At 37.1% G+C, this 250,601-nt stretch overlaps 1 protein-coding gene across 1 annotated transcript; it reads left to right on the top strand.

Moving 5' to 3' along the window:
* The first annotated feature begins 22,482 nt into the window (after window positions 1–22,482).
* Window positions 22,483–237,529, top strand: LOC140151417 (uncharacterized). Its single transcript, XM_072173749.1, is given in 38 exon segments — window positions 22,483–22,824; window positions 31,357–31,474; window positions 56,507–56,585; window positions 88,875–88,964; window positions 108,142–108,337; window positions 119,736–119,880; window positions 124,012–124,084; window positions 127,203–127,332; window positions 134,883–135,065; window positions 141,816–141,918; window positions 143,075–143,205; window positions 146,678–146,788; window positions 147,211–147,243; window positions 148,634–148,858; window positions 149,547–149,777; window positions 153,810–153,899; window positions 154,609–154,686; window positions 155,022–155,189; window positions 162,347–162,451; window positions 167,920–168,012; window positions 168,483–168,563; window positions 169,390–169,516; window positions 170,462–170,649; window positions 171,336–171,512; window positions 175,995–176,129; window positions 176,132–176,425; window positions 183,764–183,820; window positions 191,704–191,865; window positions 203,219–203,563; window positions 204,851–205,012; window positions 207,480–207,719; window positions 211,848–211,953; window positions 212,375–212,401; window positions 215,380–215,551; window positions 222,634–222,728; window positions 223,983–224,032; window positions 228,668–228,740; window positions 231,775–237,529. Coding segments are annotated over 38 exon segments (5,040 nt in total). The 5' UTR covers window positions 22,483–22,662; the 3' UTR covers window positions 231,780–237,529.
* Window positions 237,530–250,601: the final 13,072 nt, after the last annotated feature.

Below are 250,601 nucleotides of genomic sequence, written 5' to 3'. Positions count from 1 at the left end.
CATAATTTGGCAACTGGTCTCACCAACACTCCAGTAGTAGTTTGTACTTTAGCTTGGCTTAACTAGTCCTTTTTCATCAGGATGCGTTTCAACTATTCTGCCCAGCTGCCATGCGTTTCTGGGTCTGTTGGAGTCAGCTACCAACACAATATCTCCAACCTGTAAGTTCATGTGTGGTTTACTCCATTTTTGTCTCTCTTGAAGTTGAGTCACATACTCTCGAGACCACCTACGCCAGAACATATCTGCCAGGTACTGAATTTGTTTCCAGCGTTTTTGGCATACTGATCAGGTCTGTCACTCACTGTAGGAGGCAAACTTCCAGAGCTCTTCATCAACAAGAGCATGCTAGGAGTCAAAGGTTCCAAATCACCAGCAGAACCTTGCACTGCAGTAATTGGACGGTTGTTTACAATCGCTTCTATCTCACAGAAGAGAGTGCTTAAGCTGTCATCAGTTAACACCTGCTGCTTCACAAGAGCTGACATGATTTTTCTGACTGTTCTGATTTGTCTCTCCCAAACCCCACCAAAATGGGATCCGGCTGGGGGGTTGAATTTCCAGTCAACATTTCTCTGCAGCATCTCAGCAGTAAACTTTGCTTTGTTCCACTTCTTAATTTCTTCTCTGAGCTCTCTTTCTGAACCGACGAAGTTTGTTCCATTATCCGACCGGAGTTCTCGGACTTGACCTCTCCTGGCGCCGAATCTTCTAATCCCGTTGATGCCATTATCTGTGTCAAGTGCATCTGCCTTCTCCAAGTGTATGGCTCGAGTGGTCAAACAGGTGAACAGGACACCATAACGCTTCACAACAGATCTCCTCTCTTCACCAAAACGGGCCAAAATAATCGACACCGACACATGTAAAGGGCGGATTTTCTGCAGTCACTCTGTCCTGAGGCAAGTCTGCCATCTGTTGTTCACACACTCTGGCTCGTTGCTTCCTGCATATCACACACTTGTGTATAACTCTTCTGGCTAATGAGTTGGCACCTATGATCCAATACTTCTCGTAAAGATGAGCTAGCATAAAGTTCCTTCCACCATGACCAGTTATTTCATGAGCGTGCTATTATCAAGTCTGTGATGAAAGACTTCCTAGGCAGTATTATTGGGAACTTAGTCTCCTCTGGCAAGGTTGCTTTAGCTATACGCCCACCTACTCTTAATAGTCTGTCTAGCATATACGGGTTGAGTTTGTAAAGAGGGCTTGATTTCTTCACAATAACCTCATTCACTTTCTGTGTTTGGTCGTGATGTTGTTGTCTGGCAAGCAATTTCCACTCTTCTGGGAACCATTTCTTCTGCTCATAGCCTATTATTGCTTTCTCTGCTTCTCTGATGTCTGTAATAGTGAGAGGGCTAGTAATATCAGTCTTTGTTTGACACTGCCCTTTGACTTCTTCATGTCTCACATTTTTGTCACTGCTGTTATCATTGTTTTTTCTCCTTACTCGTTGAATAAGCAGATTCTTGATTTTAATGATCCAGGAAACTGCACGGCATAACTTGTACCAAGAAGAGAAGTATGTAACCAGCCTTTCCATTGTTTTTATGGATTCGTCAGTCATGACTGAATTTACTTTCACCTTCTTCTTGACTTCTGGATCATCAGATAGATCTGGTGTGACATAATTGGCTGTGGTATTTGGCCAGTCTTCTTCAGATTGGTACAGAAATTCTGGACCTGTGGTCCATGACTTGTTGTCAACTAATGTCTTAGCAGTAACGCCTCTGGAACAGGCATCTGCGGGGTTTGCTTTGGTTTCAATGTGTCTCCATTGAGAAGTTTGTGATCCATCCTTGATTAATGCCACTCTGTTTGCGACGAAGGTTTGGAATCTGGCTGTTGAATTGCAGATATACTTGAGTACAGTTTCACTGTCAGTCCAGTAGTACACACTGTCTATTGGTAATTGCAATTCTCGCTGTAGAACACTATTGATCTTCACCATTGATGTGGCTGCAGTTAACTCCATACGAGGTATGGTTATTTTCTTCAGGGGCGCAACTCTCGCTTTGGCCATCAATAAAGACACATGTACTGTACCTGATGAACTTTCACTTCTAATGTAACTAACAGTCCCATAGCCATTGTCGCTGGCATCTGAGAAATGGTGAAGTTGCATATTACTGCTCTGTCTCAGCTCAGCTGGTCTCAAACACCTTTCTATTGCAAAGTTTGACAAATATGGAACTTCTTGTAGCCATTTATTCCAGCTTGACTCATACTCAGGAGGTACCTTTGTGTCCCAATCTAACTGCAACTTGCAAAGGTTCTGAAGGATCCTCTTGGCAGGCAAAATTGCTGGAGCAAGGAATCCCAAGGGATCATAGATGGCACTCACAGTGGCCAAGATTCCTCTTCTGGTACAAGGTCGTTCCTTGATAACGATCTGGAATCCAAATGTATCATTTTCAGGAGACCACAGAAGTCCTAGAACTCGCTCGGAAGGCAGGTCATCATTATCTAGATCAAGTGACTTTGCCGTCTTTGCTCTCTCTGACTGTGGAATGCACTGCAGCACTTCTTTAGAGTTGCTCAGCCATTTGGTGAGTCTGAAGCCCTTATCTCTGCAAATGTTTGTAAGATCTTCCACCAGTTGTATTGCTTGGTTTGTACTTTCTACTGATGCCAAACAGTCATCTACATAGAAATTTGTCTTAACTGTATTACATGCTTCATCGCTATACGATGTATCTTGAGAAGCCTTTTAAGGGCAAAGTTGGCGCAAGCTGGTGACGATTTGGCGCCGAACACATGTGCGCACATCCTATATTCTTTCAACGGTAAGTTCACATCTCCATCCTGCCACCACAAAAATCTCAACAGGTCCCTGTCACTCTTCAGGACGCTGCGTTTTGATAATACATGGCTTCAATGTCACCAATTACTGCTATAGGGTATTGTCTGAATCTCAATAGTACACCTGTGAGATTATTTGTCAGGTCTGGTCCTTGGAGCAAGCGTGAATTGAGAGATTGTCCCATGAATGTAGCTCCACAATCAAATACTACACGTAGTTTGCCTTTCTGTTGATGCACAACTCCATGGTGAGGTATGTACCACACACGATCTGATATCAATTCATCTTCAGGCACTTCTTCCGCATAGTTCTTCTGAAGCATCTCATTCATACATTGTTTATATTTTTCATGGTACTTAGGATCTTTCTCAAATCTTTTCTTCAGGTGTGCTGCCCTCTGCTCAGCTTGATTAATGTTATTTATGAACTCCTTATCTGGATTTCTTATGGGTAAGCCCATCTCGTAGTGACCATCAACTAGCTTTGTGGTTGAATTCACCTTTGATAAAAACTCTACATCTTCACCACTCAACTGTGGGGTGTCGTTAATAAGTCTTTCAGGAAATTCGTGATTGTACAGCTGTTGAAACTGCTCTTCAATGCTGTTTACTTTGACTCTAAAGATTCTCTTTGTTGTTCTGGATTTGGGTACTCCATGCACACACCAGCCTAGCAGTGTCTTGACAGCATACGGGCCATTATCAACACTATTTATTACTTCCAGAGGCTCCGTGGCTGATGGTACGCTATTGCCAATAAGAAGTCCGACATGGGCATCTGATACATGCTGCATATCTGGTAGTTTTACCTCTTTCAAGTAATCAAAGGTTTCAACATCTTGGTGTGTTACTACATCATCTCGCTAGCAGGTAATTCTGCTTGAGTATACACCCTGGGTAGATCTATTATATTCTTTCGATCAAGATCTGAAATTTCCAGATGTAACATATCACAGTTTACAATACTGGTTTCCGTGAGTGTTTCAATCTCAAGTTGGGTTTTCTTGCCGGAGACACCAAGTTGGTTCTGCAATTTCTGGGTGCAAAAAACTGCATCGCTGCCTTCGTCAATGTAGGCATATGTGTCGACGGATATACCAGTGTCCTTTGAATAGACAGTCACCGGTGTAATAATTGGGCATGATTCTGCACCGGCGCCGCATTTACCACATGCTGTCTTAGTGGCCTTGGCATCTTCATGAGTTGCACCAGGGTTCATTGATTTCACGTGGTGTAGTACAGTTGGGTGCCCTTTCTTGCATTCTTTACACTCCAGTCTGTTTTGCAGTCCTTGCTGAAGTGTTTTCCTTTCTTTAAGCAGCGAAGAAGCACATTTTCTGTTCTCTAATAAATTTCAATCTTTCCTCGATTGAAAGCTTTGCCAATTTGAAGCATGTCTCTAACTTGTGAGACGTACCCTTACAGAACTCACAATTCTTTGTGTCAGTTGATTCATTTGGTTTAGTAAGTGATTTCTGTCCTGTGCTAGTTGCTAAACTTCTTACTGGTTTCTTAAAATTATTATTGCCCTTAGGCTTTCCTTTGGAACCAGCTTCTCCCTGTGGTGCAGACTGAATGCCACCAAACACTGGATTTGTCATCATTTTTGCATGCTTGTCCGTGAAATGCACAAAGTCATGGAATGACACCGCTTGACCTCTTTCTTCTTCTATTTCATACACCTTTGACCTCCATGCACCTCTCAATCTGTATGGCAGTTTCTTTGTCAAGATTTGAAGATTATTTGTATGATTGAGCTCATTGAGGGCTTGGATATTTTTCATAGTGTTCTCAGCTTCTAACAAAAACAAAGCGAACTTGCTCAGTTCATTAGCATCATGTTCTTTAATTTCAGTCCAATTGACTGCTCTCTTTTGAATTGCTTGTGCAATTCTCCTTGGATCTCCGTACTTCTTCCTTAACAAGGTTTTTGCAGTTAGGTATCCCTCTGTAGAGTCGGCATAATGCACACAACTTCGAACCAAAACATTGGCTTCTCCTGAAGTATACTTTGCTAAGTAGGACAATCTGTCCCGACTGTTTTCAGTTTTGTCTTCTACAGAGTATTCAAACTCCTTTATAAAGTTTGTATATTTGAGGGGATCACCATCAAACTTGCTTATTGTCTGTTCAGGAAGAGCGGCTCTGACCTGTTGCTGAATCAACAACTTTGTGAGGTACGCCATTTCTTGTTGAGCTGTATACTGCGGCAACTGTTGCTGCGCTGGCTGCTGCACTGGAGGTTGTGGTGCTTGCCACTGAACTGAAGGTTGCAGTATTTCTTGCTGATTAAATGGTTGCGGCACATGTTGTGGCATTACAAGTTGCGGTGCTTGCCATTGAACTGAAGGTTGCAGTACTTCTTGCTGCATTATTGGTTGCGGCACATGGTTTGGCATTACTGTTGTTTGCTGCACCTGTCGCTGCACTTCAGGTTGCGATGCTTGTTGTCGCTGCAATTCAGGTTGCGACGCTTGTTGTCGCTGCCACACTTGTTGCTGCACTTGAGGTTGCGAAGCTTGATGTCGCTGTCCTATTATTGGCTGCTGCACTTGATGCTGCACTTGAGGTTGCGACGCATGATGTCGCTGGACTACTGGTTGCTGCACTTGTTGCTGCAATTCAGGTTGCGACCTTTGTTGTCGATGTACTATTGGTTGCGGCACTTGTTGCTGCAATTCAGGTTGCGACGCTTGTGGTCGATGTACTATTTGTTGCGGCACTTGTTGCTGCAATTCAGGTTGCGACGCTTGTCGTCGGTGTACTATTGGTTGCGGCACTTGTTGCTGCAATTCAGGTTGCGACGCTTGTTGTCGATGTACTATTGGTTGTGGCACTTGTTGCTGCAATTCAGGTTGCGACGCTTGTTGTCGCTGCACTTGAAGTTGCTGCACTTGTTGCTGCACTTGAGGTTGCGACGCATGATGTCGCTGGACTATTGGCTGCTGCACTTGTTGCTGCACCTGAGGTTGCGACGCTTGTTGTCGGTGGACTATTGGTTGCGGCACTTGTTGCTGCAATTCAGGTTGCGACGCTTGTGGTCGATGTACTATTGGTTGCGGCACTTGTTGCTGCAATTCAGGTTCTGCGACGCTTGTGGTCGATGTACTATTGGTTGCGGCACTTGTTGCTGCAATTCAGGTTGCGACGCTTGTGGTCGATGTACTATTGGTTGCGGCACTTGTTGCTGCAATTCAGGTTCTGACGCTTGTGGTCGATGTACTATTGGTTGCGGCACTTGTTGCTGCAATTCAGGTTGCGATGCTTGTGGTCGATGTACTATTGGTTGCGGCACTTGTTGCTGCAATTCAGGTTGCGACGCTTGTTGTCGATGTACTATTGGTTGCGGCACTTGTTGCTGCAATTCAGGTTGCGACGCTTGTTGCTGCATTCTTTGCTGCATTTGTTGCTGCACCCAAGGTTGCAGCACTTGTCGCTGCAATGGTGATTGCTGCAATTTTGTTGCGGCATAGGTTGCTGCATTGACTGTTTTGCTTGAATTTGCAGTGTCTTGTTTTGCTGCCTCGAAGCTGACAGTTGCTGTGATTCTTGTTGTTGGGGATGTGTATCATAGTCTTTTCGTAATGTGGACGCCAGTGTTCTGTCTCACAGCATAACTAATTGGCGTTGTTGCAGTGGGTTGCAATTCATAATCAAAGTTTGTCCACCATTCGCGATCCTTAGACCCAGCTTTGCCCGACTTGAAAACTGCTTCATATTTTCAGCAGCTCCGATTCAAGATCTCTGGCTTCATTTTCTATTGACATTTCACTCTCTCCACCATCTACGGCTTCATTTGTTTCAAGCCACTGTTCCACCTTTTCCTTGAATTGGCTGTCTTGGAGCTCAAATTTGTCGAGTGGTTTTCATTCTCAAGGATGTCGCACTTGGCCTCGAACATCGCAAGTTCAGTTTGAAACCTCAACATTTCACGTTGAAAACGTATCTCTTCCTCCAATTTGTCTAATTCTCTTCTCGTTTAATTTCTTCAATTTTACATTCAAATTCAGCCTTTTCCACGGCTGCTTGAATCATTCCTTTCTTGCACTACTTGCAATACTGCCTCTATGCCTGGAACCATGGCTCCTCACACTATTGCAGCTCTTTAGGTCCATTTTGAAGGAATTACAATGTTTCTGATGAAAATACAGTCATTCACAACAGTGGATTGGCCTCATGCACCTTTAAAATCTGTTTTGACTATTTGCAGCACGGTGAGGGACATCGCAACTTGCGTGCACCTTTCCGTTGTTGACATAAAGTTGCAGCATGATACAGGAACATGATAATATTAACGTGCATTTGATGTTCTATATTAAAGGGTACCGATGCCGCAGCTGGAGCGATGCTTTCTTTAACCAGTTCAGAGTTTCTTATTTAGCAATCTGGCCTTGTTGCTAAGTTTTTCTACTAATGAAGGGGCTCCGGACCTTTCACCCTTCAGGAAAACTTGATTATTTGACTCACGACAGTTATCTGCTCCAAGATTTTAAGCTTCACAAATCCCGGGGTCACGGTATATCAAAACAACGAATCCAAGCAGACGATACGACACAGAGTTTTGTTTCAAGTATACCATGAATATTATGCATTTATTATAAGGCTAAATAGCAACAACCTTGACATCTTGCATTCTTGTACTTGCAAATGCTCTTGAAATGAACACAATCACACGGGTTTTCCCATTCAAACACGAGTAAAAGTACTGTAGAAAAACTTGTTTCGTGTCCAGATCAGCCATGTTGTCCGGAGTGCGAACTTGAGTTTCGAACGCACACTTGAAGCAAAACACCCAAGAAAAGCGCACAAAAGGGGGGAGCCCGAACCACTGGAGGATCTAAACAAGAATCAAGTCACACATTTAAGATTATATAAAAATGACCAAATGGCACTTACAACGTCATATGCAATCTAGTCTTTTTAATTCGGTCTTCAATTATATTACAAATTTTAGGTACTCTGTACTGAAATGGTAAAGAATACTGTACTGAAATAACATGGAATATTGTCAGTACTGTGGTGCATGAAATAAAATACTGATTGAGTGTTGTAGGCAGCTCCAAGCAGAAGCTTATCACAAGTCATTCAGTTAGGGGAGCACCAAGCCTGAGCAGAAGACTAGCATAGGCCATTCAATTAGTGGAACACCAAGCCTGATTTGAGGAGGCACTGGTCATTTTTTGGCAATTTGCAGTGGGAATTTTTCAAAGTTACACTTTGTTTGGGGAAAATGTATTTTGTATTTCTCCTTCATAAACTCCACTATGTGTTGCAACCGACAAATTTTATATCAATATAGACAGTAATTGTAGCAAACATTGGAAGTTGCATTCTTTAGTAATCTACTTTGCGTACAATAAAAGGCGATCCTGTATAGCTGATTGTATCCCACGTTTGAAAAATATGAAAATAATGAGCAATATGTACATTGTTTTTACATCGGTTTATTCGAGTTGATATCCATACACCCCCTGTGGAAGACATGACTTCAATCTCCCGAATTTCAAATGAGGTTACCTGAATGGGTGACTTCAATTGAAATCTACACCTCCTGTGTAGGAGATTAAGGTTGTGTCTTCCAGGAGTGTATGGATTTCACCTGGAATACCCCATTTTGTTTCACTTAGGGTGCACTATTCATGCATTAATCATACTGTAAACCTTTATCTATATTGTATTATACCAAAATAGTGTGATTTACAAAGAAATGCCCATTGGAAATACTATCAGCAGTTGTTAACATTAAGGTCGAGCATGCATGCATATTCACAGCACAAGGGATGGCATGAAATGTAAAAATATGAAAGTATAGCCATGCCTGTGTAATGCTTTGAAAAGAACATAGGCTTTATGGAAGAGATAATAATGTACCCCTATATCAATCTTACAACATGTGTTGAATAATGTATGTCAGGGGAATAACATTGAAAATATGTGACCATCCATGACAAACCCAGTGTTAAAGTCAAAATTTTGAGTATCTTGGATTGTTAAACGGTTGAAATCTCTATTAAACAAGCTTTGAAATGATATATCACTTGTCATAACTTCTTGGGAAATAGGTGCTTAAAAATCAATGTTACTCTTGAAATTTGCTTTCTGTTTATATCTGTAATGCTTATTGTTCCATATTTCTGAATAAGCACAAGTGACTTTACAGTGGGTTTGTGGTGGATGGTCACATTATGTGGTGTGATCAAGCAAAATCAGTCTACAGTCATATTCAATTTACAGTTTCTTATAAGATAGTAAAAAGCATTTACAAAGCTGCATTTTGCATACAACACCATTGAAATTGAACAACCAGTTCAAAAGATATGATGAGCAATTAAAGAGTTTCCAAAACAAAGAGGAAACAAAAGGAAATATCTCCTTTGTTTGGTTTTATCTCCGAAATCAATATTTCCGACTTTTGCTTGATTATACCACATAAAAGAAAAAGTGTTTGATGCTAGAAAATAATTATCTGTTACAATGGAATTGAAAATATATAGAGAAGTTACTGGAAGTGTTTGATGAAATAACTAGCTATTTTTATATCTCAATATTTGTAATATGCATGACATTTGCATGCAAAATCAAACTAGAATTTATGTAAGGTGTTAGGAATCAATACCTTCAAATTTATAAAAATGGACTTGCCAAATTTTTCTTGAAAATATGAGATAGTCAATACTAATGAAATTGTGTTTTTCCTAGAACAATAATTGTATAAATTTTGTACGTAGATACAGGAATAGTTTATTTGCTCAAATGATGTGAATACAGTATATCCTCTAATAACCCCCCCCCCCCCCCCGCATGAATTTTTTCAAATGGGGAATGTATTATAGAGGCAAGTTTCCAGTGAAAAAAACTGTTAAATCGCTGTGAAAATCGGAAGTATCACTCGCTGCCAGTTCATTTCTGGGTTGAAATCCAAGATGGAGGTGCCCACGGAATACAATATTATCGCGGTAAATACTGTGAAATTACATCTATAAATGCATATTAAGCAAGAATATGATTTTCTTTATGAAATTGACCATAATTTGGCAATTAACTGGATGAAAGTTTAAATTAGAATAGGTTTTGTCAATGCAATTTAGTGATCACAATGTAATGGCCAACACTGAAAAGTACAAGTTTTAAGCTTACTCACTCTGTATGGCATGGAAATTTTCCTAATTTGGTAACTTTTTAGTTGAGAAATCCTGGGGGAATTTAATAGAGGATATAGGGTAGTTTGCATTGCGTTTATTTGTATACAAGCTCTCACTGTATGAATGGGTATTATCCATTTCACAAGTCTACTGTCACCTCCTTATTTCCCTGGGACCTTTGAATGTTACCTGCTGTAGTATGTAAGTAGATTAATAATTTCAAATCGACACAAGGTCCCTTCTGTCCTACCCCTGACAACATGTATGCACAAGATGACATGGTGTCTGAAACTGATTATAGTAATTCTTACAAAGTGAATATGAGACGACTTCATTCAGCACACACAAAAAAGAAAGAAAAAAAACGTTTGATATAAATGCGCTTTTCCTTGCCAATATAAGGTGTTTATATTAAGTTGGCACAATTTCCCATCAAATATTGACAAATTTATACTACAGCAACAAAGTCGTCTGAACTGACAGACTAGTGAATAAAGTTGTAAACCCTTTAGAATCAACTTGATCTCCTGAAGTTGACCAACTCTATTTGGATACTTAAAATAAAGTGTATAATATTGAGACCAGTTTGAATATGGGCTATTCCAGTTGAAATCCATATACCCCCTATGAAAGATATGACCTTAATCTCCCACACAGGGAGTGTGAATTTCAGATAGTGTTACCTGAATGGATAATTCCATTTGAAATCGACACCCCCTGTGTGGAGATTAAGGTCATAAAGAAAGCAACCCTGGATCCTAATGAACTTAAAAATTATAGGCCTGTCTCCAATATTAAATGTTTTTTTTTTTTTTATGGAAAAATGTGTTATGTCACAGATGTTTTCCCATATGTCTACAAATTGTTTGTTGGAGCCTTACCAATCTGCTTACAAGCCTAATCATGGTACAGAAACTGCTCTTCTGAAAGTGAAAAATGATATTCTATGTGCACTGGACAACAAAAAAGCTGTTTATCTTGTATTATTAGATCTAAGTGCAGCTTTTGACACTATTGATTTTGATATTTTGAATGATAGACTTGAAAAATCTCTTGGCATTAATGGAGCCGTGCGATCCTGGATACTCTCCTACCTCAAAGGACGCAATAGCCAAGTTGGTATAGGTGGTGATTTTTCTAAAACTCAAACAATGGAATTTGGCCTACCTCAGGGATCAGTGGTAGGTCCTGGGATGTTTAGCTACTACACATACCCACTTGGAAAAATTATCCAGAAACACAGATTGAACTATCACATATACGCAGATGATACGCAAATATATACAGAATTTAATCCCCGCATACCTGGAGATAGTGTAACTGCTCTTTTCAAATTGGAATCATGTATTGCTGAAATCAAGAATTGGATGAATGTAAATAAGCTTAAACTGAATGAAGATAAAACCGAATTCTTTGTTGCTAGCTCTGCATATAATTTGAAATATATATATGAACCATCTCTTAACGTATGTGGAACAATTATCAAACCATCTGATTCTGTACGCAACCTTGGAGTTCTTTTTGATTCAACCATGTCTATGTCATCTCAAATATCTGCTGTCTCTCGCTCTTTAAATTATCATCTTCGTAATATAGGACGCATTCGCTGTTATATTGATAAAGATACTTGCAACCATGCTCTCCGCTCACTTGTTATTTCTCGAATTGATTATTGTAACTCTTTATTATATGGAACAACTGTAAAAAACACACAAAAACTACAAAAGATACAAAACAGAGCTGCCAGACTTGTTTTCAAGGCAAACCGTATGGAACACACCACTCCTCTGCTGAAAGAACTTCACTGGCTTCCAGTAAATGAGCGTATTACCTACAAACTACTCACATTCGCTTATAAAAGTAGACATGAAACAACACCACTGTATATACAAAATCTCCTAAAATCTCACACATTTTCTGATGGTATGTTCCTACGATCACATGCTGATGGCAGTCTGCTTGAATGTAAAAGAACTCACACAACATATGGGAATAATGCCTTCTGCAATTCTGTGCCAGCTCTCTGGAACAAATTACCTGTAAAACTTCGTACTTCACATAGTCTGGAAACTTTTAAATCTAATCTGAAAACCTATTTGTTTCCAAACTAAGTTTTTTATTTTTAATTAAGTTGTACATTTTACTGTAGCCTAAGATGTAGTGTAAGTCGTACTTTTAAGATCATTGTAAAGCGCTTTGTTCATACTTATGCTAAGGCGCTATATAAATTCCGTTTATTGTATTGTATTGTATTGTCTTCCATATGGGATGTATGGATTTCAACTGGAATAGCTTATCATTGAAGTTATTACAATATAAACTGCAACTTTGTCTGATAGTTTTACGTGCAAGGTTCATTATTAACAGTTTGACAGTTGATAGGCGTTTCAGAATTGTGAAGTTTTGTAGAAATATCAAATTGAGTGTCTATTATTTTATCAACCCTATTTGCTACAGATCAAAATAATAAAATGTATGATGGAAAAAAAGCACCTTGTGGTTGCTATGGTTATGTTTAATCACCATAGCAATGTAACAGATAATAGCGGTTCTTGTCACATATGGATGTAGCATGTACATAACTTATTTTTGTGGTTCTGAATTAAGGTATGGCTGAATTATATATAGTTGTGGTATTATAGTGCAACAGGTATGTCAGTACATTAACTATGTGTAATTATAATCATATGTGCCTTTCTTTGCTTTGTAGAGGTGCCATTAGTACAACTAACATAAACAATTGTGTAACTTTTTTTGTTTTTTTTATAATTTCTTCCAAACTGTTTAAGATTTCTTTGGGCGTAGCAAACAGAGTTTATTTACATTGTTCATTTCAGTTCATTCACCTCTTTACTTTATGCATGTCTTTTGATTAATATGTATTAGGCAGATGAATAAATACAGTATCTCTTTTATTAGCCTAAACAAATCTTGTCTTGCTTGATTATTTGTTTGTGCCATAAATTACAGAATAAACTTATTTTGGAATAAATCTCCCTTCCATTCTAGGAGGATGAAATCACATTTCTAGGTGGTATATTTTGACTCAGACAGGTTCTCCTTGGTCCCTGGGTGGGTAACCGGGTACCCGAAATTGTACAAAAAAAATCTACTTTTTTCCCCGCCCGAGCAGCCTATTACCCGGGCAGGAAATTCCCTGCCCGGGTACCCAAAATTTAAAACCCTTTTTTTTTTAAGTTATTTATTTTTTCGGTTTTGTAGTGTCCCTGGACCTAGACCTAAATGCTAGGATCATTCATGATTGGCCTAAAAAAATTGCATGATGTTTTGTGTTTTTAATATGAAAATTGATAATTTGTATGCATGTCGTACTCTATTAATGATTTCAAAATGGTGGAAATGTGTACTGACACTTTGATATGAAATTGATTCTCCTTGTCAACACAAAAGGGATCATTATGGCCTCTCATCTACACATGCTTCATTATATCACTGAAGGGCCATACATACTCCAAAATATTCAACATAGTCTTCAGTATATAGCAAAAAACACGAATTCAACATAATACTGTGCCAATAAAGTATCCTTACACTTAGAAAAATAATCATAATTTCAAAACTGAACAATATTGGGGTAAATGTGGTTTTTTAATAGATACACTATATACTCCTGCACAGTAGCGTAGCCAGCAGGGGGGCAGAGTGCCCCCCTGACAAAAAATGAAAGAAAAAGTGCCCCTCTGACAAAAAAATTAAAGAAAAAATGCCCCTCTGACAAAAAATGAAAGAGAAAATCAGGAGGGCAAAGGAAAAGAAAAGGGCAAGGAGCCCTTTTCTAGCAAAATTCAGGGCCAAAATAGTGTAAAATACAAAATTTTTCCGCGCTACGCGCGCACATTGTAACAATAAGGCCCTTTTGTTTAGCCGGATAATGGGCGAAAATAGTGTAAAATACCATTTTTTTCGAGCTACGCGCGCACATCATCCCAATAAGGCCCTTTTCGGGAAGCTGCTCGAAGACATACAGTCTCTATGTATTGTATGATGCAACTGCAATTTTTTCGTCTGTGCCCCCAAAATTTTATTTTGCCCCCCCTGACCAAGAAAGCTGGCTACGCCCCTGCTCCTGCACATTATGACACCACATTGAATCCAATGTGACCTCAAGAAGTAAAGTCACAAGCAATTGAATAGACGAAGGTACAGTTTTAAAAGTGACAAACTGGTCTATAGACGAATCCAAGTAGCCAAGTCATGGTCAGGATTTGGTCGGACATCTTTGGGTAGCCGCTAGCACCAACCTGGTGTTTTGAGCGTCCAATTGTGCAAATAAAAGCCGCCTAACACCTAGAGAAGATGTAAGGACGAGGAGGGTTAATAGAATAATAGCTAATAATGTATATAATGGAGATAATTCCGCAGGTAATCCCGTCGCATCTACATAGTCCGTTTGTTCGCAAGTACATCAATATTAATGCATAGATACCGCGTATAGTTAATCCGATTATTATGTCACTTCAACAGCGAATATACCATGCTGTGTGTTTTGTCGAAGGGAACTGTATTGTGTTATTCTTTTGTCTACCTGTGTTTTCGCGGAAGGTGTAAAACGGGTGAGGGAATGCAGTTTAAAATTTCCGCCAAGGCCGAATCATTTCACATTTTGGGTGCATTGGAGCCGACGGCTACCCACCTAAAGGCTGCTAGTCAGGTGTAGGAATGCGTGTATTTAGATTCGTCTATAGACGAATCCAAGTAGCCAAGTCATGGTCAGGATTTGGTCGGACATCTTTGGGTAGCCGCTAGCACCAACCTGGTGCTTTGAGCGTCCAATTGTGCAAATAAAAGCCGCCTAACACCTAGAGAAGATGCAAGGACGAGGAGGGTTAACAGAATAATAGCTAATAATATATATAATGGAAGTAATCCCGTCGCATCTATTCATAGGCCCTACATAGTGCTTTTGTTCGCAAGTACATCAATGCATAGATACCGCGTGTAGTTAATCCGATTATTATGTCACTTCAATATAGAATAGACCATGCTGTGTGTTTTGTCGAAGGGAACTGTATTGTGTTATTCTTTTGTCTGCCTGTGTTTTCGCGGAAGGTGTAAAACGGGTGATGGCGCAAAAAGATTCCAACAAGCGAAACAAAGAGAAAACACAGCTTCTTCAATGAAGCGTTATTTAAAGCAGTTTTTATTTCAGTTTTTGCTTCTCAGTACTTTTCATAACTTTCATTTTATTTGTCAGTTCTTTTGTTTCAGTTTTCTTTTGGTCCTTTTGTTCTTAATTAAAGCTAAACGCATAAATTAGCCATTCACCACTCTCAAACCAGATGTCTAGTCCGTGGAGTTTTGAATAGGCCAGTTTGTTACTTTTAAAACTGGACCTTCGTCTAATCAAATGCTTGTAACTTTGCTTTTTGAAGTCACATTGGATCAATGTGGTGTCATAATGTGCAGGATTAGATAGGGCATCTATTAAAAAAACAAATGTATCCCAATATTGTTCAGTTTGGAAATTGTGATTATTTTTCCAAGTGTAAGGATACTTTATTGGCGCAGTATAATATTATCCTCAGTAAGCCTAGATAGCACCACTACCACGATTCTAAAAAAAAAAAAAAATCTTTCAAGAGATTAAAACGAAATGCATTAAATTTGAGCTATCTTCAGTAGATAGCAAAATCACATGAATCCAAGTAAATAAATATATTGATTGAAAACGTTTGCACAACTGAAGAGAGAGCAAGGTACACCAACTTGATGTGGGGAACAAGTATAAAGCACACAAGGTATACAGATGTATAAAGTTCCATAGCCAAAAATTCCCAATTCCACAGTCCACAGAAGTGTTATTAACCTGCAAACAAAAACAACAGGGACAAACCGGAGTACATGTATAAAAGTGCATTGGAACAAGTGATGAGAATCGCTATGCACATAGGCAAACAAACTGAACCAAATAATGACAAGGACAAATGTAGGAACAGAAGTAGGTAGAGTTCGATGGCCAAAAATGACCATAGCCAAAAAATATAATACACCAAACAAAAAACACCGAAAATAGATAACTGCTCTTCTTCAGGGACAAACAACACAATCTTAAATCAAACAGCAAAAACGACATTAAGAACAAATTCAAGTAAAAACTAGTCGCAAGTTCAATAGCAAACAAGACAAGCTCAGAGCAAAAAAAGCTGTCTTCCGAACGAAAGCACAAGTTCAGTATTGAACTTTCTTTCATTGAGTGAAGACATAGCTACTGAACTTAACTTGCTTTCAATACTTCAAGGGTTATCAATAGTTTGAGACATTGCAATTACATTTTAAACAAAAATTAACGGCGGCGGAACCGAGTATTTTTTTCCCAAATAAGGCATTACTAGCTCCACTCTTGGGTCCCTAAAAGAGAGGAAGAGAGAAGGGGACAGGGAAACGACCGGGTGAAGGGAAGATAAAGGAGGAGAAGAGAAGATTTTGGTTGACATTAAAAAGGCATTCGACAGTGTTGAACATGAATTTCTTTTTGAAGTTTTAAATAGATTTCGTTTAGGGAAAAAATGAATATGTTGGTAATAACGGTTTACTCAGTAACCCAGGCCCCACATCTCGCGGCATTCTCCAAGGTTGTCCAATTTCGTCTTTTATGTTCATTTTTTGTGATTTTAGCTATTGACATTGATTAAAGGGCTTGAAGTTTGTAACACGTAAACGAAAATCAGTTTACTTGTTTTCTTTGCAAAACAATTTGTATCCTTTCAGGTTGTAAGATTAATATAGATTATCCAAATCCGAGGCAATTCATATTGGTAGGCCTATAGGTTAAATAATGTTTTCCATACTTTTAAAGGATGTGGGTATAGGGTCCAACATGAAAGTCAAACACTTTAAAAACATCATTAAATGTTCTCAAAATTTTGACCTTTTTGACCAAAAAGGCATAAAAACATCTATTTAGGCCTATTCGCTCACTACGCTGGCAAATGCGACTTTTTGGGTAAAAAACTACATTTTTGGCCTTTGGCGACGGGCCTGAAAATGCTTAAAAGTGAAGGAATTGTCATCAGGTATTTTTGAAATGAAAAATTTGGTATGATCAGGAAAACAGCAGTATTGACGTAGTTGAAGCGGAGACGAATAGTTTAGTTATTCGTCTCAGGTTGAAGCCCCATTCATATATGTAGCTATATATACTTATTTAAATTAGGCCTACAGATTAATATAAAAAGGCTTACTTTTGTCTTTAATACACGGCTTTCGGCTTAACCACTAGCAGGATAGGCTATGTAAGCATAACACAAAAGTGCCAAAAGCTTGATTGTTGATGATTTTTAATTTTACAATTCTTCGGTTGAGCTAAATCACCACTGAATGTGCCTCTAAATTAAGCCTATAGGCCTATAATTGTACTATCTTCATAAAATTGGCAGAACTGAGTCTCAAAATTGTATTTCTTTGACGAGTTCCATGAAACTATTTTCCACTATTTTATATATTTTTGATTATTTACTATTAAGCACTAAAAAGAGATAAAAATCGGTTAATTCCCAGGATCATATACAAGATGATTTTAGGCCCCGACAGTAGAATACAGGCTATCATGGAGCTGGGGAGCTCTGGTTGAACTGAAGTTGTAGTAAATTATAGGCCTTTCCAATATCAGGAGAAAGTGCAATATTGACATCATGTTTAAGAAAGTCTCCTCATTGTTCCTCTTAAAGGAGTATTTCGTGATCCTATAGCATACTCTTTTTATGACATTTTTCAGTTTTTTTCCACGAAAAAAGCTTATTCCCAAAATTTCAGTTGATTTTGCGCTTGTGAGTTATGCATGATTATGTGTATTACACTGTTCCATAGACAATGTGTTGTAATTTCGTTCTGGTATACCAGAACGAAATTCAAATTTCACGATATCTTTACTGAACGAATTAATCTGCAAGAATTTTTTTGTAGATAAACATTATGTAGCCAGAGGTTTCCAGTGATATAAAAATCTCAACTTTTTTTTGAGAAAAGTGGGGGGATGATGCTGTGGATCACGAAATGCCCTTTTAATTATAATTTCTTAATTATTTTTCTTTTTTGTTTTGTCCTTTTTGTTTAGTTGTTTACATTGAAATTTTGAATAAGACACTAAGGGCGAGTTTCCCGACAGGAGTCTTATTAAGCCGTAGTCTTAAGGTGGCCTTGAGGCTACTAAGCCTAGCCCGCTCTCGAAGCCCGAGTCTTATAACTCTAGCCGGATTTCTTCAACGCAAATTCAACCTAGTCTTAGTGGCCTTGCAGGCTTAACGCTTGATAACCTCGTCCCTTTCAACCAGCGACTTAATTGTATAGGCTGTTGGAGGTAGATGTACATAAACTGTGGTCCTCACGGTTTACCGTACTAACAAGGTTGCCGTCTCATTATCGCAATGTTCCCGGCGCAAAGACTAGCCTGGACCCGCGGTCTTGTGCTTGGGCTTATACCGTACACAACTTGATGCAAGAATATTGTGTCTGTTTTTGTGTCTTTTATGTATTATTTTATTTCCACTTGACTTTTTATGAGTCCAACTTGTATGAATGATACGTCTATGCTTTATACTCATGATTTTTTCTTTGCATCCCAAAAAGCGTAAAACTGTAAGCCTAATGGAAAGGAATCTGTGATTCCCCTAAAAAGGAAAGCAACCAACGTGCTATCTACTGCTGATATCAGTAGTCTTCTCAGATCTCACACGAAGTTATCTGTTGGTACAATATTTATAATTATTTAAGTAGAAGATACCGTAAAACCCCGTCTACAAGCATATATAGTGTTTTTTATAAAAGCTTAATTAATTCGAAGCAAGCGTTAATATACCAATACAATAGATCGGTCGAAAAAATAATACTTGTTTATATATGCTTGGATCCGTAATTTATTTGCTCAAACTCCATAATGGCGACTGGATTAATGTAGCTTTCATCAGAAGCACACTATATATGCGTGTAGACGGGGTTTTACGGTATAGCAATATTATATGCATCTTATCCGTAAATTCAGTTTTAATACTGCATGCATTATTGTTTCGTGTCAAATATTTATTATATCTTTACCAATTTTGTCCTTCTTCTATTGTATTAAATTGATGTCCAACCTGGTATAATATAGGCACTCCAAAATAATTGTAATAGGCCTACTTACGAAAAGTACGAGTATCAAACTATTAAGGCTTGGATAGGGACAGGTGGTATCATATAGGTCTTCATGATGATGATGATGATGATGATGATGATGATGATGATGATGATGATGATGATGATGATGATGATGATGATGATGATGATCATGATGATGATGATGATGATGATGATCATGATGATGATGAAAGAATTTTTTTTAAATTATATTCGTTGTTAAAAACCATTCAAAATGAGTAGGTCTTATGATAGCAACAGCTACTTAAAAAAATTCAACTAACTCAAATGAACACTAAAATAAAATGCTGAAATGTTCAACTAAATCGAACAATTACTTACCCACAGTGGCGTAACTAGACATTTTCATTTGGGGGTGGGGTGGGGGAAAGCGGGGGCAAACATAATAAACTAGATTTCGCGGTTCTCGGGTTGGGCGGTTCTCGTGATAGGCCTATCTCTAATTACCCAACATAATACTTGTCCTAACCTTTCAAACTACTACGATATGCGTCGCTCAATGATTAATCAATTCTGTTAATTATTGGTAAATTATGCTTTACAAATCCACTTGATTACTCACGATTTTAGACGTTTCATCTTCCTACGGAAGACTTCATCAGTAATGTGATGAACCAGCAACACTCCTACTCTCATCTCCAGAGGGTGTAGTTCTTTGTAACAGCTGGTCATATACATGATTTTTTAGACGTTTCATCTTCCTACGGAAGACTTCATCAATCATGTATATGACCAGCTGTTACAAAGAACTACACCCTCTGGAGATGAGAGTAGGAGTGTTGCTGGTTCATCACATTACTGATGAAGTCTTCCGTAGAAGATGAAACGTCTAAAAAACGTGAGTAATCAAGTGGATTTGTAAAGCATAATTTACCAATAATTGTTATCTAACAATCCTGATGAACTTATTCAAGGCAATTCTGTTAATGTTTTGTAGCTGTGACGCTTACTTCGGTAGGCTACCCATAATCTGAAAACCCATCGTTCGCCCGTTTGCGTTCACATACTTTTATATACTTTAGACCAACAATTTAGCAGTCATGAGGCCCCAACGTTTCCATATCCCCAGGATATCTGGAGGACCCCGGAAATAGGCCTATCACGAGAACCGCCCGAACCCGAGAACCGCGAAATCTAGTGGATTTGTAAAGCATAATTTACCAATAATTGTTATCTAACAATCCTGATGAACTTATTCAAGGCAATTCTGTTAATGTTTTGTAGCTGTGACGCTTACTTCGGTAGGCTACCCATAATCTGAAAACCCATCGTTCGCCTCTTTCAAACCCTGTCCTGCTACCACATTGGAGGACCCCAAAATACCCCGAAATACAACCCAAACGGGTTATACCCACAGAATTAGAGGTGTGGTTATACCATAACTGATGATTTTTATGTTAATCCTGTCTTGAAAATGTTTTTCCGATGCGCGCACTGTACTCCGCGCACACTCCCGTTGATACTCCGCGATATCGCACCGCGCGCACGCGATATCGCACCGCGTGAACGCGAAACGCGCGGACTCGCACGCGATAGCGCGCGGACAGAGGACGGACGGACGGACGGACGGACACGCCGTAATTAGTATTAACTAGATTTCGCGGTTCTCGGGTTGGGTGGTTCTCATTATAGGCCTATCTCTAATTACCCAACACCCGTTACCCATATACCCGCCCTGACCTTTTAAACTGAGATGCACCTGTAAATTAGTCACATGCACACTGTAATGCTTTGCGATACCCGCACTGCGCCCGTCGGTACTCCGCGCACACGCCCGTTGATACTCCGCGTACGCGCTCTGCGAGCACGCGATAGCTCCGCGCGCACGCGATAGCGCGCGGACAGACGGACAAACTCTCTATAATTAGTATTAAGACTAGATTTCGCGGTTTTCGGGTTCGGGCGGTTCTCGTGATAGGCCTATTTCCGGGGTCCTCCAGATATCCTGGGAATATGGAAACGTTGGGGCCTCATGACTGCTAAATTGTTGGTCTAAAGTATATAAAAGTATGTGAACGCAAACGGGTTATATAGGCCTTACCATAACTGATGATTTTTATGGTATCATGTCTTGAAAATAGGCCTATAATTGGTCCGATGAGATGCACCTGTTAGTCACCCCAGTCACACTGTAATGCTTTCCGCGTGGATGTGGTACTCTGCGCACACCCGCGATAGCACACCGCGAGCACGCGTAATCGCACCACGCGTACGCGATAACGCACCTCGCGAACGCGATAGCGCGCGGACAGAGAGACGGACGGACACGCCGTAATTAGTATTAAGATAAGATGAGGGGCAGGCATCGTTCATGCTGTTTGGGTTTGTAAGGGTGGAGTGGGTCTGAGGAGTTATGGGATCTGCTTGGAATGTGTCCCCGGAACATTGGCGTAGATTTCTTTTTGACATGGGGGGAGGGGAGGTGGGATTGAAAAAAAAATTATGGTACAAATGCCATATTTAAGGTATTAAAGCTGGTGACATATAGGCCAATGGTACAAAGGTGGGATAAATGCAATTTATTTAACCTTAAAAATTGAGTTTTTAAGGTTAAAATGACCAAATAATGAGGTTAATTTATAACTCTCAGAAGTAGGCCTAATTTACCTTTTTTTTCATGGGGGGGCAAGAGCTCCCCTCCCCCCTAGTTACGCGACTGCTTACTCATGTTAATTGAAAGACCGTCAAAAATATGAAAGATAAACTTTGCGTTACAATTTAAATAATTTGTAAATTGATATAGACCAAAGCTTACGACCTAAGACCTGCTCTGAGGCAGGGCCAAGAAAAGCCGCTGTAAGCCTGGTCTAACATGCTTGCGTAGACTACGGCTACAGAAGACTGATTTCGAGAAATGCAAATTTTACTGAAGCCTGGGGCTAATCCTTCAAGCCTGGCCCACGGGCTAACGAAGCCTCGAGGCTATGGTAGCCGTGCTTCGGGAAATACGTTTTCAGTTAAGCCTGGTCTTACGACCTCTTAAGCCTTGAGGCTAGACAAGCCAATTGCTAAGCCACCCGTCGAGAAATTCGCCCTAAAAGACAAAAGTAAAGCGTAAAATGAAATTAGTCCTATTTATTAGAAAGATACAAAAATGGATCAAATTCTCAGCATATATTTAGGCCTATAGGCCCATGTTTGTACAAGATGTTCAGAATTATTTTTTGACTTAATAATTTTTACAAACAAGAATAGCTAATATGTGCTACAGAAGAAATGCGTTGAACTCTTGACCTGGCTCTTAATGGAACTGAAGTGAATTTGTGATATTTTGGTCAGAATTTTCCTAGGGTGAATTTCAATTACGTGCATTGTCGCCCCCATGCGGACCAATCAATTTAGTGTCACTGAGGGTGCGATGACGTCATTTGCTCGGGCGGACATCTTGTTTCAGTGACTGAGAATGTGAGAGAGACAGTGCATTCCAAGTTGTATAGTCACCATTAAGCCGTGATTTCGTTTTGATTTTCCTCTCAAATTAAAGCCAGAATAGTGCTAATGCTTTGGGTACTTGTGGATTTATATATATAATTTTCCTAGGAGTGGAATTAAGGTCATCATGTTCCGCTGTATTCCGCTGTTTCGAGCCTGCAACAGGCACGTCGAGTACATAGACCGAAGACATGGGAATTTACCGGGTGTACCCGATGATGTTTTTCGATATGCAAGAACTTTGGAGGAATTATTCCTTGATGCTAATCAAATACGTGAACTCCCTAAGGTATGTAAAGTGACAACATAATCAGGAGAATATCCACAGGATTGGTATCTACAATTGGATTCAGTTTGACGTTTATACGAACGTGCAAAGTGATCACAACATTCATGACATTTGTACACAATGAATGAATGAATACAGTGTAACAAGTAGGGGAGTAAACATGAATGGCCTGCCAGTGCAGTGCCATTGTGTTTGCTCGAGGATATTTGCATGCATATGTGTGACACTTAAAAGCAATGTCAGCTACACTAACTTTAAGCTGATAAGTGATATGTATCATGTATGTATGGTTATTGAGCAGAGGATCAAAGATGTGACTTAGAAAGAACGTGCCCTGTCTCTGTTCATGGACTGGTCTTGTCCCCTCTCTTGTGAATCCAGATCGCTTCCTTTACCCATCTTGCGCTGCGATTTTCTTCTCTGTCGATGATTGATGAACTGTCCCAGTCTTGCGCTGCGATTTTCTTCTCTGTCGATGATTGATGAACTGTCCCAGTCTATGATATGGTTTTCTCTTGACACATGATCACTGATCAGTAATTGCAGATTTATTTATTTCCGTAAGAGATTCTGTTCTTTTGGAGCGTGTGTATTTAATCTGGCCTGCTTTCTCTGCTTCCAGTTTATGTTCACTCATGTGGACGCCAAATTGTCTTTTGGTCTCACTGATGTATGTTTGGGGGCAACTTTTGCACGGGATCTCATAAACACAATTGGCAGTTAAGTTCTTTCTTTTTCTTGTTTGTCCTTGGGGTGAACAAGCATCTTTTTGGACACTGACCATGCAGATTTTATACAAAATAAGACCAAAACCAGGTCTCGGTGATGTAGCACTAGAAAAATATCACCATCTAAAGTGAGAAATTTTCTCTTGCATGTCACAAAACCAGTGATCGAATTTAGGAAAAATAAATGGTTGTCCCACGGACAACCAGATTACAATTTCTTGTTGTCCGTCTAAGTTTTTGGTTGTCCGTAGGCCTACAAATGTGACTTTTGGCTAGATTTATGGTTGTCCGGCGGACAACCGAATCAGTATTTTTGGTTGTCCGGCGACTTTTTTAGTTGTCTCGGGCAACCGGACAACCAAAATTTCGAACGCTGCACAAAACCACCATATTTGGGGTCCCAAAAAACCTGACCTTATAAAAATGTTGCTTTAGGCCAAGGAAAGTCGATTTTGAGTTTCCCGTCACCCGCCCTCACTTCATTTTCTGACCCTCACTTGAATTCATTATTGTGATTTTCCAAAAAATACCGATAAAAACTGGTTATATTTGCAGAAAAAATTATGAATATCCCTTTATTTTTGTGGGAAAATCAAAATCAAAACATGCATTTTGCTGTCAACCTTGCAGACTCTTTTTAATACTTTAAAATCTCATTTGGGCTAAACATCCATCTTCAAGTGAGTGAGCGGCAAATAACAATGTATTATTACATGCGTGTTAGTCATATAATGAAAGGCAGAAAAATAATGAATAATGAAAAAGTTACCTCACTTGTTTTCAGAAATTATGTGACGGGAAACTCAAATATGACTGTTAGGGGCCTTATGCCATAAAAGTTCGTTGAATTCCACGAAATGAACATCGGAAAAGAGAGCAGAATTCAACAGCATTGCAACCACATTGCTAGGTGCAAAAGCCATGCTTTAAATAAAAGATGACATTTCGTTGCAAATGAGTTTGAGTTTAGGCCAAATATAGTTATATTTATTGAATTATTGGAATATTTTGACTATAAAACATAATTCAAGGTCAAATTTTTGTCACTTTTTTGCCGACTGAGGACAAGGCGGTAAAGGAAGCACATCCTCGCACTTCAGTTCTGTTGACATTGACCGAATCTGAACAACAGAGGGCAGGCCACAGTATTTTTCTTTTTCGGATTTTCGGGGAGTTTTTAAAGCTTCTTGTGCCATTTTCCGGAGGAAATCTCTTTTTTTGCCGGGCCTACCTACATTCAACTTCAGTTTGACACTGTTTACATAAAATACAAATAAACTAAGATCATAAAAAAGTGCATGCCATAACATTCCATGGACCATCCCATCATAGGCGTAGATCCTGGGGGATGGGGGATTTATCCCCCAATATTTTGCCAGGGGATGATCCATACAATCATCCCCCAATGTTGACGCCTGTATATGGGTTTCCAATCAAATTAACCCCATATTTGGCCATTTCAACCTAAAAGTGCTAAATTTTTCAGCCGTGCGCCAATTTATTCAACTTTTGTACAATATTTCACCAGTTTAGCTTTAATATTGCATTTGTACCATAACCTTATTTTGTCGCCAAAAGGTGCTGACTTCAAGAAATGTTTTCTAACCCCATCCCCCCCAATGGCGAAAAGAAATCTACTCCACTGCATCCCATACTGCAACTTGAGTGCTGGTGTATTGACACTTGAGTGTCTTGGCATGGACTGTTCTCATTGCATTGGGAAAATGACAGGTTACATGTCTGTCAAGTTGTCAACACACATCAGAATTGACCTTTGAGTGATGGATCACGAAAGCCTTTGCAAATGGACCTACATACAAGTATTTTTTGTATTTTGAGAAAAAAGATTTTGCCAAATTCTTCCGGAAAAAATTTAAAAAAACAAACATTTTTTTGAAATAAAAAAGAATTCTGCATTTCTTTTTTTTTCTCTCTCCTTAAAACACAGTCCCTGAAGTACAAATGTACTATAGTAGGTCGCATGTCATAAGTTGGGTATGCAAAAAGGGTGGAGGGATTACACTTTTCTGAAAATTACGATACAAATTTGATTGGCTTTCCGTAACCCCATATCCTACAGCAGTGGTTGATACCTCATTTTAAGCCTAATTTTATACACTTTCAGTCTACTGAAGCATATAATTATATATATTCAGCAAAAAAATCACATCAGTTGAAATGAAAAATGCCAGGGGTGGAGGAGCAGGCGGATGTGGAGCAGGCGGATGTGGAGCAGGCGGATCGGGAGTGTGCAATAGGGCCTATGTGAAAATTCACATGTCAGCATGTCAAAACTACTGGTTACTTTTTCAAATCTAGTGAGGGTATGATGTATTGAAAGCTTTGAATGTTGAATTTGTACACCTAAAACAATTACTAACTATTTAAGGTGGTACTACACCCTGTGATAAATTTTGTGACTAATTTTGCATTTTTCTCAAATAAGTAACTACACACTGGTAACAAAAGTTATATGTATATTATAGGGGCACGGAATCCAATTACTTCACTGAAATTTCAGTGATTCTAGACAAGGGGTTCATTATTATGTTAAGAAATGAGGTACATTCTAGCTGTACCTCTTTTCTTATCATAAATAACGTACCGCTTGTCTTGAGTCACTGACATTCCAGTGTAGTAACTGGATTCCTTACCCTATAATATACATAAACTTTGTTACCAGTGTGATGTGATATTATTTTGAGAAAATGCAAAAATATCACAAATTTATCAAGGGTGAAGTACCACCTTAAAGGGTTATATGTTCCTTTTTTTCATTTTTAATGAAACCCTAGTTGAATTTCAGTATTTTTAGCAATATGCTAATGTACATTTCTCTTCTTGATATTCATTTCCTCAACAATAGAATAACCATCTCGCTAATTACTCGTAAAAAGGTCATTGACCTCCACAATGTAATTAACATACGTACAATTATTTTAAATAGTTCATTTCAAGCATTAATGTATTGAGAACATATCCTCCAAATCTGATGACATTCTTGCATAAAATAAAAATTTTACAGTCATTTTTGTAATTGAGGTCCGATTTGAGAAAAATGCATTTAAAAATTGAGATTTACATAGACGGCTGTGTATTAATTAATTAGTAATTAAGCATTATCTCAAAAATTAAGCATGTGCTAAGGTTAAAAGTGGTGTTAATTGTTAGAGGTTGTCAATATACAACATATCAAAAAATTCATTTTTTGTCATTTTTGACCATGTAATGGAAATTGTACCCAACTTATGACATGCGACCAGTATAGAACAATACATTGTGGAATATTCAAATACGCTTGCTATCAGTGTCCGAAATAAGGAAAATATGGAGGTTATCCCGAGGATAACTAAAGCATAAATTCTGCTTGTCCTCACTACATTTTGGTTGTCCCCAAAATGTGTAATACTTTTGGAGGTAAAATATATTGGTTGTCCAGGGGATAATAGCTCAATATGGTTGTCCCCAGTGATTTTTGGACAAGAGGACAAGAGGATAAGTGCTTATTTCGAACACTGCTTGCTATAGATGAGCAGTATGCGCATGCGGCACGCATCATCACAATTTCCATTGTTTTTTGCCTGGCAGTATGCGAGTGCATCATATTTTCTTCAGGGCTTGTGTTTTTAAAACTCCCGCCACATCACAATAAGGCTGTTGATTGTTGAACACTAGTGGTTGCATGGGGTTCACTCAAGCATATCGATATACCAGTCCCTTGCCTTTGTTGGTAAACATTGAGGTCAACTCATCTATTAATTTTGCAAATTAATTTGCTTCTTTTTTGTTAAGTAATATATTAAGTCTATTTGTTTTGTATACTTGTTATGTCCGACTCCTTATCTAACTCTATTTTCCAACCCTTTGCCTTTGACAGCTCTCTGCACCCGTTTGATAAGTTTCTTGATAGCACCGATGTTACCAGCCCCAAAGATATTCCTTGCCAGTACTACACCAATGAAAATATAAATACTCACGATCCCCCTATCAATACATGTACCCTGTCCTTGTTTCACCATAACGCATGCAGTCTCAACAAACATTCCAACGACATTGTTAACTATTTGGCCTCCTTGGACCATCACTTTAACATATATGGTTTTTCTGAAACCTGGTTTAACTCTGAAGATGAGGCTGCATTGATTGACATTGATAATTACTCAAGGGAGAACTGTGTTCGTCCAAACCGTCGTGGAGGTGGTGTCTCTTTTTTATCAACAATGATATAAATTATTGCCTTAGACCCGACCTTTCCCTTGACTGTGCAGATTATGATTCTCTCTTCATTGAGGTGTCCCAAAATTCTACAAAACCATCATCGGTATCCTTTACAAACCCGAGTACGTTATTCACAGTGATTTTTAGATCAACTGAGCAATACCCTGAACACCATTTCCAATGAAAAAAACCCTGTTACCTGATGGGTGACTTCAACTTAGATTTGCTCGTACATGATACCGATCCCAAAGTTAGTGACTTTCTTAACATACTTTATTCCCATGATTTTATCCCATCAATTGATCGACCAACCCGCATTAAAACCAACATCCATGGACATACCAGCGCGACCTTGATTGACAACATTTTCACCAATGACATTTTATCCCAAATCAACTCAGGTATTATTGTCACCGACCTTTCAGACCATTTCCTATTTTCCTCACCCAACAAAAAACATGTAGGCCTAACGCAGTACCACGCACACCTGTAATAAAGAAAACACGGCATATGAAACCTAACAATATCAAAGGTCTAAACAACGCATTGTCCCTTGTTGATTGGTATCAGTTAACCAACATACTAGATCCAGACGAGGCCTACAACAGATTTAATTCTAAATTATCTACACTTCTGAACATACATTGTCCAATTAAAACTAATATAATATCTAAACGTAACTCACCCAAAAACCTTGGGTAACTAAAGGACTAATTAAATCGCTCCAAACAAAAGATAAGTTATATAAAGCTTACATTCTAAACCCATCAAATGATAATAAACTAAAATATAAAAACTATCGTAACCATCTAAACCTTCTACTTCGTCTTAGTAAAAAATTACACATCACCTCAAAAATTGAAAACAATAAACATAATACTAAAGAAATGTGGAAAACTTTAAATAATTTACTTGGTCGTAATAAAAAACTAAATTCCCTGATTTCTTTAACAATAATGAAGGTCAACGAATAACTGATAATCAAACTATTGCTGAACACTTTAATAATTTTTTTTGCCAATATTGGCATCAACCTTGCTAGTAAGATATCTGATCCACCTACTGACTTTAAACCTCCCCTGTCGACTTATTCAAACCCCAATTCACTTTTTATGCATCCTACATCTCCAGAAGAACTTGTTAAATTAACATCTGATTTAAAAAATAGCAACAGTAGTGGAACTGATGACATAAGTAATAATCTTCTAAAACAAATAATTCCATCCATTTGTGGTGTCCTCTCCCATATCTTCAATTTATCTATTGCCTCAGGAACTGTCCCTACTGCACTAAAACATGCTAATGTAACACCCATTTTTAAAGCAGATAATAAACATGACGTCACCAACTATAGGCCTATATCAATCCTTCCATCTATCTCCAAACTCCTTGAAAAAATTGTCTATGCACGGATCTTTAACTTCATTGAGCATCATAACATTCTAACTCCCCCATCAGTTTGGCTTTAGGCCTAAGAGATCCACATACATGGCTATTAACGAACTTTATTGTAAAATAACGGACAACCTGGACAACAAACTTCACACAATTGGCATATTCCTAGATCTTAGCAAGGCCTTTGACACCATAAACCATGACATTCTTCTTGACAAACTCAATAAATATGGTATCAGAGGTCTTGCTAATGATTGGGTTAAGAGCTACCTATCTGGAAGACAACAACAGGTTTCCTTTAATAATGCCCTCTCTACTCCTGCAGATATCAATTGCGGAGTTCCTCAAGGATCGATTCTAGGACCGTTATTATTTCTTTTATATATTAATGATCTCCCACTTTGTTCTAAAGAACCCCATTTTATTTTGTTTGCCGATGACACGAATATCCTTTTCTCACATCAAAACCCTAAGACACTAGAAATAATAGTTAATAATGAACTTAATCATATTTCAAATTGGTTTAAACTAAATAAATTATCATTAAACATTAAAAAAACTAATTATATTATTTTCAAAAATAAACATAATAACAAACCTGATATTGAAATTGATATTAAAATTAATAATACACCCATCCAAAAAGTTCAGACCACCAAATTCCTTGGAATACTCATTGATCATAATTTGTCATGGACCTCTCACACTAAACATGTTTCTAAAATTATTTCTAAATACAATGGAGTTATTAGAAAGGTCAGACCCTTCTTGCCTCAAGAGTCTCTTCTAACTCTGTACAATTCCCTTGTATTGCCATATTTGTCATATGGTGCAATGATTTGGGCTGATCCCAATAATTCCAATATTGAACCACTCTTTCGATTGCAGAAAAGGGTAATCCGCACATGTACTAATTCTATTTGGCTAGCCCACACAGACCCACTCTTCGCATCCTTAAAAACCCTTAAAATTCATGATATTTATAAAATCCAACTTTCTTCATTTATGTTTCAATTTCACCATGACCTTTTACCTACTGACCTCATTGAAAACAATTTTTTAAAGTTCAAACACTGTCCCACCATTATGACACTAGACACGCCACGACCCATTTATTGAACCGTCCAATACTGTTCTGGCAAGCAATACATCCTGTTCACAAGGTCCGTTGGTTTGGTACAGTCTTACTTCAAACATAAAAATTCCCGTTCTTTAGCCTCATTTAAATATTGTTTTAAAAAAACCCTCATCGGTTGTTATAATAGCCATGCTACTACCCCGTAATGTGTGCTCATAATCATTCAGCTGTCCCTATTCTGTTACGCTCAATTATCCTTATTCTTTCTTCTTTCTGCTTCCCTTCTTTGCTTTCTATAATCTAGTCGGATAACTTGTATTGTATTGTTTTGTTTTGTCCCCTATACCGTCACCAGTTTATACACATGATAAATTATATTTGATTAATTATTGAGGTCCCTGCAGCTCCACGCTATGCGTTTAGCAGGGTCCTCGTCAGTCAATATTATTTTAGCCACATTAATTATTATATTAACTAAGATAAATTATCTGATTTGTAAATTGCCTATATCCACATATAAACATATTATTATATATTGTATATTAACGTCATGAACAGTAATATTATATATTACATAGATTATGTATCCAAGTTATATTAACCATCACAAATTATTATCAATATATCTTTTTGTTAATATTATTGCAATTTACTCTTATTATTAATTGCTATTATATTTATTAAACTATATCTATTGTACTCAATGTTATTATTATATATGCTATGCTATGTATGATATTGATTGATAAAATAAATTTGAACTTTGAACTTTGAACTTTATAGTATTAGTAAAGTACATTGCAAAACATTCATTTTATTGATTTTTTGAACACCAAAAACATTGCAGTTTTGGTGTGCTTGGTGGTGAGAACTTTGAACCCATGACACAGGTCCAATTAATCATCCGTAGGAAAATTCTAAAAACACTAACAGCAACCAGCACTGAGTCTTATGTAATTTCAAACAGTAGGCCTATGTTTTTATAGTGATATTTTGCTTTTTTCAGCAATGAGTGGTCATTGTCTCTGCATGATGCACTGTACATATTATCTAGTATTAATATTTAGAGTGGAATTGGTCAAATTATAAAGTCTTTTTTTCTTTAATTTTCAGCAATTTTTCCGTCTCTCAAACTTGCGCAAACTGGGCCTCAGTGACAATGAACTGGAACGTCTGCCGGCAGAGATCGGCAATTTCATGAATCTCGTGGAGCTAGACATAAGCAGAAATGGTAAGAGAATAGGAAATGTGCAAGAAGTTTGATATTTATTTGGATACCGGTCCCTCCGTATTTTGGGAATGTGGTTTAATTTGGAAGGGAGTATGAGGTTAAAATTTTTTGCTAAGAATCAACAAATCAGATCACTTGTAAACATGTGTGAGATTCAAGCAATTTGTAAATTTAGATTCCCTAAAGTGACACTGACTGTTATGTCTACATGTATATTGCAGGCCAGGCATCATGTTTAAATAGGAATAGGAATCTGTTAAATTTGTTTGTTTGCCGTAACAAATCATGCTAACCAAATTTTTTTCTAATGGATCTTCTAATTTAGATTTTGGGAAGAATTGATGAGATTAAATTGATCTGGAAAACCAGATTTGTATAAAAAGAAAGGCTTTCAACCCAATCAAAGTCATTAATTAAGGGTACTTACCTGCCCAATTTATATTTTTTGCATTTTTCTCAAAAATTATAGCGCATTGGTGACAAGTAAGATATGTATATTATAGGGGCAAGAACTACAACTACTGCATTGGAAATTTTATTTCAGTACAGGCACCAGTTGTGGAGTTACAGTCAAAAATGAGGGAAAATCAATATTTGATCAATAAATCAATAACTACTTGCCTTGAGTTGCTGAATTTTCAGTGCAGTAGTTGTAATCCTTGTCCCTATAATATCTTACTTGTCACTAATGGGCTATAATTTTTGAGAAAAATGCAAAAATAGGCACAAAATTGGCCAGGGGTGTAGTACCCCCTTAATCAATATCAGCATTAATTATCCATTATGCATACCAGCACAGAATGCACTGTTTGTGAACTTTGTCATCATGACATGGGGTGGTAAATTATCAAAGTCCAAATAATTATGTCAGTCAATTAATACTATTACTTGTAGACAGATTGGGGATGTCAATGTACTGTATTGTCCAGTTTTGTTTGCTGTGTCTATTTGACAATCAGATTTTTGTAGATCAGGTTTTGTGGCCGAAGTTTGTTTGTGAAGACTTATCTACATGTACATGTATGTGGTTCATGGCAGTAAGAATTTATTAAGGGGGGTGGTTGTGATGTGTGTGTATGTCACATGTGACCACAGCTATATGTGGGTAAAAATGGTGAATAAAATTGGAGGGATAACCGAATAGGGTGCAACTCTACTAGTCTTATTTACAAGACTGCCCTACCCAACCCTAAACCTTAACCCTAAACTCCGTAAATGAGGACTGGACTCAAGTTTAGCAAGTTGCACCCTATTCGGTAAATTGTACAATGTACCATGAAATAATAATTAGTTAAAACTGAAAAATATGTTATGCCAAAAAGTAAATAGTCTTGTAATTCTATATGTAGTAGACAATCTTGTGCACACACACTGTTCTAGGCATATAGATTTATGGTGTACATTAGAGTCAATTTATTATTATTATAAAAAGAAACAAACAAATATGTAATTTGGGTAGGCCTACATGTAATACTTCCACCTTTTCTAGAGCAGTTTTTGGCTATCTCTTGCAGCCCTACTTATTGGAGACCCAATTTGAAGTACCAGTAGGCCTAAATGTTGTTTATAATTGTGTTTTTGAAAAGTCACACACAAAAAGTTAAAACTGTGAAAAATATGTAAATGCCAAAAAGTAAATAGTCCTGTAATTCTACATGTAGTAGACAATCTTGTGCACACACACTGTTCTAGGCATCATATAGATTTATGGTGTACATTAGAGTCAATTTCCTTACTTAGCCCATCCTCAAGGAAGTCTGTAATTGCAACATGTACAGGTCTACAATACATTGTATACGCCTTTACCAATTGTATGTGCTTCAAATAATTATGTTGCACTTGGTAGTAAATTAGATAATGATGCATTTGAGTTTCACAAATTTATGAGTGCTTACAGGATCAAATGAAAGGGTTGAGTTAAGGAGAATGGAAACAATTAAAAGGGGAGATGTACTCTTATTTCCTTCAGGCATATGAAATTGTAGGCCCTGTATATTTTTATTACCTTCATTAAATTTAAACCAAGGATAATCAACCAGTACTGCAGGATGAGCATGATTAGGGGTTGTCTATCGCTTTAGGGTTAGTCTTAAAAAGTTGCATATTTATATGAGAAAAGTTATGGACACAAGTCGCCACATTGTAAGGGATTTGAACCTGGGTCCTTCGGATCATCGGACAGATGCTCTACCAACTGCATGTTAGCAAATTTGATGAACATTATCAATATCAAGATATCAACCAACCATTTTATAATTTTGACGTGCATACACATGTAGTTACGGTCTCTACTGGACATATAATACATGTAGGGCCCTATACACAGACTGTACTATATTTTATATCGCAGATGCTCGCCATTTTCTCAGGTACGGTACTTCTTCGCGAATCCAGGATTTTGTCACATTCCAGTAAATACAGTAAACACACAAAAATGTGAAGTTTCTGAATTCTGATTTCTGAGCCTTGTATTCTCAGAAGCTTAACTGAAATAGCCTCACTTTGCTGGGTATTTTCGCCTTACCTTCCCTAAATAGAATGTTGGGATATGAAATATGGCCATATTTTGTAGGAAACCCCTGTGGCTACAGGTTGGTGATCTTCTGCGTGGCATGCAAAGGAGTCCGAGACTCCGAGGTTTGAATCCCGGGGGTACCAAGTGACTACTTTGTTCATCTTCTCTCCCTTTTCATTTCTTCTTTCCCTTCCAATAGCAAAAAAAAACCATGTGTTGGGTTAGACTTAATGCCTGTACGAACAAATTTGTGTGTATGTGCGTCATCATAAATTTTCCTGTGATGGTCATCACACAGGTTATAGAACAGAATTAGGTTAAACCCCCTGAAAAGGTGCCTGTTACAGCTAGCTCATCATATGTAAGTGCTGAAAGAAGAACAAGGTTTAGTGTCAGTTTTTATATTTTCTTGGTCTATTTTGAGGGAGAATTAAATGTTGGCAAGATGGTGGTTTCCTGTGTAAGTTAATTTTAGCCTACTTATGGGTTTAATTAAAAATAATAAACTGTGGGGCACACAAGTCCAGAGAGCAAGATGCTTTGATAATATCCTATCAAGTTTGGATCCGTCCTTAAAATATGGTTGCATTGATATTTTGCAGAAATTATCTTACACACACACACACATGCACCGATTGCACCCCCCACACTCCCCCCCACACCCCTCCTTGCACACATACCCCTCTAAGCACTGTGGGTTAACCAGGGACAATTATTGGCCAAATACAAATAGGGCCATCACACTCAGTTGTTTAGTGCATAACCGGGACTTTTTATCCAATTTTTTCACGCTGTTCAAGTTTTTTTTTGTCTAATTGGGGACTTCTACCTCAATCCTCATTCCTCCTAAACTAACAGTGGACACAAAATTTGAAAAGTACATGTAGACAACGTAGGATTTCCCAACTGTCTATAGGCCTACTTGAATAGTGTTCAAATTTGAATGAATTGTGACGTTCATATCATAATGCACTAACTTTTCAAACTATATAGTAATAAGGACAGAGCGGTGATAATGCGGTGTCCACTTTTCAAATTTTGTGCCTACTTTTCGTTGATAATTTCATAAGTATTTTAAATTGTTTTTATTGTTTTTTGCCCCCCCCCCCATTGTTTTAAATTCCAGGCAGGCTTCAAAAAAGAAGCTGGCCTAATGAATTACAATTGTCATCAGTGTCCGAAATAAGGAAAATATGGAGGTTATCCCGAGGATAACTTGAGCATAAATTCTGCTTGTCCTCAATACATTTTGGTTGTCCCCAAAATGTGTCATAATTTTAGAGGTAAAATATAGTGGTTGTCCAGGGGATAAGTACATAGATCAATATGGTTGTCCCCAGTGATTTTTGGACAAGAGGATAAGTTAAGCACCGGATAAAAACGCGATTTTGGAAGCCAAAAAACGCACCACGATATTCCAAAAACGCAAAAAAACGCGATTTCCGAAAAAAAGCATAAAAATTTTTTTTTTTTTTTTTTCAATTTTTAATTTTTTTAGAAGTTGTAGACCTAAATTACTTGTTATTGAAGGTTGGCACCTCCGAAATACTGCTACATAAAAAAAAAAAAAAAAAAATTTAAAATTCTGAGATTTTTTTTTCAAAACTGGATAAATTTGTACATTTTAATTACTTTTGCTTCTATTGAACAGCTAGCAATGCATGTTAATTCAATATGTCCCTGGCTGTTCAATAGAAGCAACAGTAATTAAAATGTACAACTTTATCCAGCTTTGAACAAAAATCTCAGAATTTTTAAATCTTTTTTTTTTTTTTTTTTTTTATAAGTAGCAGTATTTCGGAGGTTCCAACCTTCAATAACAAGTAATTTAGGGTCTATAACTTCTAAAAAAATTTAAAATTTAAAATTAAAAAAAAAAAAAAAAAAAAAATTTGAAAAAACGCAATTTCACCCAAAAAACGCAATTGCGGCTGCAAAAACCGCGATCACGTTTTCCTCCGGTGCTTAGGATAAGTGCTTATTTCGAACACTGATTGTCATGCTCAATATATCAACACCACTATGTAGTTTTCTTGTTCTGTAATCTGTGCACTGAATGCTAAAATTATCCCACTGAATGCAAAAATTATCCAACTGAAATTTTTTTTTAAAATCAAGTTGATTACATATCTAGTATTCAGTCAGGCATGAATAATGCTATGCACAATTGTGCAGGTTTGTGTATATTACATTGTACAATTTGTACATGTACTGACTACTGTACATTTACTGAAAACAGCTCAGCAAGTAGGCCTATACATCAAACATTTTGTGAGATTTATTTACACTGAGTTTCCCATTTAAATTGCAAGCTAACATCATTTGCTGCAAATTTATTATGTCTCACAGAAATTAGTTGTTGCTGAAGATGGAGAGTTTAAAATTACAGTACTGGCTAGCTTAAATATTGAGAACAATACACCAAGACTTGTAAGTCACCCAAACAATATAATATGAAGTATTGTTGTTGTGGACAAAAATAACCATATTTTAAAACTTGTCACTTAAGGGGGTACTACACCCCTGCCCAATTTTGTGCCTATTTTTGCATTTTTCTCAAAAATTATAGCGCATTGGTGACAAATAAGATATGTATATTATAGGGGCAAGGACTGCAACTACTGCACTGGAAATTTTATTTCAATACAGACAACAGTTGTGGAGTTACAGTCAAAAATGAGGGAAAACCAATATTTGATCAATAAGTCAATAACTACTTGCCTTGAGTTGCTGAATTTTCAGTGCAGTAGTTGCAGTCCTTGCCCCTATAATATACATATCTTGTCACTAATGCGCTATAATTTTTGAGAAAAATGCAAAAATAGGCACAAAATTGGCCAGGGGTGTAGTACCCCCTTAAATTTTTATAAAATGTTACAGTTTTTGAAAAATCTAGGTGTTCCAGTTGCAAAATAAAATCAGAATGCTTCAAAAATGACACTTTAACTTTGGTAGTAGAAAAAACAGCTACATGTAAATATATTTTTTAAAGTAACCTTTTAATTTTGGATAAACAGTACATTGAAAATAATGTGTTTTGTGTCCAAGACCTTGTGCCGGAGGTTGTAACTTTTTTTACAAATGGGTACAAATTGGTTAGTCCTTGTTGAATGACAGTTATTCAAGGCTGCCACACAATAATTGTTACCAAGCAGTAAATGCTTGTACATGGACTTGGACATGTTGGAGAAGAGTGACAAAAGATGGAGAACAGTGACAAAAGATTGAGAATATTGATTGCCAGATTTAGTTTCAATTTTGCAGTAACTTTTGAACCTATGTAAATTTTGAATGAAATGAGCATGATGCAGGTATGAAGCTTGATATCTGGCCTCATACTAAAAGACAAAGTACTCTGCATAGAAAAAGGTTCTTCTTTCTAGTACATTTATACATCTTTAGGGTAAGATACCAGTGTTTCAGGTTGAGTAATTCAGTCTCTAGGTACAGTCACAAAACACCAAGTAGTCTAAATTGTGCTCAAACTAGACATTTTACAACACACTGCACAACTGCTTCCTTGTTTGAAACCTGACCCATAAGAATGTTGAACTCTTTGAATAAAGAATGTATGGCATAGGTCTTAACCCAGATACTATTTTTACACAGTTTTCTTGTAAATTGAGTTCATGTCTGCATGATCCTCTTTGTAGGTGAGCCAGCCACAGACACCTCCAAAACAGAAGTCAAAAGTTACACAAATTCAAGATAAAAAATATTGTTTTGATTTACCACATTTCACCATTCAAGTGTTACAGACACTTTTTATGTAGGCCTACATGTATATGTACCAACACCTAAAATACATACACTCTCTCCTCTACTGTGTATGACTGAATGTACTTCGACTTTGAATTGACTTGAGATTATACCCTGCATGCAAACTTTAGGGGAGGGCGTGGCAGGATGGGTAGGGTGATTTTACAATATACATATCATGTATTATAGGGCCTACATGTAGACAATATCCTGCCTGGCCTGGTTCTTCCTTCACCTATTTTTGGCAACATCAAGAAGTCTCATGCAGTTAGAATCCAGAAACCTGGATGTTGTTTTGAGCTGCTAAATTTGGATGGATTGCTGCATCATTTTCCCACAGGAAGATTTTACTGTATACGCCAATATTTTCGTGTACAGATATTTTCCCGGTTTCTTGTATCACTGACAATTTCGCAAGGTGTTAAATTACTGGTTGTTGGCAACTTATTATATAATAAAATACATACCGTATTTCGTCGAATAAACGCCCCCGGGGGCGTTACATTTTCCCAAGGGGCGTTTATTAGAGGTCATTTTTAGCACGACATTTCCCGTTAAAATCATTAGGTAAGCTTAAAAGTCACGCTAAAATGACGAACTATGACCTTTTGACACCGACTTTTGGTTCACTTCCGGGTTCGGATGCAGATTTTCGCCATTTATTGCTGCTATTATTGACCATGTGAGCAACTTGGTAAGCTTACTACACAAGATAGAATGGAAATATCGGAATTTTTTAAACATCTTGGTTGAAAAAAGTGGTGGGGGGCGTTTATTTGAGGGGGGGCGACTATTCGACGAAATACGGTAATTTCTTCATTTCAACATATTGGCGGGTTATTATTTTCGCGGTCACATATTACTCCGCAGAATTCACGAAAATAAAACCACCGCAAAAATTTCAGCGTATACAGTAGTAGGTTGCTCCAGTTCCAGCCCAGTTAAGTCCAGTTCTTACTCCACATCGCAGCGCGATGCGATGCTATAAAAACTGAAATCTGAGCCAGGTTTTTACGAGCTTGGCGGTGACAATTCTCATCGCGCGGTGGAAATTTCGGTCCGTGATGGAGTTCAATTTTGTTCAATTTTATAGCATCGCGCTGCGATATCGCAGCCGTGCACGCTTGTGATTGGCTGCTGGAAAATCAAGGTCGGCAGAATGACCTTAAAAGGAGATTGCAGACCCCACATGCTTTAAAAACATTGCAACATCGCACGATGCTGCGATGTTTTAAAAGCATCGCAATCGCTCTGCGATGTGGAGTAAGAATCGGACTTTATGGTCTAAGAAAAAACTGGGGTTTAATACCTGCTGTTGGTGCATGTAGGTACATGTAGAACAAGTGTACCAACTTGTTTTAAATCTACCTGTTTCCCCTGAGTGAGTTGTGACTGACTGTGACCCTGACCTTAATTATGAGGTTATGGGAAAGTTTAAAAATACATAGAGCCCTGCAAATTCCAAGTAGTGGGAACTTTCTGTTATGCAATTCACACATGCTAGACGATCTTTCATTGATGTGGCCCAGTTTGAATCAAATTTAGAACATGTAAAATTATAAATGTATCCAGATTCAGAATGTATGGCAACTAAATGCTAGGATCGTTCATGGTTGAAAAAAAAAAAAAAAGTGTTTTCATTTACTGTATTGGTCCGAGTAAAGTCCCACCCGTTTTTTATGTGAAAATTTTTCACAATTGGGGGGTGGGATTATACTCGAATTTTAAGTTTATTTTTTTTCTGGTTTTGGAGTGTCCCTGGACCTAGACCTAGATGCTAGGATCATTCATGGTTGACCTAAAAAAATTTAAAAAAAATTCAAGATATTTTGTATTTTAATATGAAAATTGATACTTTGTATTCATGTCATAGTCTATTCATGATTTCAAAATGCATTCAAATTCAATGCAGTTTGAAATCATTTTAATAGAGTATGACATGAATACAAAGTATCAATTTTCATATTAAAAATACAAAATATCTTGAAATTTTTTTTTTTTTTTTTTTTTTAGGTCAACCATGAATGATCCTAGCATCTAGGTCTAGGTCCAGGGACACCCAAAACCGAAAAAAAAAACTTAAAAAAAAAAAAAAAAAAAATTTTTTTTACAAATTCTGAAATTTTTCAAAAATGGGGGTGGGATTATACTCGAGCGTGGGACTATACTCGGACGAATACGGTAATATGCAAAGTGATGATTTGTGTTCATGTCATACTCTATTTCAAAATGCATTGAATTTGTATTCATTTTGAAATCATTATGACATGAACACAAATGACCACTTTGCATAAAACACAAACTTCTTATTTAATTTGGGGTGTTTTTTTTTGGGGGGGGGGGGTAAGGTCAACCATGCATGATCCTATCATTTAGCTCTAGGTCCAGGGTCTCTCAGAACCTGAAAAAGTAAATAACTACCTTATTTAATACATGCAATAAGCAGTAAGCACCAACTTTTACTTAAGTGCTAATGCTATACATAACATGTCGATCCATTTATACCACCTTTGTCACAGTAGGATGATAAGAATATGGCCCCTACGTATTTTGTGATCAAAGAAATGATCCCTTGTCTAGCAAAACCAATTTCCCTTTTTGCTTGAGATATATTCTTGATTTTACAGACTAAAATATACGCTACAAAATCTCATAAAATCATGAAGTTTTCTTGCGGTACAATAATTTTGATGTTCTGAAAAATATAAAATGTGAAAGAAATTTTGCAGTTGTTTCTGCTGTATTGCCAAATCATTTTCCCCGACATTGGACTTGTTTTTCTTGATCATATCACACACCATAATCCCGCCTTCGCACAAAAACCGTTGGGAATTTGTGGCCAATGTAAAATAATTGCTTTTTAAAGTCAGTGTCTATAAAGTAAATTGCGTCCAGGAAGATAATCGACTGCAGACCTTTTCGCTGCATATAGAGCTATAATCGTCCATATTAAAACGATATCAAGGGACGCATAGGTCAGATATTATGTCATTTAACATACTAGTCCCTATAGCTACCTCGTGGAGGCCCTGGTATGTAATTAGCGCAGGACTCCTCCATCCAACACAATTTAGCGCGATGTTCACACTTGATATTTCATTTATTAATGACCCACATCAGCTATCAGTTGGCAAGTATTACAAACAGTTGATTGGATAACTGTTATACTTCACGCATCAACAGATCAGTGATAACGTAAACGAAGATCGGTGATCAGGAAATGGCCAATATGGCGACAATTAAATTGCTTTTTAAATGATGTTACATGTACTACATACACATTTTATTGCACAGTATATCAAATTATCAATTGAAAATCAGGTGGTGTATTATACCATAGACAGTAGTGCATTTACACATGACTGTGTATAATGAAAACATCACGGTATTCACAATCAATTTCATTGCCTAATATTTATTGATCGGATATGGATGCGTGATTGCGTGTACTATGTATGTGACATCATGTAGTCGCAGATGGCATGCTAAATCCCAAGTATTTTAATTTTTAATATTTTTTTGTTGAAACAATAATTCAGGGCTTAAAATTATCCCAACTAAGATTTGTTGAGGTAAATGCTAAACCATAATGGAAGTCATATAAGGTCATTTTCACGGTAAAGGGTGTAACTTTTGATTTTTAGGGTCAAAATTTCAAACCACTTAAATATGTTTCTGTTTACTGAAATCATGCATAGAAGCAACTTAATTTCAAGTAAAATAATGTTTCAAGGCTTAAACCTTTTGATTTCTAATAAAAAATTTGACATTTGCATAACATTTTGGTTAAAATATAAGAAAAAATGTATTTTACATAACCTCAGAAAATTTTGACATGAAAGCTGGAATACATGTTGAAATTCCATTCCAAAGTAAGTCAACAGATATAAGTTAAATTTTATACCATGTTTTGCTATGTTTGTAATTGCAGTTTTGAAAATTTTTAACATCAAGTGTCATTTACAATGGAAATTTCCAAACCTTAAACATATTTTTTAAGTTTTAATTGGGTTCCTAAAATAATTTGAATGTCTAACTTCATGTACAAATACTACTTGATGAAAGGAACCTCCTAGCCAAGTTTCACAGAAATTGGAGTTATTTTTTAGAATTGGCAATTCAAGCGATTTGTGTTTCGGAGGCTTCAGTTAACAACACAGGTGATCATAAAAGTAAAATATTTAGCTAACTACTACAAGTTGACATAAAAAAATAGGTAAAAAATATCACAATTACCAATTTTCATGCTTTGCTTCTAAGTATTGAATTTCAGTTGTGACAAAAATTAAATTATCACAGCAAGTCATTTTTTTGTTTCGTAGGCTTCATGTTAACAATTGTTAAACATTGCAGAAGTAGTTTTTTTGAAAACAACAGTGTTGGGATCATCTAAGCTGTTATTTTCTTGTGTGTATTGAATCAATGATTCTATGCGGCAGATATTGTAGATTTATCACACATTAATTTTTTTCACCCATTTGTTAAGTATGGTGTTTTTTGCATGTGAAGCCTCAAACAGGCTTTTTAAGGTATCAGTATATTTTTCAAACATTAACCATAATGTCAATTTTTTTAAAAATTTATGACATTCTGCACATATCAAGTAATAATTACAATGCAGATATCAGTATGAAACACACCAATTTAGATATGCATAGATGATAATTAAGTTTACTGTTGTTTCGGAGGCTTCATTTGTTTCGGAGGCTTCAATTGTTAACGGAAAGTTTGTATTGGGTCCCATTTTCAAACGGTGATATATATCTCCACGATTTAAAAACATGTGACTTGAGGATCTAGTTTGCTACATTTTAATAAATAGATTGGATGAGGTCTTTTATTTATATTTGCACAAACTTGCTGAACATTTTGTTTCGGAGGCTTCAAAAAAGATAACGGAAAAACGGCTATTTGAAGTCAAGATTTTATAAAAATTTTAAAAGCTTGCAAATCGGCTAATTTTTGTTACCCATTTCAAGTTAAGATAACAACTGTTATGAATCAAGAAGAAGTGAAGAAATAACCAAGAATTATGAACCAAAGCTACACCCACAAAGTTTGTTAACAATTGTTAACGGAAAATGAAGCCTCGAAACGATAAATATCAAGTCCGGTTCTCAAAAATACAGGGCCGTTCACAATTAAATCTAATGTGGCAGTGTTTACTGAACATATGACTGTACTTTCAGGATAAGAAAAATTATCCATGAACTAACTGAAGAAAACACAGGGTTTTACAAAATGTTACTGTTTTTATAGTTTTCAAAATGGCAATATTAAGTACATTTAAGCCTGCTAAAACTGAACGCAGTAACTCCCAAAGCTGATTATGCTACCCAAGGTAGCTGCTAACTAGATGACTTATGTGGCCAAAAATTATGGAATTCTGTGGCTTTATTAGAACACTACGGATTAAAATGTTAAAAATCCAAAGTTACACCCTTTACCGTGAAAATGACCATAATTGAATACCTGAATACAAAACCCACCCAAGTCCATGGAAAGTGAATTTGATAAATTAAAAATCAAATGTGCATCATACATGCTGATGATACATGCAAAATTTCACATGCTCAATTGACACATGTATAGGGTGGATTTGGGCATGATAGGCATATGAATAAGCAACAATTTCCCATGCTTAACTCAATTTGGACTTCGGTGGGTTATGAACTCATGTATTCAATTCCCGTGACTTGGTACAATAGAATTAACACAGTGTACAGCTAATTACATTGTACACTGACTTTATTTTCAGAAAGACACCTGAATGCAGAACCATAAAGCAGGACAAGCTGTTCTCTCTCTGTATGTCAGGTGACACTTGTAGCGCTCCTGTGGTCTACACCACCTTGCTCAATCTGATGCCTTGGTTAGAAACCAGCTTCACATCATTAGTCCAAGATGTTGGTGGCCGTCCCCTTCCTTGTCAGCCCCTTGCAAAATTTGTTTTTCTACACCTCCCTTTTTCTCGACAATATAGCCAAAGTACTTCAGCTTTCTCTCCATTATGCAATTTCTGATGGTTAAACCAATCTTGTGTTGTGTAGAATCCAGGAATTTGTACTCCTGTCTTCCCATGTCACTTGCAGAAGCCTCCTGTAACACCACAATTCAAAAGCATATCTTTTCCTGTCATTCTTGGTCATAGCCCTAGACTCGTAAGTAGCAATGGAAAACACACTTTGCACGTAGTAGGCAAGCTGTTGTTAGGCCTGTAATATTTCCAGTCAATTTTTTTTCACATTTTAGGGGAAAAATTCTGCTTTCAGTTGGTCATACTTTGATTGAATCAATGAAGCCAACCCTCAATCGTATCAAGTGTTTCACAGTCATCAACTGGTCATCAAAATACCATTATGATAGTACTATTTGTCAAAGTCAACCACCATGAGATAACGATTCAGTGGTTAATTTTCCACCACTGTTCAGGGTCTGTCAAGTGTTGACTTGAAATTGTCTCCACCATTAAACTAATGGTACTTGTAGGTAAGAATAATAGTGGGTTTTGTGTTTACCTGTATAGGGGCCTATGTATCGTAGGAATAGTGTGTAGTGACAAAATGCCAATCAATTGCTTGTATTCCTGCATGTTGGTTTCATATCACAGCAGCTGATAGGTGTATCCCATCATGCTCTGCAGTACCATAATAAAACTGTTTGTGCCATAGAAAGTGTACACAAAATCCCTCACTTCAACTTTCAATTACTCGCTTATATCAGGGGAGCTTAGACTTTTGTTTGAGAAAATATGATCTCTAAAGTATTGTGAAACTATCCATAGTTCTCAATATCTAAGCGGCTCTTGTTTATATTTTGTATACATTTGCTATGGAGCATGCAGATATACTGCAGTGCATGATGGGATACTCCCTTTAGCTGCTGTGGTTTCATATAGTAAAGGTGGTTCCAAGTAGAAATGGATTTTTTACAAATCAAAGCAAATAACATGTCCAATTGTCCTTGAAATTCGTACACAATGGGAATGGTAAAATAGGAAGCAGAATCTGTTACTACAAATTTCGCGTCCTACTGATTGTCTAGCGTAAATGATTTCAAATGAGATCAGATGGTAAATGCTTGATGTCATGCATGTACTGCATGAGAAATACACTTTTAAAAAGGAATTTGGAATTTTAGATAGCCTCATGAATGAAGAAGTGTACAGATTCCAGTTGTAACCATGTTCAAATGTACACATTTACGAAAATTTCATGTTGAAGAAACATGGGGTTTTCAAAACGTGAAATTTTAATGCTGTGAAAAAATATCATGCTTTATTACAGTATGTTTGAGCATCTGGGTTTGTCCGGACAGGTGTGTGTCTGTGTCCCTCACTGTCTATCTGCCTGTGTCCGCTGCGCTCATGTAAGGAACATGATATTTGACAAGCATTTGCTAACATGTTCACATACAAGCAAGTGGCATTCAATGATACGATGATGTAGCATCATATCATAATGGACAGGAATTGACAAGCTTCGTGAAATCTGATTCCATCTCACTAGCAGAGTTGTCTTGTTGATCTTGTCAAAAAGGCTTCATGGGTTGTCCAGCTTCATATTTCTGACATTATAGATAGTAGCTTGTGAAGTGGCGGTTTGTATACCTATGTACACCAAATATGCGCGTCCTATGGGGTCATATCGATGTACTTATCTGACACTTCACTCAGTTGCTGTGTGTTATGATATTGGGTAGTGTAGTGTCAACACAAGATTTTACAGTATTTTTGCCCCTTGGGTAAATTCGCACAGAATAGGAAAGAGGATGCCTATATTTAAATGTGCCAGAAAGTATGTTTTTAAATCGGAAACTGAAGCATACAATGCATGACAAATTGTCAATTCTGTGAGGAAAACAATATTTTTCACCTGGACTTCCCACCACCCATGCTGCCATTTCTGATTTCTCTAGTGCTGTCAGTGACATCAGTGTGCGCTGAGTGCCGCCATGAAAAAACATTTAGATGTCGGTTAGATGCCTCGACTCATTGACGTCATATTTATATGATTGTGATGTAACCAAATAATTTAGGCTGAGAGAACCGTAATTCCCACAGCAAATACCACATAGCTCCATGTATAATGATGTTATACTAAATCTGCAATTTTGGATTGTTGGACACCATAATAAATAAATCACTATAGCATTTAAGCATTATCAGTGAACATCCAAAATCAATTGATAGTTGTTGTCTTGTAAATATGAGCAGAGCATTTTAAGGGCCATACATACTCTGAATATTTGAAGTAGAATTTTTGTTCAACAAGTATTCATTATTCAATCTATTTCAATTTTTTTTTAATCTTTTTAAATGAATGTGTATTGACGGAAAATCAATTATTATGTGATGTTGAATGTTTGGTGGAAATACATTATCAATTTTATGTCATCAGACATTCGTTAGAAGTTAAACATTATTAGAAATAGAATGGGATTGGGAATAGATTAAAGAACAAAGTCATGTTGCATCGAATATTTTACATCTACCAAAAAGTGTGCAATGAGGCTTATAGAGAGACCCATGTACTGCTTTAGTAGGCATAGGTGTACTGAATTACAGATTTACATGCATCATGCACCTAAATTACCTTGCTGCTATGTGCAACAATGTGCCGGAGGTATGTGCCCTACTAGTGTACATTTTGTTTGTGGTCATTTTCATGAGTGTTTTATTTTTGCGAATAGAGGTTGGATCAGGAATTGAGCAAATACAAAAGTTTGTTGTATGCTGACATTGGTAAGGCATGAATTCTGCGAAAATGTCAGTACACACAAAGGTCTCTCCTGAAACGCGAAAATATCTGTAGACCTGCATGAAAAATAACCACCTACAATATTTTCCCCTGTATAGGGACATCCAAGTTCAAGTTCTTATTCAATGAATGTACATTGTAGCAGATGTAGGACCTATGGCTATGTTGTGTGGACAAAATAATGCTTACACTATTATGTGAAACAAACTTCATGAATATGAAATATATCAACCCTGTGGACAATTCTAGTGTGCCTCTTCATGACCAGAACTGATCTTGTGAAATTGAGAAATGAATACATGTCTCAGTCAATGTGAATGTCAAAACACAGTTCTATGGCTAGACAGATGTACACTGTACAGGATGGTAGCTACACTTAACATACCTTGCCTGAGGTACATTGTGTCAGTGTTAGTTGACTTGAAGTGGTCACATCAGTTGTCTATTTCTGTGAGATTATTATGACATATTATAGCTGCTATATGTTTATGATAATTGCCGAATAGGGCCTGTAATATTTTGAATGCCAAATCTTTTGTTGGTGCTTACCATTTTTGTTCCTCGTGTATTGCAAGTACATGACAATTATAAAAATGTTACCAACAGAATCGTTTAAAAAACATGTACATTTGTAGCCTATTTGATTTTGGAATAAATATAGGCCCTACAATTTCCTAACTTGAACTCAACACAGAGCAGCAATATTACACTTCTAACTTGCAATCTTGTGGTAGTTAAATTATGGCACCTGACAGGCACTAGGTGCTCCTTTAAAAGAAGTCATGGTCAAGAATGCACAGTGTTGCCAACATTGAAGGGTGCCTCTCAATCTGTGTGATAGAGTTCATGTCAAGTTTATCAGGTGAACATACTGTCATAATAAAGGCATGTCAGCAGATGATCACAATGGTGAACAAGTGATCTCTTCCTTCTTAACCTCAAGGTCGGGTGTAACCAGATACCTAGTTTAGGGCTCGCACCGTTCACCATTTTATTAAGTCACTCCATTCCCATGTCTTCTGGTGAATAAATGCATGTTTGAAAGAAGTTATTGCTTGAAGTGAGTTGCTAAAACTGTTCAGAAATTCTGTGTGCTCATTTTGTATTGTTTTAACAGCACAATTTATGCCCGGTGTGTCAACATTATGTCAGAAAAGTATATACTGCAACTGCCTCTGTGGAGTATATACATCACACATAAGTACTGAAGTAGGGGAATAAAAAAATACATTTTGCTGGTCAGCTATTCCCAAAAGGATCCGATGACTAACTTCACTCTCATCCTCCTAAAAATAACTTTGTATATATACTAGCTTTGTATTAGCGCGACAGAATTAAGGTGCTAAATTTAGTGATTGCCAGAGTTATTTCTGTAAAGCTCAAGTTTGCCTAGACCATGTAATGTCATTACTTATGCAGACTAACCTTACAACCTTCAGATTTCATCAAGATATATGGATAGATGTTGAAACTGTCTTAAGATAATAAAATTCATGTATTGAAGAAGAGGTTACTATCCTCTGGTATTGCATTTATCAGGTTTGCCAATCAGCAAATGGGTTTGGCTCTCACCGTAATATTGAGTGGCAAAATCCGCTTACACTATTACGGCAGTTCCCAGAAAATGTCAAACCGGTAAGCTAAAAGCTAAACTGCTGAACTTTGTGAGAAAGATTGAATATAACGGGTAATCCATATTTCTATGTTTCGTGTTTTTAGGGCTGGAATTTGTGTTTAAGATATTGAGAGAATGGTCAACTAAGGAGAGCTAAAAATCACTCTCGTATATCAGATTTCAGGAGAGCAGTAGAGAGTGATAGCTCTCGCTCTCCTCAAAAGGCAGTCCCTGATGTTTTGTATTTTTGTTTGTGTGTTTTAGTTTTAACAGTAAAATATCGGGATATTGAAGAATTGAAATATCGGTAACGTAAACAAGCTCTTCATTCCAGTATTTTGCTTTAAAGTAACTGGTAATCCAATAATCATGCCAAGTTGACTGAAATGGTTACAAATATATCCAGCAGCAAAGTGGAATACAATTCAGTGCTGTCCAGACAGGACGCAATCTTCCCCCAGACTGGAAAATAATAAAAATAAGTCACCTTTTGTGATTGGTTTTGTGTTCGTTAAAAATTGAAAAGCACTGCGCGCAAGTTACAATATAGTTATGCGTTATTTCTAAATTTAGCTCAATGCATCCAATTTATCACTGGCACAGTGGCACCTGCCGATGTAATAATCGGATAGGTTGTGTGCCAGAGAAGAGATGAAGTTCAATTTCATATGGGTGCCTTGCAGATCAGTCAATTTCAAATGCATGTTTCCTTTGAAGTGCACTTTGACAATTTTTCAAAACTATTTATTAAGGCGGATTTGTTTGCACATCTAAAGGAATTTTGGAAATAAGATGGGTTGTAATGGTTTTCATCACATAAATATATTACAGGGTGTTTAAAATGGGCAGCATGGCAAAAGCTACAGGGGTGAATGCCTACATGGTATGGATCTTCAATGTTAATGAATTTGCTCTCCTCTGGGTCGTTGGTCTAGAATGCTGGCTCCGAAGGGAAATTAATCTTGTAATCTACTATTGCCCCTTCCTCGTCTGTATTATACATGTAGCTTTGTGCGTCTTTGCGTTTACATGAAAGACTGTAAAAATATGTGGTCAAGCAATACGCAGTTCGCGTAGGTGGTGCGTCAAGGTGTTTGTACGCTATGCTATATCAATCCACAATATTATGAGTCCTGCCTAATACAAGCTGATCAGAGTTGAGTGGACTAGACGTCTGGTCCTAAAACATGGATGAGCAACAAAGGGAAAGATAGGGCAAATAATTTGCTAGATGGATGGATAAGGATAAACTCTGCTTATTAGACAGAGCTCTGGGTTAGTGAAAGAAGTGTCCTTTTTGAAGTTAGGGGTACTTTTGCTGTATTGTGCAGATCAATCTCGGTAATATACCTTTCTATTGAAAGAAATTCTTGTGCATTGCAATTCAAGGGCCTGATGTTTGGCAAGTATTTGCACCAATATAAAACACACAGTAAATGTATTCACAACCTATATTTAGTTGTCATAAGTAGATGTTTCCTTTTTAGTTGACACGGTGGGTGTTAATTTCAGTTCGTTGCTGACTGCATCAAACGTCATATAGGGCAAGTATGCTAGCTGGCAAGCAAGTCACAAGATTCCTCTAAAATCAATTAAATACAATGAGTCAAGAAGACCTTGATACTGTAACCTTTAACATTTATCCTGTCAAATAAAATGTCACACTTGTAGGCCTATATTTGGGCACAGTGGCAGCACTGGGGGAGGGGGATTGTAAGGGCAGTTTCTGAGGTTGGGGCAGCAGCACCCTTTGCAGTGAGTGGTCCAGGAGACAGAGCCTCCAAGTGGGAGTCAGTTACATGAAGCTTCTGGGTTTTGATATAAAATGAAATGCATGCACAAACAGGCATGAAATTTCTTTGTTTTGGCTACTTGAAAGCTACCATAAAAATGAACAAAATTAGTTTTTTATCTTTATCAAAATCGCAGTGAGGACAACCAACCCTTTGCTATAGTGAATACACCATTCCGTTGCTACAGATTCATGCTTGGTTTGCACACCTGTCAGCAACCCATTGGGTTTGTGTTGCGATCATTTTGATCATGGTTCAGAATGTATAGTTTGCTTGAATCCGCTGACCTGGAAAAGGCTGTATTGTATCATGCACTACATCGGCAGCAAAATATGTAGTAGGATAATATCAGAGAATACTATTATTATGCACACTGTGTGTAAACAATAAAATTTGGCACTAGAATCTGACATGGAGAAGAACCTTGTGATCTCTGAAGGATAACACAGATAATCTATTGAAAGGATTTCACTTGTGAAGAGGATTTAATTGCATACCTGACATACTTTTACATACAATAATAAAATACATTTTATGATCTGTATTTTTACTATTTTTGGTGCTATTGTTTCTTTTAAATTGTATTATGCAGCTAATGTCCCTATCCTTGGAAAGATAAAAATTGTTGAAAGTATGGTCTTTAATAAATTTCATTTGGGGAAGTAGAAATTATCCAATTGGGAGGGTCAGTCTTTGAAAACAAAGAAATACAAAGGCACATTTTCTTGTTGTGGAGTTTCATTTGACTTCAGGGTGATCAGAGGCAATTTTACGCTTATTAGTGGGGGTCAAACTCACCCAAAAGACCACTGGGACTTGTTCACAACTTTGTAATATAAGGTAAAATTTAGCAATGGGTAACTAGAAGCATCCCAACAGGAGAAAGCATACTTTGTTCTTGAGAATGGGGGAAATCCCTTTCTCAAAACACCAGGATGTGAAAATTGATTTTACTTTTTTGTACCGGGATTTAAATTGATATCCTTCCAATCTTGTAAGGTTGTAAAATTTTATGCTACAATGTACTAACAGAGAACTAGTACAAGTAGACACAGGTTACTCATGAATATCTTCCTTTATTACGATCAGTAATTCAGTATTGTCATATTGAATGTGAGGTCATTTTCAAACGGTTCATTATTATCAACAATGGAAACATCCTATAATAATATGTCAATCAACACAGTATAAGTTGTGCCACAGTATCTTGGCCAGACAGATAATGTAGAAGACCCAGCGGATATGCCCAATGACCACAATACACGGCAAAGGATGAGCTTGATTTCTTGTCTTTACAAGACACTCCAGGAAGCCATACGTCCGTTCAAAGGAATTCTTCTATCCATCCAGCGGCTAAACATTGACATGACTACAGCAGCTAAAGGAAATTCTGGTGGCTTTGTAAAAAATTAGCCCATGTATGGAAAGTTACTTACACAAGATCTGTTAGCGATTAGCATACAATCTCTGTTCCCAATATATTCCTGGATTCAGCAGTAAAATAAGCTGGTTCATCTACATGGTGGATGAAGAGGGATTTGATGTGGTCATTGGGTTTCAATTCAAGACTTTGACCTTATCACAGTGTTTGGTTCTTCCTGTATTGCCTGACTTAAATTTAAAGCTGAAAAGTGAATGTTTATACATGTACATGCGAGGAAATGACCAAAAGTTATTAGCTATGTAAATGTTTATAGTCCCGATTAGCAAGGTGTATTTTTGTTCAGTTGGCACTATATGGTTGGATTTCTATATTAGTTATTACCATATTCATTCCATTAACCTGGCCCCCAGAGTCATTTGGGTGGGCTCTTATAAAGGAGGATGGAACCAGCGTGCTGAAGATTTCTGGCCTAGAGCTTATCCAACTGTGCCACATGAAATTTATGGATTGCTTTGCTGGGGAATCTAAGGCTGGTTTAGATCTAGTGGATCAAAGGATTTTGTAGAACAGTTTACGGTACATGTACAGTATGAGCATCAGTTGATTGCTCTTAGAAAATGACATGTTCACGTAATGCAGGGCAGGTGAATTGCAATGCATTGCAACTTTGAAATCAATAATGACATCATGACTAATATTGGTATCGACCAGCAGCACAAGTACATTTGTAATCTATAATTGATTGAAGGTCAGTACCAAAATAGCAGTTATATGCTTCATCAAGAATTGGCACCATTTTGTCTTGTCTAGAACAGGTTATAAGAAAGAACTAGCCCCGTTTGCAAACCACGACACCCCTTGAAAAGCGAGCGAAGCGAGCCCTGTTCGCAAACCGTGATGCCCCTCGGATAGCGAGCGAAGCATACTATTGTTGGATATCTGAGATGATCATACAGGTATCAGAGTCCCAGCACAGAGCCTGTACTAGCTACAAATGTATTGCTATCAACTATTTTAGGAAGGTTCAGAGAAAGGGGAAAGAGAGATAGAGGCAGGCAAACATAAGATACAAAGAGAGAGGGAGGGAGTTTAATTTTTTTTTTAATGTTTGGATACATTTTTGGCAAATTGCAGGAAAAGACATCCACAGATTTGATGCAGTGTTAAAAATACCCACTTAGTTTAACTGCAATTTGGAGCAGTAGTATGAATTCAAGTTTTGTCCTTTGTCTTGACTGAAATGCAACTCCTAACGTTAGTAGTAATAGATGGTGACATACATAATCAATTTTGCAACAAAAAAAACACACATTTAAAACCCATATATATCATGTGTCTAAAATTGGTCTGCGGAAAAGCAATTTGTGTTTATTTTGTGGTGTAGAATGGTTCTACTAGAAGCTGTGTGATTTTGTTTTTGAAAGAAAATTAAATCTTATGACTATGAGTACACAAAGTTTACAAAAAATCTATTGAGAGTCAGTTTACTGATTCGGACAGTCCACTCCATCCATTCCCGAGTGAATTGGCCCAGGTTTCTGACTCAATTCCCTTGGATAGAATCTGTATGTGAGAGAAAAGCTTTGACAATTCACTAGACAATTTTTCATACAAAATTGAGCAATTGATTGGATTAGTGTGTAATCCGGAAATGTTATTGATTTATTGTGTGTCAGTTTACTAGTAAGGGTCTGACATCTTGATTGTGATGTACCATGACATCTTTAAATATTGTGCATGGCATTGGAGTATTTTGCATGTATCATGCTGTTGGTGTGTTGGAATGCTCTGAAAATGCTAATAGTGATATTTTTTAGGCTATACTCATCAACATTGAAGGAGAGTTCCTTCTAGAAAGCCAATGTTTATATTGATTTTCATGTATGCATATCTTGTCTAAGATACTAAATCATCATCATCATCATCCGTCGGCTACTGGTCACTGCTTGGCACCCGAGAGGTCTGGGGTTTGAATCCAGAGGGAAGCAAACAACTTCTTTGTCTATCTTCTTTATTTAAAACTTTATCCGTTCTTCTCCAAGCACCAAAAGACTTTCAGCATTAGGGTTCAAGCCTAGATGTTAAAGTCCAGGATGATAATTATTCAAAACAATAAAATAGGATGAAGTCAATTAAGAATAATGATTTGAAAACTATTGTTTGGCAATCAAACACTTTGAAATGTGAAGCATAGACATGGTTTCCATATGTTACTGCATCCATGACCTAGCTATTGTTTTTATATTACATTATTATTGTATTACTAATATCTTGTTGTATGATCAGTTTCATCTTAATTTGGGTGTGTCAGTCACTCTTCCTGACATACATATAACCCTGCTGTCAAGGGAAAAGCTGTGTCCTTATTGCAAATTGTGAAGATGACTTGTGTCCATAAAAATAAGATCTGTTGACAGTTTTCATGGGGAAACTGAGTGGATTGAGTTGACCTTTCAACCTTTCTTTTGTTCATTAGTTTGCTCATTTGTTTTTGTTGTTGTTGTTTTTGTTGTTGTTATTGTTTTTGTTGTTGTTAGGGTTTAACCAAATGCTACAAACTTAAACATTGCTGTTGCATGCATGTACATCAAAATTAACATTAATGTGATTACGTATAGGACTTCATTCAGTTCTCAAATTCAAGTACCCAACTCAAGTTGAAAGGTCAATCTACCTAATCCAAGCATAATTGAATTTGAATGTACGAAATATTTCTACAGAGGTAGGAGAATTCACGTAATTTCGAATAAAATAACTGAAGAAAGATGGGCAGAAATATGGATGTAGCTGAAAGGACTTCATGCAATTCTGTACAAAATTACGTAAAATAGTCTGAATCTTTTAAAATACAGAGGGAGATGTAGTAATTGCAACACAAACTGTAGTGTGTAGGGTGAAAAAAGAAATGAAGAGATAATATGATGGAGCAAACAGTATGGTTGCTAGGCTCAGTTTCATTACCTTACTCTCCATGATAGAATACTTGAGATATGGTATTTGTGTGTGAAATACTTGTGATAACCAAAGTTCATGCTAGCTGGCAATTACATCACTACCATGGTATGTTGATCTACAAAACAATAGGGGTCCTACTACTATAATACTAGCCATCCCTTGTGTATAGGTTGTCAGACTGATAACCTTCACCTGAGACAAGGTCAAGCTGAACTTTCACAGAGCAGAGATATAATCTTGACCTAAATTGTATAACAGCAGATGTTGAAAGTTTTGATAACCATGTATTTATGCAGGTTGTATTTTTTCTCAAAACATGTATTTGTGAAGATCTATGAAACAATCAATGGGATGTGTCCAGGAGTGATTTGAAAACTGAATGACCTGACAGTTTCCTGACCATGCTGACACAGACACATTGACAGCCCCTACTGAAATTCTAAATTTGAACTATGAAGGAGGGAAGTCCTGGAATGAAGAACTAGCTTTTTTTGTTTGACACTTTTAATTACAGTACATGTTTCTTTATATTTCAAACTTATTTATCCATAGATTTTAAATACCTAGAGTACAGTTTCACCCAAAATTTGGAGCATTTATTTTTAAAATGAGGTGATCAGGTAGCAATACTTCTGTGTCTGTTTCCCATTTTGGGCACTTGGCAATACAATACAATACAATACTCTTCCCCCCCCCCAAACTCGGTGGACTGCTGCAACTGTAACAGTCCACCCTGTAATGATCAGAGAGAGTTCTTGCAGAAATGAGCTAACTCACTACTGGCAGATAAGCAAATATTTTATCACCTCATCTTCTTGGTGTGTCGTGCATGATATCAGTTATGTAGATCAGTAGAAAATATTTAGTGCACAAATCTCAATGAGGAATAACCATTGTTTCCATTGAATTGATTCAGAACTTGAAAATAAATCTTTGAATACTATTTTCATATTAAAACCCTTATGGGCATATACCTGTTACTTTCTGTGGCAATTTATAACTCTTTGGCTAATCAATATTCTTCCTTACTAAACCTAAGTTACTAAAATGACCTGATTGAAGCTCTGCCTGTTCTAAGAATCCTTAAGTGATTCAGTTTGATCCAAAATCCCTTAAGGATATATCAACATGCATCAGTTTAAAGCATACAGTCCCTATTTAAAGGCAATGCGATGCATGGAGGACTACTGAGTGTATTCGCAGAGATAGAGCAATAGAGAATATGTTGCCAAAAAATGTCAAAAACGTGTGTCAAATACTGAAAAGTATATCCATTGAATTTCTATGGGACATCAGAAACCACTGAAATGGCAGGGCCGATGTTGAAAAGTCACCCAATTGCTTTAAGCAGCGGATTCTATGGGACAGCAAATGGTTACAAGTCACAGGGAAATTTTGTAAAGTCGCCCAAGAGGGGGGGGGCACCAAATTTGTTGGTTAGTAACCGTGATAGAGTTGCATAGTTAGACTGGAGAGAGCAAGCAATTAAAATGCTCATTAGAGAAGATATCAAAGCATAATAAGGATCTATATTTTCAGGAAATTAATTCAACTTAAATTAAAACATGAAATGTAAGTTGTTTGTGATTATAATAGAAAAGAGTAGAGATATTTTGAAGTGGGAGAGAAACAATATTAAAATTTTGAAGTGAGAAATAAGGTCAGGGATTTTCAATGATGTGCAGTAGGTGCAATCATTGATTATATGAGTCGTGCCTGTTCGATTTCAGATACGTTATAAGCCCAAATATTTTTGCGTGCAGTTATTTTTCGCTGTTGTGAGCTTCATTAACTTTTTGGGAGGTGATGATTCTTGGTTGTAGATTTCTTAGTCATTAAGGTGATTACATGTACATGTAAGCTTAAGCTTCATTATCAAGCGCTTTCACAGGGTGTTGAATTTGTCAGCATGTAAAACTGAAATTTGCAAATATAAAACCGCCGCAAAACTGTTGGCTTATGTAGTTGTCATGAGGATTGGAGTTCGTTTTGGCTGATTACATTTTCTTTCATCTCATGTTTTGGGAACAGGGTAACAAAATGTCCTTTTGATGTAATTGGTGCCCCATTCCTAATTACCACCCCTCCCAGCAATAATAATTCCAAAAATATGTACTTTCTAGCATTTCTTGGTTTAGCTCTCTTTATTTGTGTGAACAAACTGACCTGTGACAATACAATGACATTTCCAATGATGTGAAAATTATTGTATTTTATGATACTTAATATTTTTCATTCTTTCATTTCTACAGATATTATGGAAATACCAGACAATATCAGGTTTTGTAAAGCACTAGTTGTAATAGATTTCAGCGGCAATCCATTATCAAGGTAAGGGATGTCTTATATCTCGGAGCACCTCAGGCAGAAAGCCATCCATCTCCTCTTCTTTTCTTTCTTTTTTATCTCCAGCAAGTAACAGAAAAGAACGTTCAAACCTTCGTCTTTATCCTTTGCAACATCATTGGATAGGAACCTATATGACAAAAGCTGTGGAAAATGTATTCCATTTTAGTAACCTGTCTAAAAATAGATCAAACTTGTGCCGTATAGATTTCACAAAAATGCAAAAGCTATTTTACATAGTTGGTACAACAAACCACCGTTGATAACCGATCTTTGGTTGTGCTGATAAACAATAAATATGTACCTATCAAATATGTTGCTGCGCTACTGAACAACATTCTTTCTTGTTATGTAGACTTTTAACCAATTGTGCCAAGTATAACTATTACCGCAATTATACATGTATGAACAAACCTACAATCATAACAAGCCTGCGTCACTCTGCAAGCATGTGATACAAATCTATGAAAATTCACAACCAATATTATTTCATGCATTACTAATTTTTGAACAGCATTGAGTTATAAAATTATTATGCTCTCTTAGCTTTGTTGTTTAATGCAAGCCGTTTTGGAATTTCGGAGATACCGGTAGTCTTTTAGGATACATAATCTGTGATTCTGTGATTTCCCTACAGGAAAACATTATCAGGATAAGACAGGATTCTGTTAACATATTGCTATTGAATGTCACACTTCATAATGCATAATACATGCAATATAATACACATATATATACAAAATTGAGTAAAGGAATTACAGAGAGATATCAGATCTCAGTGAAAACAACAATGCATGCTTCTGGGAGTCTTGAATGTTAAATACTATTTGAATTATCACAAGCTGTACCCAACCACAAGCTTGTTTGATTTCATAATTTTAATGATAAAAAGTTTTTATTTGAAAAATAAAATGGATCATGAAAAGGTGATATACATGCATGCTCATTTCATGGTTAGTGTGGCTGTTATAGCATTGTCCTTTTATGGAATTTGCATTGATTGACTAATTATGAGTAATTATTGCTCTTGGAAGCATACCAGATAATAAAGTCATTGTGAAAAGATATAAATAAACTGTTCTGCAGCCTCAGATTGATTAGACTAAGAATATATGTATGGAAAGATTTAACTGAGAATAACAGGCACACTAGGCATTGAATTGGGACTAACTTTTTAGTCACTAGTTGTAGAATATTTTCACTTTTCAGTATATTTCCTGTCAAAAATAATCACAATACAAAATGACTTTTGAAAAGTGAAAGTCAATCATTTGAAACAAAGCCAATGGATTGGAAGTGTCTGCTTCCTTTCCTTGATAGAATAAAAGTGTATGGCTAGGCCCCTAACAGTCAATTTTGAGTTTCCCGTCACATAATTTCTGAAAACAAGTGAGGTAACTTTTTCATTATTCATTATTCATTATTTGTCTGCCTTTCATTATATGACCAACACGCATGTAAAATGTGTTGTTATTTGCCGCTCACTCACTTGAAGATGGATGTTTAGCCCAAATGAGATTCAAAAGTATATTACAAAGAGTCTGCAAGGTTGACAGCAAAATGTATGTTTTGATTTTGATTTTTCCACAAAAAATAAAGGGATATTCATAATTTTTTTGCAAATATAATCAGTTTTCATTGGTATTTTTTGGAAAATCACAATAATGAATTCAAGTGAGGGTCAGAAAATGAAGTGAGGGCGGGTGACGGGAAACTCAAAATCGACTTTCCTTGGCCTGGCTAGGTTTTATCCAGAAAAAAACCACAGACATTGTTTAATAACCTCATGAATGCTCCTCCAAGCAAGCTTTTTGCAGTGGAAATGCAAGTTATTGTGAAATCAAGTGGCTAAAATAACATGGAATTACAGGAAACAAGTACAAGAACTAACAATTTCCATGTCCTTTCATAAATTATGTTATTTTACAAGATGGTTATTGTGTACTGTACAATGTAGGTGCACAGTATGCCTCTCACAGGTCTTTTTACATGACCTATTTGAGTAAGCTCTTGTCTTATAAATTGAAGAGTTAATGATGACACACAAAATCACTAAGGTATATAAATTGATACACATGCATGCACACATTTATGTAGACACAACTACAGGTAAATTAAGTATTTCTTGGCCAAGCTAGAACATGGATATTGCGTCCATGTAGTGTACTAAGCGTGTACGCAATGTAAGGCGTGTGTATGCTTTCTTCCGTATCACGCTATCTGTGTGTGTATTTATTGCGGAGCCACTAGCGTTCATAATGTTCGAGTTTATCGAAGAATTACCTAATTTATCAGCCTAGAACTTTAATAGTTCCCTTGGATCGTGATGACGGGCTCTCTGCCCACAACCTCAGCATGGACATTTGATTGCTTGTGGATAGTACAGAGGCTCTGTAGTTTTAGAGCTACAATTATGCAAGCAACCAACCATACAAAAGGCATGTAACTGTCAAGATTCAAGTTTATAGTGATTTCTAAATATACCATAAATGGTCACAGAGATAGTGATTACTGCCTAAATTCATGAAAAAAAATCCATATTGAATGGCTCTCCTAAACTTTGTCAGGAGAGTAATGCTTAACTCCCTCCAGGGCTTGAAGCAAAAACACTCATAAAAATAATGTCAGGCAAACTTCAAGAAAGTAGAAAGTTCTGAACTCAAAAGTGATTGAAATACATACCTTTGCCTGTATTTGCCTGTCACATAAACACCAGTTAAAATACCAAGTGTCCACTTTTTAAATGTTTTCTTCTTTACATGTAATTTTAGGGGAAAGCAGACATTCACAGTAGCCCATCAATATTTCACTGCACTATATAGTACATGTACAAGTAGGATCACAGAGAAATGTTAAAGTTGAAATGGTTTTAGTGTTTTTGTCATCGCTTTCAATGCTTGGAGTCATACAAATTGATTAAAGCGGTATGTTCGGTGAAGACGTCACTCAAGTGCACCCAGTCTTGTATACTATGATAGTGATCTTATAAAGGAATTTTGCAGGAATCATTAGAAATTGCACCATTTGTGCTCGGTTGTTTAGACAATGCAAGGGGATTGAAATTGGAGAGGGAGAGAAGGAAGGACACGTAACTATATACATGTAATTTAAAAATCAGAAACTTATCATGAGACATGCAAATGTCATCATTTAGATTAGATGTCATAATTATTTGTGATAAAACTTCCACTTGACTCCTGATAATGTGGAAATTACAATTTTGTGGTTTTTACCTACACCCACTTCTTATTTGAAGCTAGATATGCATATGCAGGGCACAGAAATTGAATTGTAATAGTACAAGATTTTATGCAGAGACAAAGTAATAAGTGGAGGCATTTAATTTAATTCATAATTTCCCCAACCGAGAGCGTCTGGAAATCAAATCTGAGAAGTTAATAGGCTTGAGTAAGTTGAAGCATCAAACCAAAGCAAAGTTATTATAAGGTTCTTAATAAAATAAAAATAATGTGAGTTAGAGAGCAGTGATTTTGGGTGACTACTGCAGGTGGAATAGCAAAAGGAATTGTTTGGACAACCTACATGTATCGATCAGTTTACTTTCTAAATTGGCTAATCGGATACTGATCCCGGTCTGTAATACCAAAAATAACACATCCCTGTACGTACACCTTTAAATTGTGATAAATTAGGGTGCCCTTTATAATTCAGTATTTGTGACTGGAATATTTTATGCAACTTGAATAAAATATTTTAGTTGAAATCCATAAACCCTCTATGGAAAACACAACCTAATCCTCAACACAGGGAGTGTGAATTTCAAATGAGTTCACCTGAATGGAAGACTCCATTTGAAATTTATACCCCCTGTGTGGAATATTAAGGTTATGTCTTCCATAGGGGGTGTGTGGATTTCAACTGGAACAGCCCAGTAAGTGAAACCAGTAAAAACCAACAATGAAACCACCACATTTGTATTGAATTAATCAACTTTTTTTGGTAAAATATGTGTTTGTTACCTAATTGCTATAATGTATTGATTCACTAGATCTGTAAATGAAGGGATTTTCCAGATCTTGATTCAGAACCGATCTGACTAAAATCGGCTAATTCAGATGGGTACTGATCTGATCTGTGCATCCCTATTCCTCCCATCCAGGATCTGTGCTCCCATGGCTGTGTATTATGAGCTGATGGTCTTACGTTTGATGGCATGGGAAAGGTCTACCATAAAAGTTACACCAATATATATGTTAGGATTAAAAATGCTGTGTATGAATGCACTACATGCAGTGTCTGTGAGAGTGGGTCTTCCTGTCTGTGGTGAACTGCTGTTTTCTATCAAATTTTGACACTTCTTGCAGATTTTTTTACTCATTTTGGTTTTAAAACATTGCGTTCTCTCTTGCAAGAATTACGTTTTAATTTTAAGGAAAGAAATGGTTCTGTAAATGTTCCAGCCAATGTTGTTACCACAGCCCTGGGGTACAGAATTCATCAGTAGAATTGAACAGAATGATGCCCAACAAACCTGTACTTCTGGACTAGCAATATCAGTAAGGAGGCCTGGATAATGGGGTCATAGTACTTTAGATGTATTTTGTAGGTTATCTTATTGGTATACAAATAAAGTGTTGTTACAAATTTTAACAAAATGAATAATAATATCACTGGGAGTGCACTAGATAAATGGATTAATTGATGTTGACCTTAAACTCAATTATAGAACCCATATTTGATGTAGGCTACTTACAATGACTTCGCCAATCTATTCATTGGTATGCATATTGTGTATTGTTGTAATTGAACTAATATTATCAGTAAACATTTTATTTTGTCGTACCTTTAAGGTGCAGTGCCTTAAAACTGATCGGCAGGCAGATACAGATGATTCAAAAATAGCATGCTCCCAGGGGAATTAAATACAAACATTACAGCAAATTAATATCAAACTTGAAAACCTGTCAAGTCTGCCATGATATTAGCATTTTGTATATATCCCACTCAAGACGTGTGGCTTCAACAGCCTGCACGCCAGCTACCTACGTACCTGTGCAATATAAATATTGATAGCTAAGGATAGCAGCGGAGAAGTGAGTACAACCTTACTTAGGGATTGAGTGATGACACAAAAACAAGCCTAAAGCGTACTCACAAGACAATTTGTATATCTTCCTGTAGCCAGAGCAAAGTACAGCAGGTTTTTTATTTAGTATGTTATTATATTATTAAGGACGTGACCTGCTAACTCCTCTATCTCCCAGCCAGCTTGGGTACACAGGTATGGATGACTGGTATATTTTGTTGCTTCAAGTCAAACTATTTCCTGACACAGATTTCTCAAGTGGACTTGATAAAGATTCATCAATTATGGATTTTGTTTAAAGAGTTACTTTTATCTGTATGCTGTATGCATAATGTTTCCTTAATGGAAATGGCATGATCGAGATTTAATAAAAGAGAGAAAATTCAAGTGTTTGTATTATCAGGAAGAAAATTTGTTGTGTCCAACATCATTATATTGGATGTTACATCTTTCAGTTCACTGCTGCATACAGAGACAGTGTCTATGGGGACATAGATATTAGAGTCTATGGGGTGTACTTAGATGTTGGGTCAGGTCAATAAAGGGGCTATTCCCATACAAATGCTTACAGCTCTGTAACATGAGAGAAAATCATAAAGATTCTTGCTGAATAGAATATTTTGATTCTCCTCCACTTAGACCAGTATATCCCACAACATTTTTGCAAGAATAGGATTCTTGCAAATCAATTCTCAGATTCTCTCTAAGTTCAAATAAGAAACAAAGAGGTTTAAATGAAGTCAAATTTAAATGAAGTCAATTTGGCTTGACACATTTCAGGTGTTTCCTTTCTGGCCAGATTAGATAACCTTTGACTTTTTGTACACTTTCTTTTGCACTTTCTTTTATCTCTGGTGAAAGTGAACACCATTAAAGAATTCGAAACATGTTATCAGTAGTTGCAATTACAATTCACAATCTGTGAAAATAAATACTGAAATGAAATGGTTCATCACTGCATGACCTGGTCAGGATGTATTGTAGAAGCAGATGAGTACAGTCAAAACAAAATGTATCAGTGCCCATCCAAATTTCATGTAGAAGGAGCAAGGATGAAATTCATGTGCTGGGAAATATTATTAATTTTTATTAGGTAATTTAAAAATAAGCATAAAATTTTATGCTGCAAATTTTTTTTCTTTATTTTATGACATACTTTTCATTGTGCAAGATTATTACTTGAAGCCCATCCTCTTAGCCCCTTTCTAAAAAGTCATAGTAGTACGAGATGTATGCCAGAATTATGCAGCCTTTACATTAGACAATCAAGGTGATTGTAATGATTTTACTGCTCTATGGTCAATCTTACTCTCGTGTAGGAGAAGATCAATTCAATCTGTCACCAAAAATTGGATATGTTTTAAATGCAATCAGTGGTTTAATTAAAAGACTGGTCATTTTGGTGAATTAATTCTGTCGCACAAATGTATTCAGCTTGCCCACTTCAGTGCGCCTAGTTTAAAGCAAAGAAAAGGCATTTATTCAATTTAATAAAGTGCTTTTACACTTATTACACTGTTATTAGGATATGAATAAGCGGGGAATGTTGAGGGCTTGAAAAAAGTATACCCATGTATAATGCAACAAAACTTTAACCAATTCAGGTGTCATGATCGTGGCAGTTGTAGGGTTTTGAATAGATGTGCAGCGGAAGACGATCATGTCAGACAAGGCATTGCTTGTTACCATGGTAACACATGGGTTCTCAGCTGGTTTTTTAAAGGAAATTCCTCCTAGCTTGGCCAGTGAAGAGTGAGCAAAATTTAGTGAGCAAAATTAATAGAGATTCATCAGGTTCTTTATATTTAAACATAGCGACCTTGATCTTGACTATCCATGTTTAAGGTTTCCTAGGTGAAAGGTGAATGTACATTGTATGTGCAGGCTGCCAAATAATGCTATTAATTGAATATGGTGGTATCATAAAACTATCATTGCTGTCCATAAATTTTGCTATATTCTGCAATACATTTACAGTAACTTACAACATGCTACAGTTTTTTGTGTGCATGTTCGATTGGATGATTGCACATTGGCTTTGCTTCGGTTTGTATTGTAGTATTTTGTGGGGTTAATATGCAAAAATGAATACCAGGTAGTGACAATTTCAAAGCTAGTTACTTCAATTAGGACAGTAGATCTTTGTCTACAGGCTACATGCAAGCCATAATCAACCTAATATGAAATGAGGTCCCTATTTGTTTTCATAGTTCTTCAAATACACATCTAGTGTAATTGTTACTTGTAGTTATATCCGATTGCAAACACAGGGAGTTGAACATTGGAGCATGTGGACATGACACTGAGGTTGGTAAATGTCAAAGCTATTTCAGGGTATGCCCCCATCAGATAAGAATAGAAAGAAACAGCTAAGTAGACTGCCTGCCTACTTGGTACAACCGCTATCTAGATGAAGATAAAGCCTCAATTACAAGTACTGGCTAGCTGAAATGAAGTAGTCAGCTACTTTGTTGCTTTTTTGCTGGCCAAGGGTTTGTTGTGATTGAAGGTAATAATAAGACCTTTTAGTAGTTGGACCTAGCACTCAGCCACCATTGCCAAAATAGACATATTTCATTTTAAAGACAAGGTTAATGCTAGCCGCAGTCTGTGGCCCTCACAGACTTAGCGAGCGCGTAGCGCGAGGAACCGCGCGAGGCGTTCACTCGCGCGCGTACGCAACCTCTCTGGATAGTATACTAAATAGCAACAGAGCCCGAAAGTAGTGCTAGGTTAATGCAAGATCAAACAAATTCATCAGGATCGGTAGAGTAAACTTGGTATGCTGTATCTGAGCCATAAAATACACTTGTGTACATTTCAGCAAAGACTGTTGCCTTTGTCAGCACTTGATGAGGAGTGACTGCAGCTGCTGACAACGATGCTAGAGATGTTTAGATTTGCCACTTGGTTTTTCTTATGGAGATTTTCCTATGTCATGCCAAATCACATTGCCCATATCCCTACTACAAGCATATCACTGACACCAGTCCTGCATTTCTTCACACAAGTTTAATTTGGACCATTTTAATTTTTCCTGAACCTAAATTTGATAATTCACAAAACTTGGATGTGCATTCAAAATTCTATAATGCCCAGATTCATCATCAATGAAAAAGAAGGATTTTGCTGCAAAATTAGTATTTTAAATATTTACTTACATGTACATGTACCTATAATATTTTACAATCAGCTCATTCAGCTGAGATGAATTATACATGTAGTGATGTACCTATAAAATTTAACAATCAGCGGGGTTGTCATACGATTCCTGACAGTATAAATAATCTTATTTGCTCTGTTGATATTAATTCTTGGCCTTTTCACAACAGAAATATGAAAGCAAAGTTCATTGTTGGCACAAGTAGATTTGTTTAAAGATAACTAAAATATTATGTGACATAAAGTTTGATTTATGTAGTAAAGTCTAGGTCACTTACTTGTATCTATTCTGGGATGATGGTAATTGAATCTATCTTCTCTTCTATCAATATCATTGCCCAGGATGATTACGCTAATGAACATACTACTCCTAAAGGACATGGGAAGGATAATTAATTAATAATTCCCAAAATGTTCATCGGGTCATCTGAAGACAATATGACGGAACTAGTGATTATGTTTGATATTAAATTAGCATTTTGTGGCACAATAAGTAAATAATGTAGTGGTTGGCTGTATGCATTGTTTAAGTTTGAAACAGAAACTCGTGCTGTCTAAGTAAAAAGTATTTTAATGATATTGATAGAAGAGAAGATAGATTTAAACGTCAGAAATTAAAGTCAACTTTGAAGGTAGTCCCTGACTCAGGATCTCCAAGCCAACTTGTATACTCAGTGGCATATTGAATATGCTGCTGATTTATATATAAGCAGTACAACAAGTCAACAAGAAAACACTGCAGTGAAACTGATATCTAATAGTTGTCAGGGACAAACAATAACAGGTTTTCTTAAGATGGCCAGCCATTGGAAGTTTCTTCACCCGTAGCCGTTGAGTCATCCATCCGTTCATGGTTGGCTAGCAATGCGAGGATGCCCTCCCAAAATACCCACAAGCAGGACGAATGTACGAAAGCAGAATTTGCAATAGCAAGGGCTGTCTAGGTTTACGAAGTCTCAGATTGAAAAGAAAAGAGAAGGGTAGGGTTACTGTCCAAGTCGATTCACATTAGATTTGGTTGTATTAGAGTGTGGGTATGTCCTTAATGATTCATTTCCCAAATAGTGGTTACTGGCAAAGGTATCAATCAACATAATGGTTGAGATGTGCCAAGCACATGACTTGGACTTGTAATAAACATTAATTATTTATTTATTTGCGGAAAGCAAAGAGTATTTTAATCATACAGGCTTCCTTTAACAGATCGTAAAGTTGAATTTCCTGATACTATAAATCTATAAATGAGGTAGGCTATCTTTACTTGCATCGATAAGTTACTTAAAATAACTGATTCAATGTACATGCAATAACTGTGGAATCATCGGTTTAAAGATATATTATATCAACAGGAAATCGTTATTGCTATTAATCACATTTACAATTACCAAAGTTACAAGTGTCAGAAATTTCATAAGTCTCATTCATTATGCCATATCCAGAATCTTGATTTGTTCAGATATCAGGTGATTTTCTTGTAATCAAATGTACTTGTGTAAAATTTGGAATCTGGCTTAGATTGTAATCATCCACATAATAATATAGCAGCAATAGTTGCTAGAATACATTGAACATGCATATTTAGCTACTGCTACTAGGAGGTACCTCCTCTTGAGGTAACCAGTCAGAATTGAACATTTCGAAAATTTCCCAAATTCATTCTTAACACAAAGAAACCAAAAATAGCTATGAAAGTAGCATATTTAAACGAATGAAGATGACAACGATATTTTGATGTACATACAAGTGTCATCCTCTGTTGATTAGATAGTGTAGCAGGCCATTTCACCAGATAAAAATCACCTCTGTAAAATATTATATAATATACAAAGATCCGATGGAGGGCAATGACTTCTTAATCATGAATCCCATTAGCGGTACATGCTTTTGATTACCTAGGTCAGAATATAGACGTCACTGCTATAAGATCTCCTTAGCCGGCTTAGAAATTCTCCCTTGTCAAAAAATATGCAATTGCACCAATATGTGATACAACAAATTGACAATGTCATAAACAAAGTATCAGTAGAGCAGGGCTTTATATACAGGATAGCAAGACATGACACTAAAAAATGTGGAATCCAGAAAGCTCATCCCGGCTTTGGATGGGAATTTTTGGAATTAGAGAGAAATTTTTTCAGCAACTTCACTATCTTGGAGAGAAATAAACAATTTTCCAGCTCTGCGTGTCACCTTTGTATCACATAAAATGATACCTGTCCATGTTGTGGAATTTGACTGCACTATAATTTTGCTGCAAACCTTTGACGAACGTGTAGTATGTGTGCTTTACGCATTGTACATGTTGTAAGTTGCGCTTTGTCAACATCGCGAAAATACGCTCTTAATCTTATCAAAGTTACAGCAATTTACTAATACTACTAGCTACAGTCTGTGGCCCTTGTGAACTTGGCGAGCATGGAGTGCGAAGCTAGTTCAAAATGCTGGACCGAGCACAATCTCTCTGGATAAACCAACAGAGCCCGAAAGTAGTAGTATACATGTATGCACTATCATGACCCATTTGCTAATTACTGGAAAGTCATCATAACATGGCTTATAGTTTTGCTGTAGGAAGATTACTTTGTGTCAAATTGCATTAAGCGACTTTGGTCTGTTGGTTCATCTCAAGTATGGCTCTCATTATTGATAATGACTTGACATTTTCATACTACTAGGGTTGCACAGTTGTACTTTTAATAAGTGAGAATTAAGAATGCTTTGGGTGTTAGCTACTACATACATGTATGCAATGATTTGCACTCTTTTAATTCATTTAGTCATTCATAATCATACATAAATTAATGTAGCATGTAGACATGGACTAAAGAGATACGGACAAATTCCAAACAGTCAAAGTCTCATCAGCTTCACCCGATGATGAGGGCAGATCGTTCCATGAAATGCGACGGGCAAAACTGCCATGCACGTACCGCATTTTTGTACTGTCTTTTGCATAAACGGAAAGACACACAACACTCTACCGCTTATGGCGCGACGACACGCAACGCTTGATTGTTTGACACAGCACGATCTAACAATCGGCCCTCATCGCGAGAATTCACAGCATACAATGCACCGAGACTTTGACTGTTGGAAAATAGTGCATGTAGATCATACAGTCTAAACCTCCCTTAAATGGATCTTTCTGTTATTTGACTATGTTCTCTTCATAGGAAAACATGTTTTTGAATGATTTGATGCCTTTCATGCTTAGAAGCATTTAAATGACCACTTCATGATCTACAGCAGGCTTCCTCAAATAGATTTGTTGAAGCGCCACATGAAATAAAAGACAAATGCAAAGCGCCACTCAATGCTTTAGCACCGCCGGGGGGAGTCAGAGGGGGTGTCCCCCCTGTGAAGCTATCGATTTTTTTTAAATTTGAGGTGCAAATGACGCCATTTGGTGCAACATTTTGTACCATTTTAGCCGCCGGTCGAGACATTTAATTTTTTTAAATATTTTAAAATAATTTAAATGATTTTTTCACAAATCTAAACGGCGCTGCGCGCCACTCGGGAAGCCACGGCGCGCCACAAGTGGCGCGCGCGCGCCGCTGTTTGCGGAGCCCTGATCTACAGCCTTATTCCCCTACTTAAAACTTCAATGCAGAATTATTCCTAATTCACATAACATCCACACTTTTCACTTATTCAGTCAGTGCTTAGTCCTATCATGACAGTAAAAGAAGAGTTGACTGTATCCCTTTAATTTTCTTGTGTGTGTGATGGCCTCTCTCTATGACCTACACTGAAATGAACAGTGTATGCTATATTTTCAGAAAAAAACACACAAAAAAACTATAATATTTTTGAAAAACAAAAAATATCTAGCAAGTATAAGTCCAACTGTCCATTGAGAGTGAACTTTTCATTCTGAACTTCTCTTATTTTACAGGTAATTTCATTATTTGAAATTGCATGAACTAATATAATTGACTCTCCAGAGTGTGTGGTATTCATGTATTCAACAGTAATTTATCAACCCATCTTAAATTGTGTATAATTGTCTTGCCATGGCAACAGGGAAATGTCATTGCTCTTAGAATCAAAGAGCTATCTTGTGTTTCAATGCATGGAGCAAAAGTATTGTCTTTGCAAAAATTGTATAGATTTTTTCTCAGGTCAGTTTCTGAGCCCAAATGAATCCTCAAAAAAATTGCCTGTTGGATGGTAGTCACTGGACTTTCTGCGATCAATGAACTTGTGCAATAGTCACTCAAAAGAAGCAGTCAGAGGATTCACACCTATATTTCAGATGGAAATTTTATTTTCAAAAGACCATACATGTATCAGTGACATACAAATACATAAAATAAGTATGTAGCCCCCTCTTAAAAACTAGTGCACTACATTATGTAAATAAATGTAATATAGTGCTTGGATCTATGAGACATACCTCAAGGCGAAGGAAAGTTGATTTTGAGTTTCCCGTCACCCGCCCTCACTTCATTTTCTGACCCTCACTTAATTTCATTATTGTGATTTTCCAAAAAATACCGATGAAAACTGGTTATATTTGCAAAACAAATTATGAATATCCCTTTATTTTTTGTGGAAAAATCAGAATCAAAACATACATTTTGCTGTCAACCTTGCAGACTGTAATATACTTTTGAATCTCATTTGGGCTAAACATCCATCTTCAAGTGAGTGAGCGGCACATAACAACACAGACTCAGTACACCGGTCGATCTTACCGCTTCCGATGTTGATTAAGATACTTCTTGCATCGATCCCCGAGATGCGGAAAAACCAATAGTCATTTTGTCCCACATAAATGAATAAATAACAAAAACCCCCCGATCCCCCGGTGGACTCACCCAAAAGGTGACGTCACACCATATGATCGTCCCTTATCCTCCTTGGTCTCCGACTGACACAGACGTGCCTATCGATTGTTCATAGCACTGTGTATCATTTTCTCGACCAAAGGCGAGATATACGGTTGTAGTTTCACACCTTAGGTAAAACCAAACCGGTATTGTTCGCTGAGGATAGTTTTGACGGCATTTTCTGGCGAAAAAGTGACAAAAAGCGATCCAAAACTTAGCTACATATCGTGCCTCCGTTTGTATACGGGACACACGAGCAATTCAAAATGGCCGCTCGTTGACGCCATTCATTTTGTTTCCCACGTAAAACAACCATTGCAGCCTGTAAGTTACAATAGATGTTTGTTCATACACATTGTATTTCATGTACGGTAGGTTATTGTTGCTATGTTAGGGTGATTACTCTATCGTTATGTCTTCATTACCGTCCGATAAGACGAGTTAATCAGATATTCATACGGTGGGGATTGGTAGGGACCCGTCTGACATTTTAGTAATAAAGTTAGCCAGTCCTTACTTTACCACTAACGTTAGCGACCAGCCTCCGTGCTCAGGTTTGCTTACTGGGCTTGAGTCGCGTGTTGGGGGGGGGGGGGGGTGCCCCCCTCCCTTTTCTCCTCGCTTCGCCTCGGCCCTGTCGGGCTTGCCCTTCCCTGGTGACGGAGCGGACCCACACCGCTCTGTTTCACCCACAGGAGTGCTCACGATCTTCTAGATGTCTTTCTTTTGCTTAGGACTCTCCGAGTTCCAGCTTGACGATTGGGATAGGCTCCATCATCGCCATAAGACGAAGAAGAAATCTACCAAGGGCACTGGTAAGGTCGACACGGTGGATTCTGCTGTGACAGCCCCTATGGGTCATGGCAGGTCTGCTTAAGGGGCTCCGGTCCCCGGACAAGCAAGCGGTTCCTTCGGGACTGCTAAGCGCGTCCAAAGGCTCAGCAGCCAGCGAAAGCACTGACTATACGTCCGGAGCAAAGTAGCAGGCAGCAGAGCGGTAACCACCAGCGAAAACCCTAGCGGGTTTTGCAGCAGGAGGATACCAGTCGATCGGTAGATTCTGCTGTGACAGCCCCTATGGGTCATGGCAGGTCTGCTTAAGGGGCTCGGTCCCCGGACAAGCAGGCGGTTCCTTCGGGACTGCTAAGCGCGTCCAAAGGCTCAGCAGCCAGCGAAAGCACTGACTATACGTCCGGAGCAAAGTAGCAGGCAGCAGAGCGGTAACCACCAGCGAAAACCCTAGCGGGTTTTGTAGCAGGAGGATACCAGTCCTGTAGCCAAAAATCCTCACGGGTTTTAGCAGGAGGACACCCGTCTGTTGCAGGCATATCTACGGGCTCAAACAGCCACAGTAGTAGCCAGCGACGGGCAGCATGCAAGGGTACCCGGGCTTGCCTGGGTTGAACCCTAACATGCATGGGTTCAGCAGAGAGCGATACCGCATGCTAACGCTGTGGGTGTAGTCTTAGCAGAACCAACTGGGGTTGTCACACGGCAGCGTTCCATGGCGGGACCGCCGAGTGATACCCTGGGCCCTAGAATAGCTGCTGGCTGTCCACAGGGACTGGCTGGCGATTATTCAGGGGTTGGGCTCGCAGTCTCTCACGGGACAGCGACCCAGGTGCATTCCGTGGCAGCTACAAAGACGAGCTACGGCTTGACTTCAGTGGTAGCCGCTATGCACCCGCCCATAGCTGCCGTGAGTGGTCCGCCACACACAGCGACCTTTGGGCGTAAGCTCTAGAGGGTACAGTAAGTAGCTTGAACAGCCTAGCTGATCAACAACCCACTTATGTCCTCGAGAGCCAGCGGAGCGTGGGTGATCCATTATCGTCAATGGGTCAATTACCCTCTCTTGATCGATCACTGTCAAATCAACAGGGCATAGCTCCATTGATTGACGCTGCCTATTCAGGTGGCGAGGTGATTGATCGGGGGTATGCACGCTCAGCTACCCGTGGTACTAGGCAAGCTCCCTCTAGCCAAGGGACAGCCGGTATAGCGGGGGTACCCATACACACGGCTGATCCCCTTGCGGGGAACGCAGTGAGGCATGGGTACAGTGGTACACAGCCGGGAGCCCTCACGGGCACCTACGCTGGAACCACGCATACAGCGGTACACAGCCGGGAACCCTCACGGGTACCCATGCTAGTACCGCGCCGGTACCACGCCAGCACACAGCTTGATCCCCCAAACAGGGAACGCAGTGTGGCGAGGGTACAGCGGTCCACAGTTGGGAACCCTCAAGGGTACCCACGCTGATACCGCACCGGTACCAAGCAGCACCGCTTTAGTCGCCACAGTCTCTGTGGCAACAAGGGGAGGCGGTGCTGGTACTGCAGTACCATGGGGTTACCCTGGTGGCGGATCCTTTCAGGGTCAGCTGCCGGCTGGGCATGCCCCGTGGTCCCCGCCGCAGCGGTGTTTCTTCCACGGCCTAGCACCGCGGCAAGTGTCGCCTAGCGATGGCCACGCAGTACCAACATCAGCTGTTGACCAGGCCAGCCGGCATGGGGCTAACCCAGATCTTGATCAGGGTAGGCCCGTGCTGCTAGCGCTAGGGCGACGGCTGCGAGAGCATCTTGCGACCCAGTGGTGCCATGGCGGATACCTCAGGGTCTTGCGGGAGTACTCCCTCTTCTGCTGGCAGGTAGTCGGCGAGCCACACAGTGGTTATGCCTTCTTACCCGCTTTCAGATGCCCGTCCTCAGTTACCGTCATCATCGGAGCATGATACGGATACTGTGGGCGAGGGAAAGGAGTCGGAAGCTGAGTCCGGTAGTGACATCACTACAATCTCCTTCCCCGCTGCCCCGCCGAGGGGAGCAACAGCACTGATCTTCCTCCGGACACCCCCTAAGGGGAGTCCATGGAGGAGGACCAGGGATCCTTTCAGTAGGATGCTCAGCTGCTGCTTCCTCACAGGCGACGCCTGCCCTCTCTCTCCCCGGCAAACCTCACGGGTAGATATCGTAGGGCTGTCGAGCTCAGTAGAGCTATGACGCCGCGTGCTTGCACGCTTCCTCTGCGTGTAACGCGGGAAGACCACGGGACCTACCTGAGGGGATCCGAGAGGGACCTAGATGTCGTCAAGCGTATCACGCTCAGACAACATCTGAGCTCTTCCGCGAGGTGAGCCTATTAGCGGTGCTAACAGCTAGCCTCAACGAGAGCTCCATGGGCCTAGCCCATAGGGTGTCCACTCAGCGCGGGGGTGGGGCCTGCCACTCCAATCGCTCAACGCGATGGAAAGGCAGGGTCCTTTTTCTCTTTGGATGCTTCTGCGCTACGGTGCAGGACCGTGCAAAGAAGCTACCATCGGGAGCACTCTGAAGAAGTCGGAAACTGCCCTTACCATGGGTAGGAGCTCCGACTTCAGCAGGCCGTGCACCACCAACAGTACCCGAGCCCACTACCTCTGTAGCACCCATTTCTGGGAGGCGCAAGGGTAGCACAGGAACAGCTGGCAAGCCCCGAAGAAGAGCAAGCGCTCTTCCAAGGGAAGCTAGGCAGAGTATTTCTGGGGGGCTCAGCGGTTTCTCCACAGGGGGATCTCCCAGTGGACGACCGCTTATGGCTTTCACCCAGAGGTGGGAAACCATCTCTTTGAGTGCCTGGGTATGGTCAGTGGTGAGTGGGGGTTACAGACTGGCAACCCAGTCTCCCCACATTCGTCTGCACATTTCAGAGGTCCACAGTAGTGCCGTCAGACGGCCCCCAGCGTCGGGCACTACTGACAGGGATCACACAGCTTCTCACGAAGCGGGCGATTGTCCCGGTACCCCCCGTTCTACGGGTGATCTTGGAGCCATTGGCTCCAAGGAAGACCGGCGACGGGAGCCCCATCCGGAACCGCAGGCTGTTGAACACGTTCTTCAGGCCCAAGAGGTTCAGAATGGGGACTCTCGCCGCGGTGCTAGCCTGCCCCATCAGGGGCATGGGAACAGCATCGCTAGATCTCTCGGACGCCTTTCTGCATATGCCAATCGCCTCTCAAGATCGGAGGCATCTGCGCTTCTAGGTACAGGATCAAAATTACCAGTTTTGATACCGCCATCCGCCTGTCCATCTCTCCCAGGGTGTTTAACACTCTTGGTCAGAGCGGTGGCAGCGTACCGGAAGCACAGGGGTGGCAACATCAGTTGCTACCTGGACGTGTGGCTCATATACGGACGCACTCCACTGAAGACTACGGGTCTCATGGGGTTGATAGTCCGTAGGGTGCGGGACCCTGGATTTTGTGATCAGCTCAAAAAAAGTCCAGCGTGGTCCCGACGCAGACACCACTATTTGTAGGGGCCCAGATCACCCTCACGGAGGGGTTCGCGGTGCTCTCACCCGAGCGGGGGACGAACATGGTGCGGTGTGCCTGACTCTTGGCCGAGTCTCGGGCAAAACCCGCTGTGGCATGGATGAAGGTGGTAGGCCTAATGGCCAGTATGGTAGACCTCGTACTGTACTGCCGATTCTACGTTAGGCTTACCCAACTACACCTTCTAGCCTGCTTGCAGGCCCAGTCGTCACCAATATCCCTCGCGGTTCCGTTGTCGGAGATCGCGCGAGAGAACTCTGGTGGTGGACCCATCAGCCCAATTTGACCCAGGGTGTCAGATTTCCTGCACCCCGGTATGTCACGTGTAGTGACGACCATAGCGCCAAAACGGGGCTGGGGGTCCACATCCACGGAGACTCCGCTCGGGCCTATGGGGGCCATAGAGACAGAGTTTCACATCAACCTCCCTCGCTCACGAGGAGGTGATCGTGGAATCACATACCGTTGTCCTGACGGATAACACAACCGTGGTAGCCTACCCCAACAGACAAGGGGACTCCGGGCCACCACGATTGAGCCTGCATGCACGACACCTGATAGGGTGGTGCAAGTTCAGGCAGATTACGATGAGAGCGATACACATCGCGGGCGTCACCAGCATCCTCGCGCACAATCTGTCACGAGGAAGGGTGTCGGGACCAGCAGAATGGTCCCTTGCTCCGCAGGTCGCTCAGACGATCTTCAAGGGGATGTACCACCCCTCGAAAGATCTGTTCGCATCTCATCGCAATCATCCACTGCCGGTGTACTGCTCAAGGGTCGCGGACCCCCAAGCATTCACCGTGGACGCTCTGTCCATAGACGGGGAGGGATGACAGCTTATGCAGTCCCTCCGATCTCACTACTCATGAGGGTGGTGACCAAGATCGGGTGGGAAGACTGCATTGTCATTCTGCTAGCGGCAAGGCCGCTGGCACTCCCCGAGGTCCCAGATCTACTCCGGATGCCCGGAGCGGAGGTACCAGTCTATCACTAGAGCACCTGTAGTTAGCTGCATGGCCCTTACCAGGAACGCGAGCGGAGGGATACTTTTCATCAGAAGCTGTTTTTCTCATCGCCGGGCTAGACGGAAGTCTACCCTCCGTGCGTATAGCCAGAGTCTGGCTCCATACTACGCTTGGTGCAATGAGACAAATAGCTCTCCCGCTAGAGCCTCTGTGCTGCTAGTTCCGGAGTTTCTGACAGAAAAGTTCCAAGCAAGACTTCAGCGGGCCACTGGGGCCAGCTATAAGTCAGCTGTCCTCTCCATTCACCGAGGTTTCGAGACGGGTCGACTATCATAACCGATGGTTACCTTATTAGTCTACGCCGACGGTATGTTCAACGCAGTGTCTACTAAAAAGGAAAGTGATCCTCCTAAGGGATCCCAACACAGTCTTAGATTACTTTAAGGGTCACCCTTTTGACCTTCCGTCAAAAGCGACGCTTAAATACGTAACTCTCAAGATGGCTTTCCGGTTTGGCGTTGGCTGCGGGACGGCGGTGCTGAGTGCACACGGTCTCGAGGTTAGCTTCCGTGTTCACAAACACTGGAGCGACACTGTTTCGGCGCTCTGTTCTCGTGACTAAGAACGGGCGCGGTGCATACCGACATTCGTCCCTCTCCAATCCCCAGGGTTGGGCAAGGTTCGGCTGAAGCCAAAGATAGGCTGGGGTGTCCGATAAGGCGCTGCAGCACTATTTCTTCCGAACACAAGCCTTGCGAGGGACTCACGACCGCATTCATCACCCTTACAGAGCCTTTCGGTCCAGCCGCTGTCGCAATGGCTGGTCCAGGTGTTGGTGGGGTCCGGGGGCTCGCGAAGGTTTCGCGTCCCACGACCCACTCGACATGAGCTCTCTCATCATCGTGGGTATACCGTTCGGTTATCCCTTGAGGAGATCTAGCAGGCGGTGTCCCGGAAGCCACCTTCGCCTTCTTCTCTACGATACTTCCGCTTCGTTAGTAATCAGAGACGGGCGGAGGTTTACCGGGACATTGTTCGGGCGATCATAATACGGTGGTGTACGGGTACCAGGTTTTCAGACTATACAGAATACTCAGCATGGTAAGAACCAGTGTCGCTATTCTTAACCACCAAACTTATTAAGTAAGGAGGTTTATGTCTGTGATCGCGTGGTCTTTTTTGTTTTCCCGACCGTTGGGGAAAATATTTCTGACCTCGCGAAAACCATCGTTACCGCTCCCGATCCCTGATCAGATGCTGACCAATCTTGTACCTCCATCCGTCGGTTACTTGCTAGATCGATCTTTCAGATGTTGATGCAAGAAGTATCTTAATCAACATCGAAGCGGTAAGATCGACCGGTGTACTGAGTCTAGTCCCAAACAAAATGTTTGGTAGACTCATAACCGGTGCGATCTTACCTTTCCGATGTTGATTATCCCGACCCCGCCACCCCTACAAGTTTGGTCCGGTAGGGGATCCCAAGTCGGATAAGGGACGATCATATGGTGTGACGTCACCTTTTGGGTGAGTCCACCGGGGGATCGGGGGGTTTTTGTTATTTATTCATTTATGTGGGACAAAATGACTATTGGTTTTTCCGCATCTCGGGATCGATGCAAGAAGTATCTTAATCAACATCGGAAAGGTAAGATCGCACCGGTTATGAGTCTACCAAACATTTTTGTTTGGGACTATTTTACATGCGTGTTGGTCATATAATGAAAGGCAGACAAATAATGAATAATGAAAAAGTTACCTCACTTGTTTTCAGAAATTATGTGACGGGAAACTCAAAATTGACTGTTAGTGGCCTAACATAGGTTTTTAAACTTTAAATCTTTAAAAAAAAGGACAGTGATTTCCTAGCTCAATTGTGATCATGGGCACTGAAACTAAGGAGGTACTGAAAACATCTCTGAAAAGTGTGTTTTACAATTCCATAACAGGTACCATAAGATATGATACACCATGACTCACAAGTTTGCATAAGAAAGCTCCCCCACTTAGCTGTATGAAGTTGATAAGGCTCAGAATAAGTTGGCATCTCTTTCCTACTTATCTTAAGAACTGGTTTATTTAACTTTTCAAAAATTATACAATTTTATACTGCATAAATTGACATAAAATAGATTTACTGATGCAGTCCAGGACTGTGATGACTTGTCTGAGAATAACCAACATGTGAATAATGAATATTATTATCAATTTATATAAGTTGTACTATTCTATCCAATCTTCTAAAAATACCTGTGACATTATAATCAAGAGGATGAGATTCACACAATCATCTGTATAATGTTAATAATGTGGAAAATCAGTGTATCTATCTATCTATTTAGATGTTCACACTTATTCTCAGAGGTGACAGATTGGGTGAATGGAACTTGTGATGATTGAGTTTTGGATTTTACAACAATGTGGTTCTTTGTTGGATGGATGTTCTTCTCTTAAAGGTGCTATGAGGACGAGCCCTGTAGACATTGGTGGTGACGACCGGTGTGGATTTTACACCTAAGTGGGTGCGAGGGGTAGACATAAGGAGCAATAAGCAGCAGGCCTTCAGGCACATTAGGAAGGTTTTGGGCTGGCCCAAAAGCAAATCCACTGGCCCAGATTCTACTTCATTGTGTCTCTAATTGTAACATGTCATAAATTCATAATTATGCCAAAATCCCAACTGGCCCACTGGGCCATCCAGATGGAAAATCTCCTGGCCCGATGAGAAAACTACTGGCCCGGGCCAATGGCTAAATTGACCCCTGGTGGGTACCTTTTCAACTTGGGCAGAAATTCTATATTTTAGGGGGTCACAACATGTACAGACTTATGTAATCATGTACCAATCATCACAGCCAGGACCTCTATGCTTTTATGAAATTAGGAAAGCTGGGTAATTCTCCCCTGGTATCTACTTGAATTCACCAGACTCAGTACACCGGTCGATCTTACCGTTTCCGATGTTGATTAAGATACTTCTTGCATCGATCCCGAGATGCGGAAAAAACCAATAGTCATTTTGTCCCACATAAATGAATAAATAACAAAAACCCCGATCCCCGAGTGGACTCACCCATTCGGTGACGTCACCTACGATAATCATCCCTTATCCTCCTTGGTTTCTAGATGAGATAGACGTGTGGATTTTTCTTTACCAACGCTAAGTATCATTACTGAACCAAAGGATCGAGATATACAGTTTGTTTGTTACACCTGAGGTAAAAACCAACCAGTATAGTGCGCTAGGGAGATAGTTTTGACGACATTTTTCGCTAGAAAAGTGACAAAAACGATCCAAAAACTTAGCTTGTATGAGTGTTTCCGTTCAGATATCGGAACACACGTTTCAAAATAACCGCCCTTAGGGCGCCATTTTATTTTTTGTTCTCACGTAAAACAACTATAGCAGACTAGTAAGTTACAATAGATGTTTGTACAGTACTGTGTATACATGTATGGTGAGTGATTATCGCTATGTTTATGGTGTGCTCTATCGTTATATCTTTCAGTACTGCGTCTGATGACGAGTTACTGCTAAGAGTTCGATGGGTTTCGAAGGACCAGCCTGACAAATCTATACCAAAAGGTTTTCAGTTTTTCATCCCTTTGTACATATATTTTTATATCATACCACTACATCAGCGTCAGCCACTGTGCGTGTGGGTCTGTTTATTGGGCTTGAGCTTGTGTTCGGGGGGGTAGTGCTGTACGCTCCCCGATTACTACAATGTCCAGGCCTTGTCAATCATGCCCTTCCCTTGTGGCAGAGTGGGACCCGCATCCACTCTGCTACACCCACAGGGATTGCTCTAAATCAAATAAGTGTGCTTCCTTTTGCATAGGCTTATCGGACATCCACTTCGAGGATTTAGAAAGTAGCGCTTCGTTTGGGTCTTCGACACAGACAGAAAACGAAGACTAAGAAACAGAAGCCTACAGGTAAGATTGATATGGTAGGTACTAGCGCGGCGGCAAGGGCCACGCTAAGGTAACCTCTGGGGCTCCGGTCCCGGCAAGCAGGCGGACCCTCCGGGACTGCTAGCGAGCCCGAAGGCCTAGCAGCCAGCGAAAGCACTGACTTAACGTCTAAGCTAGTAGCAGGCAGCAGGGCGGTACTTGCCCTAACAGGCGAGTACCAGTCTACCAGTGAGATCTCTAGCGAGTTTCTTGCAGGTGGACACCCGTCTATTGCTGGCGAACGGCGGGTCTAGCACCCGCGAAGTAGCCGGCGACGGACAGTATGCCAAGGGTACCCCGGGATTGCCTGGGTTGAATCTTTAGCATACAGCGTGCGAACGGACCTCCGGGCTTGCCTCGGCCGGTCTGTAGCACGCAGCGTGCCAGTGGAACCCGGGCTTGCCTGGGTTGATCCACGCACGCAGCACGCTCTTTCGTTCCCGCAAGGGTCGAATGAAAACGTGCATGGGTTTAGCAGAGACGATACCGGGGCTAACGCTTGGGTGTAGTCTTAGCAGAACCAACTGGGGTTGTCACACGGCAGCGTTCCATGGCGGGACCGCCGGTGATGCCCTGGGCCTTGGAATGGCTGCCGGCTGTCCTCCGGGACTGGCTAGCGGCTATACCGGGGTTGGGCTCGCAGTCTCTCACGGGACAGCGACCCAAGTGCAAACGTGGCAGCTACCGAGGCGAGCTACGGCTCGACTTCAGTGGTAGCCACTATGCACGCGCCCATAGCTGCCGTGAGTGGTCCGCCACACACAGCGACCTTGGGCGAGGCTCAAGAGGTTAGGGTAGGTAGTTTGAACAGCCTGGCTGATCAACAACCCACTTATGTCCTCGAGAGCCAGCAGAGCGTGGGTGATCCATTACAGTCAAGGGGTCAATTACCTCTTATGATCGATCACTATCTATTCAGCGGAGCATGGCTCCATTGATTGATACTGCCTATTCAGGTAGCGAGGTGACTGATCGAGGGTATACACGCTCAGCTACCCGTGATACTAGGCAAGCTCCTTTTAGCCAAGGGACAGCCAGTATGCGGGTACCCATACACTGCGGCTTGATCCTCTAGCGGGGAACGCTGTGAGGCATGGGTACAGTGGTACGCGGCCGGAGCCCTACCGGGCACCTACGCTACAACCACGCAGGTACCGCAGTACTGCGTCCTGGTTACCACAGTCTCTGTGGCAACAGGGGGAGGCGGTACTGGTACTGCCGTTCCATGGGGTTTCCCTGGTGGCGGATCCTTTCAGGGTCAGCTACCGACAGGGTATGCCCCGTGGTATCCGCCGCAGGGTGGTTTCTTCCACGGTCTAGCACCGTGGCAAGTGCCGCCCTAGCGATGGGCAAGCAGTACCACCAGCTGTTACCCAGGCTGGGCGGCGAGTGGCTAACCCTGATACAGCTCAGGGTAGGCCGCGCGCTGCTATGGCTAGGCGACAGTAGCGAGCGTCGCGGATCCCGGGTGCTATGGCTAGCATCTCGGGGTCTGGCGGGAGTACTCCCTCTTCTGCTGGTGTTCAGTTGGCTAGCCACACGGTGGCGACACCTCCCTGTCCACCTTCAGATGCCCGTCGTCAGATCTCTTCCTCATCAGAGAGTGAGTCAGAGTCTGAAGGCGAGGGAAAGGAGTCGGAAGATGAAACCAGTAGCGACTCACAGTCTGATGAGGCTGTGCAGGTAGCTTCAGGTATCCTTCCCCCGCTGCCCCGTGAGGAACTCGCTAGCAATGGTCTGCCTGCGGACACCGCTGAGGTGATGAGCCATGTGGCCCAAGGTTTGGGCCTGGCTTTCTCTCAGGAGGAGTCCGTTCAGGAGGACCAGGGCATCCTTTCAGTAGGATGCCCAGCTAGCGCGTCCACACAAGGGTCGCCCGCACTTGCATTCCCGGCGGACCTCAAGGGTAGGCTTCGTAGGGCTGTCGGGCTCGCTGGAGCTTCGGCGCCGCGTGCTTGCACGCTTCCACTGCGTGTTTCGCAGGAGGACTACGAAACCTACCTCAGGGTCCCTGACATGGATCCAGACGTTGCCAAGCGCCTGCCGCTGGCGGCCAAGGCGCACGGGTCGTTCTCCCCCCAGTGGGAGGAGGAGCTAAAGCTCATCGATAAGCGAGCACGCTCGCTTATCAGAGTCTCTAGCGTCGCTACCACGCTTGCCGAGCACCTCGGTAGGAAGGTAGCGAACGACCACGGGGCAACGTCGGAACTCTTCCGCTGAGGTTAATCTGTTAGCGGTGCTAACAGCTAACCTCAACGAGAGTTCTATGGGCCTAGCCCATAGGATGTCATCTCGCCGCCGGGAGAATGCCTGCCTGTCCCTCCAGTCAACTTACGGCTCCGACTTTGCTGAAGCAATGAAGAAGTCAGACTCGGTGGGACAGGGGCTACTCTTTGGACAGGCCTTTTGCGCTACGGTAGAGGACCGGGCAAAGAAGGCCACCAATGAGAGCACTCTGAAGAAGTCAGAGGCTGCCCTGACCAAGGGGAAGGGCAGTAAGGCGAAGAAGAAGCACAAGAAGAAGAAGTCTTCTAAGCGTTCTTCAGCGCCAGCTCCGGCTTCAGCAGGACGCGCACCACAGACTACACCCGAGCCCGAGGCTACTCCAGCACCTCCCAAGAAATCTGGGAAGCGCAAGAGTAGTGCTGGATCGTATGGCAAGCCCCCTAAGAAGAGCCGTTCTTCTAAGGGTGGCAAACCAGATCGGTCCTGAGGGCACGGCGGTCGACAGTCCATGCCGGCAGGTTTGGACTTCCCACAGGATTCCCCTGTGGGCGGCCGCTGTGCATTACGCCCAGAGATGGCATGCCATCTCACCGGGCGCCTGGGTATTGTCAGTGGTCAGTGGGGGTTACAGGCTGGAATTTACCAGCCACCCCTCGTGCGCCTGCACGATTCAGAGGTCCACGGTAGTGCCGCCAGACGGCCCCCAGCGTCGGGCACTACTATCAGAGGTCACTCAGCTTCTCACGAAGCAAGCGATTGTCCCGGTCTACCCCCTTTCACCAAGGGGTTTTGGAGCACGCTTTTTCTGGCTCCAAAGAAGACCGGCGATTGAGGTTCATTCTGAACCTCAAGCCGTTGAACGAGTTCATCAGGCCCTAGAGGTTCAGAATGGAGACTCGCCGGTGCTAGCCTGCCCCATCAAGGGTATGTGGGCGGCATCGCTAGATCTCTCGGACGCATATCTGCATGTTCCGATCGCACCTCAAGATCAGAGGTTTCTACGCTTCAAGGTACAGGGTCAAACTTACCAGTTTCGATGCCTGCCATTCGGCTTGTCCACCTCCCCAGAGTGTTTACACTCCTGGTCAGGGCGGTGGCAGCGCACCTGAAGCGCAGGGGAGTCAACATGTGTTGCTACCTGGACGATTGGTTCATTTACGGACGCACCCGCTGGAGACACAGTGTCTCGTGGAGTTAGTAGTCCGTGCGGTGCGGGACCTGGGATTTCTGATCAACGTCAAGAAATCCAATTTGGTCCCGACGCAGACACCACTATTCTTAGGGGCCCAGATCAACCTCAAGGAGGGGATACCCGAGAGGGTGACGAACATGGCGAGGTGTGCCCGACTCTTGGCCGAGTCAGAGGGGGCACCCGCTGTGGCATGGATGAAGGTTTTGGGCCTTATGGCCAGTATGGTAGACCTCGTACCGTACTGCCGTTTTCACATGAGGCCTATACAACTACACCTTCTAGCCTTTTACAGGCCCAGTCGTCACCCAATATCCCTCGCGGTTCCGATGTCGGAGATCGCGCGAGAGGAACTCTGGTGGTGGACCCATCAGCCCAATTTGACTCAAGGTGTCAGGTTTCCTGCACCAGCGGTGCGTCACATAGTGACGACCGACGCGTCAAAGCTGGGCTGGGGGCCACATCCACGAGGACTCAGTCTCGGGCCTATGGTCGGCCACGGAGACGGAGTTCCATATCAACCTTCTCGAACTTTGGGCAGTGGAGAGAACTCTCCAGCATTTCGAGAAGGTGATCGTGGGATCTCATATCGTTGTCCAAACAGACAACACAACCGTGGTGGCCTACCTCAACAGCCAAGGGGCACCAGGTCACCACGGTTATGCCTGCACGCACTACGCCTGATAGGGTGGTGCAAGGCCAGGCAGATTACGTTGAGAGCGATGCACATAGCGGAGTCACCAACATCCTCGCGGACGATCTGTCACGAGGAAAGGTGTCGGGACCTACAGAATGGTCCCTTGCTCCGCAGGTCGCCCAGACGATCTTCGAGGTGATGTACCACCCTCGATAGATTTGTTCGCATCTCATCGAAATCATCAGCTGCCGGTGTATTGCTCAAGGGTCGCAGACCCACAGGCATTCGCCGTGGGCGCTCTGTCCGTAGACTGGGGAGGAATGACTGCTTACGCTTTCCCCCCGATCTCACTGCTCGCAAGGGTAGTGACCAAGATCGGGAGGGAGGATTGCAACGTCATTCTGATAGCACCGTTCTGGCCGAACCACCTGTGGTTTCGACCGATGGTGGATCTACTAGCGGCACAGCCGCGAGTACTCCCCGAGTTACCAAATCTACTCCGGATGCCCGGAGGAGAGGTACCAAGTCTACCACTAGAGCACCTGCAGTTAGCTGCATGGCCCTTATCAGGAACGTCGCGGCGGAGGGAGGCTTTTCATCAGAAGCTGCTTCTCTTCATCGCCGGGGTAGACGCGAGTCTACCCTCCGTACGCATAGTCAGCGTTTGGCTCCCTACTACGCATGGTGCGATGAGAGAATACATCTCCCACTAGAGCCCCTGTGCCTCTAGTGGCAGATTTTCTGACAGAAAAGTTCAGGTCAGGACTTCAGCAGGCAACGATAGCCAACTACAAGTCAGCCATTCTCTCGATTCATCGGGGATTTGAAGACGGGTCGACTATCAATTCAGATGGGTCCCTAAGTCTTCTTCTCGACGGTATGTTCAACGAGCGCCCGAAAGGAAGGTGGTCCTCCATGGGACCTCAACACAGTCTTGGAGTATATTAAGGGTCCCCTTTTGAGCCCCTGTCAAAAGCGACCCTTAAATACGTCACTCTTAAGGCGGCCTTTCTTCTGGCGTTGGCTTCGGGACGGCGCTGCTCAGAGTTACACGCAGTCTCGAAGTCAGCCTCCGTATTTACTAACAACGGAGAAAAGCAGTTTCTACGACAGGAAAAAAAAAAAAAAAATGAGCGAAGTACATTCCGACACTCGCCCCTCTTCCTACCCAGTATTGGGCAGGGTTCGTCAATAGCCGAAGACAGGTTGTGGTGCCCGGTGAGGGCGCTACAGCACTACCTTGGCCGAACACAAACCTTAAGAGGGGCTCATGACCGCTTATTTATCACCCACGCAGAACGGCACGGTCCAGCCGCTAAACAGACTCTGGCACGGTGGCTGGTCCAGGTGTTGGTGGACTCGGGCGGCAAAAAGACGCCGCCCCAAGGCCCACTCAACCAGATCTATCTCATCTTCGTGGGCCTACCATAGGGGGTCCCCATTGAAGAGATTTGTCAGGCTGTGTCCTGGAAGAGCCCGTCGTCCTTTTCCACGGTTTACTACAAGAACGTAAGCCAACGACCAGGCGATAAGTTCACCAGGGCTGTTCTGGGGAGATAACATGGTGGTTGGGTATCAGGTGTTTTATGGACAATCAGAATTCCAACATGGTAAGAACCAGTGTTTCTATTCTTAACCACTGCACTTTCAGTTCAGGGTTTTTGTCTGTTCACGTAGTCTTTCTGTTTCCGGCCGTGAGGGGGGGAAATAGTTTGACCTCGCGATTACCATGCTACCCACTCTCCCGATCCTTATCAGATGCTGGCCAATCTTGTACCTCCATCCGTCGGTTACTTGCTAGATCGATCTTTCAGATGTTGATGCAAGAAGTATCTTAATCAACATCGAAACGGTAAGATCGACGGTGTACTGAGTCTAGTCCCAAACAAAATGTTTGGTAGACTCATAACGGTCTTGATCTTACCTTTCCGATGTTGATTATCTCGGACCCCGGCCGCCCCCCTACAAGTTTGGCCGAGTAGGGGCTGCCCAAGTCGGATAAGGGATGATTATCGTGTGTGGCGTCACCGAATGGGTGAGTCCACTCGGGGATCGGGGGTTTTGTTATTTATTCATTTATGTGGGACAAAATGACTATTGGTTTTTCCGCATCTCGGATCGATGCAAGAAGTATCTTAATCAACATCGGAAGGTAAGATCGCACCGGTTATGAGTCTACCAAACATTTTTGTTTGGGACTATTTTCTATTTTCTACAGAAGGAAAGGTTGTCAGTGAACACATGTTTTGACAAGTTTGGCACGAAAAAAGTCAACAGATTTGTACAATTCCTGACTGATAATACACATGTGCAGACACATAAATTTGTGTCATTAAATCTAGTGAATATTGTATCACTATCAGCAACAGTTTTCCACGATTTCCCCTCCCCTATCAAATTGATGACTCAAATTGACGAGGGGTCACAGTCCGGGTGAACTGCAATTTTAAAGTAACCCTGGGCAAATTTGTAGATTATCCTCTGAATTATTTGAAATTGCCAACTCATGACAGGAGGCACATAAGGTGAGGGGGTCAAGGGCCCTGGGTAAGGGACAAGTGTCTCTCATCATGCTCTGAATGATCTGCAAGTAGATGTGCTATTTTATTGGCTCAGATTTCAATATTTGTGTGCAAATGGATTCCTTTTTCAAGAACGAGATGTTTTCTTGTCATTCCATGTTCGTATCTGTTGGGAAAGAATATTTATTTCTGATTGTTTCTAAACCATTCACAAGAAGTCACATGAACACTTAAAATGCAAAACTTTCTCAGTGACCCCCCCCCCCCCTAGAATGATAAGACAGGCATAAATTAGCAACAAAAATTGACCAAATCTGACAAGCAGCACATTTTATCTGATCAATCATGTGGTGCTGTTGTTTACAACGTCTTCAATAGTCTACTTGATAGCCCCTTATTAAAATTCATACTTCAATATCGACTCACTTTACAATGATTTACAGAACAAGAACCGCTCATCCCACCCCCACCCCACCCTTTTTCCCCCTCTGGGCAGAGCAGTCACAGATCCTGGTTTTATGGAAGGGCATAGCTTGGGTGGATTGTTTATCAAAAAGGGACAGTAAAGCAGTCTACATCTTCAAAAGTGAGCAAGAAAGAATCATTGATCAATCAAACATGCAAAAGGTTGACAAAATGAAGTGACAGTGCTCACAAAATCAAATTATGCAGAGATAATATCTGGTCTCACAACATAGTCCATATATGCTTGCAATATTGATCATCTCGGTTGGCTTCAGAAACACCTGCACTTTGTGTCCCATTTTGTTTTGCAAATTCATTTTTAAATAGTTTCAACTGTCTAAACGGTTTTGTGCTCTGTGATAATGTTAAAAGAGCATGTAGTACTGCCTGTCTCAAGTAGATATCTCCTCAGATGCGAGGCCATGGTCATCATTCAATCAATCTATTCTCTCACTCTCTCTCATCATTTCATTACATGTTATGGGTAGGTGAGGAAGTGAAGCAGGACTGAGTTCTGAATTTAAAGAGGTTATTTTTGTGTACAGAATTTTGTGCGATTTGCCGATTTTCAATAAAAAGGGGACCTCTCTGCATGTTGGTATTTTGACGAAATGCATACCGTAACAATGATATGATAATGACAAAAGTTCATATTCGTGTGTTGAATATAAAACTCTCAAAAATTGTTACTTTAAAAATTGATCTTGCGTATTGATATAATTTTTATATTGCAAAGACCTGTAATAAGAATTTCTCACATTTTGGGCTTCTTTTTTTTGTAAAAGCCAAACTTTTCACGATTGCATTCTTTTCACACATTTCGCGGTGTGACAAAGGTCCACAAATTCAATATCCCACAAATGTGCCTGATAATGAAGCATTATAACTAGCAAACTTGGTAAGAAATCTAAAACCAGGAAATCATTAACGTGCAAAAAATGTTAGTGAAGCTCGCAACCAGGGTTGTAGCTACGCTGGGCGTTGGCGGGCGGGCCTGCCCGGCATTCTTAATTTCCACCCGGCACTCAAGTTTATTTTGAGCCCAAATACCCGCACTCCAGTCTCAAATGTTTCAAAATCAATGAACAATCAGTATAAAAACAATTTTTTTACCATTTCATATAAATTTTACCCGGCACTAAAATTTGCCTAGCTATAACCCTGCTCGCAACCACAAAAATATATATCATGTAGGATTCAAATTATTGGCTTATACAGTGCATGAAATTTGTTTTGTTTGATAAAGTAGTGTTGAATAAATTCGCATGGAGAAATATGTCTGAATTTAGAAATTTGTTAAAAGTGAACCGAATATACATGTAGGATAGTATGATTGAGCATCTAATCTGGGTTTTTTTTGCGGAGTTTGTTGAAAACTGTGAAGGTATGCAAACCCTGCTCTAGAATCTCAGTGCAAATTGAAATTGATTTCACCCTACCATTTTATGCAGATGGAAAGCAGTTACTCCTTTTCTTGTAGCCGGTGACTGATAGCAACGTTGAGAAGAATGTTTAATGGCATTATTGACTCCCAAAATTAGCTCACATATTATATGCTCTAAAGGTGATCTAACAGGCGCCTAAATCGATCTGTGCTAAATTCAGCGTATTTTTTTTTCATTCCGGGAATCGTGAATCAATATTCGTTGGAAACAGCTTGCCCGATATTTAATAATGTCAGCCAGACTGCCCTTGAGGTCATCGTATTTTAATGAAATTGTCAGCACTGTTGCAATATTTGTTGGCCTAAATTTAAATTGCACGTATACACTTGATTATCTATATATTTCGCTTCATTGAATAATTTTGTACAGCATCAATTTTACAAGTGTCAAATTGGTGTTTGCTTTCTACCATGAAATTTAAATTTGTGCCTTGATTTCTGTATCACAAATAAAATTGTAATCAGCAAAGAGGACATGTGGGTGAATTGTCATGCTCATTTCCATGGCAACAACATCCTTTTTGTTAGAATGTTCTTAGCAAGGTGTTACTTCATCATCTCTGCGAGGCTGTTGAAATTGTACATCACTGTCAGCTCTTGTGTCATGGATTATTATATTCCCTTACTGTTCATGAATACATTTAGTAAGTTGAACCGTAAAACAATGTGAATGCTAATGACGTGAGAGGTAGCTACATATTTCATGTTACTTTATATAGCCTGATTTAAGTCGGAATTCAAAGAAATGTTTTCATGTTGTACCTGTTTTTAGTTTAGATCAACAATGTATATTGATTGACTGCGGCAACTGGATTTAAATTTCATAGACCAGCACATAATTCTAGGAATACAACAAGAGATACCCAAAAATAGAATCTCAAAATAATGATAACCTCATACACCCACTCTACTGTATTGTTGCTAATAAATGCCCTTGTCCTAATAAATGCCCCTGCCCTAATAAATGCCTCTCTCCCATAATTGTTTCAATGACAAAGTGACAGAAATGCTGAAATTGTCTTGCCATATCATTTTACTGACTGTCACAATCACTAAACCTATAACTTTAACTTTCATACAGTTTATTACAGCGAAATTATTGGAATTTTACCATTATTGCATAAAATACACTTACATACATGTGATTTTATGGTATTTACCAATAATATACTATTTTGTGTCACTGCCATCTTAGATTTGAACCCGGAAGCAAACTGAAAGTGAGTTGTACCTTGTGATTTTCGCACCAATGTTTATAGTTCTTTTCATTTAAAATTTGCTTGTAATATTATGCCCCCTTCAAGTTCATGCCCCTGGGGTGTTTATTAGGAACATTACAGTATTAATAATTACAAAGTGATGAGAATGAGTTGACATGTATGTATTATTTTGTAAGATTGTGAAAATCATGTTTTATACCTTTTCTTGTTTTATGATGTCGATTCAGTATTTTCTGATTATCACGCTAATCCAAAGTTTGTTTATCTGTTTTTTTAATCCTCTGCAGGTTACCGTCAGGCTTCACACAACTTCACAACATGAGGCATTTAACATTAAATGACGTTTCGCTAGAGAGTTTGCCGTCAGACATTGGAAGGTAACTGTACTCCCCCAATTTGCGTCAATTCTCGTACCTGTTAACGACAGTGAGAAAATTCACACCTTCACTATAAACTGACATTACATTAGGCTAAAGGAAACCTGTTTATCGTGTGTGTGTGTGGGTATAAAGCGGCTTTTGAGAAGTGTGTGTTCGATTGTGTATGAACGGGAAATTGAAGATTAATGGATTAGTTAGTTAAATTCCAGAGTTAGCACGGAAGACTTACTCCTCCCATGTGTAGTATTTGTGACCATTGACCACTATAAGTAGGATTTATAGAACCTGACATTTTGAGAAGCCTTCCACTCGGGGAAAAATCAACTCATCAAATATTTTGTGAAGTAGGTCACCTATATCGCCATAATGCAAATTTAGAAATGGTGTGTTTTTATCCATAATTTGTATCACAGTGTTTGCTTAGTGGACATGAATTGAGGCTTCCGGGTTAAGGCTGCACAATTTGAAATAAACACTGATTAATGTCAGTTTGAGGAAACATGGAAAGTAGAAGTCGTCATATAGAGTCAATCACAATGTTCGTGATGATCTTGTGTCAGTTCAAAACTATTTTAATATAGGCTTACAAAACCTACATGAAATTCTGGGTCTTTTTGAAGCATGCTTTACTAAGAAAATATCACTGGCAGTAGGCTCCTACAAAATCAATGTATATGTGACACATCACATGTAAAGGCACAAAAGTATAAAATTACATACAAATATATAATGTGGGATAATTAACAAGCAATGTTTGCTATATATTTGTAATATGAAATCAATATCGGACATCCAACATCAATGTTTTAAGGCAAAAGAGCAAGCCTTTGAACTTAGTTAAAGGCCCATTCAGTGATAAAATCATCAAAATTCAGATTTTGGTACCTTTGTCATTGTCATAGATATGCTAACATAACCTGCGAGTGGTTCAGCCGAAAGCTGTGCATTTAAGACAAAATAAGACATTTTACCCGAATCTTTACCCGATACTGACGGTATCTAAATTAGCTACATGTATTTGAATGGGACTTCAACTTCGTCAGTACTACTGTTTTCTTTGGTTTTTTTTCCAAATTTGTCATTTCAAAAATACCAAATGACAATTTGAATGACTTGTCCTTTACTTTTAAGCAATTTATAAACAATTTTAATTTGTTTACACTTGCGATGGGATCACTGAATGTAGACTCTAATGACACATATTGACCACTGATATTCTGGTGTCTTCAAATTGACAGTCCTGTTGATATACATCAAAGTTTGCAGCATTGAAAGATGTTTTTTAAAGGAAATAAATTACTACTGGTCTCTTAGTCTTAAGGGGCACGAGTACCTGCTGAGAGATGTATGATATTGATACCTAATTTATTTATTAGGTGGTAGGGTTCGTCACAGGATCAAGTATTAAAAGGGAAATTCAGCAAATGAATGGTAAATTTTAAAAAGCGTACCCTGCTCATCACTACTCATCAGCTCATACATGTAGATCAGAATTTATACACAGACTGACAGACACATAAAAATAAGTTGTATTTAAAATCAAAATCATTGATCATAATCCAAAGGTTTGATGATAATTTATTTTTATAGAACAAAATTAAACAACATTTATTTGTTCAAGTGCAATGAAAAAGGGACACTTAGCTGATACTTGGAAAAAACCCACTGCAGTAGGCACTGATTAGTGAGGATGCTACAACTCAGATTTTAGTCGATAATGAAAATGTTAAATCTCAGAAAATATTATAGCTAAAAATAAATTCAAAAGTGATGATTTTTTGATGAGCTAGAGATCTATCTCAGACAAGATAAGTGTGAGAGTAGAAGTGTTAAGATTTATTATTCTAAGACAAAAACAACCTTCTTATATAGCTTCCTACATGAAGTATGTGTATATATTCATAACTGTTGATTCTCATGATGGATGCTAGCCTCCTGAATTTATTATGTACTACTTGTGTGATTTGATCAGGACAAGGAGATGCAGTACACTGTCTGACATTCATCTGGTGGCATCAGTTACACATAATGGACATGGCAAATGCTTACTTGATGCCCGCCATGGACAAAATTGTCAACCTTAAAATGCATTGGTCAAACAATATGCAATGGTTAGGATGATAGGCAGTAGTCATATTCTCTAGACGCAATTGCAGAGATGCCTCCCTATTTTAGAGGGAGGTTCCCTATTTTTGGAAACATTTTTGTCCATTTTGACACCCAAATTTGGCAACCTCCCTATTTCTGACAAGTTATGTGCCATTGAAGTTGCATGTAATTTTGAAAACCTCCCAATTATTTGTTTGAATCCTCCCTATTTTCTGGATGTTAATGTTGGCATCTCTGCAATTGCAGCATTTGTGTCGCAAATCACATATTTAGCTCCAAACGCATTTTTTTTTTACATTTGCGGGAAAATCTTCAAAAAAGAAATATCTTAAGGTGTGTTTTTTGGCCTCCAAATCATGTATTTTGGCAGATTAAAATAATCCATGTCTTCACAGAGGTTTGCACTGTGCTTAAAAATTGGTAGAAGTCCATGAATTTATAAATCTATTTTGAAGGCCTTGAAATTACTTGCAATTCAAATGCTTTTTGTCATTGCAATTACAGTGCGTTTTATCTGGGTCCATGAAAGTCCTGGGGAAATTATAGCCAAGCTAAAATGTACCTACATGAGCCAGGTTTTGTGGGTACAGTGGGAGATGTTTAATTTATTGCAGTTTCCCTAAACTATAGACTAAAAAGAAATAATTTCTTAATAACCGTTGCCATATTTTATATTCAATTATTCTAGTTGCAATCATCAAATATTTATCTGCAAGAAAAAATTATTCATGAGAGCTCCAGTTAGTTATACAAGTTTTGGCCATGAATAATGATCAGGCATGAATGTATATGCTTCATGTAATTTTCCATTCTGGAGAAGTACCTGCGTGGTGTTTCTAGTGACGTTGTTAGGAGTGTTAAGTTTCAAATGAATGGTGCAAAGACTGGATAGGTAATAGACAAAACATTAAATGATTACACCTGCGGTGATATTAAAGGAACATTTCAGTACTTCAAAATGGGATATATTTTTTTCGTACACTGTTTTTGTATCAGTGTAAAGATCCCAAATTTGTTTTTACATAGTATGCATGATGTATGGACATTGCATGAATCACACAAGCTTATATTGCTCAGAGTCCATTTCTGTCTGGTCCCAAGCTGGCCGAAATAAAGCAAGTTCCAGTTTACATTGACTGATCTGCAGTGCAAAAAGTCAAGCCTAGGAGGTTAAGAAAATGAGTCATAGTTTGTCTCCAAAATTGAATTTTGAGTTATGTCTAAAGTATTCAAATTCTTTACAAAGATTCCATTCCATTGATTTCAGCAACACATAAACAGTCAAACCTCAAATTATGATGGTGTTTTGACTGTTTTCAACATATTGTAAGCTTTAGTAAGTCCACAATAATTGAAACATTTCGCAACCAATTATGAATTTTGCTTCATTTTGTTGCATGCATGATATCTAAGTACATGATAGATGGAAAGAGTGCTATTTAATGGCTGTATAAAGATAATACCAAGGTATCCCCTATGTTTTAAGCAGGGATGTACATTGAACAATGTACGTTTCCCTGCAATTGCAGGATTTTAAGGCATTCTGATGGTGTTTCAAGCAATTTCCTGCAATTGGGTCACTAATGTGATAAATAGGTTTTGACCAATTTCATGCAGCATCTTACATAATTAAATATGTACATGTGGCACAGCAAACCTTGTTGTTGTGAATATGACAATTTCTGGGTATACTTTGACTCTCATATCGTTTCTAAAATAAAGAAAAATTAAGTTGGCTAGAAAATGTTCTTATCAAAGCTGACAGAAAGGTGTGCGAGCTGTGAGGGGCCTTGTAAAGCAGCATACCATTCCAACACACATAGCATCACATAAATAAAGGCATGCTATTGTGCATGAATTCAACTGTGAAATTGGTTACTACTTGTTTTGCAAGTTCAGAGTCATTAGTTTCAATACAGTTTGATATTTCATGCATAACCAATAGTGAATGGATCATTTGGCATGGAATTCTTTTCGTGATCTGCAAAGTGGAAGGCTAGTGTAAAAGGAAATTGTGCATGTCAAAGTTTGTCTTTTGTTTTATTTAGCTTAGCCTGTTTCTAATGGTGTATTGTTTTAGATATACACAACAATGTGTCTTTGCCATGGTACGGTTGATTCTGTTAATAGCTACCTTCTCCTCCTTAAAAAGAAAGAAACAGGTACCATGCATTGTATCAAATTTCTGTTTATTTGGAGGCCAGAGTGGTATAATTACTGTCTCTGTATATCTGTTTTAATAATAGGTTATTTATGCTTATTACTTGTATGGAGTGAAATTGTAGAAAATAATGCACACATACTGAGATGTTGATGCGTTAATGCAAGAGCCCTGAAGGGTGGAGTGCAATAGACGCAGCAACATCTCAATAGAAGTGCATTATTTTGTACAAATAATATGCATTTATTAACCTATTTTCATACACAAGAAAAAAAGCTAGTGCTGTTTGCTTTTGTTATAACAAAATTGTCACTAAAATAGGCAAATATAAATGCATCAACCACAAGATGCGCAAAGGCATATGAAAGCGAGAGTTCATGCCCATGCAATTACACAACCCTAACACCCAACCCTAACACCCAACCGTGAGCATATAGCACTTAGCGTGATTGCGTCATCGCAGACCCTGTGATTCACGCATGCGCAGTGGATTTCATAATGGTATTTTGTGGTATCTATGGGTGTTAGGTTTAACATACATGTAGGCTTCAATCTAGGAAAATTCATGTATCTATTAATACACTCCTGGCATCATAATTGCTTTGATCGATTATCTAAGAGTGTATGAAACATAATTAATCAGTGCATGTATGGGAGCTGGGCCTTTTTCTGCAGAATAGTGAATTGTTAGTATCCGGTCGTAGCATTGTGCTCAGTCTCTTTTGCCATAGTTCACCCTAGCCGACTCCATATTTGTCCTGATAATGATAGGGGCTGACATAAGGAAAATTTGTTGCAATTTAACATTCATTCTAATCCACAAAGCCATTCAGTGATAAACATAATAATACAAAACAAAATAAAAGTTGCATATTTTATGTACCATATTATAATGACAGATACAGGTTTATTGTTCCAATTTAGAATTTCCTAACCTGTAGTACACCTACATCAGTACATGTTCAATCAACTGTCATAATAGATGGTGATGAGAAATTGACTGCAAGTCTACATTTCTTCCACAAGTGGTTATATAGATATTTATCCATGTAAATGATGTACTATGATGTGCAAAACTCAAGTAAAGATGGTATCTTTCTGTTGTATGTAAATGTATTAGGTTGACACATTTGGGCTTGTGGTTAATTTACCTGATAGGTAAGAGAAACCAAGCAAAAGGGTTGTATAAATTTACAAAATTAAATACCAGATACACCCATTTGCCTTAGCAAGCAAGGCAGTAACTATACTAGAAGGTTAAATTAACCTGGGTGAACTATAATTGCTCTCAGGATAGGATGTCTAAATTGCCAACCAGAATGGTGGGTGTTTGTAGGAATAGCAGAGTTTGCTGACTTTATCAGACTGTACTGTATGCCAGAAAGAAACGTGATGGTGGAAATGCTTAACTTATTTAAGTTGATTCAAGGAGACAGACTAGTTGTGAAAAGATAAGGGCTGTTAAATATCAAACTTGCATATTACTTTCATTCCCATAGCTCTGTTGGTGTTTTTATTTGATTTATCTTTAAATTTTGAAATATATAGCAATTAAAAGAATAATCATACCATGCAATGTGAGTTTTAGGAGTGTTGCTGAAGATCTATAGGAGTAGTGATGGATGTATTGATTATTGAAATTCTTCTTTTTCAGTCTTCAGAGCACCCATATGGCAGCCGTAAATTGGCGATAGATACTTCCATGAACAGATACAAACCTATATCCGCCTACACAAATTATAAATGTTTGTGATTTGTAATCCAAGGCAACAACCAGTAGTTTAAAGTTACACCATTTTATATTCATCCAATTTACCAAATTTAGATTCTGCATCATTTTTCTGTTGACAAAGTAATCTATTTATGTCTACTGTGGCCAGATTAATTTAGCTTATTTTATAAACTAAAATTAAAGCATAGCTTTGAGCCTTTGACCCGCAACAGCTTGTACTTCACATTGGTTTGTTCTTATGAATGTAAATTTGAAATAAATTTGATAAAGATGTGAAAAGGGAACATTTTGCATTTTCTCTACTAGGTCAGTGTGGGTCTAGCCCATATGACAGATAATATGAAAAGAGAAGTTCTCATGAAAAGAAAACCCAAACATATCAGTTAGTTTCCATACTTATTTGTACAGTCCAACATTTTCTTTATTTTTTACGGATTTGGAGAGTCACTGGACCTAAAAACAAATGCAAGGATCGATCATTCAGGAAACAATGGCTAAAATCATTATAATGTTGTACATGTATCAAGAAGGGTAGTGTTATGATTTGCGTTCACTTCATTGATCAACATTTATTATTATTATTATTATTATTAAGAAATGCATACAAAACCAATGTATAAGATGATGAAGTGTACACCAATTACAACACTATCCTTTCTTGATACAAGATTATATTTTTTTTTTTTCAAATTTGTTTTGTTTCCATTTTTTTAATCAACCACAAATAGTTGTAACATTTGTCTCTAGGTCCAAGGACTCTTCAAATATGGGGGAATCACAAAAAAAATAAGATGACAGGAAATCACAGATTTTTGTGGGGAAAAGAAGATGCAATTTTTGGCCTCGCACGAATTCTCATAGCCCTATTTATTATGTAGTGAAAGTAGCATGATATCATAGTGATTAGTAACTTTTGGATACACCTCAACAGAAGGAACTTCAGGAAATCATTCAAAAGGAAAACCAACGGAAAAGGGAAGCCCTTGCTCTTCATTACACACAATGTGTGAATAGTTAGTGAGTAAAATAGGTCAATAGGACTATTCAAATTGAAGTTTTCCAAAGACACCTGTTTGTTTATTAAGTTAGGCGGGCAGCCTAACTTATTTCTTTCTTGCCATTTCTTTGTTTCTTCTTCTTCTTCTTCTTTCTCACAATTTGCTACTTCTTCCACATCCTTGATCGGATTTCGACCAAACTCAGTCACAAGCAGTATTGGGTAGCTGGCTACAAATGTTATGGATTTGTTTAACATCAGAGGTCATCCAGAGGTCACAGAGGTCAAAAAGGTCATTTAAACCGAAAATACTCCGATTGAGCTGAAATTTAAATGCAATGATCCTTATGACATTCTAAACATTTAAAACATATTTTTAGATTCATTTAAGGTCATTAAGGGGTCATAAAGGGGTCAAAGGTCAAGTTTTCCAAAATGCTCCAATTGAGCTGAAATTTATATGCAACAATCTTTATGACATTCTAAACATTTAAAAGACATTGTAAGATTCGTTTAAGGTCATTAAGGGCTCATAAAGGGGTCAAAGGTCAAGTTTTCCAAAAAGCTCCGATTGAGCTGAAATTTAAATGCAATGATCCTTATGACATTCTATACATGTTGAAAATATTTTAAAATTCATTTAATGCCATTAAGGGGTAATAAAGGGGTCAAAGGTCAAGTTTTCAAAATGCTTCAATTGAGCTGAAATTTAAATGCAATGATCCTTATGACATTCTTAACATGATTTAAATATTTTAAAATTCATTTACATGTAAGGTCATTAAGGGGTCATACAGAGGTCAAAGGTCAAGTTTTCAAAATGCCAGCTTTCGACGATCAAGGTAGGCCCTATATTAAAACGGCAATTAATGAAAGTCTTATTAAAATTAATACTATCCAGCACAGTATTGCTGCTTGATCAGATCGTCACAGTCATCCGCCTAACTTACCTCGTGCCCTTGCAAAGGGCACAGTTGCTCTAGTTATATTTATGATCACGCGTACATGTATATATTATGCATAGTGCTTGCCGCTAGTAATGCTTTGCATAATGTGTGTCACTGGCAAGCGCTTATGTGAATTTATGTGAGCATTACGTGCACACTTGGTGCATTATTATTTATTATTAAACGACACTTATAGAGCGCTATATTAAAATTGTCAAAGCGCTTTACAATAAAAACATTAAAATGCAGATACAAGAATATACATCAAACTATATCTTAAAAAGTACATAATTATTAAGAAATATACATGATATACATATTAAAATCACATGAAAAATACACATTAAAAAATTTAAGTAAAACCAAAGAACTAATGAGTGTGGCAAGAAAATCAAAATAAACATGAAACCTGGGGAAAATGAGGCAAACCCCTTCTGTCAACGTATTTAAGAAACAAATCCTATACGGGTGGGAAGAGGTGCGCTTTTAGGTGCTTCTTAAACACGTTGACAGAAGGTGCAAAACGACGATGACCTGGAAGTGCGTGCCAGTGGCGTGGGCCAGCCGAACAGAAGGCGTTGTCACCCATGGATCGTGAAGTGCGCGAACATGAAGCAAATAGTTATTGCTGGATCGCATGTTATCTCTACCAGGAACGTGAGGACGAGGTGATCCGACAAGTAGGCCGGAGCTACATCATGCAGAGCTTTGAACACTATCAGCAGCACTTTGAAGATGATCCTTTCGGCAACTGGCAGCCAGTGAAGGTCTCTAAGCAAAGGTGCAGATGGTTCCAGTCTATTGCATTTGTAGACAACTTTGGCGGCTCTATTTTGAAGCCTCTGCAGTTGTTTCCTATCCTTTGCCGAAATGCCAAGTAGAAGTGAGTTCGCATAGTCGAGTCTAGACAAAATGAGAGACCTAGCAAGATGGTGACAGCTTTCTGTTGTGATATACCTCCGAATTCTGTACATGTTTCTGAGATGAAAGTTCACTGATTTAGTGAGTGATTTCACATGAGCATTCATGGACATTGTTTGATCGAAGACAACTCCAAGGTTCTTAATGGTCGAAGAGGGTCTAATGTCCATATTACCAATTTTGATAGATACAGTCTGTAACTTCTTTAGATTATGAGACGAACCTGCTGCTACAAAAACTCCGCTTTGGAATCATTGAGCTTCAACAAATTGTCATCATCCATTGCCAATAGCATTGATACAAGACGATAATCTGGATAAGGCAAGTTCAGCAGCACCATCAATCTTTGGGTCAAAGGAAAAGTACAGCTGCACGTCGTCAGCATAAATGTGATAGCAAATCCCAAACTCTCTGATAATATGTCCAATGCAGTAGGTGTAAAGAACAAAGAAGAGTGGTCCAAGGACCGATCCTTGTGGTAGTCCGTAATTCAGATCATATTTTTCAGATGATACAGCACCTACTGAAACGCGAAAGTTTCTGCTCTGTAGATAGCTTTTAATCCAGTTAAGAGCCATACCAGTGATATTGAATGTGCGTGACAAGCGGTTTAGAAGGATGACGTGGTCTACCGTGTCGAAAGCGGCAGAGAGGTCAAGAAGCACTACAAACACCGCTCTGCCGCAATCCATGTCTTTCAATATGTCTGTTTTGACCCTTAGCAGTGCCGTTTCGTACTATGCCTAGCCCTGTCGCCGACTGAAACTCTTCCTGGAGACCATGAGACTGAAGGTGTTCTTGGAGTTGAACAGAAGCAATTTTCTCCATGATTTTGGAGTAATAGCTTAAGTTGGAGACAGGACGATAATTCTGTAAGACATTCTTGTCAAGAGAAGGCTTTTTTAAGACCGGACAAACTACAGCCTCACGCAGTGCGTGTGAAACTCACCACTACTGAACGATTTGTTAACAAGGACTGTAAGGACATTGCACAAAACATCAATATTATCTTTAAAGAGCCACACTGGAAGTGTATCAAGGATACATGACTTGTTAGCAGAGTTTAGAACAGTCTTTTTTTTTTCTTTAGCACTAACAGGCTTAAAACTGTCAAATACCTGTACACTATCATCACACAGAATGTCACTAGGATTACTTACACTACTACGTGTGCCACTATTGACACAGAATTCTTGTCTAATTTTAGCAACTTTGTTGATAAAAAATCTGGCAAATGAATCACTCAACTCTAAGGCTGAGTCGCAACATGGTAAAGACTTGGAATTCTTATTTAGCAGTCTATTTAGCACAACAAACATATTTTTACAGTCAGATGATTCAAGTGCTTCATTATAATACACCTCTTTGGCACTTTGAATGAGTTTGTTGACTCTATTAGATTGTTCAATATAAGCAACATGGTCAAGATCAGTTCTTGTCTTCGCCATTTACGTTCTAACCTTCTTCGTTTGCACCTTTCATCATTTATTTCTTGATTATACCACGGAAAGCGGGGTCTCAAGCTTCGAGAACGTGTCTGAGAAGGTGCATGGGCATCAAGAACACTAGAAACAGACGATTCGAGCTGCCCAAGCATCTCATCAGCAGTACCTCGAAGATCCAGACCCTCAATTTCAGAAGTAAGATTTTGAGTGAATTCAGATTTGTCCATACATTTGAAATTTCTTACAGATGATGTAACTCTTAAAGGTGCAGGTTTTGCACAATTAATTACACAGTCAATGAGCATATGATCAGAACCTAAAGATGGAAGCACACAACATTTTGAAACTAATTTGTCCTCTGGACGAGATATAATTAAGTCTATAGTGTGTCCACTAATGTGTGTAGGTTCTTGTATGTGCTGATGTAATCCATTGACAACAAGAGTATCAAGAAAGCGGGCAACTTCTGGTTTTCCTGGCTCATCTACATGAATGTTGAAATCCCCTAAGAAAATAGTCTTTGCAGGAACAAGGCACTCATCCTCCAGAAAAGACTCCATTTCCTCCAAGAACTGGCTTGTTTTGAAACCATTTACTTTGGAGGGCGGGGCGGTGAGACAGTGACAATCCTAAGTCCAGTGTTTTTGATTACCACAGATGCATGCTCAAAGTACGTGGTTTTGGTAGTACTTGGGTAATTCTGAAGACTGATTTGAGATTTGTGGATAATTGCAATACCACCGTGCTCATCGCCCTTACGGTTAAAGTTCATAAAAGAGTAGCCTGGTGGTAATAGCTCTCCTATAACAACAGGGTCATTTTCGGCAAGCCAACTTTCAGTGATAATGAAAATATCAATGTCATTAGCAATTATGTTATCAGTTATTGCAATTGTCTTCTTTCTAGCAGATCTGGCGCTCCAGTGTCTTATGTTAAATTTTCTACTGTCATGTTTGTCCAAGTAGCGCAAGTTGTTATGATTCGCAGCATTTTGGCCAGGTACACATGTAGTTCTTAAGTTTGTAACAACAGGGATAGAACGGGGATTGCGTTGTCTACGAATACCTCTACTTCCTCTTTTTCTCCATCGCTTTTTCCTTGCATATGCATGATGTTGTGTATGAAAAGGGCAAGGATGTTTGAGTAAGTTCAAGGAATCCAAATGTTTACAAACATTCATGGGTATACCACAGTCTATTGCACTATCTAAACCGGGTGGTTTTAGTTCCAGCGAATAAAGAAAGTCGACAGTATAACATATACGATCAATATTACGATCAATATCACTCTTTATGTTAGATAGGTCATCCACTTCAGTTTGAGTACCGGTCATCATGATTGTATTCCCAATGGAGTTGAATACAGTACATGTAATAAAGTCAGTACATACCCGATCCACGACGAAAGTGGAAATAAAAATCAACGGAATTGCACGTAATCCACACACAAAATATAAAAATTGCTGCAACATAATCATCCAGGTATCAAACACTAACACACGTAAAAGTTCATTTGTTAAAAATCATCTTTAAACCGCCCAAAACGGATAAAATTGTAGGACGATCATCGAGAGCGACCTGACCATGGCGCTGCGAATGTGCATGGTTTTCCGACCATTTCCGATGTTGATTTGAAAAAGTCTCGATAGGTCAGAGTTGGTATGATCTATTATTGAGATATAAGATAATTCAATTTATTTGCCATATGTGTGAACTTGACCGGAGTTTCACAAGTTTTAGAGGCCTAGAAATTTAGCAGGGTTGCTGAGGTTTAAAAATTTAAATCCGATTTTTACAAATTTGAATAGGATTTTTAAAATTTAAATCAATTAAAAAAACCAGTTTATTCCAAGAACTGCTATACCCCATGATAAAGTCAAAAGAAACCAGTGGAATGCTGGACATAGCCTATACTCAATCCTATCAGGTATTTTACAAAAATTTGAAACATGTTTTTACATGTGAACATTTCAAAGAAAAAAAAGGTAAAATCATGAGAAAAAACTTCCGCACCTTGAAGATAATTTTTGGCAATAGATTTATGACATTCATAGAGGTATTTTATTTGTATCCAAAATTTGTAGAAGCATTAGGAATGAAGTAAAACAGTTAGCTTATTATATTTATCAAAAATGGTAAAAAAATGAAAAAGTTGATCTAAATCAGTGATTTGTCTAAATCACAATTTTAAATCAATGTGATTCAAATCAAGCAACCCTGAAATTTAATGAGAATCTGAGAATCCATTCTTGCATAGATTCTCCAGAACTGATTTTTATGAATCTGAAGAGATTCTTGCAGATTTTTAAAGCATACACAGTAAGTAAATGGGTGAGAATCTAAAGATTCTTGTAAAATGCCATTGCCAGAATCCAAGGGGATTCTCGAAATGCGAAAGAAAATTCTCCCGTTGTTTGAAGTTGAGTCATGTACCATATAAAAATTTGAATTTTGGTAATACTATATCAAATACACACATTTAAATATGCAACTTCAATATATTTGGTCATAGATCATCAATTCAATAATCTATGATTATGCACAATATCACAGATCCTGGACGCTTCAGCAAAAAAACAGGTGCCTTTAAGTTGCTTCTCCTTGGTCAAAAACTATATTATTTTTTATTTACTGTATTTGTGTTCTGCATCTAGTGTCTTTGAGTTAGTAACATGAGACAGGGACTGCATGGCACCAGTGCTTTTCTAGTACTTGAAAAATTCAAATAAAAAGATTGTAATTACATACACATAATTAGTAACACTCCCGGGGGGGGCACTCACATTTCCCAGGTATACGGGTATGTGCCGCGGCGACGACCCCCTTTTTCAGAGCCGCTGGCCGCTCCTGAGAGCCTCTGAATTCATTGTTTGCCCGCTCTGAAGCCCCAAAATTTTTCTAGCCGCTCCATAGACCCTCAGATCATCGATTTCCGCCTCATCGGCATCTTGAGAGGCGTGTTTTCTGTCCTAACATTTCAAGCCCAAAAGCAGACCCAAAAGCTACTTTTAGAAAGGGAATTTTCCATTAATTTCTCCCCATTGAAATACATTGTAAAGTGAACTTTGGGCGGATTTTGGGCTCCTTTTAGAGTGGCAACACTGGTTGACTGTTATAAACATTGCAGCACTGCACGACACGCGATGGCTCCAGCTGGTGAACATTTAGCTAGAAATAAATGATTTTGAGATCTCTTTTGGGAATAAAATGGCCAAATATGAGGAAAAGTACCTTAAATAATTATGTACACATCCTCGCAGCTCTCCATAAACAATGAATTAAAAGGTAATTTTCGATCTACTGGTCTAGTGAAATCGGGAGTGGAATGGCTGTCAAATTCTGCACACTTCACTCATCATCTCATATAAGCATGGCAGTTCAATGTTGTCTAAATGTTTTTCTTTTTCGCACTTAAAAAATAATTCTTGTGGATTTGTTTTTATGGTGGGCTGCTGCTATAATTATCAGTAGGCTAATAGTATAGATTGAAGGTCTACAGGGTCTAGTAATTTTTGATTTGAATGCTGTTTGCTTTGTTTGTTGAGGTTTCCATCGTAATAGGCCAAACCAGACCTATTTTGCATTAATGGTTTTCCTGATTAATAATTTAATGCACAATTCAAAGTGAAATCGATTCCTTCAAAAATCTGTGGCAAAAACGCAACAAAATTGACCCCTGGTTTGGCCTGCGAGTATAGCTTACGAGATTTTTCAGATTTTGGCGGCCGATCAGTTCCCAAGAGCCCCCCTTTTGGTCGGTCAATCAGTTCCCAAGACCCCCCTTTTTGACCGGCCAATCAGTTCCCTAGACCCTCCTTTTTGGCTGTCCGATCAGTTCCTCAGACCTCAAGTTCGAAACTGGCGGTGGCACACCCCTACCCAAAAAAAATTTGAGTGCCCCCCCGGGGTAACACTATACTATCAGCAAAAAATAAACAAATTGTGAAGCAATGAAAATAGATCACGCATTTTGAATTGCAAACTACTAAAAAATGGGGGAAACTAGTCGCATAGCATACTTGATGAGTTGTTTTAACTCCCCACTTCTTCTCTGGTGTATTTGTTTTCAACATAATGTGTTTACTTTATTAAAGGCCCTCTCGTCTAAAAATACACCCACAATATTTTCCGAAGAAGATGTGACTGAAATGCAGAAATTTTCATGCCATATTATGGGAGTAAGCTTAAAACTGGTGTTTGCTGGTCATCATATTCATTAAATTGCATGGACAAAACCTAATGTAAACTCAGCAATAGCAGAATTTTTCATTTTACTAAGTGAATCACATTTGTGCATGGATTGGAAATATAAACCTTTATTTAGGGATTCAATCATGTTTCACTGTTGTTCATCTGCGTCGTGTGCATGGTTTATTTCGCGAGGGCAGCTCTTTGGATAAAATATACTATCCTGTTTTACCAAATGAAATTCATCCTAATACTTTAGTTGGAACTAGGCAATAAATGTGAGATTAGAATGCATAGACTAATATTGAACTTTGAATAATTAAGGCTTGATTGATTGTTACAGAATACAAAAAAACACCCTGAAAATGCAGCTTTGGGGCACTTATTTCCAAAAATCAATAACTTTATCGTCAGTTACAACTAAAAGATTAGGATTGAGCTTTGTTTTATTTGGCAAAACAGGATGATATTTTTATCATCTCAAAAAATGAGTACTGTTTTTTCTGAAATCATGTAGTATAGATAAAGTAATATTACAAATGTAGCGAACAAAATGTATATCAAAGATATGGAAATCAGCCGTAAATTATATGAAATCAGCTCCAGACAGACATTTAATGGATTTCATTTGTATAATTAAAATTGTGAAAACATTTGAGTTCAATCAACTCTAATCTAAAGAAAGAAATTCAGTCGATATTTCCAATGTCTCACAGAATGGCTGAGGCCAATATTTGTCTGTACCGTATACTAAGCATATGGCGATGTATTGAAATGCGCAAATCTATATCTAATTTAACATGTATACCCAGATCACATTAATAAACATGGGATAATGCGCAGCCAACTTGCCAGTGGCAAAGTTGAAATGTTGTTGCCATTAAGTCCGTCATCAACTGCAGCTCCATTCAGCTCTACTAATCTTAACTGTATAAAGTGTTATTTTTGTCCTGGTTAAGCTTTGCAAACAGCCATGAATCGATACGGAAATGTAGTTGACATAGAAAGAACAAAGGTGGCCTTTAGGCCTTCATGTATGAAGTGAATCAAGAGTTATGATGCAGTCTTCAAACATTTGGCTGTAGGAAAAGTAGTAACATGGCCAATATTGCAGAAAAATAATATCCTCTGGGTTACCATGGCAACTTGACAATGTTTATGGCATTGTTGACAACATTTCTATAGGTCATTATCCTGAAATTTAAGTTAAGTCAAGTGAAATTGAAAAAATGAAATTCACATTGAGCTTCAATTTGCTTAGTTTGAACTTCTGCATTCACCCAGAATACTTTGGTTTGAACAGTTTAATAAGCAATGATTCTACTGGTTTAATTTAAACATCTTCATTCTGCCAAATTGCAAATTTGCAAGGAAATTACTAATCTTGCAAACTACAGGGTTAAAACAGCAATTTTGACGTACACATGGTATTGAATATGCCAAATCCTCAATATGAATGAGGAAAACTCTGCTTGCTAATTTCCTCCCAAACTTGGGAGTGATTTAATTACTAGCTGCTCGTGACACATTGAGAAGAGTGACTGTGAATTGATGGAAACATTCACTTTGGATGTGGTACATGAGTACATAATGTCATACTGCGCAATTTTAGGTCAGGTTAACAAACTTTGTCGTTGGTAGTGAGAGAAACCATTTTGACTCGCACTTTTAAATGAGCTGAGAAAATTACATTACATTCTGATTTTGTAAAATTTTTGTCAAGAATTTGCATGGAGTTTTTAAATGTTGACAGACTGAGATGGTTTGCTAGACTGTGATTAAACTTGGCAAATTTGTGTGTAAAGTGTGTAAACTATTGGCAAATTGTCAGGTTGGCAGGGTTCACAGTATGCTCTCAAATAAGCAGGTGGCCCATTCCATGTCAACTCCAGGGATGTGCACCGCAGCACCTCTTCAATTTTTGTCTTTTTCTGTGTGGTGGTAGATATTGATGAGAAAGTAAAATCCCGAAAATTTGAGCTTCATACTCCATTTCGTTTTCCGTGGCATCAATTTGAAATTTAGAGGGTCAGCGTAAAAATGTAATAAAATGTGAGCGATGTTTGGAGGTCCATGAATGTATAAAGGGAACCATTTACAACTTTGAAAAGTATGTATCCTGGGGTACTTATTTGTGTAGAATTCAAATCTGGTATCAGAAAACTTGTAACTCCTTTACTTTAAAGATATAGGGCCCTCAAATGCAACCGTCCATCCGGGATTTCAACTTTGGGGGTCAAAACTCCAAAAGTAAAATAATTTTATTGTCCATTTTTGCTAGTCAGAGCCCTTTGGTAGGACATTATCTCTTAAAATATTGAGCTAATAGGCTCAATATTGGATAAGAGATATGTACTCATGCAAAACCCTTGTACATTTTTTGCACAAAATGGACCCCCCTGAAAAAATTATTTTTCCACCATCAACTTGGTATGTTTATGTCCTTGGACAACAGTTGGTCCTGATGGCTTCAACACATCAGAAGGTTTGCATTCTCCATAGAGTTGCATTTGAGGGCCCTATATCTTTAACCAAGTAAAGGAATTACAAGTTCTCTGATGCCAGATTTGAATTCTACACAAATAAGTTTCTCAGCAGAATACATACTTTTCAAAGTTGTAAATGGTTCCCTTTATACATTTATGGTTGACATTGGTTTTCAGGGGGGTCAAAATGTACAAAAAATGTACAGTTGGTTTTGCATGGGTAATATCTCGGCTAAAGTATTCTAATAGGCTCAATATTGGATAAGAGTAATGTGTCCTACCAAGGGCTCTGACTGGCAAAAAATGAATAATAAGGTTTTTTTACTAGGTTTGCTGCATACAGTTTTTACGCTGACCCCTAAATTTCAAATTGATGCCACGGAAAACGAAATGGAGTATGAAGCTCAAATTTTCGAATTTTACTTTCTCATCAATATCTACCACCACACAGAAAAAGAAAAAAATTGAAGAGGTGCTGCGGTGCACATCCCTGGAGTTGACATGGAATGGGTCAGGTCCACTTTTTTATGCTGGACCCATTCAGATCCCATTTAGTTGAAATTTGCGGGTCCCAAGCTGATTTTTGTGGGTCCAAATTGCACTTATGCATCCGATGTACGGAAGGCGGAAATGCCATCTTCACTCAGTACTGGCGTGCATGAAGCATGTCGAATTCGGCACCCAAAACCTATCCAAATTATTTTTTATTTTGCTATATTTGCTCAGTTGAAAATACATCTACCACAAAAACGTGTTTTCGTAATTGTCACCAGGAAATGTACCACCGACTCAGCTCAGTCGAAATGAAATAGTGATTGAGCTGCATGCATATGGCAAGGGTGGGGATGTTCCAATTGAAATGCTCTTACCCCAGGTTTGGGGCATCTACCTACACATAGCAGCAGTGAAAATTACCATAGTGTGTGATAAATTACATTACTAATCAAAGAGTTGAATCTCAACAAAATACAAGCTTGGCATCATGTTTGACCTTTTATGTTTTTTAAATCTCTTGATCTTCCTACATATTTATCACTATGAATTGATAAGAAGAAGATGATTTACCCATGTGAACCCGATTAGATTATATTACACTAAGTTCAAATTAATATGCCTGTGCAAAGATAGACCCAACATTATCTTGTCTCATATGATGTGTCTGGTGTGTGCTTAGGTATATATCACTATTATCAAACATCCTCATCCATCAGGACCACAGTTCTTAAACCCAATAAGTTTATACTGTATAGAATGACCTTTGAATTTATTGGGTACAAAAACTCATCTCACCACCTTTGGCGTCCCATTTGAAGCTATGGTTGTTCACATTGGGGGTAATGAGCGTTGTCCTTTGAGATGAGATTATTGTGTCTCATGTAACTAATGCAGACTAGGATTAGTATGGATGGGAGAGGGTCAGTGATCTCAGAAATTAATATTGAAGAGTGATACTGGTCAGTGGTTCAATTAGATTCTCATTTGCAGATATTGAGCTAAGGGAATATTAGGGAGGAAAGAGCAGAGCAATTTTCCATCGACGCTTATTAATTAATTGATATATTTGTTGAACAAATAAATCTACAAAAAATGGTGAAAAGGTCAGCACTTGCTTAACCCCGAAGTCCTGTACAGTAGACGCAGACGCACACATTGTGCCGACTTTGAAGGCACGCATATCTGCAGCAAAGACGGAGCACTATAATGAAAGACAAAGATAAAGACAATTTATCGCGTCTGACGTCACCTGTCAATCAAATTCGAGCACGGTTTGTTTACAAGTGTCGTGATGATGACTTGCTGAACGCGGATTTATAACCGGGCGCCTTATTGTTAATTTTGCACCTTTGGACATGCAAACCATCTCAAAAGTTAGGTCTTTATCGTAGGAAACTTTCTTTGGTGAAGGCACCATGTCCACAATGCCTAGAAAAGCTGCTTTTTGCCTTGTAAAAGTACGAACTTTTTCGCCATTTGCTGCTATTCCTTTTCTCCGATCAACACCAGATAGATCGGTCTTCCTTTTACGCGCTGATTAACCTGTGTAAACCAATCAAGGGTCGTAATTGACAGTGACATCGGACGCGATAAATTGTTTTTATCTCTGTCTTTAATTATAGGCACTGTTAACGCATATCAACTTACCAGTTACCATTGTTCATGTTATTTTCATTATCTTGTTTTCTTCACAGCTTATCCAACTTGGTAACACTAGAATTAAGAGAGAATCTGCTGAAGACCCTCCCTGACTCACTGTCTTTCCTCGTCAAATTGGAACAGCTCGACTTGGGCAGCAACGAGCTAGAAGAACTACCTGAAAACTTGGGTGCATTACCAAACCTTATGGAATTATGGCTGGATTGTAATGCCCTCTCATTATTGCCACCGGTAGGTTATTGTAGATAGATTGCGATTTCCGAACGTACGTATCGAACGTCCATATTGAAAATCCGTGCAATCTATTCAAAATCACTCTCCTCTGACGGGATTTTGAATAGATTGAACAGGCGTTCGATACTACGTTTGGAAATGAGAGATAATTGTTTGTCACCCATGGTAGGGACAAATAATTGTGTACTTCTGGATTATTCCTCCATAAGCAACTTGGATTCATTAGCGTGTGATTTTGATCTGGCACAAATATTGTTTTTGATTTTGTTCTTTCACAAAAAATATCAAGTACATGTTTTAGTCCACATGAATAGCAATCCAACAAGGTAGATTTTCAATAGCATTATGCACAGGGCTGTAGGGCTGAATTGTGCACGTTGGGATTATTTTGGTAGTAAATGCAAATATCAGTGTTCCAAATTTCCAAATTTATTTGGATTTCTGAATTTTTATTTTAAGCTACAATCATTTGTGGTTGATTTAATAAAATTGGGAAACAAATCACACAATTTTGTATCTAAAAGGGACCCCCGGCCGTGAAGCACTGCGTTCTGGTCGCTACGCTCCCTATGGCACATAATTGTCCATATCATTTTCAGAATTTTTTTGGCAAGTCACTGGCATCTCTACATAAACTGAGCTCAAAAAGAAACTTATAATTTTCACAAGGTCATATCTTGAAATCCTGTCCATCAAATTGAACCAAAATTACACACAGATTTACTTCAATACTCTACTCTTAACACATGTCAGTAACCAAGCAGTTATCCAACTGACACAACAGCAAAATGCACTGACATGGGACAGCTTCCTGGATCACATTCACAGCCCAGCCCTGTTTCATGAAAAAAGTGTATGAAAAGCAGAAAGCAGCACCGTTTTATCATCTGTGCAAGGATCTTGTGTGCATTCTGACAGATTTTTTGTCCTGGGTGCCAAATGTTGGGCTGTGAAAGTGAAGGAAGTCCAGGAAGCTGTCCCATGACAGTGCATTTTGCTGTTGTGTCAGTTGGACAACTGCTTGGTTACTGACATGTGCTTTGAGTAGAATATTAAGGTAATCCTGTGTGTAATTTTGGTTCATTTTGATTGACAGTATTTTAAGATATGACCTTGTGATTCACAAGTTGTAAAAAATTATAAGTTTCTTTTTGAGCTCAGTTTAGATTCATAGACATTATTTAAAATGACAAAATAACAAACAACAAAAGTATGAAAGCCATACAAAATGCAATTGCTAAGTTCCCAGTGGTTCACATACTGCATATCAATGATTATAAATGTGAAGAGGTATGAGAAAAACACTCCAATATCTCGCCATCAATACAATCCTCTTCAGATTTGAACAGGCAGAAAAAATGTTTAATTCCACTGATTCTCGGGAGATGCATACCTGGTTACATAACTTGACATAGAGTTACCATAGCAACCATATCAACCAATTCAAATGGTTTTTAAGTGTTTTTTACTAGCATAAGATATCTGTATATATCGTGTTTGTTCGGCATAATGAAATGAGGATGGATCCAAAACTCACTGAGCAGAGTGAAGGCATGATTTTTATTTTTGTTCGTTTCTCCTGCTTCCTGTGCAACATTATTGACATTTTGATGAAATCAGGAGGGTAAAAAAAGAGTCTGAGACATTTCACGCTATCATTATGTAAATAGTGAAAAAGCAATTTTACGAAACTTGGGAAGGCTTTTTGTTTGTTGTACGTCACTCAATTTGGTCATGCTATCGTAGCCTTGTTATCAAAAACATTTGATCCTCACCTGTGAGTATATTGTGGGGGTCTTCAGTTTGGAAGATTTGACCAGGCCGGTACTGTTAACAATCTATCAGGAGCTAAAATTCTAATGACTTACAGACCTGTTTAGGTGTTGTGATTCTGTAGTTATTCTGAAGAGTGAATAGGTTACATATCACTATGTTTGTGCAAGTGAAGTGAAAGACATGATACGCATGTTACCAACCCATACACACATTCAGTCGCTTATGATTAACCACAGCCAAACATGAAGAGCGATAAGGTTTCACTATCTAACTGCGGACACACATCTATGGTCCCTTTAAGTTTTCATTATGCAAGTGTGGACTGACCCTGTACCTCCAACTGTAGGTTGTGGTTTATAATGTCCTTTGTTTTTCGTGCAGTTTCATTCTAGTAATGTCACTGTCTAGGAACTACGGACATCCACAGTTCCTATGTGTCCGCTGTTACACACAGATTCTTGTGTATGTCCTTGTGAAGGTGTTTAAAACACATCCCACATTTCACCTTAATCATATTCACAATATTTTAACAGAGAAAGAAGGATGGTTTATTTATGCAAATTTTGATACATCATTTGTCCATTGTCATTCAATATTAACAAAACAGTAGTGTTATTAAGAAAAATACCCGATTTAAAAGTTGCTGCTTACATCAGTCAATTTAACAGTTATAACACAAGCCTTGTGGCATGTAAAACCCGCCATAATCTGCACTGAATTCAGATCAATACAATTAACTGCAACGTTTACATCCAGGTATTTTTCTTTAAAAAAACACTACTGTGTTATTAATATTGAACAACATTGCACAAATGGGGTATCAAAATGTGCGTAAATAAACCATCCTTTATTATAAATAAAATACTTTCTGAGGCATGCCGCATATTTAAAGCAGCTGCCTTACTTTAGTGAAATTTGTACTTCACATAACCAAATACATAATAACAGTAAATGCATTAAAGAAGATAGATGTTTGGGTGTTGATGCAGCAGTTATCATTAATATTTTCTGTACTTCATGCCTTGTTTTGGTACTTTTTCTCTTTTTGATCGTACCTTTAAATGTAAGTGAGTGTCTCTATAATACTCACACTGTGATAGTGACATTATCAGCAGTACCCTTGGCAAAGGAGACTGCTAACAAAACTTGGAGACTGCTAGCAAAACCCACAGACTTGATTTCCTCAGAGATATTTACCATAAAAATGAGAAGAAAAAAATCGGGAACACTCCATTAGCTGCAAATCCTCTGTTTTCTATACCTAACAAAAGGTCCAGGGGGAAGTGCTAATGAAAATTTAACTTTTTGAAATTTTTTGTCTTTAAGCCTTCTTTAGAAACTAAATAAGTCAAAAACGACTCGCGCTATGAAGGGTAAAATTCATCAGCTTCTGTAGTAGCAGAACCAGAATAGAACTAGCAAACAGAAATCCAAGATGGGATGTATTTGATTTACTAAGTACGTTTTTGGGATGAAATTTGGCGAGGACGTTTGTTGAATGGCGCTATTTTCAAAGACAGATAATTTTGCAAATTCGCTGTCTAGACGAAATTTGTTTGATCCTCTGCAGCAAATCAGCACATCTTAGGATTCCTAGTTTTGTACAATGTATTGTAATTTCTAGATTTGATATTCATCAGTATTGCCATACAGAGGTTCGCAAAGCTGCACCTGCAGCAAAAAAAGATAACCACTTCCATTTGCATTCCTCAAATACACTTGACCCGTCAAGCCATTAACAGAAAGTGGAGGTTTTCTTTGATATGTGAACAGGATGAGATTCCTGGTGGCATCTGTCTGGTGGAGATGAAAACTGGTAGAAATTCTAGCTAAGGTGACAAAAGAAAAATCACCAAACTGTTCTACTGGCCCACCGCCCTTACTTGGCAAGTACGTCCGCCATTAGAAGATTTTTTTCCATCACTAAAAGAATGTTGTCATTGAAATTCATCAGATTTCATTGATAGATGTATTTTGTTCATAAGAGAAGAATTTTCAAAGCTGCTTCAGACTGTGGTGAATTTATTTCAGTATATTAAAGAGTCATAAATATGCAGGGAATTTGAGCGATTTGATGTGATGTTGTTTCAGTATTCAGTATCATTTTGGTTATTGATATGAAAAAAACTTGTATGAAATGTGTTATCACATCTGAATTTGTTTTGTGGTGATGACATGCATCTAAAGCTTTTGTAACACAAATTTGCACATCATAATTTTGTTAAATATTTAAATGTCTTAACAGAGCACAGACAACATTCATGCAAAGAAGCTACTGTAAAAATGTTTTTGTGAGTGTAATTTTTCATTCTTCGACAAATTTTGAACTATTTATTTTATTTTTAAAGCTTTCTCTATACAGGGTTACAACATTCAGTGTCTAGCACAGACTGCTTTCCAAGAAACCCCTGTTTCAAAAAAAGACATAATGTACTGCATGTATGAACCTTTTTTCTTCTTGACCTTTTTGACCAAAAGTAATTATACCTGACATGTTTACATTGTTGAAATGGATTTGCCTCAGACAATCTTTCTAGAAATAGACATGCTGTATGCTGTTATTGTGTGTACATAATTTTCACAATTGTCAAACTTCAGGAAATTGAAGTTTTGGTTGTTTGTTATTGTGGAATCCAAATCAAGTATGATGTAATCCTATTACATAAATAAGTTTTGTGTGTTGTTATTTTCATGTCCAATTGCGAAAATAAACCTTACAATAATAACAGTGCATACACAGTAGTTAGTGTCATCGTCACCATGAAATCTATGAATGCCAAGATAAATGTCAGGACTCAATGTCACAAAAAATAATAATGTACATATAAGAACTGTCTTTCTGTTCGGGTGCGAGTCATGGGTAATTACCAAGGACATAGAAATAAATAATAATAATAATAATTCCTAAATAATGTACACATAATTACTCTATTTCTGTATGGTGCCAGTTATGGGTAATCACCAAGGACATGGAAAATGCCTTTGCAACTTTTGCTACACAGTCATGTTAAACATCAAGCGTGTAGATCGGATTGCAAAAGAAACATCTAAAAAAAAACCAACACCACTCCACTGGTTGCCAGAGTCAAGATTCATCAACACAAACTTCTCGACTATATACTGCATCTTAAAGACCACAAGCCTGTGAAAGGTATGCCCTTTATATTCCACCACATGGGTAGAGGAAACTGGGACAGCCGCGCACACTCCAGCACCTCCTCGGACATACTGAAGGGATGCTGCAGCCAAACAAAATTGTTTTGCTTGCCCAAGATCTCAACAGTTGGAGAAATCTTCTAGTCACCTGCTCCACAGCCTACTGATGATGATGACATATAATACTACAGTGACAGAGAGGAGAGCCAACATTATATGTGTACATGAAAGATTTTAGTGTTCAGCAACGGGAAATATTGTATTCAGCAAGAGGAAAAATTGTCATTATTGAGATGTGAGAAATCATGGGGGATTTGAAAGTCACAGTTGTGAAGCGAATAGTAATATACTTTAATGATTTTTTTATAACCATGGTTGTCATGTGCAATTTGAAGAAATGCACCTCTGGGGTTACTAGGGAAAATGTGAAGAATAGGCATCCCAGTTGTAAATGTGATATCATGTATCACATTTATTATGTCTAGCATCATCATTATCCTGTGAGGGGGCAAAAGTAGATTTACCATAGACTTCTGACGGATCTGGTCTTGCTGGTACCTGGTGAATTTAATCAGGATATAGTTCAAAGGATGAAGCTTGTTAACAGCTGGGAACCATGGTTTTTATCTCCCGGATTTAAAACCCATCTGAAGATGAGGCTGTAGTTAAATCACCGCAGTGAGAGAGAGGTTTGGGGTATTGTACAATGAGTTGTATTTTTATGTTGAATTAAGCTGAGTTATTGGTGAGATGCATAGGAAAAGACCAATGTTGATTTGAACTTGGCTTGTTGTATAGTACAATGGTTAAGCTTTCCCTGTGGCATTTGTTATTGTTTGCCTATGCATTCTTATGCTTTGTAATGATTGGGCTTCAGGAAAGGTTGAGTGAACCATTACAATACATGAATACAGAAGAAAGGCAATGGGTAGTCAAAATGTTGGTGTTTCCAAGTCTTAATCCGCCACCATAACATCAAAGACAGCTCTCTTCCTATGTTACCCAAAGTTGGGACTCCCAACCAATCCAGAAACTCTTCAATCATTATTAGCAGTCTACAGCATTGCAGTTGTAGGCTTTTCTATTTCATGAATAAAAAGCCTGAAAACAAGTCAAATACATACATAATCCTCTCTAGTATCACTCTTATATCCGTATATTTTTTTGGAATAAATAATTAGGAAAAAGATTAACTGGAGAAAGCACCAAAAGGGAAGAGGTGTGAGAAATAGGCCCACATTCAAAAAACGACAGTGGTACTTTTGTATCAAACGGTTGAAAACCTTTAATATACCTTCTTTTCTGCCCGCTACACATTTATTTTTTATTTGTGGATGTTTTGTTTGATTGTTGTATGTTTGTTAGTTTCAGTGTTAGTAGATTATTTTCCTCACATTTGCTTTAAACCAACATTCAATAGTTTGCTTCCATGGTATATATACAGTAAACAAGCGGTCTTCCATTCTGTACATTTCTGTGACAGGCGACAGAACAAGCCAGTCAGTGAAAGCAAATATATCCATCACACCAGATTTCTGCTCATCCAGTGTTACTCTGTATGAGGCATGCATTAACTCCCCGGTTCTTAACACACCTCCAGAAAATAGGAAGTAGCATACATGGCTACTCTCTCGTATATAGAAAGCTACCCGTACATGCACTTGGCATTGTATTATTCTGTCCAAAGCTGTGGTAGATTACAACAGAGAAGTTCATCGACCCAGATTTAGTGTAGACAATTTGTGTAATTTTGTACCTTCAGTTCTCAAGTAGCAAATACCCTGCTTGACAAAATAAATATTCATGAATAGAGAAAATAGGCATCAAGTTCAGGGTGTCGAAACAGTACAGAAGAATCGTTTTGCAGAAAAGGGTGTACTTTTCACTATGGTGGGAAACTATAGTATACTTTAACATTTCACACTTCTTAATTTTGCTTTTGAGCAATAGGCAGCAGCGAATAAAAAAAAAATGAAAAAATACATGGTACAAATGTGCCTATCTATTTTTGATGTTTTAAAAAGTTATAAAAATTTACAAATGGCAAGCCAAAGTTGCCTCCTCTCTTTCTTGTGCCAAAGCATAGCATAGAGAGTAGGAAATTTGGCATACATGTAAATACAGTGAATGTTTCTGTACAGTTTTCCTGAGCCTTATTATTAAATGTGCTAAAATTGCTCTGCCCCCCCCCCCTTTAACTTGCTAAATATTGCTTGCCACCCCCTTTTGACTTGCCAAAACATTCTTGCCCCCTTCCAATTATTCGCTCCTCCTTGCTCATAGTTATTGCCCAGCCCTAAGCCAATTACAAAACACTGTACATATACTATAGTAGTTGATAATTTCAAATGAGAGGAAATTACAGTTTCAGAATTTTTACAGTTATCTAGGAGGAAAATAAAGATCAGATATCATAGCCCTTCGTAGGATGAATATGTATTTGTAGCAATTTTGGTATAAGGTGTACATGAATCATCATGCATGGACCTGCATTTATTTAGTAATTGATTTCATATTATCATTGCACACAAGATCTGATATCAATCCTGGGCACACTACGCATTTATATTCTACAATTCCCAAAAAAGTTTACACTCTTTCTTTGCCAGCATAACCCCTGTGGCTACAGGTTGGTGATCTTCTGTGTGGCATGTGAGGGTTCCGAGATTTGAATCCTGAGGGCGCCAAGTGACTTCTTTGTTCATCTTCTCTCCTTTTTCATTTCTTCTTTCCCTTCTGATTAGGGTTAGTGTGGAAAATCATTTTGTTTTTTCCTCTCAAAAACATAAAAAATACATTTAAATAATAAGATAACTGAACACGGAACAAAAAAAAGCAAAAATGTAACATAATTTCTCCTACCAACCAATCCAGTGTTCATTACATGATACATTATAGTCATTTGTACTTAGTAGTTGTAATGGACAAAACTCCGCCTCTTCATTTGACAGTATCCACTATCTATTTCTTCCACTGCTCTAGTTTCCACACCCCAGCCAAAATGATTAAATAGATCTCTCTCACGTTACAGTGGATCCTAAAGGTGCGTAAAAAATTTATAGCTCGCACAGAGTTCTCTTGTGTAAATATATTACAGCAGTGAAAAAATCAAACGTGGGTGCAGTCGAGAATGAAAACAGCTACGGGGAGCCCAGTCGTAATGTAGTTGCCACCAATAAAGTGTCACGGTGAAATCGAGATGTGTCGTTTTTTGTTGTCACATCACTGAACCAAGTCGCATAGGTGGCTTTTTACATGTAGCTGTCACGTACCTGCATATCTAGCAATAACTGTTATATAAATAAATGGTTGGTTTCACTCGGTATGGATTGATATTGGAGGGATGACTGTAAGTTGACAGTCAGTAGAGGTTAAGGACAAGGTTTTTATGTTTGCAGTACGGTATAGAGATATACTAGTATAATAGAAATAAGGCGACAAAAAAACCCACCTGTTCACAGGTGGACGGAATTTTAATTTTTTTTTTCTGGAAGATAAATGACCCTAAAAAGAAAGCTTGAAAATCAGATAAAAATCTAAAAAAAATGTTGTAAATATATTTAATTTTGAAAATATATACTTCAGAAGCACAAAATGTTGAAGACAGAAGGTTAAGATATGTGTCATCCGGGAGTATAGATGGAACTTTTTGTTCATTACCCAAAATGGTAATATGCCTCATACAAAAGGTAATTAGAATTGTATCAAACAGTTTCAAATAAGATGATATCATACATTATCAAGCATATCCTGTTTTCCCAGTACTCCATCTACCAAGAATATGATTATGTGAATTGAATTTTCGATTTTTTATTTTGTTTAAATATTGTTCTATTTAAAATGATAAAATGTGTCCAAGAGGAATGTTGTAATCAGTTTTACAGAACAAAATCAGTGGGAAGAATATTAGAAATAACTGCAGCAGTGGGTGAACATGATTCCCTCGCATAGTTCCGCGAACTCAGCCTGTAGTTTTCACTTGAGTCAAGTTATTATTAGTCTTTCAAATGTCATCGCAACTGATTGATGAGGATAAAAATAAGTGAGAGTGTCATTGAAATTGTGATGCGGAGGAGGACTATCATATTATTTTTCAATAAATCCGTCTATAAATTAGATTATAACCTGTTATGAATTTGAAAAGGGCATTTATAAAATGACAAATTAAGCTAGTACCACAATCTATATGAAGAATGGTTTTAGTAATAACAATTTTGTGAAGTGTAATATGATTTGCTTTTCATCGCTGTGAATTATTTAGTTTACTAAATCCTGTGACTTCCTTAATTAAAAAACTCCCTCATAATGGTTTTTGATTGCAAAATTGTAAGTGTGTCAGAAAAAGAAATTGACTGTCATTGTTTCTTGCCATCATAATTTTTGTTGAATTCAAGAAATGCACATATTGATTTGGATTTCAATAAAGAAGTGTCTGACATAGTGAAGTCATTGCAATCTTTCTGTCATGAGGAAGAAGCTTATTTCTACACTGCTACACAAGTAAATGCTTCCATCATTGTGTTTGCTGAATATTTAAAAGCTAGGCTCACTCTGTATCAGTCATTTTAATCATTAGATAACTGTAAGAAAAATATATAGAGTACTGTATAATGGCATATTTTACCATGAAAATATTTGTGCAGTTTCCATCAATTTGAAAAGATGTAGATCACTATTGTAATGTAACTAAAGTGGTAATTTTTTCTCAAATAATTTTCTGCGCTGCAATCATTTCATACATTTTGTTAATTTTCATACTTGGCTTATAAATATTTTCACACATCTTTAATTACAGGGTGTCCCAGAAAAAAATACCAAGTGAATAAAAATGAACGTAAGTCGAGAAATAGACATCAGAATAAAAGAATTCAAAATGTAGCGCATAGCCTATTTTGTTGTGCACCACATACGAAAATTTTATTTGATTCGGTTGACTGGCTCAAGAAATGAATGATTGCATAATGCGTAAGCGTCCAATGCAGTTCATTCCAAGTTTGATCAACAGGCGCTTTTTTCATACTCGTTGTGTTCATTCATTGTGTTGAATGATCTTTCTTTCAAACTTGGAATGAAGTGAATTGACACATGCGTTATGTAATCACTCATTACTTCGCGATCAGTCAACCGATTCCAGTAAAATTGGTGTATAAGATGCAGAATAAGATGGGCTACACACTGATGTTTAGATTTTTGGATTCTGACTTACGTCCAAATTCATTTGCCCTGTAATTATTTCTGGGACACCCTGTACACACATTTGAGTATGTATTGAAATGGAGGAAATGAATGTAGGAACACAAGGTGCATTCAATCAGTGAATCATTTGTCTGTTGAACTTCTTGCTTCTCAATAAATCTGTCTATAAAATAAATGCGATTATATCCTGTTATGAAATGGAAAAGGACATTTATAAAATGACAAATTAAACTAGCACATCAAACTAAATAATGAACTAAACGAATGGTTTTAGTAATAACAATTTTGTGAAGAGTAATATGATTTGCTTTTCATCACTGAATTATTTAGTTGTCTTAATCCTATGACATCCATAAACTCCCTCATAATGAATGATGTTGGATTGCCAAATTGTATGTCAGAAAAAAGAAATTGACTGTTTTTGTTTCTTTCCATAATTTTTGTTAAATTCAAGAATTGTGCACATTGATTCAGTATTCATAAAGAAGTGTCTGACATAGTGTAGTCATTGCAATCTTTCTGTTATGAGGATGAGGCTTATGTTAAATGTAGCATATCACGGTAGTTTCCACACTGTTACACAAGTAAATGCTCCCAGCATTGTGTGTGCTGAAGATTTAGAGCTAGGCTCACTTTGTATCAGTAATTTTAATCATTGGATTACTGGAAGAAAAATTTATACAGTACTGTATAATCCCATATACACCATAAGAAATATATGTGTACAGTTTCTGACTTTCCGTCATTTTGAAACTGTGAATCGCTTTTTTTTTTTTTCAAGAACCTGTGAAAGTTATTATGTAATGTAACTAATGTTAAAATACACTTTTGCTCATACATAATATACTTTCACTCATACAAAGTACAAAAATAACAACCTGGTGAAAATTGTTGGTGGTTCACTAAATGGCAGGTGGATTATGATGATTTGTCTGCTGTGAAGTTAGTACATTTGTAAAATGTTGTAGGTTGAAACTTCCGCACATTACTTATACTATATACAGATTCACAACCCAGATCCTGAAAGTCTCACATGAAATTTTCATAAGCATTTGTAATAGTCTTAACATATATGTAGGCAAGATTTGTCTTGTCATGGTAAGTTAGATTTGCCTATCGTATGTTTTTGTGAAGTAGATTGGAATAGACTAGATCAACTTGCAATAATTGGATATTCAGGTAATCTTTTGTGATCAATTTTATTTAATGCTTCAAATTGTTTAATCAATTCTAATATATTTTACCCTTTTGTATTATAAAAACATAGGAAATTGGCAACCTGTCCAATCTTACGTGCCTGGATGTATCGGAGAACAACCTCGAGTGTTTACCTGAAGAAATTGGCGGACTAGAAAACCTAACAGACCTCACACTCTCACAGAATATCTTGGAAAATCTCCCAGAAGGAATAGGTAAGATAATGAGAAATGGGAGGCGTTGGTAGTGATTAGGCTATTCCACTTTCAATCTGTACACCCTATGGAAGACATGTCCTCAATCTCCAACATGGGGGGGGGGGGTAGATTTCAAATAGAACCCCCAATTCAGGTAACCTATTTGAAATTCAACTCCCTGTGTGGAAGATTAAGGTCATGTCTTCCATAGAGGTGTACGGATTTCAGTTGGAATTGCCCAATTAATCATGGTGTCAATTAGAGCGACAAAATGATGGATTATAATTAGTTTCTTTCATGTGTATGACAGAGGAGACTATGTTACATTACTTGTCGTGGACGATGCCTTTTTGTGCTAGTTTCCTCTGCCGTAGGTAAAGATAATATTGGAAATTTATTAATGCGGTATAGCAATGCAAAACTGCTGGAGCAAACATGTAAAAAAATTAACATGAAGGTGATGAACATAAATTTGATGGACTTGGACATCTTCTTTTCTTTTTCCCTCTCCCTCCGCCCACAAAAGCAGTTTTTGGAGTTAGGGTTAAAAATATACATTAGGGTTAAACTCTGGAAAAAGGACATTTGGAGTTGCTAGAGTAAAATAATATACACTTTTGTAAAACATTGATCATGGTAACTTTCTGCCTGTAACCTTGCATTCACTGTGTTGCTTTTAAATTTATCCATCCCAGGATTAATCAGCCAAGAGACTGGCATTTTGAGATGGTATCTTGCTCGTGGCAAACAAAGGAAAAGTTAGGAATTGTGATGGTGCTGATTAAGTTAAAATTGATACAGGATGAAGATGTTGATAAGCAGTATATATGAGCTGCGAGGACAGCGTTCTGGAGTCAATACACTTGTGATTATTCATTGCAGGTTGCATAATGAGAATCCATGGGATTGTTTCAGAGTTTGCACATAGTTAAAGGGCTACACCTTTTTGAAGAAAATAAGCAGAGCTAACAGGTTTTAATCTTCAGGGGTATTCTTTGATTAGACTGATGAAATTGTGTTTTGTATTTAATAGGCGTAGTTATTTTATTTTGCGAATTGAATATTCACTGGTTGATTTGATTATTGGTTTTTAAATTCCAGTACTTGTACTTTTAATATAACTGGAATGGTAAATGTCCAATTTTATCTTTTCTTTTGCTTTCTCATTAACCATTTGCAATATTTGCATATGTGCTTGTTCTATTGATGCAAAAATCTTTAACTTTATTGGGTTCTGATCTATCTTGTCTTTTAAGTCTAGAAGTCGGTGTTGCATGTATGTGAAACAATGATGTTCTTGTTCCCTACAATTAATTGATGCAACTTGTTCTGATTCAAGATCTAGGCACTCTAAGCCAAGGAGTATACTGGTCAGTATTTTGACCATCGCTTTTTCATCCTACACTTCAACCTGCTCGTGAAAGATTCAGTATGCATGTATTGTTGTCTGTGGAAAATTGATTTTACGGTATGAATTACAAAAATACATTTATCCTTGATACCTATTTCAATTTGCAATAGCAAAGTTGCATTTCTGTTTACATTGATGCATTTGGCATCGAGTTGTATTTTTCTTCCCGCATCATGTTGATTGGAAAATTGAAGTCTTGAAATCCCTTTCTGATTCGTAGTGTATCAGAGAATGGAATAATGGACCTCCGGGGTTTGGATCATTACAAATCGTAATGTCTTGTACTGAATGGCAAATTTTCGATATAATAAGTATGAGTATATGAAATTAAATCCAGCCTGGAGTATTGTGGAGAAGCCTAATAGGTTATGTTTTCTCTACATTGTATGCATAGTGTGTATAAATGATGATGGACATTGGTTATTTTGGACAAGTCAACAGTTGAGGAGTGGTTGTTGGTAATGTCATGCAACCTTAACATGTAGTGGGTACATTTATTGGGCGATTTTATTTGAAATACCCCTCCCACCACCTGAAATATCCCTTTAAATCATCAAACAAACTAAGTCGTCTTTCGGGAGAGCTTGACCTAATGGTTAGGATTCTTGCCTTTGGGGCATGAGGTCCCATGTCCATTCCTGACTTGGCAGTGCAGATTTGCTGCGATATCGACTTGGGAAAAATATGAAGTTAATTGGTAACATTTAGATTTAATTCACACTTCTGCTCTCCCCATGGTTCATTTAGAATTGGGTAAACAAGTCATAATAGCACTCTGTCCTTTGGAGGGGATGTTAAGCCTTTGGCTTGTGTACAGAGAGCCATACCTGTATGCAGTTGGCAGTCAGTTTAGAAGAGTAGGTTAACCCCATAACTGTTCCTAACCCATCTCAATGTTCAAATGGACCCCAACTGAAATAATGTAAAATGGTAGCAATGAAAATTTCACTGATGCCATTTCATCAATCCATCTGTGACAGTACAGGTAGTCAGCCCATATTATATCCATATTATCCGATCAATCCATTTTACATGAGATAAATGATCCTGTTGCATCTATTTATCACTAATAATATTCCTCAACTTACAAGGCCACATGGTGTGAGATAGTAAGAGAATAATAGCACTGTTCATTCCTCATTCCACTTTGGAGGGGATATTACTGTCCGACAGAAATGTTAATGGTAACATAATGCAGAAGCATGGATGGAGAACCTGTCAAGAGTTCAGCGACTCCATCTGTGTGTCTGCAATTAGGACCGTGTGTAATTTAGTTATAGCACTTACAACAGGTACTAAAACAAGATGTCATGAGTACTGGCTACTACATGCATATCATTATATTCTTCAGGGCCCTTGAAGAGGGAAAAAGATACATATGATCCCTTGCAGTCTGAATAGTCCATGCACCCAGTAGGTAGACATATAGTATATTGAAAATGCAAGAAATTGACATGCCAAACTATATCAACCCAAACAGCTATTCAATAATATAATTAAATTTGAAGACAAGACCAGCAACCTCTTCATATGTATCATATACGTAAGGCACTGCAGCCAAATTTGTTTACCATGGATTCTGCTTCAATACTTATTATTAATGAATTATTGATTAATTAATCGTAATTAATGGTAAAATTGTAAATAAACATAATTTTACACCATGTTTGCCATAAAGGAGACAAGCAGAAAAAGTAATGTGGGAATCGAACTCAGGACCTCGGATTTACATGACCTTTCCTTTGCCTTAACCACTTAAACTCTAATCCTTAAACATAACCCTAATCCTTATCCTTAAACATAACCCTAATCCTTATCTTTAAACCTAATCCTCATCCTTACCCTTAAACCTAATCCTAATCCTTACCCTTAAAACCTAATCCTTTAACCTAACCCTAATCCATAAACCAAACCTAATCCTAATTCTTTAACCTAATCCTTATCCTTAAATCAATCATTATCCTCAATCCTAATCCTTATCCTTAAACCTAATTCTTATCCTTCAATCTAACCCTATTCCTCATATGATGATGAGGCAGCTATTTTTAAGTCTTGCCAAACACACTTTCGGCAATGTATTGAAACCAAGAAATCATCAGACTGGATCTCAGAGGTGCCTAATAAGAAATTACCTTTTTTATTGGAAGTCAAATTCCAGTCTACTGACCTCTTGTTAAAAGTACAACTTCATATCTTATTCTGTATTGCATAGCTAATGGGAAACAGGTTATCAGATCACCATATGATAGCTGCTAAAACCTTAGGATGCAGTGTCTACAGGTTAAAGGATTGGTCAGAATTTGAAGGTCATCACCAAAACATTGATATCAATGTGAATGACAATGACACTTGCGACCACTTGCACTATTATTGGTCAAAATACACTCATTTCCAAAGGCATAGTTCAATAATCTCAATTCTCAAAATTTGACCTCAAGCCGTTGAGCATGACTTGAGAATGAGTTTCAGTACCCAGGCATTCAAAGGTCACTAAATAAAGATACAAAGATTTGAGGTTAAAGAATTGTGCCCTGACAGATGAGCATGTTTGAAATTTTAGTAATGTCACCTGCCAAAATTCAGAGAAATGCTGATCTGTTGATACAGAGAGAGACAGACACTCAAAAGTGCATGCTTACAAAGTTTTGCATTTTACAAATCAAAAGTATTCTGTTTAAATTACTCCTAATGTGTATGCTGTATTAATCATGTAATTTTCTTTTTGTAATATTTTACAGGCAAATTAAAATATTTGAGTATATTAAAGGTGGACCAGAACAGACTAGTAGTCCTCACTGCATCAATTGGAAGGTATGTATGACTATGAGAAACAATGGGCTATTCTAGTTGAAATCCCTACACCCCATATGGAAGACATGACCTTAATCTCTCACACAGGGAGTGTAGATTTCAAATGGAGTCGCACATTCAGGTAATACTATTGAAATTTGAAGGGTAAGGTCATGTGTTCCATCATGGATGTCAACTAGAATAGCCTAACATTGAAGATGATTTCAAGAAAATATTGCTCAAGTGTATAAACATTGAGTAATTAAATAGTGCATCACACTGCCACACCTACGCATGCTCATTAATCTATACAAGTCAGACTGCAGTGAGTTTATGAGCTTAATTTACTATTCGATAGTAAATAATAGCTTCATTGACTTCATATTTGTAGACTTGTATAGTACCTTGAGAATATCTTGATGTGATGCATCTGTCTTTACTGTCATATAAATTTGTTGAAACTGAACATTCTGAAGAATTGATAAATGTATATCTTGGGTTTTCGCCAGCCCATTCGGGGCTGGTACCTGTTTCAGGTTTGGGGTCAGTTTACTCAAGAGATTATATTTTTGTGGTTAAATTTTTTTTTTTTAAATATTTTAATTCGATTTGTTAGGAAAAGTAAGTATGTTTTGCCGTTTCAACGAACTAAAACGAGTGAGTATTACCAAAGTTATGTTTGAACTAATTAATTATGACTTTAAAAGTTTAAAGGCCTAAATGTAACAATAATAGTTAATATATATAGCATCATATGGTCAGCAGAAGAAAATCTGACATCACCTATGATGTCATATCAGTGTCCTTGACCGGGGTCCTTACTCCTTGACCACTGAACAGCGTGATATCATGTTGATAACAGATCTATAGAATCAAAATCTTCATCATATCCTCGGATCATATCACAGATTCTCAACAATCTGTGATCATATGGACCATATTGATGTGAAAGTAGTATCTATCATATCCTGTGTCGCTTTATGGATAAAAATGACTCAAAATGTTATTGATGAAATGGTTGCTATCATAAACATCAGTTTTGTCTTTTCAACGGAAAAATCCGATGCAAAATAAAGTTTTTAGGGCCTAGCTATAATATGGGCATAATTTATGCATATAGTATTGAACAATGTACCCCATTTGACATGCACTTATAGATAAATAAATTGTCTTACTTTATTAATTTAATAACTTCTTTATTATAAATAAAATGACACATAACTATTTGATTCATAAAATTACATTCAACAAAATGATTGAAGAGAAAACACACAAGGCACTAGGCAGACTGTTATAGAATGGAGTATGTAAGATGCCATGTCCATAGCTTCGCAGGAGTTTCCGACTAGCAATCAACATGATCAGCACATTCAGAAAAACACAGTTTAAGAGTGAAGATTGTAGTGAGTAACCAGTCCTTTATAAATGTGCTGGCCACTATCTATTATAATATAGTAGGCTTAAACTATACATTGCGAATTAATTAAGTTATTTTAAAATAAAATGTACATGTAAGTTAACTCAAACCGCAGTGTATATATCGAAAGCAGTGAAATCGGACATTCCTAAGCGAAGATATTGAGTTCGTAAGTTCTGGTATTACAAAATTGGAAATTGAGATATTGTGGGTAAAAAGCTGAAAAGACAAAAAACCCAACGACAACAACAACAACAACAAAACAAACAGACCAGAACAATTTGGAGTACATGTAATGAATTAAAAGAGTTGACATGAGATTAGGAATTAATGTTTTCTGCTGTTTCAGTGTGCATGTTCTCATCGTTGATGGTTTGGTGGACTGTCATGTAGATGTAAGCGTGATCCTAAAAATGCCTTTCACATTGACCAAAACTAATTACAAGACCTCTTCTACATTGAGGCTGGCTTTCCCTTTTAAAGGGAATTTTATTATTACATAATGTACATAGAATTTTAGTGGTCTCTTCAGAGAGCAATGGGATGTAAGTGGGTCTATTATTATTTAGTTGCTGATAATGATAATGCTTTAATTGACTCTGTATTTTTAGACTTGTACATTGTGCAATACCATGGACAAACATCAAGAGGAGCAATTAATCTTGACCCTCATATCAATATGTTAAAACCTTAATTTTCATTAAATATAGTTGAATTGATGAATGTTGTTGCAGTTTGTCACAAGTCTATATTGGAGTTGAAGAACTGTGTCTAGAAAGATTTGCATGTGTGAAGTCATAATTAGACACAATGTTCAAATGATATTTAGGCCTATATGATTTTACAATGTTAAAAATTATCATGATTGTACACAAGGAATTACATTCTCTGGACGAGTTAATAAATAAGATTAGGTGGATTTTATGATAGCAGTATATACATAAGCTCTCCCATATCATTCAGAATGCAAACGACTAATGCTACAACATTCGCATCGTACATTCACCTGATATTCAAGAAATATACTGTGTATAATAATTGCCCAGGGCAGACACATAGCATGTTTATATAGATTAACTGTGTTTTGCTAGTGAAAGGTGGAATGATTAATATTAGATGGATGCCACCATTAGCTACTTATTGCCATTGTTTACACAGATCACACACAGGTGGTTTTCGTAGAGCAGGTTAAGGGAAGCGGTAAGCTCGATGCCCATGTTGGTAATACGCGCATCATAATTATGCACCTTTTATGGTTTCATCAATTTGGGCTATTTACACAGAGGCCCCCTTTTAATATATCTAATCAACCAAGAAATGGGCAACTCCAGTTGAAATCCATGCACTCTCTATAAAAGACATGACTTTAATCTTCCACACAGGGAGTGTGAACTTCAAATGGGGTTACCTGATTGGGTGACTCCATTTGAAATCTACACCCCTAGTGTAGGAGATTAAGGTTATGTCTTCCATAGGGGGTGTATGGATTACAACTGAAATAGCGCAATAGTAGTTCTTATGTACAAAATGTGCTATCCCATTTTGCACTAAGTAACTTACTGCTATATATGTCTTCTTTACAGTATTGATAATGATGATATATTGATGATTATAATACGGTAATCAAAATAATAATATTGATATTGATGACAATAATAAAAATTCATCAAGTGCAAATTGCGACCAATATTGAATTTGTACTACTTGTTTATTCTTTTTCAGTTGCGAAAACATGACAGAGTTAATCCTAACAGAGAACCTCTTGCAAGAAATTCCCACAACATTAGGCAACCTGAAGAAACTCAATAATTTCAATATAGACAGAAATAGACTCACACAACTAGTTCCAGAGGTAAGTTTAAACAGTTGATCTACAACCCTGGCGAAAAACGTTGCCACACCAGAGCGTTAATTGGCCAACATCTTTCCCGGCTCCCTATTGCAATGGTGATTTGGACAAAATCATCATTTCTACATTACAGTCTGCCACATTGAAAAATGGGGGTGGGGAAGGGGAGAGTGTAAGCTGGATGTGCATTTGCAACTATACAAAGATAATGCAGAACTATCACATATTTAGCTCAGATTGCATGATTTTAACACCAGCACATGCTGGTGTGGTGTGACAACAAATTTCCGCCAGGATTGTAGCTCCCACCTTTATCAACTGATGGCAAAATGGAGGAAAGCAAGTAGATTATTGAAATTTGAATACTGCTTTACTAGATTAGGGTAAGGTTTAAAAGATTGTGATGTTGAGATTAGGATTAGATAATGGTTGAGAGTGGAAACCACTTTTAAGTTGCTCCACTGCTTAAAAGCCAAGGTATCACTTCTCGACATGAAGGTAGTATTATGCATAGGTCTGGTCACCTTCAGCCCATACAAAAATCATGTAACTCGTGAAACAGATTCATCAGGATTGTTTGTAGTTAATTTAATTGTGAAAGGTTCTAGAAACACCAGACCAGAGTGAACAAGACAGGAATTGAAATATTTTTGAATGAGTATCAGTTGATTGGATCTGAAAAAGAATCTTTTACAATTAAATGAAACATGTAACATATAGGGTTTCCATCCCTCTCATAACTACGTTTGTAGTCAGTAATGAATAGGTTTGATCAACTCATGCAATGCAAGCTGTTGCTTCACCATGACCCATAGGACCACATGTTGCAAAGTTGAATCAACATCCTAGTAGAGTATAAGCTGTCCTGGATAGAGATGCTACTGAAATTGAACTTGCATGCCATCTATTCTTCAGAGCCTTGTGTTCTGTATAGGTGCTTTGTTTTGTTGGATAAGAGTTAGAAAACAGTGCTTTTTAACACCCATAGCTTTATATAGCAGGTCCCGGTAGCAGGTAGCAGTGTGGTACGCTGATTGAGGTCTTTGCCTTTAGTGTGAGAAGTCATGGTTTAAAATTTCTGCAGGACCAAAAAGCAAAACACAATAATCAAGCCAAGTAAAATTCTGCTCTCCGTGGCTCATCTGTAAAAGGCAGGGCAGATGACCCATGATAAAAGACCTTGTTACAGTCGATTCCAATCAGGGTAATAAGCCCAATTTTTGGCTACACTTGCCTGCCCCAACCGGCCATCTAAGACGACCTCCTTCATCAGGTCACTTGGCCTGCTTGAAGTTTCATCAAGCATTATCTCCTTACTTTTAACTGTGCCTCGATATGATTGACATTTTCCAACTGTGATGGATTTTTGTTAGCTCTTGCTATATAATAAGTGTGATATTACTGTACACTATATACAAAGTAATATAAATTATGATACTAGTAAAATGGGGCCCAGATACTCAAATAATTAGCATGCAGAATGGCAGTCCTTGAATAGAGAACCAAGAAATATCATGACTAAATAAATCCAAAGAATATCAAAATCATCTCGCACACAAAATCAAAATAACAAAAATGACTAAAAACACATTAGTCAGCTGATTCATTATGAGCAATGTGTGCTTCCCTCATAAGTTGCCCAATTTCCAAACATGATAAATTGAAGTCAAAATGAATGACAAGTGCATCCCTAGATTGTCCTAAAAAATGGGCGATTTCAGTTGAAATCCATACACCCTCTGACCTTAATCTTCCACACAGGGAGTATGAATTTCAAATGGGGTTACCTGAGTGGATGACTCCATTTGAAATCTACACATGTCTTTCATATTCTCTTGGTCGGGCTGACTTCACACAGTGGAAAAAGCCTTGTAAAACGAGTGTGCACATGTGCAGTACCCCTTCCTCGAGCTGTTTGCTATGCGCGCGCTTGTGCAAAGGGGACAATGTTTCCGGATTTCCGACTGAGAGAATGGGGTATATGGATTTCAACTGGAAAGGCCTAATATTAACGGTGACAGTGTAACAAAGTCAAAATGTAAAGCACAGTTGATGGAAATATGTGCATTGTCAACACAGAATCATGTGTCATGTGTTTATACATTACGTGTCATTTTATTACATGACTTGACATCTTTCCAGGGTTATTGGCAAGACCCTGGACATTAAGATTTATGAAGTATGGTTATATTATGCATTGCAAGAGAACTTTGATTCTTATAATATGAACAAGAAATTTATCTGTGATGATATAAACATTATCGTCATCATAATGTTTGACCAGCAACAATTACGGTAGCTATCCTTGAGTAAGGGCTAGTAGACATTTATACATTTAGAACTTACACGTGATGTGTGCATTTTGCCATCGTGACAAAGCAGCATCAGTTTGTAACCCAGCTTTTATTGCTCTGCCAAAAGTTTGCCGCTGCAAATAAATATCTAAAAAAAGCTTGAACATTACCAAGGGTTGTGCACTCAGCGCTTAGCGCACATTTTTGGTACAACACATTACACCAGGATGCAAACAACAACACAGTTTGAATGGAAGTTTGCTGGGCGCATAGTGAAATTATCCGGAGGTACATTACTTATATGAGGGACGTACAAACATGGCGGAGTAGGTACACTTTGGTTCTACCTCATTATTTACAGCAGAAAATGCACACAAAAACACTGTACAATCTACTGGTCTTAACCAGAAGTTGAGTAGGGTAGGCCTATATGATACACAGTAAAAAGTGGACATTTTTGTGTTACATTTCGTTGTTGGGCAGGTTGTCTTTGGCCCCTGAACATGTTTAAAGCAAAACTGCCAACAGGTTTCATAGGAGGTTTTGCTTTAAACATGTTCAGGGGCCAAAGACATAAAAGTAATATTTTTGTATTTTTTTAGTATTTCAAGCAGCTACCACAGAAACAGCTGTGTATAGCTCAATGTAACAGTTCAAAATTGGCAAAGCACAAAAATTAATCGCACACAAATGTCAACTTTTACAGTATAGGAACGGGGAAGTGTGACTGAAGAAATACATTATTCAATGCTACAAAACTGTGTTGCTTTTGAGAAAGTGTGTATATTCATTGAGCTATTCCAATTGAAATCCACATACCCTATGGAAGATGTGACCTTAATCTCCCAAATAGGGGTATAAATTTCTAATGGAGACACCAATTCAGGTAACCCCATTTGAGATTCACACTCCCTGTGTGAAAGATTAATGTCATGTCATCCATAGGGAGTGTATGGATTTCCACTGTAATAGCCCACTCACCAATCCAAAATCAGGATTTTAAAAAACAACCAGTTAGTGAAAATGCTATGCATGACACTTGTCTATCTATTCCAAGTAAACTTTGCATTAGTCTGAAAAAAACAGTGAAAATGGCGAGAAGTAGGCAATTCACTTTCCAGTACAGTGACAAAATTCATCTTAAGGCTAATTGGTTTCTATTGTGCACAACCTTCGCCTTTATTGCATTTTCTGTGAAAACTACTATTATATAGATATATTTAGAGCCATTTGTCAAGTATGTGGTATCTATCTATAAAGCCATTTACCACTGCATAGAAGCTCTTTTGATTAAAGAGGTTTGACCCGATCGACAGCCTAATCTGTATCAGATGAAAGCGCATATTTTTCTCATTACCCAGTCAAATTTATTGTCAGAGATAACTTTCATTTGGATAGTGTGAAGTGTGTTAACCATAAGTATTTACCATCCTATGGAGCATTGGTATGCACGTTTTTGCTTCTCATATCAAAACCGCTGCAGTAATACAACTTGAAATTGGGAAATATTCCTTTAATGGGCGGCCTCAATGACAGCAAACAGAATAATAAAAAATGACCATACCCCTTCGAGGAAAAAGAAAGCCTTCCACATTCTGGGTTGGGTCAAGCCCAATAATACTTATTTGTTATCTATTTTAAAGGAAAGTAATTATAAGTTGAACTTGCTGCATGCTTTTTGTAAAGGGCACTTTATTGAGGGAACATGCTTAAAAATGTTGCTGCAGATAGCTATATAAGACAGCACCATTTTTGTATGTGTAACCACTGTAAAAGGAAGTTTTTATAGGGAAGTTAAAAAAAGTACAATGTCCGGATAATTAAGGTTCACTAAAGGTGACTATAATATGACATGTGAAACTAGAGTCAACAGACGCTGAATACAAGCCGCAATTTGACCCCTATAACTTGACCCCTGGGTTACGGATGGGGTCAACTGCTCTTGCACTGTGCTTAGGATGTCATAAGAAATATTCCTGGTGAATTTCAGCTTAATCGGAACTTATACATGGATTTTGATTTTTTGAAAATTTTTGATTGACCTTTTGACCCCTTTAATGACCTTTGACCTCAATGTAAAAAAAAACCTTATGTACACCGACAAAATGCATTGTTCCAATTTTAATTTAAAAATTCTAACATGTTCAGTTCTTGAGATAAAAATTCTTGAAGTTATTCAGCTAAAAACAGGAAGTGACCCCTTAATGACCTTTGACCCCCAAAATAAAAATACCATGCAGACATCAGGGAACACTAATTCATGTATGTTGCTTATATTATTCTGGTCTGTTTACATTTTGAGATAAAATTTTTTGAACATTTTTGGTTTTTGACCGGAAGTAACCCCTTAATGACCTTTGACCCCAAACCTGTAGGCATCCTAAAGACCCTGGCTAGTAGCAATGCATGTGTGCTAATGGCGACTCTCTGCTATATATTTTGTAAAGACAGTGATTTTTTGAATATTTTTAGCTTTCAGACCGGAAATGACCCCTTAATGACCTTTGACCTCAATTCTTTTTAGGAAGTTTTAAGCACTGCCACATGTTGATTCATATGCATGAGTCACATGATCATTGCATGAAATTTGTGGAAGGAGTAGCATTTTTGTGAAATCACATTTTTGACCATTATAGCTAGGTCAAAGGTCACAGCGAGGTCAAAGTCAAATGGAAGGTTTGGCCTAGCCCAGTGGTCATTTGGGTCAACTTTGGTTGAAATCTGTCAATCCTTTGCGAAGCTAGATGCAGTTGATTGGTTGCCAGAAGAAAGAAAGAAGAAAGAAAGAAGAAGAATTAAGAAGAGACAGAACAAGCCGACATCCGTCGTCGGCTTGTAAGGATCTTCCAAATAAGGAGCCAGATAGTTGACCAAGATTTACATCCTGGAGGAGTTTGAGCCACACTTTTATACAATGGTTCGAATCGCATTCCCTGAAACATCTGACTTGCTCTTTTTCAGAGTGGATGGCTGGTTGTTATAGAGTAGACAAATGTGGGTTCAGAAACACAGATAAGAAGGCTTTCGTGATCACCACCAATTTGTAAATCTGTTGTTTCAACTTGTTTTATCAACCATATAAAGAACATGGAATTTTTTTAATATTGATTTTACGATACTTAGAATACAATCAAAATATTATGCATTATTAGTGACATGAAAATAGTGTAAAATGCTCCAGAATCCCACAGCATGATTGTCATGATTTTAAGCTGTCCTTCAGAATCATCTATTGACAAGAATTATGAATTGTCAAATGTTACATTCAACTAAGCGAAAGTGAAAGTTGAAAGGTTAAACAAAATGATGAAACTGTTATTGTTATATGTGACGTAAACATAATAATGCAATCACTTGTCAAAAACCAAGACATCTCAATGTAATATATTTTCTGTATGGTTTTACCTGATACCCTCATCCTTATAAAACATGCAAAATTGGCTAGTCCACTTGAAATTCATATACCCCCTATGGAAGACATAACAATAATCTCCCACACAGGGGGTGTAGATTTCAACTGGAGTCACTCCCTGTGGAAGATTAAGGTCATGTCTTCCATATGGAGTGTATGGATTTCAACTGGAATAGCCCGATGTGTAAATTATATTCTAACTACTGCCTCACAGTGTGCCCTAAATCCATGTCATCTTGTAGACAGTCAGGTAACCCACTTGTTTTGATGTTTTCAAATCTCTTCTTGTATATTTGCTATGTCACTCTGTTTATACAGGCAAGAGTTTTATTCATGAATCATCCGGGAACATTTGCCTGCTTATTTCATCAGAAATATTAGTCTTAACTTTTATAAACATCGCAGATCCTGCTTTGCACACCGTTATAAAATTTATCACAGATTACATGAGCTGGATGAGAGATGTTCAGGGGTAGATTTTGTTGCACAGTGCAAGAATCAAACTTGATTCTTGCAGTATTAGTTTTGTGAGATTCTCACCCAATGTTGGATTTTATGCAAATTTGTTTACAAGAATCTTAGTAAGAATGATTTCATAGAATATTATAGCCCTGAATGGCACCCCAAGAAATTAGGATGAAGGTTAGAACCATAGATTAAGAATTAGCTGCTGTAGTACACATTAGTAACCATTGGTTACTGGTTCAAGCCTGGACTCATACACCTGTTCTGAATTGTGATATGCCATAGGCTTTGTGTTGTGATCATTTCGATCAGTGGTTCGTAAAGAAAGCTTGAGCCAATTGACCTAGCAACGATCATATTCTAATGTGCACTACGCCAGTGAATAAGGGATTGCGATATTCAGATTAGGGTTATGTGTAGCTAGGATTATAATTTGCATGGTGATCAGTACTCTTAAAATTGCTCCAATTTTTGCTATGCAAGCAAACCTACTTGTATGTATTAATTAGTGTAGTCTAGTATTTAGCCATGAAAACAATTTGAGAGAAGTTAATTCTATTTTCATTGGTTATTATCGTTAGTTTGCACAAATATGTTTAAAATGCAGGTAGAGAGTGAAGTGTGTAAATACATGTAATGATTAAAAAAATACAACCCATGTTCAGTTGAATGGCTTGCTTGGGAAATAGTGATGCATGTATTAACGGGAAGTATGGCAAGGTAGTTGAGCACTATTCTTGGATAATTTTAACCCTGGGGGTTTAGAAAGAGGGAAATAAAATTTGTTTCACTAGGTTTGTGCCAATATGTTTTACAAGTTGAGAAACTGGAAATGGTTGTACTGTTTGCCAACATTCTGTGGAAGGTTTTGACATTTCTTTGGCAACTGAATTAACATAATTAAGGTCAGAATGAGAACGTTGCTTATAGACTAATGATGCAGAAATATGTTCCTTGTTGCAGCAGAATAGTCCATGTGGCATCATAATCAAAAGATAATAGAATGTGATTGTAAAGAGAACAAAAAGCAGTGTTTTATCTATATTAGACTGATTGCACTCTTGGTTACTTCACTGATTGATTGATTGATTGATAATGGTGTTCTATGCAATTTGACAAATTTTACAGATCTACCAATTGGAACACAAATTGTGATTTTCTCCTCTACAGCTAAAGGATGATGCTGATGACTAATTATATAAAGTGGTTCAACAAAGATAACATGAAATACTGATTGATTGCCAGAGTTAAAATGTTGTTACATTAGCAAAATAAATGTTGTTACCCATTAGTAAAATCAATGTTGATCCAAAACACAGAATGAACAAGTGTACTTCATTCAATTCCACTAATACATTTTATGTGTTATGTATCTCCTACAGATTGGCAAATGCACAAAACTTGGCGTGCTTTCACTGCGAGAAAACAGACTGACACGGCTACCGCCTGAAATCGGCCACCTACGAGACCTGCACGTGCTAGATGTATCAGGCAACCGATTGGATTGGCTACCTATCCAATTGGCTAACTGTAATCTCAAAGCTCTATGGCTGTCAGAAAACCAAGTAAGTATTTTCAGTTAAAATTTGATACAAACTAACATAAATAACGAAGGATGTGTATTGTGAAGAAATAACAGACTTGTTGACACATTTCAACAACAAAAATGACTGTACTTCGTTGTACACTTCCTGCTACTGTGATGAAAAAACATGGCGCAAGTTACAAGTTGAGGCATATAAATACCATGGAATATGATAGTGTGATGGTATGTGACTATAAAGCATGTTGGATTGAAATCAGGTCACATCCTAAGGCGTCATTGGTTGACATTCAGTATGTTTATACTGATGAGTGTTTGGTTTGGTAATATATTCAGCTTGTAGCAGTATGTTTGATTACCTATGAAGACATGTTGAGTATACAGTAATTACACCTGTCTCTATCAAGGAGTTGATGTTGCAAACATCCGCACTAATATATATCGGTTTATTACAATCTATGAAAAGTGCTGTTACATGAAATTTAAAGTAGAGAGAGTAGTAATGCATCATTTTACACAGTCAAGTATAAACTTTCCTCCCTGAATTCCTTATACTCCCTCTGTTAAGCTGCTGAAAACTCCCTCGTCATCGCAAGAACTCTCAAGCATACTGGTTTCACAGCTTTTCTCTATCACTGCCCCTCTGCCTTTTGGAATCAACTTCCTATTGCCATCAGGAACACTCACTCCATCAATTCTTCAGGAGTCTTCTCAAAACCAACCACTTCTTCTAATTCCTAGTCGGTTGTTGTATTCTTTTTCCCCCTCCCTGAATTCCTCATACTCTCTCCGTTCAGCTGCTTAGAACTCCCTTATCATTGCAAGAATTCGCTAGCATACTGGAAACAGGGCTTTTCTCTATTGCTGCCCTTCCGCCTTTTTTAATCAACTTCCTATTGCCATTAGGAACGGTAGCTCCATCAATTCTTTCAGGAGTCTCCTTAAAACCTACTAGTCTTATTCCTAGTCGCTGAGGTTTCTTGTGCTCTTTTTTTATTTATTCCACGGCTTCTTCCTTATCATATCAGCTTGTGTCCAATAATGGCACTTTATAAAGCTTGTGTATTTATTTAACATTTGGAAGACTCTGTCATGACATGAATTGATAATGTTGTGTAACACCTTAGGCCAAACGGTATTGCCTCTTATTAGCTTGAAGTGAAGTTCCTATTTTCTTGACACTACTTGGAGGGCATACTAATTGGACATATTTATTGCCCTACTTTGTGAACAAAACCTGTTTAATTTTGCCACTGGTTGAGTTGTGTACATCCAAATTGCCACAGGGCAAATTTGGATGTTCAGCAATGTGTGGGCAGTGAGTACAAATTAATAAAATGAAGCTGGAGGCATTTTTTGGTTTTGGTGAGGAGATTGAAGGATTCAATAATGTTTCAAAGTGAGGAACACAAGTCATATTGGATTAGAGTGTGTCAACCTCATATGTTCGCACTTAGATCCCAAACAACGCAATCTACAAGGGTACAGTTCATTGACCCCGATAAGCTTGTATACTTGTAAAATGACATCTGCATGTATGGGATACAAAAGCTCTTGCTCTACATTACGAAGTGAAATTTGGATCTATTTTAGCACAAATGAATGGATGGTGTTGCTGTGCTACTGGAAATGAGAACATATGGCTCATATTATCATGCAATCTCTCACAAATAAGAAGCTCTTTGCTAAATTGGACTTCCAAACAATGTCATAGCACGATAGGGATGTTGGCCAGTATTCTACAAGAAGAAGAGCACATATAATCAAATGCAGTAAACCTTTGACGAGAGTGTATTTTAAGTGTACATCGCGTATTTACTGCGTTGAAACGCACTTGTCTCTGATTGGCTGCTGAGGCGATCTGCTGTTGCCGATGAATGAACTTTGCGCCGTACGCGTTGTTAGCTGTGACTTTGCAACATCTCAGTAGTACGCACTCGTCAAAGGTTTACTGCATTTGATTATAGTATGTGTGTTGTGTGTTTGTTACCTAACATGTAATTAAACTTGAACAGTGTTTGCACTTCAAGTAATTATTAAAACAATATTTAATTGGTATAAGTAGGAAATTTGCTCAACTTGCAACATGACTAACAAATAAATCAACCTTTTCCTTGTCATCAGCTGTGTAACACTTTTTAAGAATCTGTCAGTTTTCATTGGAAAGTATTCATCAATTCATCAATTAGCCTCTTTGCACAATTATTGTAAAATTCCGTTTATTTTATTTCTAGTGCTTTCCAGCAATGTAGAAGAGAATGTATGACTATGACCTTGATAGTAGGCCGATATAACTGAAGTACCTGAAAAAGAATTCTGAAATGTTCACCAGTGACTCGCAGGAAGTTGTAAACAAACATTTGTTACTGTGCAGGGGGTGAACCCTCCTGATTGGAACCCTTGCTCCCATCCCTCCGCTTTGCCCTCTTCCCCCTGCTTTCCCCACAAATCACATAGCCGTTTTTGTACATGCTTCAATGGAGGATCCCCATTGCTGCCCCCTCAATTGCGTAAGTCTAGTTATGCCAGTGTTATCGTGTCTGGGACATGTAAACCCTGTGCACATAGGTTATGAGCAAGTATCACAAGAGGCTTATGATCAAGCTGCTAGATGATGCATTAGTCATTGAAAGTTCCACAATGTTGAACATGGAATCAAGTCAATTGAAACTATTTAATGGGTAAATCTGTAATATGAAATCTAGCCATGTGACGCCTACATCACACACACTCACGCACTGTAGAAGTAGGCGTTTTAACATTCTTAGTGAATGTCTTCTGCCTATTATTAAGTTTCCTGTGCCAATCTGTGTATGTGTCCTGTGCCAGTATTAACTACGAACATTGTCCTTTGTGTGAAATTACTCGGAAGTGATTGTAGGACATTTTGTTTCTATGCTAGGATAGTAGGAATACATTTATGACAGGTGTTGGCTGTTGGGTATTTTAGAATATCTGTTATCCCTCCATACATTAGTCAAATTCATTGAAGCCATTTATAACAGAGTACAGGATGTTTGTGAAACGGGTACACTAAGGTTTGTGAGTTTGTTTCTTCATTCCACAATAAAATTAGGTTTTAGACTTGTTTGGGCATGTAAAGCTGGAAATGTTACTGGAAGTCCATGAACTTGATCAGGGTGTTTTCTTAACACAATCAGCTAATACTGCTGTCCCATCAATGTGTTCAGTTGGTATTGAATAATATTTGCATGTCTGTACACCTTAGCAGATGTGGTCACAAGCACATCTAGTAAATTTACCTTTACCTTCTTGGCAAAGTTTGATACAATCTAGTAGGGGCAATTGGTTTTAATCATACCAAAAATTAAAAAATGAACTCTATAATTTGATCAGCTCGTAATTGATGGGAATTGTTAGGCTTTTACCACTACGCTGAAAAGTAAACCAACATTAGTGATATAGTTGACCTGTCTAGTCTATATTGTGTGTGTTAAAGAAAGTAGTCAAAGTATTGAAATTAATAATTTGTGATGCTTCTGGCAAGATGTCACAAGACATTGCTCCAAATAAAATATATTAATCTGTGATGTTATAAGGCCTGCCGATTACGAGCTGATCGAACTATAGTGATATTGCACTATGCATTTAAAGTAAGCCAATGTGATATTCTGTAAATAATGTAGAGTTTGCAAAGTTGTCATGGACTGGGTTAAGCATCATTTACCCTTTGACTTCACTGTTGTGAATAGCAAGGAAACAGTTTGATAGATTTTGAAAATGATAAATTCTTTGAGCCAGGTTTACATCAATGTTTGGGTGTGTGTATTGCTCTGTGTGTGTGAAAAGATTGATAGCTGAGTGGCATCTCTTGCAAAATGTGTCAGTTTTATGACTAATATAACATTGGCACAGGGGAAAAGGTCCTGCGGGGTATAAATCATTGTGAAATAGGAGGAAAAGTTTGTTGATTTGATAGATCTAGGTGTGTGACACTACTTGATATGTCCATTGCATGGAAGGTTTATCTTGTATAAAGGTCAACTAAACTGCTGTAAAGGTTTGGCAAGTACTTATTCCAATCTAGAAAAATGTTGGCGTTTTTTGTGTGTGTTGAGTTCCATATGTGACTTCAGTGGTCTACTATTCCTGCAAATAAAACAGGGGGAAATATAACACATGAATTGTGTGTGTGATTTGAATTGTATGAAGGCAACTTTAAAATGTTAATTTCTGCTTCTGCTTTGTTACTCCTCAATACTACAATTGTAACCAAACAAGGGAGTTTTTACTATTGGCAACTTTAAAATGTTAATTTTTACTATTTTTATATTCCTCGGTTATTTGTCTCAAGTGAAAATGGTTATAAAATAAAACACAATAGTGACGGTCAGATGGTACCTTCCCATCGATTATAACTTTTAAATCATCTTATGAACGACGAGCGTCCACGTGGTGACTTCAGCAGCTCATTCATTGATAACAATTGGAAGTGTAGAATGACCTGTACCGTATACTGCGACTTCGGGAAAATAAATAGCGATCAAAGCATGTTTGATGTATAAACATTGCTGGTTTTGGTGCCCATCGCAATGCTCGCTATAGAGCACTTTTACTCGCTTTTGTCCTCTGTTAATATACATTTGAGGTCACACTTAACTACAACTTAAACAATTTACCCATTAAATAGTTTCAATTGACTTGATTCCATGTTCAACATTGTGGAACTTTCAATGACTAATGCATCATCTAGCAGCTTGATCATAAGCCTCTTGTGATACTTGCTCATAACCTATGTGCACAGGGTTTATATGTCCCAGACATGATAACACTGGCATAACTAGACAACTGCAGTCAGTATCTTGAAGTTACAACGTTATCAACAAGTTATCAATGACCGTCTGAACGTATCTGCTGGATATCATTTAAATAATAGCGAGTTTGTTATGCGAGTCCAATACTAACTGTGTAATAAAATAAATTAAAAGTGACAGGAAAGCTGTCAAACAATAAGCCAATTTGGAAATGGTCAGTAATAAAAGGGAAAGGATTTATATCAGGGAAAATGATTATGAAAGAAAACACAACAGATATGTAAATAATTACGAGTTTACTATACATACGTTATGTGAATCCAATACTATAAAATAAATTAATAGTGACAGGTTAACACACAGGAAAGCTGTCAAACAATAAGCCAATTTGGAAATAGTCAATAATAAATGGGAAAGGGTTTTAATATGTGTGTGGTGAGAAGTATATGGTCATATGCTAAAGCAAGACGTGCACACTGACCATCAAGGGTTTGTACTAACATTTATCAATCATTGTTAGGCAGGAAAAACCTTGTATGTGTTTGTGGCCCCTGAACATGTTTAAAACGTAACTGCCAACCGGTTACATAGGAGGTTTTGCTTTAAATGTGTTCAGGGGCCAATGACACATCAGAGGTTTTTCCTGCCCAACGATGCAATGTGTTACCACCTGTAATCATTCTGAAATTGAAAAGACAATTGTTATGCTTCATGTTTTGTTGTGTCCTTATGTACACTGAACTCTGTTCACCCACTGTTGTATCTGCAATGAGCTGAAGTCTGCCATACCGCTGTGGAAGATTAAAGAATTGTCTTCCACAGAGGGAGTATGTTTTTCAAATGGATTTGGCTGTGGTTAATTATTTTGAATCCCATACTCTCCCTGTATAGTTTTACCTATACTTCACAACTGGTGCGAGTATTTCAAATGGAAATTACCCAATTGTCTAGTCTATTTGAATCTACTCCATTTAAAGTCTGACATACCGCTGTGGAAGATTTAAGAAAAGCCTTCCACAGAGGGAGTATGTTTTTCAAATGGAATTGGCTGTGGTTAATTATTTTGAATCTCATACTCTCCCTGTATGTAGTTTTACCTATATCTTCCACAACTGGTGCGAGTATTTCAAATGGAAATTACCCAATTGTCTATTCTATTTGAAACTACTCCAGTCTGACATACCGCTGTGGAAGATTTAAGAAATGTCTTCCACAGAGGGAGTATGTTTTTAAAATGGAATTGGCTGTGGTTAATTATTTTGAATCCCATACTCCCCCTGTATGTACATGTAGCTTTACCTATATTTTCCACAACTGGTGCAAGTATTTCAAATGAAAATTACCCAATTGTCTATTCTATTTGAAACTACTCCATTTAAAGTCTGACATACCGCTGTGGAAGATTAAAAAATTCTTCCACAGAGGAAGTATGTTTTTCAAATGGAATTGGCTGTGGTTAATTATTTTGAATCCCATACTCCCCCTGTATGTAGCTTTACCTATATCTTCCACAACTTGAGTGAGTAATTCAAATGGAAATTACCCAATTGTCTATTCTATTTGAAACACATACTCCTCCTTTGGGAGACTAGATAAATCTTCCACATGAGGAGCATGGGTTTCAAATGGAATAGACCAGCGCTTCATTAGATGTTTTCATCTTAGGACTAGAAAAACTTTGTAAAGGCAAGTTTGACCATGCAAACTAATAAATACATTATATAAAGAAGTAGAATCAATATTGCAACCATTGCAACAAGTATCTATGATTTCATTTTGTGTTTTCTGACCCAATGTCAATAAAAAATACAATGAAACCAACTAAGATAGAAAGTTCTCAGTTCTGCGGGGGCATTGGGGAAAGAGCCTAATTAGGTTGTATATGGTGTTAAGTTTTGTTAAATAGTTGACTAGTACTTTTGTGAAAAATGTAATCTAAAGTGTGGTAAATAGTGTGATAAATTAATCATTTTGTATTCCTTTTTTGTCTCTTCTAGTCACAACCTATGCTGAGTTTCCAGACTGATGAAGTTGGACCACAAAGCTTGAAAGTGCTCACATGTTTCTTATTACCACAAAGAGCACCTACAGAGAGCATGGGTAAGATTATTTGTAATCCCCAAATGGGCTGTTCTATTTGAAAAACACTCTCCCTGTGGAAGATTGAAGAAACATCTTCCACAGAGGGAGTGTGCTTTGCAAATGGAATTGGCTATGCTTAATTATTTGGTACTGGCGTTTGATCAGTGGCAATATTTGTGTCACTCACTGAGCCGGCATATTTGATGATATAGCTTTGTTATCATTCCTTTCTCATATGCCTCCCATAAGCTTGACCTCTGACATAAAACTATTCATTCTGTGTATGCAGCGTGTGTAAGCAGGGACTTAGCATCCATTTGACTTAAAGCAGGCCTTACTATTAGGTCCCATCTGATAAAAATCTGCATAAAAGTTAAATCCCCTAAACCTATTATGAAGCTCACGAGATGGTTTAGTTACTGAAATGTGCTGTGAAAGGAGTTTGGATAAGATGCTTGTATGGTCAGTTGGAGTTGAACTTGTTTTCAAAACCACTCTATAATGTACCGCACAATCCAACTTGAGGAAGAATTTGAATGGATTGCCATTTCCCGTCTGACTCCCAGTCACATAGCTTGTCACAATTGCTTGTGTTTTAAATTCACAACAAAAGATACACATTGGGGTGTAGATCAGGAGTGTATTTCACTCAACTTTTCACCCTTCATTACTCATGTACTATGTTACCGTTCACAAGTTGGAATACCCTTTCACTAGTCATAACCTTACGAAGGGTCCCTGTAGTAAATCCATATTACTTAAGAAGTGTGCTGTTCGTAAATCATTTTATATTATTCGGCAAGGTTCCTCAGCGGTGTCTGACTTTGCTTCCTGATTATCGAGTAAAAAAGAACTAGGTTGTGCTTTGCTACACGGCTTGATCGGCAAATGAGGTACCGATGTGATGAAGACATGATTCAATTAGCCAATCAGAACCCCACTTCCATGTTTACGCTATAAACAGCGCCAAATAGGCAGACCACTGAAGAAAACTATAGTGAATCATATTCTATCTAATAAAAGATTTTTCAATATTTTTAGTAACTTGCATCGTATATTTTTGAGGCATGTGCAATCAAAATTTTATGAGCTGTGACAATAGATAAATTAATATAGTAACAGCACAATGCCATCTTTTTGCTTATCCGTTATCAATTGTTTCTCTCATTCATAGAAAACATGCTCCGAGGCAGCATGGATGATGATGAAGATGAAGATATGCAGCCGTGGCTAGACAGACCCAGGGACAAGTCTATCAAATTTGCTAACGAGGGCGACGAAGACGAAGAGGACGATGAGAAAACAGTATGCATAACTGCACCTGTGCACATGCTTTTATTCTTCATAGTCTCTTTTGTAGAATGCAAATATATTGTGGTTTTAGTATATTATTTTGATATATGGCAGACCTTGTCCTTTAGTGTCTTCATGAGAAACATATGTTTGTCTCACCACCTGTGTGTTACAGATTTTCACCAGTTTCAATCTGTGGCCCTAGCAGAATTGCACAAGCATGATACAAGCCTCAAAAGGGCTGGACCAAGTTCTGCCTGGTTAGTATGCTACTAGGCTATACTGCCTGGGTAGTATACTTGAGCGACAGAGCTTGAAAATAGTGCTATATTTTCATCTGAGAGATTAATTTGACGTTGATGAGTATGCTACTAGCACTGTTGTTACCTACCTGCCTGCCTTTCACTCTCCATTACTCACCTCCAGTCTTGTGAGCATTGGTTGATTTATTTAAAGCTCAACTTTGATTCGTTTAAGAATTAGACCTTTGAAGAAAATAAGCTAGTCCCTGAAGTATGTGTAGGAAAATTATGAATCATCTGCTCACGAGTTAACTTGTCAAGATCAAGTGCAACCCCTATATTGTCTGTTGGGTTTGGTGAATAAGCTCCTAACTAAATGTCAATGTGTCCATGAATTGGTTTATTTCTTTGCTTTGAGATATTAAAATGCTGTTGTTGATACATACCCAAAAGATTAGACTTAGAGTCCAGACAGCAAATAGCCCAGTGTGTAACACTATGATTAATCCACCATCTTGATTTGTCATTCATGGAGACTGAAAAAGTGTACCTCAGCCATTTTCTGGTTCAGTCCTTGGCAAATTATCGATGTCCTTATTGGCCTTAGATTAATTCATCCTGTTTTGCTCAATCTTGTTATGGTAGTGGTGAAAGGCAGATGTACACCTATGTTTTGCAAAAAGAGACAAATTAGAGCACAAAAGGACAAATTAGAAGAAATGATTTATTTGATGCTGTGCATATGCAATATTTTCTGCATTAGTGATATCAGTTGGAGAGTTTGCTAGATTACATATGTGACACGATATGATCCAATCAGACCAGAGTCAGCAATAAAAAGTTTGTAACTTTGTAACCAAGTATGCCAAGAATTTATAGATTTCATCATCAGTAACCGTATTAGGTACCGAGCAAGTTAGTAATGGTAATAGCCAAATTAGAAAGATTTCTGACTTCAGTCTGAGTTGATCAGCTTGTGTCACAATGTTCTTTCTTCAGCATTCCCCTTTGCTTTCTTTACCTGTGTTTTTCTTTAGATTCCAAAATAACCACCTTTATTTGTGAATGGAGGTGTCAAATTGGGTAGATTTTCTGTCCCATCCATCACAAAACAAGAAATGCCAAGTTGAATTATATTGATGATTGGTAATGTTGACTGCAGGCAGGTGAATCATTCAGTGTAGTATATAGGTCATAAGTTGGCTTGTTTCCAATGCTTCAATACTAGAAATACGAGAAATAATAATACCAGGGTTACAAGTTGGTGAGACCAATATCAAGAACATCAAGGGTATCCTCTTTGAGACAAAATAAGTTAGACATCAAGGTGTCCCTGTTTTCTTAAGAGATAGGTTTACTCTGTGGGAAGTTAGAACGAATGCTGTTAAAAGTTTACACTGTTGAAAGGTGTTGGTGTAACCAAAAAGGCATTTCTATGTGCATTAGGTTACTTATGGCATGTTTGGTTGTTGGCGGTGCTGATGACAACAAACAGGAAACTGGAATCTTATTTTGAAGATTCTAGGGAATTAAATTCAATATATGTCTTGTGCTTTTTGATGATGGAAAAAGCTTTTCTTTACCATATCTCAAGAACACCAAAGTCATAAAGAACTGTGAGTTTGATATTTTAATTCCTTGACAGATTGCCTGTAAGATTTGCAGGGTTTTTGCTGGACCTCGAGGTCCAGTCTGCAAGAGTGTATGTGTCTTACCCACTCACTTTTGGTCTTGGAAGTTGTTGCAAGTGTAGCCTATATATTTCTCGTTCATTAATTGTTCAAGATTCTGTGAAGTGGCTGCGGTATTGTGTGCTCCGAGCGCATGCACAACATGACTGTGCATGACACATGGGAAATCCTGATTTTTGTTTTGTAAGGGCAGTCAGTCTAATATGATTGCATGTCACATGGTACACTACTCTGAATCATTACGAAAACTACTTAAAATTTGAAAATTACACTAAACAACAGTGAAACAATGAAAATATGTTCACAGAAACTACTCGTTTAAAAGGATCATCCCATATTAATTTCCATCAAGACGGATGTGGGAATTATTAAACGTGCATAAAACAGTGCCGTATCTGTTGCTTTGCAACTACTCTTTAGGTGTCACCCTTAGACCCTTTTCAAGTTATATGAAAGGGTATGAAGTTCCTGTCCTATATGAAAGGGTATGAAGTTCCTGTCCTATATGAAAGGGTATAAAGTTCCTGCTGTTTGATGTTCTTTATTGGTCTCAACTTGTCACGCCCTTGTAAGTAAATCATTACCTGTTTGGTACCATTTAATGCTGACTTTAAATCAAATGCCATATTTTCTTGTATCTATTATGTTTTTCTTCCTTTATTTTACATAGTTGATTGAACCATAGTAGATTTGATAAATATTTTCAAAAGCATGTTGATGTCCTGTTTGATTCCACCTACATTGTATGGTTATTTGAATCCATTTGTGCATTTTTTAGTCATACACATTTCAGATATTTCATGTTAGTGTTATTTTTTAATTATTATTTTTTGAAGTGGAAATTTGGGAAATGGATAAGGATAGGTGTTGGAAAAATAGCAATTCATTATCAAGATCCAAAACTTATCTCACACAAATTAATTGTAATGAGTTGCGGCATAAAAAAAATCATGAAAGAGAGAACATAAATATCAGAAGTGACGTGAAAATAGGCCAAATATTATCCAGTGTTTCATATTATTTTCAGTAGAAGGCAAGGAAGAGATGTATTTTGTGCAAAATTCAAACTGCTGAACCAAGTGGGTGTTCTATTACTTGAGCCATCTAGCTTTCAAATTTTATGAGTTGAGTTTAGGCTGGGCAAGATTTGGTTGTTCTAAAATCAGCATTTAAAATCTGTCTACAGGCAATGTAATCAAAACTCTATCTATACAATGTAGGTGAGATGAAGATGAACGTTATTTTGACTTACAGCTCGCTTAGCTCAACAGTGCAATGTTGTCACTTATGAATGATAATGCGCTCAATGCACACAAACCTGTACCCCTCACCCTTCTGCAAAAAAAAGTGCTCTTTACTCTGAGACTATAATGATGATTCCTACATCTCCAGAAAGTTCAATATTTTGTTCTTTTCCTAAGAATGTTCTTCCCTTCTTCAACTCCCTATCTTTACTCTTATCCTTTCCCTGCCAATTATTGTTTTCTGTTTTTCATTTATCTCCCGTTTGTTTCGTGCTGCAATTCTTACCGTACCCTATCCATTGTTTAGACGAATTTTAAGAGGCAAGATACGCCGCACCCTAAGGAGCTGAAACTACGTCACCCCAAGTATCAGAAGAAGGATGTTGAAAACGAGGCCCTGGTCACCTCCACGCATGATGTGAGTGCTAAGTTTAACCTGGTTTTATTTTCAGTTCCACACTTTTTTTTCTCACCAACGGTCACATTTCTTCCTTTCACATTTTCATAAATAAAGTTACTATAAAATATAATAATTTGTAAAAAAATCAATATAATTACAGACACTCAGATTCAATTTTTTTTGAGAAGTGTCTTTTTTCAAAATCTGGAGTCAGAATTATTGTTGATCTTTCGATTCTCATGCCAAATTCCAGTTTCAATTAATAGACAAACATTTAAATATTAATTGATACTTCTGTCACTATTCACCTGTGTTTTGTCCCACAGTTTTTAGTGTTTCAATGTGTCATACACAAACTTGATATTGAAGTGAAGCAAAAACATTTATTTTAGTACACCCACATATTAACACTTTAAATTTCTACTTTTTTCCCTTAATAGCGACAAATCTTTCTAGATTCTCCATATTTTATTGTAAGTTGTTTTTGTCTTTAAAAAACCCCACAAATTGGGTTTGGATTGTTATTCTTTACGAATGTTCATTCTTTTACTGGTTCGTCAAGTCCTTTTATTTTCCACTTTTATTCCAATTTTGTCCATTAACCCTCTTTTTTTTTTTGTATTGCAACATATTTTTGTCAGATACCTATTATAATCAGACAAGTATCATTTTAATGCTGAACTATAATCATACAAAACTAATTTTAATTTCTCTTGTTCTATAGCCATTTAATGATTGTTTAAGTTCTTTAATATCAAAACATTTTGTAAACATGTCATTAATTCATGTTCATCAATAACATCATCGTTTGGTATCAACCTTATCTCTCTTTTTGATTACTCTTGATTCATCATACATTTCCGTATCTTCTTATGTCCTTGTCCATGTAGAACCAAACAATTTGTACACCAGCGACACCTGTTAAAAAAGAGCGCCCTCTACTGTTCATTCACATCCCACATTATCAGTAATAAGTGTTTCTATTTTCCCTTCCTTTCGTCTCTTGTATTTCCCCTACCTAACAACACTCATCTGACACCTTCCAACTTTTATTTGATGTGTTGTTCATAATTTGCCCTTGAATTTGATTTGATTTGATTTTATCAGTCCCAGATTAATTGCCTACATTCGTTACATTGCATTTAATTTTTTTGTTTGATCTTCCATTTCGATGTCAACTTTCCAGTACTAATATTATATTAATTGAGTATTGATGTTATATGTATAATAGCATGTATTTCAGTGCATTATGATTGATGCAAGTTGTTGTGTGTTTACATATGTTATATATTGAATTGCTTTGTGCATTCATATCACACCCTTTGTCTCAAATTGCACTTATATTGTCGTTGATTGATATGCGCTTATTACAGCTACCTCCTCCCTATGTATGCTCTGGCAAATTTTTTTCGATAGAAATTTTTAGATAAGCATGTGTACTTAATATAGCTCTGTTTTCTTTTTATTTAAAAAAAAAGTGAAACTTGATTTTTTTGATTTGTTGAACTATTTAGAACTTTTAGAGAGTATTCGCTTTAACTCAAACAACAGTTTTCAGAGAAATTTATATCAATTTTCAGATGTAGAAAACAAAATTGACCTTGTCCTAAGAATCACTAAAAACACACTAACACACTAAATTATTCGAAAATTTGGCTTAGGAAGTCGATTGATAAAATCATTCCAATTATGTGATTTGACCTTAATATAGCACATGCTTTAATAAAACACTGGCACTTGTGGTTTCACCTATTATTATTAACACCACTCACTGACAGCACTAACACACACACTGTTCTCTAACACTGGAGAAGTCAAAACACAAACAAACAAACATACGCCCTGACCTTTGACCCCCAGCAGTCCCAGCAGCGTGATGATGCTGCTGCTGATAAGGAGGAGGAAGCTCTTACTAGAGACGACAACAAACCTGATGTTTGGCCTCCACAGGAGGACATTGAAATGGCTAAACCAGAGGAGGTTCACTTTGAGGAAGTTATACCAACTCATCAAGCAGTCGATCAAGAGATGGTGCAGTTTACCCATGAGCCTGGAGCACACAACAACCACAATGAAGATTATGAAGATGTAAGAAACAAAATTGATCTGAGCTTGAGAGGATGTATGTGTTGTGAGTGTGTACATTAGATGCCAAATAATGTGTGTATGGGTGTGGTGTATTTGTGTGTGTAATTATACATTTTCGCAATTGTTGCTTCTTTTAGAATATCGAGTAATAAAAAGTGTGATTTCATATGCTGGCCTTATGGTTGGAATTAAGACCAATGCTCTTTTCCAATGAGGATGAAAGAAGCATTCGATAACTGAATGCATAATGACCTGCCCCTTGTTTTCCCCAATCTCGGGCAGGAGATGCACAGTAGTGTAGAAGAATCAGCATATCTCATTGATTAGTATCAGACTACTTCCGTCAGTCATTAATTTACCCATTAAGTAGTAGGTTAATTGCTTTGGCAATTTTATAGATCAGGCATGTGTGAATCCTACCCCCTCCACCCTCACACCCCATCTTGGGCTCGACCCCAAGTCAAAATACAACCTCTGGAAAGAAAGTCAACTTTTTAAGCCCAAAATGTCAAATTTTAGGCATATCTTCAGATTTTTGCCTCCCCAGAAAGAAATTCTTGCCCCCTAACAAATTCCTGGATGATTGTCACTCCGACCTCATCTATATGGCAGAGGATTAAAAGTTAAAATACTTATTTGATTGATTATCAGGTCCATTAATTATCTGATCAAATCATTTTGATTTCAGGAGTCAGGAGAGAGGCACGCCGGTTTTGCTCCTGGTGTTGAAGATGAAAACGCTGAACACATTGAGAAAACTGATCTGAAACTTCAAAGAAGAGACACTCCCCACTACCTGAAAAATAAGCGTGTGAATCTGAACTCTGAACCTGACGAAGCAACCGCAGCCCTCCTGAGCCAGGTCTTGGCAAAGACAAAACAGGTGCAATCACCTAAGGATAACATCCGGATAGATAGGGTGAGGTCATGTCAAAGGTCATCACAAAATCTTAAGCAGTACTGTTCTGAAAAACACTACTTCACAACATGTTCATTTCATTTTTACATCAGTGGTTTTAATTTTTAACAAATATTTCATTTTGATTTTATCATTGGCTGGTTATGATTGATATTTTTCTTTTTGGTAATGAAGACACAATTTTGATTTCAGAAGTCGAGTGGTTGTTGTTTATACTCACTGATAATTTACGTATTTTCATTATTTATTTATTAATTTTGTATTTTGTAATTGGCAACCCAAAAAGCCCTTCACAAACACCACGCTTTAAATACACACTTTTTCTCTCACTCTTAATAAACACAAATCTTGTAGTTTAAACATGAAGTAAACTGTGCAAATATAGTTTCAGAAATAATGCTCATCAATATTTAATTGGTACAATATAAAATGTGAGCGTTGTCTCTTAACCAAAAAGGATGACAGTTTTAAATAATGTCAGCGCTTGCTAATGAAGCATATCGGTGAAGAGAGTAAATTATACATCTTTGAATCGAAGAATAATATTTTACAAATTTTAACTATTAATTATTATTTTTCTTTTTGGAATAAATTTCATTTTAATGGCTGGTTTATTGTTACCCTGACAATTAACTCTTTGTTGCTTACACATATTTATTTTTTTTATAATAGACTTTGGATTTTGAAACCTTGTTTTGAAAACTAATGCACATGCATGATTTAGTTGGATGCCTTTTTTAAATCAATCTCTGCAAATGACCTCATTCTCTACTGTTCAAGTAACTATTTATAGGGAAACGCACTTGCGGATCTAAATATGTAACAGTTCTTCAGGAAATTTCACATATACCATATATCTACATTGAACTACCCTCTCTGGGGTTGAGAATATGGTCATTTGTAGTATTCAAGTCATATAATGAACCATTTTAGAGCCGGATTACTGATTATGTCAAAAACGCAAAGTTTATTTTCTAGAACTAGATTCACCAAACAGTATGATTTCAAAATGAAGGTATGAGTAGGGCTATAAAATTCAAGTTGTGTTGTATTCTTGAGTTTTAACCTCATGATAACTACCTGCCGATTGGCCAAAAGAAGTTTTCATTATCAATTGGACCAATCAGCAACATTGTTAGAATAATTTCACCACGCAAAAAATTGGGGTGAATTATTTGCAAAGCTCCATTCTGATTGGTGATTAAAATGAAGATATCATGTAATTGACCAATCAGTGGCAATGTTAGATTGGCAGGTAGTGCTCAGGGGGTTAATAAGTGTCAAGTTAATCAGTTGTATGCAGGACCTATACATAGAGAGAACTCACCATTGCTGGGCATAACAAGTGGCTAACTTAACACATACAAACTCTAGAAGAATACTCAACTCGGTTAGTATTGAAGTGTATTTAAAACATTGATTTCTACATAACTAGGCAAAACAAACAATGCTGGTTCATTTTATGAGCAATATCTAATAATTTGCATGTTTTTCTTCACAATTTTTATGCAAGAAGACTAGTTGAAGATTTTTTTCCGTTATTTTTTTTTTTTGCATTTTGTTTTCCTGCTTGGCAGTCTAATAGGCCTCTCGTAAAATTAAAGCGCCTCGCCTTAAGTATGGTGAAACTTTTGAAGAGGAGGTATCGTGTGAACAAACTTTGATGTTCTGTTATGTGCACGACTGTGTTCTCCATATGGGCAAGCAATTGCAGTTTGGATTAGAAATAGCTACTTCTTTGTAATCAAAATTTATTGCATGTTTACCCAAAAATATTCATCCTTTTCCAAATTTTACCAAAGTGTTCCTTTACTGTATTTCAGATTTTGATCTCTCTGTTTAGATTTTTTTAATAGAACAAAATGTTGCTCTAAAATTGATTTCAATCTCTAATAGTGTATATTTGTCCATTACAAACCCCAACTTCAATTCCTAGCCCTAAGCTGTAGGCTGTCCATGATCTGTGCGTGTGATAAGTTTGTCATTGTTTTATTTGCAAAACATAATGGGTGCACTGTATTGATATTTCAATGTATGGCAGAACAAAATGAAAACGGGACAAAAAGCTAACCCTAAAACTTATTTCCTATGATTAGATCCGAAGTTACCATGGAAACAAGCAATGTAGCTTTATTCCTGAATGGATTTGTTTTATATTAATGAGGCCATTTCATTTCATTGCATACCCTTCCCTTCACTTGCTATTTTGTTTTACCCTGCTCAATTTGAGTAATCGTCCTCTCACCAAAAAAATGCAAGCATGTGTATATTTATGTGCTGTAAAATTGGTAGAACCGTCATCAATGATTTGTACAGTTTTGAGTGTCAATGCTAAGAATATAATGCCATAAGTATCGTTTTTAAGGCAAAGTATCCAAATTAAAAGACTGTCGCTGAAGGGTATAAGAACTTGAATCTAAATGTTGTCTTAAAGATAGTTGATGCATAAAATGAATGTAGATTATGGCCAACTGTTTGGAATATTAAATAACACCTTTTGTTGAAAACTGAATTTGTAAAATGTAGATGAAAGTATGGCAGGCCACAATGGACATAATTACTGGAAACTGAATTTAAGTCTAAGCATAACTAATTAACAAATTGAATACCAAATAGAAGATAGTATAGATACTATTTAAATCAACATAAGAACATTGATGAAAATTTTTTTTGTATGTGTAAGTCAATTGTTGCCAATTTTAGTTTGAATGTAAAATAAAAATAGATGACCCTTATGTGAATAACTTTGGATAATCTGCCTTCTCCATTTCCATAATACATTTCACCAGCAGTAAAGTAACCCCCTCAAGTTATAGTGGTACATCCTCATCTACATTACATCATCTTCCCAATTTATCCAAAATGTCCTTAGGACCCTCAGATGAATACACACATATTTCAAACAAGTTGTTTGATGTACGACCTTGTTCTCTGCTTGCTTTCATTGGGCTATTACATTTGAAATCCAAGTATCCCCTATGGAAGACATGACCTTAATTTCAAATGGGGTTACCTGAATGGGAGGTTAAGGTCATGCTTTCCATAGGGGGTACATGGATTTCAACTGGAATAGCCTATTATATCCTTCATGTCATGATTTCATATCCTTGTCATTAGAGATTGTTGTTTTTCCTTGATTTCTTTCGCTTTCATCCAGTTCCAAAAAAACTTTTTTTTTTCAAACAAATGGCATGAGTTACGATCATTTTGATTACAAATTCTTTCCTACTTGAAATCAAGCTTATAAACCGGAGTCATGTAAGTTGCAGACTATTGCTTGATTTATCCATTATTAGTACTGATGGTCAGATTATTCTGTGAGGTTTGTCTTTTTGTTTGTATGTCTGTCCACCCTCACAATGTTAGCAAATCAGTTCAGGCCATACCATTTCTTTTTTCTATTGAAATAGTTTAAATTTGTCCTTCACTACGGTTAAGTTAAGAATGTATGGATCATGTGGGATTATGGATAGGCATAGCAGGGCAAAGATCAGTTTGAAGTTCTAAAAGTTATGTGCTTGCTTCCAATTCATTGTGTGATGTTTCCACAACTGTTTGTATTATTACCATACCAACCAATACCCTATGTGTCACACTGGTGCAGTCTAAACATGTCACAGTATTGTTATACCACATTGACATTGTTCCCAATGAAAGGAAGAGAAATAGTAATACAGGCTGTCAATAGTCAATTTCTGGATTAGATAATTGGATGGGTGAATAGTAATCAAGCAAACATCAATTACTAAGCAGGGATTTGAAACATGAAGTTAACTCATTTTGTCTATATGATTAATAGGTATTACTGAAAAAAACCATTTGTTTAATCAAAAGAAAACATTCAAAATTGTTATAAAACTGGAAATACAAATATCTTGTTTGTTGTTGAACATGAAGAACAGGAAATAATCACTGACATAAATCAAATACAATAAATCATACAGTTGAATATTTATAATGTGGAAATATAATAGCATGTTATTAATATGTTATATAGTGTGGTATTATTATTTTGACCTGGTTATTTTTCAGGTTGAAATCATCTTCACAAGAGATGGTGGAGGGCTTGGAATAAGCATAGCTGGGGGAAAGGGTTCAACACCGTATAAGGGCAATGATGAGGTAAGTTGAATGAGGTTATTGTAGGCAGTGGGGACTCCAAATATCCATACTCGTATGTAACACTACACTAGTTTCCCAGAGAGCATCCTGTTAATGAGTGATATATGCGAGGCTTTGTTCTCCCTTCATGAGTGCAGCTCTATGCCAAGCGCTTCTTTGACGTTAGATTGGCCAATTAGATTATCCGTTTGTTGTTATCATTGAATCGGGTAATCAAAACCCCACTTTGGTGTTTACAGTTAGTACGCTCAACACAAGCAAGATAGGGCCATTATTCTCTGGAAGCATGTGTAAATCTGCCATATTGGAGTGTTACATTGGTGACCAAAAGAGTGTACCTCAGGTATTTATGAGCAAAAGTTTGGAAATTGAATGATAATTGGTTACAAAGGTTTGCATGTTTGACTGTTATAATGGTTTGCACATATAGCATTAGGGGGCGTGCTATCGCTACAGTGCACTAAATACAGGAGACAAACAAGCACACGCTTTAAACTGAATTTTGCATACGTGATATACACTATTTTGCTTTCCTGAGCAACATGCAACCATGGTCGATCGAGTTCGGACTCCCTTTTATAACCCCTTTGGGTAGGTTGACACAGTGAAACTTTCGTATTAATAAATAATTGCCAAACATATGAAATCTATGAACAATTTTGTGAGGAATGTTGTAATTACAGAATGATGTCTTGTTTTTCTTTCTCAGGGTATTTTTATATCTCGAGTTGTAGACAATGCCCAAGCTGCAAAGAATGGTCTTCAGGTTGGAGATAAAATACTGTCAGTAAGTATATGCAAGTCGGCAAGTATGTAAACAAGAATCTTTGCTTTACAAAATAGTTAAGGTGTTGTGATTAAATAGTGTATAACCAAGCTCATCCACACATACACAGCGGTAAAAGACTGATATATCATATATTCAAACAATTGGGAAGATATTTACACATTTTATTTACTGCTCAGTTTGTCTGCTTTCATACATTTGGGGTATAAGAATAATAATATTGAAACTATAATCTAGTCAACTGGACTTACTATTTTTTTGGGGTATAAGATTGAATTAATACTAAATAGTCAAACCATGGCTACCAACTAGATGGCTATTCTTTCTTCCCGCAGGTAAATGGTGTAAATTTAGAGGATGCTGACCATCTTGAAGCAGTGGAGGCACTTAGAAATACAGGCAATGAAATCAACATTGTGGTGTTGAGAGAAGTTTTCATTGCACCAGAAAACACTCCCATCCCACCACCTTCAGAACCAGAAGAACCTGTGTTTGATGGTCCGGTAAGAGAATAAGTATTTAGATACCAACTTGCATTTATTTGCTCAGATACTCTTTTTTGCATGAGCATATCATTGGGTTTTTTTTTGTAGGTAATAGTTGTTACAGAGGTTTAGCTTTCATAGGCAAGTATTTGCGGTGTCATGGATTAGAAAACCTTTAGGAGCTGTGACATTGATGCTCTGCTGTTTGAGATGCACAAGACACTAGATGGGTTTAAGCATAAGAAGCTGAAGCTCTTTACAACTAAGAAACTTTTTTTCTGATGCAAATATTGTGACAGTAAAGCAAGTAAGTTATTCTTGCTATCTGCTATCCTTGCCAAATTTATTGAATGGTTACTTTTCTCATATCAGCAAAGCAACATATCCCAAGAAGCTAGATCATTTTTTTTTTTGTTTTAACTCCCAACTTGTACAGTTGAATAGCTCTAAATTGAACCTGAACTGAACCATAACTTTTTCTTTTGGATTGTTTACCATGTAAAGCTTAAACATCTTTTCTACTTCTAAACCTTTTATGTGATCATGCTGCCAACTTATATAATCTCAATTTCCTACCAATGTTTTCCTTAATTTTTTTTATATTGAACCCCCTTGAAAGACTTTTGTTGACCCCAGCAGTATAGCTACACATCCTGAGCTAAAATATATGACTACTGAATGTACATCCACTTGTGTAGAAATTCAAACTTGATTTATACAAGATTAAGTGAGCAAAGGAGTAGGGTGATCTTGAGATGAGTAGAATAAATTAAATCTAGACGACCAGACATAACCTGTTTGACAAGTCTTCAGCAGGATAGGGATGATATCGACCTTGACTCTTGTCACTAGTGCAGATTTGATTAATTCTACTACTTTCAATGCTCCCAGATGAATGAGAGTTGAGTTCATTATCTGTTATCCAAAGTCTGTTACAACATCCTTTACATATGAGCATGATTGATGACATCTAGAGTACATGTAGTAAAAATATTTGCTGTGTGTGTGATTATAAATAATCTTAACTTGCGTAGGGCTGTCATCGACAAGGCCTTTGTCGACAATGTTGTTGACAAGGCACATTTTCCCGACAGTCGACAATACTAGTCAAATTGTCGACAAGCAAGAAAGAACAAAAATGTTTACCAGGCATGTAGCAGTATGCTCGAGCATGGCAGCATCACAATGATTGCGATGGCTAGGCTGCAAAAGTTTAATAAGAGAACAAAAATGGAATACTGCACAGTCTCTCCGACCATCTTTTCCAAACTGCCCTTATTCGAGAGCGCATTTTATGTTAATGAGCAAGCATAGCACATATTCAATGGTAATCCCGATTTTCTTCAAAGTTTTTTTCATACTTTGTTTTTACTTTTGTGACGATCACAGTGTTTTGGCAGTCGGGACCATTGGTCAATTTGGTTGATCTGATTTGTTGTCTTTGTCGACAACGTGTCGACGTCGGGATTGACTTTTTCCCGACATGTCGCCAAGCCAAAAGCTTGTAGACGACAGCCCTAAACTTGCGTCACTTTTTAGAAACAAATTACATATACATACATGGGTAAGGGGCAGTATATAGTTATAAATTTTGTATTTTGCCGTTGTTGAGTATAAAAAGCATCTACACTGCTATACACCTCGAGATTGGTAGTGAGGTCAAATTGTGTCTCTGTATGTCAGAGAGTGTTCCGATTGTTTCGTCTTTACACGCAAACGTATTATGATGCGATTCCAAAAATTGCGCAACATAAAACACAGTAACGTCGCTTCTGATCTCGAGGTGACAAGCAGTATACATTCTTCATTCTACACTGTTCAATCCAGTAGAATCTAGGATGCATTTTTATTAGCAAAAACAGCAAAATGCATGCAAAATAAATTTCTGGCCTGAAGAGATTCTTGAAAGGCATGTTATTGTGATAATTCAATATATGCTGAGCTGGTTACTTACCAAATCTGAGAAGGTTTGCAGAACTTGTACAATTGATTATGATATTAACCAGATTAAGAGAGAATTGAACCAGATTTAAAGATGTAGATCCAAGCCTGATAATTGAAGCAATCATTCAATATGAGCCAACAACACCAAGTGTAAATTGTACTTAATTCATACAATAGATGTGATGATATCTGCAGCATACTATTAATCATTTCATTATATACAATAAAAGCTTGTCTAAATATTGACTCTCAATTAAGGCATTAAACACTGAATTTTATCAGATCATGTTTACCTTCTGATTAATCACTAAATGTTATTTAACATTTAAAGACTTTTGAAGAGTGTTAGAAATTTTCCATTAGGGAAATTGGTGCTAATATACTAATGAATGAATAGGTCCGCTGCAAGAAGCGTCAAATTCACAAACCTTCAATACAGGTTGGCACTTCCAATAGGCAAACAATATTCTAATAATAATGTCTATGCGTTTATGAGAAAGATGTCAACACTGCGCTTTGAAAAATATGCTATAACAGGTGCAGAGTGGGTGTAGCATTGTTGTGTGCACACTTTATGGAACGATTCGCCCTCATTAACAGATGATGCAACAATTTTGCCACTTGGTATATCTGTAATTTATTGTAGTTTTCCTATAAGAAATCTTGGGAATTATGGATTATTTTTCATTGCTGTCAATCTAGATAGAACTTTCTGCTCAAAAGGTCTTATTGTTGTTGTCACTTAAACAATCAATTAGGGTAATAAATTAAGTATTCATATGTTTAATGCTTGTAAAAAAGTTTGCTAAGGGAAACCGATGTGATGGTTTGTTTTTATGTGTGTGCATTAATCATGTGTGACACATTTTCATTTATCCCAAAAGCATGTTACTTTCAGTAAGTTTTTTAACATTTAAGAATCCGAAGTTGATTTAAGGGCGTACTACACCCATATATTGGTTTGATTGGTCTAAAAAAATATTTTATCATTTCAAGCTAGGCGATATATGCACTGATCATGTGAAATTAAAAAAATATGAAAAAACATCGTGAAAGTGTCCTTTTCACCTATTTGTCTTAAAGTTGACTGGTTGTTAAGGACGCTACCACGTAGTCTCCGTCACAACCGGTTTCATCTGCCGTTGCTAACATTCAGCGATATTCACATACAGTATTAGACTTGCTACCAGTCCAAAATACGACCTGCCTATGTATGTTTAGGGCTGACACGTCACAATTTGTATTTCCAATAGGAAATACACAGGTCAGACATTTGAGAATAATTCTTTAAGATTTGGTAAAAAAAATTGTAGCCGCCTCATTAATATGCTACCTAATCAAAAATTTTGTTGAAATAAAATTAAGGATCGAATGCGTTTTAGTGTCAAAAAAGGCAAAATTACCGTCAAACTTTCGCTGAATTCTGCACCTTGCGAAGCCCTCCAAGTGGTGCACAGTTAAATCGGAATAAAAATATCCGACCTTTGCGATCAAAAACAACAAATTACAACATTGGACCATGTTTGGACATACTATAGGCAAAAAAAACACTATTGCCAAATAATATAGAATAGAACATTTGACATCAACTTGACAAACTAATGAAGAAAATGTGCTCCATAAACATTAGGTAAGTCGCAAAACAATTCCTATTCAAATGCGTATAAAACTGAACAGGGCGACGGCTACAAGACTATCAAGATAAGTTCAAAGTTGCCAGATTCAAACATGAGCATGTATGCCTAGCACCTTCTCTTGGTAAAATCCCTGATAAAATCAAGATTGTGACCGTCGTGTTATTAAAATTGAATTTTAAGCGTTGGAACTTAACACAAAAGACCATACGGGTATGCTCTCCCGGAAAGACCCCCCTCCATTTTTTGGATTCCGCAGCTCCAAAAGACCCGTGACCAAAATAGAGCTATAGGCGCAGGCATACGTAAACACGGAAACTTGACAATTTCAGCTCTAAGACCTACATCGCTCGATCATTCTTCACATGTCTGGTTTTTTCAGGCGTTATTCACCCAGAAAGCCAAGAAAGACCCAATTTTGACTATTCGCAGCTCCAAAAGACCACCTTTTATATTTATTGGCAGCTCCAAAAATGATCCCTTTCCGCATGTAGGCCTACCCCTGCACGCCAGTCAGCACCCCGGGAGCTCAGTCCCGGACCCTACTAAATTCTGGGGAGCATACCCCAGGAGCATACCCACCAGAAATGTATGTTGTGCCCCCCCCCCCTCCCGTGAAGTGGCCTGATGGGGGGATCATGGGCGTAGCTAGGACTTTTAAGGGGGGGCAAAGGAGTGAAAGGGGAAACCCTCATTCAAGGGGAAATCTTTAACGAAACAAAATAGGCTCAAAAGTACAAAAAGACCCTAGTAAAATTCTTCAGGGCGACCCAGCATCCAAAGGGGGGAACTTCCCACAGGGGTTGGGGTAGCTTATATGTACGGCACTGGACGTATGAGAAATTTGCTCATTTCCGCAAATTAAGACATTTTAACAATTCCGCAATTTTAGACATTTTAAATGGTAGGCCCTAATAAAGTGAGTAGAAAAAGTGAATAATAAATAATAGTAGACCTATTACACCCCATAGATATTGGCCAATGTCAATGCACATGTGCACGTGGCATCACTCTGCTACCGTAAAATGGGGTAACTTTGGGCACTTTTCAGAGTTTTTAAACCACTGCTTCCAAACAAAACCAATTGTATTTCTAATTAACTCTTTTTTGTGACATTAGGGTTCCCTTCTACACTTTGAAGTTGAAAAAGATTTTTAAATAATTTCGTAAGGGTGCCCTAGGGGTTAAAAATTACATGACCAAAGTTACCCCGCCTTTGGGGCAACTTTGATTTGTTGGCATGGGGAAAGAAATTCACCACCCCAGATGGAGAGTTGCGATAATATAAACTTAATCAGCGGTGAAAAGCACGAGTATAGGCCTACAATTCCGCAAAATAATAGGCGTGAGCCTACATTTTAAAGGTAACACGGAAAAATGAAAGTTAAAGGTTATAGCCCGGGGCAGTCATATAGCCTAATTAAAATATTAGATGATGAAATAAGCATGATAAGGGGCTCACTGGGGGATTTCCAAATGGTGTAGGCCTACCAACTGAATTTCTTACCCCTTCCCCGGCCTTCATAATCGCCTTGTTGTCCCTGTTTGTTGTTATAGTAGGCCTATTAGTGGTTTAGCCAAAAAATCTCAACCCGGGAAAAAATCATCAGACATTTTACACGAATCTGATTACTAGCCGGGATAAGCCTATGATAGGCCACCTACATTATATCGGGCTTCAACTTTGTCAATTGGCCTACTGCTGTTAGGATCCTATGCCAAATACATTTCAAAAATATTAAATGACAATTTAAATGACTTATCCTTCACTTTTAGACATTATAAACAATTTTAATTTTTCACACTTTGCTGGGATCACTGGATAGGCCTTTAAAATTGTATAGATGGGAATGTCTAAATTGAGCGTAGGGCCTACGTTATAGGCCTGAGCGTGCGGATATAAACGCAGCAGGAATTTTTTTCATGATTTTGACTGCGTTTCTCTTCTGTAGGCATACCCGTGACGTGATTCCAAAGCCTTGTGCATGTTATTTAAAAATCAGTCGTGTCCCATTTAATGTGCGCCAAAAATTCCCCCCTTCGATCTGCCAAATTTTCCCAAATTCCTGTGCCGCCCGGCCCGTCTTGGCTTGTCTAAAATTTGTTTTTTCCTTCTCCATGGCTCCGTGATTGGGATTGCCCCATACGCGAATTTGATCTTAAAAATACCTAAATATATACCAAAACTCGCAACTCATATAACGCAATGGATTGTGGGTGAACACTTGTCAAAATTGTCGTGTGTCAAAATTGCTACCGTGATATCGTGCAGAACTCTATGGAAATATACACAATATTTGATTTTTTTGCCTTGGATAGCGACAATCATAGGTAAGTTACAAATGATATGACTCCGCTTAAAATATGCTATCACTGTATCAATTTTGGAGTTCCTAGTTGAAATGGGTTAGAAAACAAAAGGTAAAATAGTTACCAAAATCGCAAATTTAAGCTTAACGCACTTACGAAATATGGTGGGTATAGGTGACGAGAAATGCAATTTTTTCAACATTGCTGTAGTATGGTTGTGGTAACCTGTTACCTATGGCTTAATTAAGTTTCAGTGAAATAATGTCGCTAGTTAAAAATACAAAATATAGCTCAACATTGAAAATAGAAGCATTTTAACCAGTTCGTTTTTGATAGATGTGGAGCACTGAAAATCACCAAGTTCATGAAGCCATCAGGAACCACTTATTCCCATTTTACATATCAACATTATTTCTCTAATGCGTTAGCAACACATATCCAAAATTTTAACGAAATCCGTTGATAGCAAGCTTTCCAAAATGAAGTGAATTTAAAACATCAGTGATGTACCACCTTTTGGCTTCTACCTTCAAAAGCTTGTAAGCTACATTGATACCGATGCCACCAATAGAACGAGAAGATTTGCCCCTTCATTTTGCATACCACTATGTCCAATTTTTTTTTCTCATTTCTTCACAAAATGCAAAAAACCCGTAAAAAAATGCGATGGGTGTAGTACCCCCTTAATAAATTAATAATTATTGTATTGTAGAAGTTGTTTAAGTGCTAAGTCTAAGCTCATAAATAATGATGACTGTTTGCAAAACCATTTTTGATTTTTAGTGTGTATATATTATTTAGTTTGATTTGCGCATTAACACATTTTGCATGATAAAACAATATAACCATTTCTTTCTACAGTTGTATATAAGACATTTTTCCAACACATATATAGCCATGTATATTATATATTAACCACATACACTTTGCTTGATTAATAACAGCTTTAACCTGGTTTCTGGTGGTTAAATGGGGTTAAGCAAATCTATTATATTTATGAGAGTTGCAAAGCTGGTGCACAAAGCAAAACAGAAAACATTGCTGTTAAAAAAAAAGTATGGGATAATCTGTGTATCTCCATGATCTCACTAAACCAGTTTAAATGTTGTTCATGTGTTGTTGTGATCACACTTAACCAGATAAAATACCATTTTAACCTGGTTTGCATCACATCACTGGTTTAAAGTGTCATTTGGATCCATTACACAATCTGGTTGAATTGATTTAACTTTTGAATTAACCAACTTTACCACCACGCTTTCCACTTCCCCCTTCCTTCCGTCGCAGCCGATACCTGTACAAAAACCACCAGAGAGGGCGCCGCCACCTGTTGTGCCAGAGCGGCTCGGGGTTAAATTTGCTCCAGAGCCCAAACTGCAACTCATTCAGGAGGTCAGTCTATTAATTTGTACTAAAGCTGTGCCCTTTTTCTGTTGTGCTTTCCTCCTTTTCATTGTTCATACCTATTTCCCAAGTGAACATGTCCATGTTTTTGTGTAGTTCATCTGATATTTGCCATTGGTTGAGGTTGTTCTATTGTGTCATATGGGGGTAATCTTTTCATTAACTCATTATTTTTTGTGCATATTGCTGTGAAATAGTGCATTATTTTTACAGAAATTGCTTGATTGTAAAGCTCCGGTTTAAAAGCATCAACATCATACATAGTCCAAAACAGAATTTGCACCTGACATCACTGTCAATCAGACTCACAACCGCCTTTGGTTAGTAGCATATAAAAGGAAGCTTGATTCATCCGGTGCCTTTATTGGAAAAAGGGGTCGCAGAAATGTCGACAAATTTGTCAAGATCACATGACAATCGTAAACAAACCGTTTCTGAGTTTACTCGACAAGTGACGTCAAATGCAAACTAGTATTTTTATCTCTTGCTCCAATTATAGCACTAAGTGCAGTATGGCTCAAACAAGCAATGCCCACATATCAAGCTATTTGCAAGCGATTATGAGAATAGGCTTTCATGACGATATTTACGAAACACACCTATCATGCACGACCATCAAAACATCCAATCATTCCATGTCACACACTCATCCAAAGTGATATCGCCAGCATGTGATTGGTTGTGGTGTTTTTGTTTACCACACATGCCATCTTTCTGAACTTATTTCCAAAGATTTACGATCAGCAGCTGAAACGGATTATTACCAAAATTTGTATGTTGGGACTATATGTCCATATTAACACACTCACTTCCCTTCCTAGGCTAAACACTGATAGCTAATGTGTGACATTTGTCATGTTTAAGCCATATTTGCCAGACATGATAGTAGCACTAGTGAGTAACCCTTCTTTTGTTTTGGACTAAAGTGATGTCTTATGTCAAGCTGGTTTCCCGCAACTTTTGTCTCTCACCAATTTCCACTGACCAAAGATGCAAAGGCAATTTGAAGAATGCATTGTGTGCTTTTGGAGTTTGCCATGTTTACGATGCCCTGATAGCTACCACAGTGTGCCATCATAGCACATGTATAGATGATTGTACTGCAGTACAACAGTGCCCTTGTTGACAACCTGCAGCAGTGATATATATATATATAAAAACCAGAAATTCTTATCAATAAGAACAGTGATGAAAAAGCTCATGATGTAAATTACCAGTCAAAATTGTACTTTTGTGTGATAAGCATATAATGCACATATCCTTGGTCAGTGTGGATTCTGGATGAAGATGCTGGGAACCAGTATATTGGTAATTCCATGTGCTATTGTACTATTTAGTAAGTTATTAGAACTTAAAGTCAAATATATTTTCCATAGTAGTATACTCTTTGCATATCTGGAGTTGCACCACTCAAACATCCAGGAAATAAGCAACAAAAAAAGAAGTATATCTAGTCAGTCTTTAAGAGGAAACTTGTCATGGTCCAGGCCGATGTTAGAGAACATTGTGATATGTAAGGACAAGTTCACCTGCCCAATTCCTAGTATAAACATTTAGTAATTACTGGTAATAGATACTGCACAGAAACAGATATCAGCCACCTTCCTGCTGGCAACGATGTTTCCTCTTGAATACTGAAATCAATATAAATTACATTTTAGATCCAAGCCCATATTTTGTGAAAATGATTGTAATAAAAAATGTCAATTTTAAGTGCCAAACATTGCTATCATAGCTATAAGACTGAAGTGTTGAGATAAGTGCCCTGCTTTCCCACTCCTTTCCTGTCATTTGACGAAACTGGGCTGTTTCAACATAGAGGAAACATTTAATGTTTGTCATGGAAGAGGTGCCAGACAGACTAAGATATAATCCAAGAATGTAAGTTTTGTAGGATGCACGGGAACTGAACAATTTTGATAAATTGTTTTTTGATTGTTAATTAAGATAATAATGATGTTGTGGTTATCACCCTTCTTGTAGTGAGATTTCATAATCAATACAGGGTAGATGACAGAAAGCAACATTCAAAATGAAATATTGCCAGTAAACTAAACCATTACTTCACAACTAAATGAAAGAACATAAGAGAGGAAGAAGTAATGCGACATGGCAGCTTATTGTGTCTACTACCGAACCAAAAAGCCTTGCTACATTTTTTAGTGTTTATTGTTGCTGCTCACATCTGCTAAGCTAAAGGAAGTGACAGTCTATGGCACTAAAAAGGTCCATAACCTTTTAAAAGGTCAACAGACTTACACAGTTCTTTTCTAGCAAAATAAAATGCATTTTGAAGAAAAAACAAGAGATATCCTTTTTCAATAAAAATATGTAAATCTGAAACTTTAGTAATTCTTTTAAAAAGTTTTCAACTGTCTTACATTTAAACTAAAACTACACCAACTTAACATTAAAACAGATATGTGACAATGTTATCAGAAACATTGAAAACTCTTTAGCCAACATGGCACATGTACTGTGTATATGAAAGTGGGGTTCTGATTGGCTGATTGAACCACGTCATTAAATATCAGCATGCCACATAACCCTGGTGTGACTCGGTTCTCAATACATGATAAACTGGGCGTGAGTGTCAGCCAGTGCCAAATTTGCCTGCTAGAAACGAATGTGACGTACATGTAGTATGACTTAGATAATCAACCTGCATCAAGGTGTATAGTCCATATCTAATTGATTAATCTAAGGTAGGTCATAAGGAAGGGAAGTTATTAATGTCATCATAATTAATGAGGCTACATTAATTGAAGTAGGCCAATAATTGTTCTATGGAAAGGTGACTGCACTCACATTTAAGATGTCAACTATAGGTGAATAGACCCTTCATCATCTAAGATTATAATGAAAAGAGATTATGTGCGATAGGTAGGTTGCTTAAATGAATATTAACATTTTTGCAGGAACATAACTCTTGCATGCTAAACTGTATAAAAATATATAAAAATAAATGGCCCTATAAGGCCTAAACTATTAAAAAACTATATTGAACCAAAATCTATAGTGATAGTACTTATGTTAAAATATGTGAGTTAAAATATCATTATGAATTTGTTATATGTTTGTAACTTGCATGTGCCAGTGTATAATACATACTAATGCTATTTTAAATGTTGTTGGTCAGGTAGATACTTTTGACCAAGGGACCATGTCAGTGTGTGGTTCAATGTATTCACAAACTTGCAAGGACATAACTGTCATTTTTTCCCTCATAGTGACAAATATCAGATTATATAAACTGACCCGATATAACCTGAGAAGTGCCATATGCATGGCACAGTTTATAGCAATCTGGGATTTGCCACTGAGATAAATGTGTTTTAGATGGCAGTGTAGCATAGTTTTTTAATCTAGCAAAGCAATCTAGCATCACATTAACACAATAACATTACTGTAAATATTTGCCTAATGGGCCCCTTTGCCTTGGGGTAAATTTCATGTGCAAATAGAGCGCTCCCTCCTCCGAAATCCCAACAAGAATTATTAGCTGATGGGAAATTTACAGGAGGGCAGTTTTAGGTTGTGCCTAAAATTCCACTTATGTCAAGGGAGCCCATAGCATCATCAGGCGAACCTTTACGGTATGTCTGTTTGTCATTATAGATCAATTCTGCACATACTTAATTGCTGTGCATGGCTTTGTTACTAAACACATATTAGAGCAATGTACATGAGTGAAGATAAGCATTAAGGTGTACTTGGCAGTAGTTCTGTGGCTTGTATTGCGCTAAAACTAGCGTTCGGTGGTAGTGCACTATGCAGTGAGTGCCTACAAGCAACGCTCTTCCATTGTGACTCTTATTGCGTCTTGTAATTTGCCGTCATAGTGAATACATCATACCTTAGTTCACGCTTAGGTTTACACCACTGTTAGCAACACATTGACATTGTGTTGTTATCATTTTGATCATTGTTCCGAACACAGATAGCATGAACCAGTTGACCTGGTAGTGATCGATTTTTGATGTCGCACTATGATGGCGAATACAATGCTGCAAAGCATAAGACAAGCTTCTGTTACATGGTGCATAAAATGTTGTCGCAACATGCACTATTAGTGTAAAATTTGTCAACATTGGTCTGGTGGGTTTCAGATACCACATTGATGTGTGTCTAGTATAGTTTCCCATGTCTAATTGAACACTCTGATTATATTCTGTTGATCAGAGCCATGTGCATGCATCCTATTGTGAGGAAACCTGTTACTGGTGTGTTTGTGGTCCGCCGGGGTGTGCTCATGCGTGGTTAACAGTATATAAGCACAAAGTTTAATAATTTGTATGTATATTGGGCTTTTCCAGTTGAAATCTATACAACCCCTATGGAAGACATTACCTTCATCACCCACTTAGGGGGTGTAGATTTCAAATGGAGTCACCCATTCAGGTAACCCCATTTGAGATTCACACTCCCTATGTTGAAGATGAAGGTCATGTCTTCCATAGGGAGTGTCTGGATTTCAACTGGCATAGCCCATTATGATGGTATTCAATTTTGTTTTGTTTTTTCTTTGTATGTATCACTAAGCAAGTTGTACAGTAGAAAATTATGAAATTTACCATAGTGGAAAATAATGATGTTTACTAACACTTTTTTTTATTTGATAAAAATGTGAAATATGCTGCTAGTTTCCAGTTTGGAAAAGTGATATTCAAATATTCCTTGTGATATTTTTCCAATTAGATTTGCTTCCTGCTACCATAGAAATATTCTTTCCTAGTGTTGTTATGTGAATACTGCCCACTGTAGTGCCATTAGGGAAGTTCTTTACAATGTGTCTTTCCTATATCCATCTCTGGTGGGGTTTTTTGCATAGAATAAGATATATTTTTTCTCTACTAAAATTCCAACTACTAAATATTCATGCCCCAGAATATTAGAATTGTACTGCTAAATAATCATTTCCCAGTTGACCCAGTATCAGCTGGAAGTGGCTGTTTGCAGATCTTTATCTTATAATAAGTAATGTATTATTTTGTTGAAATTATTTTTATAAACCATTAGAAATATTGCTTCCATGAATTCTGCCCTGCTAAGTAAAGTGTGGTGTCTACATTTTAACAAAATAGTAATTTCTGTTTAAGTCCTCATACAGAGAAATGCAAAAAAAAAACATTTTTTAAGAAGATATGAAATCCAAATTGGGACTTCAATTATTAAGCATTATTTTCTTTTTAAATGACATGGATATGTGAACCACACTGCAACTGATGCTACTAGCATTGGTAATTTTTTCAACTGGCTGAACTTTGATGTTTTGGCAGATAATACATTTTTACTTCATTTTTTCTACAAAGTCTGTTTTGCTCATTGTAAAATCAAAAATCTCAACATTAGTAGATACTGCATCTTTACTTGAGGGTAACATTATGTTACAGGTGCTTAGAAAATGTTCATTTATTAATGTTACTAATTTTTCTGAATGGTTTTCATTATTACAGAAAATTACATTGAAATTAACAAAAGATTCTAATGGCTTGGGGTTTAGCATAGCAGGCGGTAAAGGCTCAACACCGTACAAAGGAGCAGATGATGTAAGTAGTATTGAGCTACTCAAAAAACCGGCTACTTGCCTAAAATTGGGCTACTTTTGCAAGTGTTAGGCAGCGGCAGTAATTTGATATATTGTCCTACAATCTACATGTATAAAGGTCTTTGAAGCTCTAAATTGTAACAACATATTGATCAGTCAGTAACTTCCCATTAAGTACTGGAAGTCAAGTGCTTTACTGCTCTCAGTTGGGTGATTTACGTTCTTAATTTGCGTAAAAGAGCCCAAATATTCAGTATTGGTGCCGTTTTTGGAACCCTAAAAATTTTTGCTATTGCGATTTGGTCACTGTGACCTGATAAGCCATTTTGCCATGCTTTGGCACTGACAAATTTTGGCAATATACTGACAGATATTGTGGTGTGTGAATATGCTTTTAGACTGTTATTGCAAACTATCCAAATCAGTTCTCTTATGTAGGCCTAACTGATGGTTTTGCTTCTGTTTTTCCAGGCAATCTTTATTTCAAGAATATCAGAAGGTGGAGCAGCCGACAGGACGGGGGTTTTACAAGTAGGAGATAAAGTTCTAGAAGTAAGTTTTTTCATGTATTTTAAAAAAGTACAGTTAAAAATTAAGTTGTAGGGTTGCTCAACTATGTTTGCAGATGACTAGAATCCTACTTCATTACCAGAAAACTATTGAGAATAATACTGCCGCAACCTCAATGTCTTGATCATAATTCTTACATTGGCCCTAAATTCATGCAACCTTAGAGGAAAGGGTATTCCAAAAGTATGCAGAAAACGGGGAAAAATCATAGCATTAGAGTAGGAAACACAGAAAATGCAAAATGCAAAGACCCAAACCACCCCCATCTTTTACTGATATTTTCTTCAATTCCTTGCTTTTAGGGCCAATTAGTGGTCATAATTTGCCTTTTTCCCTGATCAGTACCATGATCTCCCGATAGTAATGACAGTCACCATATTGAATGTTTACATAGTGCTGGTTTAAAGATCCAATAGTCTGCGTTTCCAATCCAGGCTGAGTACACATGTTGTTTTTTCCTCAATATTTGAGTATGCCAGCCACTCTTGGGAAAGATAAAAAGATATATGTGGCATGATCTGATCCATGGGGGCCAAAGGCGGCAAATTTGAAACTGAGATAAAGATGAATATATGGAGTAAAAAACAATAAAATACATAAGAAAACAGACATCAAAAAACTTCGTAACTTTAGAACCAAGCATGCTAGACCTTTGGTGTTTTCAGTAAACGATAGCCTATTGTATGTATAATGTAATAAGTACAGTAACTCAATTTTCAAAAATGCCTCCTTTGGCCCCCATGGACCAGATCGTGTCACATATAAGATATATAAGACTAACTATTTTTGTGTTTGTTCTTGTTTTCAGATTAATAGTGTTGACCTGAGCCGTGCAAGTCATGATCAAGCTGTAGCATTACTTACAAGTAGCCGAGATATTCATTTGGTTGTATTCAGGGAATCAATGGAAGTAGAGCATCATGAACCTATTGTCAGTAAGTTGTCTCCCTTAGGCCAGCGGACTTCACACTTCTAAAAGTTTTAGTTGTGACAGTCTTGTGCTATCAAACCTGCTTTGTAGCAAACAAATTGTATACTGGTTTGTATTTCATGTTAGGTTGTGAATTGTGTATCAAATGTTTGTGTATCTACATCTCATCAAAGGACTGTTATTTTATTAAATTGGTTATTTTGTATTGTACCATTGTGTGAGCAAGTTTTAGTACTTCAAAAACCTTGTTATACTTTATCAGCAGTCCAGCTCCTAATAGGTAGGAATAGTTAGACTTTTATTGCTAAGCTGAAAAGTAGACCCACATCAAGTTGCCCCATCCTATATTATTTTTGCTTAAAAAAAGCAAATGTATAGAATATGAATTCGTAATTCTTGATACTTCTGGTGAGATGTCTCAAGACAAATCTCCAAATAAAGTACCGTATTTCCTTGAATAAACGTCCCCGGGGGCGTTGCATTTTCCAAACGGGGGGCATTTATTAGAGGTCATTTTAGCACAACAATTCCCGTTAAAATCATTAGGTAAGCTTAAACGCTAAAATGACGAACTATGAACTAGAAACACTGACTTTTGGTTCACTTCCGGGTTTCCAATGCAGATTTTCGCCAATTATTGCTGCTATTGTCGACCATGTGAGCAACTTGGAAAGCTTACTACACAAGATAGCATGGAAATATCGGTATTTTTGAAACATCTTGGTTGAAAAAAGTGGTGGGGGCATTTATTTGAGGGGGGCGACTATTCAAGGAAATACGGTATATTGAATAATATGGATGTTATAAATCTCCAATATAAATATATTGAATAATCTGCGATGTTATAAATCACTTCTATTTGGGACTGATCTAAGTATTGAGTACACTGGTTTAATCTCTGTATTAGATATACATAATTGATTGTTTTGGGCTGTTTTGTTTGCTACAGAACATGAACCTCCAGAATACGCAAGGAGAGTAGCAGATGGAGACTTACCCAATCACGTAGTAGAACCAGCCACAGAGGAGGTAGAACTCATGAGAACAGGTGGTCCTCTAGGGCTTAGTATAGTAGGGGGAATAGACCACTCAAGTCATCCATTTGGTGCTGATGAACCAGGAATATTTATTTCTAAAGTAAGTCATTCATGTGTTTACATCAGCTGATCATGAATGCTAGCCACATGTGGTGTTGACATGATCATAAGCTGAGCACCATCATCGCCGTTGCTGCTGCTGCTGCCACCTTCATCGGTTTCACAATTCCAGATTCATGCTATTCAGAGGAAAATGTAGATCTTGTTGATACATAGGCTCCTTGCAAAAAATATGTAGCAGAGTTTGGGAAGAATTGAAATGCAATGCAGAATGTGCCCCCGTCAAAATAAGCTACATGTAGATATGCTCAACTTTCAAAACACACATTAAAATAATTCAAAGTGTAAATTGCCCAATTCTTCCAATATTGCTTATAACATATTTGTCCGATGTTCTTGTTTTTATAAAAATTGGGGGAAGCAATAAAATAGAGTCAAATATTGAAACACACTGTACATTTCTCTTTTCCTTAAGCGCAGTATCAATGAATTGGTTGATATTTTTACAATTGGGTTATTTATAAATCACAAATTTTCATTGCAAATAGATGTTGATTTTGAATAGGAAAGGGTGGATGCCATTGAAACTCATGGCCAAATGCTTTTCCCTGTGGGGGAGGGGATGACATTAAATGATTATGCACACAGGAATTGGTGCAATGTTGGTAAAAGTGTAAACCCTGTTCCTAATGAAATGTGCATGTAATTTTCCTCCTTCCTTGCAAGATTGTTCCCAATGGTTCAGCGGCAGAGACCAACCTGTGTGTAGGAGATAGACTACTTGAAGTGAACGGATTTGATATGAGGCAAGCAAAGCATCAAGAGGCTGTCACAGCATTACTACAAAATACACAAAGAATACATCTAGTAGTCAGGCATGACCCACCACCAAGGGGATTACAGGTAAAAATGTTTGTCCATATTAACATGTACTCTTTGTTTGTCGAATCTGCACATATCCAACATCTTTCTACCAGAACGACATTCTCAATGCAAACCGCATACACAAAAGTACAATTGTGCACTTTTTTTTTTCATGCATTTACGCAAAATGCTAAAATGCAAACAAACTTTTTAAAGCTTACATATGTAAGGTGTACACATTTTGGAAGCAGAAGGGGTCTATTACATATCAGTTGCAAGTGGGTTAAACCATCCATGCCCTCACTGAAGAAGACTTTGGAGTTTTAACAAATTCAGCAGTTTATAAAGATTTTTTTAGAAATTTCAAGCAGAATTTTCTCATTCAACAATTTTCAACTCAAATTTATCATAAAACTAGCAAAAAAGTTCAAATCGGAATGAACATACGGTGCAACTAGAATTGAGAGGATGTTGAAATCTTGCACAGGGGGTGTGAATTTTATATGGAATAGCCTAATAGACAGGTTATAGGCTGGGATTATTATATCAATACCTCTAATATTCAGTAGTGGTCAAATTGAGATGGGTGAATATGGTGGCTCAATGTGTCGGTTATTAACATCATCTTGATTTAAGTCCCATCCCAGTACTAAATATCATACATAGCCTACTGAAACTTTGTAAATGAAAATAGAGTATGGAGTGGCATCTACAAAATAAAGGTGGACTAATATTGGTGCCTTTTTCAGACTTCTGTAGATGACCAAACAGGATATGATACACTGGAAATGGTAAAAATACCTGTTAGTTAACCTTTGCATGACAATTAATGTTTTTCTTTCTTAAGAGGTTAGCTTTATGCACAAGTGTTTTGATTATACTAAATGGGTTTATATTTTACAAAAGTTTTTGCATACAAATCTACGGAAATATTGGGTTAAATGATGTACACATAGTACCTTAATGACAGTTTTTTGCTATGTCTTGGACCTTTCTCAAATAGACCTTTTCAAATCGAAGGCTTCCAAAGACACCTGTCGTTTGTTTATGATGACCCAGGCTATAATAATATTCCAGGTTATCACACAGCTGTAGGGCGCTGCACTTGCGCTTTATTGCACCTGTGGCACATGGCCTGGTTTTCCCCGACCATTTCTGATGTTGATTTTGAAAGGTCTATCGAATGTCCAATTCTCCTGCTCTGCTTCTTGTTGGAACTCGACTTCAGTAGCTGTTTTATGATTTAGGTAATTGGCCATAAATATGAGTTAGATAGAAAGTGATTTCCCTCCTCTTGGTTTAGTGTATTGGCCTACTTTATACAGGAGGTATGATTACATCATTTCCCCAATATTTCCATTGGATTTGTATGTAAGAACTTTGTTGAATTACATTTATTGACAATCCTGATGAACTTATTTATGGATACTAAAGGGATTGTTTTAAGGAATGAACTGGGAAAACGCCCAAGTAGACAGCAAAGCTGCAAGTAAAAAAACACCATCATCTGAAGTAACCTACCTAACCATCTATTTTTACTTGGATATGTGATAACCTATCAGGGCATGGAAGGCAGTCAAAGTTCTCTGTATGCAACTTATAATTTCTGTTTTTTGACTTAAAAGTTATGAATAAAGATACCCAATTACTATCTTTACTAACTACTTTCAAATTAGTTTCTCTTGTGTTCTGTTAAGAACTGTTATCACCATGGAAGGTTTGGAATGTCTTCACTTAGCTTTTCTTACTATCTAGACAAACTTGGCACACAATTTCTGTTGGGCCTTTTGTAACATGTCTAAGAACAACATTGAATTTGCATATCGACTGCTTGTAGCAAAAACCTGTTATGTGCTTTATTCAAATCGGTCACTTGTACACTGGACTATGAGCATAGTAATATGCAAAGCTAATGGTAACGGACATATCTGGAATGTCCAACCATACTTAACATGTACTGAATCAGAATTTTTTTATCAGAAACGGCACTACATTTCTCCCTTGTGTACATGTGCACTTTACAATGCCAGTCCAGTTTATAAGTGACTGATTTGAAAATCACTCAACAGTTGTCCTCAAGCAGTTGACATTGTCCTTGTCTGCTCTATGGTGAAGGGCAGTGGTGTTCGTTTGTTTGAAGTAGCTTTTTTGTCAGTGTCTTTCTTTATGTTGGTTTTAATTCAAACATTTAAGCTGACTGTATGAGGTGTTTAAAACCACTTGTTCATTGATCTACTGATATCTTCTGTTTAGAATAGATATTTATCAATTTTCCACTATTTCTAGAAATGCACTGAATGTTGGTTTTGTTTTTAGTTCAGCTGCAATAAATAGGAAAGGATAGGTGTTAAACCTAAATTGCATTACAAGAGAGATAAGATTATAATTGTGGGGAATATTAGGTTACCAATGACAAAAGCAAAAATATGGGGGTTGAGGCAGAACTTACTGAATGAAATAACAAGCAAAATCAGTAGAGGTAGGCACTAGCTAATGGAGAAGTTTCACTTTATAAATGCATGCCTGCCAACTGTTCCTATTTAGGGAGGAATTGTTCCTATTTATGACTTCAGAAAACTGAAAAAGAGGAACAATTCCTCTTTCTGAAAATTATATTTCTGTCAATTTGAATGGTGCAAGCAATAAAGTGTTGTTTATTACAAAAAAAATCTCTTCTCTTATGATGTATTTTGCACACTGGAGATGACAATTGACTACTAAACTGGATCAAAATGTCTGTTCTGACTGTTTGAATGGTTCTGTCCTGTTTAACTTTGATTTCATAAAACACCCAGAATTACATCATGTTCCTCTTTCCGACTTTCTAGTGTTGGCAGGTTTGTAAATGTGAAACCTGCAATCTATACATGGTTCGCCCCAAGTTTGGTAGTGACGTAGATGCGTATTCTGCTGGCCGAAGTATCAAATCGCACACATATAGTTGATTGTAAGGGTGGTTTGTCGGCAAGCATGCAGGGCATTGATGTTACTACTGAACTTGAGGTGAACCAAAGAATAGTAGGATGTAGTTGTGGATATTTCATTTAATTGAAAACCATCTTTTATGGGAAGCACATGTTACAAGTTTGAGATAGTCAGATGATTCGTAAATATTGGTAGTTGCACACATGTCTTATACACTGGTAAAGGATGCATGGACAGCAGTCACAAGTTTGCCGAAATGATGTATGCCATCATATGAAAACATCTTTAAGTTATTATAGGATTGGGTAAACCTGAGGAGCACATCTATCAGCCAAAAGTGTTTACAAAATAGAGAAAGTTCTGTTTTATACAAACTTATTCTTCACAAACTGAAAGAACACACATTTGATTCTTTACAAAAAAAAGTAATGTTCTTTTAGATAAAATTTCACTTGGGTTGACACTCATAACATCAAGAATGATGTTCACATTACAGTAATCAAAACCATAATATGTCATTTATTCATTGTTCATTTCCTGTAAAACATGCTGCAGTATTGTTCCACAGGCAGCTTGCAATAGAGGCCGTCAGCCTTTTCCGCGGGATCCGCCATCTTGAGGGTACTGCCGTTCTGCATGTCATATGTTAGACATTACGCCCCCGATTAGGCGGAAGTCGCAGCGCTTGACACACCTCTTCAGTCAAGCGTCAACGTAGTGATCTTACAAGGCACTCCGTACCCACAAGATGGCGGCGTTCACGTCACAATGACTACCTCTATTGTGTGTAATACAAATGAAGAGCCTGAAACAAAATTCTTTACAGGCTCTAAACTGTGTTTGCTGCCCTCATTCTGTGATTGGATAAGCAACCATGATATAATATGTGGCCATATAAAAAGGATGCTTAAGATGGCATTGGCATCTGTTATTAATCAAACCTGACTCTTGCATGATATAAATCTGAACAAACCTTTTTGTATATCCTGTTGGGAGAAGGAAAGTGATGTACATGAAAGGAGTTATTTGTAATAATATTGTTTGCTTATTTGTTTTTGCTGGATTTTTAAATCGAGTCATTCATAATATATATTTTATTTTACAATTGATGTTCATACTAACATTTTGGCAGCATCCTGCTGTTTTCTAGTTGGTACAAGTTGTGGACTTTGGAATAGCGTTATATGCACATGCATTAGACGACCGAAAAGAGAAACCTGTTCTACAGGCAGAATGTGGATGGATTGCCAAATAGGGTCGGCGGTCAGGATTTTTTTTTTTATTCTAGTTTAAAATTCATCCTCTTCAATCAAAAAGCTGCTTACCAAAAAATTTTCATACAGCTAAAGAATTTTGTTTAAAATTCTTCAAAAATACATCTGGGTTGGTAGGGCCTGTAGAACATGGAACTTTTTTGTTTCTTGTTTTTTCGTCGCCTTATGCATGCATATCTTGCAGTGAGACAATATCAGTATAAAATCAGTTAAATAATGAAAGTGTGGGTGACTTGATTAAACATTTCTAATATTATCCAATCTTCAAATAAATGATGATGTTTATAGTTCAATTTGTTATTTTTTAATTTGTTTACTGCAGGAAATCACAATAATGAAAGCTCCAGGTGAGAAATTAGGAATCAGTATCCGAGGAGGCAACAAAGGCCATCCAGGCAATCCACTAGATAGAAACGATGAAGGAATATTCATATCAAAAGTGAGCGATTCAGGCGCCAAGCCAAGAGAGACGGCAGACTTAATGTTGGACAAAGAATATTAGAAGTCAATGGACAAAGCATGTTGGGCGCTAGACACGGCGAGGCCGTGAGGGGGCTACGTAGCGCCGGCGATAGACTTAACATGTTAGTGTGTGAAGGCTATGACCCGGAGGAGGTAGAGTATTGGCAGACAAGACCGGGTGTAGCCGGTAATCCGTTGCAGTCATACGATAGCAGTAGACGGACAAGTCAAGAGAGCATATCATCAATTGACAGGGATATGACAACAGAAGAGCTGAACAAATTAAATCAGGTGAGGTCTCAATGTAATTACTTGTGTCATGGTTTTAGTTAGAGCATATTAGTGGTCATTCTGACCTGAAAAATCACCCAAGAAATTAATAATACCAATGTTAATATTTAGAAAGCATTGCTATTATTATGTTTTAATATGGTACAAGTTGTTGCTTACTTGTGATTGTGTTTTTTTTTATATTGCAATGACCAAAACTGATATAAAAACTTGGGGGGGATATGATATTTTGTTAACTAGAGACCATTTTGCTCTACTGCCAAACATGCAGAAGTAACTAGTTTGATATAAAAGTGGATCGATTGAGCTCATATTTATTGGTAGAACCGAGTTTTAAAAATATTGGGCTAGACATAGTCAAGCACAATATTTTAAAACTCAAATAAATAATGGGCTTAGAGCATCCACTTTTATCATTATTATGTTTTTGGATCCAATATTTTCTTGGATTCATCAAAACATAATAATAAGGGATATTGTATAAGGTTGACTAATACTATCATTGCACCTTGACTAATCTTGGTTTGGTGGTCACTGATTATACCCAACCAGCATGTGAAGTAATAGTAGATTTGTGTTATACAAACAGGTGACAAGTGGCATTTTTTGTATAAAGACATTTTTAGCGAACAAGCTGTGTAGCTCCAGTTATGGAATTAGTGTTTATTCTCCTTATTAAATCAAATTTATGACTGGAATGGTAACAGTTTAAAAATTTGAGATCAAATTGATCTTGCTTTTGGACAAAACTCTTTGTGTTTCAAATGAAATCTTATTTATTTAAATTCAATGTAGCAGGGCTTAAAATCGATAGGGCACCCGAAAGTACCAAAATAGTCCTCAAAAATTAAATTACTAGGATGATTTTAAATAGAAAGTAGCCCCTGTAAGGAAACTATTTTGAGGCTTGTGGCTCAAAATAAATGGGCATAGTGGGTTTTGAAATCCTGAAACTAGCCCTGAAATTTAAATCGCATGGGTGATTTGTTCAAAAGTACACCCTGAAATAAGAAAAATAGTATTTTAAGGCCTACAATATATGAACCTTAATCAATCATTTTAATGACAATCTATTTGTATGACACCAATATGTATCATTATTTCAAATGCTGGATTGCATTGTGTTATATTGCATGGGATTACATTAAGTGTAGTGCTGGTATTATGGGTAATTAATTTGTAATAATGCACCTGTCAGAGTTCAGTTTGTTCATTTCTTAGGATAGGTTTTACCTACAAGAGTAGTGCAATCTTTTATAAGGTTACAACACATTGCGCATCAAACTTCATATCCTTTGTGGAAAACTGTGGAATTAGCCCAACACAGAAATCTTCTGTTGAAGAATTAAACAGCTTTATTCCGTAAACTGTGTAACAGCTTTATTCCATAAGCTGCGTAATTCACCATTGGAGTCTTTACACTAGTCTAAAGGTCCGTTCATACTACATCGCAAAGTAAAGCATCGCAAATGCGGTGATAGTATGAACGGACCTTAACTCATGAATATCTTACTTCATGGATACACCCAAACTTATTGCCTTTACCTGTAAATATGATGGCTCAATGGAATCTGTTAAATCTGATGTCATAAAGGAATAAATTTAAAAGTTAGAATCACATCAAGAGTTGTGCATACAAGAACAAAGGAGCATAAAGAAAAAAAGAAAAAAAAACCTCCGCTCTCCACATGGTTCATCGGGTAATGGCGGGGCAGATGATCCATGATAAAGACCTTGTTTACAGGCGGTTCCGATCAGGGTAATACCCAAATGTCGGCTACACTTGCCTGTCTTGTAAAAATACCCCGACCAGCTATCCATGGCGACCCCCCCCCCCTTCGTTCACCAGGTCACTTGTGCGTGGCCGAAGTTTCGTCAGCGTTATCTCCAAGGTTTCAGCTGTTAATGCCTAGATATGCTCGACATAAAAAAGAAAAGGAAAAAAAAAGCCCACTCCCCTATTAATGAAACAACTGGTAATTTGAAATAATAATGCCTGGGTATTTAAATTAGAAGATTGGACATTTTTGCTAATTTGTTAATTTCATATATACAACCACAGTATTGAACAAGGATGAGTTGGCTCCTACTAAGTAGTGTATTGTAAAAGATCAGTGAGATATGAATCTAATGTGTTTGAATATATGTATGTGCATTTTCTCTCAACCACATAAATGTGTTTTGTGTGTAAATTTTATTAAGAGAATTTTGTGTTTAAAGCTTAAAATGACCATTTGCTTGCTTAATTCTTGGCAACAGATATACTAATATTATATTTTACAAGTGCCCTTATTCATATGAACTACAATATAAATATTGATGACAAATATATATATAGCATACTAAGAAACAATCATCAAGCTTGATATCGCAAAAAATCATAGCTTAATTAATATATTCAGCAGTGCATATTTGATATAAATGAAAGTAACTCCTGCTTAATTTACTTGTGCTACATAATATCATGAACGCATCCCTGTTTCCAGCTTTCCTATTGAAACCACCAACATTCATTTATCAAACATTTAAAATTAAAAAAAAAACTGCTTAACTTATGCCACTAAGTAATATTCTTAACATAATAAACTTGTGAAGAAAATATAGACAAAAAAGTCATGAAAAGTCATGGAATGTGCATGATTTTCGCGCAAGCGTATCCTATGCGAACAAACAATTTACACACACAGAACTACCATAGTTCCTGAATAAATAACGAATAAATGAATGAAAAATAAATATTTGAACATCGCATGATTACGTGCTTTGTAATTGGTTGGATAATGGATCAGCTATTCATTTTTTTGGATGGAAAATCAAAGATAAAGTTGTATTTTGTCTTTAAAAAAAATATATGACAATAAAAGACAAAACAAATCTCACTTCTGTGGGCTTTTTTCAACTGTGTTTGGTATTTATGGGTTAGTGGCCTGACTTGTAGCAGGAGTTGGCCTGAGTCATATCCACACCTTAATATCCACACAAGGGAGTATGAATTTCAAATATAACTGAATGGGAGATTTCATTTGAAATCTACACCCCTTGTGTGGGAGATTAAGATCATGTCTTCCATGGGGGTGTATTGATTTCAAATGGAATAGCCCATATCTCGGTTTACAGTTCTGCACCTGCACACAGTTATTTAACCTATAATCTTTTATATTATTCCATTTTGAGACATTTAGAATTGGCTTGATTTTCTGACTTGCAATTTTTAATGCGATTCTTGTTTGATTGCGATGCTTTCTTGGGGTTTTTTTGGCATTCAGTTAACATTCTAATGGTTTTCAATGATCTAGATATGGCATAAGATAACATCCTTCTTTGCCACAAATTTTCAATTATGCCCAGAGTTAAAGTAAGTTACCTATATTTGGGTTTGTTAAGGCCAAAGAACTCCCACTTCCTCCTCCAATATTTACAACAAAATCATGAAGAATATAGTAAGTAATTTTTGTGAGGAATGTTTGCAATAATTGTTAAAGAAGCAAAAATAATTCATTATGTGTAGCTGAAAGTTCATGGTTACCTTGAAGGAAGACACTGGTGATGGAAAAAAAAGGAAAAAGATTTTGTTCACAAACTAAGGAATAAAACAAATTAATTGCATGTATCTGGTGGTTGAGTAGCATAAAAATAATAATATATTATCATTATATATCAGGTTTATTTGTTCATTAATTCATTTGATGAGCAAATGCTACTTACCGTATTTATACAAATATATAGGGCCTATACATTTAGGTGAGGGGCTCATATCATATAGTCATATACAGAATATTATATTTTTTATGGCTAGTTAACATGATATATGATGCGATGATATATGATGCTAAGCAAGCAATTATAAGGGTCCGATGCAAGACCTTATATCTAGAATTTGATTTCTTTTTTACACTCTGGACTTGTCTAGGAGCTCAACAAGGACCTCAATTCAGTATTTAAGTTAACGTAATGTTACTATGTTAACGGGATCACATGCTTGAGTAATGAACCGTGATCGAAACAAGCACCACACAAAGTATATGGCACTTGAAGGCATACCAAAATAGCGTGATCTGGTAACCAAGAGAATTACGTAACCACTTTGATGATGCTGAATTAGAAATTGTCAGTATCAAAATCATAGGAACAAGAGAGAACAAGGAGCTCAATAAATAACTCTCCTGAAATAAAGTTAGAACCAAGTCGAGGAGTGATTGAGCTCCTAAGAAATAAAGGTCTGCAGATGTCAACTTATCACTATAATGTATTGACACATAAACATTACATTTTGGTGAAACCCATTTGAAATTGAATCAGAAGGTGATGATATGTTAACAGTTATCAGTCTGGTCTCTGATGGAAATGAGCTGGTGATGAGTAGCCGTTAAAAAGACACCATTTAGATGGTACCGGACAAGGTCAAGATTGACTGTATTCTGCGACAAATAACGGGTGTATTGTTCCCCTCGCTCACGTTGACAAATGTCATATCAAACACAGAACGTTATTGGCTTAGCTGACGGCGATTCCAACACAGCAAAATTTGAATAATCAATTTCGAAAAAGGGCTACCAACATTTAAAACAGGAGCTTCCATTATTTTATTTGTATATTTACATTGCAAAAGTATGAAGTAATATAGAAATGATGTTTTACTAAAATCAATTAAAAAAAAAATGCACATATAACCGCTGTAATTAATGTTTCTACCTCATGGATGCATTTTAGGCGCTGTTTGGCTGATGTTTCTCATGATCAAATGGTCAAAAGTCAGCTGGTTGATTGCTATGCATTCTGGACAGGTTAACAGCATAAGTATTACTTAAATGCAGAAGATAGGCCTAAAAATACAAGAGCTTAATGGTCAACTGTCATCACTGATGGGATTCCTTCCAATTTTTTTTATCACCAACATATTTCTTTTGTAGACCAGACTGGTTAAAGAACCTGCAGACAGACTAGTTTGAAATTGATTTCCATGACATCCAATTCATATACTTAGTTACATCATTATGACAAACTAATGGTTCAAGTAAAGAGAATATTTAGGTGCACTCTCCAAAAATATTCATGTAGCAATTTTGAAGTTAACAAATTTGGTATAGATCCTGGGGTATAGATATTGATGTATGTATAATGCTCTTGACATCTTTGTAAAGCTTCAGTACATATTAAAACAAGTTTACAGGAATTTTGATCAATAAATCTGTAAGGCCAAAAAAAGGGTTGTCTCTCAAGCCAGCACACAGAAGCATGTGAAAGCCATTCTAGTGCATGATAGCCCTACATGCTGGGGCTTTTTATTTTTTATTAGAGGCTTTTTTTTTTAGTTATTAGGCAAAAATAAGCAGCCAATCAAGGAAAAGTAGGCTAAAAATACAGTGAAAAAATGACTTTCACATAGCTTATTTCAATAAAAAAAAGCATAGCACATGGCTATTGTGCAAAATATTTGAGAGACAAACCCTCATTTTTGGGGTGGGGGAAGGACTAAGAAGTATTTTTATGGCATTCATTACCTCAAACAACTGTATTTTATAAGTGTATGTAGACCAGTAAAGATTATGATGCTATCAGTGTGGGTAGATCAACTTATGTTGCATACTAGCAATGCTATACCAACCGTAAATTGTGAACAATGTTAAATATTAGTTAATATGAAAAATAAGGTAAAATGAAGTTTATTACAAATCTTTGTTAACCATGGTGGTCTGTTCAGACCTCTGTTAAGGGATTTTGTCCTGTGTACGTGGACTTGGATATTATTACATATTACAGTCCAATCTCTCTAATCCGGACATGATGGAACCAGGCTTTGGCCGCATTAAGGGAAAAACCCTTCTATGAAGATCACATGTCCTGATAGCAGAGAGATATGTATAAAAGAGGTCTGGATAAGGCCAGGTACATGTAAGATTATTCATCGAGTTAGCTCGAAAGACAAAATACTGGATACAAAAGAATGATACAAGCAAATGGCATTTAAGCTGAACGTGGAATTTCTCTTGCAAATAGTTTTTCATAAAGTTGTATATTATTTTATTTTATTTTATTTAATCTAGGGGATGAATCTCATCAATTTCTTGAATTGAAAACTAATCATGTTGAATTTAATTTCAAATACATAGCTTTTACTGAGAAATGCACACCCTGGGATACACACTCGCACACAAAAAGAGTACATGAATAAACATACCAAAAGAAAGGAGCAAAAGACTAAAAAAAGATGCATTTGTCAAATTTTCTTATTTCGTAAATGTGTGTTTTACCTTTGTCTATAAATTTCTTGAGCTAAAAAAACCAAACCCGAGAGTGACTGTGCAGAACTATTTTAAAAGAAAGGAATTTGCTAGGTGAAACTTCCAGCAACCACCTACCTATTAATAATGATCAAAAGATGCATTTGTGAAATAGCACCCATCAAGAGATATGATAGGCTATATTAGTAATGGATGAGTGTTGGTTCTCTCAGGACAGTGGTCAACGATATGTCCCAAGTGATGTAATGCCAATTATGTTGACCTTTATGCATTGAGATACTCACCGTTAATAGATTCAGACAATAATTACTGGACAGTGAGTAAAGTGTTGTGTTGGTTTTAACAAGATTTGATGAGATTCTAGCTGTAATAAATAATTTTGAAAGCAAAAGGTGTCAGTGAGACGTCGGCACAAATATCACCTAGTCATTTTTGCTTTCTAATTTAAATTTAAATCAAGATTGAAATGACAATTAACTAATTAATGTTATTGATTCTTAAATATCAGTATTTGTATTTGATGTGATCAGTATACGAGCACAAAATAATAATTAGTAGTTGACACTCGGATCAAGTAACTAAAGTAAGAATCCATTAAGACCGTACAATAAAACAAATAATTTTGAATACTGTTAAATTTGCATATTTCCATTTCAATTTTGTTCCAAAAACACATGATTATATCTAATGCAAATTCTGGTTGAATAAACTAATATGTCGTAGTGAACAAATTGTTTAATGAACAAAATTTTTACAAAACCTGTTGCTGAATTATGTGAAATTAAACCACTCGCAAAAAATGAGAGCATTTTAACAGTATTCAATAGTGATGGCAGCTTGTAGCTAGACTAGGCAAGCCCATCTATGCATGGCATGCGTAGAGAGAGCACCTCATAGGTATCCACACACATATAGCATAGGGCAGGTCATATTATTAGGGATTGTACTACTAAAGCCACGAGGTGCAGCATATCTGACAATTGAGAGCATTTTGTTTTTGCATGCTTTGCCTTGTGTTTGATTACACGCACATACTGACATTGACTCGCTGCTTCTCGACGACCTCGTCATCTTCACCATCCATCTGGGTACATAGGAGGCTGACTTCCAAGAGGAGAATGATCAATGGGAGCAAGACGAACTTAAGAAAGTGGTAAGAATTTATCACTGTAAAAGGGCTTAAGCTGTAATCTATAGAAGCTGTAATTTATAGCATATGCAGGTGAAAAACCATGCAAAGATACAGTTTCATTTTATATATGTAATCAAAAATGCAAGTTGCGCTAAAACATATTGAAAATATTGCATAAATTGCAAGGTTATTTTTTCACATGTAGAAATGTTTCAGTGTGTGGCCGAATGTCTAGTGTTGAATGAACTACACTGCTTCATTAACATATTTTTAATTAGATATAATGAATTACATTTCTCATTAAATGCTATTATCACTATTTTGATCATCATTTATATTTTTAGAGAAGAATCGTTTTCATGATCATAATTCTTTTTTTTTTTAGAATGCCAGAATTATTATATATTATAATTTGATTGGTAGTAAGCAAATATCACTTCTGATATTAATTAAACCATTGTAGCTTATTTTAAAACTGCAATATATAGCCTACATGATACAGTAATAGTCATTCCCTTACACAAATACAGTGAAAATTCAAAGCTTACACAGCCTGATATCCAGATAGATCAGGGTAATAAAGTAATTAGAATGCAAAAATATACATAAAATGAAAGTGTAAAAAAATTAATCATAAATATATTACCAAGATAACATAATGCTGTCGGGGTAAGACGGCAAACGTGAGCTGTGTATCATTCAAGTCGGGAGGTACAATGGAAATGTTCCTTTGATGTTTCATCAGGGTTTTTATGTGAAAGAGAAAAAAAGACAAGGAATAGGGAAAGTATCTCAAGAGGGAGATGAATTGATCTGTTTAAAGTAGGCCATCATGGCGCCTGCTAATGCTATACCCTGGATACATTAATATCACATAATTACATTTCATGTTCTGTCACTTGTCAGGAATAATATAAGTATGTAGCATTGACAGTATTTGAAACTACATATATCAAGGAATGCTTTTTGATAATTTTTTCAGCAATTTGTAATTTACTGTCTTCTTGGTTTGGATTTTAATTAAAAATTCAAAAATATAAGAAACACATACCTCTGAATTGTATAGAACATTGTACTGGATAGCTTTTCAGAGACAAAAATTGATATAATGGGAAAAGAGTTTGTACAGTTTGGTAGATTTTCAGATTGTTATTAAAAAATAAATTAGATTAACAAAGTAAAATCCCAGCTTAAAATAGGAATGCTATCTTGAGAAAAATGATTTGATATAAAAAATAAAAAAACCTCAAATATCAAAGGTGAATTGTTAATCTTGAAATTTCATCCTTCAAAATAAATTAGACCAGTTTTCTTTCAAATTATGTTGCAATGCCTGCCTGGGTTGACTAGTACAAGATTAAATTTCCACCTTTATTGTTAATGACTTTTTGATATTACGTCTTGTAAAAACAACCCCAAAGCTGTTAATTATAAGGGTATTTGACAGGGTGAGACAATGCAATTTTATGATAGCTAACTAATTAATCATATTAGTTTACAATTAACAAAAAATTATCCTACGAGATATTGATAGTAGTACAGCGGTTTATATTATGGTTACATTCCTAAATTTGAAAGTAGATATTCAACATTGCATGTTATAATCATCACCTAAAACTAATTTCCAGAGCACAAAGATTAATGACACAATAATCTCAAAATTGATAAACCACTAGTGCAATGGGCTGTTACAGTTAAAATCCATACACCCCCAATGGAAGACATAACCTTAATCTTCCACACGGGAGTGTTGATTTCAAATGGAGTTACCTTGGGTGACTCCATTTGAAATTCACACTCCCTGTGTAGGAGGTTAAGGTGATATCTTCCATAGGGGTGTATGTATTTTAAGTGGAACAGCCCAATATGAAGATGCCTTAACACTGGTACCACCCTGTGATGATTGGATCCAAAGATAAACACTTTTCCTTCCAAATTTTTATTAAATGAAAATATGAAGTCACAATGAACGACGTGTGGTAGTAGTCCCAGACATTTATTGTTTGCCTTGGGGTTAGGACAGCTCAAAAACTAGATCCAAGCATTTTGTTTTAAGAAGGTTACTGTGTTAAAACAGAAGTGCTCAAATTAATGTTGTCAAATTTAATCAAAATTTTCTGTTTGGCAATATGCTATTTATTTTCAGTTTAGTATTAGCAGTTGGATTCACATTACTATTAGGAATGAACAATTTATTAAATGTGAAAGTTAAAAAAATATGTGAAACCAATAGACTGTTAAGATAACACAAGACTGGTTTCTGATAGTGATCATCAAATGATCAGTCTAAATACAAAAGGCTGTTGAATCTGTTAATGAAATCAAATACTTTTAAAATGTCACATGTTGTATTCTATGACCAATGCTGGTGGGGCATGCATAGATCAGAATTGTAAAGCAAGCTTGTATTATAGCATGCAAAAAGACAGTATTTTAATAGTGTTTATTTATACAAATGTTATTGCAACCATTATTTTATGATTAATTAATAGCAGGGCTGAATCTTTCTCGGTAAACAAGGTCATGTGCAATTATAAAATGTTGCAGTAGATCCAAATTCCTTAAAAACTATGACATTGCTAAACTCTATTGTGAAGATTTTCCTTTTTTATCGGCGCAGTTCTATCGTAATTGTCAGTGGCGTAGCATCATAGGGGCACCGCCCCCCCCCCAATGGATTGCAAAATTTAGAAAATCCCATAGGAAAATTGCCAAAAAATGGCTTATGCCTCCCCCTCCAATCAGACCCGGTGCCCTCCCAATCATGGTCGGTGTCCCCCCCCAATCGGATGACCCACGCTCGCCACTGGTAATAGTAATCAATGTCAACTTCGTCATTTATAGCATGAAAACAGAGTTAACGCACACAGCTGAATTTAACCATCTATCTTAACCATTTGCATCAAACTGCAGTGACATTAAGAAACAAGTTTTCCTAAGTCTTGTAAATATAAACTGTATATATATATATATATTTGTATAAAAGTCAGCTAAGTCTTATGTAAATTTTGTTTGTTCATGTACATAAAAAAAAATGAAAATGCAATGAGAATGTATTACATGTCTATAAGCAGCCAGCCAGTCAGCCAGCCAGCATATATGTATGTTACAACTATAAAATGTATGTTGCATTCATGTGTTGTATTTTTACCCCCCTCATCACTTTCCAAACCAATCAACCAACATTTGCACTTCTAGGAACGCTTTGAGGTATAGTAGTATGCATTGCACACACGCACATAAAACACACTATTCACCTTATGAAATGACGGAGTGAGCATTTCATTTTGGCACCCATTGCACAGTTTTATGTAGTATACAGCTCCCCAGAATGTTCACACGAAGTTGCACCGCCTGTGTCCTCATAATTAATATTATGCTCACAGGATACGTTCTATATTTATATGAGTTTGTAAAATGTTTAATTGCCCTATTTTAATCTCACTTGGGAATATCATTAATAGCTTTTTTAAGTTTCTCCGAATTAATCAAAATTATAGATTCTCCCTGCCTTATATTTGTGTATGAAGTGATTTTGTAATCTGTAGTGATACAGTATGTTTGAATTTTTATGCTTGTTATGTATATATGTACTATGTTCTTCCACCCTTAGATGGAAATAATGCCATTCTTAGAAGCAAAGAGAAAGAATTGGTTGGGGTGGGTGAGCAGTTCCATAATTAGTGTTCTAATGTTCCAAAATTAATTAAAATCACAACTACAACAATGTACGCCATAACAAGAAAAAAACAAAAACTGTAAATTCAGGTGACATCAATTTCATGTTAAATGGAGTTAATCTGTTGACCTCTTTTACAGCAGACAAGTATGTCATTATAAAACAAAGAGTGGGAGGTGATATTGTTTCAGAGAGGGGCTTCACTACCCCAGTTTGACATAGATATGCTTCTATATCTACGCAGATGTTCCCCATTAAAAAGGCAATTTTCTCTATTTTGGATTTTTCTCCCAGATGAAATTTTTTTCTCTGCATAGTATGGAGAAAAAAAAATGAATTTCAGCATTATAAACCTAGCTCCTTAACTTAACATAAAATGGCAGTCCATGTTGGGGTTTTATCCCGCCTCCTAAGTACCTTGGAGTTTCAATCACATGTACTTGTGTGTGTGCCACATCCTGCAGGAGAGAAGAGGAATGAAGTAGTTAAATTGCTGACAACAAAACATTCAAGTTTAATCAATTGATGCTAATTCTCCTCTTCCCTGGCTCCCCATTTGTACAGCTTGTATGCTCAATGCAAGGAAAAAAAGAAACAGAGAAAGTAGGCATAAATTTGGAAAATAATGTCTGCAGAGATTCCCTGGAGGTCAAATTTGTACAAAACTATTTGTTATGAAAGTCAATTTTGATATGCAAATGCATTTTAAATCACTGCAGACCTAAAGCATGTAAGTCATCCAGGGCAAGTCAAAATTGCTGAAAATGCCTATCTTAAGAATGTTTTCATTAATTACAGAGCTGTACAAGAAGTATAAAAGACTCAATGCATAAGGCATCCCTGGCTAAGATTTGCTCAAAACCTATTTGTCATGTAAAGAAGGTTTTCATAGATTGTTGAGCTATAAAGAGGTTCTAAAGCACTGAAAACCTTGTAGCTTGAAGTGGTCTGTGGCAATTGCATACTGTGCACACATTGATGATCATTTAGCTGTCACAGAATAGCCAGCCATTGCTTTAGACACTCAAGTAGTTCCATCCAATGTTATATTTATGAAGTTGACTGACTACCGTGGCTGAGATTTCTTGATATCGTACATTGAAACTTGTCAGTTCACATCAAACATTTTCAATCAACTTGATCCGATTTTTGAAAATTAAGCATGCCATGCTCTTTTCTTAAGGGATCTAGAATGAGCGTTTATTGCGTTTCGACAGTATTTTTTGTGGGACATGAGAGCACCACAGACCTATCGAATTGCATTCTGAATACGAAGCATGTCTTTCTGATATCAAATAATTTTCATTTTTGAAAATTACAATATATATAAATTTTATGACAAATTATAAAATTTGATATTTTTCAAATTTTGATATATAACAGTCCTCAAGTAAATTATATAAATCTAATGATATATTCTTAAAATGTATGTAGCTGGGAGGAAAAGCCGACGTCCAATTGAAAATTTTGACCTTTCATATTGAAGATATGGATTTTTTCCCAAAAGACCTTATTTTTTGGTGTTTTGGGAAAAATAATCCATATCTCCAATACGAAAGGTCAAAATTTTCAATTGATCGTCGGCTTTCATCCCACCTACATACACTTTAAGTATAAATCATCAGATTTGTAAAGTTTACTTCGAGTACTGTTAAATATCAAAAATATCAATTTTTAATGATTTGTCATAAAATGTGTATTATATTGCGAATTTCAAAAATCAAAATTATTTGATATCAGAAGGACATTCTTCGTATTCAGAATGCAATCGATATGTCTGATGTGCTCTAATGTCCCAAAATAAATACTGTCCAAACGCTCATACCCCAGCCCTTAATGATAGGAAAATGATAATGATAGAGTCTAAAGTGCTCTTTGCAGTGGTTTACAAGCTGATTTGATCACAAACGACACAGAACATGTCATTAATATTCCATTAGCCCTGGCTGCATCCATTGACTCAGCCATGTGTATGTGTGTACATCACAAATCAGGTGGAAATAATAGATAGAAATAATTCACTACCCTTCCCAATGGTCACCTTTGTTTCAAGCGGTCGTATTATAATTCAGAACACACATTTAATAATTTACAGGGCAATATCGTATTAATCAACTACTGCATGACACACCTTATGTTTGAACAATAATGTGCAATTTATAAAAAGGATGCTTACATCAGTGTTAACATACAGCTCTATGGAGAGAGTGGTCATTGAGGGTACTATTTCGTTTAGTTTTAGGCTTGTTGTTCATAAATGTATACAGTAATGCTTCAATTGTTGGGGTACATCATGCAATAGTTCATGTATAAGACCTTGTCCTAGTCCTTAATGCTTAATGCTACCATAGGCTTCAACATAAAAAGTCCCAAGTTTTGAGATATTTTCTCAAAATATCAAGAGCTATCTTTTTAAAGAACCACTGAACAAATACTGGCCTTGTTTGTATTCATTTTATTGCATTTTTCATGCTGATTACAAATATGGTCATAAAAATTGCAATTCTTGAATTTTTTTAAATTTGTACAAAAAATTGAAACTCGTTGTCTGCAGTTGACACCCACGTGGAGAGCGCTACAAAACATAGGTGTGGTACACTAATCCTCCATTCCCTAACCCTACTCAAATGCATCCCTTCAACTATCATTGCAAATATTAATTTGATGGAAAATTGAAATCAACATATTTATTAAAACATCACATTCTAAATGCCATAAGTCGAACAACACTGTTTAACCAGACCTGTGATTATGGCCGGGTTTATTAATAATGCGTAAACCACGTGTACCGCGACATGTTTCTCTATGCGTCATGTCAGAAATATTAACCATTTGGTGATTAATACTAGCTAGCTGGTGACTTGAGCATCTGGGTAAAGAGTCAGACTATGGGGCCATGTAGATAATAGTATTTGTTTGCGGTTGTTGTGAAATTCAGTGTTTTCTTGTTGCTGCCTTTTTTGTTGTGGTTGTAGTGGCATATACTGTATACATGAATGTGTTTGTATGCATTTTATGGCTGTATGTATTATATGTGTCAGTTTGTTTGTATGTATTAAAATAATTGTGATGTGTTATTTAAAAGGCCATTATTTAAAAGAAATTAAACATTTTTGTAAACATCCATTCTTATATTTTAGAAATTAAACATTTTTGTCAACATCCATTCTTTTATTTTAGAAATTAAACATTTTTGTCAACATCCGTTCATTTTTCTTGTAGAAATCGAACAAATATTGGCAGTACTCAGTATAAGACCATATTTTTCAATTAATTACTTTGCTGCTCATTAAACATGTTTGTATCAATCAATGTTAATGTGCACATGATGAATTGTAGACATTTATAAAGTGCAAATCAATTCATATTTCCGTCATTTATCAAGCCACAAGTGAGTCATAGCAAGGGACAGTTAAATCAAATCTTAAACACTGAGATGATCAAAGCATGGAGAAGGATGGATAGGCAAGTGGTCATTATTTTACAAAGTCCCTATAGATGATGATAGGTTATATTGAAAATGTCACTATAAAGGAGTAGGCCTACTTGCTAATATTTGTTACTAAAATTTAGTATCTTTAAGTTTTTAAAGTTATTATAGCTGCAAAATTAGTATAGAAATAAATAAATTTAGCATTATTAAAGATTTAGTATTGGGAGTAGGAAGCAAGATATGGTAGATTACCTGTAGTTTACTTTGATCTAAATTCATTAAACAAACCATATTCTTAACCTGGGCTGCTTAAAATATCAATAATTCCTTATTCACCTGCTACGTGCCTAAGCATTGGACTATTCCCATTTAAATCCATACACCCCCTGTGGAAGACATTACCTTAATCTCACATTCAGGGTGTGTAGATTATAAATGGAGTCACCCATTCAGGTAACCTCATTTGAAATTCGCACTGCCTGTTTGGAAGATTAAGGTCATGTCTTCCACAGGGGGTGTATGGATTTCAGCTGGAATACCCCATTCCCTGTATCATCACCCTAAACCGTTACCATGCATAGCTTAACCATCTCAATGCAAACACAGTGAGCAATCCCAAGCTAAACAATGCATATTTTATGTATGGCCTGATTGATATATAGCACACCCTTGTGTAATAGTGTTATTGGTAGAAACTGTGGCCTGGGCATTTCCTCCGTAACCACTAGAGGTGATGGTATTATACCCAACTCATGTGGCCTATGCATCTTGCTGTATTTCTCCCACTTTTAGGAGGAGATGACAAGACAGAGAGAAGAGGATACAAGGAGATTAACAGAAGTATCATCGCCTGAGGCGGAACCTATAGGAGAAAAAGCAGTGCTTAGAACGTTAGAATTAGATGCCTCACCCGAAGCTGAAATACCACAGGTTACAATAGAAGCCGAAATCAAGGTTAGTAAGTGATGAGGAGTGATGATGATGAGGACCGGTGATGAGGATGGGTGCACGTGGTGAGTGAAATTGAGATTAACATGTGGTTGTTAGTGGTGGATAGCTGGTACATGAAAAAGGTTATAAGGGTAGTTGTGCAGAATATGTTGTTGCATGTGCGTACACATTGTGTGTTAGCTTGATTGTATGTGTGGAGGGGGGTGGGGTGCGTGCATGTGTGTGAGCTCAATTGCACAGGGTGGGGGGTGTACCTGTGTGTGTGATTAAGTGAGTTTTGCATGAAAGTGAGTAGATTTTTTTCTGTAATTTGCCATATGCACAGAATATCAGTCTTACGATGATGAATTGTACATTGTATAGATACATGATGTTGCCATATCGTGTACATAGAAACAAAAATGTAAAGGTTGTTAGGGAAGGGTGGGTGGATATGGAGACATATTATTTGTGATGATAAAGGTGACAGATGTTAGCATGTCGGGCGATTCCTAAGTAAAAACGGCGGCAGTATTGGCTGTAGGGATTGAACAGTACACTGATTAGTCTGGCTGGCCAAGTGTGATTTGTGTGTCTATCTAGGTGGTAGTGAGTATTTGGCATGATTAAGAGAAACACAAGGGTGTTAAGGAGGAGTGATAGAAAAATGGATCATAGGCTTAAGGCTGGTTTATGTGACTGTAATTCACATGTGTAAATGCTAACAACTTCACAAAAGAGACAACTAGAGATTTGAGAGAGTTGGGTATCTTTGGAGATCAGATTGGTGTGGCTAAATATATGATGCTTCTACCTGCTTAAACTAAAGTAACTGATCACATGTTTTGTGAAATAACTGAATGTGTGTATTGTTAATAATTCCACTTGATCTTTGGTGATTCAAAAATCTTCCAGTAGTCGTCAAGTTTGTTTGTTTTAAATGATCATCTCATAGGAACTCGACAACAACCCATAATAGGAGAGGGTTACGGCTGGTACAACTTAGGCCAATTTCTACAAACTTCAACGCCTTTCAGGAAATGCCATTTCTTAAGACTTGCGTCTTGATTCATGTCTCAAATGCTCATTTTGCTTACCAACATACAGGGTGATTTAAAATGAACTGTACCCAACTTCAAAAATTTAAATAAAATACTTACCGACATTTAAATAATTTGTGTTTGTAAGCTGTAACTGGATAGTATGTTTCCTGTTATTGGTGAAAAAATCATGTCTTTACCTCTAATGGTTTTGAAGAAAATTACATTCTTAGAAAACACACCAAAAACGATGTTGCACGCGGATGAGTATTTTATTCAAACTATCTGTTCTACAGCATTTTGCTCACTCAACTGCCCTCAAACAGTTTCAGTTCAACATAAATTGCGAATTTAAAAATAAAAATAAGATGAATTGATAAATAAATAAAATTAAAATTAAATACTTACCGACATTTAAATAATTTTATTTTGCAAGCTGTGATCATGGTGATAGGGTAATAGGCTATGTTTTCTATTATTGGTGAAAAAATTCAGGTCTCTTGTTCGAGTGTATGGATATTGCACCAGCACCATTTTTATTTGAATTTCCCTCTACAATTTCAAGTCAACGGATTCTTTGTTCTACATGTATTATTTAACATGTAATCTTTGCACACCTGATATTGTAATTGAATATCAATATTATTGATTTAATAATGCGAAATAACATTTGTCTTGGTTTTGCTGTACATGTACGTAGTCATGGAAGTTGCATTTTGTTACTGCGGTAGAAAACACAGATAAACATAGTTCCGTGTGTTGGTCTAAAAATGGGATGATAACTTGAAAATGCGATATCTTCTGACTAAAACCATTTATTATCAAAATTCAAAATTTCTACTACAGAGCACTTATCACTGCTTTCTATGATAGTTTTTTGATATGTATAATTTCCGCAAATATATAAAAAAAAATTGGTGAAGTTGGGTACAGTTCATTTTAAATCACCCTGTACTATTAGGTGCATTCCCAGGAGGTGGCAAGTGGGCTTGAGTCCTCAGATTTATGCAAATATGATGTATTGTTGGTCTAAGTAGCTGAAAAAAAAGTATTTCACAGCATCTTGAGAATGGTAGTGAGCTTCAGCAAAAATTGCATTGCTCAATTCATAGCGAGCGTGTAGAAGAATTCAAATATCACAGATATACTTTTGTAAATGCTGTGGTTCTTGAGTTATGTTGTAAAGAGGGCTGAAACAACAACACTTTGGTAAAACATACATAACTCATTAAAAACAATAAATTAAGCAAGTTTTCAAAGTATATGATTTGTAGAATGAACTTTTGCAAAACACCGAAGTGATATTTTTCAATAATATATTGATTCAGATAATGGAAATCAATTTTTTTTTTGGCTGCTTCAACCAACAATACCTTGTATACCCTTAAACCCCCATTATCCCCCCTTCCAGTTTAAGGTTTCCAGGCATGCCCCAGACTATTGAATGTGGAAGAAATGACCTACATCCCAAAATTTAATCCTGCATAAGAGGACAGTATTCTTTTTTTCCAATCAAGTGAGATGTTGATCAAATACTACCTTATGTCACATACCACATTCAAATTTCTAACAGAATCAATTTTAAAAATCCACAAATAAATTATTTATTGCATATGAAATACAATCATTAACAAGTTCATCCACCAATTAATTATATGCCAATGCAGGACAGCATAATTATCATAAGATTGTATATAATGAAAATTGTATGAATATTCTAATCTTGTGTTATGAAGCATAACATCCATATTGCAACCTCTGATACATTATTTGCACTTTCTAAAGCAAATCACACAATAATTTTGCTGGTGGCAACAAGTAATATGATTGACATTTTATGTGATTTGTGCAGGGAAATATGAAACAACAACAAATTTAGTAGAATATTATGCTGTATGGTTGGAATCATACACTTTAAGAATATAATATTTACTAAAAGAGATAACATACAGTATAGTAGGATATATTTTAATAGTGTTAATTTTTCACAAATTGTGCATTTTTGTGCAGGTGTGTTTTATTCACGGTGTCAAAGACATGCACTTTCTACACATTAAACCACTTACGCCAACAATATATTTGCAGGGTTTTTTATTTTGTAGTTCTGAAAGTAACTGGGAAAAGGGAAATATATTAACCATGCAAAAAATCCTGCTATACAGTACAAGAATGCCTGGAGAAATCAATGCAAATCATAATAATGCACCACTATAAAAATTGTTAGAATTGTATTAATTCAGATGAAATTATAGCTTTGATTCTTGTTTCAAATTGAAGCTGTGAAATTCCATATCATAAGTCAACCAGGCATCACTCAGTTAACTTGGCTCCAAGTTAAAATGAAGTGGAATACTAATAGACATAATGGCGATCTTTTACATTTGTATTTGGACACGCATTTGCCAAATTGGGTGCAATTTTCAATTCAGTCCACTAGGGGATAAGCAGATTTTGATCTGCAGACTACTTCATTTTAAAGGGATGTGGTCTTACAATGAGGCTTACCATTCAAACAATATATGTTTCCAAATTTTGAGTTGCATGAGAAGCAAAAACATATTTAATAACACCCCATACGATAGTACCGGTACATACTTCTGGTTGTGGTTGCTACAATTCACTACATTTTTGTTCACACTATGTAAACAAAACACATTTCGGGTGTTAAATTTTACTGGGGTAATGAAAAAAATGTATGAGCTTTCTTTTGATACCAAAATCTCAGTTTTGATGAAGAAAGACGGGGATGAGAGTGATCGGTCGCACCCCTTTAAATGGAATAGAATTCATCATTTCTATACACAGTACATATGGTAAATATTGCAGTGTGAATGTCAGGGAGTTGAGTGGCAAACAGGGCAATTAGAAAGGCACCGTTGAACAGGATCGTGACTGCCAGCAAGCATAAAATGTCATCAAATTAAAGTTCACACATTTACGACATGATTTTTTTTTTCAAATTCAAAGGTTTAATAACTATATTTACTGCTTAGTATATTATGAATGTTGTCTGTGTTTGTGTGCATGTAAAGTATGTGTTTGTCTCTTTACCATTGCAAAACAAAAATGACAAATAGTGTCTGTGTGGGGTGTGAGTGTGCATTAAGACAAGAAGGTTTTTTTATCCAAATGTAGCGTAAGTACCACAGAATATAATTCAAGAACACAAGTACAAAAGAGATTTTAAGTAACCATTTTCTACAGAAACTTTCCAATGTTGCATTATATCACATTTATTTTCCATTGTTTATGTTAATTTCCTACACTTCCATTTATTATTTGAGCCAACAGAAATCAAACATCTCATTTTAAAATAATAATATCCTCATATAAAAACTAGAAGATGACAATTTCCTTTCAAACTGCCACATCAGTTTAAACCACTTTGCTAGTGATATCATCAACAAAAATGCAAGATTGCTTAAGACTAAGACTCAGGTGTATTTTGATTAAGAAGTGTGGCATCAGTTGCTGTACATATGACTCACACACACTGTACTGTGCAATTGTCATCGCCAAATTTATAACCATTCTCTAACACTAGCTCACGTTCCCTGCTATATTACAGATTTAAAGGGACACTCTCTGATACTGCAAATAGCAGGTTTATCCCGATTACACCGACAGATTAATACTGAGAAACCATTTGAATGGTTTGGACAGGACTTCCTAACCCAAGTTAGTTCATCTGTGTTAGGTTTCAAGAGGATTAGGGTTCAGGTTTGGGATTATGGATATACTAAGGATTATGACTAAGGTTTGGAGTTTATGAGATTTGGTGTTTAGATTAACATTTATGGTTGGGCTGAGGTGGAGAATTCCCTTAATTAAGGTGAAGAATTTGGTGTTCCCTGAAATTGCTCATATCATTAGGCTGTCCCAGTTTAATTTCATTCACCCCCTTTTGGAAGACATGACCTTAATTTTCCACAAAGGGAGTGTGAATATAGGGTTACATGAATGGGTGACTGTATTTGAAATCTACACCCCCTGCATGGGAGATCAGGTCATGCCTTCCATAGGGGGTGTATGGATTTCAACTGGAATTACCCAGTTTCTCTAACTGGAGGGTTTCTAGACAAAATTAGAGAATTATGATGTTGCTCTTTGCCATAAACAGTGAAAAAGTCTAATGTCTTTAATAATAGTATGCATTTTTTATACTAGCTGCTGTCCTAGTAATAACGAATGCATCCACAGTGGACTGGACATGAGTCACTCGTAGACAATTTTTCTTAATTATTTACTTGAAGTAGCCTTTTCTTGAACTTAGTATTTATAAATAACAATTTATTGAATGATAGATAACATTTAGAACGAGCGGTAAACTGTAATTTATTTTTGGATGATGACATACTGTGAAAGATTGACGCAAGGAGTTGCTTGAAAGTACCAAGTGATTTTGTATGCTATTGCTTAGTAATATTTAATAATGTATAAACAGCACTTTTCAGATATCAAATTTTGTTCTTCATCTCACATATCATGCGGTTAAACCCTAAAACAGATAATGAATGTAAAGCATAGAAATGACAAGGAAGCTTTCAATATATTTAACAAAATATTATATGTATGAAATTCATTGCCACATTTAGCTGATTGAATAACAAGACATTTTACATTGGATGGAATTCATTACAACATATGAAATGTCACATGCATGCTTACATTCATATTCAATAGCATAGGGCAAAACATATGGAGTTGGTTACTCCTATACAATATATAGCATTCACAAAGTAGATAATATTGGATTACTGGAGGGCGATACTGGTATTAACCTCGGTGGCCTACATAGTGAAGGGAAGAGCCGGAGACAGATATAGTCAGGGCTTATTTTCAGAGTTGAATGAATTTGACTTCCGTTTTTCCTTCACACTTTTTCAATTTAGTATTAACCTCAGTTGTATGGATCAGCTATGTACCAAGGCTGTTATAGAATGGAGTAAATGTTACTTCCGTTCAGGTTATTCTGGTTTTAGTGCGTTTTAGTTCATGTTTGTATGATTGCACAAATGTTGCCTTGTCTGTGATAATGCAGAGAAGATATCGACTGCTCAGTGCTTGAAGTGGGTAAGTGCAATAGCTGCCCTGTGAACATTTGGCATGTTTACTCACTGTGTATTGTATTCATCTACACATGGCAGCTACACATAGCAGCTATTGGACATGCCCACTTGTGGCACTGAGCAATCGATATCTTACACTTCCTATAATGCATTTCTCCCATTTCAATTTTCTGTACTGATTTGCTATCTAGTGCAACATATGTCGATAATGACAAAATGTACCTCAATTACAGAGCACATCTAGGTCTTGCAAAATGTGTTTATTTCTTGATTATCGACCCATGTTTAGCCATCAGTCTATTCTCAAAATGAAAGGGAGTGTCATTTGATGAAATGAGGTGATGTATCATGTTGCAAAGGATTCTGGGAAGGGTAAGATATCTTCTCTGGTGATAATGGATTTATCATTTTTGTGAGTTTCCTCATAATACAGATAAATGCTCATAGCCATCAAAAAAGATCTGATGACACAAATTTCAGATTCTTAAACACGTGAGAATGTTCTTGCAATCTTATTGGTTTTTACCTGTGTGATATGACACGATATCACACACCTTAGCACATGCGTGTAGACGTGATACTCGTACACACTATTGGAACCAATCGAATGTGCATAGCAACAACAGGACTGGTCTATTCTAAGCCCTAGGTAATTCCTTGTAAAATATAGGGTTTAATTTAATTAATATTTGGTATACTTATAATTAATATATTTATTTGAATTGAAGTGTTTAAGAATGAGAATAAAGGTATTGTTTTTAGCCGCTGTTGTGCATCTATCGTCTCATATAACACTCGACATCATTATTTTTTGGTGTAAAACAACTCTGCTTCCCTTTGTTGTTTTACTTAAGATAATGATGTCGCCCGTGTTATATGAGATGATAGATGTACTCCAGCGGCTAAAAACAATACCTTTATGCTCTAAATAAAAACTGCCACCCCTAATGATTAGGATAAGGGTAAGGTTTTAGGGATAGGATTAGGTTTGGATGAAGAGATTAGGGTTATGGATTATAATTATGGTTGGGGTTGCAACCACTATCCTACACTTGCTCTAATCTTACATGTTTTAAAGCACAGCAAATGACATATACATCTAGTGTATCGTGTTTCTGTACGACATATGAGAGCTTCAGTACAATGTCCACACTGAAAGTTTGAGTGTGTGTGTTTATATGTTGGAATTCAGTGATTGATTATAAAGACCAGAGAGTTGGGATGCTATATAGCATCAACAAGCATTAGCCGGAACTAATTTGTAAAACAAACTACACATTTCAGTTGCGAGTAGTGCAGATGGATTTTCCCTACTTGAGTTGAAGAGATGGGTCCATGGTGAGATGCGGAAGCAGACTCAATTCATGAAGAAAGAGTGCATAATACTTGTAGATACCAGGAGTCTAGGATATTAGAGTGTTGTTGTTTTTTAGCCGTTGAGCATAATTTTTTTATACCAAAAACAAAATGGAGTAGGTTGGGATTATATTTCCACAGGAGTAAATAATTATACAAGTGGAAGTGTTTATGGGGTGGGCTGCACAGGTTTAGATTTCACACAAAAAACATAGGTATAGATTTTTGTATACATCAGTACATGTATGTTATTACCTAGAAAGGAAAGCAGTGTTACGAGCCGTATTTGACTCAAGGCCAAAATCACCTTTTACCCGAACTCACACGAATGCACAACACAAATACACTGTTTAAGCTAACAAAATCTAAGTCTTTAATTGAAAGCAAGTTTTGTTCGGTACAATATAATGACAACAAATACACATACACAATAATCCAATATAATCACTCTTTAACTAATTAGTACTTAGCCAGCATTCTTCTTCTTGGTGATCATAAAGTTCTTGCAATGTTCTGGACGACTGTTGTAATATATCCCTATTCACTTGTCCTGCGACAATCAGCAAAGTCCTTTGTACACTTGCATTGATAACTCCTTGCGTATAAAATCCTTACACGAAAATGGTTTTCTCTAACCACGCTGCGACCTCCGTGCTCTACTCTCCTTCCCTACACGCCGTGCGCCCTCCCCCTAAGCTAAACTCCTTGCGCCGTTCTCCTATGCTAAACTCCTTGCGCAGTTCTCCAAATTTAACTCCTTGCGCTGCTTTCTCCAAACTTGGTGCTATTTCCACCTTTCACACAATATCTTCAGGAAGCAGGACTGCGATGCAGCTGTCCCCACTTATTTTGACAGTTGCGTTGAATCAAAATACCAGACTTCAGCAAGTCGACAGAAGAATATATTTCCTTTCTTGGAAGAATAACGTTCTTTGACGTATTCTAGATCTTCTCCGACAACACTGGTAAATAGTAGTACTTTGACTACATAAAATATTTCTGGTTTGTAATTTCCTTTCTTTCAAGGAATTGGACTGTAAGCATAGCCCAGATCAACACTATCAACTGTGACAATAATAAAGGCTATTGCAGCCTGTCAGATCTGTATCCAGATGATAATAATTGTAACAAAATTTCATAAAGTCGCCTTTACAATCCGCAGTAGACCCTGATGTCTTACTTTGGTCCATTTTCGTAGCTCGAAATAATAATCATAATTTCAGTCAAGGCTGAACTTGTAGCACTGTAGGAATCCTCCATGGCCACACTTTGTAATACTCTCTGAGTACCCAGCTTAATTATTATTGATCTCTCTTTTTTTGAGAGATAACTACACCAACCACATATTACAATCACATCGATACAGGTCTGCCTAGAATTATTATTAACATTGTGTTTTATCCCCCATCTGGGATTTTCCCAATGTTCTAATCATAGACATAAACATTTCACCTAACATCACTTCCTGTGGGTTTTTCCCATGATGTCATCATCTTTCTTTACACTCTCAGGGATTTCCCCTTGACATAAATAGTCTTGACAAATGATGTTGTTATTGGATTCATCTGGGTTTTCCCCTAGATGTAATAATAAACAAACTATTGCATGATTATAAAGGTAACTTCCCCTATTTCATGATACACAATTATACAGGGTACATCACAGCAGCCATACATATCTGGGGACTGAATCATGATTAGCATATAGGGCTATTACAGTTGAACTCCATACACCCCCTATCAAAGACATGACCTTAATCTTCCACACAGGGGGTGTGAATTTCAAATGGTGTTTACTGAATGGGTGATTCTAGTTGAAATCTATACCTCTTGTGTAGAAGATTAAGGTCATGTCTTCCATAGGGGGTGTATGGATTTCAAGTGGAATAGCCCATTTCTCCCATCCAAGAACTAGTTTCCTCCATCTCATGATTAAAGGTGCAGTGGCGGATTCCATATGGCCTGATCTACATACATATACATGTAGATGCTTGTGGCACTGTTATAGAGCACTGATTTATTTCATGACTACAGACAATTCTAGCAACCAGGACAGAATATATTACCTATTAAATATATTGAAATTGTATACCCAGTGTTTATTAGTTCAGGGCAGAACTTGCAGTGTAAATTTGCTCTTAAGCATTTTTTATCTAAATCTGTGTAGAAGTCACAAAAAAGAAAATGTAATTGGGTTCCTGCCTACCAGCAATGTGTATTTACAAATTTATTTTTATCAAATTCATTCATGTAATGAATATATTTTAGGTATAGTAGGCCCTGTGTGTAGGTTAGCATCTGTAGTTATTTCCATTTCTTTTTATGAACATCTAGTACTTTAAATTACACAATCATTCAAGAAATCATAATAGATCTGTCGCTTGTTTCATTCATCCAACATAAAAATATGTTTATATGCCTATAATTAGCTCTCATAATTTAGAACAAGAAGGTTAATTTCCTGGAGTACATAAGTAGGTCTTTACTCTTCCAGATGACTTAGTACAGTAACTGCCGACTATTGTATCATTATATTGTCATTTTGTCTGTGATGCAAGCTATGTTTCCTGGCTTACGATTAGTAATCAGAACTTCCAGGCTAGAACTAATAAAAAATTGCTTGGATGAGGGAGGAATCAATGGAGGATTGAGTAGACTGATGGAAATCATGGTAATAATGGTTTGCTCAACATAGTCAGTCGCTGCATCTTAAGGTGAATATCCTCTATAGCATATGAAAGTAGAACATTCAAATAAATGCTAGATGGAAATGAATGGTGGATATTGCTTGAATGAATGGGAATGGTTTATGAAATGTCTTGGGCTTACAAGATTAATATAATTGTATAACGTGTGTGTGAGTAGCTTTAAATGGCAAACATTTTTTTCCATTGGGTGCTTTATGTTTTGTATAGTTTGTTAAGGCATATTGATTCCAAAATATTCGGCCATATCCCTAAAGTATGTGAAACAATTCCTTGTGCTCGGGTCTCATCCTCCTTCCCTGCCCAAGCCATTCATACCAGGGCACCTTACCTAGAATAAGCTCACCTTTTACCTATGTCATTAATTTATGGATAGGTGTGCATTAGGGTTAGTTTAATAAATCACAAATACATGTGGTTTTTATACTATACTATTTAGCGTTTTGCTCTAATATCATAAGTGATTATCTCAAGATTCGCTAGACTAAAATCAAAATTTGTAGGACATCGGATGTAGTAGTTGTAGATACTGTACACTTAACAATATAACTGTAGACAGTACTAAAAGCTGAACTTGTTTGCATACATGTACCTGTATTATTTGACTAGTGATTGAGGGCAATATAATAGTTTTATTAGCTACATCTGTTGCACTTTACATACTATATGCTTCCTGCCCTGAGGGCACAAATATTCTGAATGGCATAACCTTTATGACAGTTGTAGGGATGGAAAAACAAAATATTTGCAAGCAAATTATGCGTGAGATATTATTGACAGACAGACAATGTTTTATATGCAATTCTATTCTTGTTATTTTATGTTTTATTTGTATGTTTTTTAAATTACTGTATGGCTGCAAAAGTGATTTTTAATAACACCTGGAATGAATGAATGAATGAATGAAGAAAGAAAGGATAGACAGTGGGTAAAGAAAATAGTGTGGCAGAAAGAGAGTCAGGAGTGATAAGTGGACCAAGAGAAGGGAAAAAGAGGGGGTAAGAGAGAGAGAGGCCAAGGAGAGCACAATGTCTTGCACGTCTCTTCTTCTTGGAAGTACAATGTGGCTTGACAGGTAGATCCCTGCACAGCCAGCTGATGGTATCTTCATCAAGCATTTATCTTGTATTTAAATTTTGTATTCTGTTGAAACAGAAATATATTTTTATTTTTAGTCAATTAATCATTAGATATTTGTAAATTTTCAGGTTAACCTATCGCCAGAATTAGAAAGTTCACCACCAACTGCAACGCAATCACCTGAAAACCATTCATCAGAAGTAAATCAGTCTCCCATCCAGCAATCACCAGAGAGATCATCAAGTAGTCCAACACAAGAATCACCAGCAAGTAGTCCTAGCTCAGAAGAAGCGCCGTCAAATCAAATAGAGGTGGAGGAGTGTTCCAGTCCGTCGGAAGAAGCAGCCGTCTTCAGTCCTGCCCAATTAGCTGCCATCAATAACAGAAATAGTCCAAGTCCTGATATAGAAATTAGATCGCCGACACTACCCACGGCGACGTACGAGGATCCGCCTTTAGAAAACCAAGAAAAGGTAATGGTTTGTGAAGTCAACACTTTGTGTACTTGTTGTTTTAGTCGGTGTAGATACTAGTCACAAATAGGGAATGGAAGATTACTGCATGGAGATTTACACACTCTTTCACTCAATTTTAAGTATACTCATTTGCTGTCTGTTGAGTATACTCTTGTTTGAGTAGAGCAACTCCTACCACCACTCCTTTGAGTAGAACAATTCATGCCATCATAGCCATTCATCAGATATATTACACTAGCATGTAAGTGTAATAAGTCACAACTATTTGTTTTCCATTTCAAGAGCATTGTCAGGTGATTGTCCTTGTTGAGTTGCCTCATTTTCCTCTTGTCAATAATATTATTGTTGGTCTGTTTTACAATTTTTAAAAAATGGGAAAATAATACAAAACAAAGCGCAGTTCTGTTGATGAAAATGACCTTTTTATTCCTGGTTGATTTTTATCCGAGATTTTAACCGGGTGTCTGTTAATATTTGCATGATGACATAGATTCATACTTACATAGTTGGAAAAAATGATTTTGTAACTTGATCAAAGTCTAACTTGCTTAAAAGTCTTGTTTTTCTCCACCCTTGTCAAGCGTAAGTTATAGATACTGTATGCTGCATTCTATCCGCACACATGCATGCTCAATTTGCATAGATTTGCATAGTCATCTATTGTTTGTGCATTTAGTTCTTAGTTTAAGATCTATGATTTTCTCTAAATTAATTCTGTAACATTAATATCTTTCTGCTAACAATGTATCTTACTTACTATGTTCAAAGTTATATTTTCATTTGTAAGTTGGAAAGGAAAGCAACATATTTTAAAGATTTTGTTAGTTATGAAAACTGAGCTGTTACATTCTCCAAGTTGAAAAGCATGCTTTTATTTGGCATGGCAACATAAAGCACATACAAATCTCAGCACTTCAGATCTTTTAAGCACAAAAGCAGAATGCAATTCTCAAGTTTGTTTTCAAAAAGTACAAGCCATTTATTTTCTGAATTGTTTTTCAGCCATATGCTTAGTAGTAAATCTGTTTTTCCGTGTACAAATGAAATTGCTTTCAAGAATATTACAGAAGTGGGAACACTAGAAGATATTGACTGAGCCTAACAAAGTGCTCGTCATTTTGTAGTGTTTCCAAGTTCTTGATAACCATAGTGGTGTTCTTTTTCTAGGGGAAATCTTTTTTGTTTCTTAACTAACTATGTATCCCATAATTCCGATCACTCCACATGCACACCCGTTGCTGGCCACAAAAATTACAATAAATTGGTTACACGCCAACAACGCAGATGAAGAAACCACCCCCACCGCCAGTGGCGCCCCGCCCACCCAAGGATCATGCAAAACGAGGCGGCGAAACTGCACGCAATAAACGAACAACATCCACCACTTCCAGTGCTACAACTAGCCGATCCTCCAGTACTTCAACCAGTCCCCCTGCATCTCCCGAGGTAATATATGAGTGTGTCCCCTTGTTAGCGTATAGTTAATATTAGCCTTGCATACCTCTGTTTGGCTGATTGCTTGGGCACCGTTTGTGTGGATTGCTATATTGTGTGCTTAATGCTTGATGTGGTAAGATTGTAGCATACAACACTCACTTGTATAGGAGTGTGACCCCCGGTAAGCTTTGCTGTTGTATACATGTTGCTTAGAATGTTCTAATACTTTCTTGTTATGAAAAAAATGTTGCTGTTGAAGCAAAAAGTGCGTTGCTGTGATTAAATTTGGCTTTCCCCTGACCATGTAAACTGCTATAAATAATGTCTGCCTTAAGCATGTGCATCAGGTCAGGCTGCTAGAATAACATGCAAACTTTGCTTTTCTGAAAGCTTGTGTCAAAATGCTGTATATAGGAAATGACACTGAAAGATTAGAATCACAGTAAAAAAAAACAAAAAAAACAAACATGCAAGCACCATTCTGAAATTCTAAAGATTTAACAATTATTTTCTCGCACAAATTCACCTTTGTTGCACAGATGTTTACTTCTATTGACACACAAAACCAGTTCCACAAAGATTATTTTCACTGTTGCATTGTTTGAGGTCATTGTGTGTTCTTTGAGAAAAACAAAAGAAAGCAATCACTTGTTAAATTATTCTCAAGTTAAACAATCCCAATTCACAAGAATATTATTAAGCTCAAATGATTGTCACAAAGGTATCAGTTTTCCAAATTAATTCAGAATTGTGTAATTCCGACCAAAAGAGAGATGTTTGTATCATTAATTAAAACAAAAAAGTCCTTGGAGGCCCCAAAATGCACTAATAGCCATAAAATGTGGTTTAAAATCCCCAAATGTTCGGTTCTTCCCATCCTTGGGCTCGGATGATGTGCTCCCCAGGCTTAAAAATTAAGCCTAACAAAAGAATAAGGGTCACTTATTATGGACGCTAATTATGTTGAATACGGTATATTTGCATTCCTGTGCAAATTTTCTTTGAGATGGCACATGCCAAGAAAGTTGTCAACAGGGAGACTTTAGGTAGCCTTAAGCTTACCACATTACATGACCCTGATTTTGTCTTGATTGCTTTGAAATTGGCTACAATTCTTGTTCGCTTGATTTGTAAAGTTTCTTTTATATCATTTTTTAAAGAAAATGAAGTTTTAATTTTGAATCAATTGTATTTTTTGGTTGCTTACTTTGCTCAATAGTTGTTTTTTGCATCTGCCTAACTGCTCGACAACTAAACCTAATCAGCATAATGTGTTAAATAATGCTCTGTAATTGAACTAACATGCATTTTAAAAGCAATATGTGTCGTTATATGTCTAGTACTTTCTTGGTGATTGTCTAATCTTTATAGCTAATCCTGTTTGTACTAAAAAATTGTCTACAATGTTGAAATTAATATTCATCTTAGTGTTTGTATTATCGTATTGTCTGTAATAATTGCCCTGGGCGATGGGCGTGCAATTTTTTGAAAGGGGCATTTATCAAATGCAAATTCTCAGTGAAAAAAGCTAAAAATCAGAGTGAAAATTGCGAAGTAGCACTTGCTTCTGGTTCATTTCCAGTTCCAAATCCTTTATGGGGGCACCCACATAACACTTAACAGCTTAATATTGTGGTAAATACTATGAAATTAGATCTCTAAGTGCATTTTAAGCAAAAATTTGATTTACTTGGTGAATTCTACCTTAAGTTAGCAATGAACTGGATGAAAGTTCAAGTTAGAATAGGTATTATCCATGCACTTTACCGATCGTGACAGCCAGCACCGATGCTAGTTTTAAGCTTGCTCACACAATATGGCATGGAAATTTTGCATATCCGTCACTTTTTCATTAAAAAATGCAGGAGCATTTATTACAGAAAATACGGCATCATAGTCGTATAAATAGAGCCTAGAGACACGGCTTATGAATCTGGGTGTCAAGTTAATATGATTTTAGTATGTTTAGAAATGTCATAACCTTTTATTGACCTATCAAAGCTATGAAACCAATTTGGATTGTGGAATTATTCCTACGCATTACCATTACTTATAACTGTTTGATATGTGTGTGTATCAATTGGGTTCGATATTATTGGACCAGGGTACTGTTTTGAAATTATGCAGCAAGTTTGTTGCTTCAGTATAAGAAAGGTGGCTGTGTAGTGTTGACTGTTGAAATAGTGAATTGTAGTAAATTAAACTTGGGCTGGCCCTTGCAATTACTGCTTTTCATTATCAAAACAGATTCAGATATAAGACATTGTATAGGTATTCTAACTTTAAAATAGAAAGCAGTTATTTCATTTATTGTTAAAGTAAAATTTCAACCTGAATCCTAATTTGGCATAACACATATTTCTTCTTTCCATCAAATTTGTGACTTGATAATGTGTATACATCATGTCATCAAATACTAACATTTACTTCATGTATGTGTATACCACCCACAATGCATCTGTTACCACGGAAACAGAGAAAACCATCGCCTACGCCTCCACCGGTTGCTCCCAAACCCAAGCGGGACATGATGGAGCAGCTCAAAGAGGCGGAGCGAGTACGGAGGGAAGTGCGCGACCTCTCGAGGTTGTCGAGTTGTGATAGCCAAAAGAGTTGGTCGCTAGCGAGTACTCCTAGTCCAACTGCAATATCTCCAGGAATGGTCTCTCCAGGAGTGCTATCTCCAGGGGGAAATCCAGTATGTACACCAAATGTGGTTAGTCAGTGGGTTCATGCTTGAGTTCTTGAGTGAAGAGTCTTGTTTCTCATTTTTATCAAGTTGTTTTCTTGAATGGGTGCAAGCTATCTTTTTGACAGTGGTCTAGTTTGCTATGAATGGTTCAAGAAGTTTTTTAAATATGTAATAAAGGCAATGTACAAAACCTCTTTAGTCAAACTTTTTTAATGTGAAGCACACATCCTCTGCAGGAGGAGTCTTGTGATGTTGTGGTAGACTTGCCCTTATGCAACCTTTGGTGACCTTTAGTTGGAGTCGGAATAGGGCATTGTAAAAGGATCGTAACTCCAGTCCCTAATCAAAATTTAGTTCTGGTGATTTTTTCTGTGAAAGGAAAAGTCCATCGCAATATTACAGAATTCCTATTGATGATGACATGTGCTTCACACTCAAATTCAAGGTTTGTTAAATTTTCAATTTTGAGCCGGAAATTTGTGAATATTGTTTGGGTATATTGCTACCTCCACATATGAACTTACATTAGAATAGGCAATTTTGTAACAATGGCGAGAATAACAACTCATTTACAAGAGACAATGTGCAGCATTCTATACCACTGGCAAATAGTTTTGATGTTCCATTTGGATCATCTTGATGTAGTACATTTTGACCCTATATAATATTTGCATGCTGGTTACCAGTGTTCACCTCTCTGATGTTGTTGTTGGGGAGCCTGATTCCTTCCAACTATGGAGCACCATGCAATCACAAATTTGTCTGTGCATTTTTGTTTTGCTCATTTTGTTAGTGGCTTTTTATACTACTGGGGTAATCCCTAGTGCTAATTCCATAGCAATGGTTTTCAGGTTTTCTTCAAAATATATTTTATTCCATAACATTGACACTAAACTAGTGGCCTAGTTTGTCAGTAGATATGTGGTATTTCCCACAATGTACAGGGAATTGCAAATGCAAGATTGCATATTGCACCTTTTCATACTTCCTGTTAACTCTATTCGCCGTAGAAGTGGCGTAATAATCAGATTTACTACCATAGCAATAGAGGAATATAATTTTGAATATATCGCCCTGCACTACAAGCAGATTGCACTAATCACCTGTGTATGTCATCAAACATAGATTGAATACAATACCGCTCTTTTCAAAGATAATAATCTTACAGGTGCGAGTGACCAGTACATCTGTGGTTCAATGCATAAGAACCACATGAATGTTGTAGTGCAGGGCGATATATTCAAAATTGTATTCCTCTATTGCTATGGTAGTTAATCCACTTAATTAATTACTTAAAATTATATAAACCTATAAAATAAAAATATTCCCAATTCTGTTCACCTTATTTCTGGTTGATACATAATTGTTGCACTGCAGCCAAAGTGACCAAACTCATCTCAAGTCTTATGAAAAATGCTCCAAACCAAAGGCAGATGAGGTATTCAAGGTTGCATAAAATGAACTACAGGCTTTCAGACCCAATATTCCTTATCTTGAGAACCATTGCTATCATATTAATAACATTTGAACCTGTCATGATACATTTTAAAAAGTATCGTTCCATTTGGAGTTTAGTTGAGAGCTAACTAGTTTGTTTCTACCATTAACCTTCCATATTTACATTAACCACCTGTTCCTCTCAAGTATATGTGTGGTTTTCTCACATCTGAGATATAATTTCATGTAATGTGTACCAAATATCCAATTACGTATCTTGTGGCAGACATATAGGAAGAGGTCAAGCAAAATCTGGTAAAAGCAATTTTCATTTTGTTCATGTAATATTATTGCCTAGTTTACAAATTACAGGATAGGTGAAACATATCACAGTTTGGCTTCCAAGATACCATTTATTCCATGTAATTGGGAAAAAATAGAATAGATCTTTTTCCCTATGTCTCAATATGCAGTATTCCAGGGGCTCAAATACTCTCATCTCCGCAAACTGAGTTTCAACTTAATACATTAAACACAATGTTTGAATGCAGGCATGAGAATATTGCAGACAAAATTACCCCTGAAATAGGGCATTGTGGGATATATAGGTCAACAGCTCATGAAAGCTTTCTTTGGCTATGACCCAAATTCAATTTGTGAACATATGCAGGCCTCGTTTTGCTTGATAACAACCTATACTGATACCAACTTTTATTGTACCTTACCCTGTGATAAAGATTATATACAGGAAAGTACAGTACTGTACTTTTTCCAAAACTGTGACCTAAAATGTTTTGGTTGTACACCTGTGCTTGTGTTTACTATAGTGGTCCCATATAAAACAATGTTTCACTTTTAAGCTATTCTGGCCTAGCCTCTGTGTCTCAGTGCAAATGTTGCTGTGGTTCAGAGCTTGCCCAGCAGCAACTCAACTGGCTCGGGGTCAATTCACTAAATTTCAACCCTTCGTATTTCAAGTAACCATTTGCAAGTTACAAATACCCTTTTACTTGTCGTAACTTTACGAAGGGCTCCTGTTGTGAATCCTTATTACTTACGAAGGGTACCAAGTCATTTTAGTGAAATGGATTTTACGATGTGTGTCGTAAGTTATGATTGATTTTGACACTTGCAAAGCTTTGTAAAGTTTAGTGAAATGGACCCCAGATCATTGAAATTAGCTGGATCAGTGCCTTGAGTTGAGACAAGGCTGTATTATAGGGCCCATATTTACTGCTAGATAATTGGGCATATAGCAGCTGTGTTACAACTTGCCCAGTGGGCTATTTCAGTTGAAATCCATAACCCCCTGCAGAAGATATGACCTTAATCTTCCACACAGGGGGTATAAATTTGACATGGAGTCACCCATTCAAGTAACCCATTTAAAATTCACACTCCCTGTGTGGGAGCTTAAGGTCATGTGTTCCATGGGGTGGGGTGTATGGATTTCAACTAGAATAGCACATTAAAAATTCCATTTGTCAGTGGGCAAATACCAATTTCAAGCCCCGATACACAGCTAGATCATTTCATAAGCCAGAACATCTCTGAAGAAACTCACCTTATTTGTTGGAGCACCCCGTACAATATGACATTTATAGAATAGATATTCACCAGAGTATGGCTTAGTAAAGTACCTTGGTGTCAAACGGTTATAACAGTCTGAGCCAAAATGGTCTCATCTCAGATCCACTGGCATAAGTTAACCCACATTTAACAATCATTGGTTAAAAGATGATCTCAAGGTGTGCAGTATGACTGTCTGTACCCAAGACATTCAAAGTTCATCTTTGAATGTAGAACCATATTGGTGTTATAGAACTTTGTCCTGACAGATGAGCATGATCATAGCACCAATATATAGCCTATGGATGTATTTTTGTTTTCAAAGCTCACCACATTTCTGTTACAGTGTGAAAAATATAACATTTTGTGTAACCTTCAATTATAAGTGCACTGGTGTGGTATCCATGTCTGTCTCCCATTGGAACACTATTATGATATTTTGCTATTGTTTGCCTCACACATGCACACTATGCATACTATGCATGGACACTTGTGAAGGTTTATGATATTTTTAAGTAATAAGTACGAAATTATAAAAGTTTATGTTGTTTCACATCTTATTATTGTAAGTGTTTCTATATACTCAATATAAGTGTTTCTATATATATAATTTGTTATTACCTTTACATTCCAATTAGCCTTGTGAGAATTAATGTCTTCTCTTAATATATTAGTGAAACCAATACATGGATTTGGGGTTTCTCTGCCGTATAAAAAGTCAATTTGTGCCAAAATTCTTTCCCACAATGCAGTATGGTATTGCATACATCTATTGCATTGTGGGAAGTAATTCTGCACAAATTGACTTCTGGTAGAGAAACACAAAGTCTGTGTACTGTAGTAGAAGATAAAAAGGTTTAGGCGTAAGTGAAAAGAAATGCGTTTATATTGTAGAATGATTCAAGTTTGTGATACAAACTAATGGTATGGATCTTTCCTCCTATCTCCCACAATGCAACATTCCATAGGGTTGTGTAATCTCATTTCCTTCCACAAATTTGAAGATATTGTCATGCATTGTGGGATATATGATAAAGAAAAAACATAGAAATATACCTTAATGAGGCTCATCAAGATTGAAATGTAATTTGAAATTTCATACTTGACCATTGTAATGATTTTAAGCTTCCTGTGATTCTGTTGCAGTCAATACGAAATGAAGCTGGACAACCAGAGAGATTAGCCTTCAAAGACAAATGGAAACATTTTGAACAACAAATAGACAGTCAGTCGCATTCCACACCTAAACCTGGTAAGATATGATTTTAAACATGGTTAACAGAGAGGTTAGCCTTCCCCGGTAAATTGAAATATTTTGAACAACAAATAGACGGGTCACATTCCACACCTAAACCGGATAAGATGTGCATTTAAACAAGGTCAACAGAGCTGTTAGTTTCAAGATAAATGGAAACATTTTTAACAACAAATAATCAGTCGTATTCCATACCTAAACCTGGTAAGATATGAGTTTAAACAGGGTTAACAGAGTGGTTAGCCTTCCAAGATAAATGGAAACATTCATTGTTTTTTCTCCAATGTATGTCTTTAACTTACACTTTGAACTAACATATATCTTCATCGCCAGATCATCTTTCAATAATATGTGTGTGTTTGTTATCTTAATAACACTGTTCTTCTCTGTCATATATTACATTACTGCCATTTTGCAGAGCCTATAATTAAACCTAAACCAAAAAGTAAGTATGCAAGGGAATATGATATGGAGAAACACAGAATGTACCTCACCTGCTCCTTGCACTCACAGAATCAGTGTTATATTTGTAGTAGTGTGTCTCATTGAAAACATTACCGATATAATTGCAGTAATTAAGTTGAGAAGAAGTTTAGCAGTTGAGTAGTTTTAGATTAGATTAATTTGTACAGGTTTTACCTGAACAGTGAAGTAGACATATATAACATGTATTTAATTTTGAAATTTAAAATTCAGAACGTTATGTTCATGACAAACATTGAATATTCATCTTATAAATATCTTGTTAGCTAAAAATGGCATGAAACTTGCAAGGATATCAAATTTGAGTGAAAAACAATGATTTGAGACACACTACATAAGTGTAGGCTAGCTATGACAACATGCACTAATCCTGGTCAAACCAGTGGTGGACAACAAACAGCTGTTTATGTGTGGTCTCTCACTCCCATGTTACAGTGTTGCTTAACCGCTTCTGTGGTAACTTATTTTGCTTTTTAAACCTTGGATGCAGCAATAGGGACTTTTTCAGATTTGACCATTGGAAATCTAATAAAGATTTTATTAGAGACAAGCTTAGTATTGTATTCTGTATTGATTTTTAAAGATAAGTTGGAAGTTGGTTATTTAACAGCATGTCAGTGTGTAATTTCTTTTTGAGTTAGCAAACCCTCATCACAAACCTTAATGAAATCCCACAAACCAAATTCATATCCTTTACCCTAGCTTGATCCCAACTAAATACTTATGCTCAATTTAATACTTAAAATTGTATTTCTACCTGAAACATTCACAGTCATAGTATTGCTTCCTCAAAGTAGAAACATGAGTATGCATTTTCCAATGGTTCTAGCATCAAGCCTTATTAATTATATATTTGTGCAAGTATACTACTAGGAGGTTAATGCACAGTAACTGAAAGAAGAAGAACTGAACAAGGACAAGACACAAATATATTTTTGAGAGAAAAAATTGTCCTTTTTGTTTTTGCTGGTCCATGAGCTGTTTCCAAGGCTTCATGCAGCTGGTGTAATGAGAACAGGAGATGAAATTTTACTTCATTGATTCAGGAATTAACTGGTTGTTGTTTATCAAAGATAATGATATTTGCTCTAACCTGTTGACATGAAATCACAAAATACTTAAAAAAAAAAAACTTTGATTAATGAAATTGATTAGCATTGTACCAGGTTCAATCTTGCAAATATTTTTCAATGCCTGATCTGCATTTGCCCCAAACCTTCTTGAACCAGAGAGGAAAATTGTCCGATGTGCTAATAAAAAAGGCTTAAGCATTAGGCATTCTGACTTGTCCATGTGTAAGCACAAAGAAGGCACATATGGTATGCATGCATCACAAGTGCCATAAAGCGTAGAGGAAGCAAGAACTATAATACCACTTATCCCCAGTCTTTTTGGTGAACAGTTTATTCCTATTTCTTTGCTTAATTCTTTATTATCCAGCAGTGTGAATGGTTGAATGTGTGAAAGGCAGTTGTGGTTGTTGTTTTATTAATAGCATGGTATATGCTGTTGTGTATGTACTATCAGGACCATTCAAGATTGCAGAAACTTGTTTCACATCAGGTGTGTCCTTATAGAAATATTCCAACCATAGGTCTCTAATAATATTGGGTTTGCCAGGTCTAATGTGTAAAACATAATTGAGGTGTTGGGCAACTAAGTTTGCAATAATACATTAATATGTAAATGAGGCATTCCATCAATGGTATAGCTATGGTCAAACTTGAGTAGAAATAACAAGCTGCACAGTAGGGGCATTTACATTGCAATGTCAATGTAACACGCACACCACTTGGGTGCATGCAGGATTAATTGGGCATTATAAAGTAGTTATTAGTATTTGATTATTAATTATGATGCAAAGTCATCAGTTTCAGCACGATTGTGTATTTGTACATTAACATAGAAAATTTAGTGGAATGCATACAACTTGAAACGATGCATTTTTGGTCCTTATCGTAATTTGAGAAATTGCATTTTTAATTTAATTAATCTTAATTTTGATTGGATATAACCTGATGTAGTGTACAAATTTAGAAATCACTGCCAAATCTGATGTCAGGGTTTGCTTCAAATAGCTTGTATTGAGGACAGCATAAATGGAACTGTCAATAACTATTGCCATTTTATATTGGTAGGAGGAAGAATATGAACCTCATATAGCTTCATGCATATAATGCTTTCTGCAATGGAAAATGTGCCATACAGGATTGTCATGTATATGGATTTTACAGCTATGGGTGAAATCAAATGATTTGCCAGTGCAAAGACCTTTTGCTCTGGCAAACTGCTTGTTCTGATCATTGCATAAAAATTTTTAAAAAATCAGTCACACACAATGCTACGCAGCTTGTTTAGGGAATTAGGCGTCGATGTGATGACAGCATGGTTCAATAAGCCAATCAGAACCTTCCTCCTAAATTATTTATACTGTAAACACTGCCAAATTGGGCAGTGAGAAAGGTCTTTGCAAAGTACTATATAACATCCTAAAAAACTGATTTTGTTATCGGTAAAATTTAAAACAAAAGTTTTATAGAGGCATGTTGAAGAAAGTGGATCCCACCATGTACAACATGCAAACACAAGAGGACACATATCCCTTCTCATCCCCAGTATATCTGATGGATAAATTCTCCTTATTCTGTACCACCCTTTGATGTTAGCTGAATTGAGTTTGTTTTAACTTTATCAGTTCGTTTCAGTCAGCAGTTTTAAGTTTGGTAGACTTTGAAACATTTGCATGGTTTACATACATGTGTTTTATTTTATGATGTTTGTCAGTGAAACTTAGATTACTTTATACAGTTCTTTCTTAATATGTAGACAATCTGTACCATTTATTTTCAGTTAAGTAGACCTCAATGCAACAAGAGTTCCATTCCTTCAGCACATCCACCTATTAGTTGCTAAGGTATATATATTTATTTATTTCTGCAGCCGTTAAGAAAGTCAATCTAGTTAGCGATCAAGATTTACAGAAGATCAAAGAAGAGGAAGAAAAGAAAATGCAAACAATGTCAGAAGATGAGTTATCCAACATCTCAAGAATAACAGGGCTAGAAAGGTCACCCGTTAACAATAGGGAAGATGATTTTGTGTCAGAATCGAGGTAAGTAGCATGTGTGGGTGTGTGTCAGCATTTGTGTCTGTAAATGTGTAAATACTGAGAGATTCATTTTTTCTACTGGTAAATATGCGCAGTCCAAAATAATAATGCTGAATATGGTAATTGATAATAAATTGTGATGTTATTCGCCTACAATATCATGATGCCAATAACAAAATTACATGCGGATCCAATGACATGCCTATATCCAGAAACAATTGATTTACTGTTGCTCTTGTTAATTACAGTTAAGTATTTTTTATAAACAGAAGTACAGTCAAGGCCAATTTGCCTGCCATCTTAAATAAGCTGTATTCAAAGGAATATCATTTCACAATATTACTACAGATTTGAGTTGTTCCTGCAGCATTTTACTATACTCAAGCTTTTGTAGTTTCACAGAGTGTTAGTGGTATATAATTCCAAGTGAACATTTGTTTAATTGTTAGTTTGGAGGAGGGATACAACTGCCGCAAAAGTAGTTTTTGGATTGGTTAAGCAGCTAGTATAGAAATTGATAAACAGTGTCATTTGCTAGCATAAAATCTGTTCACAGCAAGCAAGTTTGAACTAAGCAGCATACGCTTAAAGAAAAAGCAGCTGAAAGACGCCTTTAATTTAGATTCAGATTTTTGAACAAATTCATGCTTCCAGTTGTTCAATAAGAAAGAAAGAAAGAATAGAAACTGCCATTTCTTAATTGTGACAAGACAGACTTTACTGCAAGTTGTTTTGTCCTAATAATATTCTTTGGTTCCTTTATTTGCTTTCCTTTTATTGTGCTGCATGTTGCATCTTTGGCATTCAAGTGGTTATAGTATTTTCTTTAATGAGTGAGTGTCTCCAACCCACCAAGTACTGTGAAGTACTATTTTGTTGAGCGTCTTTGAAGTGTGCATTTTGAGTTGTGTGCTTGCTTACAAAGATTCCTTTGCAGTGCAGTGACTATTAATTGAATGCCGGCCCTGTTTAAGTGATCAGCCTTGATTCAAGGAAAATAGTTGCCTCTGAGGATAGCTCTTCTTACATCCAGATTTAGTTTCAAAGATAATAATTATATATTCATTCAAGTCTTAGTTGTTGTTCATCCATGTTTCATAATATCCACATAGTTGAATAAGAATGACAACGGTATTTTCTGTATATACAACAATTCTTAACAATTCTTGTTTAAAGAAATGTATCAAATGATAAATTCAATCCATTTTTGTGTCAATACAATGCATGTAGACTATCCATGGTATACAACAAGATAACAGTTTATCATATTTCCCAGTATTAGATTTTTCCTAGTTGGTTGCTCAAAAAAGTAGTCTCATTTTTGTGTTCTCTCTTCCTTCCCTGTTTTCCCGTCTTTATACAGTCATTTTTCCTTTACGAGCCCAAGCCTTCCTCCTCCGAATATCCGCACCAAAAAGCGGAGCGTCGGTATAACGAAATGCGATTAAAGAACGAAGGCAACCTCAGCCCGAACAATGAAGAAGGCGAGGAAAATTCAGGGCCGCTGTCTCCGTCCGAACAGAGGGCGCTTTGAGGCGGAGAAAAGGGCTGCTTACGGGCAGCAAGGTAAACAAAATTTCAAACAGAAAATTGTCCCATACACTTGGCATGCTTGGCTTAGGTCTGCCAAAAACTATGGGTGCTCGGGTAGGCTGATTTGTAAGAGTGTGTTTACTAACAATACCTGTTTGCTAATAGTGTTCCATAATTATTTACACGCTTTGTTGTGCACTTACCTTTCTACTACACCTTTTCCTGCTTTAATTAACACAGCACGGTTTTGATCAAAATACGATATCGAATGTATTTAAGCTCCTTATATTAAATTTACTAAGAATTTTTAACATCCATAGGCAACCACTGTTTTGATTTATTGTGCATTAGCCTAAAACCAGCAAATTCTTAGCATTTTTTTGTGGGGAATTTACTTCAGAGTGGTAGAATATACCCCTTATGGGTTCATATCAGTGGGTGTTGCAAGCTCAAAACTTGGGGCCCATAGACTACCCAGGAAAGAAGTGGACATGTGACTCAATTTTGGCATGGGTCACTTGTGGTTGAACATTGAAGAATTAATGTGGTGTTCAAAAACACAATACGGGAACCCTAGCTTTTCTCCCACTTAAATTTAAGGGTTAGGAAACCAGTTTGCTCACACTGTGCTTGAATCACAATTCGCCCGTCTAAATCCTGCAGCATATTGCTGGTACATTTACGCATGCATACATGTAAAAACAAGGGAGGGACATCTTCATGCTCATGCACAGCATTGGCAATATAGTACTGAAGGGAGCCATTCCACGGTTTCAGGATCAAGTTATGTTGTGTGAGTAACCAGCACTTGACTCTTTCTCTCACACATGAAGCAGGTTATTAGAATTATAATATAATGCCAAGGACAAGACCCAAAGTAAACGCCTTGATGTGATATGTGACTTGTTCCATGTTCAAGAGAGAGAGGACATAGTGTTGTTATTCATATATTACATACCTTTGTCCAGACACTGGGGAATAGCCCTAAGGAATTGGACCTGGTTTCTATTCACACCTTTAATTAGTATATTTTCCCGTTTTTGTCAATTAATAACATCTCACAATGGAGGTGTAAAGCTCAGGCTATCCCACCTACCAAAACAAGCCTTACAACCAAATGATAGACTTTTGCTTGCCCATACCCAGCTACCCAATGTTCTACTCTGCTGTACCCATTGTTTTTCCCAGTCAAACCCACCATTTACAGCTGAGCTGAAATCTTAGTGTTATAGTCTGTACCCAAGTACCCATTGTTTTACCCAGTCAAACCCATCACTAGCAGCTCATATCATATCATTAAAAACTCTCATGTTGGGTAGCTTTATAGTCTTTTACCCAACCATATCCATTATTAGCAGCTCCAAATCACAGCATGATATTCTGTACCTAAGTACCTCTTGTTTTACCCAGCCGTACCCATCATTAGCAGCTCAAAATCAGATCATTGAATAGCTTCCTTGTTGGGAAGCTTTATAGCCTGTACCCAAGTACCCATTGTTTTACCCAGCCGTACCCATCATTAGCAGCTCAAAATCAGATCATTGAATAGCTTCCTTGTTGGGAAGCTTTATAGCCTGTACCCAAGTACCCATTGTTTTACCCAGCCGTACCCCTCATTAGCAGCTCAAAATCAGATCATTCAATAGCTTCCTTGTTGGGAAGCTTTATAGCCTGTACCCAAGTACCCATTGTTTTACCCAGCCGTACCCATCATTAGCAGCTTAAAATCAGATCATTCAATAGCTTCCTTGTTGGGAAGCTTTATAGCCTGTACCCAAGTACCCATTGTTTTACCCAGCCGTACCCATCATTAGCAGCTCAAAATCAGATCATTGAATAGCTTCCTTGTTGGGAAGCTTTATAGCCTGTACCCAAGTACCCATTGTTTTACCCAGCCGTACCCATCATTAGCAGCTCAAAATCAGATCATTCAATAGCTTCCTTGTTGGGAAGCTTTATAGCCTGTACCCAAGTACCCATTGTTTTACCCAGCCGTACCCATCATTAGCAGCTTAAAATCAGATCATTCAATAGCTTCCTTGTTGGGAAGCTTTATAGCCTGCACCCAAGTACCCATTGATTTACCCAGCCGTATCTGTCATTAGCAGCTCAAAATCACATCATTGAATAGCTTCCTTGTTGGGAAGCTTTATAGCCTGTACCCAAGTACCTCTTGTTTTACCCAGCCGTATCTGTCATTAGCAGCTCAAAATCAGATCATTGAATAGCTTCCTTGTTGGGAAGCTTTATAGCCTGTACCCAAGTACCCATTGTTTTACCTAGCCGTATCTGTCATTAGCAGCTCAAAATCACATCATTGAATAGCTTCCTTGGGGAGTATTATAGTCTGTACCCAAGTACCCATTGTTTTACCCAGCCGTACCCCATTAGCACAGAGATGTCACATTTCGGATTTATCCGGTTTCGGATTTTGGGGATTAAAAAAAAAATCCGATTTTCAAAAAAAAAAAAAAAAAAAAAAATTTTTAATTTTTTTTTTTTTTAATTTTTTTTCCGCTTTTGGAGTGGCACTATTGTCTTATCTTTCTGCTTCACATATATCAACATCAGCCATATTGTTCATGTAATAAAGCCAAAAAACTTTTTTTAAGTGTGTCTCTTCTCTTGTACATAAGTATAGGAAACTGAAAACTTTAAAGCATGTTTTCTGGAAGAAGGAAGCACTTTATATTAAAAGTGTAGAACAAGCCAGGAGCTTTGAACTGTTCTTTTTACCCTCTGAAATGGCCTTTACTGTGGTGCTAAATGTGCAGAAACCATCTGGCTTAGGGGCTTCACCGACTTTACCGGGCTTCGCCTGATTCCCACCGGGGCCCTTAAGCGGCCCCGGACCCCCGGCAAATCTTCTGCGCGAGAGCTTGCTCACTGCTGCTCCACGCTTCATAAGTTCAGGATTTTTTGGGTCAGCCTGTGACATCTCTGTTAGCAGCTCAAAATCAGATCATTGAATAGCTTCCTTGTTGGGAAGCTTTATAGCCTGCACCCAAGTACCCATTGATTTACCCAGCCGTATCTGTCATTAGCAGCTCAAAATCACATCATTGAATAGCTTCCTTGGGGAGTATTATAGTCTGTACCCAAGTACTCATTGTTTTACCCAAACATACCCATCATTAGCTGCTCAAAATCAGATCATTGAATAGCTTCCTTGTTGGGAAGCTTTATAGCCTGTACCCAAGTACCCATTGTTTTACCCAGCCGTACCCATCATTAGCAGCTCAAAATCAGATCATTGAATAGCTTCCTTGTTGGGAAGCTTTATAGCCTGTACCCAAGTACCCATTGTTTTACCCAGCCGTACCCATCATTAGCAGCTCAAAATCAGATCATTGAATAGCTTCCTTGTTGGGAAGCTTTATAGCCTGTACCCAAGTACCCATTGTTTCACCCAGCCGTATCTGTCATTAGCAGCTCAAAATCACATCATTGAATAGCTTCCTTGGGGAGTATTATAGTCTGTACCCAAGTACCCATTGTTTTACCCAAACATACCCATCATTAGCTGCTCAAAATCGTATCATTGTAAAGCTTCCTTGTTGGGAAGCGTTATAGTCTGTACCCAAGTACCCGTTGTTTTACCCAACCACATCATTATTAATAGCCTAAAAATCACAATAATTATTAGCTTCCTTATTTGGGAAGTTTTTATAGTCTGTACCCATTGTTTCTTTCCAGTCCTAGCCAAAGCTCCAAATAAACTCCAACAAGTCTTTTATTCATGTTAACCATATGAAGTGGAAACTGCAATGTATTTACACATTAACTTTAATTACTTTAATTCATGTACTGACAGTTTTCCTTAGTATTAGAAGCATTTAAACCACTGTTTATTTAAAACCTTTATACAGGTGTGTCCCATACTAGAATCTCTTACTCCTCGATTATTTCATATATATTCTGATGACCTAAGAACATAATTACTTCCATTATTAGATATAATATTGGGCTTTGCAGTTAAATCCACACATCCCCCTATGGAAGGCATGACATTAATCACCCACACAGGGGTGTAGATTTTAAATAGAGTCACCCATTCAGGAAACCCTATTTAAAATTTCACACTCCCTGTGTGGAAGATTGAGGTCATGTCTTCCACAGGAGTTGTATGGATTTCAACTGGAATAACCCATTGTGGTTAAATATAACTTCCTACAAGCGTGATCTCTACTTAAATTCATAAAGACACTAGGTAGTAGATCTAAGTAGATTCTGTGTCATATCATGTGTGATCTCTTCCAAAGCATATTATTATATATTCTGAATAATGTACAATGATTATAAACGTCATGTTTGTAGCAGTCAGTGAACAGTCACTTTGGTATCATGCACATGGTTGGACAACCTGTTCAAATACAGCATTACTTACAGTTAGACTTTCAAATGAATGAACACAGCGTGATGAACACCTGCGTCCCTACCACTCAACCATGACAACATGCCAAGAGGGAGGTTACAGGACACATACAATTACGTGTGTGTCTAAAATGGCACACTGTTCATTCGTTTTTACTGTAGAATTTAAACACTCCTGGAACAGTAACAGCAAGTGCTCATATGACCTTTCCAGATGAATGAAGTCTTGTTGACCAACCATGTGGTACATGATGTATTTAGTTGCAAATGTATTTACTTAATACTAGTAATATCTGAATAAGTGAAGACTTAGATATATGCATTTTTAACTTAGCACTTGAAAGGCACAATTGGCAAAGCACCCTTAAACTATGGCATGATGGGCAACTGCTTTAAAGGGATATGCAGAGATTTTCTGTTCAAAAATACTTTTCTGCTCCATACCATTTTTACAATAAATATTAATATTTTAGTCATAAAACAAGTACCACTTAAAAACTTCCAGTGGTCTTTACGAATATAACACATTGTTAACCAAATTCAACAACCTCAGTTGCCCACTATCAATATCACAAAATTGATCCTGGTCAAAGATTGCTATTTTAGTACAAAATTATTATTTCCAGCTGATTCTTTGTAGGGATGAGTTACTACGGAGGTAATGAATGTAAACATACCAAAAGAGGTTGCACATCCCTTTAAATGCAGCAGATTGGTATGTAGCCATATTTGAATTTTTGGCCCAGAAGACGGTCATTTGATGGTGATCTGCTTGAAGTTTTATGCTGTTTAACTATGTGCATGGACCAGAGCTAGGGTTCAATGCTGGTCTGATACAGTATGATCAAAAGTGATACTGTTGAGGCAATAATCCATACTTGCTTGTATTTTCAAAGAGTTATCATGCGCAGTAAGTCCTTTAACCCATCGCATAGCCCAGACTCATTGTAACTCGAACATATAAATCCTATGGGAAGAGTTACGATGAGTTGGGACTTATGATGGGTTAGGACTTACAATGCATTGTAACTCTGTGAAATCCACCACTGGTATGTATAGTATTTTTGATCACACTATAGACCAGATGCTGTTTGTAACATTGTATTTTAGAAGTCACCTGCATCAAACCGGTCTTGATTCTCCACATTTAATGTGTAATTATGTCTGGTTGTTTTCAGAATGAAATCACTAGAAGATGATGCACTCAAAGCACAGTTGGTACTAGCAAAAGTCAAGGAAGTAGAGGATGACTATCAAAATCAAAAAGACCATGGTAAGTGTGGCCAGGGAGAGTGTTGCCTAGTGGTTAGTGTACATCAAAATCAAAAAGACCATGGTAAGTGTGGCCAGCCCTCCCACTGCTAGGGAGAGTGTTGCCTAGTGGTTAGTGTACATCAAAATCAAAAAGACCATGGTAAGTGTGGACAGCCCTCCCACTGCTAGGGAGAGTGTTGCCTAGTGGTTAGTGTACATCAAAATCAAAAAGGACCAGCCCTCCCACTGCTAGGGAGAGTGTTGCCTAGTGGTTAGTGTACATCAAAATCAAAAAGACCATGGTAAGTGTGGCCAGCCCTCCCACTGCTAGGGAGAGTGTTGCCTAGTGGTTAGTGTACATCAAAATCAAAAGACCATGGTAAGTGTGGCCAGCCCTTTGATGGTTAACTGCTAGGAGAGTGTTGCCTAGTGGTTAGTGTACATCAAAATCAAAAAGACCACGGTAAGTGTGGCCAGCCCTCCCACTGCTAGGGAGAGTGTTGCCTAGTGGTTAGTGTACAAATACAAAAGAAATACATTACTAAAGAATTATATACCATGTATTACACATCATACAAGAACACACCAAAGAAGCACATCTGTGCTGGCCAGCTGCCATGCAGCAGGATTCTATGACAGCCCGCAGATAAAGTCCGCACTGCAGCCGACCAACATGCAACAACCTGAAGAATTAAATAATTAAATTGTTCATTGATTTGAAATGGCCTGGTGTAGGAGGTAATGGAACTTTAACATGGGTTGGCAATAAGTTAAAAGAGACCACGCTGGAAGTGAATTTTCTTTTAGCAGACTGTGGATTTGTTGAATAAATTTGTATCAACAAGCAGCATTTCTTTATTAAGTGTCCCCATACAATTGGAATTCTATACCTCTGATTGCATCGTACAAACAAATGAAGCATATGCTGTAATCATTATATGTGACCCCTCAGCACAACTGAGCCCTGAAGTCGCCAATCATCATTTTTGAGATATTCAACCAAAATATTCTGCTTGAAATTAGCTTTAAAATGATGTATATCATGTCTATAGTACTTGACATTTAAGTAGTGAAAAATCAATAAAACAGTCAATAAATCCTATGTTTCCTATTGTTTATTATTAAGTTCAATGGAGCATATCTCAATAGTGGCACTAGCGACATCCGGGCTCAGTTGTGCTGAGGGGTCACATATAGGTATGTCTACAAATTGCAGCTTTCAATTCACATGTTTCCTTATTTTGTATTTCTATCCTGTTTTCTTTCATTACAGAAAATGGTGTTAGTCCAACAGAAAATGGTGAAAGCAAAATTGCTCCAAAGGTAGGTCTTATTTGAATGTTGTTATGTTTCTCTTCTGTATTGCATGGGGTAGTCTGTAATACCACTTGACGAGCAGACACATGCTTATCTACTAGTGCAAAGCTGGGAGTCTGAAGTTTATTCATTGAACTTTGCATAATTTGATCAAAAATAAGACCGAAGATTGTAAAGAATATGTCCACAGTGTTGAATTTGGTTATAACGTGGAATAAGTTTGAATTATACATTTCAAAAGCATTCTAAATTGTTGCCATCGTAGGCTGCTTCATCATTCATGACAGAATGCAAAGTTCATTTCTGTTTAACTCCCAAGGGATGAGATGAGTATGTGAATGTCAGCAGTGGATATCATTACTTTAGTTCTTAAAATTTAAAATAAACCACAATATAGTAAGCTACAATTTGCACTCAAGATACACCAGGAGGACATACACAGAATATAACCTGAAGCATGAAATCAAAAACCCACCTTCAGAAGATGGCTGGATGTAGACTTGGCAGATATAGATATTAGATTATTTATAAACAATTATATAGGAATAATATCTTGAGAGAGAGAACATAAAAGGTAGTTTGAAACTACTTGTCTCTGGCTAAAGATGTGATTTTTACAGCAAGATGTGTATCTTTCTCTCAGTGGACTGATTTGAAAAAACATATGTGGTCATGTTTTCTGAGGTGGGACCCAATTGTGTCACATCTTGCAATTTGTCAAAAATCAACTCCTTTTTTGTATTTCTGAATATATTTCAAAAAGTTTTCACCCAAACTATGTAAAAGTATATATTTTTAGAAAGCATATATTGTCAGGATTGCAAATCTGTTAAGTTTGAGTGGATATACAGGGTGTGCCAAAAAATATACAGGGTGATTCCACTGAAAAATAGCTAAAAAATTTCATTTCTTTACCACTCCAAAATTTCTACATAGTATATTAAATTGGAAAATGAACTTGATATTTGGAATGTACACAATTAGGCCTTTCATTAAATATATAGTTTGCACTATATTTGTTAAGCCCATTGTGTTATACAGGGTGTGAAAAAAGTTGTATTTTAAATTGTTTAATTTAATGTAAAATTTCCCCAAGTGACATTTGTAAGCAAATGCACTTCAAATTTGGAAACAAAATAGTTTAAAGAATTGCTAGTATAATATCACATTTAAATATCCAATTCCATATAGGGTAATTAGGGTGTTTCAAAAAAATCAATTTACAGTGAATAAATTGTAACAATGGTACATGTACATGTAGGCATATACATGTAGATGCACAATTAGCCTACATCAATAAACTATAACAATAACCAGAGATCAATATGTCATCAGATTAAATCCTTTGACTGCAATAATCTCATTTGAGAAGATTTATTTGATAGATATTTCAAAGATAAAACAATTTAAAAGAGATTTATGACAGATGAGATTTGTTTTCATTCCTTTCTTCATGCATGCAAAATTTAAAGCCCATTGTATTGCATGACACACATTCCCCTGCATTAATTAAAAGCTTAACATGCTTAATTACTAAGTTTATTAAGATTAGCTAGGCAATTATAGTTATAGAAAGTTAAGAAATAAAATTAACATTATGCAAATTGCATTTTCACTTCTACTAGGCAACAAAGTGCATAAATTTTATTATTGAATACCAACTTCTCATTGGATTTACACAGAGCTCCTCCTCTACCGGCTCCTCCTCTACCGGCTCCACCCCTGGCTAATTAACTTAATTAAGTGGTTGTAATTAATTAATACATTTGTTCAACTGTATTTGTTACTATTTCATTAGATTTATAATTTATCTTCAAAATGAGACCAAAACCATTTCTTCATGATGGATTTTAGCAAAAATATATGAAGAAGAAGAAATTTTTTTTTGGAAAATGTGACAGCTCCACCTTTTTTGGGTGCCCACCTCAAAAAACATGACCATATATAGCATGTATCCCTTAAGACCCACTTTACACAGAGCAGGCATGGCCAAAACAGTTAATGTGGTAATAATATATTTTGCAAAATACCAAGATTATTTGGGCAACAATTAATTTCAACTCCTTTCTCTTTTATTTATTGTACTCTGCATCTTGCCCATTTTATATATTTCCAATTTTAATTTTTCTAGCCAAAGTGTGTTTCATACTTTTAATTTTGACATGTGAAGTATATTTTCAAATATCTATGTGTTCTGTTTGCTTGATATATTTTATTTACCACCTCAACCTACCTATTCTGTTGTCATGACAACAGAGCTCGCCTCTTCACCAGGGATTCGATGACATCAAGTTTATTGATGACGAAGATGATTAAGGGGAGGGACGGTATGTCAGAGGTTGCTGTTCATGAATACAAGATGTCGTAGTCTCAACTCAATGGGCAAAGTTTGGTTCTCACTTTAATGCTTGGAGATCAGAAAGGAAAGAAGCAAAGTGCATTTGCCGAACTTTGTAATTGAGTATGAGAGTATGCTACCTCATGATATTGCAATAGTTTGCACTAAGAACAGGACATTCTCATCAGTACGTACAGAGTTCACAGTAATTGTGGAAAATGATCAGAACAAAGGATGTTGCCTCTGTGAAGGATGACAATGTTATCACTGCTTTATATCGAGTGTTAAGGGCCAGAAGGCCGTATCTGCAATTGACCTTTTCGGTAAATCCCATAAGCCTTTGCGAGTACACACCTGAGCTGTCATCATTTGAAATCATGCCAACTTACAATACGCAGTAACAATGTTCGATAAACGATGTGCGCAGATCTGCATGACGACATCTCAGGTGTACTCGCAAAGGCTTATGGGATTTACCGAAAAGGTCAATAGCTGCCCTATAGATATTTTTACAATTTCTGCATTCTATTTTGTACAAATCTAAATTGATGGCACCTGGCAGCTACTGCAGATGGGGTGTTCATTCTTGCACTGAATCCTCGATATGCAGATCAAATTTGAACTACAGCACTGATAATGACCCTGTTCTGTGTGTTTTAGATAACCCTTGCTGCTGCTTATACACCCACATACCTTGTAATAGAGACCTCATACTAAGCACACAAAAAAGTTCATAACATTTTCATTCCAATAATACCATTTTGATATTATAATACATAGATATTATAATGAATAGAGATACATCAGAATGACTTGTATTTGAACCTTGACCTCTGTAAATGGTAATCCTTTGAAGTAGCTAATTACTTCCTAGCACAGTGGTTCAAATCCTGGTTTATTTGTGTATATCTTAACCTTTCCTCAAATATGGAAGGATCAAGCAATTTCTAGAAAGTGACCAAACTGTGACATACTAGGATGGATACTTAAGTTCAAAATCTCCCCATTTTCACTTATGCTATGCTTATTATTTGCTTTCCTTAACCAGTAGTAACAACAAAAATGATGTGCTATTAGCTTTTAGTATTGGTATGTTAGAACAAAAGTTACAACTTATAGCACAATTAGTTAATGTGATAATTAAGTTACAAAAACTGATCCTGAATAATTACTGGCACAGTAAAAAATTAAATATGTTTAGGCACACACACACATGCACCCCACTATTTTTTTCTTCGAAGCAAAGAAATGTTGCTCAGTCAACCAATAAGAGCTGTCGGTCTACAATGGCCCAATTTAATCAATCAATTTATATCTTACTGTAGTTAGCCAATAGGCACCTCACCTTAATTCACCTCATGACCTGGTGTCAGCTCAGGTCATGACATGATCCATTCAACTAATTGACCCTTCAGTGTAGTGTCATCTCACCTCATGACCTGGGTCAATCAACAGTATTGACCCAATGCCAAACTGTCAACAGCTTTTCAAGTATTGACATGTTTTTGGACAAGCTTGTGTAATTTCCCAATCCATATAACTCAATCAATTTGATATATCCTGACCTTGTTACCCATCCTCTTGTAACAATTAATTGCTTTTTCTTGTATGAAAGCTTAATATCCCTGCATTCTCAGTTGCATGGTTTTCTCTTATTTTTTGGTGCTTGGTTTCTATAATTTTGTTAGTTTCAGCTGAGTTATACTCTGTTTTTACCCATTCCTTTTAATTATTTTGTTGTTTTTATATTTTAAATGAGTTAGCAAAAACTTTTGCATTGGTGGTACATGAATCAAGTTGTGAAATTTGACTTGAAGATTATGTCGAAATAATGTTGCTATGCATATATTATTCTCAGTGTACTCCTATAATAATAGATAACATTTAACCATGATAAGCTAAGTTTTTCAAGCACATGTATTTCGAGTGTGGTTTCAAGTCCTATCATAGAACACAATGAAGGGGAATAATACTGTTTTTTGCACTCTTTTCATACACCCAAAAATGATGTCAGAATGGATTTAAAAATGACATATGTATTCACAAGCATGCAAATGAATGTGTGCACTGTTAAGTTCTTATGAAGAAATAAAATAGTTACATATAAAATAGTTACAATCAATTTTGACCTGTAAATTGTGGCGGATATATCACAGAGAACCTAGAGAATTCTTGAGCTCAAATCCATGTTGATGTTTTGAGATCTGTGTTTGTGACTGGCATCCTGGTATAATTATTGTTATGCATCTTCTTCTAGTAGTATTTAGATATTACATGCCTTGAAATATTGTTTTCCACCCTAGCCAAAGCCAAAAGTGAAATTTGCCGAGCAGAGTTCTTTGTCCGTGTCGGTCATAGAGTGGATAGATTTTAAAAGTAACTTGTTTGTTTGTTTTTGTTGCCTTGGGTTTGTTGGAATTTGATTGATTTGAGGCTAGGCCTGTATGTCAATATGATCTGATCCGCATGTACTAATGATATTGCATGCAACAAGACACTACGCTACGAGACACCAATTGTTTAGTTTATTTACTTTATTGAAACTTGATTCATTTAACACTTATGCTGAAGATGGACACTTTTCACAGGTCACCATGATGATTGCCAGAATTATCAGCACCTCGCTGCTAAATATTCTCACTTTGCTAAACTTCTTGCTTGTGCATGGCAAATTTTGCTTCTCTTTGATTTATGCTTGTATTGTATTCTGTTTCTATGGGAATAGGGGATGTAGCAAGATATAGGAAATTTGACAAAGTAGGATCATGTACTCTGAGATAACTAGTAGCAAGGTTAATCCCAGGTGAATGTAATTCAAGTGTTGTGCTTAACTGTTTACATCGTATTTTGGAGTAGTAAATTAAAATAAAGCATTTGATGATAGCAACAACTTATTTAGATTTAGCAAATTAGAGCAGGGACAATAGATTTGCATAAGTTTTATGATGTTAGCATTCCTAAGAGTAATATGTTTGTATTGAGATATATATATCATACTAACAATAGAGAAAACAGACAATATATTTGTAAATTAGCATGATGTTGCATGCAGAATGTTTACTGATACAGAAAGTAGACCTTTCTTCAGACAAGGAGGGGGTCGTATAAGAGGTAGAGGCAATTCAAAATTGTGAAACCGCCCAACAAATCGGCAGGTTTGAACAAGTCATGATGTGACTCGAGGAAAAATGAGGGGACTAACTCAAGTGATGTTCGTTGACTAACCCCCATTAAATTTACACAGTGACTCGACTTGACTCAAGCTAAAAATGAGTCAAAATGATTTGACTCAACCTGAATAGTTACAACCCTGCAAATTGGGAACTTTAAATCTTTAAATTTTTAGCAAATGTTGATTTATATTTTTGGACAGTCTCAATGAAGTTTATTCTGTATTAGTACTAAATCAAGAGACATAATGACAAACCTTTAATATGATAAGACAATTCACCTTTTCAGCAAATCCCATAAGCCTTTGCAGGTAGACCTCAGCAAATCCCATAAGCCTTTGCGGGTAGACCTCCGGTGTTGTCACACCGATGTGCACAGGCCTGTGGCCAGGATTTTTGTGGGCGGGGGTGCCGATTTTGAAAAAGGGGACATTTTTCCAAGGGTGGGGGGGCAATTCTGTGAAAAGTGGACTTTTTACCCCAAATTTAAACCTTTTTTGACCAAAAAAGCATTAAAAAAATCAATTTTTTTGGCTCGCTATGCTTGCAAATTCTTACATTTTTGGACTTTTTGTATACTTTTGCAAATTTGGGGGGGTGCATTGCATCCACTGGCTACGGGCCTGGATGTGCACATCCATCGTTATTGTGCACTTCATGGCTTTCAAATGCGAGGAACGATGTTCATAAAACGATGTGCATATTGGCATGACGTCAAATGCAGACATCTCGGGTCTACCCGAAAAGGCTTATGGGATTTACCAAAAAGGTGAATTCACCAGATCAGATGTCTTAATTTCATATATATCATTGCACATCTATTGCATTCAATATGCCAATTTACAGATCACTCTTTCATCGTATCAAACAAATATATCATAAAATCACTCAATTAAAACCCATGATATTAAACCCATGATATTAATCAATTTACACTCATTGGCTTAATCATCAACAGCTCAGCCTGGGTATCATAGGTCATAGGCTTATTGTATTTATTCAGCATCAAACAAACAAATAATAGTGTGGCTTAAGCATGCTTTATCAATTTACAAGCAAGTAGCATGGCTTAAGCATGCTTTATCAATTTACAAGCAAGTAGCATGGCTTAAGCATGCTTTATCAATTTACAAGCAAGTAGCATGGCTTAAGCATGCTTTATCAATTTACAAGCAAGTAGCATGGCTTAAGCATGCTTTATCAATTTACAAGCAAATAGTTTGGCTTAAGCATACTTTATCAATTTAGAAGTAAGTAGCATGCTTTATCAATTAACAAACAAGTGGTATTGCTTAAGCATGCTTTAGACATGGATACATTTGCAATCTATTAGAATTATCAATTGATAATCAGTGATAATCAGATATTGATGAAAGTATACTTTGACGAAAGTAGACAAAAGTGGTTTGGTTTCTCTGTTACAGATATATAGGATTATCCTCAAATTTCTGGATAACATCTTTGTTAATTTTGCTGATTTCATTGTGCAAATAAGCTGTTACTGCAAATTAATCTGTAAATTGTTTTTGCTGTCAATCATTTTTACCAGATGCCAAAATATCTAAGCCATAATGCTGTATTTAAATGTCAATGAAAACAGCGCTAAACATACCAGCCAAATTTGCCAGCCAAAAAATAAGAGGCTATTGCATATGAAATCCTTACACCCCTATGGAAGACAACCATAATCTTCAACAATGGAGTGTGAATATCAAATGGGGTTATCTGAATGGGTGACTCTATTTGAAATCTACACTCCCTGTGTGTGAGATTAATGTCATATCTTCCATAGAGGGTGTGTGGGTTTTAACTGGAATAGCCCATTGTACTAACCTTAAAGGTGGGTGGACCTTACATGGAGGCCTGTCAACAAATTAATCTAATTCCAAATTATTAGATTTGGGTATTACCCCTGTATCACAGTGGCCCATAGAATAGTAGCGGTAGTATGTCACCAATGGTGATGAAGCAATGACTTTCTTGTTCATACAGCTGAAGGACACATATATCTCAGGCCTAAAATGTCACTGGAGTTACAAGAAAACTATGAGCGTTGTTTAGATGCCAGAATTTTGATTTTAATGGGGGTAAAGTATAGGGTAGGCATGAGGCTGTCAATCAGGTCACCCACCTTTAACTAATTCACACATTCAATCTTTTGTTTTGTTTGTGGTTTGTTTTTAGTTTTTATATGTATTGCATACATCATTAATTTTACTTCCGTTTGTGTTTTATTTCAGATTAGTGAATAGAAACACTGTGTAATGGTGCTGTACGGACTTTTTAACCTTTGACCTCTATGAAATGCTGCATCCAGCTCGCCACTTTCTTCTGTCCACCCAAGGAGATTGACGTGCACAAAAAACTTGCCACATAATTCTGGGAAGATCAACAAGTTCCACCCAGAGTTATAAAAATAAACAGAAATAAAATCATGTTTTTAGCTATTTTTAAATGTTGCACACTTCTGTGAAATGCTTAAGTATGCTTGTATGAGTAAGTACAACAGTTGTTGATTTTTATCATTTTAACTTATGTAAAAAAAACAAGGTCATTGAGCACATAAAGCTCACAAATTTTAATCAAACCTTTCTGCTTCCTCTCTTTTTATCAAAGTTGTATTTGTGACCAAAATTAACCCAAAACAGTTTTATGTTGTGTTATAATTAACATTTTAAGCATCTATTACAGTTGAAATCCATATACTCTGTATGGAAGATGTAATCCTGCACACAGGTGGGTGTAGATTTCAAATGGAGTCAACCATTCAAGTAACTCCATTTGCTATTCACACTCCCTGTGTGGAAGATTAAAGTCATGTCTTCCATGTGGGGTATATGGATTTCAACTGGAATAGCACATTATTGTGACCTGCTGCATTAACAGTACAAACTTGTAAACCAAATCAAGATTAACTCCTGTGTATGTTAACTATGGTTGCTTTGGTTGTGTGTAAGCGTGTGTGTTTCCTATTTTATCAAGTTGTAAATTCATTTCAGCATTTTATATAAAAGAATATAACTTCATGTATTAGGTGTCAGTTTTTTACCCTGTTGCATTTTTAATTTCAGAATATTGAAATTTCCAAGTTTTTATAACAGTAGAAAATATATGTACAATTTGTTAATGCAATAGGTCGCATTGTTATTTTTAACAAGAGGGTGTTGGAGTGTTTCTAGACACTCATCCAAGTGTTGAAGTGTTTCTAGACACTCATCTCAATACATGACAACTGCTACATTGCTTATAATAGGTCACAAGTCAAACATTTAGATGAGATAAGTACTGATTCACATAATGTAACAATTTGCAGTCGTCAAAAGCTTCTTTTTAAATTCCCTGAAAAGATATACACATACTGTAGAAATCAAGCACGCACAAGAATAACATAATTCCATAAAGTGTATCCTCTTATTTTCTAAGCGTACTATATGTTGATAATATGAAAGCATGTCAACTGCTTTCACCTCGTTCCGTTGTTAAAATCAGACTGTGAGATAGTGACTCTATGATGCAACAGATATTCTGTATCTCTTGGGCATGGTATAAAGCATACTATTAAGGCTGGAATGAGTAGCAAGTATTAGTGGAATAAGTAATGGAAAGTTTCTTTTTGTGAGATGCACACGATTGTAGAAATGTAGGCCTACATAGTGCATAGACAACCAAGCATCAATTCAGAAGAGCATGGCACCTGTTACAAACTCTTACAGTGGTATATGTGAGGAGCAGTATCAACCCTGTGACTGATCTATGTGAGGATGTTACCTAAGCAATAGATGTGGAGACAAGGATGATGCACACTACCAATGCAAACTGACTAAAATTGGACTAGTAGGGTTTTTTTGGGGGGGGGTGTAATCAGTGTTTTTAATTCACACCCATCCTCCCTCCTGCCCTGATACTCTGTTTCTTTCCTGTCAACTTTCTTTCCTGCCTTGGTTATTGTAGACACAAGATAATCCTTTACACAGCAATTTGTACACTGCTTATTATGCAAGAATGGTAGTAACTATCCCCAAAGGTGGTATGGAACTTGGATTTTGATCTTCTGATTGGTTGAAGTATTGTTTAATCAGCTCAGTGCATAGCTACAGAAAACCGGCAATCAAGTTCTTAAAAAGCCACACACAAAAAAAAAAAACAATAGTTGGTATAATTATGCAAATTTGAATATGTGCTCTATCAGAAATGTAATTTCTGAAATATGTTTGACTTTCTACCCCTTACCAGCTGCACTCAGTGCAGGTTGAAGGAGGCCAGCCATTAATTTGCCCAAAGACAGTCAATGTGCCAGGATTTTTTTAGTTGCCCACTTTTATGCGGTAAGACCTTACGGCAACTAGTCATAAAATTTGTAAAGATGCGGAAAGACCTTACGGCAACTAGTCATAAAATTTTTAAAGAACAATGCAATGTACAAGAAAGCAAATAAAGCCTTGTGTCTTAATTGCATGATTCGCTTTAACCAATCAGAAGACCAAAACAGTTTGAGGTGTATTAGAAACTGAATGTATAAATACAGGGATATATTATCATCTGAATACAGTATCATTATCCATTTTGCCAAAATATGTATTATATTCTCCAGAAAACACTGTACATCCAGAAATTAACAAAAAAAATACAGAGCTAGTTTTCTATGATAGCAAAAATAAATGTAGTGAGAAAAAAAATTATTTTGATAGATCAAAGGATGAAAGTTTTCCCCGCATAATGCTTCCAAAACTACTTGCAAATAGTATGTGAACAAGTTAATGATGGATGAAAACGATTGTTATAATGTATCATTTATGTTCAGAGTGTAGAGATCACACATTCTGCTATTGCGTGGGACTTTACGGATACCAAAATTGTGATTTGTATGAATTTTTGAAGTTGTTATTCTATTCCAGGTGTAAATTTACTTAAGTATATTTCTATTTTATATTCATGATTTCCTTTCCTCACTTCTCAACAGAATCATTGTGTTTAGATTTATAAAATCACAAGTTTTACTAGCATTTTGAAGTCAATAATTTCACAAGTTGAAGAGTGAACTGCATATTACTATGTAATAATGATTTAAGATGTCACAAGCAACACACAGTATATGTGATAGGATTAAGGGAAACGAGTCTAGTGTCGAAAATATGAAATTTCATGTGGTTTTTTGGGTTTGTTTTTTTCGTTTACATCAGTTACTAGCCCTTCAAAATGCTACATTTTGATGCAAACCCCATGGAAATTAAACTTCTTGTTACCCAGTTCAGGTAAATTATCAGTTGCTGAAAACAGTAAGAAACAAGAATTTAAGCACTTTTGCCAATAACTCACAATTAATATGTCCGACATTAGACTCTTGCCCTTGATCGCAGCACGTGTGAAACTAACTTGGTATTTTATCTTGTCCTACGAAATCACATACATTTGGTTCAAAATAATTCATAAAAATGAATGAGTAAATTCACCTTTTGTTTTCAATACCTAACTCATAAAGCATAAAGCCCAAGTGGTATACAATGCACATTATGGAACTGTGCCATGAATTGAGGCTATGAAGTCAAGCACTTAGTTGTGTGAAGTTCTGCTCAACCAGATTTTAGGTATGGTATGACTACATTTACCACTTTTACTCTGCTGGATGGGGGACTTCTAAAAAAAATGTTAGAAAGATTCTTGTGAGGTTTGGCAAACATTTTCACAGTAAGCAAGATGCAACTCACAGCAAGCACAATTTGTTTCCATGCAAGGTGAGCACAGCAGTATTGCTTACATAGGAAAGCCACGATTAGCAGGCCCTGGTTATGGTTCCTAGTGATTCTTAATAAATATCCCTTGCAGGAAAGTTGTGAAAATAGGAATACTTGTGTTTGTAATTATTAGTACATTCAGCCTTGTATGCATTTGTTTACTTTTTGTTTAAGGAACAATGACACTAGCACAAATGCATTATCATTATATGTCATTTCATTCTTGATTTCTCTGTAAATATCAACAAGTTGCACTGAAAAGCAATATATTAGATGTTTAGATATTGCGCTGTTCTTTTCACAGCCTCGTTTTATAATGGGACCATGTAAAAACTGATAAATTGTTAAAGAAAAATAGATGTGTTGAGCTGGACTCAGTGTGGTTTTAATGTAGCATCACTTACAATGTTTCCTTCACTTTCTCTCACTGTTTTGTGAAGTGTGCCCCAGGGATCCAATGTTGGTCCAATATTTTGTGGCGCATACCCCAGGGATCCAATGTTGGTCCAATCTTTTGTGGAGCGTACCCCAAGGATCCAGTGTTGGTCTAATGCTAGATGCTGTGTCTTAATGATTAATGGTTTGAAGTTGTATTACTGACTTATAAGACTTTAAACACATGCTTAAATTTGTCCCAATCGCTATAATTCAAATTTGTGTCCGATTTTGAGATGTCCAATTAATTGGCATAAATGTGTAGTAAGTTCTTACAATGTCAGTTTGTTACAGCATAAAACTTTGTTATATTTGGTAATTGTTCTAAAAGAAAATTCTTGCAATTCGGAACTGATTACCCACAAAATCAATTGGAATTTCTGTGAACCAATAAGTGAGTTGAATAATTTTTTGTAAGATGTTATGCCAATATTGTGTTATTTATTTATTATTATCTTATTTGATGACATTTTTTTTCGTTGTTTCTGTTGTGAGTGTATCTATTGCCATGGAAACTATGCATTTTATGCAGTTTGGATAAATACATATTTAAAAGGCTTTGCAATTCACTAACCCTTCCCCATCAAAGTAGAGCTGAATTCGGTTATTCACTTTGAAATCCACACCCCAACTGGAGAAGATTTCAACCATTTTCATAAAAAGTGGAAAAGGTGTGGAAACTTTCATTCCAAACCAAATTTACTCATTTAGGCCAAATTGTGTAAAATTCAGCTGGATTTAATGCATTTTCAACTGGAATTTAACACAAAACTAGTAAATATTTCCAGCTGGTGCAACATGAGTTGTGGTGGCAGTAAAATCTTCTGCAGGGGTTGTGGATTTTAAATGGAATGGCCCATTACTACTGATAAGAATGAAATCAGTTATGTTGTGAATTTCTGTTGGTGTGATCAAGCAAAATCAGTCTGAAGTCACACATTAAATTTTCAGTTTCTTATAGGATTGTAAAGAGTATTTGCAAGGCTACATTTTGCAGAAAACCATATTGAATTTGGACAACCAGTTCAAAAGATATTAGCAGTTAAAGAGTTTCCAAACAATAGGAAACAAGGAAAAATTTTTGTTTGGCTATATCACAAAATCAATATTTCCTACTTTTGGCTGATTTTGCTTGATCACATCACATATTATGCACATTGTGAAATTGTTCTGTGAGCCCTGTGAACATCAGATTGTCTGCCAATTGTCTGTTAAAACTGGCAAATATAGCATGGGTTAGGTTTGTTTTCTAAGGGTTCTCAGACCAGTGAGCCCTGTGTATTCTATGCACTCTACTCATGTTCAAATTATAGAGAGTTCATCTTATTGTAACTAGCCAATGTTGGAGGTCAAAGAACATAGGCATGGGAATGAGGAAGATGTTTCATTTCGGTAACGACCTGATTTATTTGGGTATTTTTCAGTTGTATTGATAACTACTAACAAGGCCAGTGGGTGTGCATGCAGTGATACTAAGAGAAAAATATTTTTATATGATATTGTGAAAAAATGTAACATGTTTTGAAGTGTTCTCTCTTGATTGTAGTAACTACTTCATGGTCATTGTTTCTCTTGATTGTAATAACTACTTCATGGTCATTGTTTATTTACTTAACAACCATCAATAGGGGAATAAAGGATAATCTCAAAATTAACAATTTAATTTGAACTTCTCTTTAAAAAAACCTAACAAGCAAGAATATCTGAATTAGATATGATACATTCATGCCAAATGAGTCTGGTGTGGATGCAAATCATATCGTACATTTCTAGGCCGTATAAAATTAATGTTTTGGTTCTCGTCCAGAGGATTTTCATGAATTGATGAGGGAGGAGGTGTTTTTTTTTTTTTTTTTCAATGTAAAATTAGCATTGTCAGTAGTTTTCGGTCCTCTCCAACAGTGCTCGAGGAAGCGATGAGGCCCTTTTTTTTTTTTTTTCAAATGTGAGATTCTGAGGATAAACCCCTAGAGTACCACAAAAAGACTTGGAAGTGATGCTTGTTCTCTAATAAACTTATTTATATGTATGAAGATTTCATAAATCATTACAAAGTCTAAAAAAATTGAAAAATCTATAAAAAAAAAAAAAAAATCTGACAAATCCCAGAAATTGAGGAGGCGAGCGGACCCGCACCAAAACATTAATTTTACACGGCCTACTGTTAGTAAATTTGAAGCTTCATTTCACTGAAACCCCAGGTTTCTATCACCTTGCTTGATCAAATCGCATGTTAAACCAGATAAGATGTAAAGATGTAAGGAAACTTGCTTACATATTCTGTGGTATGACCCAGGTAGCCCCTGTGTTTTGACCATCACTGTAAGAGACCTATGGATATAGATGAGTTGACATCAATGTTTATCAACAAAGGCTAGGACTGGTATATCAATATGCTCAAACGAACTGCGTAATAACCACTACACTGTTCAATAGCCTTATTGTGATGTGGCGGGATATGCTGCGCGTGCATACTGTCAGGCAAAAAACAATGGAAATTGTGATGATGCGTGTGCATACTGTCAGGCAATGACGTCAGAAGTCAACTCATCTATAGACACTATGGGGTCAGTCCATGTCGAAACAGATTGAGTGTACACCCACCCTCTTGGATTTTGCTCTCCTTTGGCTCAGGGGTACCTTTCATGGATCCCTAGGTGAGGTCACAAGAAAAAATTCAAATTCCATTTAGTTTGCGAATGGCGGGCAATCAAAGTTTGGCGACCTCGACCAAAATTGTGAATTTAAGGGGTCCAAATGACAAAGTGCTCTCTTTGAGGGGCACTTTCTTCTTAATGAATCAGTTGTGATCCTCTTTTTGAATGTGGTCACTCACTGGCTGTGTCTAAAATACCTAATGCCAAAAAGATAGATTTGAATTTCGTTGGGATTTCAGAGGGGTCAAAATCAGCACTTGTACTGTTCAATCAAATTATCTTGATTTTGAAGGACCCATGATAATGTCACAGTGCACTTATAGGTCCTAATTATGTTCAGAATGGATTAACCATATGCCAATGTCTATGAGCAATTAAAAAAAGAGAAATTTCTAGACCCTACAGAATTTTAGGCCACCCCTAAAGTGGTTCAGCCACAAATGGCACTTAAAGTCGGCAAATTTTGACCCCTAATAACTTTAGGTGTACACCAGATATGAATTTCTAGTCTTTTGCATCTGAAAGAATGTAGTAAAAAGTTACTAGGAACATAAGATTTGTTTTGTATTTTTGTGTTTTAGTATTTAGTTGGCGCTTTCAAAAATAGTCATTTTTGCCTAACATACCATGCATACAGGATACGGTACAAAATGCCAATTTTAGTATGATATTTTTTTATATTTTTGATCACTTTTTTAGCCATTTGTATTATTTATCCTGATATTTCAAGTTGCTCTTGAGTCAAGTAATAAGAAAAACTACTTTCTAATCCTCTGTATGGATTTTTAGGGGTCAAAAATGCACTTCCTGGCAACGATGCACATGCAAAGTACAGGTTATGGGGTCAAATTTTCAGAATGATCCCAATTATGTCAAGTAATATATCAAATTACTCGTATGGTCATGAGGATTCCAAAAATGTATAGTTTGTTATGTGTCAGACCTTTCAGGAGGGCGCTATGACGAAAAATGTTCATAGGTCAACGACCTTTTGAAAGTATCAAAACACAAAAATACAAAACAAATCTTATGTTCCTAGTAACATAATACTACATTCTTTCAGATGCAAAAGACTAGAAATTCATATCTGGTGTACACCTAAAGTTATTAGGTGTCAAAAATTGCTGATTTTAAGCGCCATTTGTGGCTGAACCACTTTAGGGGGGCCTAAAATTCTGTAGGGGTCTAGAAATTTCTCTTTTTGAATTGCTCATAGACATTGGCACATGGTTAATCCATTCTGAACATAATTAGGACCTATAAGTGCACTGTGGCATTATCATGGGTCCTTCAAAATCAAAGATAATTTGATTGAACGGTATGAAGTGCTGATTTTGACCCCTCTGAAATCCCAACGAAATTCAAATCAATCTTTTTGGCATTAGGCATTTCAGACACAGCCAGTGAGTGACCACATTCAAAAGAGGGTCACAACTGATTTAATTAAGAAGAAAATGCCTCTCAAAGAGAGCGCTTTGTCATTTGGACACCTTAAATTCCCAATTTTGGTCAAGGTCGCCAAACTTAGATGGCCCGCCATTCGAAACGAAATTGAATTTGAATTTTTTCTTGTGACCTCACCTAGGGGTCCATGAAAGGTACCCCTGAGCCAAAGGAGAGCATAATCCAAGAGGGTGGGTGTACACTCAGTCTGTTTTGACATGGACTGACCCTATGGTTACATCCTTTGAATATCATATTTTCTACGGGCTGTACATTGTGCCATTCTAGTTGAAATACATACACCCTCTATGGAAGAGATGACCTGAACCTTACACACAGGGAAAATGTGGAATGGGTGTTGCAAAATCACAAGGCGCACTTGGTTCCTTCATTCCCGTAGTTGTTGTCTAAAGGTAGTAGTAAACAATTTGTAAAGAACACATACATGCTACCAAAAAGTAGTTGCTATACTTAGTTCTATTTATAAATGGCAAGATTCGTACTTCATGGATTGCATGCACAGAGGTTAGAAGCAGCACCTACACTAGTTACACTTTTTGTGATTAACGCATACTTATGTGAAATTACCAGATAGTAAGTTGGGACCTTATTGGCCTGTGCTGTAACAAAAACCTGAATATTGTTTGCCATTTGTAAGTCGGAACAAAGTATAGTGTTTTCTAGGACATGTTCTTACAAATCTTCAAATGCCTATATTTGTAAGCCAAACTGTTTCTTCATTCTTGCTATGTATACGGTGGCATAGGGAAGTTCTGTGCAGCAAGGAAAGGTAGCATTGTTGGAAAATGGTTGCCTCCAAATTCAACTGTTTTTATTTTCAAAGATTTCTTGTGAGCAGAAATTCTTTTAATATATAAATCACCAATTTTATTCTTTAAAACATGTAAATGTGAAGCCAAAAACATTGCACCTGGTCTAATTGGTATCCCTAAAATCAGTGCCTTGGGCATTGTGTGCCCGTTTGGCCCTCACTATGCCACTGTATAATAATTTTACGTCATTCTATCGCCATCTATTAATTATTATACATGTACCTTCACCAATGACCCCTGCACCCAATCTATGCCTTGGAAGCTTCGATCCTAGAGAACTATATAGTTGAATCGCACTATATGCAAATCTGTCGATGATTTATGAACTCCTTTGTGAATATGTGTGTTTTATTTTGGACAATGGATGAAGAAATCTACATAGCTTTGGATGAAGCCCAAATTGTAGATATTTCAAATGAGGAATTACCTCCTTAATAATACCAGCATAATGTACTATTAGAAAAAGAAGTATACATAAAAATATGCATTCCATAAAACATACCGATGAATATAAAATGGTTGGAATCACAATTTGTGTAGGACCGTATTCTTGGAGGTCAACTTAACATGTGCAAAAATTAATCTCAACCCACATGCAAAGTTCCTTCAGACTATTACTGGGATGGAAGTCTGTGGTCTTTGATGAGAAGATGAGACAGTTGCCTAGTCTTTTTTCACCTCATGAGTGCCTTGTCCATGTCACCATGTTTACCTTTGGTGTATTGAGCTGTCCCAAGAATTCCGCTTACACCCTCATATAGAAATCGTATTGACAATGATGCTAGATTTGATCAGCATTGTACATGGTCTTTATTATCGCACATTAAGATATCTATAAGAGGGTGTATGTTGAATTATTGGAACAGCTCCATTTGTATATTGTACATTTGTGAATATCTATCAGGTTTAATATCATTATTGTTATTCATATGATCACCAGTCGCTAATTTTACAGCAAAATGTCCTTGTATCTGTTTCAACTTATGCACACACTTTGTAGGCATCCATCCAAAACTGCTAGTCTGCAAAAAAAACCAAAAAAAACAAGCTATCTTCAGCATGTAATATGGATGTTGTATTTAGAATCATAGAGGAATAATGTTTTCTGTTTTGTTTTATTTATCTTTTGTTTTGTTTGTTTTTTTCTCCTGTTATAATGTGCTGGATCTGCATGTATTTATGTAAATGTGGAATTGTTGCAGAGGCTTTGTTTTTATCAACCTTGGGGTAAATTTTTTAAATGTTAAAAAGAAATCACGATAACAATGATCAGACCTACAGGTTTTAAACAACTCTTTGTATTTAGCCTAGGAATTTTCAGCTTTTTTTAAAACCCAAGACATCCAGTTTCAACATTTTTATTCATCTTAAACTTGAATGTAGTACTCTATGTGGCTTGTCGGATATCTCAATAATTCCTGGTGTGTTGCGGTGTTGATAATACAGACATGTGCTATCGGGTGCTACTTTACAGAGAACACACAGGTCCAGATGATTTTAGAATATTAATAATAACTTCACAAGCTTGATGATCATCTCTACATGTTAGAACAAAAATCCAGAGCTGTCAGGTGGTTTTCCAGTATATTATACTGGTTTTCCAGTATATTGTACTGGGTTTCCAGTATATTGTACTGGTTTTCCATTATTGTCCTGGTTTCCCAGTATATTGTACTGGTTTTCCAGCATTGCCATGGTTCTCCAGTATATTGTACTGGGTTCCCAGTATATTAAACTGGGTTTCCAGTATATTGTATTGGTTTTCCAGTATACTCTACTGGATTTCCAGTATATTGTACTGGTTTTCCAGTATATTGTACTGGTTTTCCAGTATACTCTACTGGATTTCCAGTATATTAAACTGGGTTTCCAGTATATTGTATTGGTTTTCCAGTATACTGTACTGGCTTTTCCAGTATACTCTACTGGATTTCCAGTATATTGTACTGGTTTTCCAGTATACTCTACTGGATTTCCAGTGTATATTGTTGGTATTCCAATGTATTGTACTGATTTTTGTCAAGAAAACTGGAAAAATACTTCATGTACATGTAAGTGTGTTTTTACTGATACGTCTGGACAATACTGATTTTAAGTTGTTAAAGAAACAGAAAGGTGTTTTTTAGCATGTTGGCAGCTCTGCAATACTGATGGAAACTCTACAGTGCCATTTAGTCTGAATTTCAACTTTGAGTGACCCCATGAATATAATAGATTGTGGCCCCAAATTATAGGCCAGGACCATTTCAAATGAATCTCCTTGGGACATCACTATTAAGTTTTATGTTATCATAATAAATAGTTGCCTAATGAGATCAGTGATCTAATTACAATCCTGTGCCATGATTTGGGGTCACAATCTAGTACATGAAACATAGGCTTCATAATTATTAATCAGTGAAGTTTTGAACTTTCTTTAAAGTGGAGGAATGAAATCATTTATAATTATATTGTTTTGTATTGTCCCATTTATGTAGTCACAACTTCCTCAATTCACTCAATATGTTCACCGGTTTTCACATGAGTGAGAGAAATTTTCAGGTATCATGTCAAGTGAATGGATAATAAAATGTTGCTGCAGGATGTATGGAGTAGAAAGGATTATTATTGCTGATTATGATAATACATGTCATGTGACATTTATACAACCAATCAGCAGTGTTATCAGATTCTAATTAGCATACATTTTGACAATCCCATGTGAGGTGTTTTTAGTTAATTTATTTTGTTTTCCACATGAAGACGACATGCAATTGGGGAGTGTAGTTTTAACATTTTTAAACTTATAATTCGGACAGTTGAATTATAATAATTTACTATTCTGTCCAGTTTCCCAAAGCATTTGAAAAGTGATAGAAACAGGATTTCATTATAGTTGTAAATTTTTACACCAAGTCATATGAAAATTGTACAGAAAACCACAAAAATATTATAACCTGTAAACAATGTATAATGTATTAAAAGCTTTTTTTATCATCATTATTATTAATAATAATGGAATTGTAATAAATTAGCACTGGAACTGGTCGGTCTTTCCCCGACGTAACTTTTTAAAGCGTCTGGTTTGGACTATTGTATAAAGCTACTTCGGCCAGAGGTTATTGTACCTATGTATGGAAGATGTATTAAAACACTTGGTCTTTAAGAAAAATGAACTGGCGTAATAATGTGTGTCCTTTGAATGTGTGTCACCCAGGGCTTAAAATATGGAGGAGCCCAGGACAATTGTCCCCAAAGCTGAAAATTACCCGATTCCAATGAACTTTTTGTTGAAAATTCCTACAAGTCATTCTTTTCCAATATCATTTTTTCCAATATCATTTTTTTTTTCTCTTTCTACAAGTCAATGTATTCCAGTATTAAGTTTTGCCCTTCATTAGCCCTAGGTTGATATGAAATTACCCCCTGGTCCAAGACAGACCTGTACCCATAAGCAACACTGTAATAAGTTGCTCCTGATGCTCAAGCTTTTGACCTGTTACAAATCAGCCATACAGAGATTAGGCAAACGAATACGACAACTCCCAATTCCAGAAAAATTTCGGAACTACCCCTAAAAAGTTAATGCTCATATTTATACCAACCAGGTGATAATAATCTTTGGGTATAGGGGGACATCAGGTTAGTGTAATGGAAGAGAACATGGACCTTTTCCATCTTCATTATTTCCTAAGTCCAATGGAAACAATTCGAAGAAGCCTTCACTCTGTTCAGCAAATATTTGCACCAAATGGTGTATATTTTTGTTTAAACAAGTATTTTGAAAAAAAAAATGAGAAAACCTCCATGAACTTTGATGTGTTTTAAAAGAAAAAGTGAACTCGGAGAAATCGATATTAAAAAAATGTCAAAATTATGCACAAAACGTTCTAATATTTTAAAACAATAAGACTTTCACGCTTGCGAATGCTGTATCTGGTATATGGTCTTAATTTGCATCCAGTCACTTTTAGTGCGCCAAACTTTAAAAAAATTGAAATGATTAATAGCCAAATGATAGAATAACATATTTTCCATTGTTCCAAAATCGACTATCAAAAGCACCCAACATTGACATAAAATCGGATTGATTGAGCCCATATTTATTGGTCGAGCTATGAGTTTTTTCCAATATTTTAAAACTCATAGCTCGACCAATAAATATGGGCTCAATCAATCCAATTTTATGTCAATGTTGGGTGCTTTTGATAGTCGATTTTGGAGACGCAGTCGAGTCCAATATTTTAAAACTCATCAAAACAATAATTGCCATTAGTCCATGTTTTGTTAAATCCAAGTGTGTAAAAATATTGGATCCAAAACATAATGATAAAATTGGATGCTTTACGCCCAATATTTATTGGTCTCGCTTTGAGTTTTAAAATATTGGACTCGACGTGTATATTTTAAAACTCATAGCTCGACCAATAAATATGGACTTAATCGATCCAATTTTATATCATAATTGGGCACTTTTAAGGACATTTTGGTCAAATTGGTTTCCACTGAAAACCCTCACATTGATATACCCAGCTCAATCGCTGAAAAGTACACCCACCAAAACGGTGGCACCTTCAACCATGGACCCCCCCCATCACACGATTACTCTTTTTTATTCTTTTTTTTTTTTTGGTGACATCCCGCTATCTCTAAGGACCGCTATCTCTAAGGTTCGCTATCTCTAACGTGTAAAGTCTATAGGAGATCAGAATCCCGCTATCTCTAATAGAGAAAAGGGTTCGCTATACCTAAAAAAGGTCCGCTACTTCTAAGGTTCGATATCACTAATTTAGAATAAGGTTCGCTAGTTCTAAGGTTCGATATCACTAATTATAAATAAGGTTCGCTATCACTAATTTAAGGTTCGCTATCACTAATTTTTAATAAGGTCCGCTATCATTAATTTATTGAAGGTTCGCTATCTCTAAGGTTCGTTATCACTAATTGGAATAAAGGTCTGCTATACCTAAGGTTCGCTATCACTAATTTTGTTTAGGGTTCGCTATCCCTAATTAATTAAGGTTCCCTATCTCTAAGGTTCGCTATCACTAATTGTGATTAGGGTGCGCTATACCTAAGGTTCGTTATCACTAATCTTAAATAAGGTCCACTATCTCTAATTTTAAATAAGGTCCGCTATCTCTAATTTTAAAAAGGTCCGCTATCTCTAATTTTAAAAAGGTCCGATATCTCTAATTTTAAATAAGGTCCGATATCTCTAATTTCAAATAAGGTCCGCTATCTATACCTTATTTAAAATTAGAGATAGCGAACCTTATTTTAAATTAGAGATAGCGAACCTTATTTAAAATTAGAGATAGCGAACCTTAGAGATAGCGAACCTTAGAGATAGCGGACCTTAGAGATAGCGGACCTTATTTGAAATTAGCGATAGCGAACCTTAGGGATACCGGGATTGTTAAAATTAGAGATAGCGGACCTTATTTTAAATTAGTGATAGCGAACCTTAGAGATAGCGAACCTTCAATAAATTAGTGATAGCGGACCTTATTTAAAATTAGAGATAGCGAACCGTATTTAAAATTAGTGATATCGAACCTTAGGAATACCGAACCTTTTTCAAAATTAGTGATATCGAACCTTACGTATAGTGGACCTTTTTCGTAATTAGTGATAACAAACCTTAGGGATAGCAAACCTTAGAGTAGCGGTCCTTAGAGATAGCGAACCGCAACCGCTTTTTTGTTCCCTTTTACTCCTCGTTCCTTACAAAACATTCGGTGGAAATAAATTTTCAAATTGTTTTGTTTCAATTTTATTTATTTTATGTGATGCGAATTAGAATCATCAATATTGTTCATAATAGTTGTGTTACTTTATTTATTATTCAACGACTTTAAAATCCTTTTAAAAAACTAATGCAGTTTTTACGTTGTTTTCTTTGATGTGCCCCGCGGTACTTCATAAGTAAATAGTAAAGTGATTGTCAACTTGCCATGAAACGTCAGATTTAGGCGGAATTGTTTTTTAAGGAATCCTTATGGGTTTCCTCCATTTTCTTTTATTCTTTTTTCCAAAGATTGGCATATTTTTCTCTTCTAGTATCAATTCCTGGTCAAAATTGTTTTAGTATTAAATATTTAATAATTCGGCAAATTACATCAAAATATCACAACATAAAAGTGCCACCAACAAGAAAATAAACAACAGCAATAAATAACAACAAAAACACTGCAACTTGTTTGTGTCAAGCGCATGAAGGTATTTGTCGCAATATTGAATCTGTCGTTATTATTATTATACACAGCATATGCTTTACAGGCTAAACGCCGGTGCACCAGTTTAAGGGTATTCGAGGTATAACACTTTGGTGTTTTGCAAAAGTTCATTCTACAAGTCATATACTTTAAAAACTTGCTTAATTTATTGTTGTTAATGAGTTATGCGCGTTTTACAAATGTCTAAAAAATCCAAACCCCAGATAAGGCACCGTAACCCCCGATTAATGGACCTACAACTCTGGCGGAAATTCGTTGCCACACCAGCACGTTCTGGTGTTAAAAGCACGCAATCGAAGCTAAATATGTGATAGTTCCGTATTATTTTGTATAATAGTTGCAAATGCACATTCAGATTACACTTGCCCCTTCCCCACCCCCCATTTTCCAATATTGGGAGACTGTAATGTAGAAATGATGACGATTTTGTCCAAATTAACATTGCAATAGGGGAGCGGGGAAGGATGTTGGCCAATTAACGTTCAGGTGTGGCAACATTTTTCGCCAAGGTTGTCTCTGCCGAATGCAAAATATTTCATCTAAATTTCGTTTTTGTCTCATAATTAAAAAACGGAATGTCGTATGATCTTCATATTGCACACGATTTGGGAGTAGATAATATTCTTTTGAATCATAATAAAATTGTTGACAAAGTACTTGGTTTATTTAGTTTATTTAGGGAGTGGTCCCTCAGATCACCCTTTATGCTAAATTACACACATTTCGTAATTAGGGCTCTAAACTGCATGATTTTCTGCTAAATATCAGTAACGGAAAATCGTATCAAGTTGCTGCTACACACAGGTTTTTAGTGGATACTGTCCGTTTTATCCATGTTAAAATTAAGCGTAGATAACCTTTTTCATATCATTTTCACGCGGACCGGCCTATGTATATTATTAATTAAAAGATGCCAAAATAATGCAAAATGTGTCAAAAAACCTTCTCATTTGCCATTACATGATGTCTACTGAATATAGTACACCGATAATTTCATCATTTTTGAATCATGATGAAATAGCGCGAAGTTTAACTATTAGGCCAACAATAATACTGTGACGGGACCGAGCGGCTAGGTACTTAGGTAGCAAGTGGTTTAATTGGTGGGTTTGCCGGAGCTGGAATCCGGCTACGCACTGGAAGAGTTATGATGGACCACAAAGGAAAACTGCGGCGACACTTTGTTCTACTTTCTTGAAACTTATTTATTACTACAGTTGTCAGATCAACAATACGGATAACTCTGGCTTCGACTCAATACTTCACTTATACAGGAGGAAGTCGACTACATACTTAACAACTCTTTACTTCTTATCACTACGGTCTAACACACTGAAATCTGAAAGGTCTACTATTTCATTTCTGCACACTGAGATTTGGGACTTGAAGCTCTACTGGTCCTAGACTGAAAGGCACATCACGTGAACTTGCTATTTCCAAACTTGATACTTGAAACTGCTAAGATTGTAACCACATCTAAGAAGCGTTTTGGCCTATGTCTCTTATCCTATAACAGTTAGATCCACAACAGGCGAGCAATAACAGAACAATAACAGGCTGTTGCAGAACAGTTACAGAACAGCAGGCGAGCGATAACAACATACAGTAACAGTAACAGGTTTCAGAAAAAGCACCAATATTTCTTTTGCAACCCTTTGGTTCACATTTGTCCTTAACTCGCTCGCCTTTACACTAAATAAACAAAAGTTGATTTTTACCACTTATTTACTTCCGCCACTTTTTACACTCAAACAGTTGCAATAGAATACGGTAATCTAAAATGGAATGATTTTTAATTCTGTTTCATCCACGCCAACCTACAACCCAATGAAACAATAATATTTACTTGACACATGAATAATCTCTGGACCATGACTATAGCTCCATTTTGCATTGCAATGAGCTACAATAAATAATGGCACTTCTGCTCAAACCTGATGCCATTTTGCATAACTGACATTTATACGCCTACACACAAGTTTATATAAATGCATAATATGAAGACACATCATTATCACCTGTTTACTCAAACTTCACATGATTGAAATGTAAACACCACTAAGATTGATTTCTTTTAATCTGAAATGAACATTGGTAAGACACACATTTCTTTTGGCAATTTTTGGTCACTTGAATTGACATCATAACAACAGAAAAGCAATTAATCAATTAATTATGAACATCCAAATAATCCATGCCAAACATTTTGGTCTATTATTTTGGTACATGAATTAAAATCACAACAATGGGCGAGCAATCACTTAATTAGGAGCATCTGACATAATATAAACAAAGTACAACATTCAATCTATTTTATACATCCTACACAATGCTTTGTATGGCAAACCGTACTTGTACGTGTACCGCAGCAAGCATGTACCTTGTCCTATGACCCTATTGCTTACGCGACAGATTGTAAAATATCAATTTCCAAAATGTAGATAATCTAGAAAATGACTAAGTTTACGGCCAACCACTCATGTCTACTCTAACGAAGTCAACATCATGATAGATACACATTAGTGATGACCCTTGCACGCAATGTAGCACCTGACATTATGTCAACAAAGAGGATTTCGAACCCAAACTCGAGATTGTCATGTCAAAAATACGCAAAATCTTGGCGACCCTGTTTTGTTTACATGAAATTTGAATGCAGATCTGAATGCAAAATACGCACCAGAAAACATTGATTTCTATCATTTGAGAGCATTTAAACACACGCCAGCGGGCTCATCATGTGCTATAGATGTTTGTTTACTCAAATCTTATTTATATATTTATAACTACCTGAATCCCCAGCACTGGTTTAGTGATAAATATCACTCGTTCCGGTTTGTTTACACACAAATTCATGAAATTGCTGGTCACTGCCATTTCCGGGTTGTTCATTTCTCATGCAATTAGGAAGCGCGCCGTCTATCGCCACTACCAATTAGCGCTTTTCAGGGGAGACTGAACGCGGTTTGCTAGGACATTTCGGATCCCCGTCACACAGCCCCCTCCTAACATTTTGACGTCCCGGCAAAAATGTGATCTTTGAAATACTAAACGGGGTTCAAAATTTCCTTACACTTCGTCTATATATACAGTTTTTTTTTTATATAACACCTTACTCTACAACACTTAAAAAGATATTGTCCTTAGGTTATCTTCTTTCTTCTTTCCGCCCTAGTCCTCTGTAATCTTGTTAGGTTCTTCAGTTAACACGAAGTCGGTCTTCTGCTGAAAAGATGTTTTTACTCGTCTATAACCTTCCACTGCGACCACTCCTCGAGGTACTGCCGATACTCTCCCTCTGTTCTTTCTCTCTCCTTCCAGTTCCTTCTAGTTGCCGCTCCTTTTCTTTCCACCACTGGATCTCTTCCTCCGCTTCCTTGATCTTCCTCTCCAGATGCCGTTTTTCACGCTCCTTCCTCTCTACTCTTTCCTGGTGTTCTTTAAATTCCCTTTCGGCCTTCTCTAATCTCTGCTCCAGCTTGTGCAATTCGTTTTCCTGCGCGCTGACCCTCCTTTCTCTCTCCATTAACTCCATCTCCCACTGCTGGTGTTCCCGTCTCCTCATTTCCATCCAGTGTTGATAGTACCCTTCAGCTTGACTCATTCTCCGCTCCCTTACTCTTAATTCTCTCTCCCATACTTGGTACTCTTGACAAAAATCTTCTCGCCATTGTTGTTTCTCTTTTTCCCAGTCCTCATCCACTCTTGCTCTATTGGAAGCCATTCCAGTTTCTGCAATATAAGAAAGC

The sequence above is a fragment of the Amphiura filiformis genome, chromosome 4 (assembly GCF_039555335.1).
Source record: "Amphiura filiformis chromosome 4, Afil_fr2py, whole genome shotgun sequence".
Classification (NCBI taxonomy): domain Eukaryota; kingdom Metazoa; phylum Echinodermata; class Ophiuroidea; order Amphilepidida; family Amphiuridae; genus Amphiura; species Amphiura filiformis.
This window is presented reverse-complemented; position numbering and strand designations above follow the sequence as displayed.